Source organism: Heterodontus francisci, chromosome 6 (assembly GCF_036365525.1).
Source record: "Heterodontus francisci isolate sHetFra1 chromosome 6, sHetFra1.hap1, whole genome shotgun sequence".
Lineage (NCBI taxonomy): Eukaryota > Metazoa > Chordata > Chondrichthyes > Heterodontiformes > Heterodontidae > Heterodontus > Heterodontus francisci.
In genome coordinates this window covers 114185960-114474317 of record NC_090376.1, presented here as the reverse complement: position 1 = coordinate 114474317, position 288358 = coordinate 114185960, and the positions used below count along the sequence as shown (strand labels likewise).

The window sequence follows — 288358 nt, the reverse complement described above, 5'->3', positions numbered from 1 at the left end:
ACATGACGCCCCAACTCTTGTACTCAATGCCTTGGCCAATGAAGGCAAGCGTGCCATATGCCTTCTTCACCACCCTGTCTACCTGTGTTGCCACTTTCAGGGAACTATGTACTTGCACCCCAAGGTCTCTCTGCTCAACAACACTACCCAGGGCCCTGCCATTCACTGTCTATGTCCTGCCCTGGTTTAACTTCCCAAAATGCATCACTTCACACTTGTCTGCGTTAAATTCAATTTGCCAATCCCTTGCCCACTTTTTCAGTTGATCTATATCCTGTTGTAACCTTAGACAACCTTCTTCACTGTCCACTATACTGCCAATTTTGGTGTCATCTGCAAACTTACTAATCATGCCCCTACATTCACATCCAAGTCATTAATATATATGACAAACAACAGAGGGCCCAGCACTGATCCCTGCAGCACACCACTGGTCACCGGCCTCCAATCTGAAAAACAACCCTCCACTACCACCCTCTGCCTCCCATCACCAAGCCAATTTTGTATCCAATTTGCGAGCTCAAACTGGATCCCATGTGTTCGAACCTTCTGGACCAGCCTACCATGCAGGATCTTGTCAAAGGCCTTGCTAAAGTCCATGTAGACAACGTCCATCCACCTGCCCTCGTCAATCCTCTTGGTCATCTCCTCGAAAAACTCAATCAAATTCTTGAGACACGATTTCCCATGCACAAAGCCATGCTGACTATCCCGAATCAGACCATACCTTTCCAGATGTATACAAATCCTATCTTTCAGAATCCCTTCCAATAACTTTCCCACCACTGATGTAAGGCTCACCGGCTTGTAGTTCCCTGGCTTATCCCTGCTGCCCTTCTTAAATAAAGGCACAACATTAGCTATCCTCCATTCTTCCGGTACCTCACCCGTGGCTAACAATGATACAAAAATCTCTGCCAAGGCCCCAGCAATCTCCTCCCTTGCTTCCCATAGCATCCTAGGATACACCTGGTCAGGCCCTGGGGATTTATCCACCTTAATGCACTTCAAAACCTCCAACACCTCCTCCTTTGTAATGTTTGTATGCTCCAGAATATCGGTGTTCCCTCCCTTGAACTCACTAGCTTCCATGACCTTCTCCACGGTAAATACAGACGAGAAGTATTCATTTAAGACCTCGCCCATTTCCTGTGGCTCCACACATAGATTGCCACACTGATCCTTAAGGGGACCTACTCTCTCCCTAGCTACCCTTTTACTCTTAATATACTTATAGAATCTTTTAGGATTTTCCTTTATCTTATCTGCCAGGAAATCTCATTGCCCCTTTTTGCCCTCCTAATTTCCTTCTTTAGTGTAGTCCTACATCCCCTATACTCCTCGAAGGACTTGCTCAATCCCAGCTGCCGATACCTGACATATGCCTCCTTCTATGTCCTGACCAGACCCTCAATATACCTCGTCAACCAAGGTTCCCTAAACTTGCCAGCCTTGCCCTTCTGTCTAACAGGAACATGCCGGCCCTGAACTCTTCCTATCTCACTTTGAAAAGCCTCCCACTTGCCAGACGTCCCTTTACCTGTAAATAGCCTCTCCCATTCAACTTTTGAGAGTTCCTGTCTGATGCCATCGAAATTAGCCTTCCCCCAATTTAGGACTTCAACCTGAGGACCAGTCCTATCCTTTTCCATAACTATCTTGAAGCTAATAGAGTTATGGTCACTGGTCCCAAAGTGCTCCCCCACTGACACATCAATCACCTGCCCATCCTCATTTCCTAAGAGGAGGTCAAGTGTAGCCCCTTCTCTAGTAGGGCCATCCACATACTGCTTCAGAAAACTATCCTGGACACACTTAACAAATTCTTCCCCATCTGATCCCTTAGAACTAAGGCAGTCCCAGACAATATTAGGGAAGTTAAAATCACCTACTATTGCCACCCTATAATTCCTACACCTGTCTGTGATTTCCCTACATATATGCTCCTCCACTTCCCTCTGACTATTGGGGGCCTATAGTATAATCCCATCAAAGTGATCACCCCTTCCTTATTTCTAAGTTCTGTCCATATGGCCTCGCTGGGCATTCCCCCCGGGATGTCCTCTCTAAGTACTGCCCTAATCAATAGTGCAACTCCCCCTCCTCTCTTTCCACCACCTCTGTCATGCTGGAAAGATCGGTACCCCGGAACATTGAGCAGCCAGTCCTGCCCATCCCTCAACCATGTCTCCGTAATAGCAATAATATCACAATCCCATGTACCGATCCATGCTCTGAGTTCATCTGCCTTACCTGTAACGCATATTCCGGGCCCCCCTGCCACAACTCCCGACATTGGAGGACTGGTAAAATTCATCCTACCATTTATGATATAATATTTGGTTAAAACAACTTCCACTTAGCTTATTCATCTAGGTAACCCCCTTTTTATATTTAGGAGACTGCACTTTAGTTTTAGAAGCCCGGTAATAAAAACAACGCTTTTTCCAAATCTTTTCTGTGGAAAATGGTCAAACATTCCTGAAACATAAAAGGAAGTTAGAAAAAATGTTTTCACTCAGAAATCTATTAGAACATGGAATGTTTCACCACAGAGATTATTGAAGGAGAGACAATCGGACTGTTTCCGTTATTGGGTGCTCGCAGTGAGAGAGCACAGATTGGAAAATCTCCAGCATTTTCTAACCTGCACTATTCTGCAAATGCTGCTCCTCACTTCATTAGATTAGATATTGACCCAGATGTTTTTTTGGTCCTACCTGTTACGACAGCGGTGGGATCCACGCACTGTCAATTCAGTCCTGTCACTCCACAGGTCGCAGCTTTTTCACCCAATCAGAAAACAGCCAAATTAAACACCCTAGTAACCCCTGGAATAAAAGAGACCAAACCAGGTATCTTTAGGCAACAACAAATTAACTATTTATTGCAAACCTAACTCTTAAACATATTAAGATGTCTAAAGACCTTATAACTTATTTTAATCTAACTCCCCCATTCACACAGATTCAAGTGGTGTTTTTTAAAAAATATCAGCTGTCTCTTAAGAATAAATAAAATAAGCAAATCTTTGTGGTTTACGGTGGATAAGGTTTTCTAATGTGGAAATAGTCAAAAGCCATTCGAAGTCTTCACGTGGATTTGATGCAGTAGTCGATTCTAGTAGGCATTCAACTCTTCGGCTGCTGTCAGCATTCTTTGAATGATGAGCACAGCAATAAGTCAACTTGAATTTTAAAACTGACGATATCTCAGTTGAAACTTTACTTTGAATTCCAGCAAACTAAATCAGTCCAGAGAGATTCAATCTTGAAGCAAATACTTTCTGGCTAGAAAAGAAATAAAAGTAGTTCAGCAATACAACTGGTCTCTTAAAAGAAAAGGCTTTTTCTTTCCTTAGTGGATTAACTTAGCCTGTAGCTCCTTGTAGACTTTCTGCTGAGAGAAAATGAAGCAGCTCCTTTCTCTTTAGTGTGCTTCACTGGTGAGTCTGGTTCAAACCAGTGGAAACATTATACCATGTGACCTCTCTCTCCTGTTACCCAGGGTAACAAAATACAGCTGCTGCTACACTGTGCCTTAGGGAATCCAGAACGTTCTCTCCCTTAAAGGTGCACTGTTTTTAACAGAGTCGTAAAGGCATTGTTACAACCAGGTGAGAAAGAGATCTAGGGTTCCCTTTCAGCCTTCACCTGGTCTTACCGTAACAGGGTTTAATTTAAACACACTGTGCTTTAGCTCCCCCTTGGTGAATCCTTGTTCACTGCTTTCCAATTATAAGGCAAAGAAACCAGCACAAACAGTCTTTCTTAGGATTAAAGAAGAAAAGTTCAAATTTATTCAACTTAAACCTAAACTCTAATTCGGTTGATGCCTATGGATACACGATGTGCCCACGTTAGCATACATATGTGATACACACATGCAAATAGAGACAGAAAAGAACAGAAGAAAAATAACGTGGAAAAGTTTCTGGCAATATCTGAAGAGTTGTTGTTACGGTTCTTCGAGCTCACTGTAGAGTCCTTCATTGGAGGTAGATCGAGCTTGTCATTGGGGCCCAGTATTCATCTTAAATCTTGTTCGCTGTAAGAGACTTTTCTCTCTTGGGGTTCATGTGACTTCAGTGGATTCAGAGGCTTGTGAGAAAGGGATGGAGCATCCAGGAGAGTCATCCTCTCAGTCCAGGAGCAAACAGGCTTTTTTTCCCAAACTGTTTGTACAAATTCAAAAACTCAGGTTACCCAGCAGGTTAGTCATGTGACTAGCTGGTTTGACCATGTCCGTTTGTGTTTCCGGCCAATATGGCATGTCAACCTGGGATGCGAGCTTCCCTACCTTCAACGTCTGGTGATCAAAAGTCAATTGTGGGTTGAATGTCAGAGAATGGCTGCTTTATTCTTCCAAACACTCTCTGTTAATATGCAAATGTCTTTTTTCCAGCCAAGGCCTGTAGTCCTTGTAACAGGCCTTCTCTTCTTCCTAGCAACAATTTGAAATTTAATGTCCATGTGGCAAAATTAATGTGCCTCATTCTTGGCAGGTGGGGGACTGCATGAGAGGCATGCACACAGTTTTTAATCCAAGGAGAAAAATAATTACAAGTTCATTCCACCTCCACCCTTGACGAAATGAAACGGCATTCCCGAAATGCGTTTCATTACAATGCAAAAACAAAGAAAATAGAAACTGGGAAAAAACCCTAATATTTTTTCACATTCACACCCCATTCACTCTACTGATAATTTACAACATTTTCTTTGTACTATCACCATCCATATAACAACGTGGTTAAATTCGTGACAAAGCATTGGCGATGACATTTTTTTTCCCCGACATATGTACAATTTTCAAATGATACGGCTGTAACAACACACTCCATCTAAATATTCTAAAATTTCAGTTTTTAAATTTTTCCACAAACGTTAATAAGTTATGGTCAGTGTATGTTAATTTTATTTATAGTCTTGGCGGACGTATATTTCAAAATGTTTGAGAGCCAGCAAAAGTCGTAATATTTCTTTTTCCACAGAGGAATACTTTTTTTGATGGCAATTTAGTTTTTTTGAAAAGTACCCTACTGGCTTCTCTATGTCCGATTCGTCATCCTGCACCAACCCCCTGGTTGGTAGCATCAATCGCTATTTTAAAGGGTTGAGAAAAATTTGGAGCAGCCAACACTGGTTCTTTAGTTAAGATTGCCTTTAGCTTTTCAAAAGCTGCCTGGCATTCATCTAACCATACTACTTTACTTTTCTTTTTTTGTAGCAAGTCATTTAATGGAGAAGCCACAGTTCTAAAATTCCTGTAAAAGCCGCACATTCCTAAAATCCTCCCGTTTAGATTTAGGGATGGGGAACTCTGCTAAGACTTGTACCTTTGCCATTTTTGGCAATACCTGTCCTTGCCCCACTATATGTCCAAGGTACGTTACTCTGGCTTTTCCGAATTTGCTTTTTGCCAGATTTATACTGAGTCCACAGCTTGTAAATTTTTAAACAGAAATTTTAGCTGGTTTAAGTGTTCTTTCCACGTGTTACTGTATATTAGTACGTCATTGAGATACACTACACAGTTGGGAACACTGGCTACCATTAATCTTTGAAAAGCGGCTGGGGCATTTTTTAGCCCGAATGGTCTTATCCGGCACTGATGAAGATTGTCTGGTGTTACAAAAGCCGATATCTCTTTGGCTTGAGGACTCAAAGGAACTTGCCAGTATCCCTGTAACAAGTGAACCTTGATAAGAAACCTAACTCTGCCCACTCTGTCGATACAGTCTTCTGTCTTTGTTACAGCATTGACTTTTCTGTAGCCTATACAAAACCGGGTTGACCCATCAGATTTAGGTACTAGAACTGTTGGTGAACTCCAGCTGCTTTGACTATGTTTGATCAAATTATTTTCCAGTATGTACTGGATCTCTGCTTTTACTCTGTTTGCCCGGACTTAAGTGGTAAGGATGTTGTTTTAAAGGAACAGTTCCCCCATATCCACATCACGTGTGACTAAGGTTGTACATCCCGGCTTATCCCTACAAACTCTTTTAAATGCTTTGAAAAGCCTGGTGAGGTCTTCACATTGTTTTGCCTCTAAGTGGCGAAGGCATGTTGTCCAATTTTCCTAGCCATTCTGTATTCGCTAATCTGATAGTTGGAGGTTCAATCTGAGAATTTTCTAGGCGTCCTTCTGCCTCATCCTCACTATCCTTTTCCTTCTCAACAGTCCCAATTACCCAATATACCTCGGCTTATCCTCCTCCCTGCGATAATATTGCTTTAACATTTAGCGTTCAAGGCGCTCTCTGGTGGAAATGTTATATCTTTCCTCAGCAAGAGTTTTTGGGTTGCTCCTGTATCCCTGAGTTTAATGATAGGTTTTCTTACCTCACTTAAAGGATATGGAGTTACTTTCCCCTTTGATAAAAATTCATTATAACTTTTGGGTGTCTTATTCTTAACCTGTACACTCACTTTAGTTTTTGTATCTGGTTTTATAGCTGTCGTTGAAGCTATAGCCTTGTCTGCTAGACTGTCAGTCAGAGTCTTTTCCTGTGCATTATCTTTGCGTACCCCAACAATTCCTATGGGTTTACCTCGCAATTTCCAGCACTCTGAACGAAGATGACACATTTTGTGACAATGATAACACTTCAGCTTGCGAACCTCACTTCTACTCTCAGCACCTTCCTTTCTGGCCTGAGGAGGTGATCCTGGGGCATCCCCAGCTGTTCCTTCTTGTTCCTGGCTGCTTGCCTTCCTTTCACTCTCCCACTTTCTATCCTTCTCGGATTTATGGGGGTGACAGACAAAAGATTTTGGCTTATTCACAAGCTCAAAATCCGCAGCAATTTTCGCTGCTTGCGAGCTTTCAAAACTTTCAGGTTATTTACATGAGTTCTCACTACTGAACGAATGGCATTTTTAAATTCCTCCAAGAGAATCAACTCTCGAAGATTCTCATATGTGGTTTCCATCTTTAATGCCAGTATCCAATGGTCAGAACTAATTGCTTCACCCTCTCAAATTCTACATACGTCTGCCCAGGCAATCTCCGTAAGTTCAAAAACATCTGTAAGCTTCAGGGACTAACTCATATGCAGAGAGAATAGCCTTTTTTGCCATCTCATAATCTGCAAAAGCCTCTTCAGGAGGCATGGCATGAACTTCATGAGCTCTGCCTACCAACCTGCTTTGCATAAGTAATGTCGAGCTTTCCTTCGCCCATCTCTTTGGCTATTTTTTCAAAATCTAAGAAAATGCCTCTACGTTCATTTCCTCAAACGTAAGAGGAGCTTGTATAAATTTAAACAGTTTTTTGCTGGGTCCTAGGCTGAATTCAGATTCTTCCTGACCCAAATTTTCCCTGGAGTCAAGACTACCCCTTTGTCTTGATTCCATCTCTTTTAGCATAAATTCCCTCTCTTTCTCCCTTTCCTCTTTTTCAAGTTCAAGTTTTTTAATTGCTATTGTTTTTCCTTTTTCACTTTCCTCTTTTTCCAATTCAAGTTTTTTCATTTCTTGTTCCTGCTCGTTTTTTCATTTCTAACTGAATTTTGGCTAATTCCACTGCATCACTGTCTGACTTACTAGCTTCTTATTCCTCATCTTCTTCTTCTTCTAATTCCTGATGTTGGGATATTAGGTCAATTATCACTGCTTTTTTGGCACCTGATTTCAATTCTAACCCCAATTTTGCCACCAATTCTTTTAGTTTATTCTTAGTTAAAGTTATCAAGTCTGTAAAGGAAACATTCTCCTTTCCCAGAAACTGCTGCAACTGCTAATGCCATTTTGATGGTATAGACTGTACCTTATTGCACAAGAAACCTGGTTCTTTTTATTTTTTCATAATTGGCATTAGGTTTGGATCCTGACAATCGAGCACCCTAATTAATATGATCCCAGACGCAAGAGCAATTAATATGATGCCAGACGCAAGACCCCAATTTATGTGTTATTCCAGAGATGAGTAATTAATATGATTCCAAATGCGAGCCCCCCAATTAATCTGATTCTGATCCCAATCGAGCCACCCACTTCATATGTTACAACCGTGGTGGGAGCAATGCACTGTCAATTCAGTCCCGTCACTCCACAGGTCACGGCATATTAGTAAGCTTTCACACCCAATCAGAAAACAACTAAATTAAACACTCTAGTAACCCACGTAATAAAACAGATCAAACCAGGTATCTCTAAACAACAACAAATTAACTATTTATTACAAAACTAAATCTTAAAGACTAATTGAGATAAACCTATGTCTAAAGACCTTATAACTTATTTTTTTAATCTAACTACCCCATTCACACACATACATTCAAGAATAACAGTTGTTAACTGTTTTTTCAAAGTGTTTTTAAAAAAAAAAATAGCTGTCTCTGAAGTATAAATAAAATAAGTAAGTCTTTGTGGATTACACTCCTGGTGGATGAGATATTCTAATGTGGAAATAGTCAAAGGCCACTCGAAGTCTTCACGTGGATTTGATGCAGTAGTCGATTCTAGGAGGCATTCAACTCTTCGGCTGTAGTAAGCATTCTTTGAACGGTGAGCACAGCAATAAGTCAACTTGAAATTTAAAACTGACAGTATCTCAGTTGAAACTTTACTTTGAATTCCAGCAAACTAAAGCGGTCCAGAGAGATTCAACCTTGAAGAAAATACCTTCTGCCTTGAAAGTAAAAAAAAGGAGTTCAGCAATACAAATGGTCTCTTCAAAGAAAAGGCTTTTTTATTCCTTAGTGGATTAACTTAGCCTGGAGCTCCTTCTGCTGAGTGAGAATAAAACAGTTCATTTTTCTTCACTATGCTTCGCTGGTGAGTCTGGTTCAAACCGGTTTTGCCTATTCCACACACACAATCAAAGTGGAAACATTATACCCTGTGACCTCTCTCTCCTGCTGTTGCCCAGGGTAACAAAATGCAACTGTTGTCACACTGCACCTTAGGAATTCCAGAACTTTATCTCTTAAAGGTGCAGTTTTTAACAGAGACTTAAAGGCACACACACTGTTTTTAATCCGAGGAGAAAGATAATTACAAGTCCGTGACATACCTCACTGGCCTAAATATGGAGGGACTCCTCCCACTAAACACCTTCCACACAGCAAGGAACCAAGGCTCCTCAGACAGCACCTTTCAAACCCACGACCTCTACCACCTAGAAGGACAAGGGCAGCTAATGCATGGGAACACCACCACCTGAAAGTTCTCCTCCAAACCACATACCATCCTGACTTGGAACTATGTCGCCATTCCTTCACTGTCGCTGGGTCAAAATCCTGGAACTCCCTTCCAAACAGCACTGTGGGTGTATCTCCCCCACATGGACTGCAGCGGTTCAAGAAGGCAGCTCACCACCACCTTCTTGAGGGCAATTAGGGATGGGCAATAAATGCTGGCCTAGTCAGCGATGCCTACATCCCATGAACGAATAGGAAAAAATGATGCAGCATAAGGGGCATGTAAATATTTCTACTGGGCTCTGGCTTCAATTAAGGCAGCAGAGGAGGGAGTGGATGCGGTGCAACACTTGACACAAGTAAGTGTGCCCATGGCCTTAGCCAAAGAACTTTAAAAAGATTATGAAGTTGTTCAGTTTTCAAATATACCAGTCTCACTAATACAATCAATTTCTCTTGCACTTAACCTTTAATCCACCTGTCCTCTGAGAGCATTAGCAACAGGGGCACAATGAGAATTATGTTATTATGCAGCACATCCTCCCTTTCAACAAAACTTGTAATAATGCAAGCAAGGTAAAAGAACCTGGTGTAACTGGTTTCGGCCCTGTTACATGCTCCCATCCATTCAGATTGAACTAGTCTTCTGACCCATCAACAGAAATAATTCAGGGCTGATAGTTGAAGAGGAAACAGCAAATCAGAAATGGCCTCCTGTGCTGGAATCTCTGGGATCCCAAAGCGGATTCCGACCACCAGGGAGCACTATGATTCTACAGCACAGGATGTAATTATCTAATTTCAGATGGAAAATAAATATGGCCATAATTATCTCATTAAAAGCACAGAAATGTTGGTTCCACCATCCAGCACATCTGGAATGGCACAACATTGGCAAGGAAGGCACCAAGTGAAATCATGAATACGCATATCTCCACCCAAAGATACACTGTCTTATCAGCATCATTCCTTGTTGGAGGCAGTGGATTACAGTCAACTCTGTTACTCAGTGCATTAACATCAATAAACTAGAAAATAGATTTATTCTTCCAGAGTGCTGTGCTGATTTATTTGGAGCTCCTGTTGCTGTACGCTTTTTGATTGTTCTTTTAGATATACTACAGCATCACTTTCATCATTAGTTATCTAGGCCCTGATATTTACAGGAAAGCAGAGAGGGAACAGGGGAGGCCAAAGGTGGCTGAAGAAACCAGCAAGTCTGTGGACTTGGAAGTCCTGCTGATTTTAACAACAGGACCTCATTATAAATTTTTCTTCCCTTTCCTGCCTAGCAGTCGGCCAAATTGATAGGCTTCCCAGCTGCCAGGTAGAAAAACCAGCCACCTGCTGAATGATTGACTGGGTGATGAAGAAGGTTAGAGGACAGATTAGAAACACAAAGAGTGAAACTGGTAAAATGGACCTAATGAACATATTGTACTGCCTGTTTGAGTTTCAGAATGAAGGATTGACTGGAACCATGCTGAGATCAGTGGGAACGCTTAATTTTTAGGATTTGCGGCTGATTTTGATTGACAGTGCTGTCGCATGTTATTGTCCACTGTCATACAATGAAACACTTCTATCTACAGAAAAATGTAATTAGGAGAACGAAGAGGGAGCATGATAAAACACTGACGGGCAAGATAAAGAAAAATCCCAACACGTTTTATAAGTATATTAAGGGCAAGAGGATAACCAGGGAAAGAGCAGGTTCTGATGAAGGGTTACTGACCTGAAATGTTAACTCTGCTTCTCTCTCCATAGATGCTGCCAGACCTGCTGTGTATTTCCAGCATTTCTTGTTTTTATTTCAGATTTCCAGCATCTGCAGTATTTTGCTTCTATTAAAGAGTAGGGACCATTAGGGACCAAATGGCAATCTGTGTATGGAGCCAGAGGAAATAGGTGAGGTTTTAAATGATTACTTTTCATCTGTGTTCACTATGGAGAAGGATGATGTATGTGTAGAGATCAAGGAGGGGGATTGTGATATACTTGAACAAATTAGCATTGAAAGGGAGGAGGTATTAGCTGTTTTAGCGGACTTAAAAGTGGATAAATCCCCAGGCCCTGATGAGATGTATCCCAGGCTGTTATGTGAGGCAAGGGAGGAGATAGCAAGGGCTCTGACACAAATTCTCAAAACCAGGTAACTACAGGCCAGTGAGTCTAACGTCAGTGGTAGGGAAAATATTGGAAAAAATTCTGAAGGCCAGGATTAATCTCCACTTGGAGAGGCAGGGATTAATCAAGGATAGTCAGCATGGCTTTATCAGGGGGACATCATGTCTAATAAATTTGATTGAATTTTTCGAGGAGGTCACTAGGTGTAGATGAGGGTAAGGCAGTTCATGTAGTCTACATGGACTTCAGTAAGGCTTTTGATAAGGTCTCACATGGGAGATTGGTTAAGAAGGTAAGAGCCCAAGGGATCCAGGGCAATTTGGTAAATTGGATCCAAAATTGGCTTAGTGGCAGGAGACAGAGGGTGATGGTCGAGAGTTGTTTTGCGATTGGAAGCCTGTGACCAGTGGTGTACTGCAGGGATCGGTGCTGGGACCCTTGCTGTTTGTAGATTACATTAATGATTTCGATGTGAATATAGGAGGTATGATCAGTATGTTCTCAGATGACACAAAAATTGGTGGTGTCGTAAATAGTGAGGAGGAAAGCCTTCGATTACAGAATGATATAGATAGGCTGGTAAAATGGGCGGAGCAGCAGCAAATGGGCAGCACAGTGGCGCAGTGGTTAACACCGCAGCCTCACAGCTCCAGCGACCCGGGTTCGGTTCTGGGTACTGCCTGTGTGGAGTTTGCAAGTTCTCCTTGTGATTGTGTGGGTTTCTGCTGGGTGCTCTGGTTTCCTCCCACAGCCAAAGACTTGCAGGTTGATAGGTAAATTGGCCATTGTAAATTGCCCCCAGTGTAGATAGGTGGTAGGAGAATTGTGGGGATTTGAGAGGGAATGTAGGATTAGTAGGAATGGGTGGTTGATGGTCGGCATAGACTCAGTGGGCCGAAGGGCCTGTTTCAGTGCTGTATTTCTCTCTATAAATGCAATTTAATCCTGAGAAGTGTGAGGTGATGCATTTTGGGAAGACTAACATGGCAAGGGAATATATAATGGATGATTGGACCCTAGGAAGTACAGAGGGAGCTTGGTGTACTTGTCCATAGATCACTGAAGGCAGCAGCACAGGTAGATAAGGTGGTTAGGAAGGCTATATGGGATAGTTGCCTTTATTAGCCAAGGCATAGAATATAAGAGCAGGGAGGTTATGATGGAACTGTATAAAACGCTAGTTAGGCCACAGCTGGAGTACTGTGTACAATTCTGGTCGCCACACTATAGGAAGGATGTGATTGCACTGGAGAGGGTGCGAAGGAGATTCACCAGGATGTTGCCTGGGCTGGAGCATTTCAGCTATGAAGAGAGACTGAAAAGGCTAGGGTTGTTTTCCTTAGAGCAGAGAAGGCTGAGGGGGGACATGATTGAGGTATACAAAATTATGAGGGGCAGTGATAGGGTGGATAGGAAGAAACTTTTTCCCTTCGTGGCAGTATCAATAACCAGGGGGCATAGATTTAAGGTAAGGGACAGGAGGTTTAGAGGGGATTTGCGGAAAAATCTTATCACCCAGAGGGTGGTTGGAATCTAGAACACACTGCCTGAAGGGGTGGTAGAGGCAGGAACCCTCACAACATTTAAGAAGTATTTAGATGAGCACTTGAAACGTCTTGGCATACAAGATTATGGGCCAAGTGCCGGAAAATGGGATTAAAATAGATAGGCGCTTGATAGCCGGCACGGACACGATGGGCTGAAGGGCCTGTCTGTGCTGTATAACTCTATGACTCACTGCCATATTCAGTGTGAAGGACTCCAGCGGTTTGGACCGTATGCTGGGTGTTGGGGCAACTATTCTTCGGTCTCTGAAGTGGCTTTGGGACATTTCATCATGTTAAAGGCACTATATAATCATAGAATAGAATCATAGAATCAGAGAAAAGTTATGGCACAGAAGGAGGCCATTCAGCCCATTGTGTCTGCGCCGGCTGAAAAAAACTAGCCGCCCACTTGCCAACACTTGGCCCATAGCCTTGCAGGTTACAGTACTTCAGATGCATGTCCAGGTACCTTTTAAAAGAGTTGAGGGTTTCTGCCTCCACCACCGTTCCTGGTAGTGAATTTCAGATAACCACCACCCTCTGGGTGAAAAAGCATTTCCTCATGTCCCCTCTAATCCTTCTACCAATCACCTTAAATCTGTGCCCCCTGGTAATTGACATCTCAGGCTAGGGGAAACAGGTCCTTCCTGTCTACTTTATCTAGGTCCCTCATAACTTTGTATACCTCAATTACCTCAATACCTCAATAACCCTCAGCCTCCTCTGTTCTAATGAAAACAACCCTAGCCTATCCAATCTTTCAAACCCTGGCAACATTCTTGTAGATCTCCTCTGTACTCTCTCCAGAGCAATTATGTCCTTCCTGTAATGTGGTGACCAGAACTGCACGCAATACTCCAGCTGCAGCCTAACCAGCATTTTATGCAGCTATAAATATAAATCGTTGCTGTTGTTGTTAAGTGAGTCGTCGAAAGAATGTGTTGATTCTTCATGCTGGCAATCGGGAGGTGGGCAAGCTGCAGATCAGTGCTTGGGCGAGGTGGTGGTGACGGGGTACTGGACCATCACTGCTGAAGGGGAGCAGTCTGTAGATCAGGATGAGGCATGGGTGAGGTCAGAAATTGTGGAAGGTATGCTGAAGGCCTCCTTGTGGAGCTGGGGATGCACTCTTGCTCCTCCTAGCCCACAATGAGTGCTATAAGAAGCTCTTGGACTTTACAGCTCCTGCCTTCATTTAGTTGCTAGGTTTCATGAGCCGAGGGAAACCTGCGTGGCAATTGTTAAATTGAAATCAGACTCCCGATTGCACTGTGAGGGTCTTTTTTAAACATGCCAATAAAATGTACCACCTCTCCAAGAAGACACTCACACACTTTATTACCAGCCTCCATAAAAATAGCAGGAGTCGCTTGTGCTTTGGGTTGGGATCACGCTTTGTGTCGTTTTGTGTTTAACCATGCTCCTGACCTCCTCCCACCCATCGTTCTGGGGGACAATGGGGGGATTAATATTACACCGTTGTATTCTTCAAACTTCAATACTCCCAATAAGCTAACAAGATCTTCATTAAAAAGGAAGGACTTTTGCTCCAGTATTAACAGCCGGATAACATATATGTGGGAATAGCTTTCAAGCATGGCACCTGTGAGAACACAATTTTGTTTAGTTTAACAAAAAGGACTTGAATCACCAGTGTTTGCAATAATGATCCTTTATCAGTTCTCAAACAGAAGATAAGCCACCTAGCCAGCAGTTATAGCAAACCTGTTGATAATTCAGTTTGGAAATGCACAATTGTTGGAGAAATGTCTACAGAATAAAACCAAACCTTGCATGGGACAATCAAATGCACAAGGGGCTAAATTGAATAACCCCTGAAATCAGGCACTGGGATTGTGATGTGTGATTAAGCCATGCCCATTCTAAATAATGCAGTTAAATGCAAACGTTGTGCTGTCTGCTAATTGAAATGTTTGAGACATGCAGCCCAGCACTGAACATGCTGCTGAATGGCTACGAACCTCAGCAGGGGATCCAAGTTCATGTGAGAGTAGTACCACTTAGCCTGCACTACGTAAAGCCAGCCTGCACCTCTTGAACACAATGTGTATTCTAGGTGTCGCAGGGAGTGGAAGTGACTGGGGAAGAGTGTTTGAGCAGGAAGAACACTGAATAATGGTGCAGCAGGGCAGAGAGCATGTTCCAAGGCTCTCCAATGCAGCCCGGAGGCCTTGCAACAGGAGGAGCACAGGAGGAGAGAGGTCCCCTTCCCTAAGGGACCAGGAGGCCCTCCACACAGTTATTAAGAAGGCAGTGGGATCATTTCGATCTATGCCAGCAGTCTAGCTCTGAGAACCTGGATGCAGTGCCGCAAAAAGGTTAATGACTTTACACCAGCGGTCGAGGTTAGTGAATACAACTTCACATACCATATCCTAGAAACTACGTCACTAGCCTCACACACTGCTCCATTCAGCACATTCATAGCCTCACCTCACCCTTACACACTTATCATTGCTGCAAGCCACACACCCACATTTAACAGATTCAGACAATGCCAACTATTCAGCTGTTGCAGGCACATTATCCAAACACGTTGCAACATGCTTTCTGACACACTTCTGTCCTTCTTGCAGGAAAAAGTAGCCCATAATCAGAGGCAGGGGTCAGCACGGCTAAAAGTCCTCATCCCCTTGGAAGAGACAGTGTTGGGAATAATTGAAATGGCTATCACTGAAGTCGTGGCCAGTGGCATAACCGAAACCATAGAGAACGATTGTATGCTCCTGCCTAATCAACCTTCTCACATCCCACATCACCTTCTTCCAGCAATCTTAATGATTTACAATTTGCAGATGCTGAAACCATGTACCTCTTGCTTTTCCCCTTTCGCTTGTGCCTTTATCATTTCAGATATGCATGAATTGCCGCCTTGCCAAGCAGTGGTGAGGGAGTTTGAGGTCCTGGAGGAAGAAGCGATTACTGAAGAAGAAATGCTGTCACTTGATCTGAGACTCGCAGACTCATAGCCACCAACTCAGATACTGGCAGTTTGTGAACTCTGGAACATAGGAAGATAGGAACAGGAGTAGGCCATTCAGCCCCTCGAGCCTGTCCAGCCATTCAATGAGATCATGGCTGATCCGCGGCCTAACTCCATATACCTGCCTTTGGCCCATATCCCTTAATATCTTTGCTTAACAAAAATCTATCTAGCTCAGATTTAAAATTAACAACTGTTCTAGCTTCAACTGCTGTTTGTGGGAGAGAGTTCCAAACCTCTACCACCCTTTGCGTGAAGAAGTGCTTCCTAACATCTCTCCTGAACGGTCTGGTCCTAATTTTTAAACTATACCCCCTAGTTTTAGAATCTCCAACCAGTGGAAATAGTTTATCTTTATCTAGCCTGTCTTTTCCTGTTAATATCTTGAAGACTTCAATCAGATCACCCCTTAACCTTCTAAATTCTAGCGAAAACAGGCCTAATTTGTGTTATCTCTCCTCGTAACTTAACCCCTGTAGTCCAGGTATCATTCTTGTAAACCTACGTTGCACTCCCCCCCCCAAGGCCAATATATCCTTCCTATGGTGTGGTGCCCAGAACTGCTCACAGTACTCCAAGTGGGGTCTAACCAGGGTTTTGTACAGCTGCAGCATAACCTCTGTGTCTTTATACTCCAGTCCTTTGGATATAAAGGCTAGCATTCCATTAGCCTTTTTGATTATTTTCTGCACTTGCTCGTGGCATTTTAAAGATCTATGCACCTGAACCCCCAAGTATCTTTGAACATCCACTGTACTTAACCTTTTCCCATTTAGAAAGTATCCTGCTCTTGGACCATTTTTTGGTCCAAAATGGATAACCTCACACTTGCCCGCATTGAAATCCATCTGCCATAGTTTAGCTCACTCACCTAGTCTGTCAATATCTCTTCGCAATTTTATGCTATCATCTAGACTGTCTACAATGCTGCCTAACTTTGTATCATCAGCAGATTTGGATAGATGACTTACTATGCCATCATCCAGTCGTTAATGAATAATGTGAATAATTGAGGCCTCAACACAGATCCCAGTGGGACACCACTTGTCACATCCTGCACTTGGAGCACTTACCATTATCCCCACTCTCAGTCGCCTACCACTCAACCAACTTTCTAACCATGTCAATAATTTGCCCTCAACTCCATGGAATTCTACTTTAGTTAACAGTCTCTTATGTGGGACTTTATTAACTGCCTTCTGGAAGTCCATATAAATAACATCCATGGACACTCCCCTTCCACTACCTTAGTCACCTCTTCAAAAAATTCAATGAGATTTGTCAGGCATGACCATCGCGTCATGAATCCATGCTGGCTGTCACTGATTAATTGAAAATTTTCTAGGTGTTCAGTCACCCTATCCTTGATTATAGACTCCAGCAACTTGCCCACCACAGATGTCAGGCTAACTGGTCTGTAATTTCCTTGGTTCCCTCTTTCACCCTTCTTAAAAAGTGGAGTGACATGTGCAACTTTCCAATCCAGAGGGACCACTCCTGAATCTAGGGAAGTCTGAAAGACTATAGTTAGGGCATCTACAATGTGCTCCCCTACTTCCTTCAACACCCTCAGATGGAAACCATCAGGTCCTGGGGATTTCTCACTCTTTAGTTCCCTTAATTTCCTTGTTACTGACGTTTCACTTACGTTAATTGTATTAAGTCCCTGTCCCCTATCGGCTATTAATTTTTTCGGGACTTCCAGCAAGTTATCCTACTTTTCAACTGTAAATACTGAAGCAAAGTAATTGTTCAACATGTCTGCCATTTCCCCATTATCAATGACAATATCTCCATTTTCAGCTTTTAGTGGGCCGACATTGCTCTTGATCACCCGTTTTCCCTTTCTGTAACTATAAAATTTCTTCTTATTGATTTTGATGTCCCTTGCAAGTTTCCTTTCATAATCTCTTTTAGTAGCTCTTATAAGCTGCTTTGTGACCCTTTGCTGGTCTTTGTATCGATCCCATTCAGCCGGATCTGTGTTGCATTTTGCATTTTTGTAAGCCATTTCTTTTTGTTTTATGCTATCCCTAATCTCTTTAGTTGTCTATGGCTGCTTTTTCTGTGAAGTGGAGCTTTTTCCTCTCAGGGGTATATATTCACTCTGTATTTCGTTAAATGTTTCTTTAAATATTCTCCACTGTTCTTCAGTCGTTTGACCCATTAACAGATCGACCCAGTTTACCGTGGACAATCTCTGTCTCATCCCAGTAAAATCAGCCTTACCCAAGTCTAAAATTCTAGTAGCTGATTCGTGCTTTTCACTTTCAAATGCTACCTTGAATTCAATCATGTTGTGATCACTATTTGATAAATGATCACGCACAGTTAGGCTACTAATTAAATTTGGCTCATTACTCATAACTAAATCTAATATTGCCTGTCCCCTTGTTACATCTAGGACATATTGCTGTAGGAAACTATCCCGGACACATTCCAGAAATTCACTACCTTTCTGACAGGTGCTAGTCTGCCTCTCCCAATCTATGTGTAAGTTAAAATCCCCCATTAATACTACTCTGCCTTTTTACACACTTGCCTAATTTGTGCATTTATACAATCTAACACGTCAGAACTGCTACCAAGGGCTCTATACACAATACCCATTACAGTTTTAGATCCTTTTCTGTTCCTCAATTCCACCCATCAGGTCTCCACTGGATGCCTTCCCCTCATCATATCCTCCCTCACCAATGAGGTGATATTATTTCTAATCAGTAAGGCTACTCCATCCCTTTTGCCATTTTCCCTGTCCCTCTTGTAAACTTTATAACCAGGTATATTTAGCTCCCAGTCCCGACCATCCTGCAGCCACCTCTCCGCAATGGCCACCACATCATAATCTTCCATTTGAATTTGCACCTGCAGTTCATCTAGTTTATTTTTTACACTCCGTGCATTTGTATATAGAGCTCTTATTTGAGCTATACACGGTAACCTGTCCCTCAGCACTGATGCTTTATTCGCCTGGTTATTATTTCTCTCTTCTGGTTTAACCAGTATACTTCTTGCAGTTTGGTAACAATCAGCCTCACCACTAACCTGCACTCCTACCTTCTCCTTTAACTTCCTGTTTTTCCATGTAACTGAACCCTCCCCCCCAAACTATTTAGTTTAAAGCCCTATCTACAGCCCTAGTTATACGATTCGCCAGGACTCTGGTCCCAGCAAGATTCAGGTGGAGCCCGTCCCATCAGAACAGCTCCCTCCTTCCCCAGTACTGGTGCCAATGTCCCACGAATTCGAACCCATTTCTCCCACACCAATCTTTGAGCCACACATTTACCTCTTTAACCTTATTGACCCTTTGCCAATTTGCTCGTGGCTCAGGTAGTAATCCGGAGATTATTACCTTTTAGGTTTTGCTTTTTAATTTTTAGCCCCTAGCTGCTCATATTCCCTCAGCAGAACCTCTAACCTCACTCTACCTATATCGTTGGTACCAACGTGGACCACGACAACTGGATCTTTCCCCTCCCACTCCAAGTTCCTCTGTAGCCCATATGAGATATCCTGAACCCTGGCGCCAGGTAGGCAACAGAGCCTTCAGGACTCTCGATCCTGGCCACAGAGAACAGTGTCTATACCCCTAACTATACTATCCCCGATTACGACTACATTTCCTTTTCTCCCCCCACTTGAATGGCTCCCTGTACCACGGTGCTGTGGTCAGTTTGCTCATCCTCCCTACAGTCTCTGCTCTCGTCCACACAGGAAGTAAGAATCTCAAACCTGTTGGACAAGGACAATGGCTGAGGCTCCTGCAGCGCTACCTCCTGGATCCCTCTACCTGCCTCACTCATAGTCACACCCTCCTGTCCCTGACCACAGGCCAAATTCACAGTAGTTAATCTAAGGGGTGTGACTGCCTCCTGAAACACAGCGTCCAGATAACTCACCCCTTCCTGATGTGTCGCAGTGTCTGAAGCTCAGACTCCAGTTCATCAACTCTGAGCCGGAGTTCCTCGAGCAGCCAACACTTGCTACAGATGTAGTCACTAGGAACCACAATGGGGTCCACCAGCTCCCACATCATGCAGGTACAACACATCGCCTGGTCCTGCATCTCTATTTTATTTAATTAGATTTTAATTTGTTTTTTAAATTTCCAACTGGTCTTTAGTTTTTAATCTGTAAAATATTTCTCCTATTCACCTTTAATTTGAAATCAACTTAGAATAGGTAATTCAAATTAGCAGTTACTTACCAACCAATGAACTTACGGTTTTCCTGTGATGACACACTTTGTTTTATTTTTCACTCTGTTTTTACTCCCTTAAGTCACCCAAAAATTAGATTTACACTAGGTACCTTGATTCCCCTCCCAAAAATAACTACCTACTATATTAAAAAGAACTGTAGACCTTTCTCTTTACTTTACGAAACCAGCTATTTAGAGTTATTCCCTAACAGCAGTTACTCACCAACCAATCACCTTGCAGCTTTCCTATGATGTCACTGTTGATTTTTTTTTTTCAGAACTCCAGCGTGCCTGGACTGCTCCCGGAAGGTAAGCTCGCTCGCTGAATGAACTCTCTAGAGTGTAGCATGGAGGCGGAATTGGCACATTTTGAGTCATCGAGCATAATTGGGCTGCAGATAGAACAGGGGAAAAGGATAGCGTGGATGCCAACTCCTAAAGGGTAAGGTCGCACATGAGTTCGACTACAAAGGATTCAAATGAAGACGTTGGTGGGGTGTGTCATGCTCAGGGGAAGTGAAGCGATTAAAATACAGAAAAGAAACTGAAGAGTTTAAAAGATTAGAATAATTTTAAAAGAACTGGTACATTTTCTGTCAACAAAATAATTTGTCAAATGACAAATACCACCTCCTGCACTAAAATACAAATCCATGTCTACTGGAACTAAAACCAATTAACCCTGTCTACATGGATGTGAGCTATGCACAAAAATTACCTAAAACAAAGGCACTCACAGACTGTATGTCTCAAGCAGGCCTTCACAATAGAGCATGAACAGCCCTCTTATTATCAAAGCCATCAAAAGCTATTGCACAGCCCATCAGGAACTGAACCCTAAAGTCACATGGGCTAAACTAACTTATGAGTTCACCTTTAAAGGTAATCGTTGTGAAGAACAAAGGAGTCTTTCCAGTTCAGAACATTAGTCATCAACATCAGTCTGGTCTCTCCAACCACATGGTCAACATCAAAAGCCATCTTGAATTCCAGTACAAATAAGACTGAGAGAGAGAAAGAGAGAGAGAACAGTTCCAGCTAACATTTGAACCCTGCTGAGACAAGTTGAAAGCCACTTCAGCAGAGAACAGAGAGTGTCTTTGAAACAACTCCTTCACCTATGAAAACTGAACTATGAATATCAGCACCGTCTTCAAACTGCTGAACCGCCAGAAGTCTTCAACAACCCAACAAATGCAAGACAACCAGCAAACAGGCCTGCAACTTTAAAACTCAACTTCTGAGAGGGTCTCACATGTTTTCCTGAAACAATAGGTTTTTTCACATTGAACTTTTAACCTTTTACCTTATATTTAACAACTCTTGTGAACACATGTGAGAGTCAATGTGTGCATGGGTGGTGTTGTGAACATTTCGGAAGATGAATATTATTCAATAAATATTTAATCTTCAGTTTTAAACCTATGATAAAACTGTCACTGTCAGTTTATTTGGAAAACAAAACACAGGGGCTTAAACACTAATTTAAATAAAAACACTGTCTGTGGTCAATGGAAACAAGCCATGCCCTCATGCACCTGTCCATAACAACTGAGCCAGGTTTATTGAAACATCAGATTAACCGGGAGATTTGGAAATGGGAGGAAAATTGACCTTTAAAAATGTGGAAAAATTAAGCGAACAGGTTTTCTTGTATTCTTTTCTTCTCTTTGGTGCGAGAAACAAAAAAAAAAACATGGCCATATTTAATGCTAAAGAGTTTGTAGAGCAAGGAGCCTATCCCAAGACAAATTAAATCAATTAACTATTGGAGATTTAAAAACCCTAGCTGCCTAGGTAGGAGTCACTTTCATGCAAAAGGCAAAGAATCCGGAAATAGTGAAGAATATAGCTAACCATTTTAATCTTGGCCCTGAATCAGAAGAAGCAAGCATGGAATCTGAGTCTAAGAAAACAGCCCTAGCTAGAATGCAGTTGATAAGAGAGGAGATGCAGCTTCAGAAGGAAAAAGAGGAGAGTTTCAGCTTTAAAAGGAGAGTTCCAGTTGAAAGGAGAGGAAATACAATTGCAGAGGAAAAGAGAGGAAAGAGAGGAAGTGGTGAAAAAGGTTGAGTTAGAAAGGCTGCAAACATAAGGTGAGAATGCCACCAGCAATTCGAACAGTATTCCCAATCCATTATGAGACACTCAAGACTAATGACAAAATTTAATGAGGAGGGGATTAAGTCTTATTTTATCTTGTTTGAAAAAATAACTAATAGACTAAAATGGCCAAAAGAACATTGGACTATTGTCCTGCAAGGTGAATTAGTGGGTAGAGCTCATGAAGCTTTTTTTCTGTTATCAGAAGAGTTCTTTTGACTACAAACAAACTAAAACAGCAATTCTAAATGCACGAGTTAGTACCCAAAGCCTATCAACAGAAATTTTGAAACACTAGGAAAAGACCTACTGAAACTTTTATTGAATTTGAAAGAATTAAACAAATGACTTTCTATCGCTGGATACAATCTTTAAAGTAAAACCCCTCATATGAAAATTTGAGAGAGGTGATTTTAAAAATAGCATCCCAGTTAATACAAGAACCCATATTGAAGAGCAGTGAATTACAAGGGTGAGGGAAGCCTCAGCCGTGACAGATGACTATGAGCTTACTCATAAACCTTTTTTGCAGTGATAAACCTTCCAAAATAATTCCCACAGATTTGGAAAGGACAGAAAATGGAAAAGTGATAAAAGATGGAGTGTTAGTGACAGGGAAATAAAAAGTGAGAATGCAAGAAGCCCTCTGCCAGTAAGAAAGGAAAATGCAGAGGACGGAACGTTTTCCACAGACTTGTGTGTTCCCATTGCAGTAAAACAGGGCATGTGAAAGCTGAATGCTGGAAGCTAACGGGAAAGCCGGTGAACTTTGTAGGAGTGTACAAGGCTAGCCAAGCAAACGGTGCCTGGGCAAGTAGCAAGGCAGACCCACCTGTGGCCTTAACGGTGGTAAGAAACTCCATAAAGAATACTACTGTAGGTGAGGCAGAAGTAGAGGAAATTCCTCAAAGCTTTCAGGATTTTATTTTAAAAGGAAAGGTGTCCCAATATTCCTCTAGTGAGACAGGCAAACCCATTGTCCTACTTCGAGACATAGGGGCAATTCAATCCCTTATGCTGGGTAAAGGAATGACCCTCCCCACCAGAGAGCTCACTAAAAATGAAGGTTCTGATAAAAGGGACTGAAGGAGGATACATGGCTGTACCCCTGTATCAGGTCCAATTGCAGTGTGCTCTCGTATCTGGACCAGTTACTGTAGGGATTGTCCCTAGTCTACCTGTGGCAGGAATAGATTTGCTACTCAGCAATGACTTGGCTGGAGGTAAGGTAGTAGCAGCCCCAGTGGTCTTAGACCAGCCAAATGAGGCCAGGGAGACGGAACAAATACAGGAGGAAGTCCCTGTAATCTTTCCTGCCTGTTTAGTAACCAAGGTCATTACCAAGCTAGTTCCCCAGAGAGAGCTGAGCCAGGATATTAGTCAGATGACTCAGCGGTCTGGCTGGCTAAAACATTTTTTGGAAATTAAGGGGAAGAAAAGGAGGTACACTACTTGACTATCTCTCTGAACAGCAAAGACAGAACCTAACCACATTATTAAAGGAGTTCAAGGAAGTCTGCAGGGACAGATCAGGTTGCACACCCTTAACAGTACACAATATAGATGTAGGAGAGACCCCATCAATAAAACAGAACCGCTATAGATTGAATCCCAATAAGCTGGCTCAGGTCCACCAGGAATTCCAATAAATACTGGAAAATAATTTAATTGAACACCGCCAAAGCAACTGGAGCTCTCCTATCGTATTAATTCCAAAGCCTAGAAGTTCAACCAGACTGTGTATTGATTAACGTAAGGTCAACGCAGTCACCAGAACCAACTCAAATCCAATTCCCCGCATCGAAGACCACAATAGACCAAGTAGGAAGTTCCACCTAGCATCAATAAAATAGATTTATTGAAAGGATACTGGCAAGTTCAAAATGACCCAGCAGGCAAAGGAGATCTCAGCCTTTATCACCCCCGATGGCTTAATTCAGTGCAAAGTAATGCCATTCAGTGTGAAAAATGCCCCAAAGATGAACGAACTAGGTGATAGATTGTTCAAACAACATGTAGTGTACCTCAATGGCTTGTTAGTTTTCAGCCACACCAGTGAAGACCATTTAAGGGAACTCTTTACAGGTCTAGAGAAGGCACATCTAGTGGCCAACTTGGCAAAAAGCAAATTTGCCAAAATCAAAGTAATCTATTTAGGTCAGATGTTAGGCCAAGGTTGAGTGTTGCAGCAAAAGTGCAAGCTCTGGTAGATTTCCCCATTCCAAAAACCAAGAGAGAAATCAGGCATTTCCTGCAAATGTGCAAGTTTTACCATAAAACTGAGCTTCTCCCTTAATAGACCTGCTAAAGAAAAGTGCAAAAATGGTGTGGTCAGAGCAGTGCCAGCAAGCATTTGAAAAGTAGAAGGCAATTTTAACAAATGACCCAGTATTGGCAGCCCCAAATTTTAATAAACTTTTTAAGATGCCAGTGATGTTGGAGTAGGTGCAGTTTTACTCCAAGGTGATAATTCAGGCTTTGAGAAAACAATTGGCTATTTTTCAAAAAAACTAAACAGACATCAAAAGAAATATTCTACCCCAGAAAAAGAAGCCTTAGGGCTCCTCCAAACTCTGCAATATTTCGAAATCTACGTGAATAACAGAGACCAAGACATTCAAATTGACACAGACCACAATCTACTAACATTCCTGGAAAAATCAAAAATAAAAATGCCAGGCTTTTTCAAATGGAGTTTACTCCTCCAACTATTCAGCCTAAAAAAACACATATAGTGGGAAAAAATAATGTCTTAGCTGATGCACTGTCCAGGATGTTAAAAAAAAAACTGTATCCACAAAAGTTGAACTGGACTCAGGGCTGGAAACCTGAGGAATGTATGAAATGAATATGTGTAGTGGTGTCACACTGTATCTTCTTTCTTCCTTTCTTTCTAAACCAAGAAACAAACAACAAAAAATGAAATCCAAGGCATTTCATTTTTTTTCCTTTTGGAGGATGTGTCACACTCAGAAGAAGTGAAGTGATGAAAATACAGAAAAGAAACTGAAGAGTTGAACAATTCAAACAATTTTAAAAGGACTGGTACATCTACTGTCAACAAAATGCAGGATACAGTCACATGCAGACAAATACCACCTCCTGCACTAAAATATACATCCATGTCTACTACAACTAAAACCAATTAACCCTGTCTACATGGAAATGAGACACATGGATGTGAGCCATACATAATAACAAGCTAAAACAAAGGCACTCCCACACTCTACATCTCCAGATAAAGTATGAACAGCCCTTGTAGCATCAAACTGGGGCCATCAAAAACTATTGTCAACAACTGAAATCTAAAGTTACATGGGCTAAACTAACATTTTTGAGTTCACTGTTAAAGGTAATTGTTGTGAAGAACAAAGGAGTCTTTCTAGTTCAGAACATCAGTCATCAACATCAGTTTGGTCTCTCCAGCCACATGGTCAACATTGAAAGCCATCTTGAATTCCAGCACAAGTAAGGCAGAGAGCTAGACTAGTTCCAGCTAACATTTGAAACCTGCTGCGACAAGTTGAAAGCAGCAGAGAAAAGAGTGCCTTTGAAACAACTCCTTCACCTGTGAAAACTGAGCTAAGAATATGGATTACAACCAGATGAGAAAGGTTTCTAGGGGTTCCTCTCAGCTTTCACCTGGTCTTACTGTAACAGGATTTAATTGTAAACACACTGTGTTTTGAACTCCCCCTTGATGAATCCTTGGTCAGTGCTTTCCAATTATAAGGCAAAGAAATGTGCACAAACAGGCTTTCTTAGGTTTAAAGAAGAAAGATGTAATTTTATTAAATTTAAACTCTAATTCAGTTAAAGCCTATGGATACACGATGTGCCCATGCTTGCATGCATAAGCGATACACACATGCAGATAGGGACAGAAAAGATAAAGTGGAAATGTTTGAGGCAATATCTGAAGAGTTTTTGTTACGTGTCTTTGAGCTCACTGTATAGTCCTTGCTTGTAGGTAGTACTTGCTTTTCGTTGGGGCCCAGTATTCTTCTTCAACCTTGTTCACTGTAGGAGACTTTTCTCTCTTGGGGTTCATGCGTCTTCAATGGATTCCAAAGCTGGTGAGAAAGAGATGGGAACAGACAGGAGAGGCTCTTTTCAATCCAGGAGCCAACAGCTTTCTGTATTCAAACACTGTCTTTCCAATTTAAAACTCTCAGTTCAAATTCTGCAGCAGCCAGTTAGTCATGTGACTAAACTGGTCTGACCACGTCCGTTCTGTGTATTGGGAGCAGGGGATAGCTCCTTTGTTCCAACACTGTCTGCTAATATTCAAAAATGTCTTTCCGGCCAGGGGCCTGGAAATTCCTTGTAAAAGATCTTCTCTTCTTCCCCAGCAACAATTTGAAGTTTAATGTCCATGTGGCAAAATTAATGTGCCTCATTCTTGGCAGGTGGGGGCTTGCACGACAATATCAGCACCATCTTCAAACTGAAGTAAACTGCCAGAAGTCTTCAGCAACCCAGCAAATACAAAACAGGCCTGCAACTTTAAGACTCACCTTCTGAAAGGATCACACAGGTTTTTCTGAAACAACAGATTTTTACACATTGAATTCTTAACACCTCTTACCCTTTACCTTCTATCAATCTTCTCTTGTGAGTGCATGTGAAAGTGAATGTGTGCGTGGATGGTGTTGCAAACATTTCGCGTGATGAATATAGTTCAATAAATGTTTAATCATCTGTTTCAAACCTATGAGAAAGCTGGCCACTGTCTGTTAATCTGGCAAACAAAACACACGGGCTGACACACTAATTTAAATAAAAACATTGTCTGTGGTCAGCAGGGAGGTGAGCAGTGGAAATCAGCCACACCATCACCCATCTGTCCATAACAGGTTGCATGTGGAAAAAGGCTGATGTGTATCCACACAGAAATGCTTGGTCTGTTGGCAGCCCTGCTGGATAGCCCAATACAAAAGCAAAAATACTGTGGATACTGGAAATCTGAAACAAAAAGAGAAAATGCTGGAAATACTCAGCAGGTCAGGCAGCATCTCTGGAGAGAAAAACAGAGTAATGTTTTCGATCTGTGACCTTTTATCAGAACTGGGTAGAAGAGACAAATAGAAAAGTGGTTAAGATCTGGAATGCACTGCCTGAGAGTGTGGTGGAGGCATGTTTAATTGAAGCATTCAAAAGGGGATTAGAGCCTTACAGCAGTCCAGCAATTTATCCTCCAGCAGATTACTCAGATTGCTGATGTGCCGCCTCAAGGCAATGGCAGTGGCCCTTTGGAGCATGACAGAATTCCTGTTCCCACCACTGCCACTCTGATAATGCCCTTGCTGTTGCCTGTCAGTCAGCCATTCCATACTGCTGCCGCAAGGTCAAGGTGATGCAATCTGAGACTAGGCTTTCTAGGCCCACAGCTGCTTGAGGGCAGCTTGAAAGACCATCTGTAGTCTCCTCCATTGGAAGTCAGCAGCTTTCCACCTGCTGCAACCACTCGGGCATTACTGCATAGGGGCACTAGGCCAGGCAAAGGCAACCATAAAACAGGCACTAAGGGAATGCACAAGTGCCATTGATTGAGTTTTGTACGGATAATTGGACATTATGTTGGATAAAGTTGATATGGATTGTTTTGTGGTTGTTTTCATTTCAGGGTTGTGGCCATGAGGACGCTGTGATGGCCCGTGACTGAGGGGTGGTAAGGTCTGGGACTGTAGAGCAAGGTGGATCTGGGGTTGTATTGATGGAAACTGGAATCAAATGAGGTGCTCACAGAATGTGGATGTGCCAGCTGCCTCCTCCCTTCCTCCTCCGCCTCCTGTTCCTCTTATTGTCTTCTTCTTCCTCCTCCTCCTCCTGAATCTGTCGCTGAATCTGTGGTGGCAAGGGCTGTGCCATTATGATGGCCAGACTATGGAGGATGCAGTAGACAACCAAAAATCAGGACACCTACTCTGGAAAATACTGGAGAGCAGTGCTCCAGAGCAGCTGAGGCTGCAGAACCATTCCCTAAGCTCCCAAATCATCTGCTCGATGATGTTTCGCATGGCTGCATGGCTTTCATTGTATGTGTGCTCCCAGCAGATAGCGCTTGTCACCCAGCATCCACCCTCTGGTTTGACACGGTGGCTGAAAGATTGATGGAACAGTGGATTGGTGCAGCATAGGAAATCAGCATGCTGTGCTGAGCACGGTCACACGCCAACTGCACGTTTAGCACGTGGTGACTTTTGTGTTTTCCGTACATCTCACCAATGAGATACGGCTTCCACCAAATCAAGCAAGCAAGTCCAGTAGGCAGGCCAGGCATGGGCAGGACAGGGAGTGTGGAAGGTCTGGTAGGCTAAACTGCATTTACTTTAATGCAAGATCGGTACATGGGATTGTGATATTATAGCTATTACGGAAACATGGTTGAGGGATGGGCAGGACTGGCAGCTCAATGTTCCCGGGTACCGATGCTTCCGGCGTAGGTAAGAGAGGAGGGGGAGTTGCACTATTGATTAAGGAGGACATCAAGGTAGTACTTAGAGAGGATATCCTGGGGGGAATATCCAGAGAGGCCATAAGGGTAGAACTTAGAAATAAGAAAGGGGTGATCACTTTGATGGAATTATACTATAGGCCCCCCAATAGTCAGAGGGAATTGGAGGAGCATATATTGCAGGGAAATCACAGATAGGTGTAGGAATCATAGGGTTGTGATAGTAGGTGATTTTAACTTCCCTAATATTGACTGGGACTGCCTCAGTGCTCAGGGATCAGATGGGGAAGAATTTGTTAAGTGTATCCAGGATAGTTTTCTGAAGCAGTATGTGGATGGACCTACTAGAGATGGGGCTACACTCGATCTCCTCTTGGGAAATGAGGTTGGGCAGGTGGTTGATGTGTCAGTGGGGGAGCACTTTGGGACGAGTCAGCTTCAAGATAGTTATGGAAAAGGATAGGACTAGTCCTCAAGTTGAAGTCATAGAGAGATACAGCACTGAAACAGGCCTTTCGGCCCACCGAGTCTGTGCCGACCAACAACCACCCATTTATACTAATCGTACATTAAACCCATATTCCCTACGACATCCCTACCATTTTCCTACCACCTACCTACACTAGGGGCAATTTACAATGGCCAATTTACCTATCAACTTGCAAGTCTTTGGTTGTGGGAAGAAACCGGAGCACCCAGCGGAAACCCACGCGGTCACAGGGAGAACTTGCAAACTCCGCACAGACAGTACCCAGAACCGAATCCGGGTCGCTCGAGCTGTGAGGCTGCAGTGCTAACCACTGCACCACTGTGCTGCCCCTGCGCTACTGTGCCACCTCGTAAATTGGGGGAAAGCTAATTCCGATGGAATCAGACAGGAACTCTCAAAAGTTGAATGGGAGAGGCTGTTTACTGGTAAAGGGACGTCTGGCCAGTGGGAGGCTTTTAAAAGTGAGATAGAAAAAGTTCAGGGCTGGCATGTTCCTGTTAGATTTAAGGGCAAGGCTGGCAAGTTTAGGGAACGTTGGTTGACGAGAGATATTGTGGGTCTGGTCAGGACAAAGAAGGAGGCATAGGTCAGGTATAGGCAGCTGGGATCGAGCGAGTCCCTCGAGGATTATAAGGAACGTAGGAGGACACTTAAGAAGGAAATTAGGAGGGCGAAAAGGGGCAATGAGATTTCCCTGGCAGATAAGATAAAGGAGAATCCTAAAAGATTCTATAAGTATATTAAGAGTAAAAGGGTAGCTAGGGAGAGAGTAGGTCCCCTTAAGGATCAGTGTGGTAATCTATGTGTGGAGCCACGGGAAATGGGCGAGGTCTTAAATGAATACTTCTCGTCTGTATTTACCTTGGAGAAGGTCATGGAAGCTAATGAGTTCAAGGGAAAGAACACCGATATCCTGGAGCACATCAACATTACAAAGGAGGAAGTGTTGGAGGTTTTGAAGTGCATTAAGGTGGATAAATCCACAGGGCCTGACCATGTGTATCCCAGGATGCCATGGGAAGCAAGGGAGGAGATTCCTGGTGCCCTGGCAGATTTGTTTGGATCATCGTTAGCCACGGGTGAGGTACCGGAAGACTGGAGGATAGCTAATGTTGTGCCTTTATTTAAGAAGGGCAGCAGGGATAAGCCAGGGAACTACAGGCTGGTGAGCCTTACATCAGTGGTGGGAAAGTTATTGGAAGGGATTCTGAGAGACAGGATTTATATGCATCTGGAAAGGCATGGTCTGATTAGGGATAGTTAGCATGGCTTTATGCGTGGGAAATCATGTCTCACAAATTTGATTGAGTTTTTTGAGGAGGTGACCAAGAAGATTGACGAGAGCAGGGCGGTGGACGTTGTCTACATGGACTTCAGCAAGGCCTTTGACAGGGTTCTGCATGGTAGACTGGTCTGGAAGGTTCGAATAAATGGGATCCAGGTTGAGCTAGCCAATTGGATACAAAATTGGCTTGGTGATAGGAGGCAGAGAGTGGTAGTGGAGGGTTGTTTTTCAGATTGGAGGCCGGTGACTAGTGGTGTGCCACAGGGATCGGTGCTGGGCCCTCTGTTGGTTGTCATATATATTACTGACTTGGATGAGAATGGAGGGGGCATGATTAGTAAGTTTGCAGATGACACCAAAATTGGTGGTATAGTGGACAGTGAAGAAGGTTGTTTAAGGTTACAGCAGGATATAGATAAACTGGGAAAGTGGGCAAGGGAATGGCAAATGGAACTGAAGGCAGGCAAGTGCGAAGTGGTGCATTTTGGGAAGTTAAACCAGGACAGGAAATATACAGTGAATGGCAGGCCCCTGGGGAGTGTTGTTGAGCAGAGAGACCTTGGGGTGCAAGTATATAGTTCCCTGAAAGTGGCAACACAGGTAGACAACGTGGTGAAGAAAGTGTATGGCATGCTTGCCTTCATTGGCCGAGGCATTGAGTACAAGAATTGGGACGTCATGTTACAGTTGTACATAACGTTGGTTCGGCCGCGCTTGGAGTACTGTGTGCAGTTCTGGTTGCCGCACTACAGGAAAGATGTGATTAAGCTAGACAGGGTGCAGAAAAGATTCACAAGGATGTTGCCTGGTTTGGAGGGCTTGAGTTATAAACAGAGATTGGATAGGCTGGGTCTGTTTTCCTTGGAGTGAAGGAGGCTGAGAGGGGACATGATAGAGGTATATAAAATTATGAGAGGCATAGATAGGGTAGATAGCCAGAGTCTGTTTCCCATGGTAGGGGTGGCTAAAATCTGAGGGCACAGATTTAATGTGAGAGGGAGGAGGTTTAAAGGGGATCAAAGGGGTAAATTTTTCACACAAAGAATAATGGGTATCTGGAATAAGCTGCCTGAGGAGGTGGTGGAGGCAGGAACAGTAGCAACATTTAAGAGGCATCTGAACAGGTACTTGATTGAGCAAGGCATAGAGGGATGTGGAATTAATGCAGGCAGGTGGGATTAGTATAGATAGGCATTATGGTTGGCATAGACGGATTGTGCCGAAGGGCCTGTTTCTGTGCTGTACGACTCTATGACTCTATGACTCTATCTCACAAGTGTGCAGTCAATGGCACCCAGCAAGTCCACTATCCTGGAAAAATGACGTGCATACTCCACCTGCTTCTTGTGCTCAGAGGGAAAACAATGAAGACCCTCTCCTCACATAAAGAGCCTCTGTCACCTCTCTGATGCAGCAATGGATGGCAAACTGGGAGATGTTAGATATGTCACCTGTGCTAGCCTGGAAGTATCCCAATGGAAAGACATTCAAGGCCAATGTCATCTTCATAGCCACTGGCAGGGCGGTCCTCACATGGTTCTGGGGCTGCAGGTCTGGTTCCATGAAGTGGCAAAGTTCTGTGAGCACATCCTTCATGAATGACAGATAACTAGATGGAGGTAAAAAAAAGTGCTCCTAGAAGACCCTAGCTGGATAAGGTCTCCTGCTGAGAGCCCTTCTCTCCCTCCTCCTCATCCCTCTGTGAGCATCTTTTCTTATTTGTTGCCTCAGCACCATCTCCCTTTCATGCTGCAGCCCAAGGGGAACTGCTGCTATGGCACCTATGACTGGGAGCAAATGCTATGCCTAGAGCCCTTGCAGTCACAACTAGTGCCTTCCCCAGGTGCAGCATCACTCTCTAAAGACTTCACTAACTTTAAAACCAACTCCTCTAAACACACAACACTTTCACAAACTGAAACAGAGTCAGTAGAAAGTAATAAGCAACTAACCTACAAGTTAATGATGATCCCTTTACATAGTACTGGTGGGGAGTCCTTCATGTTGCTGAACACATATTCAACTGTTCAAGTTTAACTATAGTGGTAAAGTGCAAAATGGCAGTGCTGGGGTCACATTAAAGTGATTGAAGATCAGCTCCAATTACAAGTGATTTTTAGAATTCACCGTCTGGAATTGATGTCCTACAGGAAACAGCCACAGGAATCAATAGACCAGTTTTTCTGTAGATGCCAGGGTAAGGGCAACGAATACGATTTTTCAGAAACTGACCTGTCAGAGCGACCAATGGAACTGATGATTAGAGTCATAGAGTCTTACAGCACAGAAACAGGCACTTCGGCCCAACACACCTGCACTGACCACCAAGCAGCACCAAATTAATCCCATTTCCCCTCACCTGGCCCATAGCGTTGTATGCTATGGCGTTTCAAGTGCTCATCTAAATACTTCTTAAAGGTCGTGAGTGTTCCTGCCTCTACCACCCCTTGTCTCAACACTCATTGAAGCATTTTCAGAAAGACCTCTTGGGAAAAAAGAAAGGTCACAGCATTGATACTCTGCTGGAAGATGGCAAGAAGTAAGAAACCATTGTAGCTGGACAACAGCTTCTGCAAGCCAAAGGTATCAGCACCATAACCAGGTCAAAAAGAGCAAGCAAGCTGTGTGGTAAGTATGGTTGGTCCCAGGCACTGAGAATTTGTCCTGAATTTCAAGATCTATGCAAGGTGTGCGGTGCAAAAGGACACTGGGCCCACCTATGCAAGAAATGTGGCTCCAAAGACGCAGCCAGAAGTCACTGTAGGACATAAAGAAATAGAAGACAGGTGCAGCAAAAGGTCAACAGCAGTAAGGAGAGCTCCAGAGATATGCGTAAATGCAAGCCAATACACGAAGTCCACAGCAAAACAGACCTGCGACAAGACTTAGAATGGAATGATTCTCAGCCAGAAGATGAGCAGGAGTTCCACATTGTGAACCTGACACATCATGTTGATGAAATCAAACAACTGGAAGCTTTCGCTACTTCTTTTGGCCTCCTTGTCTCGAGAGTAAGCGCCTGGAGGTGGTCAGTGGTTTGTGAAGCAGCGCCTGGAGTGGCTATAAAGGTCAATTTTAGAGTGACAGACTCTTCCACAGGTGCTGCAGATAAAATTGGTTGTCGGGGCTGTTACACAGTTGGCTCTCTCCTTGCGCTTCTGTCTTTTTTCCTGCCAACTGCTAAGTCTCTTCGACTCGCCACGCTTTAGCCCCACCTTTATGGTTGTCCGCCAGCTCTGGCGATCGCTGGCAACTGACTCCCACGACTTGTGATCAATGTCACAGGACTTCATGTCACGTTTGCAGACGTCTTTAAAGCGGAGACATGGACGGTCGGTGAGTCTGGTACCAGTGACGAGCTCGCTGTACAATGTGTCCTTGGGGATCCTGCCATCTTCCATGCGGCTCACATGGCCAATCCATCTCAGGCGCCGCTGACTCAGTAGTGTGTATAAGCTGGGGATGTTGGCCGCCTCGAGGACTTCTGTGTTGGAGATACGGTCCTGCCACCTGATGCCAAGGATTCTCCGGAGGCAGCGAAGATGGAATGAATTGAGACGTCACTCTTGGCTGACGTACGTTGTCCAGGCCTCACTGCCGTAGAGCAAGGTACTGAGGACACAGGCTTGATACACTCAGACTTTTGCGTTCTGTGTCAGTGCGCCATTTTCCCACACTCTCTTGGCCAGTCTGGACATAGCAGAGGAAGCCTTTCCCATGCGCTTGTTTAATTCTGCATCGAGAGACAGGTTACTGGTGATAGTTGAGCCTAGGTAGGTGAACTGTTGAACCACTTCCAGAGCGTGGTCGTCAATATTGATGGATGGAGCATTTCTGATGTCCTGTCCCATGATGTTCGTTTTCTTGCGGCTGATGGTTAGGCCAAATTCATTGCAGGCAGCCGCAAACCTGTCGATGAGTCTCAGCAGACACTCTACAGTGTGAGATGTTAATGCAGCATCATCAGCAAAGAGGAGTTCCCTGATGAGGACTTTCTGTACTTTGGTCTTCGCTTTTAGACGGGCAAGGTAGAACAACCTGCCACCTGATCTTGTGTGGAGGAAAATTCCTTCTTCTGAAGACTTGAACGCATGTGAGAGCAGCAGGGAGAAGAAAATCCCAAACAGTGTAGGTGCCAGAACACAGCCCTGTTTCACACCACTCAGGATTGGAAAGGGCTCTGATAAGGTGCCGCTATGTTGAATTGTGCCTTTCATATTGTCATGGAATGAGATGATGATACTTAGTAGCTTTGGTGGGCATCCAATCTTTTCTAGTAGTCTGAAGAGACCACGTCTGCTGACGAGGTCAAAGGCTTTGGTGAGATCAATGAGAGCAACGTAGAGGGGCATCTGTTGTTCACGGAATTTCTCCTGTAGCTGGCGAAAGGAGAACAGCATGTCATTCGTGGATCTCTTTGCCCGAAAGCCACACTGTGCCTCAGGGTAGACGTGCTCAGCCAGCTTCTGGAGCCTGTTTAAGGCGACACGAGCGAAGACTTTCCCCACTATGCTGAGCAGGGAGTAGTTGTTGCAGTCACCGCGGTCACCCTTGTTCTTATAGAGGGTGATGATATTGGCATCGCGCATGTCCTGTGGTACTGCACCCTCGTCCCAGCACAGGCAAAGCTACTATTCACATCATATGCCCAAAGAAAGTTGGCAAACACACACTCAGGGTAAAGATTGACACGGGAGCTAGTGCAAATATCCTACCTGTCCGAATCGTAAAGGATATGTGCCGGAGTTGTTGGAAATCAATGATACATCCGACAGCTGCAAAGATATCTGCGCATAATGGATCACCCATCTCTTGCAGTGGCACACTGACAATGCAATGCAGTTATGGCAAGTCGGCGTGGAAACCACAAATATTTCACCTGGTAGACACGAGTGGGCAGCAGTGCCAGGACTACCTGCTTGTGAGGACCTCAACATCACGACCATCCATGAGGTCACCAAGGTACCCAATACAGCAGAAGAGACCAAGTGTACCCACATTGCGTCAGTCCAGGACTTACAACAAACGTACCTAGACAGGTTCGATGCCATTGGAGATTTCACCTCAGAGAGGATGCAATTCCATCAATCGGCCCTCCCAGAATGTGCAGCGTACATGTACAAGAAAAACTTAAGTGCGCGTTGGATGACATGGAACTCAATGGCATCATTCATCGTGCACATCATCACACAGACTGGTGCAGTTCAATTACCTGCGTACTAATGAAGGATGGGCCAATCAGGGTATGTCTAGATCTGAGACATCTAAACCTTTCCCTAAAGAGATGCTGCCACAAGATTCCAACATTAGAGATATCGAATCCCAAGTTGACAGGAGCCAAATTCTTCTCCAAGTTGGATGCTAAATGTGCATATTGACCAGTACACCTAGCTAAGGAATCTCTAGAAGTCACCACCTTCAGAACACCATTTGGAAGATATTGCTTCCAGTGAATACCCTTTGGCTCATCTGTCAGTCAAGATCTGTTCCAGCAATACATGGACAAAATTATAGAAAACGTGCCTGACTGTATATGCATTGCTGATGACATTACAGTGATAGGCAAAACCAAGGAAGAACATGATCGAAATTTTCATTCACTGATGGGGCAGTAGCTTGTCATGAAGGGCTTGTTTATAACAGCAAGAAGTGCCAAGTCAGATCAATTTCTTTGGCTCCATCTATTCCGGTTGCAAAATCCATCCTGACCCAGGCAAAATCGAAGATGTAAGGCATATGCCTATCCCAAAAGTCAAGGAAGACCTCCAGAGATGTGTTGGATTTTTCAACTTCTTGGCACCATACATTCCAAATTTTTCTGACAAAGCATCATTGCTGCAAGAGCTCTTAAAGAAAGATATCCCATTTGTATGGCAGGGCGACCATCAGCAGATGTTTGAGTCTCTCAGACAAGCATTGTCAGCAGAACCTGTACCCTGCAGTACTATGATCCAAGGAAGAAGACAATCCTGGAAGTCGAGCCTCACAGAAAGGGCTAGGAGCGTGCATTCTGCAGGATGGCAAACCAATTGCATTTGGGTCTAAATGTTTTTCCTCAGCACAGCCTAATTACTCAAACATAGAGCATGAAACACTTGCTCTGGTGCTTGGGATTACAAGGACCCGCACCTAACTGTTCGGTAAACAGTTCAAGGTGGAAACCAACCACAAACCACTGGAGATGATCTGGCACGAACCATTGACAAGCACACCATCTTGACTACAACGACTCTGTTGAAAGTACAGGGGTACAACTTCGATGTCTGCTACAAATTAGGTACTAAAATGGTCACCTCGGATACGCTGAGCAAGAATGAAAAAGTTCCACTGGATCTACAAGTAGACAGCATGGGCATCGAAGTGGAAGATGTGCTTAAAGTCAATTTATTTCATTTTGGTCAGCACAAATGTGACCAACTACAATCAGAAACAGCTGAAGGCACTGTGGAGAGTCATCATAGAAAGTTGGCCTGACATGGTAAAAGAGGTGCCAGAGACCCTCAGATGCTTTTGGCCTTATAGAGATGCACTCAGTATCACGGGAGGCGTCACCTTCAAGGGAAAACAAAGATTGTGCCCAAAGCTCTCTGACGGGACATCTTGTCACAACTTCACCATGGCCATATGGGTATAGAGCAAACAAGACGACTGGCATGAGACACTGTTTGTTGACCAGGGATCAACAGTGACATTGAAATGTTAGAGAGGATGTGCGAGGCATACCAGAGCCACCAGCCACAACAACGCAAAGAACCTCTATGCCCTCACGAAATTCCGTCAGTCCCTTGGTCCAAAATCGCCACTGATCTATTTACCGTAACTGGAGATGACTTTATCTTCGTCACTGATTATTTCTCCAAATTTCCAATTGTCAGACAGGTAAAAGACACTTCAAGTGCTGTCGTCGTAGACACATTGAGTTCCCTATTCAGTCTATTTGGTGCACCTGAAGAAATCATTTCTGACAACAGGCCACACTATATGGGCAGACTTTTCAGGGATACGTGTGCCAAATCGGGCATAAATCATGTGACATCCTCATCACATTACCCTAGATTTAATAGTCTCGACGAACAAATGGTTTGCACAGTCAAAGCACTTATCCTGAAGTGTAGGACAACGAAACAAGATTTTTGTGTTGCCATGCTCCACCTCAGAGCTACCCCTATGGATATGGGTTTACCATCTCCAGCACAGATCATGTATGGCTGAAAGTGCAGACGACTCTGCCAAGCCATCATCTGTCCAAATTCTCCGAGATGCAGGAACCCTGCTCGAAAAACAAGGGAGAATGAAGATGGTGCATGACTGACATGCAGGGGTGGAACTATATCAGCTACACGTAGGACATAAGGTCAGGGTCATACACCCCACAATGAGAACCTGGTTACCCGCAGAGGTATCCAAAGTGAGCCTAGGTCCAATGAGATTACAACATCTAGCAGAATGGTGTTGAGAAGGAACCAAAGCCAACTAAGAGAAGTGCACAATACTCCAGTTGCGCACAGTGGACTCGAAATAACACACTCCAACAATGAGGGTGTGACGGAAGAACAGGACAACAACTAACACATTGACGACATGTTTGCCACACCCTAAACAGCCATAAACAGATCTGGAAGAGTAGTCAAGTTACCAAAACGATATATGGATTGTTAAGCTCCTGCATGTGTAAATTTCATATCTATCCCTGTTTAAATAATTTTGATGTTATCTAATTTTATGTGTTTTTATTTTTAGCTTATATTTGGAAAGAAAGGGGATATTGTATGATTGCCTTTAAGAGTGATGTCCCTTTAAGATCTCAGTAGGCTAATGAGCTCAGTACCAGGATGCAGTTATGTGACTACAAGCCAAAGTCACTCTGCAACTGTAACATCTAGAGGAAGGTTCTGTAAATAGTTTGCTCTGCACTGTATATAATAGTTTAGCTGTTAATGAACCTGTTTGAGATCTTCAGCAAACTGGACTCCACACATCTCAAACATAAAGAACACATTACAGTAACGCCCACAATAACTCCCTCACCAAGATAGCATTTGGCTTGGTCCATGCCAAAAGCGGCACAGATGCCGTTTTGGTACAAATACAGCATCTGTAGCACGAAAACTATCAGTGCTATGGAGCCATAATTTTGCAGCCACTGCATCTTGAAATGCAAAGGAGTGACATTCACCAGACAGGGTCAGTGCTGTGCCCATCACTCAATGAATGACAGATGGGATCATTGCTATGTTTGTCTTTAAATGGATGATAGGGTAAGATTTTTTTCCCTAATTAGCCTGGATTTTTATCTTATTTTTTGCTTCTCCCACGAGATTATATGGCTCTGGGTGGATGGGCACTGTATGTATTTTTGATGTATTGAGAATCACAACCTATACACTCTAGATGAACCCATCGGTCTTTTCCCATCTGTCATTGTTCATATGTTGAAAATGGTTGGCCCTCCGTGAAGTTCTTTGTTGACCTCTCATAATCTCCCTTATGAGACTGAGCATCCTTGTGCAGTGATCTGTAGTATAAAGGTCTGAAAGGGTTAATGGTTGAGTCAGTGAGAGTAACCCCTCCCACTGTAATCATGACATGGTAATAGTCACATGAGCAGTAGGCTTGGAAGGAGCTGGAAGCACCATGAGAGGCGCTAGCTAGAGATCCTAATGGAGAGTGTAAATAGAATTTAAATAAAGAGTTAATGTTCAGCCATCCAGAGACTTCGAGACCTTTATGAAGAGGACTGCAAGTATGCTACCAACAACATACTATATCGTGACAGCAATATATAACATGGCGTTCAGTGGTGATTACATACATCACAACGGTGAACACACCCAGACGATTTGAGAAGCAATGTAGTGCCAAAAGACTGCAATTCTCATGGAGAGACTGCAAAGAGCTCCAGAGCTGCTCCATAGATGTCGAAAAGACACAAAGAGTCAGTGAGTCATCCTTGCAGGCATTCAGGCTGCACCACAGAAATTTGGTGGTCTGTGAGATCAAATTGCGTCCAGCAATCGGGCTGCTCATCACAGTACCGAGCAATGGTTGGGATCGTGGGAAAATACCTTTAGAAAAGTGCATTATTATGAACAGTGCCCTGGGCAGGCAACACAGAAACACGTGGAAAAAAATAGAGAATCGATCCCTTGTGAGGGCGAATCCAGAGTGAGCAGCCATTACTCATGTGCACCATGGAGGCAAAGCACGGGAACACCAGAAAAGAGCGAGAAACCTCAGGAAAGCACAGAAATACCTGAAAAAGAGTAGGAAACCTCCAGGTACAGTGAGAAAACCTCCATTAAGACAATGAAAATTTAAAATAAGAAGGGAATGCCCTAAAACGTTTAGCACAGGACTGATTCAAAATATAAAATGCTCAAAAGCTTCCAAAATTCAGAAGGGCCAATTCAAATTCAGAACTGGCCTAGCTGAAGGAAAAGATTTTTAAGTTTCAGAATAGCCTCACAATTACATACTAAATCTGAAGCGGAGTAAGTAAATACTTTACTATTCTCCATAGGTGAAATAGCTGATGATGTGATCATGAGACAAGGCATCAATGAAGCTTCAGATAAATGTGAGGATGTATGACAAGCTTTTGATCAATATTTCCAGATAAGAAGCAATAAGATTCTAGAAAGGACGAAGTTCAATAAAAGGATACAGAAGCTGGACAAATCAGTGCATGCTTTCACCAACGATTTGCATAGATTGGCTGAAGGATGTGAGTACAGAATACTAAAGTCCAAATTGGTTAGAGACCATAAGTTGCAAGTTAATCCCTTTTTTGTTTCGGAGGACCGGGGACTGCTGGGTAGGGGAAAACTATTTATTTGGGCAGTTTTAAAATCTTTGTCTTTTGCGAGGAGCAGCCTTGACAGAACGAGGTGCGGAGCGGACTTTCAGCTGAGCGGTCAATTTCAGTAAGTTGCAAGTTAATCCCTTTTTTGTTTCGGAGGACCGGGGACTGCTGGGTAGGGGAAAACTATTTATTTGGGCAGTTTTAAAATCTTTGTCTTTTGCGAGGAGCAGCCTTGACAGAACGAGGTGCGGAGCGGACTTTCAGCTGAGCGGTCAATTTCAGTAAGTTGCAAGTTAATCCCTTTTTTGTTTCGGAGGACCGGGGACTGCTGGGTAGGGGAAAACTATTTATTTGGGCAGTTTTAAAATCTTTGTCTTTTGCGAGGAGCAGCCTTGACAGAACGAGGTGCGGAGCGGACTTTCAGCTGAGCGGTCAATTTCAGTAAGTTGCAAGTTAATCCCTTTTTTGTTTCGGAGGACCGGGGACTGCTGGGTAGGGGAAAACTATTTATTTGGGCAGTTTTAAAATCTTTGTCTTTTGCGAGGAGCAGCCTTGACAGAACGAGGTGCGGAGCGGACTTTCAGCTGAGCGGTCAATTTCAGTAAGTTGCAAGTTAATCCCTTTTTTGTTTCGGAGGACCGGGGACTGCTGGGTAGGGGAAAACTATTTATTTGGGCAGTTTTAAAATCTTTGTCTTTTGCGAGGAGCAGCCTTGACAGAACGAGGTGCGGAGCGGACTTTCAGCTGAGCGGTCAATTTCAGTAAGTTGCAAGTTAATCCCTTTTTTGTTTCGGAGGACCGGGGACTGCTGGGTAGGGGAAAACTATTTATTTGGGCAGTGGAATTACCCGATACACTACACGTGTAGTGTCTCCAACCCACCCTCCTCCTCTAACCAAAAAAAAAGGACTCTAGTGTGTTGATAAGGTAAGCTTTTTATTTAAAAAGTTCAGTCCGTCGGATTGCTAAGCGAACAAGTTTTGACTTTTTTTTTCATTTGGTTTTTCAGTAGATTTATTGGGAATCTAGAATAGTGGGAATGGAGGTAAAGGCAGTTGTATGTTCCTCCTGCAGAATGTGGGAGGTAGGGGTCGCCAAGAGTGTCCCTGCTGACTGCATCTGCGGGAAGCGCACCCAACTCCAGCTCCTCGCAGACCGCGTTAGGGAACTGGAGCTGGAGCTGGATGAACTTCGGATCATTCGGGAGGCGGAGGGGATTATTGACAGGAGTTATAGGGAGGCAGTCACACCTCAGGTAAAAGAAGTAGGTAGATGGGTTACCGTCAGGGGAAGGAAAGGGAACCAGCAGGCAGTGCAGGGATCCCCTGTGGCCGTTTCCCTCAACAACAGGTATACCGTTTTGGATACTGTTGGGGGGGGGGACTTACCAGGGGTAAGCAATGGGGTGCAGGTCTCTGGCACAGAGTCTGTCCCTGTTGCTCAGAAGGGAAAAGGGAAGAGGAGCACAGCATTAGTCATTGGGGACTCCATAGTTAGGGGAACAGATAGGAGGTTCTGTGGGAACGAGAGAGACTCACGGTTGGTGTGTTGCCTCCCAGGTGCCAGGGTACGTGATGTCTCCGATCGTGTTTTTGGGATCCTTAAGGGGGAGGGGGAGCACCCCCAAGTCGTGGTCCACATAGGCACCAACGACATAGGTAGGAAGAGAGATGGGGATTTAAGGCAGAAATTCAGGGAGCTAGGGTGGAAGCTTAGAGCGAGAACAACCAGAGTTGTTATCTCTGGGTTGTTGCCTGTGCCACGTGCTAGCGAAGAGAGGAATAGGGAGAGAGAGGAGTTGAACACGTGGCTGCAGGGATGGTGTAGGAGGGAGGGTTTTGGTTTCCTGGATAATTGGGGCTCTTTCTGGGGTAGGTGGGACCTCTACAAACAGGATGGTCTTCACCTGAACCAGAGGGGTACCAATATCCTGGGGGGGAGATTTGTTAGTGCTCTTCGGGGGGGTTTAAACTAAATCAGCAGGGGAATGGGAACCTAAATTGTAGTTCCAGTGTACAGGCTGTTGAGAGTAGTGAGGTAGGGGATAAGGTTACAGGGACGCAAGAGGGCACTGGCAAGCAAGAACTTGGTTTAAAGTGTGTCTACTTCAACGCCAGGAGCATCCGGAATAAGGTGGGTGAGCTTGCAGCATGGGTTGGTACCTGGGATCCTGATGTTGTGGCCATTTCAGAGACATGGGTAGAGCAGGGGCAGGAATGGATGTTGCAGGTTCCGGGATTTAGATGTTTCGGAAAGAACAGAGAAGAGGGTAAAAGAGGGGGGGGTGTGGCATTGTTAATCAAGGAAAGTATTACAGCGGCAGAAAGGACGTTTGAGGACTCGTCTACTGAGGTAGTATGGGCCGAGGTTAGAAACAGGAGAGGAGAGGTCACCCTGTTGGGAGTTTTCTATAGACCTCCGAATAGTTCCAGAGATGTAGAGGAAAGGATAGCGAAGATGATTCTCGACAGGAGCGAGAGTAACAGGGTAGTGGTTATGGGGGACTTTAACTTTCCAAATATTGACTGGAAATACTATAGTTCGAGTACTTTAGATGGGTCTGTTTTTGTCCAGTGTGTGCAGGAGGGTTTTCTGACACAGTATGTGGACAGGCCAACCAGGGGCGATGCCACATTGGATTTGGTACTGGGTAATGAACCCGGCCAGGTGTTCGATTTAGATGTAGGTGAGCACTTTGGCGATAGTGATCACAATTCGGTTAGGTTTACCTTAGCGATGGGCAGGGACAGGTATATACCGCAGGGCAAGAATTATAGCTGGGGGAAAGGAAATTATGACGCGATTAGGCAAGATTTAGGATGTGTAGGATGGGGAAGGAAACTGCAGGGGATGGGCACAAACGAAATGTGGAGCTTATTCAAGGAGCAGCTACTGCGTGTCCTTGATAAGTATGTACCTGTCAGGCAGGGAGGAAGTTGTCGAGCGAGGGAGCCGTGGTTTACTCAAGAAGTTGAAGCGCTTGTCAAGAGGAAGAGGGCGGCTTATGTTAGGATGAGACGTGAAGGCTCAGTTAGGGCGCTTGAGAGTTACAAGCTAGCCAGGAAGGATCTAAAGGGAGGGCTAAGAAGAGCAAGGAGAGGACACGAGAAGTCATTGGCGGATAGGATCAAAGAAAACCCTAAGGCTTTCTATAGGTATATCAGGAATAAACGAATGATAAGAGTTAGAACAGGGCCAATCAAGGATAGTAGTGGGAAGTTGTGTGCGGAATCAGAGGAGATAGGGGAAGCGTTAAATGAATATTTTTCGTCAGTATTTACAGTAGAAAAAGAAAATGTTGCCGAGGAGATTACTGAGATACAGCCTACTAGGCTAGATGGGATTGAGATTCACAAGGAGGAGGTGTTAGCAATTTTGGAAAGAGTGAAAATAGATAAGTCCCCTGGGCCAGATGGGATTTATCCTAGGATTCTCTGGGAAGCCAGGGAGGAGATTGCAGAGCCGTTGTTGTTGATCTTTAAGTCGTCATTGTCGACAGGAGTAGTGCCGGAGGACTGGAGGATAGCAAATGTTGTCCCCTTGTTCAAGAAGGGGAGTAGAGACAGCCCTGGTAATTATAGACCTGTGAGCCTTACTTCGGTTGTGGGTAAAATGTTGGAAAAGGTTATAAGAGACAGGATTTATAATCATCTTGAAAAGAATAAGTTCATTTGCGATAGTCAGCACGGTTTTGTGAAAGGTAGGTCGTGCCTCACAAACCTTATTGAGTTTTTCGAGAAGGTGACCAAACAGGTGGATGAGGGTAAAGCCGTGGATGTGGTGTATATGGATTTCAGTAAGGCGTTTGATAAGGTTCCCCACGGTAGGCTATTGCAGAAAATACGGAAGTATGGGGTTGAAGGTGATTTAGAGCTTTGGATCAGAAATTGGCTAGCTGAAAGAAGACAGAGGGTGGTGGTTGATGGCAAATGTTCATCCTGGAGTTTAGTTACTAGTGGTGTACCGCAAGGTTCTGTTTTGGGGCCACTGCTGTTTGTCATTTTTATAAACGACCTGGATGAGGGTGTAGAAGGGTGGGTTAGTAAATTTGCGGATGACACGAAGGTCGGTGGAGTTGTGGATAGTGTCGAAGGGTGTTGTAGGGTACAGAGGGACATAGATAGGCTGCAGAGTTGGGCTGAGAGATGGCAAATGGAGTTTAATGCGGAGAAGTGTGAGGTGATTCACTTTGGAAGGAGTAACAGCAATGCAGAGTACTGGGCTAATGGGAAGATTCTTGGTAGTGTAGATGAGCAGAGAGATCTTGGTATCCAGGTACATAAATCCCTGAAAGTTGCTACCCAGGTTAATAGGACTGTTAAGAAGGCATATGGTGTGTTAGCCTTTATTAGTAGGGGGATCGAGTTTCGGAGCCACGGGGTCATGATGCAGCTGTACAAAACTCTGGTGAGGCCGCACCTGGAGTATTGCGTGCAATTCTGGTCACCGCATTATAGGAAGGATGTCGAAGCTTTGGAAAGGGTGCAGAGGAGATTTACTAGGATGTTGCCTGGTATGGAAGGAAGGTCTTACGAGGAAAGGCTGAGGGACTTGGGGTTGTTTTCGTTAGAGAGAAGGAGGAGGAGAGGTGACTTAATAGAGACATACAAGATAATCAGAGGGTTAGATAGGGTGGATAGTGAGAGTCTTTTTCCTCGGATGAGGATGGCAAACACGAGGGGACATAGCTTTAAGTTGAGGGGTGAAAGATATAGGACAGATGTCAGAGGTAGTTTCTTTACGCAGAGAGTAGTAGGGGCGTGGAACGCCCTGCCTGCAACAGTAGTAGACTCGCCAACTTTAAGGGCATTTAAGTGGTCATTGGATAGACATATGGATGTAAATGGAATAGTGTAGGTCAGATGATCGGCGCAACATCGAGGGCCGAAGGGCCTGTACTGCGCTGTAATATTCTAAAATATAGTTGTGGGAATAGGGGACGAGTCTTTATCAGATCTTTTACAGTCAAAAGTAGACCTCACACTGGAGAAGACAATTCAGATTGTACTTGCCTTTGCTCCATGACCTTCTGGTCAGCTATTCTGTGACCTTGTCCCATCTACACCTTCTCCTTTTGTTATCTCTTGCTCCACCCCCACTTTATTTGCTTATAACCTTTCACATTTCTAATATTTGCCAGTTCTGAAGAAGGATCACTGACCTGAAATGTTAACTCTGCTTCTCTCTCCACAGATGCTGCCAGAGCTGCTGAGTATTTCCAGCTTTTCTTGTTTTTATTTCAGATCTCCAGCATCCGCAGTATTTTGCTTTTAATTCAGATTGTGCATCAGGCAGAAGCCAGAAGACAAAAGAGAGCCATCCTGCGGGCTGGAGAAGCTTTGAAATGGAAGGAGTCCCGCGCCATACAGTACCTCAAGCCCAAGATGGGAGAAAACTCTGTAGAGAAGGTAGACCAGGGGGAGAGTGCAAGATGCTGTGAAGCCCTGTCAGCGCTGCGAACTCAGGAAGAACCACAGACCTGAACAGTGTCCTGCTAATAAAGCGGAATGCTTTAAGCACAAGAAGACAAGCCATTTTGGGAAAATGTGCCAGAGTAAGACCTCTTCTCATGAAAATGCCAAACCAAAAGCCTTCACACATAGAGGTGTGAATGAACTGCACCAATTTCCATCAGAAGGCAAACCAGGAAACTTCCTGGGGGAAATTAACAACCCCAATCAGGCATTCTGGATGGCAGACATTTATGACAATGGACATATTACCAATTTTAAATTGGACACAGGTGCAAGTGTCACAGTGTTGTCAGACCATGAGCCATGGGTGTCTGCATACCTTACAACTGGCGGATATTCAGTTACAAGGTTCTGGAAGGATACAACTGAAGGTCGAGGCGACAAGCAACACTCCAATATAAAGGAATGAAGAAGGAAACCCTGTATGTTAATCAGAAAAGCATGCTTAGACCTGCATATAATTCAAAAAATGGATGAAATTAAACAGCCAGAATCCAACAGTCACTTGCAAGGAGACTTTCCAAAACTATTTTCCGGTCAAGGAAGACTAAAGACCTAAAATAGTATAACATTAAAAGAAGATGCCAGGCCAGTATGTATCTTTACACCAAGGAAGACACCACACCCATTGATGAACCAATTTCAGTAGCAGCTGGAAAAGATGAACAGGATGGGAGTCATTTCTCCCATCATGAAGCCAACAAAGCATTGTTCAGTCATGGTTACAGTTCCAAAACCAATGGTACTCTTCATATCTGTGTGGACTTAACATAACATAATAAAGCTGAGGCAAGGGAAATTCATCCTATGTGGATGAAAGCCTGGCAAAGCTATCCAAAAGCATAATGTTCATGAAACTTGATGCAAACAGTAATTTTTGGAACTTCCGTTAGATGAGAAGACAAGATTACTTACAACATGCATCACACCATTTGGAAGATTTTGCTTCAATCATTTACCATTCGGTATAACATCTGCACCTGAAATCTTCCAAAGGACCATATCCAATATTCTACAAGGACCAAAAAAGGTGATTTGTCAAAGGAACATAGGAACTTAGGAGCAGGAGTAGGCCAATTAGCCCATCGAGCATGCCCTACCATTCAATATGATCATGGTTGATTTTTCACTTCAATGCCTTTTTCCCACACTATCCTCAAATCCCCTTATGTTATTTTGTATTTAGAAATCTGTCAATCTCTGCTTTAAACATACTCAATGACTGAGCTTCCACAGCCCTCTAGGGTAGAGTATTCCAAAAATTCACAACCCTCTGAGTAAAGACATTTCTCCACATCTCGGTCCTAAGTGGCTTCCCCCTTATTTTGAAATAGTGTCCACTGGTTCTTGACTCCCCAACCAGGGAAAACATCTTACCTGCATCTACCCTGTCTATCCCTTTAAGTATTTTGTAGGTTTCAATGAGATCACCTCTCATTCTTCAAAACTCCAGAGAATACAGGCCCAGTTTCCCCAATCTCTCTTCAAAGGACAGTTCCGCCATCCCAGGAACAAGTCTGGTGAACCTTCGTTACATTCCCTCTATGGCAATAATATCCTTCCCAAGGTAAGGGGACCAAAACTGCACACAATACTTCAGGTGCGGTCTAACCAATGTTCCATACAATTGAAGCAAGACTTCACTACTCCTGTACTCAAATTCTCTTGTGATAGAGGGTAACATAACATTAGCCTTCTTAATTGCTTGCTGCACCTGCATGTTAACTTTCAGTGACTTATTGACAAGGACACCCAGGTCCCTTTGTACATCTACACTTCCTAATCTCTTACCATTTAAGAAATACTCTGCACATCTGTTCCTCATACCAAAGTGGATAACCTCACACTTTTCTACATTATATTCCATCTGCCACTTCTTGCCCACTCACTAAGTCTGTCCAAATCCCCTTGACGCCGCTTTGCATCTTGCTCACAACACACATTCCCACCTAGTTTTGCGTCAACTGTGAACTTGGAAATATTACATTCGGTCCCCACATCCAAATCATTGATATATATTGTGAACAGCTGGGGCCCAAGCACTGAACCCTGCAGTACCCCACTAGTCACAGCCTGCCAATGCGAGAATGACCCATTTATTCTTACTCTCTGCATTCTGCCTGTTAACCAATCACTAATCCACGCCAGTATATTACCTCCTGTCCCATATGCTTTAATTTTGCTAACCAACCTTCTGTGGGGGACTTTATCAAAAGCCTTCGAAAATCCAAGTATATCACGTCCAACAACTCCCCTTCATCAATTCTGTTAGTAACATCCTCAAAAAAGTCCAGCAGGTTCGTAAAACATGATTTCCCATTCATAAATCCATGTTGACTATGCCCAATCAGATCACAATTATCCAAGAGTCCATTTATCACATCATTTAGAATAGATTCTAGCATTTTCCCAATGACTGGACGACATGTGGACAACATCCTGGTCCGTGGTGAATCTGTGGCAGAACATGATCGCAGAGTCAACGCAGTTCTATATCATCTTTAAGAAGAAGGGCTGACACTTAATGATAAGTGTGAACTTTCTTGGGCCATATACTGAATGGTGAGGACATAATTGCAAACCTGCAAAAGACAAAAGCCATTAGTGTATTCCCAATCCCAACATCTCCAAAGATTCCTAGGAATGGTGAATTAGTTGAAAAAATTTTCACCCAATTGGCAGGTAACAGAATCATTAAGACAACTCTTGAAGAAAGATCAACCCTGGTGTTAGAACATACATCAAGAGGAGGCATTTCAAAAAATTAAGGATATGCTAGTTTCACCAGAGATATTAGCACACTACATCCCTTCATTTCCGACTATAATTGCAGCAGAAGCCTCATCTACAGGGTAGGGACCTCTTTCAAGAACAGCCAAATGGATGTCGAAGATCAATCTATTATGCATCTAGAGCTTTGTCCGAAACAGAGTCAAGGTATGCTGTCATTGAAAAAGAAGCACTCAGTCACATGGGCTTACGAGAAATTTTCAGATTACATTATTGGCCTGAAAGTGGTTATTGAGACAGACCACAAACCCTTGGTTGCTTTCTTGGAGGAGAAGGAAATTGCAAGGATGCCTCCGAGAATTCAGAGATTCCGATTGAGGTTGATGAGATATGCCTACGAGATGATATGTGTACAAGGGAAGATCCAAACTTTCACAGATGCATTATCGAGAGCAACTGTTGATCAACCTACGCAACAGTATGTTAACTTTGTTGAAGAATTAGAATCATATTCACAGTACATAGCATTGCAATGGCTGACAAATACACAGAAACTTCAAGAAATTCATCACACTCAAAAGTGGGATGAAGAATGTATACGGATATGCCAGTATTGTACAAAAGGTTGGCCACAAAATGTCCTAGTGAGTAAGTAATGAAAATTTTCTTCAATCAGGTATCTTGGCGAGAATTCATCAAGGCCATGTGGGAATTACAAAATGCAGAGCATGAGCTCAATCATCTGTCTGGTGGCCAGGAATATATAAAGACATCAAGGAGATGATCTTGAATTGTCAGAGATGTGCAGTACATCTCTGAAAACAACACAATTTCCAACCAGACCATGGGACTGTCTAGGAATGGATTTATTTTTGCACAATGGAAAATCTTACATGATTGTGATCAATTATTTTTCATGATGGATTGAAGTGAAAAGATTGCACTCAACAACATAATCCGTTATTAGAGCTTCACAGGAGATCTTTGCAATGCATGGTATTCCTGACACTTGTGTCAAAAAATGGACCACAGTTTGCAAATGCATACTTCACAAAATTTCTGAGGAAGTGGGATTTAAACATTTCACAAGTTCCCCTCATTAGCCTCAAGCGAATGGTGAAGCAGAGGGAGGAGTACAAACTATTAAATTGCTGTTGAAGAAGGACGAGAATCTTCCAATTGAATTATCGATCCATTGTTATGTGGACTGACACCTTCAGAGCTGTTGATGGACAGGAAGTTATAAACACAACTTCCCATTCTACCTACTTCCAGGGACAGATGTTCAAGACTACAAAAAAGTTCAAGACAAAGAGAAGTCTGGCAGGAACCAACAAGCTTGCAATTATAATAAGTGATTTCATACCAGAAACTTGCCAAGGTTAAAAGATCGTGAGAAGGTATGCATACAAGATCTAGGACATGAAGGTAGAGTTATCCAGAGAGATGAAGGTCAGATGAGATCTTACGTAGTACACACTTCTAAGGCACACTATGCCCAAATAGGAGAAACCTTACCCCATACCTCAAAAATAACAACCAGTCATATACCTGAGCAACCAGATGATGATAAAAAAAACCCAGAGACAACAGGATACTACAAACATTGGTAAGGCTATCCAAGTCATCAAGAAAGACTGTCAAGAAAGCCGACTGATCTTCTGAGTCTGACAAGAACACAATCAGGGAGAGTTCTGAAGCCACCCGAAGGTTTGAATCTGTGATGTCAGAGACTTGGGGGTGCTGGGAGGTGGGGAAGGATGTAAAGCCAAAATCAATGTGTGTGTATATATATATATATATATATATATATATATATATATATAAAGACAAAGATTTGGGGGCAGATATAGTATTAGGACCTGAAAGGGTTCATGTTTGCGACAGTGAGAGTAACCCCTCTCACTGTGATGATGACGTGGTAATAGTCATATGAGCAGTAGGCTTGGAAGGAGCTAGAACAGGGTTGTCCAACATATAGCCCACAGGCCAGAATACGGCCCGCCAAAGGTTTCCATCTGGCCTGCAGATGTAAACTGCACCTGGGGCCATTCCTCATCCTTGCCAGGCGTCCATGACTGGAGATGAGAAATTTCCCTTTGTCAGTCCGGCTTTTAAAAAAGATTGCAAGTCAGTTTCACAGCTGACAGATCCTGACATCAGAAACAGTAGTTTCTGAACTTCAGACAAATTCGGGGTTCTCCAGAAGGCTTTTTAAAAACCCAAATCTGTTTGAAGTTCAGAAACTGCTGTTCCTGATGTCAGGATCTGTCAGCTGTGAAACTGACTTGAGATTTAAATAAAACTGATCAACCATCTGCTGAGTGCTCCCACTCTCTGCAACTGTAAGAGCAAGAGAAAGAGAGGGGTCGGGCAAAGAGAGAGAATGGGAGACAAAGAGAGAATGGGAGACTGAGAGAGAGAGAGAGGGAACAGAGAAAGAGAGAGAGAAAGGGGAACAAAGGTAGGGGGAGAGAGATAGAAAGGAGAACAGAGAGGGAGAAGGGGGGACAGAAGGAAAGAAGGGGCAGAGAGAGTCAGAAAGGGGGGACAGACAGAGAGAGAGAAAAGGGGACAGAGAGAGAGGGGGGGCACAGAGAGAGAAAGGGGGACAGACAGAGAGAGAGACAGAGAGAGGGGCAAAGAGAGAGAGAGGGCAGAGAGAGAGAGAGGGGGCAGAGAGAAGGGGATAGAGAGAGAGTGATTAAGATCACTCCTGACAGAATGACATCTATCCAGAATACTCTGCACAACTACAAGTGTGCAAGTAAACACTGACTACTTGTGCAAGCAAAAAAAAATCAGGTATCTCATGAAATCAGTGTCCAACATAGTGACCAGAAAGTAAGCCAATAAATTAGTCGTCTTATTTAAAGTTCTTCGCAAAACGTCACCTTTGTTGTTGTTTGGATTAATAGTAAAATCCATTTTAATGCTTTTATCTTTCCGAAATTGCCTCACGGGCACCCCCACATCATGTGAGACCAAAATTGCAGTGTGTCCCCCCCACATGAAAAGGTTGGACAACCCTGAGCTAGAAGCACCATGAAAAGTTCTAGATAGAGAACCTAGTGGAGAGATTTTTTTTTATTTGTTCATAATTGTGGGCATCAGTGGCTAGGCCAGCATTTATTGCCCATCCCTAATTGCCCTTGAGAAGGTGGTGGTGAACTGCCTTCTTGAACTGCTGCAGTCTTTGGGGTTTAGGTACACCAACAATCCCACAATGCAGTTAGAAAGGGAGTTCCAGCATTTTGACCCTGCGACAACATAGGAACGGCAATATAGTTCCAAGTCAGGATGGTGTGTGGCTTGGAAGGGAACATGCAGGTGGTGGTGTTCCCTTGCATCTGCTGTCCTTGTCCTTCGAGGTGGTAGAGTTCATAGGTTTGAAATGTGCTGTTGAAGGAGCGTGAGAACATAAGAAATAGGAGCAGGAGTAGGCCATTCAGCCCTTCGAGCACGCACCGCCATTCAATGAGATCATGGATGATCTTCTACTTCCACACCATCTTCCTGCACTATTCCCGTAACTCTTGATGTTTTTAATATGCAGAAATCTATCGACCTCATTCATGAACATACTTAACGAGTTGCTGCTATTGTGCATCGGTGATGAAGGGAGTGAATTTGAAGGTGGTGGATTGGGTGCCAAGCAAGCGGGTTGCTTTGTCCTGGATGGTGTCGAGCCTCTGGAGTGTTGTTGGAGCAGCACTCATCCAAGTAAGTGGAGAGAATTCCATCACACTCCTGACTTGTGCCAGGTAGAAGGTGGACAGGCATTAGGGAGACAGGAGGTGAGTTACTTGCTGCAAAATTCCTAGCCTCTGACCTGCTTTTGTAGCCACAGTTTATATGTGGCTGGTCCAGTTCAGTTTCTGGTCAATGGTAACCCCCAGGATGCTGATACTGTAAATGGAATGTAAATATAAATAAAGAGTTGATGTTTAGCCATCCACAGACTCCAAGAACTTTATGAAGTGCACTATAACTCGGCTTCCAACAATATTTTTTGAGGAAGTGACAAAGATGATTGATGAAGGAAGGGTGGTGGATGTTGTCTATATGGACCTCAATAAAGCCTTTGACAAGGTCCCTCATGGCAGACTGGTACAAAAGGTGAAGTCACATGGGATCAGAGGTGAGCTGGCAAGATGGATACAGAACTGGCTCGGTCATAGAAGACAGAGGGTAGCAGTGGAAGGGTGCTTTTCTGAATGGAGGGCTGTGACTAGTGGTGTTCTGCAGGGATCAGTGCTGGGACCTTTGCTGTTTGTAGTATATATAAATGATTTGGAGGAAAATGTAGCTGGTCTGATTAGTAAGTTTGCAGATGACACAAAGGTTGGTGGAGTTGCGGATAGTGATGAGGATTGTCAGAGGATACAGCAGGATATAGATCGGTTGGAGACTTGGGTGGAGAAATGGCAGATGGAGTTTAATCCGGACAAATGTGAGGTAATGCATTTTGGAAGATCTAATACAGGTGGGAAGTATACAGTAAATGGCAGAACCCTTAGGAGTATTGACAGGCAGAGAGATCTGGGCATACAGGTCCACAGGTCACTGAAAGTGGCAACGCAGGTGGATAAGGTAGTCAAGAAGGCATACAGCATGCTTGCCTTCATCGGTCGGGGCATAGAGTATAAAAATCAAAGTAATTCATGACAACGCTACTTCATCGGATAACGTCATCAGGATGCGCCGCGTTGCGCACATGCGCAGACGGTGTCATGCCCCTTGCGCATGCGCTGCGGTCCGACTCTCCAGGACTGATTTGCGCATGCGCAAAGGACGCGTTACGCGCATGCGCACACAGTCTATTCATCTCTGCGCATGCGCTGCGGGCCAACCTGCCGGTAAGGTTGTGCGCATGCGCAGATGACGTCATCGCGTTATTTCGTCTTCCTCCTGACGCGCCAGTTTGGCCTCTGCGCATGCGTCAAAGCTTCGGCGCGACTTTTTGAAAGTGGAAGGAGCGGAGGTTTCGTCGGGCATCTTATCTGAATTATTTATTCGTTTTGGAGACTTGCTTCATTTTTATTTGACACAGGAGATTGTTCCAAGGTAAGTTGCTCTGCCTTTGTAAGTTGCTCTGAAAACATTTCCATTGTCTGGGCCACCGCATGTTCTCCAGTCCCTGTTGTGAGTTGCTCTGAAAACATTTCCATTGTCTGGGCCACCGCATGTTCTCCAGCCCTTGTTGTGAGTTGCTCTGAAAACATTTCCATTGTCTGCGCCACTGCAGGTAGCAGGATGAAGGCACAGTGACTGTGATTTCTGGCGCCAAACAGTACACACTGCAGATACATGATGGCCAGGTTACCTGCAGCTGCATCTTCTTCATTCAGACTTTGTTGCCCTGCAAACGTGCTGTTGTTGTGCAGAGGCATCTGGGTCTGCCTTTGGACAGGCTCACCCCCAATTGTCGCTGGCGTGCATCTTAGACACCAACGACGACAGGCATGGCTGCTGCCATTGTGATTACAGAGGAACAGCCAAGGCCCCTCAGCCACAATGAAAAATACCGCTTGCTTTCAGATCAATTGTACCAGCTGCAACAGGCCGTTCTGCAGAGTGGAACGGCAGCATTCATGAGGAGACTGGACTGGCTGCGGCAACAGACTCTCCGCTGGCAGCAAGGACTGGCTGATGAGATGGAGCCATTTACTATGCCCAACAATTGCCCGGAAGCACCTTCGGATGGAGGTGGCCGCGCGCTGGACATCAGTCACGTGTCACAAACCCTGGATCCTGAGCGTCTCACCCCCTGGCCTAATGATCTGATGGACCATACATATGCCTACCTGTTCAAATCTCCACTTCCCCTACCTGCGGTACCCTCTCCTTGCTGCTCAGTTACACAGTCACCTGCTCCTACACCCATCAGGGCAGTGCACATGGACACACAGTTACCTGCTCCTACACCCATCAGGGCAGTGCACATGGACACACAGTCACCTGCTCCTACACCCATCAGGGCAGTGCACATGGACACACAGTCACCTGCTCCTACACCCATCAGGGCAGTGCACATGGACACACAGTTACCTGCTCCTACACCCATCAGGGCAGTGCTCATGGACACACAGCCACCTGTTACCCCATCCGACGTTGAAACAACCATGCAGAGCCTTGTGAGACTCCGCAATTGCCAGTTGCTGCCTGTCAAGCAGAGAGGGCGTCCAAAGGGGTCAAGCACTTGGGGAACATTCAGCAAGAAGAGACTGAGCACTAAAAGAAACAAGCATGCCGTGTCCAGTGGTAGCAGAAATGTGAATGCTCTTGCTGTGAACACAACTGGTGATAGTAGTAGGCAGGATTAAATGGGAATGGATGGAAAGACGCACGAGTAACATAACCACTGGCAGGGAACTGCTGGGCTAAATGGCCAGCTTTATGTTCATAGCCCAAAAGAAATGTGCTTCTTTTCCAGCACCCTCACATCATTTATGTTTTCCCTGAGAGCAGCATTGAACCATCACGAGATAGGGGCAGTAACATCATCCTGCCTCCTGCAGCTGAGGTGGGTACTAAGTGATTCATTGGCGGTGTTATCAGTACATGCCTTAACCGCAGAACACAAAGCATGCTCAACAGTAATTTCATTGGAGGGAGGGAAGCTCTGACACTGATGTTCTTTCCTTATTTTCTTTCATGTAAAACGTGCCCTTGAGAAAACAATCCTTGACACTTAAGGACGGCATTCAAGCAAAGGAGGCAGTGCGGGAGAGGACGCAAGGATGTGATGATTCCTGCATCTGAGGTGGGTAATAAGTGCTTCATTGGCGACGTTATCAATTGGTGCCTTCACTGCAGAACTTAAAAAGGTGTGCGCAACAGTAATTTCAGTGGATGGAGGGAGGCAAGCTCTGACTCTGATTTGCTTTTCTTGTTTTCATGTAAAACATGCCGTCGAGAAAACAATCCTCGAGACTTACGGTCAGCATTCAAGCAACGAAGGCAACTGGATCATGCTGCGGAGCTCATCACGATGTGAAAAGGAACATTGCATTTATGGATGAATTGGGAATGAACATTGGGATGCACTTGGGGAACATTCACCAAGAATAGATTGAGCTCAGACTCTTGTGACTTTGCCTTCTTCACATGGACAATACAGTAGTGGAATAGAGAGCCAAGCTTTTATTCACCACAAGGCTCTCCAGGAACAATCTCTTCAGCTGTGCATAGCAGAGAATCGGCCTGTCTGTCTAACGGGAATGCTGGACACAACACTCATGTATCCATGCACAGCAGTTCCTCAGATACTTAATGAACTTAATAAAACTTTTCAATAATTAAACCCAGAATTGTTGAGGTTTTGTTTTGCATGCTATTTCCCCGACTTTGCAACTGCACTTCAGATATTCAACTATGGTGGGGGGGGGGGGGGGCATAGGGAGGGGTGTTTGAAGAGGGGGAGGGGTGGGGAGTGCGGGGAGGGGTGGGGAGAGGGAGCATGCAAAATGCAGGGACCAAACAGTTGCAATGCCTGAAGTACTGAGGAGATTTAGAGAAAGCAACTGGGTAGGGGAGAAAGCAACTGGATTGCGCATCCGCAGCTGGAGGGAACGGCTGAATGGAGAGGGCCGGAAGCGAGAGGCCGTAGAGAGCCACGGGGAGCGAGCGTGCGAAGACCTTTGTGTCACCGGGTCCAGGGACTGGCCAGTAAGTCTTTTGCTGCACTCCTCTTCCGTTCCGCTGCTCCCCCCCCACTCTCTCCCCTTCCTCCCTCTCCCCCCAGCTCTCCCCCTCCCCCTTCCTTACCCCTCCCTCTCCCTCTTTCACCCCCCCTCCCTCTCCCTCCCCCCCTCCCTCTTTCTCCCCCCCTCCCTCTCCCTCTTTCTCCCCCCCTCCCTCTCCCTCTTTCTCCCCCCCTCCCTCTCCCTCCCCCCCTCCCTCTCCCTCTTTCTCCCCCCCTCCTCCCCGGCACCGCTACCGCTGGTCTCCCCGCGCTGCTCTCCCCGGCCCCCGCGCTGCTCTCCACGGCCCCCGTGCTGCCTTTCCCGGCCCTCGCGCTGATCTCCCCGGCCCCCGTGCTGCCTTTCCCGGCCCCCGCGCTGATCTCCCCGGCCCCCGCGCTGCTCTCCACGGCCCCCGTGCTGCCTTTCCCGGCCCCCGCGCTGATCTCCCCGGCCCCCGTGCTGCCTTTCCCGGCCCCCGCGCTGATCTCCCCGGCCCCCGCGCTGATCTCCCCGGCCCGCTCCACTCTCTCACTCCGGCCATTGTATTCTGCCACGTGTTTGTTAGGTTTCATCTCTGTGATTTTTTGAATAGCGCCATCTTTGGTCCTGGCAGCTGCAACAGTCGCTGGCTATGACGTTTTCGTGGCACATGCTGCATCTGCGCATGTGCCAAAACAGCGCCACCTACCGATCGCGTTGTCAACAATTGCGGTCTATAAAAATTGGCAAGTCATGCTGCAGCTCTGCAGAACTTTACTTCGGCCACACTTAGAATATTGCGTGCAATTCTGGTCGCCACACTACCAGAAGGACGTGGAGGCTTTGGAGAGGGTACAGAAGAGGTTTACCAGGATGTTGCCTGGTCTGGAGGGCATTAGCTATGTGGAGAGGTTGGATAAACTCAGATTGTTTTCACTGGAACGATGGAGGTGGAGGGGCGACATGATAGAGGTTTACAAAGTTGAGTGGCATGGACAGAATGGATAGTCAGAAGCTTTTTCCCAGGGTGGAAGAGTCAGTTACTAGGGGACATAGGTTTAAGGTGCGAGGGGCAAAGTTTAGAGGGGATGTGTGAGGCAAGTTCTTTACACTGACAGTGGTGAGTGCCTGGAACTTGTTGCCGGGGGAGGTGGTGGAAGCAGGTTTAGCGACGTTTAAGAGGCATCTTGACAAATGCATGAATCGGATGGGATAGGATGGGATGGGAATAGAGGGATACGGTCCCCGGAAGTGCCGAAGGTTTTAGTTTAGACAGGCATCAAGATCGGCGCAGGCTTGGAGGGCCGAATGGCCTGTTCCTGTGCTGTACTGTTCTTTGTTCTTTGTTTGTAATATACTATATCGTGACAGCGATGTACAACATGATCTACCAACACAGTCAGCTTTTCTGGGTATTAGATGCAGCCAGTCATATACCTCTATCTGTGCCCTGAGGCACTTTCATCTCCTACTCTTCCTTTTTGTGCACTGTGATAGCTTTGCTAAAGGTTCAAGGTCTTGGGAAGGAGACACTTTCATACTGTTCCTTTCTCTCACTTTGAGAGAAATCTTCATCTTCATTAAGCTCAGTAATACCATGTGTAATTTGGGATAATGTGACTGTAGCAGTGAAATGCTGCATGATTTCAGAATTCATGGCTTTTAACAAGCCCTTAACCATGTTGTCCAAATAAGCTGCCTTTCTCTATCTCACATCTACTTTTTTATCTAACATTGTTCCAGCAGTCTGAAAATGTCAGCTTGCAATTAGCAGTGGTCAGCATTGAACTGAAATGTGAAACCAGGCCTTCAGACAAGAACCTAATGGCTTGATGTGTTCCTTATTCATTACTGGAGCACTGAAGATGAAAGAGTGGAATCTTTTGCAGCCAAAGAGCATGAACTTTTTGCCACTTGATGATGTCAATGACTCACACTCGTACGCACACAGTTGTTCTATCGCTGCTTCACATTTGCCACGTTGCCAAGGCAACCAAATGTTCAAAAACAACTCACTACTTGATGTTTTGCAGCCTTTAATTAACACAGGATGGCTTGAAGATCAGTATTTGATAGTGACAAACCGCACAGTCAGATTATTCCTGATCATCTGTCATTTAAAAACTTACAACTATCAAAATCAAACACTGAACAACTTTCCAGTTCATTTTAGGAAGATTATGAATGAATTCACAGAGTAGTAATGGCACAAACGGAAGCTGTTCAGCCTATCGAGTCCATGCCAGCTCTCTGTAGACCAATTCAGTCATTCCTATTATTTGGTTCTATCCCCATAGCCTTACAAATTTATTTCCCTCAAGTGCCTATCCAATTTCCTCTTGAAATCATTGATCGACTCCATTTCCACCACCCTCAGAGGCAGCGAGTTGCAGGTCATTACCACTTGCTGCATAAAAAAGTTTCTCCTCACATCCCTCCTGAATCTCTTGCCTAAAAAATTAAATCTGTGTCCCCTACTCCTTGTACAATCAGGTAATATGAACAGCTTTTCTTTGTCTATCTTACCTAAATCTGTCATAATCTTGTGCACCTCAATCAAATCTGCCATCAATCTCCTTTGTTTCAAGGAGGACAACCCCAGCTTTTCCAACATAACCTTGTAGCTAAAATCCCCCATACCTTGAACCATTCTGGTAAATCTGCTCTGCACCGTCTTAAGGACATCACATCCCTCCCAAAATGTGGTGACCAGAACTGGAGGAAATACTCTGTGGCCCAACCAGAGCTTATAGAGGTTCAACATAACTTTCCCCCTTTTTTACTCAATTGCTGCATATATGAAGGCCAAGATCCTGCATGCTTTGCCAACTACTCTCAATGCCACCTTCAGAGATCTATATGCATGAACCTCCAGGTCCCTCTGTTCCTGGACATGCTTTAGAACTGTGCCAATAAGCCTATATTGCCTTACCCTATCCATTCTTCCAAAATGCATCACATCACACTTGTCTTTATTAAATTCCATCTGCCACATGTCTGTCCATGCTGCCCACCCTACATACGCCCTGTTGCATTCGATTGGTATCATCCTCACTATCTGCCACACCTCCCAGTTTGGTTTCATCAGCAAATTTTGAAATGTTACTTCGTATTCAATATCCAACTCATTTATATGGATCGAAAAAGCGGTAGTCCGAGCATTGTCCCTTGGGGAACACCACTGTCTACCATCCTCCAGTCTGAATAGATAGATTCAAGTTCTGAAAAGCAAACATTTACCATGACTCACTGTTTTCTGTCCTTAAGTCAATTTTTTATCCAAGCTGAGACTGACCCTGCCATTCCATGAGCCTCAACTTTGTTCACCAGCCTTTTATGTGGTACTCTATCAAACGCTTTCTTAAAATCCATATAAACAACATCCATTGTGTTCCCTTCATCAACCTGCTCTGTTACTGTGCCAAAAGATTTAATCAGATTAATCAAGCATGATGGGTGTTTTACAAATCTGTGCTGGTTCTCCTTAATTAACTCAAACCCATAGTACCTGTTGATTTCTGTTCCTGATTATTGTTTCTAAAACTTTGCCCACCGTTGACGTTAAACTGACTGAACACAGATAGTATGCATGTCCTTACATCCTTTCTTGAATAAGGGTGTCACATTTACCACTCTCCAATCCTTTGGCAACTCCCCCATATCTAGGGAAGATTGGAAGATTATGGAAAGTCCTTCTATTATCTCCCCTCCCAATTCTTTTAGCAACCTGGGAAGCAAGTCACCCAGACCAGGCGACTTATCCACTCTAAGTATAGCCAGCCTTTCTAGTATACCCTGCCTATCAGTTTTTAACCTATCCATTACTTCTATCATCTCCACTTTTACTGATATTTTGTCAACATTTTCTTGCTTAGCAAGTATTGATACAAAGTACTCATTCAGTATTCTAGCCTTGCCCTGCTGCTCTATGCATACATCAGCCTCTTTGTCCATAGAAGGACCCACCCTGCCTCTTACTACCTGATTATTATTTAGATGCCGGTAGAAGATTTTTGGGTACCCTTTTATGTTCACTGACATTCTGTTCTCAATTGTGTCTTTGCCAGTCTTGTTTTCCTCCTCACTTCCCCTCTCAACTTATTGTGTTTGGGCTGGTTCTCACTTGAAGAATTCATCTGACATGCATCATACACTCTCTTTTTGTTTCATAATATTCATAATTCAGTATTCACTAGTGAGAGGGACCTGGTCGTTTGTGAGGACAGCGTGAAACAGGCTGATATGCTCGAACAGGTTGATGTTAAGAGGAAGGATGTGCTGGAAATTTTGAATGATATGAGGACAGATAAGTCCCCAGGGCCAGACGGGATATACCCAAGGATATTATGGGAAGCGAGGGAAGAGATTGCCGCGCCTTTGGCGATGATCTTTGTGTCCTCACTGTCCACTGGAGTAGTACCAGATGATTGGAGGGTGGCAAATGTTATTCCCTTGTTCAAGAAAGGGAATAGGGATAACCCTGGAAATTATAGACCAGTCAGTCTTATGTCGGTAGTGGGCAAATTATTGGAGAGGATTCTGAGAGACAGGATTTATGATTATTTGGAAAAGCATGGTTTGATTAGAGACAGTCAGCATGTCATGCCTCACAAGCCTTATTGAATTCTTTGAAGATGTGACAAAACACATTGTTGAAGGAAGAGCAGTGGATGTGGCGTATATGGATTTTAGCAAGGTGTTTGATAAGGTTCCCCATGGTAGGCTCATTCAGAAAGTAAGGAGGCATGGGATACAGGGAAAGTTGGCTGTCTGGATACAAAATTGGCTGGCCCATAGAAGACAGAGGGTGGTAGTAGATGGAAAGTATTCAGCCTGGAGCTCGGTGACCAGTGGTGTTCTGCAGGGATCTGTTCTGGGACCTCTGCTCTTTGTGATTTTTATAAATGACTTGGATGAGGAAGTGGAAGGCTGGGTTAGCAAGTTTGCCGATGACACGAAGATTGCTGGAGTTGTGGATAGTGTAGAAGGCTGTTGTAGGTTGCAACGGGACATTGACAGGATGCAGAGCTGGGCTGAGAAGTGGCAGATGGAGTTCAACCTGGAGAAGTGTGAAGTGATTCATTTTGGAAGGGCGAATTTGAATGCAGAATACAGGCTTAAAGACAGGATTCTTGGTAGTGTGGAGGAACAGAGGGATCTTGGGGTCCATGTCCATAGATCGCTCAAAGTTGCCACCCAAGTTGATAGGGTTGTTAAGAAGGCGTATGGTGTGTTGGCTTTCATTAACAGGGGGATTGAGTTTAAGAGCCACGAGGTTATGCTGCAGCTCTATAAAGCCCTGGTTAGACCACACTTGGAATATTGTGTTCAGTTCTGGTCGCCTCATTATAGGAAGGATGTGGCAGCTTTAGAGAGGGTGCAGAGGAGATTTACCAGGATGCTGCCTGGACTGGAGGGCATGTCTTACGAAGAAAGGTTGCGGGAGCTAGGGCTTTTCTCATTGGAGCAAAGAAGGATGAGAGGTGACTTGATAGAGGGGTACAAGATGATGAGAGGCATAGATAGAGTGGATAGCCAGAGACCTTTTCCCAGGGCGGAAAGGGCTATCACCAGGGGGCATAATTTTAAAGTGATTGGAGGAAGGTTTCGGGGAGATGTCAGAGGTAGGTTCTTTACACAGAGTGGTGGGTGCGTGGAATGCACTGCCAGCAGTGGTAGTAGAAGCAGATACATTAGGGACATTTAAGCGACTCTTGGATAGGTACATGGATGATAGTAGAATGAAGGGTATGTAGGTAGTTTGATCTTAGAGTAGGTTAAAGGTTCGGCACAACATCGTGGGCTGAGGGGCCTGTACTGTGCTGTACTGTTCTATGTTCTATTCTCTATCTCCCTCATCATCCAGGGAACCCTGGCTTTGGTTCCCCTGCCTTTCAGTCTTGTTGGAATATACATTGCCTGTACATGAAACATCTCCTCCTTAAAGATCACCCATTGTTCAATTGCAGTTTTTCCTGCCAATCTTTGGTTCCATTTTACTCTGGCTAGATACCCTCTCATCCCATTGATGTCAGCCCTCTTCCAGTTGAGAAGTTCTACCTTAGATTGTTCTTTGCTCTTCTCCATTACCAATCTAAACCTTATGATATGATGATCATTCTTATCCAAGTGTTCTCCCACCGACACTTTGTCCACTTGACCCACTTCATTCCCCAGCACCAGATCCAGCAATGCCTCCTTCCTAGTTGGACTGAGAACATACTGGTCAAGGAAGCTCTCCTGAAAACATTTCAGAAATTACTCTCCCTCCTTACTAACACTGTCACAATCAATATTTGGGAAATTAAAGTCCCCCAATATCACCACTTTGTAGTTCTTGCACATCTCTGTGATTTCCATAGAGATTTGATCCTCTATCTCTCTCTTTGGAGGCCTATGGAATAGCCCAAGTAGAGTGATCATACCCTTTTTGCTTCTCAACTCCAACCAAAGGCATTTTGTCCTTGCTCATCTTTCATACCCCAAGCGTGAAGAAACTACACTCTTGATATCTGTGTGTGTAGGTTTTATTCAGATGGCTGCCTGGATCTATCTTAGTTTCACTTTTGGAACCACACCCCATCCGGTTTGACTGACAGCACAGTGAGCAGTCTTACAACCACAGCATAGAGCAATCAATCACTACATATTTTCCCCCTCGTAGACTAAGGAGCTTATTTTTAATTAAACCTTCATAAGCATCAAATAGGCATTAATTTAGTCATTTCTTTGAGCCCCTATGTTTCTCTAAATACACAAATAATTTTCGAGCTATGGATGTCTTCTATAATGGCACTGAGATTGACGAAGACGTGATTGTGGTCTAGTGCGATCATCTTGATGAGGTGGATGAATAACATCACAATTGCTAATCAGAAAAGGAAATCTATCCTTGTAGTTACGATCATCAAAATTTCCAGGTTCTCCTGTTCCACATATTGTTGTCATCCAAGAGATAAGTGTTGGTACGAAGCATCCACTTGATCTGTTTAGGTCACCATGGAGATGACATGAGCTGGTGGTTGCGATTTGGACGTTTGATGCGAACTCAATCTCTGATTGTGAATCGTAGTTTCCTTGCACGTTGCCTTGTTGTTTTATGATTTTTTCTGCTTTCACTCTGATATTCACATTGGATGGCAATGACAGCTGAAGAATGGTCAGCGGTGTGCGAATGTTGCGACCAATCATACATCTGGCTGGTGTCTTTCCGGTCAGAGAGTGTGGGTGGATTGATATGTGGGAAGTAGGATATGAATGGATTGTTTAAACGTTTTCCTCTCTGATATGCTGGCTCTCAAACTGACCTTGATCACTCCATTGAAACGATTGATGCCACCATTCAGTTGCGGGTTGTATCGCAATGTTAGATTGTGGTGAATCGCTAGAAACTCCATGAACTGACTGGAAACAAACTGCAGTCTATTTTCCATAGTGATAGTCTCCAGCAAACCTCGCCTTTGTAAACAACTTGTCTAGAATGTCAATGACCAAAGTGGTGGTTATGGAATTTGTTGTAGCAATTTCTGGCCTCTTGTTATGTAGATCAGGAACAAGAAGTAAAAAACGTTGATTGCTAGGAGCTGGATGCACTTTTCTGAAAATACCTATTTGGATTTGTTGCCATGTTTATTTTTATTATAGGCTCGGTTGCAGGGGTGCGAGACGTGATTTAGCAGATTTTTCACTGAGTGTATATGCTACATGGTTTCTGATGAACTCTTCTATGTGTTGATCTATTGATGGCCACCAGACTGTTTCACAGGATCGTTGTTTCAGCTTATAATGTCTGGATGTCCTTCATGGGCAAGGTGCAACACCCATTGCTGTAGCGCTTTCGAGATAAACACTCAAGATCCGCAGGTGATACAGTTCATAGAATCATAGAATGGTTACAGCACAGGAGGAGGCCATTCAGCCAATCATGTCTGCGCTGGCTCTTTGCGTATTCTGTAGTACGGGACCAGTTCTTTCGCTATTTTGTGAAGCCAGTCCATTTTTAGGTGCTGGTTTACTTTCTGTAGTTTGCTGTCTGACACCACTCCACCTTCAACTCCTCTTGCATCACAAGATTCGCAGTCATGTGCAAAATCACCATGACTATGCAGTCTTCGAGGTCGCAAGTCGCTTTGCTATTGCTAAACGATGTCTGTGATAGTAGTGCGGCTACTCGGTTGCATAGCTTGTCAGCTACTCGGTTGCATAAACCTCCGAGATACTCGACCTCGAAGTTGTACTGATGAAGACCGTTGGTAGATACGTAAAGGTCAATGACCAGATCCTGACGTGACTAACAATGTAGTCAGCACTTGGTTATCGGTGCAGAGGGTGAACTTCCTACCATAGCGAGACATGGGCCAATGTTCACAAGCATAGATGCAGGCAAGTGCTTCCCGCTGTCCAGTGGAGCATTTGCTTTCAGTTTCTGACAATGGTGTGATGCGTATGTAATCACTTGTTCACTTCCTGCAATGTACTGTGAGAGTACGGCTCTAACTGCATTTCCTGATGTGTCTGTTGTCAAGTACATTTCCACACGTGGGTTGAAATACACGAGGACGAGTGGATATGCCACCTTCGCTTTTAACATGCCAAACGCTGTTTGCTGTGCGATTATCCATTTCCATTGCGTATCTTTGCACAGTAGCTTTCAAAGAGACTCTGCGATCTCTGTGTACTGGGGCACAAATTGGTGATAAAAGTTGGCAATGCCAAGGAACAATGTCAACTCTTTCTCATTAGATGGGTTTGGAAGCACATGAATGGCTTTGCCGTCGTTGTACATGGGTTTTACTCCAGCCGCTGGAGTACCCAAGAAAGTCAATCTCGGATACCGCGAATGTGCATTTGTCCTTGTTGAGCATTAAATTATATTGTGCGAGTCGAGTAATCGAGCTCATCATGTTCTGTTTTGCCCCTGCCCTGGACGATACCGTAGTCGAGAAGATTGAGCACCTCTCAATGTCTGACAAGACTGAAGAAATAATCTTCTGGAATGCGCTAGGTGCTGAACTTAGTCCATAGGGCATTCTGCGGTACTGAAACACATCATCTAGTGTAATAAAGGCTGTAAGATGCTGGCTTCGCTCTGCTGGTGGTATCTGAAGATCGCTCCATCACGTGTCGAGGTTCGTGGAGACTTGAAATGATAGCTATAGTTCTTGGATTGTAGGGACTGTGTACTTGAACGGAATAATTGCTTTGTTGACCAACTTAAGATCAACATATAGTGTAATGTTACATCCAGGTGGAATGGGGTGTGGTTGGTTCCCACTGTTCACCTCCCAACTGACTGCAATCATGTTTTGTTTAAAATGATGAGGTAGGCCCTGAGTGTTTTACTTGCCGAGTAAACATATAGTAGCAGGTTTTCTAGTAGGTTTAAAGCAAAAGATTAACTATTAATTGAACAATATTCATTCCTCGAAATGGTTGCAACACACTTATTCACTTTCACATGCACTCTCAAGCGAAGATAGATAGAAGGTAAAAGGTAAAGCCAAGGCATGGTAGGGGTTCATGATTTACAGTAAACCTGTTGAATCTTCTAAGTAGAAAAGTCTCTTTTTAAAGATGCAGGCCTGGGTTGTTGGTAGTCTTGACTTGTTGAGGTGTTGTAGATTTCTGGTGGTTAAGATTTCAGACTGGAGGTGGTGGGTCACTGTCAGTTTTCTGCTGCACCAAGTTGAAGTGTAGAATTTGCAATAGGTCTCCTTCCTCTTTTTGGCTGGATCTTTCCACAGCCTCTCACTGTACTGCTTTTCTGTAATGATGCTTTGATTTCTCTCCCTCTCTCCAGAGAGCTACCTTTTAAAGTAAAAATCTCTCACATTAGCTTCTTTAAGGAGAAGCATAGCCCTCTTCTCTGTTGTGACTAGACAATGGACCAGGATGTGGAAATTGATGGCCATCCATTAATGTCTGTATAAGTATAATCTAGTTATGATTAAGGCTACTTCACACCTTCTTTGTTTTAGAAGAACCCATTCAAGTCAGGAATGTCTCTCAATGGTTGTAGGAAGGGTGTAATTGGCACCTCTTATCCTAGAATGTATCCTTTTGTCCTTAACAGACCGTTAGGCAATGTTCCAATACGCAGCCCAGGTCATCCGACCCTCATCAGCCATTGTTTTCAGCATTGTTCACCTTTTTTAAAAAGGTAAAGTCAATTTTAATGAGTCCACCTTGAATAAAGTTTGTGTCTTAAAAGTAGGAATATGATGTGTCTTTACTGGGCATAACACTAAGTTCTCTATTTTTGCATCGTGCGATATCCATGGAGATGAGTTGATTTGCTCAATGATACCATCTGCTTCAAGTATTTCAGCTCCTGTGACACTTCGGCACCAATTGCAAATGGCAATCATTTAAAATTCTTCGAAATAGGCAGAATTGACCTATCAACGCGAGGAGCATGAAAGTACCCCTTAATCTCCCCATATCCAATTAATAAGGAAGGAGGTGTACAAGATTATGAGGGGCATTGATAGATTAGATAGGAAGAAATATTTTCCCTTAGTAGAGGGGTCAAAACAGAGGGCATAGATTTAGGGTAACGGGTAGGAGGTTTAGAGGGGATTTGAGGAAAAAGTTTTTCACCCAGTGGGTGGTTGAAATCTGGAACGGACTGCCTGAAGAGGTGGTGGAGGCAGGAACCCTCACAACATTTAAGAAGTATTTAGATGAGCACTTGAAATGCCATAGCATACAAGGCCATGGGCCAAGTGCAGGAATATGGGATTAGAATAGTTGGGTGCTGGATGGCCGGCACAGACACGATGGGCCAAAGGGCCTGTTTCTGTGCTGTATAACTCTATGACTCTACGATAAGCTAATGCCAGCAGTGGAATGGATGCTTGCCTCCAGGCTCGGCACCAGAAAGAGTGAATCATCTCAGGGGATAACGGCGAAGGTATGGTGGGTGCAACATGGAGAAGCAGGGGAGGGTAGTCGGGGAAGGAAGGGTGGGGAGATCTGGTACATGGAAGAACAGGGAGGATACTCGGGCAGGGAAGGGTGGGGCAAATAGATCTGGTACATGGAGGGGCCGAGAGGGTAGTCGGTGAGGGAAGGGTAGGGCTATTGGATACATGGAGGAGCAGGAAGGGTGGAGTGGAGCATCCAAGTTGTCGAATGATTAATGTTGATGCTGAAGATGCATTTTGTCGGCTGCGGGGGTGGTGGGTGGATTAGATCGGTACTGTGTGAAGATATTTGACAAGGGCCTAAAGGGAGGTTTGAGTGCTTCTGATGTCAGGGAGCTGTGGGGTAAATTGAGGTTACTAGCTGGCAGAGGGAACGGTCACAGTCAATGGGGGCAAATGGATTCTGTATGGGGTAGATCAACACTAATGGATGGGTATTTGACAGTTTCATATGGAGGGGAACGGGACTCGGCAACAATGGTCAGTTTGATGTGAGGAGGTTCAAGGATAAGAGTCGGCATAGCAATAGTAACGGAAGTAGGAATGGGGGTGGGGGAAGGATGGCATGAATACATTGATGGTTACACTGTGCACAGTAATGGGGTGAGGCTCAATGGTAACAGAGGGAAGGGTAGTGGTAACATTGGGTGGGCCAAAGGCGATGGGTTCAAGCTGAAAGGTTGCAGGAGAAGCTTGGAAGGTGAGGAGACTTGCCCTGAATTCCACGAGCACCATTTTCTCCAATCATGAGGAGATTCCACATGTAGAGAAACCATGTGCACCCTCAAGGATTTCAAGGAGTTTGGGAGGAGGCAAATGACAATGGGTGTGTCTTCTACCTGGCTGCAAATTGAAGTTAATTGCCTCGATGTTTCAGCTTAGTGTCAACAGAGGGCTGAATCTCCATGCACTGCTTATTTATTGTTCAGAAAAGCCACAGCGACATGGGTTTCATACACCCAATTTGTCTAGTACTACAGGAAGAAGAGCAAAGAGAGAGACAAAGGCGAGCTCTTTTCCCTCAACATATGATGCCTAAGCACCAGCAGCAGGTAAAACAGGAAGTTGAGGATGATCCAAATGATAACATCCATGAACGTCCTTATCGAAGACGGGTGCATCACATCCTCAGGACTAGGACAAATTACCTTCAAATTTCAGACAGGCAATGCCAGAGACACCCAAGGATGTCACGTGAAATGGTCACAGAAATTTGTGGGATCTGCAGCATGACCTGCAGCTGCTTGGCTTCGGTGGGAATCACATGCTAGTTGCCCTCAAGGTGACTGCTGTACTCCATTTTGTTTCCAGCAGTTCCTTCCAGGGATCCACAGACGACATATGTGATATCTCACAGTCTGTGACCCACAGGTGCATCAAAGAGTTGACCAATGCCCTTTTCGACGTGCCAATGATTTCATCGTCTTACCTATAGATGAGGACAGCCAGGCAGCAAGGTCTGCAACCTTCGGCACCCTCACAAGGGGTGATCGACTGTACTCATGTGGTCATTAGAGGTCCCTGGAACAAGCCTTCTGTCTTTGTCAATCGCAAAGGCTTCCAATTTTTAAACGTGCAATTAGTTTGCAACCACAGAGAGTCATGCATGCTTGCGCATGTTTCCCAGGCAGATGTCATAACTCCTACATTTTCAGAAACTGCGAGCTGCCAGCAGTTTTCGAGGAAACAGCCAAAGTGGACGGATGAATCCTGGATGACAAGGATTACCCACTTTGTACATGGTTGATGACACCAGTGCATTTTCCCCAAAGCGCTGCTGAAGAGAGGTACAATGCTGCACATGCATCCACCAGAATCATCATTGAACAGTGCAATGAGAAGCTTTTTATATTGTCTGATGCAACAAGTCCATATATCGTCTCGGTGGTTTGACAACTCTTGCTCGGGGAATTTGTGTCTCATCTGTTGCTGTTCTTTCTGAAATTTCTCCCTCTCTGCATTCAGTTTCTGTTGCTTTGCCTTCAGCCTGCTAACATATTCTGTTGTTTTTCTCAACATGACCACCTTTGAATCCTTGTCATTCTTGGAAAGTTCTGGCATCTCATATCAAAGAGTCAATAGACATTGCTTCAACTCATTCCTCTTCTGCCGCTTCAGGATATTGCATGTTCTTCACCTCTCCTCATCCTCCGCATCTGTAGGCCTGGGGCCCAGGTTGAGGACTTATTGCAGGAAGAGTACTTGGTCTCATGGAGATACCTCTCCATTCTGGCTCGTTGTGGTGCTGGCGGTTCTCTAGAGAGCAGAAGTGAAGGCACAGCATAGTTGCGCTGTCGCTGGGTTTCCAGACTGCACCGTTTGATGCTGGTCAAAGTCTGAGAGCGGGTTCCGGTCCTTGGAGATTTCCTCTTGGCAATGCTCTCGTGGATAGTAATGATGTTGAGGTCCTTACACGCTGGTAGACCTGACACTGCTAGTCCACTTGTGAGTACCAGTTAGAATGTTTGTGGTTTCCATGTCCACTTGCCGTATCTGCATTGCATTGTACTGTTAATGTGCCACTGCAAGGGATGGGTGACCTGTTGTACACAGATAATTTGGCAATTATCAGTTGTATTATTGATTTCCAATGACTCCGGTACATATCTTTGAGGATTCTGATATTTGCACTAGCGCCGATGTCAATCTTGACCTTGAGTGTCTGCTTGCCAGTTTTCTTTGGGCACATCATGTTAATAGTGGTGAAAGCTTCCATTTGTTGGACTTCATCAACGTGATGTGTTAGGTTCACAAAGGGAAACACTTGCTCCTCTTCTGACTGAGACTTGCTCCTGCCTGTGCCTTGTCTCAGGTCTGTTTGGCTGTGGACCTCGTGTATTGCCTTGCATTTATGCAGGTCTCTGGAGCTTTCCTTGTTGCTGTTGCTGTGTTGCTGCATCTGTCATCTGCTGGCTCGTGTCCTACCATGGCTTCTGGCTGCGTCTTTTGAGCCAGAATTCGTGCATAGGTGGGTCCAGTGTCCTTTGGCACCGCACGCTTTGCACAGATCTCGAAATGCAGGACAATTTCACCGGGAGTGGGACAGACCGCACTTACCACATAGCTTGCTTGCTTTTTTTGACCTTGTTATGGTGCCAATACTATTGGCTGTGCCTAGTACTTATAGGTGCTGTTGTCCAGCTACAATGGCTTCAGACTTCCTGCCATCTTCCAGCAGTGCATCGATGCTGTGACCTTTCTTTTTCCCCAAGACAACTTTCTGAAACACTTCAATGGGTGTTGATACAATCACCAACTCCATTATTCGCTCTGACAGCTCAGCTTCTGAAAAATCACACTCTTTGCCCTTGCTAAGGCATCTACTCATGAACTGGTCAATTGATTCCTGTGGCTGTTGCCTGTAGGACATCAATTCCAGGAAGTGATTTTGAAAATTCACGCTCAATTACAGCTGATTTTCCAGCACTTTCCATATTTTTGTGGGATCTTTCTGGTCCTCTTCAGATATGCCTGAGGTATTGATTCTGTGTAATCCCTCGTTGCCAATTACTATCATTATTTTGGGGACAGCCTGTTTTTCTGTTTCTACAATGACCTGGTCTGTAAAGCACGATTGCATTCTTTGTTGAAACAGTTTGAATTCGGATAGGATATCGAAGGCTTTCCAGTTTATGCTGTGAAAATTCGTATCCATGTGCCTGCTGTTCTTTTCCTTTAACCTTGCTTTAAGAACTTGCTTCTGTGACTCTGTCCTGCTTCCCTTTATAAAAAGGTCTCTGTTCTTTAAAACTGGCTGGTTTGATTGACAGGAGTAGCTTGTCTGTTCACCTAACATCCAGAACTCTAGTCGGTTTGTTTATGCAGCAGTGCAATAGACTGACCAAATGCTCTTTTTAACTAGGGTTTGTTTATACAGTTGTTCAAGAGGCAATTCTTCACAGTTGAGTGGTTTTATGAGTTTTTTTAAACTGGTTGAGTGAATGAAAACATTTCAGCTTAATGGGTTTCTTTTTATATCTTCAGCTACCAGCTGTGCGAATGGAGTTTTCCCGTGCTTTTCACTGTCAGGCGCATCCTGTAATGGCGCCAACCCGATCGGCCTAAGCAAGAGATTCGGTCTTCTCCATATTTTTTACTCTCCCAGGGAGTCTTTGACAGAAAAAAAATCATTTTTTTAAGGACTTCAAGACATTTTTTTTTTAACTGGGATTTCTCTAGTTACGGCAGACTAACTCACCCAATCACAGTGATTGATTTGCAGCCTGTTGTTCAGTGGTCTGTCTTCTACAGCTGGGGGTAAGTTCTTTTTTTCTTACTATTTCAGCCAGTACTTTTCCAACTTTCTCTCTGGACTGCATCCTGGCACTTGGCTCATTAGCATACTAAGATCTTAAAGGGACATCACTCTTAAAGGCAATCACACAACTAACACACTGAAAATGTGATTCCGTTGCCTTGACTGATCTGGAGAAACCCTTCCGTACGCGCCACAGAAGGTGGGCTGAGAAGTGGCAGATGGGGTTCAACCTGGAAAAGTGTGAAGTGATTCATTTTGGAAGGTTGAATTTGAATGCGGAATACAGGCTCAAAGACAGGATTCTTGGTAGTGTGGAGGAACATAGGGATCTTGGGGTCCATGTCCATAGATCGCTCAAAGTTGCCACCCAAGTTGATAGGGTTGTTAAGAAGGCGTATGGTGTGTTGGCTTTCATTAACAGGGGGATTAAGTTTAAGAGCCACGAGGTTATGCTGCAGCTCTATAAAGCCCTGGTTAGACCACACTTGGAATATTGTGTTCAGTTCTGGTCGCCTCATTATAGGAAGGATGTGGAAGCTTTAGAGAGGATGCAGAGGAGATTTACCAGGATGCTGCCTGGACTGGAGGGCATGTCCTACAAAGAAAGATTGAGGGAGCTAGGGCTTTTCTCATTGGAGCAAAGAAGGATGAGAGGTGACTTGATAGAGGGGTACAAGATGATGAGAGGTATAGATAGAGTGGATAGCCAGAGACTTTTTCCCAGGGTGGAAAGGGCTATCACCAGGGGGCATAATTTTAAAGTGATTGGAGGAAGGTTTCGGGGAGATGTCAGAGGTAGGTTATTTTCACAGAGAGTGGTGGGTGCGTGGAGTGTGCTGCCAGCAGTGGTAGTAGAAGCAGATACATTAGGGGTATTTAAGCGACTCTTGGATAGGTACATGGATGATAGTGGAATGAAGGGTAGGTAGTTAGTTTGATCTTAGAGTAGGTTAAAGGTTCGGCACAACATCATGGGCCGAAGGGCCTGTACTGTGCTGTACTGCTCTATGTTCTATGTTCTATGTTCTAAGGTGTCATGAATAATCATTGTCTGCTGTGCCTTTAACAACCTTGCAATTAGTCAAGCAACATTCTACAGGCAGAGGAACAGGAGGAACATGAGTCCTCCACTGATGAGGAAGACTATGAAGGGGGTGAGGAGGAGGACAACAATGACAACGATGCTGTCATCGATATGAGGAGCATGGAGAGACATGCAAGGGACATCAGAGAGAACCTCATTTATGCACGTTTCAGCCAACAATAAGCCACATCATCAAGGAACGTTGGGAAGAAAAACATAATAATTCCCCACAGAAATTCCCTTTTGCTTGAGGTGTTATTCATCTCTGCAATATTAACAAAGTGTGGCTGCACTTTCATGTGATTGGCATTTGAAATCATCCATGGGCTACGATGAATGTGACTACACACCACTGCAAGCAGCATTAGGTTATGACTGTAGAAAACAAAAGTAAGATATGTCAGTATTGGAAAAAGTTACTAATCATCAATAGGAAAACAGCCATCATTGAAGATTGAAGGCTCAAATTCCAATGAGATATGGACACTGGACATTTCCTGAGATGCTTTGCAAACATCATTGTGTTTCTGCCATAGGCCTCCAAAAAACGTCTTTGTATCCATCTGTAACCAAGCAAAACATTACCGAGAGCGGATCAAATTTGAATGAAATAAAAATGTATTCATAAATCTTTTCAATCGTCACAATTTGTATAGCATCCATGCCACATTCATAATCAAAACTCTTTCAATTGCCTTTTTCTCCCACTATGCCTAGGTGCTACCCCGACATTAGCAGCTGAGGTGGAAGCAGTCTGCTCAGTGTGCTGTCCCATTGCTGTGAGTGACCGTGGGTGTCCTCTGGAGGAACGGGGCCCTGACCGCTCCATCCTACTGGGGGGCTGCAGCAATGGTGCTTGAGTATTTTCCATGTGCTCGCCTCCTGGAGGTAAGGGGGACAATGTCGGGAGGGGGGGAGAGTGAGACCCTAGGGGTGTCCTGAGAGTAAGGTCCCGGGGTAGCTGGCACATGCTCCTCCATCTGTGTACATGATGGCACCAGCCTGTCTCCCTAAGGGGAAGCAGCATCTGAAGGGAGCTTCAGGTTCCTCATCCCCCACTCGCCTATATTCTGCTGCATGGAGCCGATGGCAACAGCGATGGAGTGCAGGTCAGATCACAAATGGCTTGAGTACACAACCAGACTCACCATGGAGCTCACCAAACTGTCGACTGAGGAAGCCACACACTCAAATGCCTGGAACATGGCAAACATCTTGTCTTTCATGGACTCCTCCATGGCACATGCAAAGCCATGCATGACCTCAGGTATTTCCAACATATTTTCAATGTGGCTTTGCTGCACATCCAGCAGACTTCTTCTCGCAACAAACAGAGGATCATCATGAGCATGGGGCTAAGTAGGGCACTGGTCCCCAGAGGTTCTCCAATTGTCAGGGTCCCAGCTGACACATGCTCTCTCAGCTGCTGGGGCATGTTTTTGTTGTGACCACCAGCTTGTGACCAGGATTCTAATCTTAAACCTCCCCCATGGACTGCGGGGATGTATCAGCATTGACGGAGGTGGAAGAAGAGGCAGGTGATGGTGCACACGACGTTCTGCAATTCGAGTGCGGGCACCTGCAGGGGAGAGACAAACAGAGGCACTTTAAGCATGTGCTTCACATGAGTTCAGACAATTTCCTTCAGTTTCCACATATACCTGCAAGAACAGAGATGACACTTCATCCTTACGCCTTGTGGCCCCGATTACCCTGCCTCCCTCCTCTCTCGCGATCTCAGACGCCTCCTCCTCAGTAGTGGTCAGCAGCCCTATGTCAGGGACCCCTCCTCCGTTTTTAGCACAGTCACGCTTCGTTTATCCTGCAGCAGACAGTGCAGATTTAATGACATGGCAAATGATGCATCACAACCATTGCATACATGCATCAACATTACTCATTCTGCATCGGCTTTCACACAACACATCCAATCATATAAACAATGCCAATCTTCACCTTGGCGCAACTTCATTTAGTGAATGGCAGCAAGGCTGCTCACGCATTCCACTGCACTTCTTGTGTACCCTCTGCCTTAAAGACACGGAACCATGGAAGAAAACAATGGAGCTGGTTCGCCAGGGCCACTTACCCTCACTGATCTGAGAAAGTTATCGGTACGCTTTCGGCACTGCACCCATGTTCTTCCCTACAGTTTGAGACCTCCTCCGCTACCTCCATCCAGGCCACCTTGGTGAGGTGGGAGGGTCTTCATACTCCATCTGCAGGGAAGAAGACCTCCTGCCTTTCCCTGATGGCCTGGAGGAGAACCTGCGGGGAGGCATCACTGAACCATGGGGTGGGACACTGCCTGCTGGCTGTCATGTCATTCATTTTGGCTATAAGGAAAATAAATGATGTGAAGTTGGTGGTGATTTTCACAAAATAAGGGAGGCAAAAACATTTTGATTTAAGTAAAAGATTCAATTTAAATTAGTCTGAGGATAGCTACTTGAAAGTAAGGCTGCTGATCCTTGAGACTGCAGGCACAGAATGTTTTATATCTGTGGGAATCATGATGCCTGGGGCAGTGAGAGCGGGTTCCACCAATGAAAGGCCGTGCCCGCTGCATGATCCCACATGTTCCCCATGCCCATCGCTGCATGGAAAATGGGATTTGCAGTAGAAGCAGAAGTTGGGACAACTTCCAATCCCACTGTTGGGAATGTCCCGGCACACATAAGATTCCACCCAGCATGTTTTGCTCTCAAGAATAGGTTCCTCCATGGGTCCAGCTGATGATGTTCTCTTCTTCAATGACCTATATATCTTTGCAAAGTGATTCATCTTTGAGCATGAGTTGTACTTTTTCCCTCATGGTGTTTTGAATCCATGGGTGCCTTTGGGCATGTTTTAGACGGTGCCTTAACTGTAATAGGGTGAGTGTTGATGAGCCTACTGAGGTCTTTTTGTCCATAACCCTTGCACTTGAGCTGATTGGGAAAGCTGTGTCTGTGACCCTGAGCCTGAGGGTGTATTTGTGTGTAACATCTTCGAATCTAACATGGCAGATTCATTTTGGACGGCCAAGGTCGTGGCCTTTTCCAAAGTCAAACCATCATCCTCCATGAGTAGTAGTTCCCTAATTCTTGGGATTGATGTTTTTTCAATTAGTTGTCACGAATTTGTTTATTATTTAGTAAGCCAAATTTGCATGTTGAAGTCAACTGACACAACATTGCTACATATTGCTTCATGGGCTCATCATTTCCCTGGCATTTCTGGCAGAACGCGCATCGTTCAATCATCATACTTTTCATTGGGCCAAAGAATATCTCGAGAGCACTGATCACCTTATTGAATGAAGATGTATCATCCGTTAGCTACTCGACTATATGCTGGCCCTCGTTCTGAGGCAATGCACGAGTATCTCCTCTTGTGGCTCACTGTTACACCTGTACTGTCCATATCCATAGCGAGCAAGTAGGTTTCAAACGCAGAAATCTATCTGTCCGACGGAATGGGAGGATCTCCCAGCGATGACAGGAAAAGCACTGGGGCTGGGAAATTTAGCTTATTTGCCATCTTCGTCGGCAGATGTTATGTTTCATACCCAAGCATGAAGAAACTAGAGTCACGCTTTCTGTGTGTGTAGGCTTTATTCAATGGCTGCACAGATCTGTCTTAGTTTCACTATTGGAACCATGCCCATTCCTCAGGGCTGATTGACAGCATAGTGAGCAGTCTTACAAACACAGCACAGAGCAATCAATCACTGAGCAATCAAACACAACACCTCCTTAAGGACATCCTCTCTTTCCAATTGTTACAACCAGGTGAGAAAGAGGTCTAGGGCTCCCTTTCAGCTTTCACCTGGTCTTACTGTAACAGGGTTTAATTTTAAACATACCGTGTTTTTAGCTCCCTCTTGGTGAATCCTTGTTCACCTCTTTCTAATTATAAGACAAAGAAACCAGCACACACAAGCTTTCTTAGGTTTCAAGAAGAAAGATTGAAATTTATTAAACTTAAACTCTAATTGGGTTAATGCCCATGGATACAGGCCGAGCCCCCCGCTAGCATGCATACACGATATACACATGCAATTAGAGACAGAAAAGAGCAGAAGAAAAATAAAGTGGAAAAGTTTGAGGCAATATCTGAAGGGTTTTTGTTACAGGTCTTCGAGTTCACTGTAGAGTCCTTGCTTGTAGGTAGATCTTGTTTCTTGTTGGGGCCCAGTATTCTTCTTAAACCTTGTTTGTTGTAGGAGACTTTTCTCTCTTGAAGTTCATGTGTTTTCAGTGGGTCCAGAGGCTTGTGAGAAAGAGATGGGAACAGACAGGAGAGGTCTTCTCACTCCAGGAGCAAACAGTCTTTTCTCGAGTTCAAACTCTCTGTGGCGAGTTCAAAAAATCTTGGACCTGCCAGTTAGTCATGTGACCAGCTGGTTTAACCAGTTCTGGTTTTTGTGGATTGCATCACTTTAGCAGTCTCTGGAATGCTCTTTCTTACACCTTCAATGCCTGGAGATCAAAACTGATTGTGGGTTAAATGTGTTAGGGAATGGTCCTTTTGCCTTCACAAGCACTGTCTGTTAGTATGCAAATATTTTTCAGCTAAATGTCTGGCATCCTTGTAACAAGCCTTCTCTTCTTCCCAGCAAGTTTTAAATCAATGTTCATATGACAAAAGTAATATGACTCATTCTTGGCAGGTGGGGGCCTGCATGACAAGTGTTATTAGACAAAATTTGACATTGAACCATATAAGGAGTTATTGGGCTGATGACCAAAAGCTTGATCAAAGAGGCAGATTTTAAGGTACATCATAAAGGATCAAAAAGAGGTACAGAGGTGGAGATGTTTAGGGGGGAATTCCAGAGCTTGGGGCCATAGCAACTGAAGGGATGAAGATTCTGGAGCCAAAAACTTCGCTTCTGGAACAACAGAGGATAGCCCTGAGTGGGGGTGGGTGGGGTGGGGGTTGCTTGAGAAGGCCGAAGCAGGGTTTCACCCGCCTTTTTGGCCCTATGCCGGGAGCCCCGCCAGCTGCACAAAATCCAGCCTATTGCGTATGGGCCTTTGGTTAGAACAGTGTTACAAAAGGGATGCTTTTCTTAAATTGGGCTTGTCATGTTTCTGCAGTAGAGTGGGGAACTTTTCTGTCTATGTATCTATGGCCTACACTTGGAATGCCTGATCCTAGCCTGGGTACCAAACATGGGAAGCTATTCCATTCCCCAGTATAAACACAGGAATGAACCTGAAAATACCAGAAATCTGAAATAAAAACAGAAAATTCTGGGAATACAAAATATGTCATTTGTAAAAAAATGGGCAGATAAAGACAAGCTGGTCCAGACAATCTGTCTTCTACTGTCACAGTGTAACTTCCAAACACCATCACCACACTGAATGAATCTAATGCTTTCATTATTTTAAAGACATCAATCAAACCTCGAAGTCTACTCTTTTTCTAGAATAATAAAAACCTCTCAGTGATAACGAAGGGCTTTTTAATGTAGGCACCGGAAACGACAACAGCAAACCCAGCCCTGTCGACCCTGCAAAGTCCTCCTTACTAACATCTGGCGGCTTGTGCCAAAGTTGGAGAGCTGTCCCACAGACTGGTCAAGCAACAGCCTGACATAGTCATACTCAAGGAATCATACCTTACAGACAATGTCCCGGACACTGCCATCACCATCCCTGGGTATGTCCTGTCCCACCAGCAGGACAGACCCAGCAGAGGTGCTGGCACAGTGGTATACAGTCAGGTGGCAGTTGCCCTGGGAGTCCTCAACATTGGCTGCGGACCCCATGACATCTCATCACAGAATTGTTACAGTGCAGAAGGAGGCCAGTCAGCCCATCGTGTCCGCACTGACTCTCCGAAAGGGCAATTCCCTCAGTTCTATTCCCCTGCCTTCTCCCAATGCCCTGCACATTCTTCCTTTTCATATAACTGTCTAATTCCCTTCTAAGTGCTTCAATTGAACATGCCTCCATCACTTTCTCAGGCAGCGCATTCCAGATCTTAACTACTCGCTGCATGAAAAAGTTTTTCCTCATGTCACTTTTGCTTCTCTTACTAAATACTTTAAATCTGTGCCCTCTCATTCCCGATCCATTCATGAGTGGGAACAGTTTCTCTCTATCTCCTCTGTCCAGACCCCTCATGATTTTGAATACCTCTATCAAATCACCTCTCAGCCTTCTCTGGACACAATACTCCAGCTGAGGCCAAACTAGTGTCTTATACAAGTTCAACATAACCTCCTTGCTCTTGTACTCTATGCCCTTATTAATAAAGCCCAGGATACTGTATGCTTTATTAACCACTCTCCCAACCTGTCCTGATACCTTCAATGACTTATACACCTAGATCCCTCTGCTCCTGCACCTGCTTCAGAATTGTACCCTTTATGCTATATTGTCTCTCCATGTTCTTCCTAACAAAATTAATCACTTCACTTTTCTCTGCATTGAACTTCATCTACCATTTGTCTGTCCATTCTACCAACTTGTCTATGTCCTTTTGAAGTTCTACACTATCCTCCTCACAGTTCACAATGCTTCCAAGTTTCGTAATAGCAGCAAACTTTGAAATTGTGTCCTGTACACCAAGGTCTAGGTCATTAATATATATCAGGAAAAGTAAGGGTCCCAACACTGATCCCTGGGTAACTTCACTACAAATCTTCCTCCAGCCCAAAAAACATCCATTAACCACTACTCTTTGTTTTCTGTCACTCAGCCAATTTCGTATCCATGTTGCTACCATCTCTTTTATTCCATGAGCTACAAGTTTGTCCACTCTCTCGCTCCTCTCTGTGTCTTTCTCTGTCCCCCTCTCTCTCTCTCTCTCCCTCTCTGTCTCATTCTCCCCCCTCTCTCTGTCTCACTCTGCTTGTTGTGTGGCATTGTATCAAATGCCTTTTGAAGGTCCATGTACACCACATCAACTGCATTGCCCTCATCAACCCTCTCTGTTACCTCCTCAAAAACTCCAGCAAGTTAGTTAAACATGATTTTCCCTTAGGAAATTCAGGCTGGCTCCTTAATTAACTCACATTTGTTCATGTGACAATTGATTTTGTCCCAAATTATTTTTTCTATAAGTTTTCCCACACTGAAGCTAAACTGACTGGCCTGTAGTTGCTGGGCTTATGTTTAGTTTAGTTTAGTTTAGTTTAGAGATACAGCACTGAAACAGGCCCTTCGGCCCACCGAGTCTGTGCCGACCATCAACCACCGATTTATACTAATCCTACACTAATCCCATATTCCTATCACATCCCCACCTGTCCCTATATATTTCCCTACCACCTACCTATACTAGGGGCAATTTATAATGGCCAATTAACCTATCAACCTGCAAGTCTTTGGCATGTGGGAGGAAACCGGAGCACCCGGAGGAAACCCACGCAGGCACAGGGAGAACTTGCAAACTCCGCACAGGCAGTACCCAGAATCGAACCCGGGTCCCTGGAGCTGTGAGGCTGCGGTGCTAACCACTGCGCCACTGTGCCGCCCTTTTTTGAACAAGGGTGTAACATTTGCAATTCTCCAGTCCTCTGGCACTACCCCCGAGTCTAAGGAAGACTGAAAAATTACACCAAGTGCCTCTGCGATTGGCACCTTCACTTCCTTGGTTGCATCTCATCTGGTCCTGCAGCCTTATCCACTTTAAGTACAGAAACCTATATAATACTTCCTCTTTATCAATGTTAAACCCCTCTAGTGTCTGACGTACCTCCTCTTTCAACATTGCCTGGGTTGCATCTTCTTCCTTGATGCAGACAGATGCAAAGTATTCATTTAATACCTCAGCTGTGCCCTCTACCTCCATGTGTAAACCCCCTTTCTGGTCCATAATCAGTCCCATTCCTCCTTTTACCACCCTTTTACTATTTATATGCCTATAGAAAACTTTGGGATTTCCTTTAATGCTATCTGCCAGTCTCTTTTCATGCTCTCTCTTTGCTTCTCTTATCTGCTTTTTCACTTCCCCTCTGGACTTTCTATATTCAGCCTGGTTCACAATAGTATTTTCTACCTGGCATCTGTCATAAGTAAACATTTTCTTCTTTACCTTAATCTCTACCTCTTTTGTCATCCAGGGAGCTCTGGATTTGTTTGCGTTACTTTTCCCCTTTGAGGGAACATGCCTTGACTGTGCCCAAACTATCTCTTCTTTGAAGGTAGCCCATTGTTCATCTACTGGTTTTCCTGCCAGCTTTTGACTCCAATTTATTCACCCCAGCTCCAGCCTTACCCGATTGAAGTTGGCCTTCTCCCTGTTATTTATTCTTACTCTGGATTGCTCTTTGTCCTTTTCCATAGTCAGCCTAGGCCTTATTTACAATGATTGCTATCCCCTAAATGCTCTGCTACTGATACTTGATCCACTTGGCCCACCTCATTCCCAAGAACTACGTCTAGCAGTGCCTCCTTTCTTGTTAGACTAGCAACATACTGTTGTAGAGAATTTTCCTGAACACACTCTAGGAACTCTTGCCCCTCACTGCCCTTTACACTCTTACTATCCCAGCCTATATTTGGATAATTAAAGTCCCCCATTATAACTACCCTATAGTTTGTGCACCCCTTTGTAATTTCCTTGCAAATTTGTTCCTCCACGTCCTTCCCACTAGCTGGTGGCCTATAGACAACACCAAGCAATGTAACCACTCCTTTTTTGTTCCTTTGCTCTAACCAAATTGATTTTTCCCTTGTCCTCTCCAGGACATCCTTTTTATCTAGCATTGCAATGCTCTCCTTAATCAATAACACCACCCCTCCCCCAGTTTTCCCTTTCCTATCTTTTCTGTACACCTTGTATCCAGGAATATTTAACACCCAGTCCTACCCTTCTTTGAGCCAGGACTCTGTGATAGCCACAACATCATATTTCCACATGGCAATCTGCGCCTGTACCCCACCAGTCTTATTAAACACACTCCGTGCATTCACATACATGCACGTTAACCCTGATTCAGACTTATTACTTTCTCCCTTACTCTGACCCCACCTAATAACCTGCTGTTCCCTACTCTCATGCTATCTATCTCTCCCAGTATTCTGTGCTCCTTGGTATTCCTCTCTGATACTTGTTCCTGGTTCCCACCCCCTGGTATCAGGCCAAACATGGGCAAGGACACCTCCTGCTAATTATCATCTACTGCCCCACTCAGCTGATGAGTCAGTACTCTTCCATGTTGAACACCACTTGGAGGAAGCACTGAGGGTGGCAAGGATGCAGAATGTACTCTGGGTGGAGGTCTTCAAAGTCCATCACCAAGAGTGGCTCGGTAGCACCACTACTGACCGAGCTGGCCAAGTCCTAAAGGACATAGCTGCTAGACCGGGACTGCGGCAGGTGGTGAGGGAAACAACAAGAGGGAAAAATATACTTGACCTTGTCCTCACCAACCTGCCTGCTGCAGATCATCTGTCCATGACAGTATTGGGAGGAATGACCATCACACAGTCCTTGTGCAGACGAGGACCCGTCTTCACATTGAAGGTACCATCCATTGTGTTGTGTGGCATTACCACCATGCTAAATGGAATAGATTTCGAACAGATCTAGCAATGCAAAACTGGGCATCCATGAGGAGCTGTGGGCCACCAGCAGCAGCAGAATTGTACTCTACCACAATCTGTAAACTCATGGCCCGGCACATCCCCCACTCTACCATTACCATCATGCCGGGGGATCAACCCTAGCTTAATGAAGAGTGCAGGAGGGAATGCCAGGAGCAGCACCAGGCATACCTCAAAATGAGTTGTCAACCCATTTGCAACAATCTTAAGTTGATGATCCATCTCGGCCTCTTCCTGAGGTCCCCAGCATCACAGATGCCAGTCTTCAGCCAATTTGATTCACTCCGCGTGATATCAAGAAATGACTGAAAGCACTGGATACTGCAAAGGCTATGCGCCTTGACAACATTCCGGCAATAGAACTGAAGACCTGTACTCCAGAACTTGCCGCACCACTAGCCAAGCTGTTCCAGTGCAGCTGCAACACTGGCATCTACCCAGCAATGTGGAAAATTGCCCAGGTATGTCCTGTAAACAAAAAGCAGGACAAGTCCAACCAGCCAATTACTGCCCCTCAATCTACTGTCAATCATCGGTAAAGTGATGGAAGGTGTCATTGATAGTGCTATCAAGCAGCACTTGCTTCGCAATAACCTGCTTAGTGACGCTCAATTTGGGGTCCGCCAGGGCCAGTCAGCTCCAGACCTCAATACAGCCTTGGACCGGAGCAGCGGCAATCGGCGACGGACCTGGGAGCAGGCGGATCCGGAACTGAGGAAATAAAGAGTGGGGCTCAAGACCCTTATCTACCTTGGACCGGAGCAGTGGCAGTCGGCAGGGGACGTTGCTTATTCAGGGCAGGCTGGCAGGCAGAGCACATGAAGCTTATGCCACGCTTTCTGAAGAGGCTTCTACAGATTATGAAATGGCAAAGGACTTGTTGGGGTATGGAAAGTTAGTGCAGAGGAAAAGACTCTGACTGAGAGTATAACAATTTATGCTATAGCTTTAATGACAGCTGTAATGTGAAACCAGACACTAAAACTAAGAGGAGTGTAGAGGTTAAGAATAAAATACCTGAGAGTTATAATGAATTTTTGGCAAAGGGGAGAGTAACTCCGTTTGCTGTAAATGAGGCAGGAAAACCTATAATTATACTCAGGGACACATGAGTAACCCAAACTCTCTTGCTGGGGAAAGATATCAGGTTTCCACCAGAAAGCGCCTTGAACGCTAAAGTTTTAGTCAATGGAATTGGTGGGCTGTGCATTTGAATAAAGTGCGCCTAGAGAATGACTTAATATCTGGGGTAGTAACTGTAGGTGTTGTTCACAGTTTACCAGTAAAGGGCATTGATCTACTCCTAGGAAATGATTTGACAGGATCAAAAGCATCAGTTTCTCCTATGTTTACAGAGGAACCATGTGAAATTAAGGAAACGGAGCAATTAATGGAACAGGCTGTTATGTGAGGCAAGGGAGGAGATAGCAGGGACTCTGACACAAATTTTCAAATCCTCTCTGGCCACAGGAAAGGTACCAGAGGATTGGAGGACAGCGAATGTGGTACCATTATTCAAGAAGGGTAGCAAGGATAAACCAGGTAATTACAGGCCAGTGGGTCTAACATCAGTGGTTTGGAAACTATTGGAAAAATTTCTGAGGGATAGGATTAATCTCCACTTGGAGAGGCAGGGATTAATCAGAGATCATCAACATGGCTTTGTCAGGGGGAAAGTGTGTCTAACTAACTCAACTGAATTTTTCGAGGAGGTGACTAGATGTGTCGATGAGGGTAAAGCAGTTGATGTAGTCTACATGGACTTCAGTAAGGCTTTTGATAAGGTCCCGCATGGGAGATTGGTAAAGAAGGTAAGAGCCCATGGGATCCAATGCAATTTGGCAAATTGGATCGAAAATTGGCTTAGTGGCAGGAGGCAGAGGGTGACAGTCGAGGGTTGTTTCTGCAAGTGGAAGCCTGTGACCAGTAGTGTACCGCAGGGATCGGTGCTGGGAGCCTTGCTGTTTGTAGTGTACATTAATGATTTAGACTTGAATATAGGAGTTATGATCAGTAAGTTCGCAGATGACACGAAAATTGGTGGTGTTGTAAATAGTGAGGAGGAAAGCCTTAGATTTCAGGACGATATAGATGGGCTGGTAAGATGGGTGGAGCAGTGGCAAATGGAATTTAATCCTGAGAAGTGTGAGGTAATGCATTTTGGGAGGACTAACAAGCCAAGCTAATATACAATGGATGGTAGGACCCTAGGAAGTACAGAAGGTCAGAGGGACCTTGGTGAGTGTTTCCAGCATTTCTTGTTTTTATGTCAGAGAGACCTTGGTGTACTTGTCCATAGATCACTGAAGGCAGCAGCACAGATAGATAAGATGGTTAGGAAGGCATATGAGATACTTGCCTTTATTAGCCGAGGCATAGAATATAAGAGCAGAGAGGTTATGATGGAGCTAGTTAGGCCACAGCTTGAGTACTGTGTACAGTTCTGGGCACCACACTACAGGAAAGATGTGATTGCACTGGAGAGGGTGCAGAGGAGATTCACCAGGATGTTGCCTGGGCTGGAGCATTTCAGCTTTGAAGAGAGACTGAAAAGGCTAGGGTTGCTTTCCTTAGAGCAGAGAAGGCTGAGTGAGGTATACACAATCATGAGGGGCATTGATAGAATAGATAGGAAGAAACTTTTTCCCTTAGCGGAGGAGTCAATAACCAAGGGGCACAGATTTAAGGTAAGGGGCAGGAGGTTCAGAGGGGATTTGAGGAAAATTTTTTCACCCAGAGGGTGATTGGAATCTGGAATGCACTGCCTGAAAAGGTGGTAGAGGCAGGAACCATCACAGCATTTAACAAGTATTTAGATGAGCACTTGAAACGCCATAGCATACAAGGCTACTGGCCAAGTGCTGGAAAACGGGATTAGAATAGGTAGGTGCTTGATGGCCAGCACAGACACGATGGGCCGAAGGGCCTGTTTCTGTGCTGTATAACTCTATGACTCTATGACTCTCAGATCCGGGAATATTTACTACTTGTGCAGTTACCCGAGCAATGGCTAAACAGGATCCATTGTCGGAGGTAAAAGGGGCACCACAAACAGATAGCCAAGTATCTGAAACCTTATTTGTGGATTTAGATAATCCAGCTGAGATGTTTAACAGATCGTCTATTCATTGCAATACAGCAAGCTGATCCAGAGATATACCGAATAGCACAGATGGATCTGTCAGAAGCTGAGGCGAAAGGAATTCTGGAAGGCTATTATATGGCAAATGGGATTTTGAGGAGGAAGTGGAGACCGCCTCATAGGCTGGCCAATGAGACTTGGACAGAAAGTGGTACCACCTAAATATCGACAAGGATTATGAAGGTTAGCACTTGACATTCCTTTTGCAGGACATAGGGGAATTCAGAAGGCCAAATCACACATAAGCAAACATTATTACTGGCCAGGTCTTACAAAGGATGTGATACAATTTTGTAGGGTGTGCCACACTTGTCAAGTCGTGGGAAAACCACAACCTACCATAAAACCAGGGGATGAAGTATTAGTGTTGTTACCATCACAGGGAGAACCATTAAAAGTATGGTTCAGTTGCCCATATAGAGTGATCAAAAGAGTGGGTAAGGTAGATTACTTGACTGATCGCCGGAAGAAGAACCGTTGTGTCACATTTATATGCTCAAACCATATTACCGCAGGGAGGAGGATAAGCCAGTACAGGTATGTCAGGTAATCGGGACTGTGGAGAAGGAACATGATAGTGAGAATAAGGCAGAAGCTGGCCTAGGAAATTCCCAGATTGAACCTCCAACTATCCCATTAGCGAATGCAGAATGGCTAGGAAAATTAAACCATAGGCTTTTACACATAGAGGCAAAACAGCATGAAATCCTAACCAGGGTTTTCACAATGTTTCAAAAAGTTTGTAGGGATAAGCCAGGATGTACCCATGATGTGGGTATTCCTTTAAAACAACATCCTTGTTGCTTAGGTTCAGAAAGACAGGTCTAAGTGGAAGCAGAGGTACAATACATGCTTAAGGGCAGCTTAGATGAACCTAGTCAGGATAGCTGGAATTTGCAGATTTTCTTGATGTCGAAACCTGCTGGGACGGCTCAAACTTGCATAGACTCTAAAAAAGTCACTGTGGTAAAGAAGGCAGATTCCTAACCAAATTCTCATTTAAAGGACTATATGGACAGAGTGGGCAACAGAATATGTCTTAAAGAGACAAATGTGTTGGAGGTATACTGTCAAATTATTTTGACACCCCAGGGTAAGAAAAAATCAGCTTCTGTTACACCAGACAGGTTTTTCCAGTGTCAAGTGATGCCACAAAGGTTAAGGGGTACTCGAGAAACTTCACAGAAAATAATAAAACCAGCAGTGGTCAGTGTTCCTAACTGTGCAGTTCACCTGGCTGAGGTGATGGACAATAGGCACAACTGGAAGGAAAACATGAAAACATTGGAAGACTTTGCTTGTAAATTTGAAATGGGTTAATTGGAACAACCTTTTGAAAATGTAAAACCAAAATGTTCTAGTGGAACTTGTTGCTGTCGTCAGAACATTTTTTTTTGGAAATGTGTATATCTGTAAATGCAGGAAAAAAAGTTATCATTTTTTCAATTTATATTTTTTTACCCATTGCAATGAAACACATTTCAGGAATGGTGTTTCATTCCGCTAGGGGCGGAGGTGTCATGGTCCTGTAGTTTTTTTTCTCCTCCAGAGAATGTGTGGTATGTTTTAAAGGTTGGAAAAGGAGCTGTACTGCTTTAAGAACCAGCAAGCCTCAGGAGTTAAAGACAAATTGCATTTTGGTTGCTGTTGGATACAACCATATGGAGAGGGAAACAACCAGCTTTACAGAATGCATCCTGGTTACCCAGCAACAGCCATTTGGAGACTGTGATTCAAAGGGTGCATTCTCATTACTTAGGATACATCCACTTGGACTGAGCATCATGCAATACATTTGTTCCAATTCAATTTTGAACTGGCTTTTTAGATGAAGACAGTCTGTCCTAACAGAACACATACAGACAGCTGGTGTTAACACATGAAAAAAAAGAGCTCTCAGCCATTTAAACTGAAGGAAGAGAATTTAGTCTGTTTAATTATTATTATCTCTCAAAATTCTAAAAAATGTCAAGCCAAAACAGAGATCACTGATAAGTTAGACTGTGACAATCTTTTATCCCTCAAAAATTGTAAAGCCAAATTGATTCATTTAAAAAGTGTTTGCAAGTCGTTTTTGTTGAAAGTTGTTGAAGGAAGGAAAGCATTACTTACTGCTGGAATTAGACTACAGACTGTTCTACTTTGGAAGAACCTTTTTTCCCCATCGGACGGCTTTGAGGACTTCAAGCAACACTGGACTGTAAATTTGCAAGGACTCTAATTTTTTTCTATTTTAAATGTTGTTTATATCTTCATAGTGTTTAAGAATGTAGTTTTTTAAAATTCAACAGTTAATTTGTTGATTCAAAGACACCTGGTTTGGTTAGCTTCATTTGGGGGTTAATAGATGGTACAATTTGGCTGGGTCTTTCTTTAACTTGGAAAGTTTAAAATGATATGCTAGGCGATCTGTGGAGGGATGGGATTGAATTAACAGTGCGTTTCTCCCACCACAATCAGAATCGTATATTTTGATTGGGGGCTTTGACTGGAGAAGTCGATCGTAACAATTGGGAGCAGTTTAGAATTCAGCAAAGGAGGACAAAGAGGTGGATTAAGCAGGGTGAAATAGAGTATGAGAGTAAGCTTGAGGGGAACATAAAAACTGACTGTAAAAGCTTCCATAAATATGCGAAGAGAAAAAGATTAGTGAAGACAAATGTAGGTCCCTTACAGTCAGAAGCGGGGGAAATTATATTGGGGAACAAAGAAATGGGAGAACAACTAAACACATACTTTGGTTCTGTCTTCACAAAGGACGACACAAATAACCACCCAGAAATGTTAGGGAACCAAGGATCTAATGAGAGGGATGAACTGAAGGAAATCAGTATGAGTAAAAAAATATTGCCACGGAAATTAATGGAGTTAAAGGCTGACAAACCCCCAGGGCCTGATAATCTACATCCCAGAGTACTACAGGAAGTGGCCCTGGGAATAGTGGATGCATTGGTGGTCATCTTCCAAAATTTTATAGACTCTGGAGCAGTTACGACAGATTAGAGGGTGGCAAATGTAACTCCACTATTTAAAAAAGGAGGGAGAGAAAAAACAGGGAACTACAGACCAGTTAGCCTTACATCAGTAGTGGGGAAAATGCTAGAGTCTATTAGAAAGGATGTGATAGCAAAACACCTGGAAAGCATAAATGGGATCGGACAAAGTCAGCATGGGTTTACGAAAGGGAAATCATGCTGAAAAATCTACTGGAGTTTTTGAGGATGTAACCAGTAGAATAGATAAGGGAGAACCAGTGGATGTGTTGTATTTGGATTTTCAGAAGGTCCCACATAGATTAGTGTGCAAAATTAAAGCACATGGGATTGGGAGTAATATACTGGCATGGAATGAGAATTGTTTGACAGACAGGAAACAAAGAGCAGGATTAAACGGGTCTTTTTCCGGGTGGCAGGCAGTGACTAGTGGGGATCAGTGCTTGGGACCCAGCTATTCACAATATATATTAATGACTTGGGTGAGGGAACTAAATGTAGCATTTCCAAGTTTGCAGATGACCCAAAGCTGGGGGGGAATGTGAGCTGTGAGGAGGATGCAAAGAGGCTCCAATGTGAATCGGACAAGTTGGGTGAGTGGGCAAATGCATGGCAGGTGCAATATAATGTGGATAAATGTGAGGTTATCCACTTTGGGTGTAAAAACAGAAAAGCAGATTATTATGTGAATGGTGATAGATTGGGAACGGCCTGGGTGTCCTTGTACACCAGTCGCTGAAAGAAAGCATTCAGGTGCAGCAAGTAGTTAGGAAAGCGAATGGTATGTTGGCCTTCATTGCAAGAGGACTTGAGTACAGGAGCAAGGATGTCTTACTGCAGTTATACAGGGCCTTAGTGAGACCACATATGGAGCATTGTGTGTAGTTTTGGTCTCTTTATCTGAGGATGTTCTTGCCGTGGAGGGAGTGCAAAGAAGATTTACTAAGCTGATTCCTGGGATGGCAGGATTGACGTATGAGGAGAGATTTGGTCGACTAGGCCTATATTCACTAGAGTTTAGAAGGATGAGAGGGGATCTCATAGAAACCTATAAAATTCTAACAGGACTAGACAGGCTAGATGCAGGGAGGATGTTACCGATGGCTAGGGAATCCAGAACCAGGGGTCACAGTCTCAGGATACGGGGTATGCCATTTAGATCCGAGATGAGGAGACATTTCTTCACACATAGGGTGGTGAACCTGTGGAATTCTCCACCACAGAAGGCAGCAGTGGCCAAGTCATTGAGTGGCACAGTGGTTAACACTGCAGCCTCACAGCTCCAGCAACCTGGGTTCAGTTCTACATACTGCCTGTGTAGCATTTGCAAGTTCTCCCTGTGACTGTATGGGTTACCACTGGGTGCTCTGGTTTCCTTCAACAGCCAAAGACTTGCAGGTTGATAGGTAAATTGGCCATTGTAAATTGTCCCCAGTGTAGGTAGGTGGTAAAAGAATGGTGGGGATGTGGTAGGGAATATAGGATTAGTATAAATGGGTGGTTGTTGGTCAGCACAGACTTGGTGGGCCAAAGGGGTGTTTTAGTGTTGTATCTCTCTATGATTCTATGATATATATTCAAGGAGATAGATATATTTCTTAATGCCAAAGGGATCAAGGGATATGGGGAGAAAGCAGGAGCAGGGTACTGAATTAGACCATCAGCCATGATCTTTTTTTAATGGCGGAGCAGGCCCGAAGGGCTGAAAGGGTTACTCCTGCTCCTATTTTATTTGTTTTTATGTTTCTATGTTTCTATGTTTGACGCAAACATGGGCAAAAGAGCTGTACTCAAGAAGAGACATGAGAGTGACTGCCCTTGACATCAAGGCAGCAATTGACTGAGTATGGCATCAAGGAGACCTAGCAAAACTGGGGAAAAAAGGGAGAAAACTCTTCATTGGTCAGAGTCATACCTAACACAAAGGAAGATGGTTGTGGTTGTTGGAGGTCAATAATCTGAGCTCCAGGATATCACTGCAGGAGTTCCTCAGGGTTGTGTCCTAGGCCCAACCATCTTCAGCTGCTTCATCAATGACCTTCCTTCACTCATAAAGTCAGAAGTGGGGATGTTCGCTGATGATTGCACAATGTTCAGCACCATTCATGGTTCCTCAGATACTGAAGCATTCCGTGTAGAAATGCAGCAAGACCTGGACAATAACCAGGCTTGGGCTGATAAGTGGCAAGTAAAATTTGTGCCACACAAGTGCCAAGAAATGACCATCTCCAGCAAGAGAGAATCCAACCATCTTCTCTTGACATTCAATGGCATTCCAATGCTGAATCCCCCACTATCAACATGCTGGGGGTTACCATTGACCAGAAACTGAACTGGAGTAGCCATATAAATACCATGACTACAAGAGCAGGCCAGAGGCACGGAATCCTGCAGTGATTAACTCACCTCCTGACTCCCCAAAGCCTGTCTCCCATCTGTAAGGCACAAGTCAGGAGCATGATGAAATACTCTCCACTTGCCTGGATGGGTGCAGCTCCAACAACACTCATGAAGCTCGACACCATCAAGGACAAAGCAGCCAGCTTGATTTGCACCCCATCCACAAACATGCACTCCCTTGACCACCGATGCACAGTGGCAGCATTGTGTACCATCTACATGATGCACTGCTCAGCAATGCACCAAGGCTCCTTAGACAGCACCTTTCAAACCTGTGACCACTACCACCTAGAAGGACAAGGGCAGCAGTTGCATGGGAACCCACCATCTGCAAGTTCCCCTCCAAACCACACTCCATTCTGACTTGGAACAATATTGCCATTCCTTCACTGTTGCTGGGTGAAAATCCTGGAACTCCCTTGTCAACAGCACTGTCGGTGTACCTACCCAACACAGACTGCAACCGTTCAAGAAGGCAGCTCACCACCACATTCTCAAGTGCAATTAGGGATGGGCTATAAATGCTGGCCCAGCCAGCGACGCCCACATGCCAGGAATGAATAAAAAAAGTCCTTCTTAAGGCTGTGTACTGCATGGGCCATATCAGAAATGGCTGCTGGCACAGCACACACCCCCTGGGGGAATTGAGAAGTATGCGGATCAGAGGCCTGATCAGAGACAGCAACAGCGGCAGACAATAAAAAAGATGGAGTAAGGGGGAGCAGGGTGGTTCTGGTGGGGGTATTTCAAAACAAAAAAGCAAGGAATGATGTCACAGGACAGCAGGTAGGTGATTTCAGGGGTTTATTTTTCTGAACTAGAGCAGTGGTTTAAATTAATCCCAGAAAACTATAAAATATTAAATTTACAGCTTAGCTTGTGAAACCAAATAATAAAAGTTGTGTTAGTAAGCATCACAATAAGTGAATTAATAATGAATAATGGCACAGAGCAGTTCCAGGGATATTAATTAAAATTAATAGCTTATATAAGGTGCTAACTAGATTCTAAAACAGTGAATATAGATTATTTAGATCATGGATGGGCAGCTGAGACCTGTTGCTTGAAATTCCTGTGTTTTGTGGCAACTTCAGGACATTCCATGCGTCTTGGTGGACCATACGTGTGTAAGTGTCGCCAGCTTTTAATTCATTCATGGGATGTGGATGTTGCTAGCTCAGCCATCATTATTGCCCATCCCTAATTGCCCTTGAGAAAATGGTGGCAAGCAGCCTTCTTAAGCCGCTGCAGTCCTTGGGGGTAGGTACACCCACAATGCTATTGAAAAGGGAGTTCCAGAATTTTGACCCAGCGGAATGAAGGAATGGCGATATAGTTTCAAGTCAGGATGGTGGCTTGGAGAGGAACTTGCAGGTGGTGGTATTCCCATGCATTTGCTGCCCTTGTCCTTCTAGATGGTAGAGGTCGCGCGTTTGGAAGGTGGTGTCTAAGGAGCCTTGGTGCGTTGCTGCAGTGCATTTTGTAGATGGCACACACTGCTGCCACTGTGTGTCAGTGGTTAAGGGAGTGCATGTTTGTGGATGGGGTGCCAATCAAGCAGGCTGCTTTGACCTGGATGGTATCAAGCTTCATGAGTGTTGTTGGAGCTGCACCCATCCAGGCAAGTAGAGAGTATTCCATCATGCTCCTGACTTGTGCCTTGTAGACAATGAGCAGGCTTTAGGGAGTCAGGAGGTGAGTTACTCACCGCAGGATTCCTAGCCTCTGACCTGCTCTTGTAGCCACGTTTTTAAATGGCTACTCCAGTTCAGTTTCTGGTCAATGGTAACCCCCAGGATGTTGATAGTGGGGGATTCAGTGATCGGAATGCCATTGACTGTCAAGGGGAGATGATTAGATTCTCTCTTGTTGGAGATGGTCATTACCTGGCACTTGAGTGGCACGACTGTTACTTGCCATTTAGCCCAAGCCTGGATATTGTCCAGGTCTTGCTGCATTTCTACGTGGACTGCTTCAGTATCTGAGGAGTCGCAAACGTTGCTTGAGCTCGAGTTCAGGATTTTTGAATTGGAGGGGCAGCTGATGTCACTGTGGAGAGTTTTCTTGGTCATACATTCCAGGAGGTGACTGCCCAACAGACAATAAATGTTCAGGGTAGCAAATGGTTGGCCATCCAGAAAAGTAGGAAGAGGCATGATGTGCCGGTGTCTTCAGGGTGTGTACCACTCCAAATTGGTACACAGCTTTGGAGACTGCTGGGAATGACAACATCCTGAAGGAGTGCAGTCCAGACCATGAAACCAGTGGACAAGGGAATACACAGGAGAGAACATGATAGAGTAGAAATGCAGTTGTTAATAGGAGATTCTATAGTTATGGGTACAGACAGGCATTTCTGTAACTGTCATCATGAATTCCACATGGCACCAGGGTAAAGGATATCACAGAGAGGATACAGAATATTCAGCAGGGGAAAGGGTGAGAACCAGCAGTTGTTGTACACATCACATCAACGACATAGAGGGGGATGGTATTGAGGTCCTGCAGTCAGATTTTCAGGAACTGGGTAGGAAGCTAAAAAGTAGGACCTTGAAGATAGTAATTTGTAAATTACCCCCAGTACCACGTGCTAGCAAGAGTAGAAATAGGAAGATAGGGAGGATCAATGTGTGGCTTGAGGCATGGTGCAGGATGGAGGGCTTCAGATTCTTGGGGCATGTGAAACACTTCTGGGGCAGCAGGCACATATTCAAAAGGTCCCCCCTGCTCTCATGCTCACATCTCTGTCCTGGGATTGCTGCAGTGTTCCAGTGAACATCAAAGTAAGCTCGAGGAACAGCATCTCATTTACCGATTAGGCACACTACAGCCTGCAGGACTGAACATTGAGTAGAGAATGACGGGCCCCCCATTTTACTTTTATGTTTAGTTATTTTTTTCTTTTCCCTTTTTAAAAAATTTTCTTAGTGTTTATTTTATTTTATTTCATCTTAGTTTGTTCAGTTTCCTTACCCACTGTTTTTTTTTTCATGTTTGTACTTGCGGCTGTTCAATTCAGTCCATTCAGTCCGGTTCTCCCTGTGTCTGCGTGGGTTTCCTCCGGGTGCTCCGGTTTCCTCCCACATGCCAAAAGACTTGCAGGTTGATAGGTAAATTGGCCATTATAAATTACCCCTAGGATAGGTAGGTGGTAGGGAAATATAGGGACTGGTGGGGATGTGGTAGGAATATGGAATTAGTATAGTATTAGTATAAATGGGTGGTTGATGGTCGGCACAGACTCGGTGGGCCAAAGGGCCTGTTTCAGTGCTGTATCTCTAAAAAAAAACACCCTATCTGTACTAATGCTTAGTCTTTCAACACACCATTAACATATTGTTTGCCTTTGCTCCATGACCTTCTGGTCAGCTATTCTGTGATCGTGTCCTATTTACACCTTCTCCTTTGTTATCTCTTGCCCCACCCCCGCTTTACTTGCTTACAACCTTTTACATTTCTAATATTTGCTAGTTCTGAAGAAAGGTCACTGACCTGAAACGTTAACTCTGCTTCTTTCTCCACAGATGCTGCCAGACCTGCTGAGTATTTCCAGCATTTCTTGTTTTTATTTCAAATTTCCAGCATCCGCAGTATTTTGCTTCTATTTATTACATATTCAAAAGCGGTGGATTGTACCTCAACAGGACTGGGACCAATATCCTTGCAGGGAGGTTCACTAGTCAATAAATTGCCACTTAAGGGCCTCCTCCAGCCGCCACTGCAGCAGCCAGGAACTTCAGCACCTGAGGAGACTGCCCAGTAATACCAGGCGGCCCCCTCCCGATCGGGCATCCTGTATCCCACAAAGCTCCACACCCGCCGTCTCCCAAACTCAGCAGCACAAGCCACTCCAACGGAGCACCTCCCCCCATCCTCCAGAATGACCCCCCCACCCACCTCACTGGGCCCAGCCAATTGCCCCTGGTGAGGCCCAAAACCCCACTTACCTTTCTCGGGGCCAGTATCCATGATGCAGCTCACAGACCCTAAATGGTAACACTTTTTCTCTCTCGACAGATGCTGCCAGATCTGCTGTGTAGTTCGAGGACTTTCTGTTTTTATTACCTATGATTCTGTTCTGTGCTGGGTTCTGTCCCAGCAGTGGCCACCACTCCCAGTGGCGCTGCTGGGACTGAAGAGCTGCCAGCCTACTGATTGGTGGCAGCTCTCGGAGGCAGGGCTTCCTGCCTCAGAGGTGCAGAAGTCCCACCCAAGGTCAGTTAAGGGCCTGGGCCACGTAAAATCGCTGTGTGGCTTCCAGGCCTGGTGGAGATGGCCTCACCCCTGACTTCTAAGCCAGTGGGCAGGGCCTCTGCCGCCACGTAAAATTCTGGCCTGTATCCAAGCTCTCAAAGCTGTCATAGATATTTAATTAGCATGATGAATGAAGTACATTATTACTCAAGAAGTACTTTATCCATACAGCAGTCTAGAACTTTTTCTGCATCAGTTCAAGAAGGCAACTCACCACCACCACCTTCTCAAGGACAATTAAGGATGGGCAATAAATGCTGTCCTAGCCAGCGACACCTACATCCCAGGACTGAATACTAAAGGAAAATGATAGATTGTGCGCTTTGAACTTGAAGTTAAGATTAAGCATGTTTCAATGAGTCAATATATTGTGGAACATAGCCAAAACAATAGATTATTAGTCAAAAACAGTTGTGCAGTGCTTTGGTCAGACCTTAGCTTGAGCTCTGTGTCCTGTTTTGCTGCTGAAAAACTAAAGAGTCATTCAACTGCTGGAGGAAATGAAGTGTCAAAAATTTGAGTTATGAAGAAAGACTGGAACACTGGGCTTTTCTGCCTGGAAAGCAGGCATTTGAGAGATAATCTTATAAATGTGTATGAAACAATTAAGGGGCTGGAAACATAAATCCAGAATACCACTTCATATTAAATTGGAAGAGTAGGACAAGGGGATCCAGGCTCACAAAAGTAAAAGATAAATTGAGGACTGATATCTGAAAGTTCTTCTTCACAAAGAGTGTGATCAGCACTTGGAATAGGTTTTCAATTGGGTTCTGGAGGCAAATTCATTTAAGGAACAGAACTTTGAGTGATGAGCTAAGGTGGACTTGCTGACCTTCTTCATCTGTACCTACCATATGACCTTTAGTCCATGGGTATTTTCCACCAAAACAGCAGTTTGGTAGTTGGTTTAACACCATAATTAAACACCAAGTTCATGTTTTATTAGTATAGTAGTTATTAGTATATTAGCAATGCATTTTAATACAAAAATGCTGATTTTCTCCCAAAATATAAAAAATAAAGTTGAAACTGTGAACAATATCTCTCACATTAAGCTATCAAATATATAATAGTGGTTTCACACAGAAATATATCTTTAGTTTCCATTTGATGTAAAACCCATCTAAGCTACAAATTTAGCCAAGCTAGAGGGAAGTCTCCCAAGAGGCAATTACAGAATGGCATTTACTGATGACAGTTCAGCCCAATCCTCCTGCCTGACTTTGGGAGACTCCATGGAGGAACAAAGCTAAATAAAATAAGCAGTCAAATGAAAGTATTCTGGTCCCTTCAGTGTCCCAAGCCGCAAGCCACTCCAGGCTGAAAGGGTCATTGGATAATGTTCTCCGAGCCTCGGGGTATCCATGTCTCTCTGAAACTATTCAATCATAGTTGAGCAAAAGTGGCTTACATTGAGTTTCCCTACAAATTTGCTTCCCTTTCCATATGAAAGTGACTCCGTACTTGGGACTGACATAGAAATAATCAAACTGGTGTAATGGCCTTTCATGGCTGAAGAAATGGAATCAACTGCATTATTGATGTTGCTCTAAACTATAGACTCCTGATCATTTGTATCAAGCTTGAGACATTTAACATTCTGTTTGGAATCTTCAGATGCATTGCCATCTTGTTTAGAAGCATGAACGGTACCACCAACATCACCCATAGTGTCTTGGGTTGCATTTGTAGGGCCAGTAATCGTTTGAGAATCCTGTGGTGTATTAACACTGCTGGCACCATCACTAGGATCCTGTTGTGTTTTAATGCAGTGAAGGCCATCTCTAGTAGCCTGGTATCCAATATTTTGAATCGAATATTGCTGAAAATATAAATTATAAACTCATTTAAACACTTCCAACAAGTATCTCTAATAGCAAGTAATAATAAAAATAATAGCAACACTAATAAATGAGTCTTCCAGCCAAGGAGAATTTGGGTTGAATTTTGTCTTTTCCACCTGGGCAGTAAACTGCCAGGGTTGATCACCTGGGCCTTTATAGAATCCACCTGATTTTAATTCCGTTCATTTTAATGGAATGAAAATCAGGCAGTTTCCATAAAGAGCAGGAGCTCCAATCAATTAGTTTATCTCCCTAACAATGAAGACAAAAATCGAGCAAACTCATCCACGATTGAAGTAATTTTTGATCACTATGTATGTATTTACCAGCAAATACCAGAGCAGCATTTTAAAGAACAGCACTTGAGCATAAAGGATTATCTTGTGATCAAAGAGAAGATTGCTAGCCCATAATAAGACAAGCTTAATTTTGCATCTGTTCAATTGCTATTCCAAGATTTAGCACTCTGGCAGAGGCTGCCTACTGGAGGCAATCTCTGCTCTCCCCTCCCCCCTCCAAGTAGTGGCCTAAAAAAGAAATTGCCCTGACCCTGAGAAATTTGGCCAAGGTCAGTGACACATCCTTTGGCAGATGGAGATGCATTCAGATTCTGCAATAGAGGATAACCCAGCCCTCATTTCATTGTTATGAGGCTTTTTTTCCCAGCAACAACCACAAGGTAATTTATCTCTTTGCAATTATACTCCTAATAGATTCAGTACTACTTCATTGACAGGGCCTTTGGTATCCAATTTGTCGATTAATGTAAAATATTTCAGCTTTAATAATTCAGAGAGCAATGTATTTTTGACATCTTTAGCAAATATAAACATAACTGAATCAAACTGTTACAATAATTCTATTCTTCTTCCAATCATTCAAGGTCCAATTTTAATCATAGCCCCCCAGCCCCTTCCAGCAGAAACTGGGTGAGTAGTCAATTAAAATCATCCAGGTTATTTACCTGCCCTCGGGCTGCCCAGATCCCTTTGAATATAATTTTTACATAGGCTTCTGTTAAGCTGCTTGCCCAAAGTCCTTTAAATATGCAGATTGTGATCTGATGATGTCGTTGTACTCCGATTGCAATTTTAACTCTGGTCTGATCAAGAAAGCTTTCCTGCCTGGCTGAACCTCAGAAGGCACCCTGAAAATTAAGTCTTTCATTTTTCTTTGTGGGGCCAGCAGAAGCAGCAGTGCTCCTTGGGTCCCATAAGGTTTCTATATGCCTTCCCTTCCCCAGACGTCCATAAGACCCTCCCGGAACCCTTAACCTACATCTGCCTGCATGCCAGCCATGAATCGCCTAATTTTCTGCAGGCTGGTTAACAATGCCAACCATTCTGGACAGGAAGCAGACTGGGAACCTGTTAATGAGTCCGAGGAGTTAAAATAGTCCAAATCTGATTCATGTAGAAAAAATAACTATCAAATATGTATAAATAAAGAGTAATATGTTCTCACCTGGGGAATAACAACCAATTGCTTCCTTCGATGCCTGAAATACAATGTTTCAATACTTTAATATATTTTCTCAGTAATATGGTTAAAAGCTTATCATAACTTAGGACTTAATGGGTACGAAATTAGGATCAGTAGCGCCCATTGTTTGTGCGCTACGGGTGCTGTTTGGAGACCAAAGCGGCATCCAATGTCTGCACGAACAGATCTGCTGCAAGTTGCACTTGGTACCATCTTGCTAAAGGACAAATAAGAAACATCCTTTACCCATGCCTAAAGCAGGTGTTAGTCATTCTGCAAATCTAACTCAAGGGTCTAACGCCTGCTCCTGGTCCTTGCTGCAACTTCGTTTTCCCTGAGGCAGCTAGCGCAAGTGCTGAATGCCTCTGGGAAAACCAAAGCTAAACACTGCACAAGTAAATAAACAGCTAAGTACTTACCATAACCACTGCTGCTCCCTGTCCAGAGATCTCTGAACTCACTACTGACTCCAAGCACCAGGCCACCCCCCCTTCACTGATCTCCCCCACCAGTCCTGGCTCTGGTCCTGACGCTGACCTCCCAGCCCACCCCAAGAGCACTCCTGACTCCCTAACAGTACACTCGTGGTCTGCAAGCTTCCTACCCTATCCCTGATAGCACTCCTGACCCCCCAAAAGTACTCCCAAGGTCTAGATCTCCCTACCTGACTCCTTAACAGTACTCCGACAATGGATCCTATTTAGCCATTGTTCGGGTCATACACACACAGGAAACATTCTCGGAACTTGCTCCTGTAATTGCTCCGTTTCCTTAATTTCACATGGGTCCTCTGTAACCATAGCAGAAACTGATATTTTTGATCCTGTCAAATCATTTCCTAGGAGTAGATCAATTCCCTTTACTGGTAAACTGTGGACAACACCTACAGTTACTACCCCAGTTATTAAGTCACTCTCTAGGCATACTTTATACAAAGGTACGGATATACACACTCAGCCAATTCCATTAACTAAAACTTTAGTGTTCAAGGCGCTCTCTGGTGGAAACCTGATATCTTTCTCCAGCAAGAGTGTTTGGGTTGCTCCTGTGTCCCTGAGTATAATGATAGGTTGTCCTGCCTCACTTACAGCACACGGAGTTAATCTCCTCTTTGTCAAAAAATCATTATAACTCTCAGATATTTTATTCTTAACCTCTACACTCTTCTTAGTTTTAGTATCTGGTTTCACACTTACATCTGTTGTTAAAGCTATAGCCTGGTCTGCTACACTTTCAGTCAGAGTCTTTTCCTCTGCACTAACTGTTTGTACCCAAACTAATCAAAGAGAGATACAGCACCAAGACAGGCCCTTTGGCCCACCATCAACTTATACTAATCCTACATTAATCCCATTTTTCCCTCTCACATCCCCACAATTCTCCTACCACCTACCTACACAAGGGGCAAATTTTTTTAACAACGGCCAATTTATCTATCAACCCACAAGTCTTTGGCATGTGGAAGGAAACCCATGCAGTTATAGGGAGAACTTGCAAACTCCACACAGGCAGTACCCAGAACCGAACCCAGGTCGCTGGAGTTGTGAGGCTGCAGTGCTAACCACTGCACCACTGTGCTGTCCTATATCCGATAGGTTTACCTCGCAATTTCCAGCACTCTGAACGAAGGTGACTCGTTTTGTTGCAATGTGAACACTTTGGCTTGCGAACCTCACTTATACCCTCGGCACCTTCCTTTCTGACCTGTGGAGGTGATCCTGGGGCATTCCCAGCTGTTCCTTCTTGTCAGTGGCTACTTCCTTTCACTCTCCCACTTTCTATCCTTCTCGGGTTTATTGGGGTGATGGACAAAATAGGTTGGCTTATTCACAAGCTCAAAATCATCAGCAATCTCTGCTGCTTGCCTAGCTTTCAAAACTTTCAGGTTATCTATATGAGTTCTCACGACTGAAGGAATGGAGTTTTTAAACTCTTCTAAGAGAATCAATTCTCGAAGATTCTCATATGTGGTTTCTATCTTTAATGCCCGTATTCAACGGTCAAAATTCATTTGCTTCACCCTCTCGAATTCTAAATATGTCTGCCCAGTCAATCTCTGTAAGTTCCAAAACTATTGACGGTAAGCTTCAGGGACTAACGCATATGCAGCGAGAATAGTCTTTTTTGCCATCTTATAATCTGCAGAAGCCTCTTCAGAAAGCATGACAAAAGCTTCATGAGCTCTGCCTACCAGCCTGCCCTGAATAAGCAGTGTCCAGCTTTCTTTCGGCCATTTCATCTGTTTGGCTATTTTTTCAAAAGATATAAAAAATGCCTCTATGTCCCTTTCCTCGAACTTAGGAAGAGCCTGTATAAATTTCAACAAATTCTCACTGGGTCCTGATCTAAATTCAGATTCATCCTGGCCTGAATTTTCCCTGGATTTAAGACTACCCCTTTGTCTTAGTTCCATCTCTTTGAACCTAAATTCCCACCCTTCTCTTTCACCTTCTTTCCGAAATGCTCTCTCTTTCTCTCTTTCCTCTTTTTCCGATTCAAGTTTTCTTAATTCTTTTTCTACTTCAAGTTTTTTCATTTCTAACTGTATCCTAGCCAATACAACTGTATCCTAGCCAATACAACTGCATCACTCTCGGACTTACTACCTTCATATCTCTTGTATTCCCTTTCTTGTTCCTCGTATTGCCCTTCATCTGTATCATCATCATCATCTTCTTTTCTACTAATTCCAGATGTTCGGCTATTATGTCAATTATCTCTGCTTTTTTGGCATCTGATTTCAATTCCAACCCCAATCTCGCTGCCAATTCTTTTAATTTGTTCTTAGTTAAAATTATCAAGTCACTCAGGGAAACATTCTGCTTTCCCAAAAACTCTGCTATAATGCCATAACAATGGTATAGACTGTACCTTTGTAATTGGTGTCAGGTTTAGATCCCAACAATCAAGTTTCCAATTGATAAGATCCCAGACTCGAGAGCAATTAACCTGATGCCAAACGCATGACCCCAATTTAAATATATGATTCAGATCCCGGACAAGAAACCCAATAAATATGTTACGACTGACCGCTCCTGTCAAAGCCCCCAGTCAAAATATACGATTCTGATTGTGGTGGGACCAACGCACTGTTAATTCAATCCCATCACTCCACAGATTGGCTAACATATCATTTAAAACTTTCCAAATTAAAGAAAGACCCAGTCAAATTGTACCATCTATTAACCCCCGAATGAGGCTAACCAAACCAGTGTCTTTAAATCAACAAATTAACTCTTTAATTGGAAGAACTAAATTCTTAAACACTATGATGATATAAACAACATTTAAAATGGAAAAAAATTTGAGTCCTTGTAAATTTACAGTCCAATGTTGCTTGAAGTCCTCCCGGAATGTTGCTGTCCTTCTCCAGCGAATTTCAACAATTAACGACTTGCAAACGTTTTCAATGGAATCAAGCCGACTTTAGAGTTTTTGAGGGATAAAATATTGTCACAGTCTAACTTCCCTTTCTTCAATTTAAATTACCAGAGATCTCTGTTTTGGCTTGAATTTTGAGGGGTTATAATTAAACAGACTAAATTCTTATTCCTTCAGTTTAAATGGTTGCGAGCTCTTTCCTCAGGTGCCAACACCAGCTGTGTCTGTATGTCTCTGTGTCTGAGTTCTGTTAGAACAAACTGTCTTCAACTAAAAAGCCAGTTCAAAACTGAATTGTAACAAATGTATTGCATGAGACTCACTCCCAGTGGCTGTTTCTATGGTAAAGAGAATGCACCCTTTGAATCGCAGTCTCCGAATGGCTGTTTCTAAGGCAACAAAAATGCACCTTCCTATAACTTCTGAGGCTTGCTGGTTCTTAAAGCAATACTGATCCTTTGTAAACCTTAAAGGCAAATTGCATATTCCCCCCAAAAAACTACAGGACCATGACACTTGAAAGTTGATAAATCACCAGGGCCGGATGAAATGTACCGTAGGCTGTTAAAAGAAGCAAGAGAGGAAATAGCAGAAGGTCTGACCATCATTTTCCAGTCCTCACTGGAGACTGGTGTGGTACTGGAGGATTGGAGAACTGCTAACGTCGTACCTCTGTTTAAAAAGGAAGCGAAGTATAGAGTGAATAATTGCAGGCCAGTCAGTCTAACCTCAGTAGGCGCAAATCATTGGAATTTATTCTGAGAGACAGGATAAACTGTCATTTAGAAAGGCACAGTTTAATCAAGGATAGTCATCATGGATTTGTTAAGGGAAGATCTTGTTTGACCAACTTGATCGAATTTTTTGAAGAGGTAACAAGGAAGATAGATGAGGGTGTGCAGTTAATGTGGTCTACATGGATTTTAGCAAGGCTTTTAACAAGGTTCCACATGGCAGAATGGTTTAAAAAAATAAAATCCCATGGGATCCAGGGAAATGCAGCAAGGTGGATACAAAATTGGCTGTGTCAGGACACAAAGGGTAATTATTGACAGGTGTTTTGAAAACAGGAGGGCTGTTTCCAGTGGCGTTCCACAGGGCTCAGTACTGGGTCCCCTGCTTTTTGTGGTATATATTAATGATTTGGATGTAAATGTAGGAGGCAGGATCAAGAAGGTGAAAGGTCTATTTACCTTAGCAGAGAGGTCAGTGATGAGGGGGCATAGATTTAAAGTGATTGGTAGAAAAATTAGAGGGGAGATGAGCAAATACTTTTTCATGCAGAGGGTGATGGGGGTCTGGAACTCACTGCCTGAAAGGGTAATTGAGGCAGAACCCCTCAACTCATTCAAAAGGAGTCTGGATATGCACCTCAAGTGCCGTAATCTGCAGGGCTACGGACCAAATGCTGGAAGGTGGGATTAGAATAGGTGGATCGATTTTCGACCGGCACAGACAGATGGGCCAATTGGCCTCTTTCTGTGCCTTAAATGTTCTATGATTCTATGGGCTCCTACCACAGCGCCATCTATGTTATGGTGAGGTCTGAGGCCCAAAATCTGGGGTTCCTGGGACTCCCCATTTGAGCACATTAACACTGTATGGATAGGGTGCCCAAAAACAGGTGCATCCAAATTGCTAGGCCATCTTTTAATGCACAATTTTCATTTTGGTATGAAGTCAAATTATCCTTGATAGTTCCTTATCTCAGTGAATAATCTTGACTACTAAGGTAAATCTGCCGATTCAGCCTAGCTCTCCATTGAGCTAATTCCTTTAATACATCACTGCCCTAAATATATAGATTATGCAGATTTAATGAGGGAACAGGACTTGGTATTAATAAATCAGTTTTTAGCAATATTATATCACAAAGACTGTCTGCTGCTCTCACTAGTCGTTAACTCCCCTCATCACAGTTTAGATTGTCCTGTGTTGTTCTCTCCTGTGGAGTGAATGGAGAGGCAGAAGAAGCAGGTACAAGCCAGGCAGTTTTACAACAGAGAATGACATGTGCAAGTCCAATCCAAATGGGGAAGCATGGGAGTGGGATAAACAAAGGGATTTAGGAGTCGAGGCATATAAATTATTAAGAGCTAGCTCACAGGTGCAAAAAAGTATTCAAAAATCAAATGGGATTCTCAATTTCACCATGAGGGTTTTACACCATTGAGGTCTATGGACAGAAAATACTGCACTGTGGCCCACCCTGGGATTTTCTTGTGTTATAGACAGGTGGAAAGGAGTGTGGGTGGTTCCCATTGTTCGCCTCTCAACTGACAGCAATTGCGTTGTGTTAAAAATGGTGAGTTTGTCCCTGAATGTTTTTTTATGGTCAAATGAACAGACAAATAATAGGTTTTCTTGTAGGTTAAAAAAAAAACTATTTTTACACAATTCCCGAAATGGTCATAACCTCACCCACACATACACAATGTCATGCACGGAAGGAGTCATGATGAAATAAACAATGAAATAGATGAATTATGAAGTTAAAAAGTCAACTGTTCAAACGAAATCACAAGCACTTGGACACGTGAATTATAGCCAAAATGAAGTAGCGGCCATGTGACCCCTCCTGTACTGGAAATCCACAAACACATCTACAAAGATGAGGCTCGTTAACCTCGCCTGAAATAGGTCTAGGGAGAACCCCTTAGAAATTGAAAGGAGCTATTGCATATTAATGACTCTGATTGACATGAATGGACTAACAGAGGATGTTGGAAACAGTCTAGTTCATAGCAAAACCAAGATGAATAAGGGGTAAAGCAGCAAAATCATAACAGAATGATTCCCATTCAAACATTCAACGGTGGCCATGGTTGTCATCCTGGCCCATTTGGTGGTCACAACAGGGAAGAGGGACATGTGTCTCATAACCGAAACTCCAATGTAATAGATTTTGAGCTTAAAATTCAACTCTCTGATGAGAGAGAGGAGATCAAGCCAACATCACAGAAAGCCTGTGAGAAGGATTCGGCAGGCAAAGAACTCTGCCCACCAAGAACAGCCACCAGAGCAGAGACATCACAAAGTGACTTGAGACTAACCATCTGTGAAGGTAACAAAGTATATACCACCAGCTTTGTGCTGTATTAAATCACTAGAGCTCTGCAATAACTGTGCAAGTTCAAGAGTGAGAATAATCAGGCCTGCAACTTTAAAAAAAGACTTTTCCTCCGCAGAAGACACAATAATCTTCTGTAAATGATGAACACTTACCTCACTTGGGACTTTAAACTACCTCTCTATCTATTCTTGTATATGTATATGTTGATGGGTGTGTGTGTGTGTGCGTGAGTGCGTGAGTGCGTGCGTGCGTGCGTGCGTGCGTGCGTGTGTGTGAGGTTGCAATTATTTTGGGATTTGTTTAACAAGTTTTTTTAACCGACGAGAAAAACTGTCATTTGTCTGTTTATTTGACCCGAAAGACACTCAGGGGTTAAAGTATCACTTTAACAAACACAATTGCAGTCAGCTGGAAAATGAACAGTGGGAACCACCCACACCCCTTACCACCTGTCCATAACAACAAGAATAGATAGAGAGAGAGAAAAGGAAAGGATAGGTAGTTAAAGTCCAAAGTGAGGCATGTGTTCGTGGTTTACAGTAAACCTTTTGAATCTTCATAGGTGGACAGTCTCTTTTAAAGTTGCAGGCCTGGGTCTTTCTGGTCTTGAACTTTTTGAGGTGTTGTAAAATTCTAGGGTTACAAATCAGCACAAAACTGGTGGTATGGATGTTGGATGGAGAATCTTAGTCAGTTTGTGATGTCTCTGCTGCAGTGGCTGTTCAGTTATTGTTCTGCAGGGTTCTTCTTGCTTTGCTGTATCTCTTGCACAGCCTCTGACTGGACTGCTTTCTGAGGTGTTGGCGTGATTTCTCTCACTCTCTTTTAAAGGTAAAAATCCATCACATTGGAATTTTTTTGTTAGGAGACACATGAACCTCTCCCTTGGTATGACCACACAATGGGCCAGGATATGATAACCATGGCTATTGATTGATATCTGAATGGCACCATTCTGGTAACATGGTGCTACTTCATACCCATTCATTTTGGTTTGGGCTGTGAGTTAGTCTGTCTCCAGAATCCTATGTTAGTTCATTCATGTTGTTACGAGTCATTAATATGCAATAGTGCTATTTTCAAATTCAAAGGGATTCTCCCCAGAGCTATTTCGGATGAGGTTAATGAGATCCAGCTCTGCAGACAGGTTTGTTGATTTCCAGCACAGGAAGGGTCACGTGACCACTACTCCATTTACATTGTTGTACAAGTGTCCATGTTCTTGTAGTTTTGTTTAACAGTTGACCTTTTAAATTCATAATTATTCCATTTCATTCTTTATTGCACCATGGCTCCTTTCATACATAACACTAGCTCGTGCTCCCTGTGAGTGACACTGCATGCCAGTAGTGTCCAACTGTGGAGTCAGTCTAATTGCACTTAATGTTGGGCACCCCATCTGACAATGATACAATTGGGTAAGAGGGACTGAATTGTAATAGGGCACTGAGTAAACTTGGGTTCTGTTGCTAAGAGACAAGAGGGTTTCTGGCTGTTTTGGCCAAGGTGTTTAAAATGATGCAAGGAATTCATAAGATAGACAGGAAGTGATTCTTCCCTCCTCCATTGCGGGAATCCAGAACAAGGTCACATACTCCAAGCCAGGCTAGTTCAAAGTGAGCTCAGAAACAATTCCTTCACACAAATGGCAGTGAGAGTGCAGAGTACTGAGTCTCAAATGGGCATAACTGCTAAGTAAGCGAAGGTGTGTAAAAGACAGAGGGGGGAAAATTGGATAATTCCCGAAAATGTGCGTGAAGACTGTGGCACATGACGAACAGAGGCCTGTTCATTGCATTGCAGGCAACACATTAAATATGTGCTGCCTGCTGTTTTATATGATTGCTGCGCCAGTGTGGGACTTTTGTAAATGGGGAGGTGTGGTTGAGGTTACTGAGGCATCACTCATTAATTATTTCATCACACAGAGCACAGGCAGAAAGGAATTATCTACATTGTAGCTTCCCTTCCTCTTCCTGTGCTTCCACTTCTTCTTCCTCCTCCACCTTGTGTTGCCGCTCAGTGTGTCGCTTGATAGGTGGTGGCAAGGGCTGTTCCATCATAACAGCCAGGTTATGCAGCATACTATTAAAAATTTTGACACCCGCTTAGCTGAGTATTGCAGGGCTCACCCAGAGTTGTCCAGGCAGCCGAAATTTTTCTTGAAGATACAGATGGTGTACTCTATAATGCTCCTTGTGGCAGAATGGCACTCATTGTATGCCTGCTGTGCACATGTGCATGAGTCCTGGACCTGAGGAGAGTCATGTCATGTGTGGATAATCCTTGTCACCCTGTAGCTAGCCTTTGATTTACCATGATGGTTGAAATACAGGTGGTACAAAGGACTGCTGCAGAATGAAGAAATTGTGAGGTCTGCCAGGATACTAGGCATTCACCAGCAAAATGTTCCGCCTGTGGTCACACACCAGCTGCACACTGACTGAGTTGAATCCTGTTCAGTTCATGAAAACAGCCGAGTTCACACGAAGCACATTCAAGAAACCTTGTGTGCAATCAATTGCGCCCTACAGCATGAAGAAGTCTGCAATCCATGAAAACCCTCACGCTGGCTCCCCACTTATTTCTGGCACGAGGGAATGAGATGAAGCTGTCTCTTGGTTTAAAGAGCCTCAGTGACCTCCCTTATGCAGCAAAAACTGTAAACTATAACATCTTTCTTATACATCCAGCAGCAGCCTAGAAGAAGCCAAACGCATAGAGCTGCATTCACCTTGACAGCCACAGTCCTTGCTTTGCTTTGAGGTTGCTGCTGTGGCTGGAGCATTTGGCAGATTTTAGTCACAACCTCTCACAACCACAACAAAGATGCCTCAAGCATTGGCCCTCCCTGAGCTCTGCAAAACTAGCCTGGGATCATTACCACTCTGGCTCCCTCACAACATTGGAGTTCCCCATACTGACCGGCCTTCAGATATCTGCCCAGTACTGCAGCAGCTTCAAGCTGCCTGGAGAGCTCCCTGTCTGCCTGCAGCCCACCAGCTAAATACGAATGAGGACCATTTCCTCAAAATGGACTTGGCTTCCGCTGGCAATATTAGCCAGAGTTTTCGGCCAGCCACCCTAAATCCACTCACGGGGAAACTCTACCCCATTATCTCTTGCAGTTAAAAATACTTTAAAACTAAGAAACTCCACCCAAGAGGCTAATAAACTGCCTCTTTCTTTATAAAGAAAAGAAGATAGTTCCCTCAGCTTGTGCCGCTGACAAGAACCCTTAACTGCTGGACAAACGTAACCAGGAAGTGATCTTCCATCCATTTAAATGGGTTTCGTGCCTGTGATTTCCTAGTACTCACTGCCACTAAATCAGGTTACCCAAGGCAGTGCAAACTGGAAATATCAACCCCTGATTTTGTTGAATCAAAGTAGTTTTCTCCTTAAAGAATTTTACCAATGGAGTAGAGATTACCTCACTGATAGGGCAACCATTGTCAGATTGCCCTTCCCATTTGGCCTCCACTCGCTAGCCCAACAGTCTGGAAGTCTGGTATTATTTTGTTGCAGATTGAAATAAACCACAGACCTGTGCAGTCCTTTCCTATCCTCTTTGTTCCTGATAAACATTTGTCGACATATAAAAAGACTGCACTTCAAAATAGTTCGTTGTGTGTGGAGTACTTTGGGACATTTCTGAGAGATGTTTGAAAGTGTAAGAATGTAAATTCCTTCCTTCTTCCATTCCTTCCTGCTCCTTTTCTCTCAAAGAACAAAGAACAGTACAGCACAGGAACAGGCCATTCAGCCCTCCAAGCCTGCTTGATGCCTGTCTAAACTAAAACCTTCTGCACTTCCGGGGACCATATCCCTCTATTCCCATCCTATTCATGTATTTGTCAAGATGCCTCTTAAACGTCGCTATCGTACCTGCTTCCACCACCTCCCCCGACAGCAAGTTCCAGGCACTCACCACCTTCTGTGCAAAGAACTTGCCTCGCACATCCCCTCCAAACTTTTCCCCTCGCACCTTAAACCTATGTCCCCTAGTAACTGACTCTTCCACCCTGGGAAAAAGCTTCTGACTATCCACTCTGTCCATGCCACTCATAACTTTGTAAACCTCTATCATGTCGCCCCTCTACCTCCGTCGTTCCAGTGAAAACAACCCGTGTTTATCCAACCTCTCCTCATAGCTAATGCCCTCCAGACCAGGCAACATCCTGGTAAACCTCCTCTGTACCCTCTCCAAAGCCTCCACGTCCTTCTGGTAGTGTGGCGACCAGAATTGCATGCAATATTCTAAGTGTGGCCTAACTAAAGTTCTGTAAAGCTGCAGCATGACTTGCCAATTTTTATACTCTATGCCCTGACCAATGAAGGCAAGAATGCCATATGCCTTCTTGACTACCTTATCCATCTGCTTTGCCACTTTCAGTGACCTGTGGACTTGTACACCCAGATCTCTCTGCCTGTCAATACTCCTAAGGGTTGTGCCATTTACTGTATACTTCGCACCTGTATTAGATCTTCCAAAATGCATTACCTCACATTTGTCCGGATTAAACTCCAACTGCCATTTCTCAGCCCAAGTCTCCAACTGATATATATCAAAGAACAAAGAACAAAGAACAGTACAGCACAGGAACAGGCCATTCGGCCCTCCAAGCCTGCGCCGATCTTGATGCCAGCCTAAGCTAAAACCTTCTGCACTTCCGGGGCCCATATCCCTCTATTCCCATCCTATTCATGTATATCCTGCTGTATCCTCTGACAATCCTCATCACTATCTGCAACTCCACCAACTTTTGTGTCGTCCGCAAACTTACTAATCAGACCAGCTACATTTTCCTCAAAATCATTTGTACATACTACAAACAGCAAAGGTCCCAGCACTGATCCCTGCAGAACACTACTAGTTACATCCCTCCATTCAAAAAAGCACGCTTACACTGCTACCCTCTGTCTTCTATGACTGAGCCAGTTCTGTATCCATCTTGCCAGCTCACATCTGATCCTGTGTGACTTCACCTTTTGAACCAGTCTGACATGAGGGACCTTGTCAAAGGCTTTACTGAGGTCCATACAGAGAACATCCACTGCCCTTCCTTCATCAATCATCTTCATCACTTCCTCAAAAAACTCAATCAAATTAGTGAGACACGACCTCCCCTTTAAAAAACCATGCTGCCTCTCACTAATAAGTTCATTTGTTTCCAAATGGGAGTAAATCCTGTCCCGAAGAATCCTCTCTAATAATTTCCCTACCACTGACGTAAGGCTCACCGGCCTATAATTTCCTGGATTATCCTTGCCAGCCTTCTTAAACAAAGGATCAACATTGGCTATTCTCCAGTCCTCTGGGACCTCACCTGCCGCCAATGAGGATACAAAGATTTCTGTCAAGGTACCAGCAATTTCTTCCCTTGCCTCCCTCAGTATTCTGGGGTAGATCCCATCAGGCCCTGGGGACTTATCTACCTTAATGCTTTGCAAGACACTCAACACCTCCTCCTTTTTGATAATGAGATGACTGAGACTATCTACACTCCCTTTCCGAGGCTCATCATCCACCAAGTCCTTCTCTTTGGTGAATACTGATGCAAAGTACTCATTTAGTACCTTGCCCATTTCCTCTGGCTCCACACATAGATTCTCTCCTCCGTCCTTGAGTGGGCCAACCGTTTCCCTGGTTACCCTCTTGCTCTTTATATATGTATAAAAAGCCTTGGGATTCTCCTTAATCCTGTTTGCCAAGGTCTTTTCATGACCCCTTTTAGCCCTCCTGACTCCTTGCTTAAGTTCCTTCCTACTGTCTTTATATTCCTCAAGGGCTTCGTCTGTTCCCAGCCTTCCAGCCCTTGCGAATGCTTCCTTTTTCTTTTTGACTAGGCTCACAATATCCCTCGTTATCCAAAGTTCCCGAAACTTGCCAAACTTATCCTTCTTCCTCACAGGAACATGCTGGTCCTGGATTCTAATCAACTGATGTTTGAAAGACTCCCACATGTCAGATGTTGATTTACCCTCAAACAGCCGCCCCCAATCTAAATTCTTCAGTTCCTGCCTAATATTGTTATAATTAGCCTTCCCCCAATTTTGCACCTTCACCCGAGGACTACTCTTATCCTTATCCACAAGTACCTTAGAACTTACGGAATTATGGTCACAGTTCCCGAAATGCTCCCCTACTGAAACTTCGACCACCTGGCCAGGCTCATTCCCCAATACCAGGTCCGGGGCGGCACAGTGGTGCAGTGGTTAGCACCGCAGCCTCACAGCTCCAACGACCCGGGTTCAATTCTGGGTACTGCCTGTGTGGAGTTTGCAAGTTCTCCTTGTGTCTGCGTGGGTTTCCTCCGGGTGCTCCGGTTTCCTCCCACATGCCAAAAGACTTGCTGGTTGATAGGTTAATTGGCCATTATAAATTGCCACTAGTATAGGTAGGTGGTAGGGAAATATAGGGACAGGTGGGGATGTGGTAGGAATATGGGATTAGTGTAGGATTAGTATAAATGGGTGGTTGATGGTCGGCACAGACTCGGTGGGCCGAAGGGCCTGTTTCAGTGCTGTATCTCTAAAACTAAAACTAAAACAGTACGGCCCCATCCCTAGTTGGACTATCTACATATTGTTTCAAGAAGCCCTCCTGGATGCTCCTTACAAATTCTGCCCCATCCAAGCCCCTAGCACTAAGTGAGTCCCAGTCAATATAGGGGAAGTGAAAATCACCCACCACTACAACCCTGTTACCTTTACATCTTTCCAAAATCTGTCGACATATCTGCTCCTCTTCCTCCCGCTGGCTGTTGGGAGGCCTATAGAAAACCCCCAACATCGTGACTGCACCCTTCCTATTCCTGAGCTCCACCCATATTACCTCACTGCATGACCCCTCTGAGGTGTCCTCCCGCAGTACAGCTGTGATATTCTCCTTAACCAGTAATGCAACTCCCCCACCCCTTTTACATCCCCTCTATCCCTCTCTCCTATCCTATCCTATCTCTCCTCTTTTTGTTCCCCATCTTGCCCTATCTATAAGTTAGTCTTCTTCCCTCAACTAACTGGAAGTACATCAGTACAGTTGTTATCACAAGTAGTTCCCAAGCTGGCCAGTTTGATTTAACTGGAATCTCTCTGCTCGGTAATGAAGCACAAAGAGAATGAGATGGTTGAAGGCCAGTGGATCTTTAACTGAGTAGCGCCATGGCGGAGGTGGTGGCTGCTGCCAGTGGAGCACCCAGCTGAGGCCCAGGTCCGGTAGTGGGCCCAGGCCACAGGTAGGTCATGGCGGGAGGGGTGCGTAGTGGGATGAGCAGCAAGGGCAGGGGGTGGCTCTCAGCGGGCCTCCCCCATCCCGATGGCGGGTCCTTCGTTCAGGCACTACATTCCTTTTAAAAAGTCCCACCCCCACTCCCCCCCTCACCTCCCGCAGCCGGCAAGCAACCCACATGGTTTTTCTTGCCATGCTCCCCATACAGCAACAGGCCTGCTCGCTGCTGGGCTAATTGCAGCAACAGTGGGATGAGGCCCTGAATTGGGCATTCACTGCCCACTTAAGGACCTCAATTGGCAGCATGGCAGCAAGGCCATTCACAGGCCTGCACTTAATTTCGACGGAGGCGGGAAGGTGGCAAGGTTCCTCGCCTCTTAACCCGCCTTCTCCCCAATGAGTGCACATCAGGAATTCAGGCATGATGGAAAATCCTGCAGTGTCAGCTGAGTTCCGCATTTTAATTTATTTCACACCGGTCCATGAAGCTCAATCCCTGCAGTTTGAATTCTTAAAATGTCTGCGGAATGTGCACTGTTACCAAGCTCAGCAGTAGTTTCTTCTGTAATTGGCCTGTCAGGAACTAATGATGTGCAATATATGAAATGGAAATAATGATGTGATTCAAATTAATTTGCTAAACTGTATACAGAGAGGAGTTGACTCAAACTGGCTTCATTAGTGCATTTCAGCGATGATTAATCTGATGGTATAGGTGGAGGGCAAAGCTAATATCCTTATGAGTACTTTGTATCGGGGTAATGCTGTCCTTCCCAGTGATGCCATTGATTCTCTCGCCAGCGGAAAAGCCCCTGGGAAGGACAGCATTACCCCTGAAATAATCAAGAGTGCCAAGTCTGCTATACTCTCAACACTACATGAACTGCTATGCCTGTGCTGGGACGAGGGAGCAGTACCTCAGGACATGCGCGATGCCAATATCATCACCCTCTATAAAAACAAAGGTGACCGCGGTGACTGCAACATCTACCGTGGAATCTCCCTGCTCAGCATAGTGGGGAAAGTCTTTGCTCGAGTCGCTCTAAACAGGCTCCAGAAGCTGGCCGAGTGCGTCTACCCTGAGGCACAGTGTGGTTTTCGTGCAGAGACATCGACCGTTGACATGCTGTTCTGCCTTTGTCAGATACAGGAGAAATGCCGCGAACAACAGATGCCCCTCTACATTGCTTTCATTGATCTCACCAAAGCCTTTGACCTCGTCAGCAGACGTGGTCTCTTCAGACTACTAGAAAAGATTGGATGTCCACAGGCAGGGGTAACGCTGTCCTTCCCAGGGGCTTGTCCACTACTAAGTATCATCACCTCATTCCATGACAATATGAAAGGCACAATTCAACATAGCGGCACCTCATCAGACCCCTTTCCTATCCTGAGTGGCGTGAAACAGGGCTGTGTTCTCGCACCCACACTTTTTGGGATTTTCTTCTCCCTGCTGCTCTCACATGTGTTCAAGTCTTCTGAAGAAGGAATTTTCCTCCACACAAGATCAGGGGGCAGGTTGTTTAACCTTGCCCATCTAAGAGTGAAGTCCAAAGTACGGAAAGTCCTCATCAGGGAACTCCTCTTTGCTGACGTTGCTGCTTTAACATCTCACACTGAAGAGTGCCTGCAGAGTCTCATTGACAGGTTTGCGGCTGCCTGCAATGAATTTGGCCTAACCATCAGCCTCAAGAAAACGAACATCATGGGGCAGGACGTCAGAAATGCTCCATCCATCAATATTGGCGTCCACGCTCTGGAAGTGGTTCAAGAGTTCACCTACCTAGGCTCAACTATCACCAGTAACCTGTCTCTAGATGCAGAAATCAACAAGCGCATGGGAAAGGCTTCCACTGCTATGTCCAGACTGGCCAAGAGAGTGTGGGAAAATGGCGCACTGACACGGAACACAAAAGTCCGAGTGTATCAAGCCTGTGTCCTCAGTACCTTGCTCTATGGCAGCGAGGCCTGGACAACGTATGTCAGCCAAGAGCGACGTCTCAATTCATTCCATCTTCGCTGCCTCCGGAGAATACTTGGCATCAGGTGGCAGGACCGTATCTCCAACACAGAAGTCCACGAGGCAGCCAACATCCCCAGCTTATACACACTACTGAGTCAGCGGCGCTTGAGATGGCTTGGCCATGTGAGCCACATGGAAGATGGCAGGATCCCCAAAGACACATTGTACAGCGAGCTCGCCACTGGTATCAGACCCACCGGCCGTCCATGTCTCTGCTTTAAAGACGTCTGCAAACGCGACATGAAGTCCTGTGACATTGATCACAAGTCGTGGGAGTCAGTTGCCAGCGTTCGCCAGCGCTGGCGGCAGCCATAAAGGTGGGGCTAAAGTGTGGCGAGTCGAAGAGACTTAGCAGTTGGCAGGAAAAAAGACAAAAGCGCAAGGAGAGAGCCAACTGTGTAACAGCCCCGACAAACAATTTTTTCTGCAGCACCTGTGGAAGAGCCTGTCACTCTAGAATTGGCCTTTATAGCCACTCCAGGCGCTGCTCCACTGACCACCTCCAGGCGCTTACCCATTGTCTCTCGAGATAAGGAGGCCAAAGAAGAAGAAAAAGAACTTTGTATCAGTGTTCATAAAGGAAATGGAGGCTGATATTATATCAGTAGAAGCAGAGAGAGTAGGGGCAATGGATAGGATAAAAATTGAGAGGAGGAAGGTACTGAAAAGGTTAGCTATGCTTATGGTAGATAAGTCACCTGGTCTGATTGGCCTGTATCCCAGGTTGCTGAAGGAAGCGAGGATAATCTTCCTTGGATACGGGGGAGGTGCCAAGGATTGGAGAATGGCACATGTGACACCCTTATTCAGGAAAGGGTGTAAGGACAGTCCTAGCAACTGCAATCCTGTTAGTTTAACATCAGTGATGGGTAAGGTTTTAGAAAAAATAATCAGGGAAAATATCAATGGACAAGTGGAGCGTATCGAGTGAATTAAGAATAGCTAGCATGGATTTGTAAAAGGCAGATCATGCTTAACTAATCTAACTGAATTTTTTGATGAAGTAATAGAGAAGATTGATGCAGTGGATGTTGTTTACATGGTTTTATGAAAGCATTTGATAAGGTAGCACATAAAAGGCTGGTTAACAAAATTGTGGCTCATGGAATAGAAGGGTCAGTGTCCAATTGGATAAAAAAAATTGGCTTAAGGACAGAAGACAGCGAGTTGTAGTAAATGGTTGTTTTTCAGACTGGAGGATGGTAGACAGTAATATTCCCCAATGGTCAGTGCTGGGACCACTGCTTTTTTTGCTATATAAAAATTACTTGGATCTTGGAATAAAGATATAATCTTAAAATATGCTGATGACACCAAACTTGGAGCAGTGGCAAACAATAAGGATGATATGAACCACCTGCAACAGGATGTAGATAGGCTCGCAAAATGCGCAGAGAGGTGGCAGATGGAATTTAATACAGACAAATGTGAGGTGATGTATTTTGGCAGATGGGATAGGGAGAGGCAAAATATACTTAATGGCACAGTTCTCAAGAATGTGCAGGAACAGAGGGACCTGGGGGTGCATGTGTATTGATCTTTGAAGGTGGAAGGACAAATTGAGAGAGTGTTTAGCAAAGCATATGGGATCTTGGGCTTCATAAATAAAGGTATTGAGTACAAAAGCAGGGAAGTTATCCTGAACCTTTGTAAAGCTCTGGTTGGGACCCAACTGGAGTATTGCTTCCAGTTCTGGTCATCACACTTTAGGAAGGATGTAAGGGTCCTTGAGAGGGTGCAGAGGAGATTTACCAGAATCCTTCCAGCGATGAAGGAGTTTAGTTAAAAGGTTAGGTTGGAAAACCTGTGTTTGTCCTCTTTAGAACAAAGGAGATTGAGGGGAGATTTCAAAGAAGTGTACAAGATTATGATAGGCTTAGATAAGTTAGACAAGAAAACTGTTCCAATTATCAAATAGTACTCGGATCAAGGGATACAGATTTAAAGTTTTGGGCAAAAGATGTGGGGGGAATATGAGGAAGCACTTTTTATGCAGTAAGTGGCATCATAGAAAGTTTATGGCACAGAAAGAGGCCACTTGGCGTATCATGTCTGTGCCAGCCAAAAAACGATCCACCCATTCTAATCCCACCTTCCAGCATTCGGTCTGTAGCCCTACAGAATACAGCACTTGAGGTGGCTATCCAGACTCCTTTTGAATGAGTTGAGGGTTTCTGCCTCAACTACCCTTTTCAGGCAGTCAATTCCTACCACTCTCCAGGTGAAATAATGTTTCCTCATCTCCCCTATGGAAGGTAATGACCTGGAACTCGCTGACCACAAGGGTAGTGTAAACAGAGACGATCAATGACTTCAAGAGGAAATTGGATGACCACCTGAGAGAAATAGATTTGCAGGGCTACAGGGATCGAGCTGAGGAGTGGGACTGACTGCATAGCTCCGTGGAGAGACAGCATGAACTCGATGGGATGAATAGCTTCATTCTGGACCGTAAGATGTCTATGCTTCTCATGTCCTGAACAACTACATTTGCAGGAAGTGTCATCAGCTGGATGAGCGCGAGCTCTGGATTTTAGAGCTTGAGCAGCAGCTGGCATCACTGTGATGCATCTACGAGTGTGAGAGTTACGAGGGTAACAAGTTCCTGGATGTGGTCACCTTGCAGCTTAAGGATATACAGGCAGAGACAAAATAGGATAGAGTGGGGGTATAGCTGTACAGAGAGCCGCAAAAGAAGTTTTGCTGCATTTGTACAGTGCCTTGATGAGACTGCACCTGGTGTTGTTTACAGTTTTTGTCTCCTTACCTAAAGAAAGATATACTTGCTATAGAGGGTGTGTAATGGAGGTTCACCAGACCGATCTGTAGGATGGCGGGATTGTCCTATCAGGAGAGATTGAGGCGACTGGGCCTATATTCTCTAGAGTTTAGAAGAATGAGAAGTGATCTCATTGAAGCACACAAAATTCTTACAGGATAGATGCAGGAAGGATGTTTCTACTGGCTGGGGGGGGGGGGATGGGTTGTCTAGAACCAGGGGACACAGTCTCAGAATAAGAGATAGGCCATTTAGGACTGAGATGAGGAGGAATCTTTTTCACGTACAGGGTGGTGAATCTTTGGAATTCTCTACCCCAGAGGGCTGTGGAGGCTTAGTCATTGAGTATATTCAAGACAGAGATCAATAGGGGCGGCACAGTGGCGCTGTGGTTAGCACTGCAGCCTCACAGCTCCAGCGACCTGGGTACAGCCTGTGCAGAGTTTGTAAGTTCTCCCTATGACCACGTGGGTTTCCGCTGGGTGCTCCGGTTTCCTCCCACAGCCAAAGACTTGCCAGTTGATAGGTAAATTGGCCATTGTAAATTGCCCCTAGTGTAGGTAGGTGGTAGGAGAATGGTGGGGATGTGGTAGGGAATATGGGGTTAATGTAGGATTAGTATAAATGGGTGGTTGTTGGTCGGCACAGACTCGGTGGGCCGAAGGGCCTGTTTCAGTGCTGTATCTCTAAATAAATAAATAAAAATAAATAATGATATCAAGGGGTATGGGGATATTACAGGAAAATAGCATTGAGGTAGATGCTCAGCCATAAACTAGTTGAATGGCGGAGCAGGTTCAGGGGGTTGAATGGCCTACTCCTGCTCCTATTTACCAAGTTCCTATGTCAGTGGAGTCAAAGTAAGAGGAAATGCAAGAAGGCCTAAATTGGATAAAAGCAAAATACTGCAGATGCTGGAAATCTGAAATGAAAACAAGAAATGCTGGAAATACTCAGCAGGTCTGGCAGCATCTGTGGAGAGAGAGAGAAGCAGAGTTAATGTTTCAGTTCAGTGACCCTTCATCAGAACTAAGGCCTAAACTGGATTTACTGCGCAGGTACATGAACGCACGGGTTGTGGTAAATAATGTTGGTGAGCTGCAGGTACAGGTAGCCACATGGGAGTACAATGTTATGGCAATAATGGAGACTTGGGTAGGATTGGGTACTAAACATTTCTGGATACAAGATGTTCAAGAAAAGAGGAGGAGTATTTATTAAGGATAATGTTACAGTGCTGGAGAGAGAGATGTCCTAGAGGGGTCAAGGACAGAAACTATTTGGTTGGAGCTAAGAAATAATAGAGGTAATAATAGGGTGTATTCTATAGGCCACCAACTAGTGGGAATGATATAGAGGAACAAATTTGCAAAGAAATTACAGAGAGGTACAAAAATTATAGGGTAGTTATAATGGAGGACTTTAATTACCCTAATATAGACTGTGATAGTAATAGTGTAAAGGGCAGAGAGAGGGAAGAGTTGCTCAAGTGTGTTCAAGGGAATTTTCTACATCAGTATGTTTGCAGAACAACAAGGAAGGAGGTATTGTTGGATCTGCTTCTGGGAATTGAGATGGGACAAGTGGATCAAATGTCAGTAGGGGACAGTGACCATAGCATCCTCAGCTTTAGGTTATGGAAAAGAACAAGGAGCAATCCAGAGTAAAAATAATTGATTGAGCTAGGGCCAATTTCAATGGAGTGAGTGTGGATCTGGCCCAGGGAAACTGGAATCAAAGATTGGTGGGCAAAAATGTAACGGAACAATGGGCTGCCTTTAAAGGGGAGATAGTTCGGCTACAGTCGAGCTACATTCCCACGAGGAAGAAAGGTAGGAGGCCTTGGCATAGTGGTAATGTCACTGGACTAGTAATCCAGAGGCCCAGCTCGTGGTCTGGGGACATGGGTTCAAACCCACCAAAGCAGAAGGTGAAATTTGAATTCAATTTGAATTTATAAAATAGTGACCATGAAACCATTGTTGATTGCTGTAAAAACCTGTCTGGTTCACTAATGTCCTTTAAAGGAAATCTGCAGTCCTTACCTGGTCTGGTCTACATGTGACTCCAGACCCACAGCAATGTGGTTGATTCGTAAATGCTCTCTGAAATGGCCAGTCAAACCACTGAGTTCAAGGACAATTAGGGATGGACAATAAATGCTGGCCTAGCCAGCAATGTCCACATCCCACAAACGAATAAAACAAAAGCAAAGTAAGAGTTACCTAGTTGACAAAAGTGATAGTGAATATGATGAAGAAAAAGGGTGCATCTGACAGATGTCAGATTGATAATACAAGTGAGAACCAGGCTGAATATAGAAAATTCACAGGTGAAGTGAAAAAAGAAATAAGAGCAGCAAAGAGAAGAGACTGGCAGCCAACTTAAAGGGGAATTCAAAAGTCTTCTATAGGCAGTTAATAGTAAAAGGGTGGTAAAAGGAGTAGGGCCAATTAGGGAACTAAAAGGGAATTTATGCATGGAAGCAGAGGGCATGGCTGAGATACTCAATGATTAATTTGCACCTGACTTTACAAAGTCAAGAAAGAAGATGCTGCCAATGTTGCAGTGAAACAGAAGGTAGTTGAGACACTGGATAGGCTAAAAATTGAAGAGGTAGTATTAGAAAGGCTGGCTGTACTTCAAGTTGATATGTTAGCAAGAATGAACCAGATTCTTCCAATGATACAGAAGGAGGTAAGGGTGGAAATTGCAGAGGCACTGGCCATAATCTTCCAATCCTCCTTGGATACAGGGCTGGTGCCAGAGGACTGGAAAATTGCAAATGTTGAAAAAAGGGTGCAAGGATAACCCCAATAACTACAGGCCAGTCAGTTTAACCTCAGTGGTGGGAAAACTTTTAGAAACAATAATCCAGGTCAAAATTAACAGTCATTTGCAAAAATTTGGATTAATTAAAGAAAACCAGCATGGACTTGTTAAAGGCAAATCACATCAACTAATTTGATTGAGTTTTTCAATGAGGTTAACAGAGAGGGTTGATGAGGGCAATGCAGTTGATCTGGTGTACACGGACTTCCAAAAGGCATTTGATAATGTGCCACATAACAGGCTTGCCAGTAAAGTTGAAGCCCATAGAATAAAAGGGACTGTAGCAGCATGGATACCAAATTGGCTGAGTGACAGGAAACAGAGCGTAGTGGTGAACGGTTGTTTTTTGGACTGGAGGAAGGTATATATTGGGTGTCAGTAATTGGACCACTGCTTTTCTTGATTTATATTAATGACCTAGACTTGGGTGTGGAGGGCTCAATTTTGCAGATAACACAAAACTTGGAAGTATTGTGAATGGTAAGGAGGATAGTGATAGACTTCAAGAGGACACAGACAGGTTAGTGGAATGGGTGGACACGTGGCAGATGAAATTTAATGCAGATAAGTGTGAAGTGATACATTTCAGTAGCAAGAATGAGGAAAGGCAATATAAAAAAAAATACAGTTCTAATTGGCTGCAGGAGCAGAGGGACCTGGGGGTATATGGGCACAAATTGTTGAAGGTGGTAGGGCTGATTGAGAAAGTGGTTAAAAGGCATATGGGATCCTGGGCTTTATAAATAAAGACATAGAGTACAAAAGTAAGGAAGTTATGGTGAATCTTTATAAAACACTGATTCAGCATCAACGGGAGTATTGTCTCCCATTCTGGGCACCACGCTTTCGGAAAGATATGAAGGCATTAGAGAGGGTGCAGAAAAGAATTATGAGAATGGTTCCGGGGATAAGAGACTGCAGTTATGTGGATAGATTGGCAAAGCTGTGGCTGCTCTCCTTAGAGAAGAAAAGGTTGAGAGGAGATTTGATAGAGATGTTCAAAGTCATGAGGGGTCTGGACAGGGTAGATTGGGAGAAACTGTTCCCATTGGTGGAAGCAATGGCGACAGGCAAAACCTTTTTCCGCAGCAAGTGGTTAGGATCTCGAATGCACTGCCTGAGAGTGTGGTGGTAGCAGATTCAATTGTGACTTTCACAAGGGAATTGGATAATTGTCTGAAGAGAAAACCTTTGCAGGCCTACGGGGAAAGTGCAGGTGGGTGGGACTAGGCGAATTGTTCTTGCAGAGAGCCAGCACGGATATGACAGGCCAAATGAGTCCTTCCATGCTGTAACCATTCTATGATTCTATATCCAGCCTGGCCTAGCCTGGTCTGTGTAGATTTATCACCTTCTGCAAAAATTTTGTACAAATGTACCTTTGCATATATGAGTTGAAAGGGTCAATGGCTAAGTTAGGTTTAGCTGACTTGGGTGGGGTCAAACTGTCTGACTTATCAGAAGGGGGAAAAAGGCTGAACCTGGAGGCCGAAGACAAGTGGCAGACATTTCTGGGAATGAAATGAAGGTGATCTTCCAAAGTCATGTTGGCCAACCTCAAAATGATTAGGGTGGGCTCATGTCCCACACCATAAACCCCCACTCGCTCTGCCACTGCAGCAGGTTAAAATTAACTGTGCGATGAGAATTTCACAACTTTTTGTTGCTGCAGCTTGTCATTAATATAGTGTGAGCTCCTGTTGTGTTGCATAGAATACTCTGGTTTAGTTATATAACTTTATACCTTAGAGAGTAAGCTTTCCAACTGCAGAGACCCAATGTGGAGCCACGCCCCCTTGGAGCACATATTGAGGTGAACTCACCACTAGTCCAAACATTGTGAATATAATGCAAGCTACCTATTTGAATTTCCAACATTCATTTCTGGTGGGACAGCAAAGTCAGAAAATGTCCTCATAGGGAAATCAGGCATGTGCAGCCCACATTCTGTCAATTAACATGACCAAATAATCATTTTTTTAAAAATTCATTCATGGGATGTTGGCGTCACTGGATATGTCAGCATTTATTGCCCATCCCTAATTGCCCTTGAGAATCACGAACTACTTGAGTGTGTGGGTTCCTGATCTGCCCTCCAAGCAGGTGAGAAACCATGTGGCCATTCAGAAAACTGACCCTGAAATGTCACCTCTCTGAACTTCTGGTAGAATGTGTGTGTTGATTGAATGTCAACAATTTGTTCTTCCACATGTATAACATACACATGTTTGAACAGTTATCATAAACAGTTATATTTAAACTAGCAGATGCAACATATTGAAGGTCAGTGCTTGTGAAACAGCCCTGCACACCTGCAGAAAGCACAATCTGAAGTAAGCAGCACCTGTTATGATCCTTCTCTTTCAGCCTACACTGGCCTGCTTTAGGATTTGGAGCACATTAGTGGTTGTAGTTCAAAGGTTGTCAACATTTTCAGTAGCTTTAAGGGTTTATTCCAGACTCCTGCACTGCCAACAAGGGATGGTGTTCACAGGGAGAGCCTGATGGGAATTCACAGCTTCACAGTGTGTGATTTTCAACTCATTAAATTCAAAAATGTAAAGTCATGGGCTGCACAATCTGCAATTTCCAGACATACGCTCCCTCCAAATGCTGCTTCCTATTGGCAGCTCAGGAACTAGGATTCAATTCTTTATTTCATCATTGACTTCTGAAGCTGGTCAGTGCCCTCACTGCATCAGCACATCATGCCAAAGAGCTGAGACATACTCTGTGTTCTTAGGTTTAAGGACTCATTTTATACATATTGGGAAATATTGGACTCTGATTTTTCCCACTTCCAAATTACAATGGATAAAAATCCCTTGGAACTCAGGGGAATTTCCCATTATGTGATGTCACTAGACCCAGCCATGCTCCAGGAGTTCATTCAGAAAATTGTTCCTCTGGTGGAGTACTGCAGATGAAGAGGCTGCTTTACAGGCACTGCACAGGACTGCAAATCGGTCCAATGAGCCTTAATTTCAAGAGGAATTTTTTGAAAGGAAGGAATGTTCAAACAAGTTAACAGAATAATTGTGTCATACTTCAGATTGTCACTAGTTCTATAAATCTGAATTTATTTCTACTTACCACCTCAAAACATAGCAAAAACAGGCACTTGCTGCAAAGATCACACTTATTGCTATTAGCACAGCTCTTGTAGGAATCCCTGTAATAATAAATCACAATCACTAAATCTTTAATTCACAGCACTTCCTTTATTTTATGTGATTGATTGCTATTTCCTTTTTTTTAATAACACTGGCATTAAAATCTTCTTTTATACCATTTCCTATTTTAAAACACACAGAGTGTCGCTTAAAAGACTATTATCTTTTCTGATTATCCGTTCAACAAACGAAGGGCAAGAGACACATGCAAACAGCTTTGTGCACTGGGTTTTTTTGTTAAACATTTGCTTCTGATGCTTGCCAAACAGATTCTACCCTGCTTTCCTCACCAGCACCAGAACTGAAAATTGATACATTCTTGCTCCACCTGGAAAACCACACAAAATAAAAAAAAAAGTTTTCTGGACCTCATCTGGTCCTGAGTCAACTTCCTAACAGGTTTGCTCAGGCGAAGAAGCCACTAGGCCACCCCAGACCTGCCCCTATCCCCACCGTTCTCCCTATGCAGGCTGGGGTTAAGATTGCAGTCAGGACTCGATGTCATCAGGACTTGATCTGCATATTTAAGGCAGGACCCTGTCGGCTTTGGGCTTGTGTCCTTGGCACCCCAGATCAATATGGAAGGCTAGCTGGTTAGCCTCACACCCATTTTTACTGACCACCCACCCCAATTCCCTAGCCATTCTTTTTATTATTCTGATTGAATTTGTCCATGTTGCACTGAATTTGCCAATTTTTGGTAGACTTGAAATGGCTCAGTTAAAACAACACCACTGTCAGTCTGTACCAAGATACCTCCCCCACTGCCAGCCTGTATCACAGTACCTCACTAACTGCCAGTCTGTATCACGATACCTTACCCAATGTCAGTCGATATCATGCTACCTCAGCCACTGCCATCCTGTATCAAGATACCTCCCTACAGTCAGTCTGTATCATGATTCCTCCCCCGTAGTCAGTCTGTATCAAGATACCTCACCAACTGCCCATCTATATCAGAGTAACTCACCCACTGCCAGTCTGTATCATAATAACTCACTCACTACCAGTCTGTATCACAATATCTTACCTACTGCAGCCTGAGTCACAGTACCTCACTCATTGCCAGTCTGTAACACAATATCTCATCTATTGACCAAACCACAAAAACTTCCATCTTTTTGAACACTGATCACCTACATTCTGCAGCTTATGTTCCCAGGATTGGAACCTTTGCTCTCCACTTAGAAGTCAAACTTGAAACTTAAAACCCATCCCAAACCTTATATTCATCCAGTTCCTTTCAATGGAGTTTTATTGACTCAGCAATAATTACACTTCATTGGAATCTGTTCCCAGTGGTATTACTTAAGGAATGTTTCCTAACAATCTCCCACCTGAGATTTACCGATCCTGAACGTAACTTCTAAATAGTTCACTTTGATCCATGTCATTCATGCGTATCGAAATTGCAAAGATATGGATCTTGATTCCACTCAATATTCTTTCTCCAATGAAAATTTCCTTCCCTTTCCTAACATTATTTGGAAAAATATAATTCCACTCTGTGCCCCTCTGATTCTAATTTTTAATTCTATCACATGCTCTTCTAAATCTTCCCTATTTATTAAAATATTTTTTAGCACAATAGTATAGATTATCCACCGAGGTTAGGGCTCAACTGGGAACCAAGTGCAATTGGTTTTGTGCCCATCCAGGTTGTGCACCACTGCGCTTGACTAATCTCCGGGGGTCTGGTCTAATTTTATTTCCAGAAGGCATTTGATAAGGTGCCACATCAAAGGTTATGTGAAATAAAAGCTCATGGTGTCGGGGTAACATTTTGGCATGGATAGAGGATTGACAATTGAACAGGAAACAGAGAGGAGGCATAAATGAGTCATTTTCTGGTTGTCAAGATGTAATGAGTGGTGTGCCACAGGGATCAGTGCTGGGGTCTCAACTTTTTACAATTTATGTAAATGACTTGGATGAAGGGACCAAAGGTATGGTTGCTAAGTTTGCAGATGATACAAAGATAGGTTGGAAGGTAAGTTATAAAGAGAACAAAAGGAAGCTACAAAGGGATATAGATTGGTTAAGTGAGTGAGCAAAGATGTGGCAAATGGAGTATAATGTGGGCAAATGTGAGATTGTCCATTTTGGCAGGAAGAATAAAAAAGAAGCATATTATCTAAATGGTGAGAGACTGCAGAGCTCTGAGATGCAGAGGGATCTGGGTGTCCTAGTGCATGAATTGCAAAAGATTAGTATGCAAGTACAGCAAGTAATTAGGAAAGCTAATAGAATGTTATCGTTTATTGTGAGAGGAATTGAATGCAAAAGCAGGGAGGTTATGCTGCAGTTATACAGGGCATTGGTGAGACCACATCTGGAGTATTGTGTACAGTATTGGTCTCCTTATTTAAGGAAGAATGTAGATGCATTGGAAGCAGTTCAGAGAAGGTTTACTCGAATAATACCTGGAATGGGCAGGTTATGAAGAAAGGTTGGATAGGCTCGGCTTGTATCTGTTGGAGTTTAGAAGAGTACGAGGTGACTTGATTGAAACATTTAAGATTCTGAGGGGTCTTGACAGGGTGAATGTGGAAAGGATGTTTCCTGTTATGGGAGAATCTAGAACTAGGGGCCACTCTTTAAAAATAAGGGGTCCCCCATTTAAGACAGAGATGAGGAGAATTGTTTTTCTCTCAGAGGGTCATGAATCTTTGGAACTCTCTTCCTAAAAAGGCAGTGGAAGCAGAGTCTTTGAATATTTTTAAGGCAGGGGTACAAAGATTCTTGATAAGCAAGGGGGTGAAAGGTTATTGGGGGTAGGCGGGAATGTGGATTTGAGGTTACAATCAGATCAGCCATAATCCTATTGAATGTCAGAGCAGGTCTGACGGGCCGAGTGGCCTACTCCTGCTCCGAATTGGTATGTTCATATTTAGGGGATGTAGGACTACACTTAAGAAGGAAATTAGGAGGGTGAAAAGGGGCTGTGAGATTTCCCTGGCAGATAAGATAAAGGAGAATCCTAAAAGATTCTACAAGTATATTAAGAGTAAAAGGGTAGCTAGGGAGAGAGTAGATCCCTTTAAGGATCAGTGTGGTAATCTATGTACGGAGCCACGGGAAATGGGCGAGGTCTTAAATGAATATTTCTTGTCCGTATTTACTGTGGAGAAGGTCATAGAAGCTAGTGAGTTCAAGGGAGGGAACAGCGATATCCTGGAGCATATCAACATTACAAAGGAGGAGGTGTTGGAGGTTTTGAAGTGCATTAAGGTGGATAAATCCCCAGGGCCTGACCAGGTGTATCCTAGGATGCTATGGGAAGCAAGGGAGGAGATTGCTGGGGCCCTGGCAGAGATTTGTGTATCATTGTTAGCCACGGGTGAGATACCGGAAGATTGGAGGATAGCTAATGTTGTGCCTTTATTTAAAAAGGGCAGCAGGGATAAGCCAGGGAACTACAGGCTGGTGAGCCTTACATCAGTGGTGGGAAAGTTATTGGAAGGGATTCTGAGAGACGGGATTTATCTGGAAAGGCATGGTCTGATTAGGGATAGTCAGCATGGCTTTGTACGTGGGAAATCATGTCTCACGAATTTAATTGAGTTTTTCGAGGAGGTGACCAAGAGGATTGACGAGGGCAGGGCAATGGACGTTGTCTACATGGACTTTAGCAAGGCCTTTGACAAGATCCCGCATGGTAGGCTGGTCCATAAGGTTCGAACACATGGGATCCAGGGTGAGCTAGTAAATTGGATACAAAATTGGCTTGGTGATAGGAGGCAGAGGGTGGTAGTGGAGGGTTGTTTTTCAGATTGGAGGCCGGTGACCAGTGGTGTGCCGCAGGGATCGGTGCTGGGCCCTCTGTTGTTTGTCATGTATATTAATGACTTGGATGTGAATGTAACGGGCATGATTAGTAAGTTTGCAGATGACACCAAAATTGGTGGTATAGTGGACAGTGAAGAAGGTTGTCTAAGGTTGCAACAGGATATAGATCAACTGGGAAAGTGGACAAGGAACTGGCAAATGGAATTTAATGCAGACAAGTGTGAAGTGATGCATTTTGGAAAGTTAAACCAGGGCAGGACATATACAGTGAATGGCAGGGCCCTGGGGGGTGTTGTTGAGCAGAGAGACCTTGGGGTGCAAGTACATAGTTCCCTGAAAGTGGCAACACAGGTAGACAGGGTGGTGAAGAAGGCATATGGCATGCTTGCCTTCATCGGCTGAGGCATTGAGTACAAGAGTTGGGACGTCATGTTACAATTGTACATAACGTTGGTTAGGCTGCATTTGGAGTACTGTGTGCAGTTCTGGTCGCCGCACAACAGGAAAGATGTGATTAAGCTAGAGAGAATGCAGAAAAGATTCACAAGGATGTTGTCTGGTTTGGATGACTTGAGTTATAAAGAGAGATTGGATAGGCTGGGTCTGTCTTCCCTGGAGCGAAGGAGGGTAAGAGGAGACATTATAGAGGTATATAAAATTATGAGAGGCATAGATAGGGTAGATAGCCAGAGTCTGTTTCACATGGTAGGGATGACTAAAACTAGAGGGCATAGATCTAAGGTGAGAGGGAGGAGGTTTAAAGGGGATCAAAGGGGTAAATTTTTCACACAAAGAATAGTGGGTATCTGGAATGAGCTGCCTGACGAGGTGGTGGAGGCAGGAACAGTAGCAACATTTAAGAGGCATCTGGACAGGTACTTGAATGAGCAAGGCATAGAGGGATATGGAATTAATGCATGCAGGTGGGATTAGTATAGATAGGCATTATGGTCGGCATGGACGCGGTGGGCTGAAGGGCCTGTTTCTATGCTGTACGACTCTATGACTCTATGTATATGCAACATGTCTTATGCCAGTCATTGGAAGCTTGCTGTTTTTGTGAGACAGGAAATCTGATCCTACTGCATGGATTTAAAAAGCTGCAGCAACAGCAACAACTTGCATTTCTATAGCACCTTTAATGTAGTTAAAATCCCAAGGTGCTACAAAGTAAACACATTTTGACACCCAGCCACATAGGGATATATTACTACAAAACCTTGGTCAAAGAGGTAAGTTTTAAGGAGTGTCTTAAAGGAGGAGAGAGAGGTGGAGAGGTTTGCAAAGGGAATTTTAGAGCTTAGAGTCTTGCAGCTGGTGGCATGGCTGCTAGTGGTAGAGCAATGAAAATCAGGGACATACAAGAGGCCAGAATCAGAGGAGCACAGAGATCTTCGAGCTGGAGGAGGTTACAGAGGCAGCGAGGGATGAAACCTTGGAGGGATTTACAAAAAAGGATAATAATTTTAAAAGAAGTTTAAAGGGGTGGGGGATGGTATTTTAACTGCTGCTCCTAGCCTGTGCTGATACTTTGAAATCTTCCCCTTTGTAAAACTCAATGAAATACTCTATGATTTGACTGTATGGCTGCAGACTACTGGACTAGTTCCTCATTAACCACTTTAACAGAATCTTAACAAGCATATGTTAGTTTTCTCTAATCTTCATCGATCCATTTCTGAAAAGTATGGAATAATTTGAATGAGTCCATCAGTGTTATTGTGTTATAGAGTCATAGAGTCATAACGGCAGAGAATGAGACCCTTTGCCACCTATATCCCATCATATTTTAGCTTAACAAGTTTTCAACTAAAATTGGAAAAGGCAAGATTTCACTCTGATATATTATAAGGCAAACAGCATGTTTGTCACTTGCTACAGTTATAGCTTCCCACCATATTCCTATTTCATAGCTTTTGTCTTTGACTGCAGTAATTCACTGCTTGGAACCAATTACACACATTAGTGGCTGACTGATTTAATATTTCTCAAGGTGCCATTGTATTAACACACTGGTGAGCAGAAGATTAATACTGCAGCCATCTGTTTAACTATCTTTCTGCAGTTTACAAGCATTTTAGTACAACCAATATTCTACTGTACAAATTCCCCAGTTTTGGTAAACAACAGGCTGTTCCTCTATTCAGTCATTCAGTTTGTTGCACAGATCCTTTCCCATTGGACTGTTAATACTGAATTTGGATTTTTACAACAATCTGGCAGTTTTCGTGATAATCTTCCAGAACTAGCCTGCAAATGACCATATTTATTGAATTCAATTTTGCAACTTGCCCTGGTGGAGTTGAACTCTGAGTTGCTAGTCCAGTCACTTCTTTAACCTGTACTATTATCCGAATCCCATTAAATTCCACTTATATACAATTTTCTGCCCTTATCATGAATATTGTCCTGACACGTGCTCACATCTGCGCCTGAATCATTAAATAATTATAAGGGTACTGACCCATAAATCTCAGTACTAAGCAATTTACCAGTCTGGCAGGATTGGCTGTTGGAAGTGACTAATATCAGTACTGGTGAATTGAGCCCTAATTTCAGCTAAAAAAAAAAATGATTCAATAGAGGATGGAGGAGAGCCTAACCTCTGAACCCTGTTCTTTTACTCCAGTCAATTAATGTTTTATCAATTCCCATTTTTAGCTGCATCTTTGTTCTGTTGCCATCATGACTCTCAGATCATAAAAGCTTGCCATGCAAAGGTGCACATAGAAATACTTGATTCATTTTTATCTCTCCCTAGTTATATTATTATTTTGAATAGCATGAGATTTCCTGGGGTGAATTCAGATATTCTTTTATTTGCCAAGTCTCAACTTTAGCACTCAAGCAAGTATTTCTCACACTAGTGGAAAAATCTTCAACAAACTTCATTCAACCAAACACCTATCACAGCTTTGACCAATCAATCTCTAGATTTGGTCCCTTCACCTAATTGGATTCCTACAGCCAATTAAATCACCAAAACAAAGATTGATTGATCATTCGTTTCATGCTGTGTGCACACTGACTGCAAGTTTTCCTGCATTACAGTGATTACACTTCAAAAGCAATTTACTGGCTGTTGAGCACTTTGGAATATCCTGAGAACTCGATGAGGCACAATAAAAATGTATGTTCTTTTGTTTAGCAAGTAAGCAGTTCTTACCAGCATATAACAAGGGAGCAATCAAATTCTAGAACCATTACTGCTGCATTATTTTTTATTATTTCACTCACAAAAATTACAATTTATATTCAAAGAAACGTTTTTGTGAAATATGGCTGTCATGACAGTTCCTCACCCATTCTACCATATACCCTAAACATTTCTAACATATTCAATGCATAAAAGTATCTACAATTCAGAATGAAAATCATGAACACACAAATAAACTTATCCATTCAATTAACAGATCATTCCAACAACTTTCCCCTGCACAGCCCACTAAACCCCATGAAGATCCTCACCTCAAGCACACCAGATTTCACAGCTGAGACCTGACATTACCACACAAGCAAGAAAGTACAAATATATTGGGCCCTCATATTTCCATCTCTTACATAACTGTGTTCTTCCAGGCCCTACACCTTCCCAAGTGCTGTCAAATGTGCTACCACATGCACCTGATGTCTCCTTGCCACCAATTCCTCATTATCCTCAGCCTCTTGTCACTGTTCCTGCCTCCCGGATCCCATTTAATTAGTACTGTCACCTGCCTGTAGCTGGTTCTGACATCAAGATTGTCAGGTGGTGGCGTGAATTAGGGTGGGAGCTGGATGCTGTTGGGGCTCAAAGTACATGTGTGAAAAAATGCTTCTTGATTTCATTCCTGAATGGCCTGGCTCAAATTTTACAATAACGGACTGAATTTTACCCTCAGCTCAATGTCTCTTTTGTTCTTAATTCCTCCACCAGATGTAATAGTTTCGCCATATCTAGCCTATCAAAACCTTTGAACATTTTAAAAACCTCGCTCAGATCAACCTTCACTCTTTGATGTAAGGGAATACAAGCACATTTATGCAACCTATCCTTATAATTTAACCCTCTAAGTGTGGAATTTCCTCCCACATGTTGCAAGTTGACAGCTCTGTGCCTTCTTATTTTAGATAAATGGTGTGTTCGGAGACAAAAATGCTGCAAACAAAACTGATTCTGTTAAATTTGTGCTGCTCTGCACCCCCAAGGCAAATATATTCTGAGGTGTGGTGCCAACACTGAACACAATACTCCAGATGGGGGTCTGACCAAGACTCGATAAAACTGAAGCATAATTTCCTTCTTTTTGTATTCCCGCATGCTTGCGCTAACAGCTAACATTCCATTAGCCTTGAAGATTGTTTTGGTACCTGTCTACTGGCTTTTAATAATTTGTGTACTTCAACTTCCAAATCACTTTACTTCTCTACAGTTCTAGATATATAGGTGCTCACACGAAACAAACTGCAAGTTTGCAGATGATACTAAGATACATGTGAAGTCAGGACTGTAGACAATGCTTGACTACTACAGGCATTTCTAGTTGTCTTGCAGGACTGGGCTCTTGACTGGCAAAGGATGTTAGAAAATTTCAGTGTAATGTTTGTGAGCAGGATGAATACTGAATATACATAAATACATAAACAAAATGGAGTATTTTGTGGGAAAATGTGAAATTGTCCACTTTGGCAGGAAGAATAAAAAAGAAGCATATTATCCAAATGGTGAGAAATTGCAGAGCTCTGTAATGCAAAGAGGTCTGGGTGTCCTAGTGCATGAATTGCAAAAGATTGGTATGTAGGTACAGCAAGTAATTAGGAAAGCTAATAGAATTGTTAATGTTTATTGCGAGGGGACTTGAATATAAAAGTAGGGAGGTTATGCTTCAGTTATATAGAGCATTGGTGAGACCACATCTGGAATACTGGCCGGAATTTTACACCACCCCAGCAGGACGGATGGTGGCGTGGGGGCGGTGTAAAATTGAGTGGCAGGTTCCGGGAGGCCTACCCGCCCCGCTTTCGCCTCCAGACAAGTTTACGGCGGTCAGGCGGGGTGGGGGTGGGAAACGGCCCATCCGCCTGAGGCCAATTAAGACCCTTAAGGTCTTAATTAACGGCCACTTAAGGGCCCTCGCCCGCTTCCACGGGCATTTTACCTGTGGCAAGCGGGTGCGCTGGGGACGTGAAAGGCTGCCCAGCAATAGCTGCCGGCCTTTCCGCACTTCGGGGTGGGGGCATGGCAGTCGGGCACAGAGTGCCCAATTGAGGGCCGCCATCGCCTCCCAACCCACCCCCGGGATCCAAGACACCCCTCTCCCCCCAAATGACCACTCCAACCTCACCAAGGAAGGACCTATCCTCCCGGTGAGGCATGCCCCTACTTACCTTCCCTCCTCGATCCATGGTGTCGGCTGGGCTGCAGTCCCAGTCGCGCTGCTGGGAATAAGAGCTGCCGGCCCGCTAATTGGCTGGCAGCTCACTGAGGCGGGACCTCCTCCCTCAAGCAGGTGGAAGTCCCGCCTTGGGACAATTAAAGCCCGGAGACCTGTAATATGCGGGATGGATCCCCGGGCTAGGCGGAAGCGGGTTCACCACCGACTTTCACGTCCGAGTCCAGCTCCCATCCATCCACCGTAAAATTCCAGCCACTATATACAGTATTGGTCTCCTTATTTAAGGAAGGATGTGAATGCATTGGAAGCAGTTCAGAGAAGGTTTACTAGACCAATGCCTGGAATGGGCGAGTTGTCTTATGAGGAAAGGTTGGACAGGCTGGGCTTGTATCCGCTGGAGTTTAGAAGAGTAAGAGGCAATTTGATTGAAACATATAGGATTCTGAGGTGTCCTGGCAGGGTGGATGTGGAAAGGAAGTTTCATCTTGTGGGAGAATCTATAACTAGGGGTCACTATTTAAAAATAAGGGGTCACCCATTTAATACATAGATGAGGAGAATTTTTTCTCTCAGAGGATCGTGAGTCTTTGGGACTCTCTTCCTCAAAAGGTGGTGGAAGCAGAGTCTTTGAATATTTTTAAGGCAGAGCCAGATAGATTCTTGATAAGCAAGGGGGTGAAAGATTAGTCAGCCATTACTTACCCTTAACAAAGTCGTACTTGCTCTCTCTGATCAGCTCATATTTGTTCAAGTGCTCAGTCACACTGTCACTAATGACTTCCTTTTTTATTTGCTACTGGGATCTGAGTGTCACTGATAAGGCAAGCATTTATTGCCCATCCCTAATTGCCCTTGAGCAGGCAATAGCATCCCTATGCATCTGCTGCCCTTGTTCTTCGATGTGGTAGAGGTTGCGGGTTTGGAAGGTGCTGTCAAAGGAGCCTTGGTGAGACGCTGCAGTGCATCTTGTAGATGGTACACTTGCAAAGGTGTGTCGGTGGTGGAGGGAGTGAATGTTGAAGGTGGTGGATAGGAAGCCAATCAAGCAGACTGCTTTGCCTTGGATGGTGTCAAGCATCCTGAGTATTGTTGAAGTTGCACTCATTCAGACAAGTGGAAAGTATGCTATCACACTCCTGACTTGTGCCTTGTAGATGGTGGACAGACTTTAGTGAGTCAGGAGATAAATTACTTGCCGCAGAATTCCCAGCCTCTGATCTGCTTTTGTAACCATAGTATTTATCTGGCTGGTCCAGTTAATTTTATGGTCAATGTAACTCCCAGGATGTTGATGGTGGGGGATTCAGCAATGGCAATGTCATTGAATGTCAAGGGGAGATAGTTAGATTCTCTCTTATTAGAGATGGTCATTGTCTGGCACTTGTGGGGAGTGAATGTTACTTGCCGTTTATCAGCCCAAGCCTGACTGCTATCCAGGTATTGCTGCATGTGGGTATGGACTGTTTCAGTATCTGTGAAGTTGTGAATGGTACTGAACACTGCAATCATCAAGAAACATTCCCATTTCTGACCTTATTTTGGAGGAAAGTTCATTGATGAAGCAGCTGAAGATGGTTGGGCTTAGGACACTACCCTGAGGAACCCCTGCAGCGATGTCCTGCGGCTGAGATGATTGGCCTTCAACAACCACAACCATCTTCCTTTGTGCTAGGTATGACTCCATTCTATTCTAGTAGCATCTCCACAATTAACATTAAACTGATTTTCAATCTAACCCACATTTCCCAGGGAACAGCCCCCAGTTAAGTTTATTATTGTGGGATTGGGGTGTAGTTATCCATAGTTGCTGATGGTAGGAGGAAGGGAGAAGGTCAAGGCTTGGAACCACCAATGGTTTCTTGCAGGACAGCAGTGTAAACAATGGGAACATTTCAGTAGCAAGGGATCATTTTTGCCTTCTCGCCCTGACCTGAATTTTCTAGCCTCCACTCCCACTGGAGCTGGGCACTCCTTCCCCACTTTCTGCAGCAAACACTCATTAAGAGGTAGAGAGAAAATGGCCTGGGAGATTTGAAAGTACAAGACTTGATTTTTAGAACTTGTCATTATGCAATGCAGGCACAGTGCAGCAGATATGCCAGGACCTAGACCTCAACAAAGAATATTAGACATGAAAAATGTGTTTCTTTGGGGATAGGATCTCTGACTTTGCCAAAACCAGCAACTCGACCTGCAGCCAAGGGTAAAATCTGGATGACCATCTGAATGCAAATTGAAGTTTGTGGTTGACTCTTAACTGGTCTCTGAAGTAGCCTAACAAGGCACTCACACAGTATTAAACTGCTATACTGCAGTGGTTCAAGAAGAAAGCCCACCACCACCTTTTCAGGGAACCAAGAAATGAAATCTCAGGGCACCAAGAGATGAAAAATAAGCGCTAGCCCTGCCAGAAATGCACACATCCTGATAATTAATTTTAAAAATTGTCCATTCCCTAGAACAAAGGTTCTCCAACTTTGTTAAGATTGCTGGGGAACTGGGATTTGTTAGTATAAATGGGTGGTTCTTGGTCGGCACAGACTCGGTGGGCTGAAGGGCCTGTTTCAGCGCTGTATCTCTAAATAAATAAATAAACAGCAACATATTGATATAGTACCTTTAACTGGGGCTTCTAAAACAAAGTATGATACTGAACCACAAAAGGCGATATTAGGTCAGATGACCAAAAGCTTGGTCAAAGAGGTAGATTTTCAGGAGTGTCTTAAATGAGGAAAGTGAGGTGGAGAAGCAGAGATGTGTATGGAGGGTATTCCAGAGCTTAGGGAATAGAGCATTAAACCTGCACAAAGGAAAAAACTGCATGGTTAGTAGAGCTGAAGAACTGTTAAACCAAACAGTTACAATAAAAGGGAATAATGGGACATCAGTGACATGAGTAGAAGGAACTATGGCAGGAATTTTACGCCACCCCAGTGAGCCAGATGTAGGGTGGGGGGGACTTTATGTAGGGTGGGGGGAGGGGTGAAAAACGGGCCATCCACCCCAGGTCAACCAAGGCCCTTAATTTTCCAATTAACAGCCACTTAAGGGCCTTTGCCCACATCCATAGGGATTTTACCCATGGCAAGCGGGCATCCTGGAGTCAGGAAAGGCCGCCCAGTGAAAGTTAGCGGCCTCTTAGCGCCCCGAGGTGGGCCCTGACAAACGGGCAGGGTGCCCGATTGAGGGCCGCCCCTTCTTCGCCAACCGCCCCCTAGACCCAAGACGCCCCCACCTTCCCCCAAACGACCACACTTGCCTCGTTGGGACCTGACCGATTACCCAGGGCGAGGCAACCCAAACTTACCTGCACTCCTGGCTCCACGTCCTCGGCTGGGCTGCAGTCCCAGCAGTGGCCACCACTCCCGGTGACGCTGCTAGGACTAAGAGCTGCCGGCTCGACGATTGGCTGGCAGCTCAAAGAGGTGGGACCTCCTCCCTCAAGCTAGTGGAAGTCTCACCTCGGAACAATTAAAGCCTGGGGACCCGTAAAATGCGGGACAGATCCCCAGGCTAGGCGGAAGCAGGTTCGCCACCCACTTTTAGGTCAGTGGCCAGCTCCCGTCCACCCAGCATAAAATCTAGTCCATGGAGTCAGAAGTTAATAAAGTTCAACCTACACATTCTATTGTCAAGTACAGTATCCCTCTTTTAACTAAAACCTCAGAAGAGATATGAAATGACTACCAGTGAGAAACTGGAGTTTTCATGTGAAACAAAGTTAAATTCACATATTTTATCATTCATAATTTATAAGGGATGAGGGATGGCAGTTACGTGGAGAGGCCAGAGATATTGCAATTGTTCTCCTTCAAGCAGAGAATGTTAAGGGGAGAGTTAACAGAATCATTAAAAAGCATTAAAGATTCTGATTGAATAAGTAAGGAGAAGCTGTTCCCACTGGCTGAAGGGTTGATAACCAGAGAACGCAATATAGGGTAATTGGCAAAAGAGCCAAAGGTGAGATAAGGAGAACAATTTTACACAGTATGCTATTATGATCTGAAATGCACTGCCTAGTGCTTTAAAGGGTGTTGGAAGAAGATTTAATAATAACTTTCAAAAGGGAATTGGATAAATGCTTGTAAGAGAGAATATTACAAGGCTATGGGGTAAAGGCAGGAGAGTGGGACTAATCAATAGCTCTTTCCAAAAAGAGCTAGCACAGGTACAATGAGCTGAATAGCCTTCTATGATTCGAACTTAAAGTGGATAAACTATTGGCCTTTCACAAAATCTGCAAGACTGAGAAACAGATAAAGAGCAGTGTTCCGGAGACAAGCTATTTCCTGGTCAAATGGTTCATCAGCAGAATAGCTATGCTGCCAAATCATAGACAAGTGATGATTAATTTGATAATTTGAGAGCAGCTTCCATCCTTTGAGAAAGTATCAACGTTGGATAATAGAGTATGAGTTGGAAGGGGAAACGAATCATTTTTCTTAAGGATGGAGTAAGATTGTTAGAAATGTGGCATAGGCCATTGGAAAAGGGTTGATGATAAAACCTGCTGCTGACTTTTCATGACTTGTCCATGCCAGCAGCCAGTTGGGACCACTCCTTGGATATAGGAAATTTGAATCACATAATAGTTTAGAGGACAACATTCATATGAAAGTTTGAAAGTTAGGCATCATGTGCATCGTGAGTGGAAATTACAGCTTGGGAGGCATTGGCATTGCAAATTGGGATGTGGTGTTACAACCATTTGGAATCAGGCAAAAATATGCAAATCAATCATCAGGAATCAAGTGGGTGGCTGGTTTGGAAGGCCAATCAGAGCATCAGAATTGGATGGACAGTGGGCCGAAGAAATGCAAATGCAATTCATCTCAGTCCTCATGTCCTGCTTTCTCACCGAAGTCAGCATCTACAGTCATTATAATTTATTTTTCTCGTCAGATCTGTTAACTGCTTTTGCATTGCACCTTAGAGGGGTTGTTTGTGCTAGTGGTTTGCACCATGTAAATATTTTGTGCCCAATGGTAAATTTGTTGGATTCCCTGAGACTGCCACAGGGATTACCTGGATGTCCCTGATAGCCAGTCTTAGCAAATGAGGCAAGTTGTCTTCAGGGTCACCAACCATCCCTCAAAGGCTCATTCAAAAAGGCACTTTAAAAATTGGAATGTGACTTTAACCCAGTCATGGTTTGATTGATCACTCTCAATATCAATTAAATAAGTATTGCCCAAGAAGCTGCTCAGAATTCTAGTTAAAGTGTCTCTCAGCCACATTACGGTAGCAAGGTAATATCAGAGATCTGATTCAAAACACACTGTAGCAAATGTTTGAAGAGGTGCTATTTTGGTCATAACCCACATCTTGCGTTAAGAGCAATCCACACTGCAATTAAATCACTGACATTATCAGTGTAAAAGAACTATCAAACAGAATGCAAGAAATCAAATCTGTCAACGTTGAAATCTTCTTGAAAATCTCTAATATTTTCTATTAGGCATCAAGGAGTATTACCAATTTTTTTCCAGCATATAGAGGACTCAGTTTTTTTAATAATAACACTATAAATACAACATCAACCTGGTTTATAGAAATGGATCAATTCAAGTTAGTGTCCTAAAGTCTGTGATATTCACCTTTGCTATCCCAGGCCAAAACAACATCTTAGTAAAATATAAATACGTACATTGATTTTCGTCTGAAGTAATCTCAATCTCAAAATGTTTTGGTATCTTCCAGCGTTGATAGGATGCTACACACACGTACTTGCCAGCATAGCTTTCCTTCATCGGTCCTTTGAATTTGAGGCTATTTTTGATCAGTTCAATGCCTTCAGGAAGTAAGTCATTTTGTCTTGGAAAAGAACAGATAATAATTCAAATAAAAGCAAAATACTGCAGCTGCTGGAAATCTGAAATAAAAACAAGAAATGCTGGAAATACTCAGCAGGTCTGGCAGTATCAGTGGAGAGAGAAGCAGAGTTAACGTTTCAGGTCAGTGACACTTCATCAGAACTGGCAAAGGTTAGAAATGCTATAGGTTTTACGCAAATAAAGTGGGGTGGGGTAAGAGATAACAAAAGTAAAGGTGTTGATAATAATTCAAACCACTTTAAATTAAATGTACTTGGCAAAAATACTCTTCTTAGATTCTGTTGCAAAATATTTGTGATAATTTTGAACATACATATGTAGATTAATGCTGCTGTTATATTTGTGAAAAATTCCTGCCATGGACAGTTATGGAAAAATGATTTGCTTTCAGTCTGTTAGTATCAGTCAATAAGATTATGAGTGTCACATCAAAAGTCCTGAGTTCAGGAGGCACAAGATAAGAAAGGTCGTTCAATCCATCATAGTTCTTCCATCCAGAGAGAGCCTGCAATGCCCAGATGCAGCATCCAACTAATTCTTAAATAATTCTACCTCCACTACTCTTTCCGAGAGCTTTTTCCAACTGTTAATAACTCTTTATGTGAAGAGCCTCCAGATATCAGTCCTAAATGTACATTTTCCTAATTTGTACCTGCTTTTTCTTGTGCTAGATTCACAATTGAATTTAAAATAATAATCCAGATTTACATTTTCTATTACCATAATTGCTCTATATGCCTCTCAGCCACATCATTCAAAGCCCAGGTTTCTCGAGTCTGTCAGCATTGGTTCAGTGTTAACACTTTTTCTCTGAGTTAGAAGATCACGGGCTTAAGTCACACTCCAGAGAATTGAGCATATAGGCTGTCAGCAGAGGCTGCCACTTCACTGCATTATTGAGGAGTGCTACATTGTCACAGGTAACATCTTTTGGATACGATGTTAAACTGAGGCCCTATCTGCCTTACCAGGTAGACATAAAAATTCCTGTCATACTATTCAAAGAAGAGCAAGGGAGTTCTCCTAGTGACCTTACATTTATTCCTCAACCAACACCTACAACAGAGTCATTTACTTCATTGCTGTTTGCCTACTGAATAAAAATTGGCTGCTGCAATTCTTATATTGATGGTATGCATCCCAGAGTACTTAAGGAAGTGGCTCTAGAAATAATGGATGCATTGGTGGTCATCTTCCAAGATTCTACAGACTCTGGAACAGTTTCTACAGATTGGAGGGTAGCGAATGTAACCCCACTATTTAAAAAAGGGAGGTAGAGGGAAAGCAGGGAATTACAGACCAGTCAGTCTGACGTAGGTAGTGAGGAAAATTCTAGAGTCCATTATCAAAGATTTTATAGCAGAGCACTTAGAGAACAGTGGTAGAATCGGGCAGAGTCAGCAGGGATTTACGAAAGGGAAATCATGCTTGACAAATCTACTAGAATTCTTCGAGGATGTAACTAGTAGAGTTGATGTGGGGGAGCCAGTGAATGTGTTTTATTTGGACTTTCAGAAGGCTTTCAACAAAGTCCCACATAAGAGATTAGCATGTAAAATTAAAGCACATGGGATTGCGGGTCGTGTATTGCGATGGATAGAAAATTGGTTGGCGGACAGGAAACAAAGAGTAGGGATAAATGAGTCTTTTTCCGAATGGCAGGCAGTGACTAGTGGGGTACTGCAGGGATCGGTGCTAGAACCCCAGCTATTCACAATATATATTAATGATTTAGATGAGGGAACTAAATGTAATATCTCCAAATTTGCAAATGACACAAAACTGGGTGGGAGGGTGAGATGTGAGGAGGTTGCAGAGAGGCGTCAGGGTGATTTGGACAAGTTGAGTGAGTGGGCTAATGCATGGCAGATGCAGTATAATGTGGATAAATGTGAGGTTATCCACTTTGGTAGCAAAAACAGGAAGGCAGATTATTATCTGAACAGCTATAAACTGAGAGAGGGGAATATGCAGCAAATCTTGGGTGTTCACATACATCAGTCGCTGAAGGTAAGCATGCAGGTGCACAAGGCGGTAAAAAAGGCAAATGGTATGTTGGCCTTTGTAGCAAGAGGATTCGAGTACAGGAGCAGGGATGTCTTGCTGCAATTATATAGGGCCTTGCTGAGGCCACACCTGGAATATTGTGTGCAGTTTTGGTCTCCTTACCTGAGGAAGGATGTTCTTGCTATAGAGGGAGTGCAGCGAAGGTTTACCAGACTGATTCATGGGATGGCGGGACTGATGTATGAGGAGAGATTGAGTCGGTTAGGAACCAGGGGTCATAGTCTCAGGATACGGGGTAAACCTTTCAGGACTGAGATGAGGAGAAATGTCTTCACCCAGAGAGTGGTGAGCCTGTGGAATTCGCTACCACAGAAAGCAGTTGAGGCCAAAACATTGTATGTTTTCAAGAAGGAGTTAGATATAGCTTTTGGGTCTAAAGGGATCAAAGGGTATGGGGCAAAAGCCAGAACAGGCTACTGAATTGGATGATCAGCCATGATCATAATGAATGGCAGAGCAGACTTGAAGGGCCGAATGGCCTACTCCTGCTCCTATTTTCTATGTTTCTAACTTCACAGTTACTTCTCATTAGATAGAAAGTGCTTTGGGATATTGTTATATATGCATATATTGTTATACTATCTGTAAAGTGTTAGGAACGAATTAGCAACAACTAGTTGTTATGTGTAAGTGTTCCAGTGGGGGACCTCATTCATGGCTGCACTGGGGAGTCATGTTATATATAACACAAGAATCAGTTTAACCAGGTTCTACAGCACAAAGTCTGGTGCTGAAATAAACAAGACTGACTCCAGCCTTTTCCAAGATTAAAGTGCGATTCTTTCCAACATCTGGGAACCAGAAACAACATAAAGATGAAACAGATGTCCTGAGGTTATGAAAGGTGCTATATAAAGATCTTTCCTTCTGTCCTCATAACTCAGATCTTTGACACTAGGGATTGTCCACTCCTTATTTCCTCCGGGATTGAAAATGTCACTGTTTTTTAATGAGCAAAACAGGACACAGTACTCAAGGTGCAGACTGACCAGAGCATAATTTCCTATATACTACTAGGGGGGGTCAGGTGAATGGCGGGGGTGGGGGGTGTGGTCAGGGGGTGGGGAGGTGAGAGGGTTGGGGGTGTGGGAGGTGGGGGGTGAAGAGGTGTGGGGGGTGTGTGTGGGGAGTAAGGGGGGGTGTGGGGGGGTGGGTGTGTGGGGGTGGGGGGTGAGGGGGTTGGGTGAGGGGGTGGGTGGGGGTGGAATCGGGGTGGGGGTGTGAGGGGGTGGGTGGGGGTGAAGGGCTGGGGGTAGAGTCAGGGGGTGGGGGGTGAGGGGGTGGTGGGGTGAGAGAGTGGGGGAGGTGGGGGGTTGTGGGGGCAGAATGCGTGGTTGTGTTGGGGTTTGTTTTGACATATACAGAACAACTTTTTTCATTACTGAAAACTTTTCAATACAACACCATATGAAGTTTTTTAAGTTACTAATGTGAGAAATTATTGACAGACAGATAGAGATCAGCAGAATATAAATCTCTCTCCATTCTTCTTCTGTGTAATGGAAGATTAATAACCTCTAAGTGCACTGAATATGAAAGGCTCCACTACAAAATACCAGTGAATTTTCATTACAGGCTGAAAGTGAATGCCATCAAGCAGCAACAAAATTCAAATTGTTGCCAGAATATGTTGTTAATGCTCAGAGAAAAGCAGCAGTGCACAAAAAACACCCAGTAAGAATTGATTGCCAGGATAGGTCGGCAGTGATGTGTACTAGCAGCACATATTGGAAAAGTGGCCATGCAGTGCCCATAATTTTCAGCCCATTGATTTTAATCAGGTATTGGATTTTGATGTATTTAGCTTTCAGTTTGCAAACTGTATCATTGATACTTCACTTTAAAAATATGTTTGAACCTTTCTAAATTTAGCTTTTCTTCAATAAAATGAGATATAGCTTCATACTTATACATGGCTTAAATCTATTAAATAACTATTTTTACTTACTTTGAACATTTTAAGTTAATCTGCTTCACAACACCAGTTATGTTAAACTCAATGATTCCCTCGCTGTCCATGGCATTGAAGATAAATTTCATTTTCTTTGCTTTAACACTGTGGCTGTGATTTCGAATTGAAATTGCAAAAGGACCTGTGAAAGAAAGGGTTTAATCAATTAATACAAACAGCTTCAACCAACCAACAAAGTATGTTCGACAACAACTTATATTTATATAGTGTCTTTAACGTAATAAAATGTCCAAAGCGGTTTACAGGGGCATTATAAAACAAAGTATGACACAGCCACAAAAGGAGATATTAGGTCAGATAACCAAAAGCTTGGTCAAAAAGTTTCTTAAAGGAAGAAAGCGAGGTGGAGAGACAGAGAGGTGTAGGGAGGGTATTCCAGAGCTTGGGGCCTAGGTGACTGAAGGCAAGCCATCAATGGCGGAGCAATTAAAATCAGGATGCACAAGAGACCAGAATTAGAGGAGCGCAGATATCCTGGAGGGTTGTCGGCCTGGAGAAGATTACAGAGATAGGGAGGAGCAAGACCATGGAGAGGTTTCAAAACAAGGATAAGAATTTTAAAATCAATATGTTGATGGACTGGGAGCCAATGTAGGTCAGTGAGCACAGGGGTGATAGGGGAATGGGACTTTGTATGAGTTAAGATACAGGCAGCAGAGTTTTGGATGACTTTAAGTTTGCAGAGAGCAGAATATGAAGGGAAGAGCTTGGCCTCAGTTGGAATATTGTGTCCAATTCTGGGCACCATGTTTTAGGGAGGAGGTGAAGGCATTAGAGAGAGTGTAGAAAAGATTTAAGAGAATGGTTTCAGGGTTGAGGGTCATCAGTTACGTGGACAGATTGGAGAAGCTGGGGATTAAGAGGAGACTTTATAGAGGTGTGCAAAATCACAAAAGGTCTGGACAGAGTAGATAGGGAGAAACTGTTCCCATTGGTGGAAGGATCAAGTACCAGAGGATACCGATTTAAGGTGATTGGCAAAAGAAGCAACATCAACATGAGGAAAACCTTTTTTTACAAATGCACTGCCTGAGAGTATTGTGGAGGAAGATTCAATCATGGCTTTCAAAGAACAAAGAACAAAGAACAGTACAGCACAGGAACAGGCCATTCGGCCCTCCAAGCCTGCGCCGATCTTGATGCCTGCTGAAACTAACACCTTCTGCACTTCCGGGGCCCATATCCCTCTATTCCCTTCCTATTCATATATTTGTCAAGATGTCTATTAAACGTCGCTATCGTATCTGCTTCCACCACTTCCCCTGTCAGCAAGTTCCAGGCACTCACCACCCTCTGTGTAAAAAATTTGCCTCGCACATCCCCTCTAAACTTTGTCCCTCGCACCTTAAACCTATGTCCCCTAGTAACTGACTCTTCCACCCTGGGAAAAAGCTTCTGACTATCCACTCTGTCCATGCCGCTCATAACTTCGTAAACCTCTATCATGTCGCCCCTCCACCTCCGGCGTTCCAGTGAAAACAATCCGAGTTTATCCAACCTCTCCTCATAGCTAATGCCCTCCAGACCAGGCAACATCCTGGTAAACCTCCTCTGTACCCTCTCCAAACCCTCCACATCCTTCTGGTAGTGTGGCGACCAGAATTGCATGCAATATTCTAAGTGTGGCCTAACTAAGGTTCTGTGCAGCTGCAACATGACTTGCCAATTTTTATACTCTATGCCCCGACCGATGAAGGCAAGGATGCTGAATGCCTTCTTGACTACCTTATCCACCTGCGTTGCCACTTTCAGTGACCCGTGGACCTGTACGCCCAGATCTCTCTGCCTGTCAATACTCCTAAGGGTTCTGCCATTTACTGTATACTTCCCACCTGCATTAGACCTTCCAAAATGCATTACCTCATATTTGTCCGGATTAAACTCCATCTGCCATTTCTCCGTCCAAGTCTCCAACCGATCTATATCCTGCTGTATCCTCTGACAATCCTCATCATTATCCGCAACTCCACCAACCTTTGTGTCGTCCGCAAACTTACTAATCAGACCAGCTACATTTTCCTCCAAATCATTTACATATACTACAAACAGCAAAGGTCCCAGCAGTGATCCCTGCGGAAAACCACTAGTCACATCCCTCCGTTCAGAAAAACACCCATCCACTGATACCCTCTGTCTTCTGTGACCAAGCCAGTTCTGTATCCATCTTGCCAGCTCACCTCTGATCCCGTGTGACTTCACCTTTTGCACCAGTCTGCCATGAGGGACCTTGTCAAAGGCTTTACTAAAGTCCATATAGACAACATCCACCGCCCTTCCCTCATCAATCATCTTCGTCACTTCCTCAAAAAACTCAATCAAATTAGTAAGACACGACCTCCCCTTTACAAAACCATGCTGCCTCTCGCTAAAAAGTCCGTTTGTTTCCAAATGGGAGTAAATCCTGTCCCGAATAATCCTCTCTAATAGTTTCCCTACCACTGACGTAAGGCTCACCGGCTTATAATTTCCTGGATTATCCTAGCCACCCTTCTTAAACAAAGGAACAACACTGGCTATTCTCCAGTCCTCTGGGACCTCACCTGTAGCCAATGAGGATACAAAGATTTCTGTCAAGGCCCCAGCAATTTCTTCCCTTGCCTCCCTCAGTATTCTAGGGTAGATCCCATCAGGCCCTGGGGACTTATCTACCTTAATGCTTTGCAAGACATCCAACACCTTCTCCTTTTTGATAATGAGATGACTGAGACTATCTGCACTCCCTTCCCTAGGCTCATCATCCATCAAGTCCTTCTCCTTGGTGAATACTGATGCAAAGTACTTATTTAGTACCTTGCCCATTTCCTCTGGCTCCACACATAGATTCTCTCCTCCGTCCTTGAGTGGGCCAACCGTTTCCCTGGTTACCCTCTTGCTCTTTATATACGTATAAAAAGCCTTGGGATTCTCCTTAATCCTGTTTGCCAAGGACTTTTCATGACACCTTTTAGCCCTCCTGACTCCTTGCTTAAGTTCCTTCCTACTGTCTTTATATTCCTCAAGGTCTGTTCCCAGCCTTCCAGCCCTTGCGAATGTTTCCTTTTTCTTTTTGACGAGGCTCACAATATCCCTCGTTATCCAAGGTTCCCGAAACTTGCCAAACTTATCCTCTTCCTCACAGGAACATGCTGGTCCTGGATTCTAATCAACTGATGTTTGAAAGACTCCCACATGTCAGATGTTGATTTACCCTCAAACAGCCGCCCCCAATCTGAATTCTTCAGTTCCTGCCTAATATTGTTATAATTAGCCTTCCCCAATTTAGCACCTTCACCCGAGGACTACTCTTATCCTTATCCACAAGTACCTTAAAACTTATGGAGTTATGGTCACTGCTCCCGAAGTGCTCCCCTACTGAAACTTCGACCACCTGGCCAGGCTCATTCCCCAATACCAGGTCCAGAATGGCCCCATCCCTAGTTGGACTATCTACATACTGTTTCAAGAAGCCCTCCTGGATGCTCCTCACAAATTCTGCCCCATCCAAGCCCTTAGCACTAAGTCCCAGTCAATATTGGGGAAGTTAAAATCACCCGCCACTACAACCCTGTTACCTTTACATCTTTCCAAAACCTGTCTACATATCTGCTCCTCTACCTCCCACTGGCTGTTGGGAGGCCTGTAGTAAACCCCCAACATCGTGACTGCACCCTTCCTATTCCTGAGCTCCACCCATATTGCCTCGCTGCATAACCCCTCTGAGGTGTCCTCCCGCAGTACAGCTGTGATATTCTCCTTAACCAGTAATGCAACTCCCCCACTCCTTTTACATCCCCCTCTATCCCGCCTGAAGCTTCTAAAGCCTGGAACATTTAGCTGCCAATCCTGCCCTTCCCTCAACCAAGTCTCTGTAATAGCAACAACATCATATTTCCAAGTACTAATCCAAGCTCTAAGTTCATCTGCCTTACCTGTTATACTTCTCGCATTGAAACAAATGCACTTCAGACCACCAGTCCCGCTGTGCTCAGCAACATCTCCCTGCCTGCTCTTCCTCTTAGTCCTACTGGCCTTATTTACTATGTCCTCCTCATTTACTTCACTAGCTGTCCGACTGCTCTGGTTCCCACCCCCCTGTCACACTAGTTTAAACCCTCTTGAGTGACGCTAGCAAACCTTGCAGCCAGGATATTTGTGCCCTTCCAGTTTAGATGCAACCCGTCCTTCTTTTACAGGTCCCATCTGTCCCTGAACAGAGCCCAATGGTCCAGATATCTGAAACCCTCCCTTCTACACCAGCTGCTCAGCCACATGTTTGGCTGCACGATCTTCCTATTTCTAACCTCACTGGCACGTGGCACAGGGAGTAATCCGGAGATTACAACCCTAGAGGTCCTGTTTTTTTAAAGAGAATTGAATAATAATTGGAAGAAAAACATTTTCAGGGCTATGGGGAAAAGGCAGGGGAGTGGAAGTAGGTGAGTTGCTCTTACAGAGAGCCATCACAGACATAATGTGCTAAATGGCCTCCTTCTGTGCTGTACCCATTCTATGATTCTATGAAAATGCATAAATTTCTCATCAAACAAGACAAGATGAGGAGTTTAAGTTTTGCCTTGATCTCCCATATGCTGCTCAGTTTTTAATCAAGTTTAACAAACATCACAAAACCAATTACAGAGGAGTAGGGCCTTAACATAAGAAATAAGAGCAAGGGAATAAATGGGTCATTTTCTGGTTGGCAAGATGTAATGAGTGGTGTGCCGCAGGGATCGGTGCAATTTATATAAATGACTTGGATGAAGGGACCAAAGGTATGTTTGAGAAATTTGCTGATGACATAAAGATAGGTAGTAAACTAAGTTGTAAAGAGTACAAAAGGAGGCTACAAATGGATATAGATAGGTTAAGTAAGTGAGCAAAGATCTGGCAAATGGAGTATAATGTGGGAAAATGTGAAATTGTCCATTTTGGCAGGAAGAATAAAAAAAGCATATTATCTCAATGGTGAGAGATTGCAGAGGTCTGAGATGCTGGGGGCTTTGGGTGTCCTGGTGCATGAATCGCAAAAGGTTAATATGCAGGTTCAGCAAGTAATTAGGAAAGTTAATGGAATGGTATTGTTTATTGCGAGGGGAATTGAATGCAAATGTAGGGAGGTTATGCTTCAGTTATACAGGGCATTAGTGAGAACACATCTGGAGTACTGTCTGCAGTACTGGTCTCTCTTAAGGAAGGATGTAAATGCATTGGAAGCAGTTCGGAGAAGGTTTACCAGACTAATACCTGGAATGGGCAAGTTGTCTTATGAGGAAATGTTGGACAGGCTTGGCTTGTATCTGCTGGAGTTTTGGATTGAAACATATAAGATGCTGAGGGGTCTTGACAAGGTGGATGTGGAAAGGATATTTCATCTTGTGGGAGAACCTAGAACTAGGGGTCACTATTTAAATAAAAGGAGTTGCCCATTTAAGACAGAGATGAGGAGAAATTGTTTCTCTCAAACGGACCTGAGTCTTTGGAACTCTCTTCCTCAAAAGGCAGTGCAGCAGAGTCTTTAAATATTTTTAAGGCAGAAGTAGATAGACTCTTGATAAGCAAGGGGGTGAAAGGTTATTGGGGTAGGCGGGAATGTGGAATCGAGGTTACCATGAGATCAGGAATGATCTTATTGAATCGTGGAGCAGGCTCGAGGGGCCATGTGACCTATTCCTGCTCCTAATTCGTATGTTCGTATGTTCATACGACCCTTCAAGCCTGCTCCACTATTTAGTAAGATCATGGCTGATTCTCAACCTCAACTCTACTTTCCTGTCTGATCCCCATATTCCTTGATTTGCTTAAGGTCCAAAATCTAACAATCTCCGCCTTGAATGCATTCAATGACTGAGCATCCACAGCCTTTTGGGGTAGTGAATTTCAAAGATTTGCATCACTTTGAGTGAAGAAATGTCTCCTCATCTCAGTCTGAAATAGCCATTCCCTTATTCTGAGTCTATTCACCCTAGTTTTAGACTCTCCAAACAGGGAAATAGCATCTACTGTCAAGCCTTCTCAGAATCTTTTATGTTTCAATAAGATTATTCTTATTCTAAGCTTCAGAGAGTATAGACCCACTCTACTCAAGCTCTCCTTATTGAACTTCTATCCCAAAAATCAGTCTCGTGAACCTTTGCTGCACCCCCTCTAAGGCAAGTATATCCTTCCTTAGGTACAGAGACCAAAACGGTACATAGTATTCCAAGCATGGTGTCACCAAAGCCCCAATTGCAGCAAGACTTTACACTTGTACTTGAACAAGTACGAAATGAGCCTCTTGGATCCAGTAAGAAATAAATGTTTCCTCTTCACAGAAATTCTGAGAGAAAATTTTAGAGTCAGATGTAAAAACTGTCAGGAAGGCAGTGGTGAGATTATACAAAGAGTACAGGCCAGGGATACAGTGATGTTCAGCTTTGCTGCACACCCTCCCATCTACAGACAAGAAACGTCATCAGCCATCTCAACATGGTGTGCCACCCTGAGAATGTTGCTGGAGTTCAGGAAGAGATTCAGTGATGTAAAAGGGAAAATCACCAAAGTGTAGAGATTAATTGAAAGGTACAGAAGATTCCAAGTGGAGGGCCATGGGATAGTAAAGTGTTGATACAAAGAGAAGAATGTGCCATGGAATTGTTTGCTCCAACACATCTGCAGAGTCAAAACAGCCAATGAGAAAAGTGAGTAACTTGATTTGATTTCCCATACCTTGCTGAATAAGACATCTGCAAAATGAGTTGCCTCTCTTAATGAATAATAGTATCTGCCTTGCAGTCGATACACACATACAATACTCTGGACTATGCCTTACTGGTACAACTATCAAATATTGCCTAATAGTTGTGTACTTAGGCTCTAGTGTTCCTCACCAGAAAATATGAATATCACCAAGCACTAGTAGAGAGGCAGAGCCACTTGTGCCTCCAAATCTTAGTAAATCACAAATACATTAGTAGAGTATGGAGGAGTGAAACCTTCAATAATGGAAACAGTAGCCTCGAGATTATGGTACTGGACTAGCAACTCTAGCAGTTGTGAGTTCAAATCTCAGAATATTGTAATAACCCAACAGGTTCACCATTGACTTTCAGGAAAAGACCTGGCATGCCTGCCTGGTTTCGTCTACATATGACTCCAATCCACAAGTTCATCAATGCCCTCTGGGCAACGAAGACCAACAAATGTTTCTCACATCTTAAGAACAAATGAAAATCAATTTCTCACTCTGCCATTCCACCATCACAGACTATTGCTAATTCCTATACCTTGGACATGAGTCTGAATGTCCACTATTTTTAGAAATTTCTTTCCAACTGTAGTACTGCTACAGAAGAGAAGCTCAGAGGACACTGCCACAGTACATTCTCACATGGCGAGAAAAGATTGTGAATTGCATAGAGTAGGCATGTGTTCATGCAAAGAAAATAATACACTTGCTGTTTTGACCATAGAAACATAGAAAATAGGAGCAGGAGTAGGCCATTCGGCCCTTTGAGCCTGCTCTGCAATTCATTATGATCATGGCTGATCATCCAACTCAGTAACCTGTTCCCGCTTTCGTCCCATACCTTTTGATCCCTTTAAACCCAAGAGCTATATCTAACTCCGACTTGAAAAGATACAATGTTTTGGCCTCAACTGCTTTCTGTGGTAGCGAATTCCACAGGTTCACCACTCTCTGGGTGAAGAAATTTCTCCTCATCTCAGTCCTGAAAGGTTTACCCTGTATCCTTAGACTATTACCCCTGGTTCTGGACTCCCCCACCATCGGGAACATCCTTCCTACATCTACCCTGTCAAGTCCTGTGAGAATTTTGTAGGTTTCTATGAGATCCCCCCTCACTCTTCTGAACTCCAGCGAATATCATCCTAACCGACTCAATCTCTCTTCATATGTCAGTCCTGCCATCCCGGGAATCAGTCTGGTAAACCTTCGCTGCACTCCCTCTGTAGCAAGAACATCCTTCCTCAGATAAGGAGACCAAAATTGCACACAATACTCCAGGTGTGGCCTCACCAAGGCCCTGTATAATTGCAGCAAGACATCCCTGCTCCTGTACTCGAATTCTCTCGCTATGAATGGGCGGCACAGTGATGCAGTGGATGGGCGGCACAGTGGTTAGCACTGCAGCCTCACAGCTCCAGGACCCGGGTTCAATTCTGGGTACTGCCTGTGTGGAATTTGCAAGTTCTCCCTGTGACCGTGTGGGTTTCCGCCGGGTTTTCCGGTTTCCTCCCACAGCCAAAGACTTGCAGGTTGATAGATAAATTGGCCATTGTAAATTGCCCCTAGTGTAGGTAGGTGGTAGGAGAATGGTGGGGATGTGGTAGGGAATATGGGATTAGTAAAAATGGGCGGTTGTTGGTCGGCACAGACTCAGTGGGCCGAAGGGCCTGTTTTAGTGCTGTATCTCTAAATAAATAAATGAAGGCCAACATACCATTTGTCTTTTTTACCGCCTGTTGCACCTGCATGCTTATCTTCAGTGACTGGTGTACGAGAATGCCCAGGTCTCGCTGCATCTTCCCCTCTCTCAGTTTATAGCCCTTCAGATAATAACGGGCCTTCCTGTTTTTGCTACCAAAGTGGATAACCTCGCAATTATCCACATTATACTGCATCTGCCATGCATTAGCCCACTCACTCAACTTGTCCAAATCACCCTGAAGCCTCTCTGCATCCTCCTCACAACTCACCCTCCCACCCAGTTTTGTGTCATCTGCAAATCTGGAGATATTACATTTACTTCCCTCATCTAAATCATTAATATATATTGTGAATAGCTGCGGTCCTAGCACCAATCCCTGCGGTACCCCACTAGTCACTGCCTGCCATTCGGAAAAAGACCCATTTATCCTTACTCTTTGTTTCCTGTCTGCCAACCAATTTTCTATCCATCGCAATACACTACCCCCATTCCCATGCACTTTAATTTGACATGCTAATCTCTTATGTGGGACTTTGTCGAAAGACTTCTGAAAGTCCAAATAAACCACATCCACTGGCTCCCCCTCATCAACCATCTTTGCTTTTGTCCCCTGTATTACGTCTATTTCTGCTAAGGAACAAATCACCAATCAATCTCGGTTTCTCATGTGACAAAAGGAGAAAGGTAGTCTCGGAAGGAAGGGAAAGAAGGAAAGAGATGGTAGGAAAGAGAGAAAGAAAATAACTGAACAGACAACCTGTTTTAGTGATGTTTATTGATGGATAAATGTTGGCCAGGAGAGAGCTGTTCTGCCCTTCTTCAAATAGTGCTACAGAATCTTTCACATCCATTTGAAGGGGCAGACAGGACCTTGGTTTAACGTTGCATCCTAAAGGTAGCACTTCTGACAGTGCACCAGTGACTTCAGCACATTTACCAGGCTGAAGTTGCAAAAGACTCTTTATAAATGCAAGTTCTTCTTTTATTAAACCCTGTGATTAACTGGATTTGAAGGCAACAGCTCTACAAGCCCTTTAAATATGTGGAAACTGTCATGTGATGCCCTTAACAAGAATATCCTCAGTCAATTAACTTAATTATTATTCCAACTACTTTGGCAGGTGTCATAAACCTGTAACCTCTGACCCCAGCAGATGAACACATGAACCCATGCAACATGGCTGTTTTCAGGGTTTATTTTGCTGTCCGATATATGACATATGTAGAAATCTGTTCCCTATAGCTCCTGTCACTAAAATTATTCGCACCTTTAGTATCAGCCAAGACAATTAACCATAGATGGCCCCTTTTTCAACTGACTTTGTTGGCAAAATTAATCTAAAAATGTAAGTAATAAAAATCTGTAAGTACCTTACATAACTCACAATGATTCATGCTCAAAATGTTCATCCTGTGCTCAAACACACAGAGCCAAATAAGAATATTTTCTGAAGCTCAGCACTATTACCTATACAGGAGCCACCTATAATGAATCAATTATGTGTATTTTAAGATGTCTTCAGCTGAGTCAAATTGTACTGCAATCATTTGATGCTTACTGTGGCAAGTATAATCTACAGTCTATATACAGAGCTCTTGCTTTCAGAACTTCAAGCATTCACAGTTCCAGATCACCTTTCAATATCCTGTTCTGATTCCGCATCACCCAGGTTATATTTTCAAAATCAGCTTTTGTGAAGTTTCCTGACAGCTGAAATTCACAAAGGACCCTTGGGAAAGGAATGACAGCACCAGTTTGAACAGCATACAAACGGAAGGTTTGAAACACTCCGTTGTCACTATATCATGTTGCAATCAGGATGGTAGAAGCCGAACCAGATGGACCCAGTCTTTTTACTCCTGGAAATTTCTATGTTCCTATACTATGTTACGACCAAGGTGGGAGTAATGCACTGTTAATTCAGTCCCACTACTCCACAGGTCATTGCATATCAAATCAAGTTTTCCACCTACCCAAGAATAGTCAAATTAAATACTTTATTTGTCCCCCAGAATAAAGCACACCAAACCAGGTTTCTTTAAACAACAACAATAACTATTTATTGGAAAAGAAATAATAGATCTTAACTACTGATGACATAAATCTATATACATGAAAAAAAACTCCTTAATTCCTTAACCCTCATGCACACACACATGCACTCAAAAAGAAACCGGTTAACAAGGGGAAAAGCATTTTTGGTTTACAGCTGTTTCTTAGGAATAGAAGGAATCATAAAAAAAACATTGAGAAACGCGTTCTGGTTGGATGTTTTCAGTACAGTGAGGTGTCCCAGAGTCGAATAGTTGAATGCCACTCAAAGTCTCTCCAGGCGAGGTTGATGGGCGTCTGTGTTGGGTAGGCATTCACGGCAATTTAATTCCAGCAGGCGTCACATAGGTCTTCCATCAGGGTTGAAGCAACAGGTCTGCTTGGATTTTGAAGCAGCAGTCGAGCAGCGGAAAAATGCTTCAGATTTCAGGATTTCTTAAGACACAGGACGCAGCAGGAATCTCACTGGATGCAGGAATTCTTCAGCGACCAGAGGCACTAGGAATCTGCCACCTTTCAAATGCAAAATTTCTGCTCAAGAGATGAAACTCTCCTTTACAGAGAGAGGTAACACTTTTCTAAGTCTTTTCTCCCTTGCTCCAGGCAGATCAAAGTAAGATTTCAAATGGCTGCCCTTTGTCCAATTCACAGGCTTTTTAAAGGGTCCAAGGTGATAAAAAGAACTGTCCTGAACATGGTCACATGTTCAGACACAGTGGGCTGGATTTTACCTTAGGCAGACGTGAATTCGCCACAGACGTAAAAGTCGGTGGTGAACCCGCTTCCGCCTAGCCCGGGAATCCGTCCCGTATTTTACGAGTCCCTGGGCTTTAATTGTTCTGAGGCATCAGTGACCTGCAAGATGCAGTCATTTGCAATATGCCATCAAGGTCCACAGCTGATCCTTGGAAGGAGCCAGAAGTGAAGATGTTCAAGGCCATAGTGACTTTGACAACTACTGGTCGGGCATGGCGATCAGTGCTGCAAGGTGTGAAGTCTTTAGCGACGAGGGCATAGATGTCTGTGGCCACCTGCCTGGAGAGTCGCAGTCTCTTGTGGCACTGGGTCTTGATCATATCCAGGTAGCTCTGTCTTCAGTGGTAGATCCTGTGTTGGGAGTTTGGCCTCCATTGCCTTCCTACTCCTTTTTCCTCTGCTGTGCCCTCCTGCTGCTAGAGGTTCCACCCTTCCTGCGGAGGGTATAACCCCTCATCACCACTGGGCCCAAAATATGACAGTGGTGCCCCATTGCCTGCTGCAGCCTTCGTTTTGGGCAGGTGGTCTCCCTATTGTGATTGACAGCCTTGCTCCCTGTTCCTGCTGCTGCGATGCCAGGGGGTGACAACCCTGTTAAATGCCCAAGCACTGAGTGCCCAGTCTCCCTGCCACCAGCACAAACCCTAGGGTACCTTTTTTGCAAATGTCAAGTCCCCCTTTGCCCCGTCGATCTTCCTTTGGGGCCGGGGTAATTCCCTGGCACAGCCATGACTGGATCCCCACTCTGTACCCATCTCCCTACAGCTGATCACCAACAGACAGACCCTGAAACCCATGCACTTCCTTAAAAATTCAATCTTTCTCCACGAACAAGCTCTTAACGCACTTCTTCAGCATTTTAATTGGCCTCAGTAGGGAGGTGGACAGGATCGCTGTCTCGCCATCCCCCCACTCTGGTGAACATTGCTGGCACTGGGAACGGCATCTTAAAACTGACTCGCCTCCCCTCCGTTCCTGACCTTGTTTGTTGGGGTGGGGGTGCAAAAATTCAGCCCAGTGTGTGCGACATCTCTGTCTCTGACCTGCAGCTCAGACCAGGGCAAGGACGGCAGTGCCAGTAGCCTTAAAGGTGACCTTGGCCTTGAAGTTTTTTGTGTTACATTCCTTCTAGGTTGAAGCAAGTGACATCTCCAATATCTTGCAGTTCACCATCCACTGCTGTATAACGGAGGTCACTGAAGCTCTGAATGCAAAGAGAGGAGTATACATTGCATTCTCTCTTAACAGAGAGAGGCAGGTGGAGCAAGCACCTGGCTTCGCCAGGATAGCAGGCTTTTCCATGATGCAGGTGCCATTGACTGAACAAATATTGCTTTGTGGCAACTGCATATGAATTCAGAGAAGTACTGCAACTGCAAACATTTCCACTCCCTCAATATCCAATTTGAGTGTGACCATGCTCAGTATATCATGTTTGTCAATTCCCAATATTGTTGGCAGCAGCCATGATAGTTTGATTCTACACCAGTGTGCTGCACCATCAGCATTTCATCCACCATGAGAAACCAAAGGGCGCAGAAAAGGCTACCCACTGGCCAGCTTGCTCATGAAATATAACAAAAGCCATGCTGCCAAAAATGTCATTGTGGTGCTTAGGCAATGCTTCCAATACCTGGACCGCTCTGGAGGAGCCCTGCAGTACTCTCCAAAACACGTCAAGATTCGTTGTGGTCTCCTGTATCCTGCACAAGCTCACCACCTCCCGGTCGGTGCTCCTGTGAAATTTCAATGTTGCCGGAGACTGTTCCCAAATAAAACTGAGATCGATAGATTTTTCATTGGCGAGGTACGAAGACTGGTAAATGGAGTTAAGATACAGATCAGCCAAGATCTAATTTAATGGCGGAGTAGGCTCAAGGGGCTGGATGGTCCACTCCTGTTTGATGTTCCTCACGATATTAAGTAACAAACTGCAGGGTAAGGGCCTGCTACCCGACCTGAACCCGATGGAACCCGACATGTGTTGGATTTGGGTCGGGGCGGGTCACACTTCCGGGTCCGGCATTCGGGCTCAGGTTGGGTCGGGTCGGATCGGACACGCACTATCACCACCTCAGGTAAGTGACTTTAATGTTTATTTACTTTTTGGACTTTAAAGGTGATTTTGCTGCAGTTATTTTAAGCTTGTGCAGTTAAGGACCAAAGTGAAAAACTAGGTTAACCGATGGTCAGGTCGGGTTGGATGCGGGAAAAAATGGAAGGACTCGGGCCGGGTCGGGCTCGGGGTCGGTTGGGGTTCTGTCGGGCTCGGGTCAGGTCGCATTTGCAGACCCGAGCAGGCCTTTACTGCAAGGTTCCCAAATCCGAGAATCCAGAGTGGTAGGTCTGTGCACCTGATTTACTCCCAAATTCTCAGTTTGTTCTCCCAACGTATGCAAATCTGTGCTGCGAGCACCAACTCACAAATTTGACCCCCAAATTACTGAATAGAGTATCTTCAGAAAATCTGAGGCTAGTAATCACTATAAACTGAAGCCTTTGTTTTCCTTTGTATTGCGTTACACTCCCAGATACAATTAAGTTTGGTGTTCTATCTTGGTGAAATATAAATTAAAATTTTTTTATATGTTATTTGACACCAAGTTTCATTTTCTTCTGTTTTCTATCTTTTCGAAGTGTTTTGACATTTTACCACAAGAAATTACCTTGTACATTAGGTTTATATCCCACAGGCATCGATGATTTCGCACATGAGAAATGGTGTGACCTTAAATGGCTATTTATTAAAGTTGGGCTTTTACTTACTTGTCTCTTTAGTTGCAAAGTACTATAGTTACAGGACATTCTACATCTTGTCTTATTTTCCAGCTGGATTTTAGCACCATTTGATTGTGGCAGTTTATTTTGCACTGAATCCATTTTGGTTTTGAAACTCAATAAAATGTTATTTAAAAATAAATTAGCTTTTGTTACAAATGTTATTATGATGGTTACTCACTCTCAGGTAGCTGAAGCTTCCTGTTAACCTTCATTGCTTCAGACATGTTGTGTATTTAAGATTATCATAGGCCACATATGTGCAATGCTGCAGATAAAGTATAAACCAGAAAACAGACAATTTTTTTAAAGCTAGAACAGAAAAGGCCATCAAGAAACTTAGCTCACTGAGTGCTGCTGGTGGGCACAGAGTATGAAGAAGGGACTTTGGTAAGTGAGAGAACTTTAAGGATTAATCTCTTGAAAGTTTAGTTTTTGTTTTGTTTACATTTAGCAATTAACTGAAATTACTATTTAAGTTAAGAGACAAGTTAGATTTCTTACACTTTTAAACAGGGGTATAGAAGCTCTCTGAGAGGAGCTGTAGCTAGTTAATTAGGTAGCTAGCTTATACTGGTTGCTGAGCTCTAGCAGAGCTTTAGCAAAGCTGACACATCATTGTTTTCAGAGAGTATAAATTCAGGGGACTCTCATTGCTACTCATCTGCATTGAGTGCTGCTGGAGGGCTCAGAGTGTGAAGAAGGGAGTTTGGTAAATGAGGGAGCTCGGTAAGGAAGGGAACTATAAATTAATTAAGAGAAAATAAATTTAACTAAATTAACACAATAAATATGGCAGGACAGGTGATGTGTCACAACTGCAGTATGTGGGAGCTCCTGGATGCCATGGCAATCAATGGCAACCACGTCAGCCGTAAGTGTCTGCGGCTTGAGGAGCTTCGGCTCAGAGTCATTGAGCTGGAGGCTGAACTGCAGACACTGTGATGCATCGGGGGGTGGGGGGGTGGGGGGGAAATTACCTGGACACTTTGCTCCAGAAGGCAGTCACATCTCTTAGGATAAGGTCATCTGTTTTGGTAAGTGGTCAGGGACAGGAGGGTGTGACTGCAAGTCAGGTGGGTAAGAGGATTGAGAAGGTGGGAGTGGAGGAGGTCCATGTAGGTACCAATGACATAGGCAGGACAAGGAGAGAGGTTCTGTATAGTCAGTATGAGGAGTTAGGCACCAAATTAGGAAGCAGAGCCGCAAAGGTAATATCTCTGGATTATTACCTGAGCCATATGCAAATTGGAGCAGGGCAAATAAGATTTGAGAAATGAATGTATGGCTCGAAGACTGGTGTGGTAGAAGTGGGTTCCGGTTCGTAGGCACTGGCACCAGTACTGGCAAAAGTTAGGGCTGTACCGTTGGGATGGTCTGCATCTGAACCATGCTGAGACCAGTGTTCTAGTGAGTCACGTAACCAGGGAAGTAGAGGGGGTTTTAAACTAAATAGTAGGGGCAAGGGATCAAATTTGGGAAGCTGTGGTAAATCAAAGAGAATAGACAAGGCAGGAGAGAAAGGTATTAATATGGGAAAAGATAAACAGATTGTGACAGGAAGGGACAGTGACTATAAATCTAAGAGTAAATCAGCAGACAAGGCTAGAGGTTATAAAAATAATAAAAGAACAAAACTAAAGGCTCTGTATCTGAATGCACTGAACTGATAGTGCAAATAGAAATAAATAAGTATGATCTGATAGCCATTACAGAGACATGGCTGCAGGATGGCATAGATTGGGATCTGAATATTGAAGCGTACATGATATTTAGGAAGGATAGGAATCGAGGAAAAGGTGGAGGGGTGGCTCTGTTAATTAATTATGGTATTAGCACAATAGAGAGGGAAAACAGGATGTAGTTTTGTGTCGATATGAGAAATGATAAAGGCAATAAGTCACTCGTGGGAATGGTGTACAGGCCCCCTAACAGTAACCGCAGGATAGGAAAGAGTATAAAGGAAAAATAATGGGTGCTTGTCAGAAAGGCACAGCAATAATCACGGGGGATTTTAATCTACATATAGATTGGAAAAATCAGATGGGCAAAGGTAACATAGAAGAGGAGTTCATAGAATGTTTTTTGGATAGTTTCTTAGAACAGCATGTTCTGGAGCCAACCAGAGAACAGACCATACTAAACCTGGTATTGTGCAATGAGATAGGATTAATTAATGACTTCATAGTTAAGGTGCCCCTACACAGCAGCAATCATAATATGCTTAAATTTTACATTCAGTTTGAGGGAAAGAAGAGTGGGCCTAAGACTTGTATTTTAATCTTAAATAAGGGCAATTATGAGGGCATGAAGGCAGAGCTAGCAAAAGTGAACTGGCAGAGTAGGTTAGGGAATAGGTCAATGGTGATGCAGTGGCTGACATTTAAGGGGATGTTTCAGAATACAAAGAATCGATACATTCCAACGAGAAAGACAAATTCCAAAGGGAGGACGCACCACCCGCGGTCAACTAAAAAAGTTGAAGACAGTATCAAACTTAAAGAAAAAATATAATTGTGCAAAGATGGGTGGAAGGTCAGAAGATAGGACAGAATATAAAAAGCAGCAAAGAACAACTGAAAGACTAATAAGGAGGGAAAATTTAGAGTACGAGAGAAAGCTGGCTAGGCGGCACAGTGGCGCAGTGGTTAGCACTGCAGCCTCACAGCTCCAGCAACCCGGGTTCAATTCTGGGTACTGCCTGTGTGGAGTTTGCAAGTTCTCCCTGTGTCTGCGTGGGTTTCCTCCGGGTGCTCCGGTTTCCTCCCACATGCCAAAAGACTTGCAGGTTGATAGGTAAATTGGCCATTATAAATTGCCCCTAGTATAGGTAGGTGGTAGGGAAATATAGGGACAGGTGGGGATGTGGTAGGATTTGGAATTAGTGTAGGATTAGTATAAATGGATGGTTGATGGTCGGCACAGATTCGGTGGGCCGAAGGGCCTGTTTCAGTGCTGTATCTCTAACTAACTAACTAACTAAATATAAAGATAGACAGTAAGAGTTTCTATAGATATTCAAAAAAGAAAAGAGTTAACAAAGTGAGCATTGATCCTATATAAAGTGATTCTGTGGAGTTAATAAGGGAAAATAATGAGATGGCTGATGAATTGAACAGGTATTTTGCATTGGTCTTCACCATAGAAGGAACAAGTACCATGCCAGAAATAGCTGTAAATCAGGAAATGAAAGGGAGGGAGGAACTTAAGGAAATTACAATTACCAGGAAAGTGATACTGAGAAAATTGTTGGAGCTGCGGGCTGACATGTCCCCGGATCCTGATGGACTTCATCCTGGGGTCTTAAAAGAAGTGGCGAGTGAGATAGTTGATGTGTTGGTTTTGATTTTTCAAAATTCCCTAGATTTGGGGAAGGTTCCATTAGATTGGAAAATAGCCAATGTAATTCCTTTATTCAAAAAGGGAGGGAGACAGAAAGCAGGAAACTACAGGCCAGTTAGCTTAATATCTGTCTTAGGGAAAATGTTAGAAGCTATTATTAAAGACATTAAAGCAGGGCACTTAGAAAAATTCAAAGTAATCAGGCAGAGTCAACATGGTTTTTTTTTAGAGATACAGCACTGAAACAGGCCCTTCAGCCCACCGAGTCCGTGCCGACCATCAACCACCCATTTATATTAATCCTACACTAATCCCATATTCCTCCCACATCTCCACCTGTCCCTATATTTCCCTACGACCTACCTATACTAGGGGCAATTTATAATGGCCAATTTACCTATCAACCTGCAAGTCTTTGGCATGTGGGAGGAAACCGGAGCACCCGGAGGAAACCCACGCAGACACAGGGAGAACTTGCAAACTCCACACAGGCAGTACCCGGAATTGAACCCGGGTCGCTGGAGCTGTGAGGCTGCGGTGCTAACCACAGTTTTGTGAAAGGGAAATCATGTTTAACCGATTTATTGGATTTCTTTGAAGAAGTAACATGTGCTGCGGATAAAGGGGAACTGGTGGATGTACTGTACCGAGATTTCCAGAAGGCATTTGATAAGGTGCCACATCAAAGGTTATTGCAGAAAATAAAATCTCATGGTGTAGGAGGTAACAACTTGGCATAAGATAGAAGATTGGTTAGCAAACAGAAAAGAGAGAATAACCATAAATGGGTCATTTTCTGGTTGGCAAGATATAATGAATGGTGTGCCACAGGGATCAGTGCTGGGGCCTCAACTTCTTATAATTTATATAAATGACTTGGATGAAGCGACCAAAAGTATGATTGCTAAATTTGTTGATGACACAATGGTAGGTAGGAAAGTAAGTTGTGAAGAGGACATAGGAGGCTGCAACGGGATATAGATTTGTTAAGTGAGTGGGCAAAGATCTGGCAAATGGAGTATAATGTGGAAAAATGTGAAATTGTCCATTTTGGCAGGAAGAATAAAAAAAGTATATTATCTAAGTGGTGAGAGATTGCAGAGCTCTGAGATGCAGAGGGATCTGGGTGTCCTAGTGCATGAATCGCAAAAGGTTAGTATGCAGGTACAAAAAGTAATTAAGAAAGCTAATAGAATGTTATCAATTATTGTGAGGGGAATTGAATACAAAATTAGCGAGGTTATGCTTCAGCTATACAGGGCATTGGTGAGACCACATCTTGAGTACTGTGTACAGTATTGATCTTATTTAAGGAAGGATATAAATGCATTGGAGGCAGTTCAGAGAAGGTTTACTAGACGAATACTTGGAATGGGTTGGACAGGCTTGGCTTGTATTCACTGGAGTTTAGAAGAGTAAGAGACGACTTGATTGAAACATATAAGATTCTGAGGGGTCTTGACAGGGTGGATGTGGAAAGGATGTTTCCTCTTGTGGGAGAATCTAACTAGGGGTCACTGTTTAAAAATAAGGTGGCGCCCATTTAAGACATCAATGAGAAGAATTTTTTTCTCTTCCTCAAAAGGCGGTGGATGCAGAGTCTTTGAATATTTTTAAGGCAGAGGTAGATCAATTCTTGGCAAGCAAGCGGGTGAAAGGTTATTGCGGGTAGGCGGGAATGTGGAGTTGAGGTTACAATCAGATCAATCATGAAGCAGGCTCGAGCGGCCGAGTGGCCTACTCCTGCTCCTAATTCGTATGTTTGTGTGTTCGTAAGAATGGTTGCAGTTTGACTTCAATTATCTCCACGCTACTCAATCTATCCATTTCACCAAATCAAGAGTTTACAATATCTCAAGTGGTAAAGTCATTCAATGTTTATTGAGACAAACCTCAAGTAATTGGTTAATGAGCTGCTGTGAGACAAATAGTTTTGGAAGGCAGACAACCTAACATTTTCACTTGACATAGTCAATAAAATATTGGGATTAATTTACGTCTTCAACATACCTGGCATGCAGCTTTGTGTACTAGGACCAAAGGCAAACATTTAACTCGAATGACAGCTGTACCTCTATAAAACTTGAACATGCTAAAGATATAATCCACCCAGACAGCAGTGAGCATGTGAGTTGCTTTTAACTGACAAGAAAAAATTTCCAGGGCTACAGAGAAAAGGCAGGGAGTAGGACGAGCTGAGTAGCTCTTGCAGGGAGCTGGCACGGACAAAACAGACCGAATAGCCTCCTCTGTGCTGTTATCATTCTATGATTCTTTTCCTAAGATGATATTTTTGTTGAATTTATCCTCATGCAAAGAATCAATTGGGCCAATATTCTCTCAGGCATATGCACAGCAAGTAGAGGCAATGATGTCTGCCTAGCCCTTCCCCGGTATGCTCACACTTCCTGTCTGGACTTATGAACTGAGTTTGGGCCAGGTGTGCTTGGTGTAATGCTATTGGGTACACATCCACAGTAGGGAAGAACTTCAGGCAAAGTACCTCTGAGCCTCACAACAGTTTTTTTGTTCTGCCATTATTTGCTCTCTTTGTGTCTTGTTGCTGTGGGATGATTTTTGGGCTGTTCTTAGGTTATATTTGTTACATAGCAACATAGAAAATAGAAGCAGGAGTAGGCTATTCAGCCCTTCGAGCCTGCTCCACCATTCATTATGATCATGGCTGATCCAACTCAGTAGCCTGTTCCCGCTTTCGCCCCATACCCTTTGATCCCTTTAGACCCAAGAGCTATATCTTGAAAATATACAATGTTTTGACCTCAACTGCTATCTGTGGTAGCGATTTCCACAGGCACACCACTCTCTGGGTGAAGAGATTTCTCCTCATCTCAGTCCTGAAAGGTTTACCCCGTATCCTTAGACTATGACCCCTGGTTCTGGACTCCCCCACCATCGGGAACATCCTTCCTGCATCTACCCTGTCAAGTCCTGTTAGAATTTTATAGGTTTCTATGAGATCCCCCTCACTCTTCTGAACTCCAACGAATATAGTCCTAACCGACTCAATCTCTCCTCATATGTCAGTCCCGCCATCCCAGGAATCAGTCTGGTAAACCTTCGCTGCACTCCCTCTATAGCAAGAACATCCTTCCTCAGATAAGGAGACCAAAATTGCACACAATATTCCAGGTGTGGCCTCACCAAGGCACTGTATAATTGCAGCAAGACATCCCTGCTCCTGTACTCGAATCCTCTCGCTATATAGGCCAACATACCATTTGCCTGTTGCACCTGCATGCTTACCTTCAGCGATTGGTGTACAAGAACACCCAGGTCTCACTGCATATTCCCCTCTCTCAGTTTATAGCCGTTCAGATAATAATCTGCCTTCCTGTTTTTGCTACCAAAGTGGATAGCCTCACATTTATCCACATTATACTTCCTCTGCCATGCGTTAGCCCACTCACTCAACTTGTCGGACTTTGTCAAAAGCCTTCTGAAAGTCCAAATAAACCATCCACTGGCTCCCCCTCATCAACTCTACTAGTTACATTCTCAAAGAATTCCAGTAGATTTGTCAAGCATGATTTCCCTTTTGTAAATCTATGCTGACTCTGCCCAATTCTACCACTGTTCTCCAAGTGCTCTGCTATAAAATCTTTGATAATGGACTCAAGAATTTTCCCCACTACCAACGTCAGGCTGATTGGTCTATAATTCCCTGCTTTCTCTCCACCTCCCTTTTTAAATGGTGGGGTTATATTAGCTACCCTCCAATCTGGAGGAACTGTTCCAGAGTCTATAGAATCTTGGAAGATGATCACCAATGCATCCACTATTTCAAGGGCCACTTCCTTAAGTAATCTGGGATGCATACCATCAGGCCCTGGGGATTTATCAGCCTTCAATCCCATCAATTTCCCAACACCATTTCTCTACTAATACTGATTTCTTTCAGTTCCTCTCTCTCACTAACCCTGTGTTCCCCAACATTTCTGGTTTGATATTTGTGTCCTCCTTTGTGAAGACAGAACCAAAGTATGCATTTAGTTGGTCAGCCATTTCTTTATTCCCCATAATAAATTCCCCTGTTTCTGACTGTAAGGGACCTACATTTGTCTTCACCAATCTTTTTCTATAGGTATGTGAAGAGAAACTTTTACAGTCAGTTTTTATGTTCCCCGCAAGCTTGCTCTCGTATGCTATTTTCCCCTTCTTAATCAATCCCTTAGTCCTCCTTTGTTCTTTGAGTTGTCTTTTGGAATCCTATAGTTTGAACCTGTATTATCTGGCTGCCTTAACTCTTAGTTTCTTGGCCTTTTGGACTGGCCCCGGTGACACTGCCTTACTTACCTGAGGTCCGGGTCTCAAGTGCTGGGTCCAAGACCTGTGCATTATTGGCAGTGGCCACCACTCCTTGTGGTGTTGCTGATACTACTGAGCTGCCTGCCCTGTGATTGCCAGTGTCAGCTATGGCTCAACTGGTAGCACTTTTGCCTGAGTCAGAAGGTTGTGGGTTTAAGCCCCACTCCAGGAGTTAAGTACAAAAGTCAAAACTGACACTCCAGTGCAATTGTGTGGGAGTGCTGCACTGCCGGAGGTACTGTCTTTCGGATGAGATGTTAAAGTGAGGTCCCTTCGGCCCTCTCAGGTGGACTATTTTGAAGAGAAGAGAAATTATCCTTGGTGTCTTGGGTAATATTTATCCTATGTTCCTATCTAAGGATTTGGGGATAGTGCTGGAAAATGGTGTTCAGATAGTAGATCAGCCATGATCTAGTTGAATGGTAGAGCAGGCTTAAGGGGCCGAATGGCCTACTCTTGCTCCTATTTCCTATGTTACTCAATATTGGCAGGATGCTGGAAGCCATCGAAAGACAAACTAAAATCTTACAAGGGAAAAGAGGCCAATAACATAACATGAGGATCCCCTAAGACCAGCTCAGAATCGTCAACAGAATCTGTGAATGCCACAAGAGGAAGGTTTTACCAGAGAAACAAACCAAACACAAGGGCATAGAGGAAAACCAGAGAAAGGTCTGAGGCACATCAAGGAAGACCAAGACAAGATCATAATCACCTCTCATTCGAACATGCAATGATTGCAGTGATGCATATCCTCACTAAAAAACTTGGCCTGCGAGAAGAAAGAAGTGTAAAGCCTGCAGGAAAATGAGACATTTTGCAAGAGTATGCCAATCGAAGCCTGCAAAAGACATTAATAGAGTTGAATGTCAGAAGGAAGATTACATCTTCACAGGACAAGAGAAGATTTTTGTTGCTTGCAACCACAAGTACCGACGACGCCTGCCCATGTGCGATGTGTTCACAGGCAGTTCAACAATCTCTGCAGTAATTGACTCAAGAGCAACGGTCAACATAATGGATGCCCTGACATTGTACAAGTTACAGAGAAAACAGAAACTGCAATTGAACAAACCGATATCTAAAATCTTCTCCTACAGATCAGATACCCCTCTAACGGCCCTTGGAATCATCGAAGTTGCTCTCAAATCCTCCCATGGTTCCATATGTTAGACTGAATTCCATGTTGTAGACTCAAGCAAGAGAAATCTGCTAAGTTTCAAAACTGCCAGCGAATTGAAGCTGATCACAATCAACACCGTCAGAGGACAGAACTCCCTGACGAAAGAAGAAATCCTGAAGAAGTATCCACTGCCACAATTCACACCTACACAACCCTACATGCATTTAACGGAAAGCTTGAGAAATAGAGACAAGAGTCAAAAACAGAGGATAAAGACGCATTGCAGACCGATGGATGCACACAAGAGATAGCAAGATAAAAAGAGACAAAGTCCTGGTCTGGCAAGAGAAAACATCAAAAATTAGCTCACCACTTGACCCAAGAGTACTGACTGTAGTTCAAAGAAAAGAAAGCATGATCATAGCAAAGAAAGGAAACTACATTGTGAAGAGAAATGTAACCTTCTTCAAAAGAGTCAATGCTAAAATAATTTCAGAAGGGACGAAGACAACTTTGATGACTTCAGGCCTGCAACAACTCAAGAAGCAGCTCAGCCACATCAAGCACAGCTGAGATCAATACTACAAGATCCACAGAAAGATCATCGAGATCTCATTGACTACCTTTCTGAGTATGTCATGCATCGATGATGAACAGAGCAAGGTGGGAAGAAAGTCTGGTATTGAGGGTGATGTGCCTGAAACCTAACCCTTCCAAGTTTTCAAACTTCAGTCCAACCGAGTTTTGTTCAATATAATTTTGCATAATTAAGTAGCTAGAGAGTAATTGTTAATTTTTAAAGAAAAAGGGGCAACTTGAAAGTTAAAAGAAGGGGTAGTGTAATGTAGTGAAATGGTGACTGCATCTTTAAGAAACCATACCTTTAAGAGACCAGGCCACTGATGCATCTGATAACATCATCAGACATATATAAGGAGGAGATACGATTTTGAGAGCCATGCTTAACACTTAGCTTGGAAAGAGCACAGACACACCAATGAGAAAAAGACCGGGACCTGAGATCATACAATGTAGATAAGTAAGGCAATAAATATTGTTTGTGTTCAATCTGAATATAAAGTCTGTAGTTTCCATTTAATGAAGCCTTCAGAATATAGGATAACACTACAAGTGAGGTCTTCAAATTCAGGGAAACAGGAAGTCGTGCTCAGCACAGAATGTCTCCTTCACCTTACAATGTACTTCTCCCAGAAGCACTGACACAAAAGATAGCATATGTGTGCAGTTAACTGGCAGCCACTTGCCCAGGGTATCTCCGTACTAATTTAGTCTCAATTCTTTCTCTTTTTTCTGCCTCTGTGGTATAGCGTTTGGAGCTGAAGGGAAGTCTTTCTAAGAGCAGTCACTCAGAGCCTCACCTGCATTATGGAATCTCATTCTGGCAAGAACGGACATAGAAATTGCGAGATGAATAAATACCAATGTTCTTCTAGTTCGCCTTCTGCCATCCTGGCAGTCACATGATAGAATGATAATGGAGTTGTTGGCAACTCATGTAGACTAATCAGTAGTGATGGAATACCATCAGACCCAGATGTGAGGTGAGGAAAAACTCAGTGGTTGAGAGCTTGTGGAACCATTGGTCCAAAATCACCCCTTTCTCTGAAGCATGCAACACAAGAAAGCTATCTAATTTACATTTGAATGAATCAGTACTATCTGTTTCCACCATCTACACAAAGAGACGATTCCATGTATTTACCACTTGTTCACTTAAATATTTGCACAGGACCCCTCAGGGTATTGTAACATCAGCTGGTGAGCAAGGGATGAATGAGAAGCAGAAGGTGAGATCACCTTCCTTCCCAGCAGGATGAGGCATGAATCCTGACCTCCAAGGATCAGCTTTTCAAAGGAAAAATGCTTCCTTGTATGAGGAGGATCCTGTAGTAAACAATGAGGAGGATAGAAGCAGGCTTCAGCAGGACATAGACCGATGAAATGGACGCACATATGGCAGATTAAATTTAATACAGAAAATTATGAGATGATGCATTTTTGAAGGAACAATAAGGAGAGGCAATATAAACTAAATGGCAAATTTTAAAGGGGGTGTATGAACACAGAAGTCTGGAGTTCACATACACAAATCACTGAAGGTGGTAGGACAAGTTGAGAAAGCTGTTAAAAAAGTGTGAGGGATCTTTGGCTTTATAAGTAGAGGCAGAGAGTACAACAGCATGAAAGTGAGGGTAAAATTTATAAAACACTGGTTAGGCCTCAGCCAGAGTATTGTGTTCAATTCTAGGCACCACACTTTAAGAAGGATGCCAAGGCCTTTGAGATGGTATAGAGGAGATTTGCCAGAATAATAGAAGGATGAGAGACTTCAGTTATGTGGACAGACAAGAGAAGTTGGAATTGTTCTCCTTTGAGCAGGTAAGGAAAAGGGAAGATTTAATTGAGGTGTGAAAATTATATGTGGTTGTGATACAGTAAATAGGGAGATTTTTTTATTCATTCATGGGGATGTGGGCATCGCTGGCTAGGCCAGCATTTATTGCCCATCCCTAATTGCCCTTGAGAAAATGATGGTGAGCTGCCTTCTTAAGCCACTGCAGTCCTTGGGGTGTAGGTACACCCACAGTGCTGTTAGGAAGGGACTTCCAAGATTTTGACCCAGCGATAGTGAAGGAATGACAATATAGTTCCAAGTCAGGATGGTGTGTGGCTTGGAGGGGAATTTGCAGGTGGTGGTATTCCCATGCATTTGCTGCTCTTGTCCTTCTAGGTGGTAGAGATTGCGGGTTTGGAAGGTGCTGTTGAAGGAGTCTTGGTGAGTTGTTGCAATGCATCTTGTAGATCGTACACACAGCTGCCACTTTGCATTGGTGGTGAAGGGCATGAATGTTGAAGGTGGTGGATGAGATGCCAATCAAGTGAGCTGCTTTGTCCTGGATGGTGTCAACCTTCTTGAGTGTTGTTGGAGCAGCTCCCATTCAGGCAAGTGGAGAGTATTCCATCATACTCCTGACTTGTGTGTTGTAGATGGTGGGTAGCCTTTGGTGAGTCAGGAGATGAGTTTCTTGCTGCAGAATTCCCAGCCTCTGACCTGCTCTTGTAGCCACAGTATTTATGTGGCTGGTCCAGTTCAGTTTCTGGTCAATGGTAACCCTCAGGGTGTTGTTAGTGGGGGATTCAGCGATGGTAATACCATTGAACATCAAGGGGAGATGGTTAGATTCTCTCCTGTTTGAGATGATCATTGCCTGGCACTTGTGTGGCGTGAATGTTACTTGCCACTTATCAGCCCAAGCCCGGATGTTGCCCAGGTCTTGCTGCATCTGGACACGGGCTGCTTCAGTATCTGAGGATTCGTGAATGGTGCTGAACATTGTGCAATTGGCAAACTGTTACCACTGGCAGGAGGGTTAGTAACCAGAAGACATGCATTTAAGCTAATTGGAAAAATTGCCAAAGCGGAGGCATGGAGAAATTTGTTTTATGCAGTGAGTTGTTATGATCTGGAATGCATTACCTGAAAGTGTAGGGGAAGCAAATTCAATAGTAAATTTCAAAAGGAAATTGGATATACTCTTGAAAAGGAGAAATTTGCAGGGCTATAGCGAAAGAGCAGGAGAGTGGGCTGCATTGCAAAGAGCTGACATAGATTTGATAGACCGAATGGTCTCCGTCTGTGCTATATGATTCTATGAGAAGTTGCTGGAGCACTAGTGGGAGTCTTTGACCCATAACAGCAAATGTGGAGGTGTCTACAGCCCGCCTTGTGCACAGTTTGGGCACAGCATGGAACCTCACCTCTGCCATTGAACAGCATAGCTTTTTGTTATTCTTTCATGGGATGTGGGTGTCATTGGCTAGGCCAGCATTTATTGCCCATCTCTAATTGCCCTTGAGAAGTCGTGGTGAGTCGCCTTCTTGTACTGCTGCAGTCCATGTGGTGTGGGTACATGCACAGTATTGTTGGGAAGGGAGTTCCAGGATTTTGACCCAGCGACTGTGAAGGAATGGCGATATAGTTCCAAGTCAGGATGGTGTGTGGCTTGGAGGGGAACTTGCAGGTGGTGGTGTTCCCATGTGCATCTGCAGCTCTTGTCCTTCTAGGTGGTAGAGGTCGTGGATTTGGATGGTGCTGTCGAAGCAGCCTTGGTGAGTTGCTGCAGTGCATTGTGTAGATGGTACACACTGCTGCCACTGTGCGTTGGTGGTGAAGGGAATGAATGTTGAAGGTGGTGAATGAGGTGCCAATCAAGCGGGCTGCTTTGCCCTGGAATACCCATATGAGAGTAGTGTTGTACTTAGGAAAAAAAGTTTTGAATGAAGACCTGCTGAATCTCTCAGCCAGACCTGAAAGATAGAATCATAGAATGGTTACAGCACAGCAGGAGGCCATTTGGCCCATCGTGTCCATACTGGTTCTCTGCAAGTGCAACTCAGCTAGTCCCACTCCCAGCCTTTTCCCCATAACCCTGCAAATTTTTGTCTTCAGATAATTATCCAATTCCCTTTTGAAAGCCACGATTGAATCTTCCTCCGCCACACACTCAGGCAGTGCATTCTAGGTCCGAAACACTCACTGGTTAAGAAAGTATTTCTTCATATCGCTGTTGGTTCGTTTGCCATTCACCTTAAATCAGTCTCTGCTGGTTCTCGAAACTTCTTCCGATTGGGACAATTTATCTCTATCTACCCTGTTCATACCCCCCCCCCATGAATTTGAAGACCTCTATCAAATCTCTTCTCAACCTTCTCTACCCTAAGGAGAACAGTCCCAGCTTCGCCAATCTATCCACAGAACTGAAGTCTCTCATCCCCGGAACCATTCTCATGAATCTTTTCTTCACCCTCTCTATTAGCCTTCACATCCTTTCCATAGTGTGGTGCCCAGAATTGGACACAACACTCCAGTTGAGGCTGAACCACTGTTTTATAAAGGTTCACCATAACTTCCATGCTTATGTACTCTATGCCTCTATTTATAAAGCCTAGCATCCCATATGCCTTATTAACTTCCTTCTCAGCCTGCCCTGCCACCTTCAATAATTTGTGCACATATACCTTCACGTCCCTCTGAACCTGCACCCCTTTAGAACAGAGAGGACTACATTGATGATATCCTTGGACTTTGGGAAACCCTGTCACTCTGAAGAAGCAGGGTTTTGATTGACATTGGCAGCACCTTACCTATCTCTCTACATGACTGCAGGTTCTTCTGCAACTGTTCACAGATTTCTTGGACCATATCCTTGACGAAAGAGGTCTTCAAAGGTATTGCTTTTCTGTCAGTTCAAAAATAGTCCTGTGAGGTGATAAACTTATTTTCCTGAGTAAGACAGGATAGTTCCCATCATCCTCCAATGATGCCTCACCTTCCTGGCATCCGAAGTGGCCTGTTGTTCATCATCACAGAATCACAGAATCGTTACAGTGCAGAAGGAGGCCATTCGGCCCATCGTGTCCACTCGGGCTCTCTGAAAGAGCAACTCCCTCAGTTCCATTCTCCTGCCTTCTCCTCATAACCTTCTCCTCCTACACATTCTTCCTATTCATATAACTGTCTGATTCCCTTTTGAATGCTTCAATTAAACCTGCCTCCACCATGTTCTCAGGCAGCACATTCCAGACCTTAACCAATCACTGCGTGAAAAAGCTTTTCCTCATGTCACTTTTGTTTCTGTTACCAAATACTTTAAATCTGTGCCCTCCTGTTCTCAATCTTTTCACGAGTGGGGACAGCTTCTCTCTAGCTACTCTGTCCAGACCCCTCATGATTTTGAATACCTCTATCAAATCACCTCTCAGACTTCTCTTCTCCAAGAAAAACAGTTCCAACTTCTCCAATCTATCTTCATAACTGTATTCCTCATCCCCTGGAACCATTCTCATGAATCTTTTCTGTATTCTCTCCAATGTCCTAAATCTTTCCTAAAGTGCAGCACCCAGAACTGGATGCAATACTCCAGCTGAGGCCGAACTAGTGTCTTATACAAGTTCAACATAAATTCCTTGCTCTTGTACTCTATACTCTTATTAATAAAGCCCAGGATACTGTATGCTTTATTAACCGTTCTCTCAACCTGTCCTTCCACCTTCAATGACTTATGCACATATACACCTAGATCCCTCTGCTCCTGCACCTGCTTTAGAATTGTACCCTTTATTCTATATTGTCTCTCCATGTTCCTCCTACCAAAATGAATCACTTCACATTTCTCTGCATTGAACTTCATCTGCCACCTGTCTTCCCATTCCACCAACTTGTCTATGCCCTTTTGCAGTTCTACACTATCCTCCTCACAGTTCACAATGCTTCCAAGTTTTGCATCATCTGAAAACTTTGAAATTGTGCCCTGTACACCAAGGTCTAGGTCATTAATATAGATCAGGAAAAGCAAGGTTCCCAACACTGATCCCTGGGGAGCTCCACTACAAATCTTCTTCCAGCCCGAAAAACATATATTAACCACTACTCTTTGTTTCCTGTCACTCAGTCAATTTTGTATCCATGTTGCTATTTTATTCCATGAGCTCCAAGTTTACTCACAAGTCAGTTGTGTGACACTGTATCAAATGCCTTTTGAAAGTCCATGTACACCACATCAACAGCATTGCCCTCATCAACCCTCTCTGTTACCTCCTCAGACAATTCCAGCAAGTTAGTTAAACATGATTTTCCTTTAAGAAATCCATGCTGGCTTTCCTTAATTAACTCGCATTTGTCCATGTGACTATTGATTTCGTCTAGAATTATTTTTTCTAGAAGTTTTCCCACCACTGAAGTTAAACTGACTGGCCTGTAGTTGCTAGGCTTATCTTTCCACCCTTTTTTGAACAATTCTCCAGTCCTCTGGCACCACCCCGGAGTCTAAGGAAGACTGAAAAATTATGCCCTGTGCCTCTGCAATTTCCACCCTCACTTCCCTCAGTATCCTTGGATGCATCTCATCTGCTCCTGGTGCCTTATCCATTTTAAGTTCAGACAGCCTATTGAATACTTCCTATTTATCAATTTTAAACCCCTCTGGTGTCTGACTTACCTTCACTTTTAACATTGCCTAGGTTGCATCTTCTTCCTTGATAAAGACCGATGCAAAGTATTCATTTAATACCTCAGCTATGCCCTCTGCCTCCAAGAGTAAATCCCCTGTCTGGTCTCCAGTTGGCCTCACTCCTCCTTTTACCACTTTTTTACTATTTGTATGCCTATAGAAAACTTTTGGATTTCTTTTAATGCTAGCTGCCAATCTCTTTTAATGTTCTCTCTCTCTTTGCCCCTCTTCCTCCAAATAGGCCAAATATAAAGATACTTTAAATGGAGTCTGTAAGTCCTGAAGAGACGAATGGTCTGAAATGAATATCCAAGACATCTGTAACTCTCCTGCTCACAGAACCCACAGCAAAGTTCACCCAAAATCAGCTAAAACAGTGCCCAATGGGAGCACAGTAAATCTAATTGCATCGTTCAGCCTACCAATTTAGATTTGGCACCATTGAACATGTTTATATGAGGGCTGCCTGCCCTTGATGTGCCACCAGCGGAAATGGTGGAATGATAGTTGCAGGAGGTGGTAACATCATTCAGCACTTATTGAAATAGAATTTGCACATTTGTTCCTAATCTTAGTACAACGAAGCACACACAGCCAGAAGGAAATTAGGCACAGTACAGTAATGGAAAAGGCTGGTGTGACGGAAATCACACCTGCCAAATGGAAACATATTAATTTTGTCATATGGAATACTGCTTGAGAACTTCTTTTACCAGGCACTGCAAATGACTTTTTAAAAAAAGCAGAACTGAACAGCTCAGAAAATGGTCACACATTTGCATTCTGAGAAGACAATGGCTGGCTGAGAGACAGAAGGAAATTAACCAGTCTAACTGTAACAATGGGAGTGCTCCCTGATTCAATTAATGAGATTGGTCTTGCCAATAGGGGTAATCAAAAGACATCGATACCCCTTTGACTTTGTAAGAGCCAAACTCCACCCCCCAATATGTATGTCTGAAATACTCTGAAATTCCAACACCCCTCCAGGAACTTTGGTTTCAAACAAAGAGATGGTGACATGACATACCTGCTGGTACTGAGGTTTTTTTAATTCTGTCTCAGAGAGTGAACAAGAGACTGCAACTGGACTGGCAGAGAAAAGTCTCTCCCTCTCTCTGTCTGTCTCTCTTTCCAGCAAAGTACCAGGAAAACCATGGTGGCAACTTCCAAACCTCAAGACTACAGAACTTTACAGACAACCACCAAGCAAACAGTTGAAACCTCTCTTCGACCTGTTTGTACCAGAGAAACGAGCTTGAAATTGTGCGCATGGCCCTCGCGAGGACTCCAAGACTTTAACTTCAATCAAGGACATTACCTTAAGGACTGTATTTGTGTTCCATTTATTACCAACTCTACTTCAAACTCCCAATTCTTTCTTCCACTCTATATCTATTTGCATGTTTGTGTGCCTCTCATGTGCACGTGAGCATGGATGCGTTGCGCATTTTAGTAATTTTTAACCGTGTTAGAGTGATAAGGTTAATAAACTTACATCTTTCTTGTTTAAACTCAAGAAAACCTGTCTGGTTCATTTGCAATTATATTCGAGGAACAATGAGCAAGGGCTCACTGAGTGGTAAGTTAAATCACTGTGTTTTAAAAGATAAACCGTGTTATAGCCAAACCAGAGAAGGGGCGAGAGGGGAGCCTGAGACCCCTTCCTCACTTGGTCGTAACACTGGGCATAATGGGTCCACAACGCATTATCAAAAGTGTACTTGAGAATGCAGAGCTGTTGAATATTGGTCCTCTTCCTTTCAGGCATTAAGACTTTTCGTGAACTGCTGTAGTTAGTTTATGATCTTTTCTTTGTAGAGTGACATTTGGAGTTTAGTTTTAAATATCATGCCTGCGCTATCCATTTTCTGTGTTTAATATCACTAGTTAAGTTTTCTTTTTAGTATTATGCCCTTCAAGATGAATGATATCACTTGTACAGATTGTGTGTGGAGTAAAGTTCCTTTTACTCCTCCTTCTGCCTTAGTTTCATTTTGGAGATCATTCCATTGCACTGGTGTGATTTAATGGGGGGAAATTTCCCAGGCTTTTAGAGGTGGGTCAGTGGTAAAATTGAAAAATTTGTCATCAGACTGATATCCCGACACGCTCTTGCCTCCTTCCATCCTCCCCGGGGTGGGTTAATGGAGAAATTGGGAACACCTGCAGCTGAGGTGGGAAAGCAATTAAACTTTTTAAGGAGGCAACTAAGAGGGATTTTCCAAGTATAATCCCATTTCCCTGAGAGTGGAGTAGTCCCACGCTCTGTCTCCAACCTGACAGTTAGGAGTGGCGAAAGCACAGTGGGAGGGACTGCTAACAAACTGTGAAGGCTTTGCCCAGTTGCACTGAAGAGCTGTAGACATGGCCAGGCTGAGAGGCTGCCTTGAAAATCACTCTTTCTATCAAAGAGTGCTATGCCAGCTGCCTGGAAGGCACTTTCCCTGACCTACACTTCACCAATCCTCAGCAGCACTTCCCTGCTGCCAGTCTTGCAAGCAGCACGGGAGCAGATATACTATACCCCTCTGCTGAGGGTCTAAAGCACAGATCTTTCCATTACAATATGCTCCAGCTGCAGCTTCAGCAACACTAACAGAAACAACAGCTGCCACATGCCCCTCCACAGGGCAGAGTGGATGGACACAGATTCAACGAGAAGGAGGTGAGAGCCTCAACAGAGGGACTACAGGCAGAGGACTAGCTATCCCAACCTGTGCAAGCACCAGTGCCTCAAGAAACTCAGGGTCTCACAGCAGATCACTGCTGACATCTTCATCCTCGTGGTGCTAGACCGCCTTCCCAGTGGGCCAGGCAGGCTCACAGTGTCATTGCCCAATAAGGTGCCAGTCACTGGAGGCCCACTTCATGCCGCCCATCGCCCCGCATCTTTAACTCTTGCCAAGTTGTAAAATCTCCTCCTGCAAGAAGAGAAAGAGGAGAGGTGGGAGTGTTGGAATGGCTTGTGTTCAGAGGCGTGAAGGACAACATTTGTGTATGGTGACCGTACAAGAGGACACTAGTCTGAGGGTGAGTGTGGCTGCTCAGTTGGGGATGTATCTGCAGAGAGAGGAATGAGTGGAGCTGCAAGTCAGAGTGTGGGGCTTGGCACCTGACAGTGTTACGCAGTGTTACGCACAGTGGCGCAGTGGTTAGCACCGCAGCCTCACAGCTCCAGCGACCCGGGTTCAAATCTGGGTACTGCCTGTGTGGAGTTTGCAAGTACTCCCTGTGTCTGCGTGGGTTTCCTCCGGGTGCTCCGGTTTCCTCCCACAGCCAAAAGACTTGCAGGTTGATAGGTGAATTGGCCATTATAAATTGCCACTAGTATAGGTAGGTGGTAGGGGAATATAGGGACAGGTGAGGATGTGATAGGAATATGGGATTAGTGCAGGATTAGTATAAATGGGTGGTTAATGGTCAGCACAGACTCAGTGGGCCGAAGGGCCTGTTTCAGTGCTGTATCTCTAAATCTAAAAAAGAAAAATCACTGACCTGCTGTGTCCCCTTGAAGTCCTGGATCCTCCTGGTAGACAGTCTCCAGGTTAGAGGGGATCCACTGCTGCTGCTCACATCCTCAGCCACTTCCATCCATGTTTGGTCACGGACCTGAACACTGGGCTGGATTTTATGCCGGGTAGACGGGAGCTGGCCATCGACGTAAAAGTCAGTGGCAAACCCGCTTCCTCCCAGCCCAGGGATCCGTCCTGCATTTTACGGGTCCCTGGGTTTTAATTGGTCTGAGGCGGGATTTCCACCCGCTTGAGGGAGGAAGCCCCACCTCATTGAGCTCCCGGCCAATCACTGGGCCGGCAGCTCTTAGTCCCAGCAGCGCTACCGGGAGCGGTGGCCACTGCTGGGACTGCAACCCAGCCAAGGGCATGGAGCCAGGAGTGCAGGTAAGTATGGTTTGCCTCACCAGGGAGATCAGTTGCGTCCTGGTGAGGCAAGGGTGATAGTTTGGGGGGAAGGTGGGGGGGGGGGCGTCTCAGATCCTGGAGGTGGTTGGGGAAGTGGGGACAGCCCTCAATCAGGCTTCCTGTGCCCGTTTGCCAGGGCCCACCCCCTGGGCGCTGAAAGGCCACCAAGTATCATTGGGCGGCCTTTCACGTCTCCCAGCCTCCCGCTTCCCACAGGCAAAATCCTCTTGGAGGCAGGCAAAGGCCTGGGGTGGGCAGCCCGTTTCTCACCCTCCCCGGCCCACGTAAGGTGGGGTGGAGGCGGGAGCAGATCGGGAAGGCCTCTCAGAGCCTCCTGCTCAATTTTACGTCACCCCCCACCACCATCTGGCTCGCTGGGGTGGCGTAAAATTCTGTCCGTTATCTGTTTCTCTCTCCACAGATGCTGCCAAAACTGCTGAGTATTTCCTGCACTTTCTGTTTTTATTTCAGATTTCCAGCATCCATAGTATTTTGTTTTTATCCATTCATGTCTGCTTGGTTAAAAAAACTGTCCTCATCTTCCTGCCCTAAGGAGAGCTCAGTTCAATGCAGCACCTCAGCTCCCTCAGCTGGACCTCAAGGTAAGTGTGGGAGACCCAAGGGCCAGCTCTCTGTTGTATTATTGCCTTTAAGAGTGATGTCCCATTAAGATCTTAGTATGCTAATCAGCTAAGCACCAGGATACAGTCATGTGACTACAAGCCAGGGTCACTCTGTAACTCTAACACCCAGAGGAAGGTTCTGTAAATAGTTTGCTCTGTACTGTATATAATAGTTTAGCTGTAATAAACCTGTTTGAGATCTTCAGCATAACTGGACTCCACGTATCTCATTTATGTTGCATCAGACAACATAAAGAACTCATTACACTCTCCTCACCATTCCTGTGGGTGCTGCAGCCTAAAAGTCCAATTCCCCATGAGCTTCCCCTGACAAAATGACCGTGACCCCGAAGCTCCAACTGCCCCCAATACTCAACCCTCCCCCCGCTCCCACTAACTGATGCCCACTTGCCTCACTGGGGCCGAGGCAATTGTCCTCGGTGAGGCCCTAAATGCTTATCTGTCTTCCAGGGCCTTCCTTCACCTTGCTTGTGATGGCTGGGTGTCTTTCCAGCAGTGGCTACCGCTCCCAGAGACGCTGCTGGGATTAAGAGCTGCTGGCCTGCTGATTGGCTGGCAGCTCAATTAGGCGGGAATTCCAGCCTCAAGGAGGTATAACCTCCTAAAACCAATTAAGGGCCTGGGGAGTGAAAAATCCCACCCTGGTTCCCCAGGCTCGGCGGAGGCAGGTTCGCCACCGACATTTCGGCCAGTAGGCAGGGTTTCCCGCCCAACAAAAAATTCTGGCCGATGTAACTGATCAATTTTCGGCTGCATACCATGACTACAGTTATGCCTGCCAAGCCATGAGAACACAAGGCATGATGTATAAAGTCAAATTGGCCAGTGTTGAATTTGCTACCTCAACTTTTGTGGGAATACATGGGTTAAGGGAGTGAAAAATAGTAAAGAAAACCTGGGAAATTCACTTGTGCAAGCTAATACTTGACAGAAATCAATATGGAATGTCCTGTTTGCTGTATTCCTAAGACGGGATATAGGCGATAAAATGATCAAAAGCCTGTAATTATAAGAAATCACGTATGGGATCTGTTCTTATTGCAACCATTCCAATGGTATAAATACATATACTCATCAAAACACTGGCGGGATGAAACTCATCAACTTCTTCTGGTTCCATTGTCATCATTACAGTCAGGGGAGCGAGGAACCTTGAAGCAGTGTGAAGGAAGGCACTTGGGTGATTGAGAGAGAGAGATGGACATTCACAGCACGATTGGCGACAGAGTCCATCTACTTTGTCCTTATCACTAGCATCTGCAAGGGACTCTGTCCATGAGAGGTAACATCACCCTTGACCACTCACACAGCTCACCATGCAGCGAGTAACCAATCCCTGATCACCATAGGTTCTGAACACATGTACAGAAAGGTATAAGAAAGGCGTACCTTCCTTTGTCCTTCACTGTACAGCTGGAGCATTGGCTAACACATCAGAATTTACAACTTTTAGAGTCATAGAGTCATAGAGAGATACAGCACCAAAACAGGCCCTTCAGCCCAACGAGTCTCTTGGGCATCTGACTAGCACTCCAGTTGTGAACAGAGACTAGAGGGACCAGCTGGGCTGGGTAAGAGAACAGCTTGTGAGTATCGTACAGGGAACAGAAAGCTGGAGGGGAAGGGCCAAATTTCTGTGGTTGAATTAAAAAGATTGAAGGGCAAGGCTGGGACTATGTGGAAGATTCAGCTTTGTCGATATCATCCAGATAACTGGAAGTGCAAACCATTGATCTCATGTAGTGTTGTAGTGTTTTGAAATTGCAATTGCACTGTACATTGTGTACTCTAGAGGCTGTTGTAGAACACACATGCTGGCAAAGGAAAAGTGAAAGTAAAACACAATAAAGAAAACATCATTATGTTCAGCAGCCTGCTCTTTCTGTCTTACATATCTAATACCAAACCCAGCTAAACCTCACTCCAATCCCGAGGACATCGCATCATAGTTTAAAGTAAGATAGGCCAGTTGTCCTGTGGATTGAAAAGATTCAGTGTCTGTGGGATATTTATAAAATGAGGACACAACTGAATTGAAAGAGGTCAGTTTGTGAGTTTTGTTTTCCATTGATAAATCCTGCCTGGTGTTATTCAGCTGTTCAGCTATCAGTGTGCTATTCATATCCTTGTGATTTTGAAGCATGGTTCAATAAAGTTAAATTTGAGAATTTTGTAATCCGATACCTTTACCAGTGTCATTAGTTATTCTATTTGAGTCTGAATCCTTGTAACAGTTCACATGTTACACTGGCAAAGAGCAATTGGGAGGCCTGCTGCTCCAGTCATCGTTTTTGCGACTTGAAAATGGTCTTAATGTCTAAAAAAAAAGCTAAGACGGTAAGATTCCACCCAATATCTGTTACAAAAGAGCTTTGCCGCTGAACATCCTTTAACTCAAAATACCACTGTGAACGATTAGAGATTAACAAAATGGTAGTAAATGTTGATGATCTTAGTTGCTTCAAAATAACTTCCTCCAGAATCTGGCTTTGAACAAAAGTAATGGTGTTCTTTAAATCCAGTTAGAACTGGGGTAGCAAAGACCCGTGAAAATATGACCAAGTGGAAGCTGAAAAATGAACCCAGGTGTTAATATGGAGAGCATGGCAAATACAGTTCAGAAGGATACCATGTGCCGCTTAAGGCTGTGTAATACTTCAACATTGCCTGCTACAGTACCCCATTGTCAACATCCTGTACACCCAAGGAACTATTCTAGACAAATGGCAACACTAGATCCTGGCTGAGTTTTTGCAGTGACAAGCTTCTAATAAATCTCTTACCTAAACCCAAGATGTGTGACCTTTCTGCATGAGAAGATAAACACTTTTGTGCTATCAAGCATACTCCCAAATATTCATCTGCCTTTACCCACCATCTCCACCATTCACCCAAAACTGGGCACCATCCACAGACAACATCTTAATATTTGATGACCTTTTTTAATAACACCTTCATTTTTACTGCATCAGTAATCACTCTCCAATCTACTTTATCAGTTGCAGCTCATCGTGTAGATGTTTGCTCTTTCCTGTTCCAATGTACACCACACATATATAACTCCTTCAACCATCTGGTCAATTGATTTCTAGGTGGTGCCCTCATATTTGTTTCCTAGTCATGTAGATTGGTAACATACCATCCTCCACATCATTTATGAACAGTCTTACCAAAACTATTTGCATAAATTCTTTTAGTATGAAAATACTGAAACATTTGAAAATTCTGGCCAGGATTTTATCTGGGCAATGGGGGTCTCGACTTCCAGAAAAAGCAACCTGGATGGGGAGGGGCAGACCTGTGATCAGGCAAAGAAAGAAGCCTGTGATTGGAGTGGGTAGGCCCCTCAAGAAAGCCAATGGGCTCCACTTGCCTCAATCACCAACATGATCTACTCCACCCAGCCCAAATCGCCAGCATCTACCCCCACTCCCGCTTACAGGTACCTCTCCCCGCTGGGATTTGGGAGGGGTGTATGGAGACCCCTTTATTGGGATAGGTAGGGGGAAGAGGCCTGTGATCGGGATGAGGAGCGGGCAAAGGTCTGTAATTGGGGGAAGGGGAGCAAGCCTGGGTTAGTGGTGGGAGAATGAGATGGCTGGGATTGGGGGTGGTGGGAGGAGAGGTCCGCAATTGGGATGGTGGGGATAGGCCTGCAATCAGGATGGTGGGAGGCCTGTGATTGGGAGGGCAGGCCTCTCTCCTATCCTGAACACAGGTTTCTCCCTACTCACTCCAATCACAGACTTCACATTGCCTGATCATAGGTCTGCCCCTCCCCATCCTAATTGCAGGCTCCCTCACCCCTCCCAATCACAGGCCTTCCCCCACCCCAATAACAGGCTTCTCCCTTCCTCCTGATCATAGGCCACTCCACTGCCATGATCGCAGACCTCAACCCCCAATTGTAGCCCTCACACCCACCCCAATCACAAGCCTCCAGCCACCTTGATCACAGGCCTCTCCCTTCCATCTTGATCACAGCCCTCTCCCCCCACTTACATTCACAGGCCTCACGCCATCCCGATCGCAAGCCACCCCACCCCCTCCCAATCACAGGCCTCCCACCATCCTGATTGCAGGCCTATCCCCACCATCCCAATTGCGGGCCTCTCCTCCCACTACCCCCAATCCCAGCCATCTCATTCTCCCACCACCAACCGAGACTTCCTCCCCTTCCCCCAATTGCTGGCCTTTCCCGCTCCTCATCCCGATCACAGGCCTCTTCCCCCTACCTATCCCAATAAAGGGTTCTCCACACACCCCTCCCGAATGCCAGCAGCAGTCCCTAAGTGTCCCTGGCTGCTACCTTCTGCTGCTAATGTTTCATCCCATCTGGCAACCAGGATGTCCATGTAGCTGACACCTGGGCAAGAGACAGAACTACAAGATGTTAATGTGATCCTGCCATTATCATTGCCTCCCTAGCCTTGCTGAGTACTTAGCCATTTTTGGCCTCATCTGCACCTCCTGTCTTGCCTCAAATATCGGGGCCTCAAAAAATGAAACATTGTTGTTAACCAATGGCTGCGATCAACAACTGTTCCATATTGGTGCTATGTTTGCAAATCACAAAGTTATTTTTGAAAACTAGCAATTCTCCTCTGGCACTGCTGCTGGAGAGTGGGGAATAATAATGGCACGTTATACTGTTTAGCATACAACGGGCTGAATTTTAGTTTGGGATAGGGACCCCGACGGTGGAACCATTTCCGGGTCTCAACCCTGCACCGTGTCGGCGGCTCATGCTTGACATGATTTTGAAGGAGGTGGCCACATAGTGGCCAGAGGGCATATTTGTCATAGAAACATAGAAAATAGGAGCAGGAGTAGGCCATTCGGCCCTTCGAGTCTGGGCCGCCATTCATCATGACCATGGCTGATCATCCAACTCATTGGCCTGTTCCCGCTTTTGTCCCATACCCTTTGATCCCTTTAGACCCAAGAGCTATATCTAACTCCTTCTTGAAAACATACAATGTTTTGGCCTCAACTTCTTTCTATGGTAGCGAATTCCACAGGCTCACCACTCTCTGGGTGAAGAAGTTTCTCCTCATCTCAGTCCTGAAAGGTTTACCCCGTATCCTTAGACTATGAACCCTGGTTCTGGACTCCCTCACCATCGGGAACATCCTTCCTGCATCATTTCACGTCCTGTTAGAACTTTATGGGTTTCAATGAGATCCCCCTTCACTCTTCTGAACTCCAGCGAATATAATCCTAACTGACTCACCCTCTCCTCATACGTCAGTCCCACCACCACAGAAATCAGTCTGGTAAACCTTTGCTGCACTCCTTCTATAGCAAGAACATTCTTCCTCAGATAAGGAGACCAAAACTGCACACAATATTCCAGGTGTGGCCTCACCAAAGCCCTGTATAATTGCTGCAAGACATCCCTGCTCCTGTACTCGAATCCTCTCGCTATGAAAGCCAACATACCATTTGCCTTTTTTACCACCTGTTGCACCTGCATGTTTACCTTCATCGACTGGTGTACGAGAACATCCAGATCTTGCTGCATATTCCCCTCTTTCAGTTTATAGCTGTTCAGATAATAATGTGCCTTCCTACTTTTGCCACCAAAGTGGATAACTTCATATTTATCCACATTATACTGCCTTGCATTTGCCCACTCACTCAACTTGTCCAAATCACCCTGAAGCCTCCTTGCATCCTCCTCACAACTCACCCTCCCACCCAGTTTTGGGTCATCTGCAAATTTGGAGATATTACATTTAGTTCCCTCATCTAAATCATTAATATATATTGTGAATAGCTGGGGTTCTAGCACCGATCTCTGCGGTACCCCACTAGTCACTGCCTGCCATTCTGAAAAAGACCCATTTATCCCTACTCTTTGGTTCCTGTCCGCCAGCCAATTTTCTATCCATCGCAATACACTACCCCCAATCCCATGCTCTTTAATTTTACATGCTAATCTCTTATGTGGGACTTTGTTGAAAGCCTTCTGATCCTTAATTGGATGGGCTCCTGACACTGGAGGGCCAATCGGAGGTGCGCACTTCCCATGTGGATAGGAGAGAGATATCACCTCAATATGGAGGCACCCTCTGAGCACACTTCATCACTTTCAAAAAGAATTCACCACAACTGCGTGACCGCCATTTTGGAGTGGGTAAATGCAACAGACATGACTCCAGGATGCAACATTGCCTCCCTGGTGCCTGGGTCAAGGACGTCACTGAGCGGCTGCAGAACATTTTGTCAGTATTGGTGAACAGCCAGAGCTTGTGGTTCATATAGGTACCAATGACATCGGTCGAAAGAGGGATGAGATCCTGCAGGCAGATTTTAGGAAGCTAGGAAAGAAATTAAAAAGTAGGACCTCTTTGGATTACTCCCAGATCCACACACAAGTGAGTACAGAAATAGGTCAATAGTGTAGATAAATGCGTAGCTGGAGAGATGATGCAAGAGAGAGAGCTTTAGATTGCTGGGGCACTGGGACTGGTTTTGGGGGAGCTGGGACCTGTACAAGTCGGATGGTTGCATGTCAACAGGGCCAGGACCAATGTTGTAGTTGTGCTAGTGCTGTTGGGGAGGTTTGAAACTAGCTTGACAGGCAGATGGGAAACTAAGCATAGATTTAGAGGGAAAAGAAACAAAGATAGAAATGGAAAGCAGAAAATTAGTAAGTGAATATGGAAGGCAGAGAAAGCAAAGGTTAGAAAATATACAACAAATGAATTGATCAATAATTAGCAGTATAGTGTCAGTGCAAGGAGTGTAGTGAGTAAGACGGATGAGCTGAGGGCATAGAAAGACACTTGCAAGTATGACACCATAGCCATTACTGAAACACGGCTTAAAGAAGGGCAGGAATAACAGCTCAACATTTCTGATTACAAGCACTTCACATCGGATAAAGAGGGGGATAAAATAGTAGGGCACGTCGCAATATTGGTTAAAGAAACAATCACAGCTGTGAGGAGAGATGATATGCTAGAAGGATCATCAAATGAGGGTACATGGGTTGAACTGAAGAACAAAAAAGGAGCAATCGCAGTGCTGGGAGTGTACTATAGACTGCCCAAACCGTAAGAGGGAGATACAAGAGGAAATATGTAGCAAATTGCTGAGAAGTGCAGAAACAATAGGGCAGTAATAGTAGGGGATTTCAACTACCTTAATATTAACTGGGATAAAATCAGTGTAATAGTATTGTTATGAAAGTACTTCCATTTTTTAAATATTTTGTGAGGACTCATGTCTTAAAATTGTGGAAATGAATTCCTTCGGAGGATGGAAGTGATTCGATAAATGCTGGACTTTGTTTTTTTTTAAAAAGGTTACTGGAAGGACTTTGGGTCTTGCGCTTTCTGTTTTTCCGTGTTTCTATGTTTAAAAACAACCCTTACTGGATGTCACATGCCTTAAGTTAAATAAACAACAAGAGCCTTAGTGACGAGGGAAGTTGTTTACAGAGAAATGACATGTCAAGATTTATGATGGTCAAGAGTTGGTTTCGCTTTGAAGATTGATTTGAGAGTTGGGTTTGCAGCCTGCTGAGAGAAACACCCAGCTCATCCTTTCTCCACCTCTCTGAGAAACCCTGAGAATCCAGTGTGTGATAGCTGAATCCCCTGATGCTGCATTTCTCCTGAAAGGCCTGCCAGACTAATTCTCGATGCCGCCTTAAAAGAACTGCTCCAGAAAGATCCCAGTGACAACCGTCTATATGTATTTGGGATGCCAGAATAAAGGGACAACTGATACAGGATCACGAATAAAGGCACAGAGTACAAAAGCAGAGAGTTTTGATGAACCTTTATAAAACACTGGTTTGGCCTTAACTGGAGTATTGTGTCCAATCCTGGGAACCACTGTTTAGAAAGGATGTAAAGGCTTTGGAGAGGGTGCAGAAAAGATTTTTGAGAATAGTTCCAGGGATGAAAGATTTTAGCTACGTGGATAGATTGGCAAAGCTGGGTCTGTTCTCCTTAGAGAAGAGAAGGTTGAGAGGAGATTTGATAAGATGTTAAAAATCATGAGGGGTCTGAACAGAGTAGATAGGAAGAAACTTGTCCATTGGCAGAGGGTCGAGAATCAGAGGACACTAATTTGAGGTGATTGGCAAAAGAACCAGAGGCGAGTGAGTGGTTAGAATCTGGAATGCACTGCCTGAAAATGTGACAGTGGAAGATTCAATTATAGCTTTCAAAATGGAATTGGATAATTATCTGAAGAGAAATAATTTGCAGCGCTAAGAGGAAAAGGCAGGGGAGTGGGATTAGCTGAGCTGCTCTTACAGAGAGCCAACATGGATACGACAGCCTAAATGCCCTCCATTTGTGCTGTAACCATTCTATGATTCTATAAAACCAAAAAAGGGAAGCTTATGTCAGAGACTGAGAACTCAATACTGAAGAAAGCTGAGAGAAGTATAGAAAGTGCAAGGCTGAAATTTAAAATGAACTTAGAAAAGCAAAGAGAGGACATGAAAAAATATTTGCAAATAAAATCAAGGAAAACCCTAAGGTGTTTCATAAATACATAAAGATAAAGGGTTAACTAAGGAAACAGTTGTGCCGATTAGAGACCACAAAGGTAACTTGTGTGGAAGCGCAAGACGTGGGTATGGATTTTAATGAATGTTTTGCACCTGTCTTCACAGAAGAGGGAGACAAAGCAGACATTGTAGTTAAGGAGGAGGAGTGTGAAATATGGGATGGGTTAAGTATAGTGAAACAGGAAGTATTAAGTAGTTTAGCATATTTGAAAGTGGATAAATCGCTAAGCTCAAATGAAATGTTTCCCGGGCTGTAACAGAAGCAAGAAGTAGTGGAGGCTCTGAGCATCATTTTCCAATCCTCTCGGGCTGCAAGCATGGTATCAGAGGACCAGAGGACTGCTAATATTGTACCATTGTTTAAAAAGGGCAAGTAATTACAGACCAGTCAGCCTAACCTGGAGGTGGGCAAATTATTGGGAAGAAATTCTGAAAGACAGTATAAATTTTGATTTAGAAAGGCACAGATTAATCATGGACAGTCAGCATAGATTTGTTAAGGGAGAGTCATGTCTAACTAACTAATCGGCTCGGTAGCACCACTACTGACCGAGCTTGCCAAGTCCTAAAGGACATAGCTGCTTGACTGGGTGTGCAGCTGGTGGTGAGGGAACCAACAAGAGGGAAAAACATACCTGACCTCATCCTCACCAATCTGCCTGTCACAGAGGCATCTGTCCATGACAGTATTGGTAGGAGTGACCACCGCACAGTCCTTGTGGAGACGGCATCCTGTCTTCACATTGAGGATACCCTCCATCGTGTTGTGTGGCACTACCACCGTGCTAACTGGGATAGATTTCAAACAGATCTAGCAATGCAAAACTGGGCATCCATGAGGTGCTGTGGACCATCAGCAGCAGCAGAATTGTACTCAACCACAATCTGTAACCTCATGGCCCGGCATATCCCCCACTATATCATTACCAACAAGCCGGGGGATCAACCCTCGTTCAATGAAGAGTGCAGGAGGGCATGCCAGGAGCAGAACCAGGCAGACCTCAAAATGAGGTGTCAACCTGGTGAAGCTACAGCCCAGGAGAACTTGCATGCCAAACACCGTAAGCAGCATGCAATAGACAGACAAAGCGATCCCATGACCAATGGACCAGATCGAAGCTCTGCAGTCCTGCCACATCTAGTCATGAATGGTGGCGGACAATTAAACAACTAACTGGAGGAGGTGGCTCCACAAATATCCTCATCCTCAATGATGGGGAGCCCAGCACATCAGTGCAAAATATAAGGCTGAAGCATTTGCAACAATCTTCAGCCAGAAGTGCCGAGTGGATGATCCATCTCGGCCTCTTCCTGAAGTCCCCAGCATCACAGGTACCAGTTTTCAGCCAATTCGATTCACTCCACGTGATATCAAGAAACAACTGAAGGCACTGGATACTGCAAAGGCTATGAGCCCAGAAAACATTCCAGCAATAGTACTGAGACCTGTGCTCCAGAATTTGCTGCACCCCTAGCCAAGCTTTTCCAGTACAGCAACAACACTGGCATCTACCCTGCAATGTGGAAAATTGCCCAGGTATGTCCTGTACACAAAAAGCAGGACAAATCCAATCCAACTACCACCCCATCAGTCTACTCGTGATCATCAGTAAAGTGATGGACGGTGTCATTGACAGTGCTATTAAGCAGCCCTAGCAAAAACTGAAATCAATGGGAATCAGGGGGAAAACTCTCCGCTGGTTGGAAACATACCTAGCTCAAAGGAAGACGGTTGTGGTTGTTGGAGGTCAATCATCTCAGCTCCAGAATATCACTGCAGGAGTTCTTCAGGGCAGTGTCCTATGCCCAACTATCTTCAGCTGTTTCATCAATGACCTTCCTTCAATCATAAGGTCAGAATTGGGGATGTTCGCTGATGATTGCACAATGTTTAGCACCATTCGCGACTCCTCAAATACTGAAGCAGTCCGTGTAGAAATACAGCAAGACCTGGACAATATCCAAGCTTGGGCTGATAAGTGGCAAGCAATATTCACGCCACACAAGTGCCAGGCAATGACCATCTCCAACAAGAGAGAATCTAACCATCACCCCTTGACATTCAATGGCATTACAATTGCGGAATCCCCCACTATTAACATCCTTGGGGTTACCATTGACCAGAAACTGAACTGGAGTATAAATACCGTGGCTACAAGAACTGGGCAGAGGCTAGGAATCCTGTGGCGAGTAACTCACCTCCTGACTCCCCAAAGCCTGTCCACCATCTACAAGGCACAAGTCAGGAGTGTGATGGAATACTCTCCACTTGCCTGGATGGGTGCAGCTCCAACAACACTCAAGAAGCTTGACACCATCCAGGACAAAGCAGCCAGCTTGATTGGCACCCCGTCCACAACATTTACTCCCTCCACCACTGATGCACAGTGGCAGCAGTGTGTACCATCTACAAGATGCACTGCAGCAATGCAGCAAGGCTGCTCAGGCACCACCTTCCAAACCCGTGACCTCTCCCAACTAGAAGGACAAAGGCAGCAGATGCATGCGAACACCACCACCTGCAAGTTCCCCTCCAAGCCATACACCATCCTGACTTGGAACTATATCGCCATTCCTTCACTGTCGCTGGGACAAAATTCTGGAACCCCCACATGGACTGCAGCAGTTCAAGAAGACAACTCACCACCATCTTCTCATGGGCAATTAGGGATGGGCAATAAATGCCAGCTTGACCAGCAACGCCCACATCCCATGAACCTAATAAAAAAAAACTTGATTGCATTTTTCAAGGCAGTAATGAGGAGGATTGATGAGGGTAGTACAGTTGATATAATCTACATGGATTTTAGTAAGGCTTTTGATGAGGTCCCACAAGGCAGACTGGTCAAAAAATAAAAGCCCATGGGATCCAAGGGCAAGTTGGATCCAAAATTGGCTCAGAAGCAGGAAGAAAAGGGTAATGGTCAGTGAGTCTTTGCTTTTGTGGTATCCATCAAATATTTAGACTTAAATGTAGGAAGCATGATTAAGAGGTTTGCAGATGATACAAAAATTGGCCACTTGGTTGATTGCGAGGAAGAAAGGTGTAGATTGAAGGATGGTATCAATGGACTGGTCAGGTGGGAGAAAAGTGGCAAATGGAATTCAATCTGGAGAAATGTGAGATAATGCATTTGGGGAGGGAAAACAAGGCAAGGGAATACAAAATAAATGGTAGGATACTGAGAAGTGTAGAGGAACAGAGGGACCTTTGAGTGTATGTCCACAAATTCCCCGAAGGTAGCTGGACAAGTTGATAAGGTGGTTAAGAAGGTTTAGGGATACTTTCCTTTATCAGCCTAGTACAGAATATAAGAGCAGGAGGTTACGCTAGAACTATATAAAACACTTGTTAGGTCACAGCTAGAGTACTGCATACAGTCTGGTCACCGCATTGCAGGAAGGATGTGATCATATTAGAGAGAGTGCAGAGGAAATTTATGAGGATGTTGCCAAGAATGGAAAATTTTAGCTATGAGGTAAGATTAAACAGGCTGGATCTGTTTTCTTTGGAACAGACGAGACTGAGGAATCATGGAATCTTTTATGTCCATTTGAGGGCCTCAGTTTAAAGTCTCATCTGAAAGACAGCATCTCTGACAGGACAGCACTCCTTCGGTTTTGCACTGAAATGTGAGCCTAGATTTTGGCTCAAGTCTTTGGTGTAATTTGTGAACGCAAGGCAAGAGTGCTCCCAAGGGGAGCCACAGCCGACAATTAAAATATAATAATTTCACACAAAAATACTAGTTCCTTTTGATACTGCGGCAGTAAATAATGATGGCAGCTCATCAGGCTGCAACAGAGCAATTAAAGCAATTATCACACTACGTTGATCTTGGTTAAAATCATACAGACCAGCCAGCCAATTCATACAGGTAGTGAGCTCACACATTTCTCAGCCAGACTGCTAGCTAAAACATTCCGATCCTATGATGCAATAGAAGGTAACAGGAGATTATAAAACTGCATACTCACATCTTACAAACAGTTCCATCGGTTCAAAAAGTGTTGGATGATTTATCAGACAAGTTACATTTTTCAAGTTGTTTCTAACTTGTTTTGGCTTGCAGTTGCTAGTAACTGTCCTGGTTGCATTTTGTTGGTTCATTCTTTTGCTTTCTCTCATTGAGATCGTCGGTGACACCCACACAATATTGGGTGCTAGGCCACCTTTAGCAGCGCTGCACATTGTCATAAGTTGATCTTTAAAGCCGCTGTGACGTGTTCCAGTAAAATCAGGAGGGACTAGAGAGGGCAACAAATTAGGACATTATTTGCCATTTAGAACAATATGAAGACGGCAATGTCATTCAGGAATTAAGCATCTCATTACATCCATGAATTCTGTTTTCTGACAATAGTATTTCTTAATTTCTAAGTATCTTAAAAATCCATTTAAATGCATATTTTCAGTGATCTGATTTATCCTGGCATGATTATTATTATCCAGAAATCTGCACATATTATCCAGGAATTATCCCTTGTCTTCTTTAAACTTCAAAATATTTAGATGATTTTTTATTGTACAGCTAGGCTCTGAATTATAAAGCAAGAAAACTGATAGCAAATAAACTTCTGCCATGTGTATTATACAGCAGATTATACTACTGAAGCCCAGAAGGTTCCCATTTCTTTTACACTGTTGCTCACTACTTGCATAGAATCTGAAAGTGGAGCAAACTTCCTGAAAACATTGATGTGTGCTAAGGTGGAGTGAAAATGGCTCATAGCAAATCCATAACTCCAAGTCTTGCTAGTAGTGAATTTTAAAATGTTTAAGTTCAAGTTATCACAGCCATGACATTTCCGTTATCATACTCAGCAATCATATAAGAACATGAAGTTTGACTCAATGGACCAGTCTATATTCAAGAAATTGTTTGAAAACCACTTGAAAGTCTTATCTTCATACTGCCTAATATGAAAAGGTATAGTGAAATGTTTTATTACAGTAACTTACTCAGAACTGTCAGCATTACTCGATTTTCTGAAGTTACGCAAGAGTTTGTAAATGCCTTTGGCTTTTCAACAGTACGCTGACTATTATTGACTCTGTTGGTTAATGAGGCATTGATGAGTTTCGAACAGTTGGCATTTTCTAAAGAGCAGGTCTTTAAGATTACACCAAGGAAATGTATCGTTTCATTGTGTTCGAACTGCCATCTAGGCTTTCTGATTGCTGCTTTCTCAGTTAATTCACAACTTGAGCCCACACCATTTCCAAGTCCATGTGGAAGATTTTTATGCATTTGTTTCCCTGAAGAAATAACATAAAATTAATACCAAATATCTTAAAGTAATATAAATATAATAATCAAATTGTGATAGTAAGAATTTTTTGGCTTACAGTATAGGATGTTCAACAATGACACTAAGGAAGTTCTTTATCAACAGATTAATTTTCTGCCACTTGTGGTCTGTCCTGTATGAACATCACCACCTTTTTTTTGCTGACCTACGTTGGCATCCAGTCATTCAAAGCATTAAATTTAAAATCCTTGGCCTCATCTGTAAATCATTCTATGGATTCACACCACCTTCTCTGCAATTTTATTTCAGAATTATATCCTCTCCTGAACACTTCATTTCTCTGAACACAGCTTCTTGTGCATTCCCTCTCTCTCTGGTGATGGAGATATTTAGAGACCTCAATTCAACTCTTTGCAACTTCCTCCCACACCTTTCCACTTCTCTTACTCACTCAACATCTTTAAAAACCTTTGTCAGATCAATTTCTTCAACCAAGCTCTAACTCACACATCCTAATCTCTCCTTTCCTGGCTGAGTCTTTGTCGTTTTATGGCAATTTGTTTTGGGATGTTTCTTTACATCAACGATGTCATAGAAATACAATATGCAGTTGTAAAAAGCTATTTTAAACTATTTCATTGTGTAAACTACCCTGGTATAATACAAGCATATTGCAAGATTTGAAATGTACACATTAATATTAGAAGTATTCAAGGCTTTTAAATTTTAAAAGACAAGTTTTGTTGAAAGGTCATCAACCAGAAACAGTGCGCTGAATCTTGTTGGCTCCCCAGTGTCGAGTTTTGTAATGGGTGAGGCGGGAGGTGGTGCCTAAAGATGGGTCCAGGTGAGGCCCGCCACAGACCTCAGTGCTGGGAGGGCCTGACCCGATCCTCCAGGTAGCAGCAAGTCTACATGGGCCCCCCCCACCACCCCCCACCACCACTGAGCGACGGGACCTCAATTAAAATAATCAAATGAATTAATTAACATAGACTTACCTGCAATCTTGAAGGCCCACCATGATCTTTGGTGCGGCGGTTGGCACTCCCCAATGTAGAGGAGACCACATTGTGAGCAGCGAATACAGTATACTACATTGAAAGAAGTTCAAGTAAATCGCTGCTTTGCCTGAAAGGAGTGTTTGGGGCCTGGGATAGTGAGGAGAGAGGAGGTAAATGGGCAGGTATTGCACCTCCTGTGATTGCAGGGGAAGGTGCCATGGGAAGGGGACGAGGTGGTTGGGGTAATGGAGGAGTGGACCAAGGTGTCACGGAGGGAACGATCCCTTCGGAATGCTGACAGGGGAAGGGAGGGGAAGATGCTTTTGGTAGTGGCATCACGCTGGAGGTGGCGGAAATGGTCCTCTACATTGGGGAGACCAAACGCAGACTGGGTGACCGCTTTGCGGAACACCTACGCTCAGTCCGCAAGCAGGACGCCGAGCTTCCGGTTGCTTGCCATTTCAACACTCCCCCCTGCTCTCATGCTCACATCTCTGTCCTGGGATTGCCGCAGTGTTCCAGTGAACATCAACGCAAGCTCAAGGAACAGCATCTCATTTACCGATTAGGCACACTACAGCCTGCCGGACTGAACATTGAGTTCAATAATTTCAGAGCATGACAGGCCCCCCACTTTACTTTTATTTTTAGTTATTTTTTTCTTTTTCCTTTTTTATATATATGTATTTTTGTGTGTTTATTTTATTTTATTTAATCTTAGTTTGTTCAGTTTGCTTACCCACTTTTTTTTCATGTTAGTACTTTCAGTCCATTAACACCCTATCTGTACTAATGCTTTGTCTTTCAACACATCATTAACATATTGTTTGCCATTGCTCCACGACCTTCTGGTCAGCTATTCTCTCCTATCAACACCTTCTCCTTTGTTATCTCTTGCCCCACCCCTGCTTTACTTGCTTATAGCCTTTTACATTTCTAATATTTGCCAGTTCTGAAGAAGGGTCACTGACCTGAAACGTTAACTCTGCCTTTCTCTCCACAGATGCTGCCAGACCTGCTGAGTATTTCCAGCATTTCTTGTTTTTATTTAACATTTCCAAGAAATTGTTTTACTAATCCATTGCTCATTGTCAAACAAGAAAACATTGCACAGTAGATGTATTTTAGTTAATATCTCAGAAACTTAGCATGACATGACACATCACACTATAGCAAGTTGCACAACATCAAGAATGGTACAATGCCAAAGAAATTGCTAGCACTAGAGTTGTGCCCACTATTTTCAATATTAATCTCAGGAGACACCGAGCAGAGACCAGACAAACAACTACCCCTGCCCTCTCCCTCCCTGACGGTAAAAGGGACAATCAGAAGGACAATGATAATGACATTTGGCTCTCACACAGTGGCAGTAATTGTAACTTTTGGTGATAACATAAAACATGGAAATAAAAATCAAGAGAAATATAGAACATGTGGTTGATCCAAAATTGCTTGTTATACACTATCACCAAAAGTTAAAATTACCCCCAGTGCTGCTTCAGAACAGCAATTCCAACTTTCATTTATATAGCACCTTTTATAGAGTAGATATACCAGAGCACTTCAGAGGGGCTGAACAGATATTGAACAATTGTAGAATAAGAGTTGAGAGCTGGTTGAAGACATGGTTGAAGACCTAGGTATTGTGGTTGCTTTTGAAAATGGGAAACAAAGTAGCAAGACAGATGGATTTAGGGAGAGAGTTCCAGGCTGAAAGGTTCAGCTGGCCGGAGGCTATACTGATTGTGGTTTAATGGAGAGGAGGATGCAAGGAAGGTCAGATTTGGAAGAGCAGAGGGCATGTCCTGGTAGCTGTGACTAAAGCAAGTTGCAAAGGTAGGATGTGGTGAGACTATGGAAGGCTTTGTATTCAAGGACCAGTATTTTGTTAAATGCATCAGGGAAAAGGAAGGCAATGATGTTTAGTGAGGACAGGACTAATAGAAGAACAGGACTTAGAGCATACCAGGATGTAGGGAGTGGATGTTTGGACAAATCCCTCTTTACCAAGTGACAATTTTAAGTATTAGAAATAAATCATGTTTAGAAACTTACTATTTGTGCTGAGGAACTGACATATAAGAAGACAGAGTACAATGTCCATTTTCAGAAGAAGAGGCAATAGAAGAAGTTGAGCTCAGGAAAGTATCAGAGGATATCAGCAGGGATGGGGCAAGGTAAGAGTGGAGGCAGGAAATGTTGCACAGGTGGAACTATGTGGCAATGGAAAGGACATCAACTCAAGGCTGAACAGAACATAGGGGTTACACAACCATTGGGATTAATGAAGATCAATATCTTCTCAACATAAGATGGTACATAGAAGGAGACTCAAAAAGAAGACAAAATCATGTAAAAGATGATTACAACAAAACAACTGCCAACATTTTTGAATTTATTCCTGATGAGCATCTGTTAAGGAACAAAAGAGAATGAAATTCATGGGCTGGAATTTTCAGGGTCCTCCGAAGTTGGGAACAGTGGAGGGGGGGAAAGCCCCAAAAATACTGGCATTGGGCAGCGTGTTAATTTCAAGGCACTGATTCTGTTGCCGGCAATAATCATTGGGGTAGGACAGGAATCCAGCTATCCTCCCAACTGAGGGCATTGAAACTTGTTAAAAATCTCATTGAGCTTGTTGAAGAGGATAGGGTGAAATATTTAAAGGGGCGAATGGTTTTAGAAGCTGTCAGTTATTGAACAGCTGGAGGGTGGGGGGCAGCGGCACAGGTACACAGTGGGGAGCCGGTCAAGGCTGCCCCAGGTTATCACACGGGCCCCATAAGAGAGTCAGCGGGTGAAAGGGGACTCAGTATTTGGTAAGTAGGTGCCATTAGCACTGCGCAGGTGGCAGGTAGAGTGGGCACTCAGTACTCGGGCATTGAACAGGGTGATCACTGCCCTGGCATTATGGGGGGCAGAGGTGCAGGGGCAAGGCTCTAAGTCAAAATAGGATGGCCACCTATCTAAAAGGAAGTTTGCAGCTGGCACTGGGGGCATAACTGTCAGATCTTGGGCCCAGTGATGATGAGGGGCAACACGCTCCACAGGAAGGGCGGACCCCTAAGCATCAGAAGGGCATGGCGGAGGAAAGAGGGGCAGGAAGACAACGGAGGCTATACTCTCAACACAGGATCTACCACCAAAGATGGAGCTACCTGGAGATGACCGAGACCCATTGCTGCAGGAGACTATGACTCTCCAGGCAGATGGTCACTGACATCTGTGCCCTTGTCACCGAAGACCTTGCACCTCACAGCACAGCTTGCCATGCTCTCCCAGTAGCCATCAAAGACACTGTTGTCTTGAACATCTTCACTTCTGCCTCCTTCCAAGGATCAGCTGCGGGTCTTGGTGGCATCTCACAAACAGCTGCACAGCACTGCAACTCGATGGTCACTGATGCCCTCTTTGCCAGAGCTGGACAACAAATTCATTTGACAACTGAATCGGCCCCTCAGGGACAGAGGGCATTGGATTCTGCCTTCATCGCTGAATTCTCCCAAGTGCAGAGCATATTGCCATCAAGAGACCCAGCGACCAGCCAGTGAGATCCATCAACAGGAAGGGCGTCTATCCCCTCAACATTCAACTGTACTGCGACCATAACAAGAGCTTCCTCCAAATGTGCACTCACTTTCCTGGCAGCAGATATGACTCCTTCATCCTCCACCAGTCCAGGCTGCCAGAGATCTTCACTCCAACCCACAAAGTGCAAGGATGGATCTTAGGGGACAAGAGATATTCCTTGAAGACCTGCTACTTATCCTCTATGGGAGCCCCAGTTGTAAGAGAGGAGGAGGAAGAGGGGGCAGAGGACGATGACACTGAACAGAGAGGTGCCCCTCCTGCATGACAAGGTGGCTTCCTCCTGCCGCCCTCCAGAAAGAGGACCTCCCGCCTCTCCCTCACAGCCTCCAGCATTAGATCCAGGTCGGCATCAATGAAGCGAGGGTCTGCCCTGCCCTCGGTGCTAGGCCTCCGGCTCCACTGTGACATCTCACTTCCCTCTGGTGCAGTGGAAGGCTTTGGCACAAACTGCAGAACTCTCCCTCAGCACAACCAGCAGCCTCCGTGATGGCTGCTGTGGGAGTCTAAATAGGTCCCACACTTCATCTGACCCAACTCTGCTCCTGCCCCTCGGATCTAAGTGGACAGGAAACCGATCCCCATACCAATTAAGGGCTTCCCCATGCGAAAATCTGAAGTTTAATCAGTTTTCCCCTGGAGGTGGGTTTCTGACCCAAAAACAGACTGGGCTCCTGTTTCCCACCACACCACCTGCACCCCCTCCCCCCCACCCCTCCGTGGTGAAAATTCAGACCATGGTGTCAGTGACTTTATTCAAAAGGTTGCTTTGAGTACAAGACAGTTATTTTCTGTGTTAATCTCATACTGAACCTTGGTTAAAAGTATGATGAGGAATTTTACCCCAATGCCAACATTGGTTTTCCTTTTTGAATGGAATTGTCTCTCTGACCTTCTTCTCAGGCGAATGCTGTCAGAACAATAGCTGGTCTGATTGCTATAAACTGAATCTCTCTATAATAAAAACAGAAAATGCTGGAAATACTCAGCAGGTCTGGCAGCAGCTGTGAGAGAGGATCAGAGTTCAGGCTGTCTTCATAAATGTTGCCTGAGCTGCTGGGTATTTCCAGCATTTTGTTTTTAGTTCAGATTTCCAGCATCCGCAGTATTTTGCTTTTTTGTCTTAATCTCTCTGTTGCCCAATAACTACTGATAAGAATTTTAGGTCAATATAAAAATAACTGCACTATTGCACACAAATTACCAGTCAGTTGCAAAGTGCATTGTGTTCAAACGATAAATAAAGCATACCAATGCAACAGAAATCTACACCACAACAGAGTTTGTACAAACTGAATCCAGGCTTTTTCAGATTACTGTCCATTGATATAGCCAGAAAACTTCTCTATCTTTACTATCTGAATGTTTTAAGTTTTAAAAACAAAGCATGTTTGGAAACTTACCATTTGCGCTGAGGAACAGACATATAAGACAGAATACAGCCTTCATTTTCAAAGAAGTCAGTTGTAGAGCTGACTCTGCAACTGAATCTCTGTTCTGACCAGAAAGGAAGTAACTGGATGTCATGTGATCAAAAACCTAATAAATAACCAACCCTGCATTATTCCTCAGCACCTACTTTACAAGTTCTGCTATAAAAAGCCACCCAGTTTCACAGACATCTGATTGCTAGGCATGGAGATAAGGGGCGATGAAAAGCTGTCTTGAAAAGTTTACCTGACTCTCTTTCAAACGTTGCCAGAGTCTCTGTACATCTCCAACATTCTGTTTTCAGTTTTAAACCTTAATCAGAGTGGTGAATTTGTAGAATGGACGCTGGTGCAGATTCTTTTCTTTGTCCTCCTTATCTCGAGAGACAATGGATACGCGCCTGGAGGTGGTCAGTGGTTTGTGAAGCAGCGCCTGGAGTGGCTATAAAGGCCAATTCTAGAGTGACAGGCTCTTCCACAGGTGCTGCAGAGAAATCTGTTTGTCGGGGCTGTTACACAGTTGGCTCTCCCCTTGCGCCTCTGTCTTTTTTCCTGCCAACTACTAAGTCTCTTCGACTCGTCATAGGGGAGAATTGGATTGATATCCGAGAGAGTGGGTCATTGAAATCATAAAACTTTACACCTTTTCGCCCATCGTGTTGTGCCAGCTGTTTGAAAGAGCTATCCAATGAGTCCCACTCCCTTGCTTTTTCTCCATAGACCTGCAAATTTTCCTTTTCAATTCAACGGCCAGCATCTATTGCCCATCCCTAATTGCCCTTGAGAAGATGGTGGCGCACAGCCTTTTTGAACAGTTGCAGTTTGTGTGAACAAACAAAGAACAAACAAAGAACAGTACAGCACAGGAACAGGCCATTCGGCCCTCCAAGCCTGCGCCAATCTTGATGCCTGCCTAAACTAAAACATTCTGCACTTCCGGTGACCGTATCCCTCTATTCCCATCCTGTTCATGTATTTATCAAGATGCCTCTTAAACGTCGCTATCATACCTGCTTCCACCACCTCCCCCGGCAGCAAGTTCCAGGCACTCACCACCCTCTGTGTAAAGAACTTGCCTCGAACATCCCCTCTAAACTTTGCCCTTCTCACCTTAAACCTATGTCCCCTAGTAACTGACTCTTCCACCCTGGGAAAAAGTGTGGTGAAGGGTTAGGGCGGGAGTTCCAGGATTTTGACCCTACACCAATGATATATATAACAGTAATATATTTCCAAGTTAGGAAGGTGTATGATATGAGGCGGAAGTTTAAAGTGGTGGTGTTTCCATGTTTCTGCTGCCCTTGTCCTTCTAGGTGGTAGAGGTTGCAGGTTTGGGAAGTGCCATCACAAAAAGCCTCGATGGGTTATTGCAGTGTATCTTGTAGATGGTACACACTGCTGCCACATTGGTGGCGGTAGTGAATGTTTAAGAAGCAGAATACCAAAAATCTGCCTTGCTGTTGTAACCACAGGATTTATATGGCAGGTCCAGTGAAGTTTCTGGTCAATGGTGTGCACTGTCTATACATTACTGTCCACTAGAATTACTGGTAAGAAAGTCATCGGGAGCATGCCTGTGATTTTCAGATATACAATGCTAGTGAGCCATTATAAAAATTAACCCTCTAAGCATATATATAATAGAAAACAGCAAGACTTATATTTATTTAGCAGCTTAATACATCATTCACAAACAGCTAATATGCTTCAAATAACTTTGTTTGGGAGGCAAACTACAGAATTCTACAAACTACAAGATCCCATCAATGGCAATTAGATGAAAGGCAAGTTAATTTGTTTTTGGTTTCTTTGGTTGGGGAAGAATGTTCAGTGGTGCTTCTTCAAATATTGTCGTCATTTCTGACATCCCACTTTAAACAGGGAGATGGGACGTTTGTTTAATATCATGTTCATGAGACAGCATCTCCAATAATGTAGCACTCCCTCACTGCCACACTGAGTGTTATCCTGAATTATGAGCTCAAATCCTGGACTATGGCTTGAAACCCAAATCCCGTATCACCAACTGAGCAGTGGTGACACATTAATATATTTCAAATTGTGCCCAGATTCAAAGTTTCGTTCTCTGAGTGGGGGAGGGGGAATTAATTTACTTCGAACGGCCCTCTGGGGGCAAGCAACTCTGCCAGCAGCTAGCGGCGCAGCTCGCACAGCGTTCTTTAACTATATCGTGAAAGAATTTCTCCCTCTAAGTATTTTTAACTCATACTAGTAGTTCCATCATAAAACATGAAGAGTAAATACTATCTTTCCTTTTCTTTCTTTTGGGCCTCCTTATCTCGAGAGACAATGGATACGCGCCTGGAGGTGGTCAGTGGTTTGTGAAGCAGCGCCTGGAGTGGCTATAAAGGCCAATTCTGGAGTGACAGGCTCTTCCACAGGTGCTGCAGAGAAATTTGTTTGTTGGGGCTGTTGCACAGTTGGCTCTCCCCTTGCGCCTCTGTAAATACTAAATACTAACTGCAATCAGAATCATATTTTCTGCCTCACTCCATACAACGTTCAGCTTTCTCCAAATCTGTTGACTTGAGGAAAGGGTCAAACCACAAAATTCAAACAAAAATATAATATGCAATTTATTGAGGTATGTGTTTGGCTCTCAGTTCCTTCTGAATTTAGCTGATAGCTATTCAAATCTAACAAGATTTGGTAACTGCTGTAGGAATATTTATCACCATGAACTATTCAAATAATCTTTGAGTTGCGGTTTGGGACCTCTGAGGTGATTAGTCAGACAATTAACTCCCATCGATGCTAAGATCATGAGAAATGAACAACTATGTTTATATAATAGCTAATAAAAATGATCAGTTTGATGTAGAGATTGTGAACCATTTATTATTCTCCCCATTTCAAAGAGTTAGCAAATTTAGCATCTAGGGCTAAAAATTGCTTTGCACCCATTTTGGGACATGGGGGTCACAATTCACAGCCCCTCGGCGCCTGATTCCATGCAGGCAGACAGCACGCAAACTTTTTGCTGCCCCCTCATTTGTTTGATTGCAGCGTGCAGTTAGAACACAGCTTGCGCTGCTGGCTGGTTGCATACTCACCACGGCATCAACAGCATGCAAGGCTAGCACATGTTCCTACTAGGCTCCAGCTCTTAAAAGCAGCCTACCCCTCTTAAAGGGGAGCTGCACTGAAAGAAAGGAAGCTGCTGCTGACTGCCAGTACAGCGATTGACTGCAATTGGAAACAAAGAAAATGGGGTACCATGGCAGAGAGAGGGCTCCCAGGTTCACAGTCACGGCACTGGAGGCATTAGTCATGAAGGTTGACGGGGAGAGAGGCGATGTTTCCACGGAAGGCCAGAAGGCCCTCAAGGAATGCGCTCCAAAGGGAATGGAAGCAGTTGGTAATGCATGGAGTCTGGCACTGAGGACCTGGCAGCAGTGGCGGAGAAAGTTAAATAATCTCATGCAGGTGGTCAAGGTCAGTGAATGCATCTTCAAAGGACACCTCCTACACACCACACCCCCATCACAAACTCATCAGCAGTGCCAAGCAGTCAGAACTCAGGCCTTACATTCACTTACTCCACCTCACCTTCACACACCCATTAATGATGCCAGCCTCACACCCACTTTGCGCTGTCTCCATACACCTCCAACTATTCAGCCACGGCAGGCTCATCACCTAAATGAAGAGCAACACAACCACTGACATTCGACCCTCTCTCGAAACCCTAGGTGGCACAAAATAAAAGGAAGCAGAGCAGAAGTGCTCCTGAGTCCTGTGGAGTACATGGTGTTCTGCATCATGGGGCCAGCTGCAACAGAGCTCATTGCTTCCAGCATCATTGAGAACATTGAGGATAACAATTTTTTTTAAATCATTTGTTCATGGGATGTGAGCATTGCTGGCAAGACCAGCTTTTATTGCCCATCCCCAATTGAGAAGGTGATGGTGAACAGCATTCTTAAACCGCTGCAGTCCATCTTGTGTAGATACACTCACAGTGCTGTTAGGAAGGGAGTTCCAGGATTTTGACCCAGTGACAGTGCAGGAACGGTGATATAGTTCCAAGTCAGGATGGTGTGTGGCTTGGAGGGGAACTTGCAGGTGGTGGTGTTCCCATGCATCTGCTGCCCTTGTCCTTCTAGGTGGTAGCGGTCATGGGTTTGAAAGGTGCTTTCGAAGGAAGGTTGGTGAATTGCTGCAGTGCATCTTGGAGATGTTACTGCCTTATTCCCCTTCTCAACTACTGTCATCCTGCTATCTCACATGAAGTGAAAGCTAAAGATGGTGTGAACATGAACCTATTGCTTTTCACCCCTCCCTACTTCCCTCACCCTAACCTTCCCCTTCTGATTTTCTGCTTTCAGATATCCAAGAACTGCTGCCTTCACAGCCACAGGGGCCTCAGGAGCAAGTGAGAGAGCAGCAGCACATCATTGATGAAGAAGCATTGTCACTTAATCTTACACTCACAGCCACCAGCTCAGATACTGGCACTGCATGAACTTTAGACGCTAGTATATGTTCTGTTATTGCCTTCATCAGCAATAAGGTACCAAACAATCTTCAGTTGAAAGGTAATCAAGGAGTGAGTTCTTTATTATTAAATAACAAGTTTATAAGAGAGCTCTGTAATATACGTGTGACTAGATGACTAACACAACTCCAACTAAACTATGATGTGTTGGTTGGTGTCACTTCCTGGGATGATGTGTGAAGTACTCATACTGTTAAAGTGGTATCACAACAGTATAGAGTCAGGATTATCATGCGGTGAGTCACAAGACATGAGTGGGCTGCAGCCAAGCAAGGGGGAAAGGATGTGCTGGCTCAATGGAACACAAGGGCACAGACAGGAACTACTATTACCAGGGACTCAGATGAGGTCTTCGATGGGGCAGCCTACATTGATAAGGATGCACACCGAAATGTTTGGTTCATTGGCAGGGGGCCCGCCAGAAAGCCTCCTGTCAATGTGAAGGAATATGGAAGTGTTCAGCTCCAATGTGGCAGATAGCATTACACAGAGCTTGAAGCCCACCCTTTGCATTGTGGAAGTGGTGGCCAACACCATCACAGCACTTGTAGACCCAGCCAGGATGCAGCCCCTAGTGGCTGTAGTCTCAGCTTCCACTGCAGAACAGACAGAAGCTACCCAATGTCTCAGAGAGATCCATGGTTGCTGCCGTGCAGTCTCAAGACTGCTGCCGTCATGGCTGCAGATCTCAGTGCTCTGTTATAGGGCTTCGGTCATGTACCAAGTGCAGTGATTGATGGCATCCTGAGAGATACTGAATATGTTGCCTACTCCCATCTGGAAGGATCCGGTCACGTAGAAGTTTAATGTGGTTGTGACCTTTACGGCCACTGGCAGCAGTGTCTTCACCCTGCAGTGAGACTGCAGATCTTCTTGAAGGCAGTAGCACTGTTCAGTGACCACATCCTTGTTGAATCTGAGTCACCTCAGGCATTACTCTTGGGTGAATTGGAGGTATGAGAAGTGATCCCTGGAAATACGTAGCGGGTAGGGCCTTCTATGGAGAGTCCTCATGCGTCTACCTCTTTGCAGTGATTCCCCTCTCTGCAGCCCCTGCTCCATTTCTCTGTCATGTTGCAGACCCAAAGAAAATTGCAACTACAGCCCCCATACCTCTTGCAGACATTAGTGTGTGCAGGTGAGCAAATCCTCTGCCCTCCCTCAATGAATGCACCAGCTCACCATCCGGATCCCCATGTTAGCTGGCATTGTTAATGGTTCTCTCTCTTCATGTACTGCCCTTCTGTTTAAATCTGCTATTATCAAAAATAGGTGGGAAGGCATGTTGTAATGAGGACACAAAGAATCTGCAAAGCGATACGGATACATTAAGTGAGTGGGCAAAAACTTGGCAGATGGAGTTCAATGTGGGAAAGTGTGAGGTCATCCACTTTGGTAGGAAGAATAAAAAGGCAGATTATTATTTAGATGGAGAAAGACTACAAAATACTGCAGTACAGAGGGATCTGGGTGTTCTTGCGCATGAAACAGAAAAGGTTAGCATGCAGGTGCAACAAGTAATTGGGAAGACAAATGGAATTTTGGCATTTATTGCTAGGGGGTTGGAGTTTAAAAATAGGGAAGTCTTGTTACAACTGTACAGGGTGTTGGTGAGGCCACAAGTGGAGTACTGCGTACAGTTTTGGTCCCCGTATTTAAGGAAGGATATACTAGCATTGGAGACAGTTCAGAAAAGGTTCACTAGGCTGATTCCTGGAATGAAGGGGTTGTCTTATCAAGAACAGCTAAACAGGTTAGGCCTTTATTCATTGGCGTTTAGAAGAATGAGAGGTGATCTTATAGAAACATATAAGATTCTAAGGGGGCTTGACAGGGTAGATGTTTCCACTGGTGGAGGAATCTCAAACTATGGGTCATAGTTACAGAATAAGGGGTCACACATTTAAAACTGAGATGCGAAGGAATTTCTTCTCTCAGACGGCGGTGAATCTCTGGAATTCTCGACCTCAGAGAGTTGTGGAGGCTAGGTCACTAAATGTATTTAAGGAGGAGGTAGATTTTTGAAATCTCGGGGAGTTGAGGGTTATGTGGAGCTGGCCCAAAAGAGGAGTTGAGGCCTGGGACAGATCAGCCATGATCTTATTGAATGGCGGGGCAGGCTTGAGGGGCTGAATGGCCTACTCCTGCTCCTATTTCTTATGTTGTTCACCCACTACTCAGAGAAAAATCTGTTGATCCCACCGTTCTTGCAAACTACTGCCCATCTCCAACCTCCCTGTCTTCTCCAAAGCCCAAGAATGTGTCGTCACCTCCCAAATCTGTGCCCATTTTTCCTGGAGCTCCATTTTGAATCCCTCAAATCTTGTTGCTGCCTCTGACACACTACTGAATGGGCACTTAGCTAAGTCACAAATCACATCCTATGTGACTGTGAGAAAGGTAATCTATCTCTCCTCATCCATCTCGGCTTGTCTGCAGTCTTTGATATGGTTGACCACACCATCTTCCGCCAACACCTCTCCACTGCTTTCCAACTTTGTGGGACTACTCTCACCTGGTTCCATTCTCATCTTTCTAATTGCAGCCAGAGAATCACATGCAATGGCTTCACTTCCCACTGCAATACCATTACCTCTGGTGTCCCCCAAGGATCAACTTTGGCCCAATCATATTTCTCATCTACATGGTGCCCCTCAGCGACATCATCCAAAACAACAGCATTAGTTTTCACATCTACACTGATAACACCCAGCGCTACCTGACCACCATCTCTCTCAGCTGCTTCGTTGTTGTCAAGTTATCTGACTGCTTATGCAGCATCCATTACTGAATGAGCAGAAATTTCCTTCAAATAAATATTGGGAAGACCCATTGTTGCCACAAGCTCCATTCTCCAGCTGCCAACACCATCCCTTTTCCTGGCAACTGGTTCTAACAAACAGTTAACAACCTTGGTGTTATATTTGACCCCAAGATGAGCTTCTGACCGCACAGCTGCATCATGATAAAGCCACTTATTTCCACCTCTGTAACATTGCCTAACTCTGCCCCGCCTCAGCTCATCTCTGCTGTCGAAATCCTCATCAATTCCTTTATTACCTCTAGACTTGACTATTCCAATGCACTTCTGGCCAGCCTCTGATATTCTACCCTCTGTAAACTTGAGGTCATCTAAAACTCTGCTGCCTGTGCCCTTATTTGCACAAAGTGCCATTTACCCATCATCCCTGTGCTTGCTGACACAGGGTCAAGCAAAGCCTCAATTCTATCATTTTCATCGCTGTTCACAAATTCCGTCCATGACCTCACCCCTCCCCATCTCTGTAATCTCCTCCAGTCCCACAACCCTCTGAGATATCAGGCGCTCCTCTAATTCTGGCCTCTTGAGCATCACTGATTTTAGTTGCTCAGCCATTGGTGGTTATGTCTTCAGCTACCTAGGTCCTAAGTTCTGGAATTTACTCCCTAAGCCTCTCTGCCCCTCAACCTCACATTCCTCCTTTAAGATGCTGCTTAAAACCTACTTCTTGAACGAAGCTTTGGTCATACAAACATATGAATTAGGAGCAGAAGTAGGCCATTCAGCCCCTCTAGCCTGCTCTGCCGTTCAATAAGATCCTGGCTGATCTGGTTGTGTCTCGAATTCCACACTCCCATCCAGCCCTGATAACCTTTGATTCCCTTGCCTAACAATAATCTGTCTACCTCCACCTTAAAAATATTCAATGGCCCCTCCTCCACCACCATCTGAGACAGAGAGTTCCAAAGTGGCACAACCCTCTGAGAGAAAAGATTTCTCCTCATCTCTGTCCTAAAAGGGTGACCCCTAATTTTAAAACAGTGCCCCCTAGTTCTGGACTCCCACAAGAGGAAACATCCTTTCTACATCCACCTTGTCAAGACTGTTCAGGATCTTATATCCTTCAATCAAGTCTCCCCTCACTCTTGTAAACTCCAGTGAAAACAAGCCCAGTCTGTCCAACCTTTCGTCATAAGACAACCCACTCATCCCAGGTATCAATCTAGTAAGCCTCCTCTGAAGTGCTTCCAATGCATTTACACCCTTCCTTAAATAAGGAGACCAAAACTGCACACAGTATTCAAGATGTGGTCTCACCAATGCCCTGTATAACTGAAGCTTTTATTCTCATAATAAAGGATAGCATTCCATTAGCCTTCTTTATGACTTGCTGGAGCTGCATACTAACCTTTTGTGACTGATGCACTAGAACACCCAGAACACCCTCTGCACCTTGGAATTCTGCAGTCGTTCTCCATTTAGGTAATACACTGCTTTTTTATTCTTCCTGCCAAAGTGAACAACTTCACATTTTCCCACATTATGTGCCATCTACCAGATTTTTGCCCACTCAGTCAACCTATCTATATCGGTCGGCAACCTCCCTGTGTCCTCTTCACAACATACTTCCCTACCTATCTTTGTGTCATCTTCCAATTTAGCTACCATGCCATCGCTCCCCTCATATAAGTCATTGATATAAATTGTAAAATGTTGAGGCCTTAGCACTCCACTCGTCACATCCTGCCACTCAGTGAAGGACCCATTTATGCATACTCTCTGTTTTCTGCCAGCCAGCCAATCCTCTATCCATGCAATATGTTACCCCCTACACCATGAGCTCCTACTTTGTGCAATAATCTTTTATGTGGCACCTTTGTCATATGACTTCTGGAAATCCAAGTACAGTACATCAACAGGTTCCCCTTTATCCACAGCGCATGTCACTCCTTCAAAGAACTCCAATAACATTGTTTAAACATGATTTCCCTTTTACAAAACCATGCTAACTATTCCCGATTACCTTGAGTTTTTCTAAGTGCCCAGCTATAACCTCCTTAATGATCGATTCTAACACCTTCTCCACGACAGACATCAAGCTAACTGGCCTATAGTTACCTATTTTCTGCCTCCCCCCTTCTTGAATAGAGGAGTTATATTTGCTATTTTCTAGTCTTATGGAACCTTTCCAGAATCTAGCAAATTTTTAAAAATTAACACCAATGCATCTACTACCTCAATAGCCACCTCTTTTAAGACCGTAGGATGAAGCCCAGCAGGACCCGAGGACTTGTCAGCCCAGTGCTCCATCAGTTTGCTCAGTACCGCTTCCTTGGTGATTGTAATTTCTCCAAGTTCCTCTCTTCCTTCCACCTCCTGATTTACAGCTATTACTGGAATGTTTTCTGTATCCTCTATAGTGAATACAGAAGCAAAATTAATTTCATCTGCCATTTCCTTATTATCTACTATTAACTCCCCATTCTCACTCTCTAAAAGACCAACACTCACTTTACTTAGTCTTTTCCTTTTTAAATACCTGTAGAAACGCTTGCTATCCATTTTTACTTTTCTAGCTACTTCTTCTCATACTCTAATTTCTTTCTCCTAATTAACCTTTCAGTCATTCTCTGCCATTCTTTATATTCTGACCAATCATTGTATTATACAAAAACAAAGACGACAGAGGAGACTGCAACAACTATGGGGTCATCTCACTCCTTCGAGTCATGGGGAAGGCCTTTGCTAGGGTCATACTTTAAAGACTCCCTTTACTTGCAGACTGAGTCTGCCCGGAAGCACAGTGCAGTTTCTGCATTGGCAGATCTACTATGGATATGAACCTCTCCATATTCCAGCTAAAAGAGAACTGTAGGGAACAGAGTATACCTGTTTACCTTACTTTCATAGATCTCATCTAGGCATTCAACACCATCAGCAGAGCAGGGCCCGAGAAGATTTTGGGAAAAATTGACTGTCCACCGAAGCTCCTCAGTCTCAACCGCTCCTTCCATGACATCATGCACTGTACAGTTTGATGGCTCCACCTCTGACAGTTTCGAAGTGAAGAATGGAGTGAAACAGGATTGTGTCCGAGCCCCCACTCTGTTTGGCATCTTCTTCTCTATGCTCCTGACCTTTGCCTTTCCTGCAGATATAGAAGGAGTTTACTTGCGCACTAGGTCAGATAGCAAGTTCTACAATCTACTTAGACTGAAAGTGAAGGCAAAAACACCTCACGTCCTGATCAGAGAACTCCTCTACGCTGATGATGCTGCACTAGTCACTCACACGGAAACTCAGCTACAAAGACTCATGGACTGTCTCTGCCCTGTCTGTAACTTGCTCTCCTTGACCAAAAGCATCAAGGAAACCATGGTCATGCGACAAGGTGTTGCATCTCAGCCCCTGATCACACTAAATAACACCCCACTGGACGTGGTTAGCAAATTCTGCTTCCTTGGGTCCACGGTGACAGACAATCTGTCCCTTGATGCAGAGCTCGATACATGCATCAGGAAAGCAGCTACCACCTTTGGCCAACTCACAAAATGCATATGGAATAACACCAGGCTAACCCTTAGGGCCAAGCTGATGGTGTATAAGGTCTGTGCTCTCAGCACCTTGCTGTATGGCTGTGAAACATGGGCAAATTACAGCAACCAGGAAAAGAAGCTGAGTAATTTTCATCTTTGTTGTTTCTCGTGCATTATGGGTATATCCTGACAGGACAAAATCACAAATGCAGCAGCCCTTTCAAAGGCATAGCTCCCAAGTGTGTTGACATTATCAAATGGTGACAGCTTCGGTGGATCAGACATGTCTGCAGGATGGAAGATACCCAAAGAGGTAGCCGGGGCCAGAAAACCAGTGGAGTGCCCAAGGCTCCCCTTCAAGAATGCTTGCAAGAATGACATGAAGGCCCTAAATGTTGAGTATTGCACCTGGCAGTCACTAGCTGACAAAAGAGAGAAATGGCGACACATCCTGTGGACTGCTGTGCACGACCACGACAAGCAGTTGTTATAGCAGCTTGGCAACAGGCACCAAAGTCAAAAACAACGGGCTGAATGTTACACACCCCCCCGACATTGGGGGTCATGGCAGGGGGGAACCAGAAAATGCCTCCAGCAGAGGCCCACCATGGGCCTCGACACTGGGAAGGCCTCGCCTGATAGTGAGGCTTTATGGCGGCCCCGCTGCCGTTCGGCAACGAGACACCCATTAACATATTTAAATAAATTAAATTTAATGAATTAATCAGACCTGCGCCTCCGCCTTCCATCCCGCTGTGATATTTGTGCCTGTGGCCAGCACTCCCGCGCGTTCGGATCCCCATCCGGGGAACCGAGGCAGAACTCTGGTGGGGAGGGGGGAGCAGGTAAGTTTCTCAATGCGGCAGGCGGGGAGCAGGGTCAAACTACAATTATTGGTTTAGGAGATGGTGGGAAGGGTTAGAGTTTAAAGTTTATGTACTTGAGATGGGGAAGGTCAGGTGGCCAAGGGAAGTGTTTTGGGGGAGAGGGCAAGAAATTAATTGCTGGGATATTGGGGGAGGGGGAGTGGGAGAGGGGCAAATTAAATGATTTAAATTTTTTTTGTAACCTCTTTCTTTAAATATTTTAATTGTAGAGAACTGTTTGAAGGCCTTTAAAAATGACATCAGCGCCTGCACAAAGACTGCCGACACCATTGCTGGATCAGGTAGCCTGCCCCCTCCATGTCACCGAGATGGGCGGTCCACCCCGGCCATTTAAATCAGCTGCCGTACTGAATATCACGCCGGCTCCACAACAAGTGGTCCGCAAGGGCAGAGCCATTGTTTTAGTCTGCCACCATATATAAATTACAGCCCAACAACTCACAGTGTCATTTGGCAGTTTCACATGTGGCACTTGGAGCAGAACCTGCCTCTCAAGGATTGGCCTTCACAGCCATCAGCAAAGGAGCACCAAGAGAAGACACCCCACCTAAATGGATTGTTTGCTGTATGTCCATCATCTTTCGTTGATGGAAGGATGCCGACCAAAGCAGATGGATTGCTATCCAATAGCTAGATTTTTCAGTACAAACAAACAAAATCATTAATCCTTGATTTTTCTGTTTTATAGAGTAATGATAAATTATGCCCTACAAGACCCACACACAAAGGGCTACCTGCTAGCAGTGCCAAGCAACTATTTATAACACTTCAGTGGTGCAAGTAGAGCAAGGAAACTGTTAATAGTGCATTTTGCTGTGCTATGGAAGATGTTTGACCCAGAAGCTTTGATGACCCAGAGATGGAAGAGCTTCAGAAAAGAGTGAAAACAAAGTGAAACTATTTATGGCAAAGGTGACCATTCTTCTCAGAAGCTCTTGGAGCATCAGACATAGGCAGAGATAGCAGAACTCTCCAGACCTGGAGAAATATAGGGAAGACCTGCTTATATTTGACAAGTACCTGGAAGGAATAGAAATACTTCTACATGAGAAAGTTGCAACAATAAATGCATATGCGGAGCAATAATTCTTAGGGAGGTTTCACCTAGCAGGACAATATCTGTTCCATTTTGTAACACACTATGACCTGGGCAGCTTTTGATGTTTGTGCTCAAAAAAGCTAGCCCTTGAATAGCAATCCAGCCATAGCTACGGGGCTATGGTCGTGGCTAGTAACCTAATGTTAATAAAAGCAAAATACTGCAGATGCTGGAAATCTGAAATAAAAACAAGAAATGCTGGAAATCCTCAGCAGGTCTGGCAGCATCTCTTGTGCAGAGAGAAGCAGAGTTAATGTTTCAGGTCAGTGACCCTTCATCAGAACCTAATGTTAATGTCAGTGTGTGTCTGTCACATAACACTGATGCTGAAACTGAGCAACATCAGAGAGGGCACATGCAGAGAAGTAATGTAATTAATTGAGACAGTCTTTCAATATTTTGTACTCTTCAGTTTTTTCAGTAATAGAGGAACAGAGTAAAAAAAGTCATCCCCAAAGAAACCTATACTGCAGAACATCCAATGCCACAAACACTAACTCTGGCAAGCACTGGCACTGTTACACACACCCTGGACAAAGTGCAGAGTGAGTCATAGTGTATGGTGAGAAGAACAAGTGGTTTTGGTTGCATAAGATGGGTTACGTGTAGATCACAGATTGAGTGCAGTTCATAGCTCTGCCCCTGACTTTAAAACACACTTGATCTTTTTTAATGAGCTAAATCTATCCCTCGGACCTGTATAAACATATTGTAATCTAATCTTCCCACAGAAAGCCATAAAGAACTCATAAGTCCTGCTTACAAACAAAGATTGCTGCTTGAGCATACTAAAGATCATGAGTGCACCTTGCATGGCGAGGTGTAGGGAGGCATCACCTGCTCAGATGTGCACAGTCTCAGATGAGTGGTTGTCTGCACTGCAGTCTGCAATGGAGAAAATAGCAATTCCTGTGGTGTACAGCAGAACTCACAGTCAGACATTTCAAAGGCACAGTGGAAGCAGCTTTCATGAATGCCAAGAAACACCAGGCTGAAAGATGCAGCTTTAGCTAACATTACAAACTCAGATCTGCCATTGAAACCTCCTCATTCACCTGCATGAGTGATCTGAGCATTGTACCTTTATGGGAGCTGACACATAGGGCCCTATATCTATCTGTACATGAGAATGATCCGGGGGTGTAACAAGGGGGAAGAAATTTAATTACAGCTATCCATTTTGCTCCTCCTTGAAGACAGATCAAGAAAAATATACAGAGACAATACATGATAAAACTCATTAAGGGCACTGGTAATGTAATGGCAATGTTACTGAACTAGTAATCTAAAGGACCAGACCAATGGTCTAGGGACATAAGTTCAAATCCCACCACAGCAGCTGGTGGAATTTAAATTCAATGAGTAAACAAAATCAGGAATAAAAAGATAGTTTCAGTAATGGTGACTATGAAACTACCAGATTGTTGTAAAACCCCACCTGGTTCTCTAATGCTCTTTGGGGAAGAAAATCTGTCCCCCTTACCCCATCTAGCCTACATGTGACATGTGACCTAGCAAGAGACTCAATTGTATCAAACAGTTACAGAAAAGTCAAAAAAGAATAAAACTGGATGGACCCACCCGGCATCAACCTAGGCACCTAAATGACAAAGACTCACTCTGCCTATCCAAGACTAGTCAAGCTAGAGCCTGTCATAGTTATATTCACCGAATCATACCTTACAGCCAATGTCCCAGATACCTCCATCACAATCCCTGGGTATGTCCTGTCCACTCGCAGGACAGACCCAGTGGAAGTGGTGGCACGGTGGTATACAGTCGGAGGGAGTGGCCATGGGAGTTCTCAACATTGACTCGGAACCCCATGAAGTCTCAAGGCAGCAGGTCAAACATGGGCAATGAAAGCTCCTGCTGATTACCACCTAATGCCCTCCCTCAGCTGATGAATATGTACTCTAGCTGGGGGACTTCAATGTCTATCACCAAGAGTGGCTTGATAGCACCATGACTGACCAAGATGGCGAAGTCCTGAAGGACATATCTGCCAGACTGGGCCTGCAGCAGCTGGTGAGAGAACCAACAAGAGGGGGGAAAAAAAACAACTTGACCTTGTCCTCACCAATCTACCTTTCGCAGATGCATCTGCCTCTGACAGTATTCGTAGGAGTAACCACCGCACAGTCCTTATAGCAACCATGTCTGTTATTCATTCTGAGGATACCCTGCATTGTTTTGTGTGGCACTACCTCCATGCTAAATGGATAGATTCAGATCTAGCATCCATGAGTTGTTGTGGGCCATCAGCAGCAGCAGAATTGTATTCAACCACAATCTGTAATCTCATGGCTTGGCATATCCCTCATTCTACCATTATCTTCAAGCCAGGAGATGATCAACCCTCACACAATGAGTGCAAAGAGTATGCCAGGAGCAGCACCAGGCATATCTAAAAATGAGATGCTAACCTGGTGAAGCTACAACACAGGACTACATGCATACTAAACAGCAAAATCAGTAAGTGATCCCACAACCAATAGATCTGATCCAAGCTCTGCAGTCCTGCCACATCCTGTCTTGAATGGTGATGGACAATTAAACAACTAACTAGAGGAGGAGGCTTCATAAACATCTCCATCCTCAATGATGGGGTCCCCAGCACTTTAGTGCAAAAAACAAGGTTGAATCATTTGCAACCATCTTCAGCCAGAAATGCTGAATGGATAATCTATCTTGGCCTCCTCCCAAGGACCCCAGTATCACAGATGCCAATCTTCAACCAATTCAATTCATTCCACGTAATATCAATGAAATGGCTGAAAGTACTAGATACAGCAATGGTCATGGGCCCTGACAACATCCCAGCTGTAGTAGTGAATATTTGCGCTCCAGAAAAAGCTGTGCCCCAGCCATGCTGTTCCAGAACAGCTAGAGTAGTAGAATCCACCTGAGAATGTAGAAAATTGCCCAAGTATGGCCTATCCAAAGAAAGCAGGACAAATCCAAACCTGCCAATTATCATCCTGTCAGTCTACTCTCAATCATCAGCAAAGTGAATGGAAGTATCATTGACAGTGCTATCAAACAGTATTATACAGCAATAACCTGCTCACCAATGCTCAGTTTGGGTTCCACTAGGGCCATTCGGTTCCAGACCTCATTACAGCCTTGGTCCAAACGTGGACAAAAGAGTTGAATTCCATAGATGAGGGGAGAGTGACTGCCCTTGACATCAAGGCAGCATTTGACCGTGTGGCATCAGGAGAACTAGCAAAATTGAGGTCACTGGAAATCAGGGAGAAAATTCTCCACTGGGTGGAGTCATACCTAGCACAAAGGAAAGTGGTTATGGTTGTTGTAGGCTTCAGGACAATGCTGCAGGTTCGTGTTCTTGGCCCAACCATCTTCAGCTGCTTCATCAATGATCTTCCCTCCATCATAAGGTCAGAAGTGGGGATGTTGGCTGATGATTCCACAGTGTTCAGTAATATTTGCAACTCCTGAGATACTGAAACAGTCCCTACCCGATGCAGCAATACCTGGAAAACATTCGGGCTTGGGCTGCTTAGGTGCAATTAACATTCATGCCACACAAGAGCCAGGCAATGACCATATCCAAAAAGGGAAATTCTAACCATTGCCCCTTGACATTCAATAGCATTTCCATTGCTGAGCCCTTACCATCAACATCCTGGGGTTTACCATTGAACAGAAACTTAACTGGTCCAGCCATATAAATACTGTGGCTACAAGAGCAGGCCAAAGGCTAGGAGTTCAGTGATGAGTAGCTCACCTCATGACTCCCCAAAGCCTGTCCACTATCTACAAGGCACATGTCAGGAGTATGATGGAATACTCAACACCATCCAGGACAAACCAGCATTCTTGATCGGCACCCCATCCACCACCTTCAACATTCACTCCCTCCACCACTGGAGCACAGTGGCAGCAGTGTGTATCATCTACAAGATGTACTGCAGCAACTCACCAAGGCTCTTTCGACAGCACCTTCCAAACCCAAGACCTCAACCACCTAGAAGAACAAGGGGAACAGACACGTGGGAACAGCACCACCTGTAAGTTCCCCTCCAAGTCAGACCCCATCCTGACTTGGAATTATATCGTCTTTCCATCATGTCACTTGGTCAAAAACCTGGAACTCCCTTCCTAACAGCACTGTGGTGTGCCTACACCACATGGACTGCAGCAGTTCTAAAAGGCAGCTCACCATCATCCTGTCAAGAGAAATTAGGGATGGACAACAAATGCTGGCCTAGCCAGCAATGCTAACATCCCATGAATGAATAAAAAAAATCATCTGCTTCAATTCATAGTAAGTGGACATACAGAGCAAAAATTATGATCAGTTCAATTGACACAGCTTGTCTTTGCATAAAGATACAAAAATGTTGGTCAAGCTACACTTCCGTGCATGAGTGGGTCATCTTGCTTGTTTTTAACTAACCTAATTCTTTATTACCCCGTGTTTTGTACTCTTTTGCAGGATCTCACAGCTTTCCCTTTAAAAATCCGACTAAGTGCCCGCCTATGTCTCGGGGGGTGGTCGGGGTGGTGAAATACATCTTCACAGGAAACAAAATCAAGTGGGAGGTAAAATGAACTCTTGATTCACATTGTCTAAGACCACTTTCACCTGCCTGGCTCTGTTGTATGTCACTTGCCATTCACACCCACAAATAAAAGTCAAAAATTTTTAATCTCGAAGGTTGTGAGTTATTTATCAATGACCAAAGCATGCTAGTGATCTGCTCAATACCCACAGTCGATGGGAAAACAACATCAAAGCTAGATCATTCGTGTTTTAACTACCTATAGATTCAAGGCATTTTATTTTTACTTCTGTAAATACATCATGGTTTAAAACCAAACATTCAATCAGGAAAAATGTAAGAAATCTTTGTGTGACATATTTCCATTCCCCAGGTAAATCTGTCACATTTTGGTCTTGTCAATATGGAGCTAAATCAAGTTATTACTCATCCAAAAAATTTCCAATGGAGATTACCCTTGGATTCGCTCCGACAAATGTCCCTTCAACATTTCCTAATTCAAGTTTTCATGTTCAGATATATAAAAAGAGAAAATGCTGGAAATATTCAGCTGGTCTGGCAGCATCTGTGGAGAGAGAAACAGAGTTAATAGGCGGGATTTTGTTCCCAACCCGGTTGGGTTTCATGGCAGGATGGGGTGGGAGGCCGAGAATCAGAGCGGCAGCGGCCACCACGAAACCCGGCGCCGGGATTGCCGGGCCTGATCTTCCTGGTGACGGGGAAGCTCTGTGGCGTCTCCTCTGCTGGTCTGACTCAGGACCCTGGTTTAAATATTTAAAATACCTACCTGCATAGATTAAAATGTCATCCACCGCGATCTACCTATCTGTTCCCGATCTTCAGCACAACATGTGGCACTCATGCACCTTCACTTTCCCGTCCAGGAGAAGCTGGCACCACCGAGGAGGGGAAGGGGTCAACTCTGCATTCAGAGTCCAGATGGGGGGATGGGGTCAACTCTACATTCTGTTTATAAATGGGGGATGGGGGAAATGGGCCAACTCTGCATTCTGAGTATAAACGGTGGGGGGTGGAGGGGGAAAGGGTCAACCCCGCATCCTGAGTATAAATGAAGAGGGGGGAAATGAGTCAAACTCTGCATTCTGAGTATAGATGGGTGTGGAAGGGGTCAATTCTGCATTATTTTGAACTGTTTGCAGGGATCGCAGCCTTTTAAAAATGGTGCCAGCACCTGCTCCGGCATCAGGCGATGCCGTGAACGGCATTGCCAATGTTGCCCCTGCCACATGATTGGGGGTGAGGGTGCGACTGGCATATCAATACATTAAGTGGCCACACGGTGGCATGGCAACGCAGCTCTCGTGTGGGGGCGCCCGCCATGTTTTGCACCTGCTGCTGCTCCTGGTGGCAGGACAACAAATTCCAGCCCAATGTTTCAGGTTGATGGCCTTTTATCAGAATTCTTAATGTCCTGATGTTTTGTTTTCTCCAGTACAACTGAGGGTCACCAACCTTAAACTGTAGCCCTGTTTCTTTCTCCCCAGATGCTGCAAGACCTGCTGAGTATCTCCAGCATTTTTTGTTTTTATAACTGAAGATATTTTGTGTATATCTATGGCTTAACTTACAAACCTTATGCAATCTTTCATTTCCTCATCTCAAAAGCTTATAACCAGAGTCCCCTGAGTTGTCAGAGCAGAGAGCCAGATGCAGCACTATGCCATCTGCTACACAACACCTGTAACACAGTGCTGGTACATCCAGTGATAGTAATGGTCATGTGTGGCCTGAAACTTGGCTCCACGTCCTTGCCAGGAATTATGCAATTCTGGCCTATGGGAATGGTGCAGTAAAGTGGCAGTTAGGACCACTGTCCTCTCAACCCCCATCAAATAAAGAGTGAATTCTAGATGATTTTGTTGCTCACCTCCAGACTCATGCCTGCATCTTGAGCTCCATTTTCCCCACATTTTAGCATCACCCCCTTTCCCACCCACTAACCCTTGGCAGAGAGACTAATGAGATGAGTTGCCTTCAGAACCTTGGCAAAAGCATTCTAAATTTTTGTCACCCTGTTGTGACATTCCCATTTCTCATATGCTCCCCTGCATTCCTGTGGGGTAAATTTTCACCATAAGTCTTGGCACTAATGTGGTAGAACTCACCCACCAGTTCCATTCTCATCCCACTGAAATCAATGGGATAAAGATTAGGCAGGTTCTACGACATGCGGGCAATCGGCTTTGCCAAATTACTGTCCATGTGGTGAGGGTGAAAACTTACAAATATGTAAATGAGCTAACCTACAAAAGATTGGCTGCAAACTGTACACTTCCATTGAACCTGTCCAAAACCAAAGCATTTCAGGACAATATCGGAAAATATAGGCTTCTCTTAGATGTCATCACCTTGTCAGAGGGTTTAACTGGGTGAAATGAGTCTGCACCACCATGCCCAATCTTTTCCATTGAAATTCACAGAAGAATAGTTCAAATGCTTTTTGGAGACTCATTTCCTAGTCTCACTTTTACTTGGTCTGAAACTAAACATTTTGGCAATGTTTTCCAAGTGAATGGAAAAGAAAAACTGACATGGTAAAAAATCAGCTTCAAGTTCACTACAAGCATGTTTTGTGCCACTGATGTTGACCAATTTCACCTCAATGTCACCAATGAGAAGTAGATGAATAGTTCAGACTACTGCATATTAATGATGCATAAATTGAAGTTCACTCAGCAGCACATTTGAGAACAACTCAGTGAGAGTTGATCATCATATTACATTTCAATGTATGTAGGTCAGCTTCAACTTGAGATGTTTATAGAAACAATCTTTGCAGCTTTTCAAGCTGTTCCTTCCTACTTGTTACAGGAAATCACACTTAACAGTTTTACACCAGTAGCTGTCTTTTTCTAAAAGTAAAAATTACTTTTAAACATATTTAAAGAGCTGCCCTGTCTCTGCATCTGAAGTAAAATTTAAAACTTAGATATCGATAAAGATATAAATGCAAATACACATATGGATATAGATATGGATAAAGGTTAAATAAGTATTAGATTAAATGTAAAAGATTTAGGACAGCGATTAGGAGAAACACTTCACACTGAGGGTTGTGAGGCTGTGAAATGCAATAGTTGAAGCATATTCCATGTCAGTTAAATTTCTAAGGTTCCGCCTCTGCTATTTTAGCAGAGGTTTGACAGAAACCCTCTTCTGCGTGTAAATGAGGATTCTGCTTAATTTTCACCAAAGTTTTGGCAGCAGTGTGGGAGAATCTCACACGTCAACGATTTAGAAAAGTTTAGAAGAAGGAAACGGAAATAAAAGAAGATGGGTACAGAGTGGGCACATGGGATTAGGATTTAGTGCTTATTTTCAGTAGGGTCGAATGGCCTGTTTCAATGTGGTAACTTCTATGCAATTATTTTATAGACTTAACAAGCTTTAGACGTGAAGCTGCCATTTTCTAAAGGTAAAAATGACATTTAAAGGTATTTACGTTTGACTTTAACTTAAATTCGGAGACAGCTGCCCTGTCCTTCAGAATGAAAGCATCTGTCAGAAGGATCCTGTTCCGCAGCATGGATCTAGTACTCACAGTCTCAGCATTGAACCAAGCAGTGGCAGATTGCATAATAACAGGTACAAACCCACTAGCTAGCTGTATTTTCACATGTTCCAACTTAGATAGGTTTGAAGCCTATACTTTTGGCTGCTGCAAAGGAGGTCAGTTTAGTTTAAAATATGGACACAAAAAACGGAAGCTTGATCACACTGTTAAGGTCAGAAAATAGACTCAAATATATATATATATATATAGGTATATGATTAGATTAGATTAGATTAGATTAGAGATACAGCACTGAAACAGGCCCTTCGGCCCACCGAGTCTGTGCCGACCATCAACCACCCATTTATACTAACCCTACACTAATCCCATATTCCTACCAAACATCCCCACCTGTCTCTATATTTCCCTACCACCTACCTATACTAGTGACAATTTATAATGGCCAATTTACCTATCAACCTGCAAGTCTTTTGGCTTGTGGGAGGAAACCGGAGCACCCGGAGAAAACCCACGCAGACACAGGGAGAACTTGCAAACTCCACACAGGCAGTACCCGGAATCGAACCCGGGTCCCTGGAGCTGTGAGGCTGCGGTGCTAACCACTGCGCCACTGTGCCGCCCCCTATTTGACTATTTGACCTACTACTTTTCTACTGTGATACCTATCCCTAGAGTCAGTTCTGCCGATCTTTGTAATTATCAAAAAATCTTTCATAGAACATAGAACATAGAACATACAGCACAGAACAGGCCCTTCGGCCCACAATGTTGTGCCGATCCTTTGTCCTCTGTCAAGGACAATTTAATCTATACCCCATCATTCTCCTTTATCCATATACCTATCCAAAAGCCTTTTGAAAGTCCCTAAAGTTTCTGACTCAACAACTTCCCCGGGCAAGGCATTCCATGCCTCGACCACTCTCTGGGTAAAGAACCTTCCCCTGACATCCCCCTTATATCTCCCACCCTTCACCTTAAATTTATGACCCCTTGTAACGCTTTGCTCCACCCGGGGAAAGAGTTTCTGACTGTCTACCCTATCTATTCCCCTGATCATCTTATAAACCTCTATCATGTCACCCCTCATCCTTCTCCTTTCTAATGAGAAGAGGCCTAGAATGTTCAGCCTTTCCTCGTAAGACTTATTCTCCATTCCAGGCAACATCCTGGTAAATCTCCTCTGCACCCTCTCCAAGGCTTCCACATCCTTCCTAAAATGAGGCGACCAGAACTGCACACAGTACTCCAAATGAGGCCTTACCAAGGTCCTGTACAGCTGCATCATCACCTCACGGCTCTTAAATTCAATCCCTCTGCTAATGAACGCTAACACCCCATATGCCTTCTTCACAGCCCTATCCACTTGAGTTGCAACTTTCAATGATCTATGCACATAGACCCCAAGGTCTCTCTGCTCCTCCACATGCCCAAGAACCCTACCGTTAACCCAGTATTTTGCATTCATGTTTGTCCTTCCAAAATGGACGACCTCACACTTTTCAGGGTTAAACTCCATCTGCCACTTTTCAGCCCAGCACTGCAACCTATCCAAGTCCCTTTGCAGACGACAATAGCCCTCCTCGGTATCCACAACTCCACCAACCTTTGTATCATCTGCAAATTTACTGACCCACCCTTCGACTTCCTCATCCAAGTCGTTAATAAAAATCACAAACAGGAGAGGACCCAGAACTGATCCCTGCGGCACGCCACTGGTAACTGGGCTCCAGGCTGAGTATTTACCATCTAAGACCACTCTCTGCCTTCTATCAGTTAGCCAATTCTTAATCCAACTGGCCACATTCCCCACTATCCCATGCCTCCTGACTTTCTCCATAAGTCTACCATGGGGGACCTTATCAAATGCCTTACTAAAATCCATGTACACCACATCCACTGGTTTACCCTCATCCACTTGCTTGGTCACCTGCTCAAAGAATTCAATCAGGCTTGTGAGGCAAGACCTACCCCTCACAAAACCGTGCTGACTGTCCCGAATCAAGCAGTGTCTTTCCAGATGCTCAGAAATCCTATCCCTCAGCACCTTTTCCATCAACTTGCCTACCACCGAAGTAAGACTAACTGGCCTGTAATTCCCAGGGTTGTTCCTATTCCCTTTCTTGAACAGGGGCACAACATTTGCCACCCTCCAATCACCTGGTACCACCCCCGTCAGCAGAGAAGATGAAAAGATCATTGCCAGCGGCTCTGCAATTTCATCCCTTGCTTCCCATAACATCCTTGGATATACCCCGTCAGGCCCGGGAGACTTGTCTATCTTCAAGTTATTCAAAAACCCCAACACATCTTCCCTCCTAACGAGCACTTCCTCGAGCTTACCAGTCTGTTTCACACCGTCCTCTTCAGTAATACACCCCTTCTCATTCGTAAATACCGAAGAGAAGTACTCATTCAAAACCTCACTTATCTCTTCCGGCTCAACACACAGTCTCCCGCTATTGTCCTTGACCGGACCTATGGTCCCCCTAGTCATCCTCATATTTCTGACATACGCGTAAAAGGCCTTGGGGTTTTCTTTTATCCTACCCGCCAAGCATTTTTCATGCCCTCTCTTAGCTCTCCTAATCCCTTTCTTCAGATCCTTCCTGGCCATCTTGTATCCCTCCAGAGCTATGCCTGTGCCCTTTTTCCTCAACTTTATATACGCATCCTTCTTCTTCCTAACAAGACTCTCAACCTCTCTTGTCAACCACGGTTCCCTCACATGACCATCCCTTCCCTGTCTGACAGGGACATGCTTATCAATGGCCCCTACTATCTGCTCCTTGAAAAAGTTCCACATTTCGACCGTGCCCTTCCCTGCCAGCATATGCTCCCAACTTATGCTCCTCAGTTCCTGCCTGACAGCATCATATCTACCCTTCCCCCAATTGTAAACCTTGCCCTGTTGCACATACCTATCCCTCTCCATTACCACAGTGAATGCTACAGAATTGTGATCACTATCTCCAAAGTGCTCGCCCACCAACAGCTCTATCACTTGCCCTGGTTCATTACCTAGTACCAAATCCAATATTGCCTCCCCTCTGGTCGGGCAGTCTACATACTGAGTCAGAAAAGCTTCCTGGACATACTGCACAAACACTACCCCATCCAAACTTTCATTACAATTTATTTAAGAATTTTTTATACTTTCTCTCAACTACTGTTCTTCCTTCCTCAGGTCTGTCACAACAAGCTTTGGGTCAGCCCAGTACCATCACACATGCTACATCATTATTGCACTGATTTTCTGACCCATACTTACCAATGTCAAGACTGAAGCCTGGGAATGTGGCCATTCAAAATTACCCTGCATATGTCTGCTAAAACCTGGCCATCTCTGAAGTTCCTCTATCTTTTTTTGTAAAAATGCCATATTTCGGTGATGACCACTGCTTCCAATCCTTTTAATACCCATCAGAAGTTTCCATCTGTTTGGTTGGCAGTAGGTGTGGTTTCCATCTCACTTTGAAGAGCTGGAACCTGTCACAGCCACTAAGCACATTGCACTGCTGAACTACAAGAAAGCCCCCAGCGAGTTAACATCCGTAGCACTTAAAGCAGCCAGAAGCGCTGCACAAAGAACAGCCAGGCGCTGCGCAAATGACTACTGGCAACACCTATGCAGTCATATTCAGCTGGCCTCTGACACCGGAAACATCAGAGGAATGTACGCTGGCATGAGAGCTTTTGGGCCAACCGTCAAGAAGATCGCCCCCCTCAAATCTAAATCAGGGGACACGATCACTGACCAACACAAACAAATGGAGCGCTGGGTGGAGCACTACCTAGAACTGTACTCCAGGGAAAATGTTGTCACTGAGAGTGCCCTCAATGCAGCCCAGTCTCTGCCATTCATGGACGAGCTGGACGTACAGCCAACAAAATCGGAACTCAGTGATGCCATTGATTCTCTAGCCAGCAGAAAAGCCCCTGGGAAGGACGGCATTACCCCTGAAATAATCAAGAGTGCCAAGCCTGCTATACTTTCAGTACTCTATGAACTGCTTTGCCTGTGCTGGGACGTGGGAGCAGTACCACAGGACATGCGCGATGCCAATATCATCACCCTTTGTAAGAACAAGGGTGACCGTGGTGACTGCAACAACTGCCGTGGAATCTCCCTGCTCAGCATAGTGGGGAAAGTCTTCGCTTGAGTCACTTTAAACAGGCTCCAGAAGCTGGCTGAGCGTGTCTACCCTGAGGCACAGTGTGACTTTCGAGCAGAGAGATCCACCATTGACATGCTGTTCTCCCTTCGCCAGCTTCAGGAGAAATGCCGTGAACAACAGATGCCCCTCTACGTTGCTTTCATTGATCTCACCAAAGCCTTTGACCTTGTCAGCAGACGTGGTCTCTTCAGACTACTAGAAAAGATCGGATGTCCACCAAAGCTACTAAGTATCATCACCTCATTCCATGACAATATGAAAGGCACAATTCAGTATAGCGGCGCCTCATCAGACCCCTTTCCTATCCTGAGTGGCATGAAACAGGGCTGTGTTCTCGCACCTACACTGTTTGGGATCTTCTTCTCCCTGCTGCTGTCACATGCATTCAAGTCTTCAGAAGAAGGAATTTTCCTCCACACAAGATCTGGTGGCAGGTTGTTCAACCTTGCCCGTCTAAGAGCGAAGACCAAAGTATGGAAAGTCCTCATCTGGGAGCTCCTCTTTGCTGACGATGCTGCTTTAACATCTCACACTGAAGAGTGCCTGCAGAGACTCATCGACAGGATTGCAGCTGCCTGCAACGATTTGGCCTAACCATCAGCCTCAAGAAAACGAACATCATGGGACAGGGTGTCAGAAATGCTCCATCCATCAATATTGGCGACCACGCTCTGGAAGTGGTTCAAGAGTTCACCTACCTAGGCTCAACTATCACCAGTAACCTGTCTCTCAATGCAGAAATCAACAAGCGCATGGGAAAGGCTTCCACTGCTATGTCCAGACTGGCCAAAATAGTGTGGGAAAATGGCGCACTGACACGGAACACAAAAGTCCAAGTGTATCAAGACTGTGTCCTCAGTACCTTGCTCTATGGCAACGAGGCCTGGACAATGTATGTCAGCCAAGAGCAACGTCACAATTCATTCCATCTTCGCTGCCTCTGGAGAATCCTTGGCATCAGGTGGCAGGACTGTATCTCCAACACAGAAGTCCTCGAGGTGGCCAACATCCCCAGCATATACACCCTACTGAGCCAGCGGCGCTTGAGATGGCTTGGCCATGGAAGATGGCAGGATTCCCAAGGACACATTGTACAGTGAGCTCGTCAGTGCTATCAGACCCACCGGCCGTCCATTTCTCCACTTTAAAGACGTCTGCAAACGCGACATGAAGTCCTGTGACATTGATCACAAGTCGTGGGAGTCAGTTGCCAGCGATCGCCAGAGCTGGCGGGCAGCCATAAAGGCGGGGCTAAAGTGTGGTGAGTCAAAGAGACTTAGCAGTTGGCAGGAAAAAAGACAGAAGCACAAGGGGAGAGCCAACTGTGTAACAGCCCCGACAACCAATTTTATCTGCAGCACCTGTGGAAGAGTCTGTCACTCTAGAATTGGCCTTTATAGCCACTGCAGGCACTGCTTCACAAACCACTGACCACCTCCAGGCGCTTACCCGTTGTTTCTTGAGACAAGGGGGCCAAAGAAGAAGGTGTGGACATGGATGACATTGAGGTGATAAATGAGTGGAAATGAATAGGAAAGGAAAAGGGAAATAGAAGGAAGAGGCAGAAGTTGGGTACAGGACTTTGCAAATGGAAGTACAAGGAGAATGCCAACATCAATTGAGGCAGAGTAGGAAAATGTAGTGCAAGGATTAAAGGGCAGCTTGCACTGAGGAAGTTGAAGGAGAACCAGAGTGCCATTTTGGACTGGGGATAGACATACGTAAATGTGGGAATTGTAGTATGCAACTGAACACCTGCATTTACACCCTTAGCAATGGTGGACACGGGACATATGCGTGTCTCTGGTACCCAGCATTGCTAGTGCATTCAAGGGATTCAATTTTGAAAGACTGTGGGTAATCTCCTGCAACTGAGCACAGGGAGATCAGCTGCAGTACAGAGATCTACTAGATTTGTTTATTTATAAAGAAAAATCTTGCATTCATATAGAGCCTTTCATGTCCTCAGGATATCCCAAAGTTCTTAACAACAAATTAAGTACTTTTGAAGTGTAGTCACTGTTGTAATGTGGGAAACACAGCAGTCAATTTGCACACAGTAAGGTCTCACAAACAGCAATGAACAATTAAATTGTTTCGTGACATTGGTTGAGGAATAATATTGTCCAGGGCAACTTTTGTGCTCCTCTTTGAATAGTTCATGGGATCTAATACAGTCACCTGTGAGGACAGGTTTCTGTGTCTGTATTTCCTCACATTACAACAGTGACTATAGGTTTGATTTTAATTCTGTGCAAGTAGGTGGGTTTTGAATGAGTTAAAATCTTTGCCCTATATTTCATTGGCTGTGACGCATTTGGGGTCATCCTAAGGTTGGGAAACGTGTTCTTTCTTTCTGAGAGTCATAGGCTGAAATTTTATGTTGTGGCAGTGGCCCTGCACACAGGCTAAAAATTCAGGGTAGAGTTCGCCTCTGCCAGGCATGGAAGCCACACTGCAATTTTGCGTTGCTCAGGCCTTTAATTGGCCTCGGTTGTGACTTCCGCCCCTCTCCTGCCTCCAGGAGCTCCAATCAGAGGTCCGGCAGCTCTTCAGTCCCAGCAGTGCCAATGGGAGCAGTGGCCACTGCTGGGACTGCACCCAGCAGGAAGAGGACGATGGACGCCATTTTTCAAAAAGGTAAGTGGGGTTTGGGTCTCACCAGCGACAATCGGCTGGGCCCTGGAGAGGAGGGTGGGAGTCAGAGAGCAAGGCAGGGATGGGTAGTTTTAGCATGGGCCATCCCTGCTGCTGGGGGAGCCCTATGTGGGGCCCAGGGTTCCTGATCAGGAGGGCCTCCCCCACACCAGCCTGCAAGGAGGCCACTAAGTATCATTGGGCAGCCTCTTCAGGTACTGCAATGCCCATCTGCCACTGGTAAGATACAGCAGCGGTGAGGAGGCCCTTAAGTGGCAATTTTTTATTATTATTAATTGGCCATTTAAGGACTTCAGTTTATCTGGGATGGGCGAGCCATTTGCCACCTTCCCCGCTGCTAGTAAAATAGCAGCAGTGGTGGGTAGGCGAACGGGACGGCACCGCTTGCCTCTCACTCAATTTTACAGCCCCCTCCCCACCCAGCCTCCCAGCCCACTCCTGGGTGGGGGCGGTGGGGGGCGGCGTTGGGTAAAAGTCTGGCCATAGAGTCATTTACGGCAACAAAATAGGCCATGCAGCCCATAAAGTCGATGCCAGATCTCCATAGAGCAATCCAGTTAGTCCCATTCCCTTACTTTATCCCTGTAGCCTTGAATGTTTATTTCCTTTAAGCGCCCATCCAATTTCATTTTGAAATCGCTTGTTGTCTCTGCTTCCACCACCCCCGTAGGCAACAAGTTCCAGGTCATTACCACTCGCTGTGTAAAAGATTTTCCTCACATCCCCCTGCATCTCTTACCCAAAACCTTAACTCTGTGTCCCTCTAGTCCTTGTACCATCAGTTAATGGGAACATTACTTTATTTAAACATATCATAATCTTGTACACCTCTATCAAATCTACCCGCAATCTCCTTTGCTCCAGGGAGAACAACCCTAGCTTCTCCAACCTAACCTTGAGATAAAACCCCCAATCCCCGGAACCATTCTGGTAAATCACCTCCACACCCTCTCAAGGACCCTCACATCCTTCCTAAATGTTGTGACAAGAACTGGACACAATACTCTAGTAGTAGCCTAACCAGAGCTTTATAAAGATTCAGCATAACTTCCCTGCTTTTGTACTCTCTGCCTCTATTTATGAAGCCCAAGATACCATATGCTTTGCTAAACACTCTCTCAATGTCCTGCCACCTTCAAAGATTGATTCACAAGCATCCCTGGTCCCTATATCCCTACACACTCTTTAGAACTGTACCATTATGCCTATATGATCTCTCCCCATCCCTTTTGCTAAAATGCATCACCTCACACTTCTCTGTATTAAATTTCATTTGTCGCTTCTCTGCCTATTCTGCTAGCCTACTTATGTCCTGTTGCAGGCGATTTTTCTCATCCTCACTGTTTGCCACTTCTCCAATATCCAAATCATTTATATGTATAAAAAAATCAGTGGTCCTAGCACTGACCCTTGGGACACACCACTGTCTAAATAAACATTTATCACAACTCGCTATTTTCTGTCCTTAAGCCATTTTTTTATCCATCCTAACACTGACCCTCCTATTCCATGAGCCACAATTTTATTAACCAGCCTTTTATGTGGTACTTTGTCAAATACGTTCTTAAAATCTAAATCTACAACATCCATTGCATTCCCTTCATCATCCTTCTCTGTTACTCCATCAGCAAAAATCAATTAGATTAGTCAAGCATGATCTGCCTTTCACAAACCCATGCTGGCTGACCTTAATTAGCTCAAACCTCTCCAAGTATCTGTTGATTTTTTTCCCCTGATTATTGTTTCTAAAACCTTACCCGCCACTGATGTTAAACTGACTGGCCTGTAGTTGCTTGGACTGTCCTGATTAGATGATTAGATTAGATTAGAGATACAGCACTGAAACAGGCCCTTCGGCCCACCGAGTCTGTGCCGAACATCAACCACCCATTTATACTAATCCTACACTAATCCCATATTCCTACCAAACATCTCCACCTGTCCCTATATTTCCCTACCACCTACCTATACGAGTGACAATTTATAATGGCCAATTTACCTATCAACCTGCAAGTCTTTTGGCTTGTGGGAGGAAACCGGAGCACCCGGAGAAAACCCACGCAGACACAGGGAGAACTTGCAAACTCCACACAGGCAGTACCCAGAATCGAACCCGGGTCCCTGGAGCTGTGAGGCTGCGGTGCTAACCACTGCGCCACTGTGCCGCCCACCCTTTCTTGAATAATTTGCCACTCTCTAATCCTTTGGCACCTCCCCCCATCTGGGGAAGATTGGAAGGCTATGATTAGGCCTTCCACTATCTCCGCCCCCACTTCCTTTAGCAACCTGGGACTCAAGCCATCCAGATCAGGCAACTTATCCACTCTAAGCATAGCCTTTCTAGTACCTCCTGTCTCTTAATTTTCATCCCATCCATTACCTCTACCATTACCACTTCTACTTATATTTTGTCAGCATCCTCTTCCTTAGTAAACATTGATACAAAGTACTCATTAAGTATTTTAGTCTTGCCTTGTGCCTCTAAGCATATATCACCCTCTTTGTCCCTAAAATGCCCCACCCCACCTTTTACTACCTCTTACTATTTACCTGCTGGTAGAAGATTTTTGGATTCCCTTTTATGTTCATTGCCATTCTATTCTCATATTCTCTCTTTTCCAGTCTTATTTTCCTCTTCACTTCCCCTCTCAACTTACTGTATTTGGTTTGATTCTCACTTGAATTCACCTGACTTGCATCATGCATCCTCTTTTTTTGTTTCAGCATATTCTCTAACTCCCTCATCATCCAAGGAGCCCTGACATTGGTTCCCTTACCTTTCGCCCTTGTTGGAATGTACCTAGCCTGTACCTGAAGCATCGCCTCCTTAAAGATCATCCATTGTTCTGTTACAGATTTTCCTGTCACTCTTTGGTTCATTGTACCCTGGATAAATCTCTTCTCATCCCATTGAAATTAGCCCTCTTCCAATTTAGATTGTTCCTTACCTAAGTGTACTCTTACCTAAGTGTTCCCCCACAGGTACTTGGTTCACATGACTCACCTCATTACCCAGCACCAGACCTAGCAATGCCCCTTTCCTAGTTGGATCGAGAACATACTAGTCAATGAGGTTCTCCTGAATAAATTTCATATATTTCTCCCCCTCCTTGCCCTTTATTGTAATACTATCCCAATCAATATTTGGGTAATTAAGTCCCCGAATATCACCACTCTATCGTTCTTGCACATCTCTGATTTCCCTTCAGATTTTCTCCTTTATCTCTCTCCCACTATTTGGAGGCCTATAGAATACCTGTCATAGCACAATCATACTTCTGTCCTTGCCCACTCAAGGACATCTGCTCTTTCCAACTCCACAATGTCTTCCTTAATCAATACTGCCATCCCACCACCCTTTTTTCCTCCCCTGTCTTTTCTAAACACTTTGTATCCTTGAATATTAATCAACCAGTCCTCACCATTTTATGCCACGTTTCTGTTATTGTGACTACATGGCTATTTGTGCTTGTAGGTCAGTAACCTTCTTTACCACACTTAGTGCATTTAAAAACATGCATTGTAAACCTGTCTTTCTATTCTTAGAAATTCTCCTTGTCTGCTCCTATCTAATATGGTACTACTCGTTTCTCTAGTACTATCCAACGCTCTCACTTTATGCACTTTGTTCCTCTTTTCTAATTCTATATGCTAGTGCCCATCCCCCTGCCAATTTAGTTTAAACCCTCCCCAACCACACTTTACTCATCTTGGCTGGGCAGTAACAAGGTCGCTGCAATTAGCCTCAGCTTCTCTTAGGTAGGGAAGGGAAAAACAGTCCCTACTCCTGACCATTTTCCTGCTAGTGATGCACATGTGTGGATGTTGGATGAGAACACTGCAGTCCCCACTCTAGTTTAAGAGCTCACCAATGCTCATTATTGAGCAGTGGCAATGCCAATAGCTCACTCATTGAGATGTCGCTACTTAGGATGGTATGAGAAAGCTCCTGGCATACATAGAAGTGAACCTCAGCAAGCATTCCCAGGTTAACAAGAGAAAGATGGGAAACCTATGAGAAGGAAGTAGAGAAGTAGGACGATGAAAGGAGCATTGAGCAAATCATAACATAGATGAGTTCAAAAAAATGCTTTGATTTCTTCACCTAACTTCAGGCATCAATATAGGCTGTTTTAAATCAAAAAAAGCTATCCCTCTAGATAGTCATGTCATATTATACATGAGTCATTACTTGTTAGAATGTTTTTCAGTTTTGAGCTGTTAAAGGCAAGTCATACAGTGTGTGGAAATGGAGGTTAAATGGTGATTAAAAATCAGCAAGTTTTTTTGTATCCTCTGTGGGTGGATTTTAACCAATGTGTATCTCTCAATATCTGACACAGCATAAATTGTGTCTAGTAAGTAACCTCAACTTGTTGCAGAATGAAATGCAGCATCAGTGAACCACTTAGAAGTGGGTCCCAGGAAACTCACAGCAATGTGCCTTTCCCTAGTCCAACTGCCAAATCTATCACCATTTCAGCATTTCTAAGCAACATTTAACCTTAGTTATCAGAGTTCAGCCAGAATGCATTTTAAGAAAGCAACAGAATAAAACATGTTGACAGCAGTCACAATAAAATCATAAAGCCCAACTGTTGGTAACAGTCACAATAAAGCATACGTACCAACTCTTGCGATGGTCACAATATCACAGTCAGCTCAGTCTGACAGAATATGTTGACCAGAATCAGCAAAACAAGAACTTCTCACTTTAGTCCTGCTGCTTCTCTCTTTCCTAACCCCTTCCCCCTGACAAAATTGGAGTTGGGAGAGAGGGGTCCTAATGAGACACATCAGGAAGATGTGAGGGAGGCAGAATAGATAGTAATAAGGGTGGCAATGGATAGCAATAAAGGAGGAATAAATGGAAATGAAGGAATAGATGGCATTGAGGAGGCATGTGAATGACAATGAAGAGAAGAGGAAAGGGAGAATGAAGAGGAAAGAAAAGGAGAGAAACTGGAGTGGTGCATTAGGGTGGGGAGGAAGGACAATGCCAATATTAACAGTGTCAGCATTAAAGGGGAGACACACTAATTTGAACTGGTGGGGCAAGAGTATCAGCTTGAATTTGTGACCATTGCAAGAGTTGATATGCATGTTTTATTGTGACTGTTACCAACAGTTGATCTATATGATTTTATTGTGACTGCTGCCAACAGTTGGCATACCCAGTGGCCAGGGTGTTCAGACGATTGATGAGCTACCTCCGGATGTCGGAGTAGCAGTGTCGCTGAAGACTGCACCTTTCCCAAGAGGCCATGACTAATCTGTGTGCCATGATGGCAGAGGAGGTGAGTTCTGATTGCATTGGTGGTCATCTGATGCCAGTAGCCATCCAGGTCACTGTGGCCCTGAATTTCTATGCATCAAGGTAGTGGCCAATGCCCTCTTCAGGAGGGCCAACTAAGTAGAATAATTTCCCGACTGCTGCAGACAGTCAGGCTAAGACAGCCAGAGGTCTCGGCTCCATGGCAGGGTTCCCCAGGTGCAAGGTGTAACAGAATACACGCATGTGGCCATCAAGGCTTCCATTGGCCAGCCAGCAGCCTTTATTAATTGGAAGCAATTTCATTTCCTCCAAGTCCAACTCATCTGTGACCACCGCAAGCAGGTATTGCAAGTGCATGCATGGTACCCTGGGAGAAGCCACGGCACTTACATTCTCTGGCACTCCCAGGCAGGGATTGGCAATGTGTCCGTACATGGACAGCAGTGTCTGTGGTAAAAGATTTTGGGGTCCGTGACTGGTAATTTCAGGGATGAGAAATTTCCCATTGGCGTCTTCAGACTGGCTCTTACAAAAACTCGCAAGTGTGAATGTTACAACCAGGTGATAAAATTATCCAGGCGTCTTTCTCAGCCTTCACCTGGTCTTACTGTAACACTGTGTTTTGAGCTCCCACTTGGTGAATAAAAGCAAAATACTGCAGATGCTGGAAATCTGAAATAAAAACAAGAAATGCTGGAAATACTCAGCAGTTCTGGCAGCATCTGTGGAGAGAGAAGCATAGTTAACGTTTCAGGTCTGTGACCCTTCATCAGAACTAGCAGAGGCTAGAAATGTAATAGGTTTTAAAGCAAATAAAGCAGGGGTGGGGCAAGAGATAACCAAAGAGAAGGTGTTGATAGGAGAGAGTCACATAGAATAACTGACCAGAAGGTCATGGAGCAAAGGCAAACGGTATGTTAATGGTCTGCTGAAAGACAAAGCAGAGAGAATGTTATTGACAGAAAAGTGGAACAGCCTGGCCCAAAGCACAAACATGGCAAAAAAAAACAGTGGGTAGGCACCTGGTGAAAAAATGAATGATGAAACAAAATGAAATAAAATAAACAAATAAACAATAAAAAAGAAAAAATTGCTGAAAATAAAAAGGGGGGCCCATCATGCTTGAAATTATTGAACTCAATGTTCAGTCCATCAGGCTGTAGCGTGGCTAATTGTTAAATGAAATGCTGTTCCTCGAGCTTGCATTAATGTTCACTGGAACACTGCAGAAATCCCAGGACAGATATGTGGGCATGAGAGCAGGGGATGTGTTGAAATGGCCAGCAACTGGAAGTTCAGAGTCATGCTTTCGGACTGAGCGGAGGTGTTCCACAAAGCGGTCACCCAATCTACGTTTGGTCTCCCCAATGTAGAGGAGACTAAAGGCCTGCTCAGGTCAGGTCAGGAAAAAGAATACGACCGAACCACAGCGGATCCGAGCCCGACCCGGCCCGAGTCCCTCCGATTTTGCCCTGAGCCCAATTCCGACTCGACCCGACCCTGGCCTGACCCTACCATCCCTTTACTTACCTTCAGACTCGGAACCTCCAGGAAGCTTCAGCGCATGTGTGATGATGTCATAGTGGCGTCACTCGCTCACTGCGCAGACTCAGTTTCGTCCCAGACTTCCAGCTCAAGTAAGTTTTTTTATTTCAATACATACCAGCAGAGCACTTACCGTGTGTGTCCAGCCTGACCCGACTCAAGCCCGACCCGAGCCCGAAAGCCGGACCCAGAAGTGGGGCCTGACCTGACCCGAATCCGACACATGTTGTTGGGCCCCGTTGGGTTCGGGTCAGGTAGCAGGCCTTCAGAGGAGACCACATCATGAGCAACGAATACAGTATACTAAATGGAAAGAAGTACAAGTAAATCGCTGCTTCACCTGAAAGGAGTGTTTGGGGCCTTGGATAGTGAGGAGAGAGGAGGTGAATGGGCAGGTATTACACCTCCTGTGATTGCATGGAAGGTGTTGGGGGTAATGGAGGAGTGGACCAGGGTGTCGTGGAGACAACGATCCCCCTTGGTGAATCCTTGTTCACCGCTTTCCAATTGTCAGGCAAAGAAATGAGCACAAACAGGCTTTCTTAGGTTTAAAGAAGAAAAGTGAAATTTATTAAAACTTATGGGGCTCAATACTATTCTTAAATCCTGTTCACTGTAGGAGACTTTTCTCTCAGGGTTTATATGTCTTCAGTGGGTTCCGAAGCTGGTGAGAATGAGATGAGAGCAGACAGGAGAGAGGTCTTTTCCAGTCCAGGAGCAAACAGCTTTCTGAGTTCAAACACTGCTTCTCCAATTTAAAACTCCCCTAGCTGGCCAGCAGGTGGTCACGTGGCCAACTGGTTTGACCACTGTATTAGGGCAGGGACTGGTTCCTTTGTTCTAACACTGTCTGCTAGTCTGGGAAAAAAATGTCTTTCCAGCCAGGGGCATGACAACCCCTTGTAATAGGCCTTCTTTTCTTCCCAGTAATGATTTTAAAATTTAATGTCCATGTGGCGAAATATATGTGCCTCATTCTTGGCAGGTTGGGGCCTGCATGATAGTCAATTTCACTGCTGACAGGTTTTCCAGTAGGTTCCAATTTTTTTTAAAAGTCCACTGGAAAACCCAAATTCGTCCAAAGTTCAGAAACTGCTGTTCCCGCTCTCAGTAATGGTCGGGGGAGGCGGGTGGAGAGAGAAGGTGGAGAGAGAGAGGGAAGGGGGAAGGGGTGAGAGAGATGGGGGAGGAAGAGAGGGGGAGAGAAAGAGAGAGAGGGGAGAGAGAGGGTGGAGAGAGAGGGGTGACAGAGGGAAGCGAGAGGGGCAGAAAGAGGAAGAGAGAGAAAGGAGGGTGTGACTGAGGTGGGTGAGAGGGGGAAAAGAGGAGGAGGGCAAGAGTGAGGAGTGTTTGGGATAGAAATGCAATACTGTACCAATATGTCTCTTGGCTTGCCATTGTCATGTGATATCATGAGGTACGCAGACTGGGGGCAGCCATTGCAGGCAGTTTCATTAAAGACACAGTCCACATCAGACTGGTGTCCTGTGAGCTCGTAACATTGTGTCAGAAGTGGAGCTGAGGTGAGTGGTGAAAAGCTGTTGAAAAGCACAGCAAAGGATACAGGAATGGTCATAACTGCTAAAAGCTGCTGGAAGCCACGGAAAAGGAACAAAGAAACAGCTGAAAGCACAGGGTAAGACAATGGCTGCAAATTTTCCTCTGCCCACGCCAGTCCAAATGAAAGGTCATATGAAATAGAACTGGCAGCTCTTCCACTCACAATGACAAAATTATGAAATTGTGACAGATTTAATTACCAAAGCAGAGCAGCTGTGAGTAGCTACACTTTCATCACTGTTGGGAGAGATGGTTACAAAGTGTATTCCACCCAAAGTCTCTCTGAAGAACAAAAAAAAATGGACAGCAGAAATTCTGAAAGCCTTGAAGGCACACTTTGAACCCCAAGTGAACGTAACCTATGAACGGTATGTGTTCAATATTAGGGCCCAAGGTGAAAAAGAGTCCATTAACTGATATGTGACTGCATTAACACAGCTCACAGAATTCTGTGAATTTCCACAACTAGAAGATGATCTAATTAAAGACATGATTGTATTAGGCATAAGAGATCCCGCAGTGAGCGCACATCTACTGAGAGAGGAGAAACTGACACTCAGGAATGCGATCGACGTGTGCAGAAGTGCTGAGCTTGTAAATCAGAAGCTAAACCATATTCATGGCAGAACAGACCAGGTATTGCATTATGCTGATAGACATTCTAGGCCGAAAGGGCAGAAAGATCACAAATGGCAGGATGCAAATACTGCGGAGGACATCACATACAGGAAAAGAATGTCCAGCATGGGAAGAGCAGTGTTCTCACTGCAAGAAGCTGAATCATTCTGCACACAAGTGTTTGGCTAGAAGGAAGCACAACAAGCAGGTACAAATGGCCACTGGAGAGATGTCAGGTGAAAATTCTGATGAATCACTATACACCATAGAACAGGTTGGTTCAGTCAGGCCAATGGGTGATAAATGGTTTGTGACTGTTGGAATGATGACTGCAGAAGGAGAATATCAAGTCAACATAAAGTGCTAGATAGACACCAGTGCAACATGTAACATCATGACCTTCACAGACCTGTGCAAAGTCACTCAACATGGCGATCCAAAAATGAAGCCCTCGAAAGTAAGGTTGAGGCTATGTGATGGCGCCATACTAGTGCCAAGAGGACAAATTACTCTGAGAGCCTAATGCAATGGCAAGAACGAAGATCTGGAGTTCCAGATCATAGACGGCAAGCAAAAGCCACTCATCTCAGCTGAAGCAAGTCTAAAGCTTGGACTGGTAACCCTCAACATGCAAAAAGAGATTTGCAATGTGTCACAGCACACTGAACCATTGACTGCGGAACAGATCCTAGAGGAGTACTATGATGTATTTATAGGTTTATGATGTCTTCCTGGAGAATATCATCTCAAAGTAGATGAAATGGTAAGACCAATTCAGCATCTGCCGAGGAAAGTTCCAACTGCCCTCAAGGCCAGCCTAAAAGACAAGCTGGGAAAGAAGGGAATAATCAAGAAAGTGACAACCCCTACAGAATGGATTAGCAGCATGGTATTGGTGAAACAACCTGGAAAGCTGAGACTATGCATCGACCGAAAGGATCTAAATAAAGCTCTGAAGACATCACACTACCCCATGCCAACCATCAAAGGAATTTTGCCACAACTTGCAAAGGCAAAAAACTTCACTACCCAAGATGCGAAGGATGGTTACTGGCAAGTGAACCTGGATGAAAGCAGAAGCTTTCTAACTACATTCTGGATGCCGTTAGGGAGATACAGATGGTTGTGCATGCAGTTTGGAATTTCCACGGCTCCAGAGGAGTATCGACGCAGACAGCATGAGACAGTTAGTGATCCTCCCAGAGTGGAAGCTATAATGGATGATCTGCTCATTTATAGATGCGGAGACTCAATGGAAGAAGCCATTTCTGACTATGATCAAAATCTAGTGCGACTGCTGGACAGAGCTCGCCAGATGAACCTGAAGTTGAACAAGAAAAAGTTGCAAATAAAGGTGCCCGATGTCAAGTACATAGGTCATGTACTAACAGCAAAAGCTCTTCGCCCAGATCCTGAAAAGGTAAGCAGTAGCAGCAATGCGGCGACCATTAGATGTAAAAGCAGTGCAATGATTTGTTGGATTCGTCAACCATTTAGCAAAATTCTTGTCCAATCTGTCGTTGGAGTGTGAACCATTACGTCAACTCACCGCCAACGACGTGCAGTGGTACTGGGGCTCAGAACAAGAAGCAGCGTTCACTAAAATCAAGCAAATAGTGATGGCATTGCCAGTGCTGAAATACTATGACGTAAAAGATGAAGTTACCCTGCAGTGTGACGCCAGTGAGACAGGACTTGGAGAAACCTTAATGCACCAAGAACAACGATTGCATTTGCATCCAGGGCATTAATGCTCAGATCGAGAAAGAGTGCCTGGCTATTGTCTTTGCTTGTGAACATTTTCATCAATACCTACTTGGAAGAGAAAAAGTGACAGTCGAGTCCGACCACAAGCCACTCCAAAGCATTTTCCTCAAGCTGCTACTATCTGCTCCAAATCATCTGCAAAGGATGTTACTCCGGTTACCGAGATATCATCTGGATGTGACATATAAGCAAGGGAAACAGATATACATCACTGACATGCTGTCGAGAGCTGCACTCCCTACGAAGAAAGTAGAGGATGCTACGACAGAGTGTGAAATCTTCCAGTTTCAACATGAAGCTGCAGCTTGATATGCTGTGGACGTCATCAACCCAGCTGAGACATGGAATCTGACAGACACACGCCTTGCTCAAATCAAGCAAACTACCCAACGAGATCCAACTCTACAAGTGTTGCAAGAAGTAGTGATGAAAAGATGGCCTGACAGCATCAAGAACACTTTAGGGATAATGACTCTATTTCGTTTGTACAAGGTGCCATCTTGGGCTGTCAATTCATCTCTGTCAGCCCAATACGGTCCCTAAAGAGTTGAGAGGAGAGATGCTAAAGTGCATCCATGCAAGCCTCCAAGGAACTAAGTCGAGTCTGAGGAAAGCAAGAGAATTGCTGTACTGGCCAAACATGAGCAATGAAGTCAAGGACCACATCAGCCAGTGCAGTGCGTGCAACAAGTACCAAGCTAAGCAAGCTAAAGAGCCACTGATGACACATGATATCCCAGACAGACCTCGGATGAAGCTGGGAGTAGACCTTTTCACTCACATAGGTACTGATTATCTTGTCACCGTACCCTACTATTCTGACTACTGGGAGGTAGACCAGCTGACTTCAACGACTACCGGTGAGATTGTAGAATGCCTGAAAGCATACTTCGGTCAGTATGGCATTCCATACATTGTGATGACCAACAATGGACCGTAGTTCACGAGCGAAGAACTCAGCCGCTTCATAAAGGATTGGGAAATTCAACACCATACATCATCTCCACACTATCCCAAGTCAAATAGAAAGGCTGAGGCTGAAGTGAAAATCGCCAAAGGAATCAATAAGAAATCGAGCAAATCTGGCACAGATGTATACAAAGCAATCCTCGAGTGGAGAAACACATCTACCGAAGGTATGGAAAGTAGTCTGATACAAAGACTAATGTAATGCCACACCCAAACTACTCTTCCAATAGCAAAAAAGCTACTGAAGCCAGAAGTAGTAACAGTGACAAAATGAAGGTGAACGGCAGAATGCCAAAGTTCACTTTGCTAAAACTGCCAAACCACTGCCAGAAATGAGCATTGGAGAGCCAGTAAGTATACAAACCTTCAATGCTCTCGACAAGAGTCAGCCCAAGTGGCATCTTGGGACCTGCATAGAGCAGTTGTCACCTCGATCGTATGCAGTGGAAGTGAATGACCAGATATACTGTCACAACCGCAGACACATACGCACAACTGGAGAAGCTGTTCCGTCACTCAGGAAGATAAAAACGCACCAACTGCACAGACCACAGAACAATCATCAGCTCCAGAGGTCCACAGCACCCCAACAATGGAAATGGAACAAGACTCATGGCCTGGATGGACTCCTCCACTGGCCAAGCCAGGGCACAGATAGTCTCTGGAATCTCCGCCGACGTTTGCTTGGTTAGTCGGGGAGATCTCCTCTTTCTGTCCCTGGGGAAGAGGACATCCCACCTACTCCGAGTAGTCTGAAGGAGAACATGGAGGAAGTTGTCACTGAACCATGGGGCCACCCAGGATCTTGCTTCTGCCATGCCTGCAAGTGGGTTTGAACTGCGTCCTTGTTGCCCAGATTATGTCGAGTTGCTGATCTCAGTCTGATGGGGTTCCTTGGTTGGAGGCTGACGGGACTTGCTGATCTCAGGCTGAAGGAATCTGGTTACTGGCTGAAGAGGGTGGTCATTGTTCGCAGGATTCCAGCTGGCCACAATTTAATACAGAGCCCAGGTTCTGCCTGCCCTTTAAACATGCCGGCAGCACTTCCTTCTTCATCAGGTGATGATGCAGCTGCCACCTCAAGACCCACCTCCAGAAGCTGCGTGGTCATTGACCCCAGCTGCCAGCCATTAATTGGCCGACCGCACGAGATCGCTTCATGAATGGAGGTCGGAGTTGGAGGGCCTTCACCAGCCGCTTCCGGTTTTACTTCCACATCCCTGCCGGGTTACAATAAATTCCAGCCCTAATTTCACCCCTGAAAGGTCAGGCTTGAATTTTTTGGACATGCCCCCGACTCTTGGACTCCCCAACCAGTGGAAATGGTTCTTCCCTATCTACCGTACCTGTTAACCCTTGATATCTTCAAAACTTCAGTTAAATCATCCTTTAACCTTCTAAATTCCAGAAAATACAACTATAGTTTGTGTAATCTCTCCTCGTAATTTAATCCTTAAAATCCAGGCATATTTTTGGCAAATCTACACTGCCCTCTCTCCAAGGCCAATATAATATTCCTAAGCAATGATGCCCAGGTCTGTTCACAGTAATCCAGGTGTAGTCTGACCAGGGCCTCTCATTTGCCAATATCATCAATCTATCAATATTGTCAGGCATTGGGCTGAATTTTCACCACGGAGGCGGAAACAGGAGCTGGGTTTGTTTTTGAGTCAGAAACCCGGCCCTGGTGCGAAACTGATTAAAGTCACGATTTTCACATGGGTGAACCCTTAATTGATATGGAGACGGGTTTCCTGTCCACCTACAACCAGTGGAGGCAGGAAGCGAGGCGGGTCAGACAGAATCATAGAAAAGTTACAGCACAGAAAGAGGCTATTCAGCCCATCGTGTCTGCACCCACTGGAAAACCTATCCACCCAATCTAATTCCACCTTCCACCACCTGGTCCATAGCCTTGCAGGTTACAGCGTTTCTGCCTGCACCACCGATCCGGGCAGTGAATTCCAGACATCCGCCGCCCTCTGGGTGAAAAAGCTTTTCCTCATGTCCTCTCTAATCCTTCTACCAATCACCTTAAATCTGTGCCCCTTGGTAATTGACCTCTCCACTAGGGGAAACAAGTCCTTCCTGTCTACTCTATCTAGGCCCCTCATAACTTTATACACCTCAATTAAGTCACCCCCTCAGCCTCCTTTGTTCTAAGGAAAACAACCCTCGCCAATCCAATCTTTCCTCAGAGCTGCAATTTTCAATCCCTGGCAACATTCTTGTAAATCTCCTCTGTACTTTCTTCAGAGCAAATATATCCTTCCTGAAATGTGGTGACCAGATGAAGTGGGGACTCATTTATACTCCCACAGCAGCCATCACTGAGGCTTCTGGTTATCTTACAAGGGAGATCTCTTCTGATTGTGCCAAAACCTTCCACAGTACCAGAGGGAACTGAGCTGGCACAAGGGAGCCAGAGAGCTCACACCTGGGGCAGGGCTGACTTTCAATTCATCGATGCCAACCTGGATCTCATGCTGGAGGCAATGAGGGAGAGCAGGGAGGCCCTCCTCCTGGAGGGTGGCAGGAGGAGGCCATCTTGTCTTGCAGCAGGGGCACCTCTTTGGTCAGCATTATCTCCCTCCCCCTCTTCTTCCTCCTCTCTCACCTCCTACTACTGCTACTCCCCCAGTGAGCTTTCTCCTTCCAGGGTCTCACCATTCTCATGGTCCATACCTCACTGCAGGCCATGTTATGGAGAGTGCAGCAGACCACCACACTGACAGGGACCGCTGCAGGAGGATATTGAAAGATGTCACCCGACCAGTCCAGGCACCAGAAGTGCATCTTCAGAAACCCGATGGCATCTTCAATGGTTGCCCGACTGAGCAGGTGGCATTGGTTGAATCACCTCTGTGCCTCTGTCTTGGGCTCCAGTAGAGGGGTCAGTAGCCACATCTTCAAGGGATATCCCTTGCCCCTTAGGATCCATCCATGCACTTTAGGGGTTGGAGTGAAGAACTAAGGCAGCCTGGACTACCGGAGGATGAAGGAGTCATGGCGGCTGCCAGGAAAGCGAGAGCACACATGGAGGATGATCTTGTGATGGTCGCTGACCAGCAGGATGTTGAGGGAGTGGAAGCCCATCCTATTGATAAATCTGAGTGCTGGGTGCATATGAACAAGCGAACATATGAATTAGGAGCAGGAATAGGCCACTCAGCCGCTTGAACCTGCTACACCATTCAGTAAGATCATGGCTGATCTGATTGTAACCTCAACTCCATATTCCTGCCTACCCCGATAACCTTCCAACCCCTTGCTTGTCCAGGATCTATCTACCTCTGCCTTAAAAATATTCAAAGATTCTGCTACCACCACCTTTTGAGGAAGAGAATTCCAAAGACTCATGACCCTCTGAGAGAATAAAATTCTCCTCATCTCTGTCTTAAATGGGCGTCCCCTTATTTTTAAACAGTGACCCTTAGTTCTAGATTCTCCCACAAGGAGGAACATCCTTTCCACATCCACCCTGTCAAGACCCCTCAGGATCTTATATGTTTCAATCAAGTCACCTCTTACTCTTCTAAACTCCAGCGGATACAAGCCTAGCCTGTCCAACCTTTCCTCATAAGACAACCCACCCATTCCATTTATTAGTCTAGTAAACCTTCTCTGAACTGCCTCGAATGCATTTACATCCTTCCATAGATAAGGAGACCAATTCTGCACACAGTCCTCCAAATGTGGTCTCACCAATGCCCTGTACAACTGAAGCATAACTTCCCTACTTTTGTATTCAATTCTCCTCGTAACAAAGGATAACATTTGATTAGCTTTCCTAATTACTTGCTGAACCTGCATACTAACCTTTTGCAATTCATGCACTAGAACACCGAGATCCCTCTGCATCTCAGAGCTCTGCGATCTTTCACCATTTAGATAATATGCTTCTTGTTTATTCTTCCTGCCAAAATGGACAATTTCACATTTGCCCACATTATACTCCATTTGCCAGATCTTTGCCCACTCACTTAACCTATCTATATCCCCTCGTAGCCTCCTAATGTCCTCTTCACAACTTACTTTCCTACCTCTCCTTGTGTCGTCAGCAAATGTAGCAACCATACCTTCAGTCCCTTCATCCAAAATATTTGTATAAATTGTAAGAAGTTGGGGCCCCACCACTGATCCCTGCGGCACACCACTCGTTGCAACTTGACAACCAGAAAATGACCCATTTATGCCTACTCTCTGTTTCCTGTTAGCTAGCCAGTCTTCTATCCATACCAATATGTTACCCACTAAACCATGAGCTTTTATTTTCTGAAATAACTCTGTAGTTGGTTCTCTTCCCCTGGTTGCTGGCTGCAGCCGTCTGTAGGCTTGGAGGATCCCCCAGTTGCAGACGGTTTTTACTTGATGTTTTATGGGGAGACAAAGAAGAGAGAGACAGGGGAGCAGCAGCCTTCTGTGCTGCTGCACACTCAGTTATTGCTTGTCTGCTTGTCTGTGTAACAAAACTTCCAGTTTCTTCAGAGATGAACAGACAGTCACATAGTTCTCTCACTCCCCTTTGTTTTTAATGAGGTCCAAAGTCTAAAACCCAAAACTTCTCTTAGGTGGGGTTGGCATGTTTATCCCCTGGAGAGACTTCTCCATTTAGAAATGCCTCCGAGATGGTTTGGAATGTCCTGCTAACGAGTGTGATCTGGTTAATCTACTCAGGTAGCCAAAGCATTGTTCTGGCTGGGCTTTTTGTTAGACTTTTTGTCTCCAGTTCAATCACTTGGTATTTCAAATGTAAATTGCAGTGGCCATCTTGGCAGCTAGTTTTTAAAAGCTAACTTGTAGGAATTTTTCCATTCAGAGTTTAAGGTAAGTTCCCAAGCAATGAAATTAATATTTCCCATTTGGCATACAGGGATGCCCTGACACCTGTGTCAGGCAAACCCCCCACCTACCAAGACTGAGGCACATTATTTCGCCACATGAATATTAAAACTTAAAATTGCAAGCCCCGACTGGAAGGACATTTGCATGGTACTAGCAGTTTTGGAATAATGTGGACCCAGTCATTGCTTCCCCAATACACAGAAGAAGTGGTCAGACCAGTTTTAGTCACATGATTAACTGGCTGTTGCAGAGAATTTGAACTTCCAACAAAGGATTTTAAACTGAGACAAAGCTACATGATCATGGAGTAAAAATCTTTCCTGGAACTGAAACAAGAATTACAGCCTCTCCTGTCTGCCTGCTTTCATCTCCTTCCCACGGAACTGAATCTTGTGGAAACATGTGAAACTCAAAGAGAGAAAAGTTTCCTACATGAACAAGGTTTTAAGAAGACTACTGGGCCCCAATAAAAAGCAAGACTACTTACAAAAGGACTACAGTGAGCTCAAAGCACAGTAACAAGATATTGCCTCAAACCCCTCTCTACTATATTTTCTTCTCTTTTCTGTTCCTCTCTGCATGTTTATATCATGTGTGCATGCTAGCGTGGGTGTGTCGTATATCCGTAGGCGTGAACCGTATTAGATTTTAAGTTTTAATAAAATTTAATCTTTCTTCTTTAAACCTGAGACAGGCTGTGTGAATTGAATTCTTTGTCTGATAATTGGAAAACTGTGAACAAGGATTCACAAAATGGGGAGCTGAAAACACAGTGTGCTTAAAATTAACCCCTGTTACAATAAGACCAGGTGAAGATAGTAACAGACCCCTAGACACATTTCTCACCTGGTCATAACACCTGAGTAGAGAAACTATAATACATCAGACATTTGGCATGCAAATACAACTGCTCATATATTTAGACTGCCTAGGGGTGCATTACAACAACATCATAGAAAGCTTCCCCAGAATAATGATGCTGTGCTGCATGGTGCATAATCTAGCTAGAGAAAGAGGAATGAGGTTTGTCAATAAAAGGCAGCAACAAGTCAGGTTTAGGAAAAGAAAAAGGAGGATGAGAAACTGTCAGAAATAGAGTAGCCACTATAGGAAGCAATAGCAATTGTGACTGGCACCAATATTGAGAAGGGAAAGACCAAATGTAAGATGTCCAATGTCAGCACTATCATTGTAATCTGCTATAATTCATTTGTTCCTGGAACAGGGTCAAGGGGGCCTCAAGGTGCTCGAGTTGAGCAGTATAAAAGGCAAGGAAAAAGGATTCCCCTTCAGAGGGAGACAGGAGATCACACGGGAGGCAACACTTTTCTCACTGTCCTGAAAGCTTTTACAATTTACACTGAATGACTGATTTAACTCACTCTGAACAGTCTGAAGGTGTTTATAACATTTCCCTTCCTGAAACCTCCGTAGATCTGGGGGAAGTGCCAGAGGGTTGGAGAGTGGCAAATGTAACACCTTTATTCAAGAAAGGGTGTAAGGATAGTCCTAGTAACTACAGGCCAGTCAGTTTAACATCAGTGGTGGGTTTTTTTTGAACACGTTCATGGGATGTGAGCATCGTTGGCGGGACCAGCATTTGTTGCCCACCCCTAATTGCCCCTGAGAAGGTGATGGCAATTTACATGCGAACATATGAATTAGGAGCAGGAGTAGGCCACTCGGCCCTTCGAGACTGCTCCACCATTCAATAAGTTCATGGCTGAACTGATTTCTCCACATTTCCACCTACCCCCGATAACATTCCACCCCTTGCATAGCAAGAATCTATCTACTTCTGCCTTAAAAATATTCAAAGACTCTGCTTGCAATGCTTTTGAGGACGAGAATTCCAAAGACTCACGACCCTCAGAGAGAAAAACAATTCTCCTCATCTCTGTCTTAAATGGATGATCCTTACTTTTAAACAGTGACCCCCTAGTTCTAGATTCTCCCACAAGGAGAAACATCCTTTCCACATCCACCCTGTCAAGATCCCTCAGGATCTTATATGTTTCAATCAGGTCACCTCTTATTCTTCTAAATTCCAGCAGATACAAGCCTAGCCTGTCCAATCTTTCCTCATAAGACAGCCCACCCATTCCATTTATTAGTCCAGTAAACCTTCTCTGTACTGTCTCCAACGTATTTACATCCGTCCTTAAATAAAAAGACCAGTACTGTACACAGTACTCCAGATATGATCTCACCAATGCCTTGTATAGCTGAAGCATAACTTCCCTACTTTTGTATTCAATTCCCCTCACGATAAACAATAACATTCTATTAGTTTTCCTAATTATGTGCTGTACCTGCAAACTAACCTTTTGCGATTCATGCGCCAGGCCATCCAGATCCCTCTGCATCTCAGAGCTCTGCAATCTCTCACCATTTAGATAATATGCTTATTTTTTTATTCTTCCTGCCAAAGTGGACAATTTCACACTTTCCCCCATTATACTCCATTTTCTAGGTCTTTGCCCATGCACTAAACCTATATTCCTTTGTAACCTCCTTATGTCCTCTTCACAAGTCACTTTCCTACCTATCTTTGTGTCAACAACAAATTTAACAACCATACCTTCGGTCCCTTCATTTAAGTCATTTATATAAATTATAAAAAGTTGAGGCCCCAGCACAGGTACACCCACGGTGTTGCTGGGGAGGGTCTTTCAGGATTTTGACCCAGCTATGGTGAAGGGACGGTGATATATTTCCAAGTCAGGATGGTGCATGGCTTGGCGGGAAACTTGCAGGACGTGGTGCTCCCATGCATCTGCTGCTTTTGTCTTTCTAGGTGGTAGAGGTCATGGGTTTGGAAGGTGCTGTCAAAGGAAGTTTGGCAAATTGCGCAATGCATCCAGTCGATGGTACACACTTGCTGCTACTGTGTACTGGTGATGGAGTAAGTGAATGTTTCAGGTGCTGGATGGGATGCCGATCAAACAGGTTACTTTGTCCTGGATGGTGTCGAGCTTCTTGAGTGTTGTTGGAGCTGCACTGATCCAGGCAAGTGGGCAGTATTCCATCACACTCCCAACTTGTGCCTTGTAGATGGTGAACAGGCTTTGGGGAATCATGAGGTGAGTTACCCAAAGCAGAATCCCCAGGTTCTGACCTGCTCTTGTACCCAAAGCATTTATATAGCGGGTCCAGTTAACTTTCTACTCAATGGTAACCCCCAGGATGTTGAGGGTGAGGATTCAGCGATGGTAATGCAAGGGGAGATAGTTAGATTCTCTCTTGTAGGAGATGGTCATTGCCTAGCACTTGACCGGCATGAATGTTACTTTCCACTTATCAACCCAAGCCTGAATGTTGTCCAGGTCCAGCAGTCAGACTGCTCTATTATCTGAAGAGTCATGAATGGGACTGAAAACTGTGCATTCATGAGCGAACATCCCCACTACTGACCTTATGTTGGAGGAAAGGTAATTGATGAAGCAGCTGAAGATGTTTGGGCCCAGGACACAGCACTGAGGAACTCCTGCAGAGATGTCCTGGGACTGAAATGATTAGCATACAACAACCACAACCATCTTTTTTGCTAGGTATGACTCCAACCAGTGGACGGTTTTCCCACTAATTTCCATCGACTTCAATTTTGCTAACCCTCCTTTCACTTTCAACTCACCTCTGGAATTCATATCTTTTGTCCATGTTTGGAACAACATTGTAATGAGGTCTTGAGCTGACTGCCCCTGAAAGAACCCAAACTGAGCAACGGTGAGCAGGTTATTGCTGATTAAGTGCTGCTTGATAGCGCTATTAATGACACCTTCCAAATAAAGTTTTAAAAACAATAATTAGGAAAAAAATTAACAAGCACTTGGAGAGGTTAGAGTTAATTAAGGAGAGCCAGCACATATTTGTAAAATGTAGATCATGCTTGACTAATTTAGATGAATTTTTTGATGAATTAACAGGGAAGGTTGATATAGGGAATGCAATGGATGTTTGTCTATATGGATTTTAAGAAAGCCTTTGACAAAGTACCACATAAAACGCTGAGTAGCAAATTTGAGGCTCATGGAATAGGAGGGTCAGTGTCAACTTGGATAAAAAAACTGTCTTAAGGACAAAAAAAGGCAAGTCACGATAAATGGTTATTTTTCAGACTGGAGGATGGTAGACAGTAGTGTTTCCCAAGGGTCAGTACAAGGACCACACTTTTTTTGATATAGATAAATTACTTAGCTATTGGAATGTAGAGTAAAACTTTAAATTTTGCCGATGATACCAAACTTGGAAGTGTGGCAAACAGTGAGGATGAAACCAATTGACTGCAACGTGACACAGATTGGCTAGCAGAATGGCCAGACAAGTAGCGGATGGGATTTAATACAAAGAAGTGTGAGGTTATGTATTTTGGCAGAAGGGTTAGGGACAGGCAATATAGATTTAATGGCACAGTTCTAAAGAGTGAACGGGGCAAAGGGACCTGGAGGTCTATTTGCACGAATCTTTGAAGGTGGCAGGATATATCGAGAGAGTAATTACCATAGCATATGGATCTATGAAGAAGGAATTTTCCTCCACACAAGATCAGGGGGCAGGTTGTTCAACCTTGCCCATCTAAGAGCGAAGTCCAAAGTACGGAAAGTCCTCATCAGGGAACTCCTCTTTGCTGACGATGCTGCTTTAACATCGGTTAAAGGGCAGCACAGTGGTGCAGTGGTTAGCACCGCAGCCTCACAGCTCTAGGGACCCAGGTTCGATTCCGGGTACTGCCTGTGTGGAGTTTGCAAGTTCTCCCTGTGTCTGCGTGGGTTTTCTCCGGGTGCTCCGGTTTCCTCCCACAAGCCAAAAGACTTGCAGGTTAATAGGTAAATTGGCCATTATAAATTGTCACTAGTATAGGTAGGTGGTAGGGAAATATAGGGACAGGTGGGGATATTTGGTAGGAATATGGGATTAGTGTAGGATTAGTATAAATGGGTGTTTGATGTTTGGCACAGACTCGGTGGGCCGAAGGGCCTGTTTCAGTGCTGTATCTCTCTCTAATCTCACACTGAAGAATACCTGCAGAGTCTCATCGACAGGTTTGCGGCTGCCTGCAATGAATTTGACCTAACCATCAGCCTCAAGAAAACGAACATCATGGGGCAGGACGTCAGAACTGCTCCATCCATCAATATTGGTGACCACGCTCTGGAAGTGGTTCAAGAGTTCACCTACGTAGGCTCAACTATCACCAGTAACCTGTCTCTAGATGCAGAAATAAACAAGCGCATGGGAAAGGCTTCCACTGCTATGTCCAGACTGGCCAAGAGAGTGTGGGAAAATGGCGCACTGACACGGAACACAAAAGTCCGAGTGTATCAAGCCTGTGTCCTCAGTACCTTGCTCTACGGCAGCGAGGCCTGGACAAGAGCGACGTCTCACTTCATTCCATCTTCGCTGCCTCAGGAGAATACTTGGCATCAGGTGGCAGGACCGTATCTCCAACACAGAAGTCCTCGAGGCGGCCAACATCCCCAGCTTATACACACTACTGAGTCAGCGGCGCTTGAGATGGCTTGACCATGTGAGCCGCATGGAAGATGGCAGGATCCCCAAAGACACATTGTACAGCGAGCTCGCCACTGGTATCAGACCCATCGGCCGTCCATGTCTCCGCTTTAAAGACGTCTGCAAACACGACATGAAATCCTGTGACATTGATCACAAGTCGTGGGAGTCAGTTGCCAGCGTTTGCCAGAGCTGGCGGACAGCCATAAAGACGGGGCTAAAGTGTGGCGAGTCGAAGAGACTTAGCAGTTGGCAGGAAAAAAGACAGAAGCGCAAGGGGAGAGCCAACTGTGTAACAGCCCCGACAACCAATTTTATCTGCAGCACCTGTGGAAGAGCCTGTCACTCTGGAATTGGCCTTTATAGCCACTCCAGGCGCTGCTCCACAAACCACTGACCACCTCCAGGCGCTTACCCATTGTCTCTCGAGACAAGGAGGCCAAAGAGAGATATGGATCTTGGTATAAATATAGGTATTGTGTACATATCCAGAGAATCAATGCTGAACCTTTACAAAGCTCTGGTTAAGCCATAAATAGAGCATTGCATTCAGTTCTGGTCACCGCACTTCAGGAAGGATGTGAAGGTCCTTAAGAGGGTGCTGAGGAGATTTACCAGAATGGTTCTAGGGAAGAGAGAATTTAGCCATAAACTTAGGTTGGAGAAGCTGGGGTTGTTCTCCTTGGAGAAAAGGAGGTTGAGGAGAGATTTGATAGAGGTATACAAGATTATGACAGGTTTAGATAAGGTCAACAAAGTAAAGCTGTTCCCATTAGTAGTTGGTACAAGGATTAGGGTACACAGATTTAAGATTTTGGGCAAGAGATGCAGGGGATGTGGGGAAGTAATTGTTTTTACACAGGGAGTGGTAATGACCTGGAATTCACTGCCCATTGAGAGTTGTGGAAATGGAGGTGATCAATGATTTCTAAATGAAATTGCATAGGCACTTGAAGGAAATAATCTTGCAGAGCTATGGGGATAGAGCAAGGAAATAGGACAGACTGGAATGCTCTAAAGAGAGCTGGCATGGTCTTGATCGGCCAAATGGCCTCCTTCTGTGCCATAATAACTCTATGAGTCTATGGCTCTAAGATGACTGGCATTCAAATTAAAGAGAAGGAAGATGCCCACAAAAGGACATTTAACTTTGATGAGGTTAATGTATAACGGGTGAGGCTGGTCTCCTCATCAGGGCTCCAGCCATCACACAGTTGGTGAGGAGGCAGTCCTGGAAGGATGTGGCAGAAGCACACAGCATCTCATCCATAGAACCCAGGACCCTGAACCAATGTTGTAAGATATTTAATGATCTGACAGGATAGGGAAGATATGACATTTATTTCTAATACTTTCTGGCATGCCCAATCTGTAAGACTAAGGTAAAGTAGGAACCAGTAACCTGTCAGAGAAGTTAGAAACCTGATCCTGATATATGCACAACAGTAACTCCTGCAATTATTCACAATATTTTTTGATCTTTTCCTTTGGTCTTTGCAGGGAAAGAATCAGCACAATGCACAGGAGAGGGTGAGGAGTGGAAGTGATTTCCCAAACCTGAGGGCATTGACTTCCCAAGAGCAGAAGGCAGTGAAGCTGCGAGTTGACCAGACCATGGTGGGGAGTGAGGGGGCCGAGATTGGTGCAGAAAATCCACTAACCAATGTGCCCCACCCTATAACCATTTATTAATGATCTGTACAGAAAGCAGTGGGTTATCAACTGCACCCCCTCCCAGCCCCTGCCCCAACCCCCACCCCCCACCACCAACTTCTATGGCAGCAGCAAACATTCTAATCATCTGCTTTTCTCCCCACAGGTAAGACAAGCCGATCAAAGACTGTTATTTTATAGGAGAATATGGAGGTGGAGGTAGTGGAGGAGGAGTGTGGGAAAATGAGGAAAAGCTGCCACAGTGGGAGAATGGAGGGGGAGGGCTCTGACTTCAGAGGGCAACTCATGTCCCCTATGATAAAGGACTGACAGAAACACCAATGTTCTCTCCTGGGAATGGACCCTCAACGCCATCTCAGGCCACCCCCAAGCAAACACAGAGTCAATCAACTCTCCTCAGACTGGCAGCAACACAGACACATATGGTCGTACTTGAAGAGTGATTTTGTGCCTCAAAAGCTCCCAAGCGTCTGACTCTAGCTAGTTTCGGTGAAAGATTTGGAGCAGGTGGAGGAGATATCTGTCTCTCTGGCGAGATCAACCGGAAGGCAAAAATGGAGGGATAGGTCAGTGGAGCCTGACTTGTTGGCTACAGGCATGAAGACGTGCCTGCTGATGGAACATCAAAGGTGATGGGATCCTGAGTACAACATGGACAACTTTGTCAGCCTGGTTTACTATCTGTGGCAGCATTACACAGGTGACGGTCCAACTGCAGAACCACCCAGCAGTTGACTACTGCTTTGGGGTATCTGGCAAGTCCCCTATCAGTGGATCATGAAATAGAAGCCAGGACCTGTAACTTAATAGAGGTTCAGACTTCTGTTGCCAAGACCTTGGGAGACAGATGAATCATGGTTTCGAGTGTCACCATGATACCTTGTGGGCGTAGATGGACCATTGCACACCTGTCGGTTGGTTCTTGGGGCCCAAGTGGCTGATGCTTCCACCTCCATGGGTCACAACAACATCTGGACTCCAGCCTTACAGCAGCATGTTGCTAGCTGCACAGGAAAAACTGCTCAAAGCAGCTCAGGATCTCAATACTGGGATGCAGGCAGGATCAGATGGCCATAAAAGTTGGTGAGGCACAGGCCCACAGCTCATCAGACTGGCATCCTTCACCAAACCACAAGTAGACCTGCCATCCACAGTGACAGGTAGAAAAGCAGGCTCAGTGAAGAGGCCACGCAAGGTGCCTTGCTAGAGCAGGGGGAATTTAATTCTTATCTCTACTACCTTCACTTTCTCCTTCTTCTCCATTTGGGAAGGTTGGGTGAAGATACCTGGCCACAAAATTTATGTTCTCAAATTTAAAAAGATGTTTGCACAATTTTGTATATTTGTTTCTATTTTTGTATAATCATTCATGTTTACATTTGATGGTGCTCTCGAGAAAGTGTTGGAACTTAGCTAAATCTTTGCATTCTTGTTGATTTTCTAATATTAAAGTTTAATACAGAATTATCAAAAAGTTTACTGTGTTTGGTCATACAAATGGAAAAAGGAAACAATTTGGCATAGTCTTATTTCTTGTATTGGAAAGCATTAAATTTTCTATTCTGTTAAACATTAAAACTTGAAAATGTAAAGTATTATCAGAAGTCTCTTTTGCATTTGAACTAATTAGCATCTGAGTCTTCTACTGACAGTCCTGGGGGTGGGTGCAGTGGGGGTGAGGGGGTTCGGTAGGCGGCAGGGATGTGGGGTAATGAGGGGTGGTGGAGGGTCATTGTCTGTAAAACTGCTGCAAAGCCATTCTCTGGCAGCCTTGCCTGTCAGACAGTTGGCTCCCATTCAGGTTCAGCAGCTGTCTGGTAGGGTTCCTACGGCACTGCATCCAACTCTATTGGCTCCTCTTTCAAGATGTTCATGTCAAAACATTTTACCAATGCAAACTTGTGCAGGCTGCAGCAAATCACCATCATGTTGACACTCTCTCCTGCAAATACTGAAGTATAGCCTCAGACCTATCTATACCTGAAGTGGCTATTCAGCACCCCAAATGGCCTTTTCCTCAATCTGCCTGGCGAATACATACATCTCATTGTACCTGACCTCTGCCTCGGTCTGTGACGAAATGGTGTCATAAGCCACAAGTACACTTTGTCTCCACTAAGCCAAACATTGGCTCAATCACACTTCCAGAGCATGCAAGCTATAATAGAATTCCTCACAATTAAGCTATCAGGGCATGAAACTGTGTACATAGCATTAAGGTGCAGGATGTGTGGACCGTCAACACGTACAATCTGCACACATGAATGTCATCAATCACACCAAGTACCTTGGGGAAGCCAACTAGCTGATAGAAAATAAGTGACAGAAACTAAGCGATCTCTGCCTTTGCTCCACCAGTGACATGTCAAATGAGATGAACTCTGCAGTCCTGCATTGCATAGTGCTAGTCACCTGCCAGTTGCTGTCCCTCACTGCCCCTTGAGCTTAGGAATATGGGAACAGGAGTGGTCATTGTTATAGACAGGTGAGAGATGGTAGGGATGGTTCTCCCTTTTTCCACCTCTCAACTGACTGAAGACAGTGTGTTTTAAAAATATATTTTAACCCGAGTACTTTAATTGTCAAGAACAAACAAATAACAGGTTTTCTTGTAAGTTTTAAAAGAAAGATAAATGTTTATTATTCAACACTTGGAATATGCACAACTACACCCACTCTCACACTCATACAGATGCACACACACTCAAGAAGAGATAGAGATTATAAACTAACTTGCAGTTAGGTCTTATGAATTTTTAAGAGTTCTCTGTTGCACATGCATCTCTCCGGGGTGAAGCCTTGAAAAGGTACAGGCCTGCAATCACTGAGGAAAAAAACTTGGGAGGTCTAGGAGGATGGATGCACTGTTGTAAATTTCTCTTGTTATATTCCAGCCAAAGTTCCCTGGAAAAACCCTGTTACAATTTCTCAGGTGGGGAGTTCAAGGCCAACTCCAGTCTCTGTCTACGTGTAGCTTAAAAGCTAGTCGTGTTAAGCAGGGTCCTTTCTCTTCAATAGCACAGTTGTTTCTCACTCTGTGTTCGTCTGCTCAGCATATACCTTTATCAAAACTCCTTATCAGAAAACTAGTTTCTGTCATGTCACCAGAATTTCTCTTCTATTGAATTCATAAATAGTTTCTGATGGTTAAGCTATTGTCAGATAATGGAGTTTGGGTGTCACTCAATCACATACCATCTTGAAAAAGTGGAGCTTTTCACACCCATTCTCTGGTGTTCGAGCTTGGAGTCAAAAGGTCTGCCACAGTATTGTTAACACAATTGATTGGAGAGATGCAGCCATTATCATAGAAAAGGCTGTTTGCATCTTAATGACTTCTAAAAGATATGCCGAGGAAGATTGTTTATATTTTAATGACTTCACCAAGACTTGTCAAAAAATGAAAATTAGCTCAGGGTTCTTGCAGTTTCATGTGTATTGGCAGGAAAGAAGAGGCCACCTGACCACTCAACTCCATTTTGTTTGACAGGAAAAGTGTCCATTTTGGGTTTATTTCATAAATTCATTTTATAGTTCATAAGTTTGTACTATGTGAGTATGATATCATTCAGCTCCTTGAGCCTGTTCTGCCATTCAATTAGGTCATGGCAGATTTGTATTTTCACTCCATCTATCTGCCTTGGTCCTGTAACCCATAATACCCTCTATTTTTAAGGTTATGTCCTTTGTTCCGAATTCCCTCACAAGATAAATAGTTTCTCTCTATCAGCCCTATCAACTTCATTTTACACCTCAATTAAATCATCCCTTAATCAATGGAATACAAGTTTAGTCTGTGCAACCGGTCTTCATAATTTAACCCTTTTATCCTCAGTATTGATAATATTGACTGATATGGCACAAGTGGATGCCTGGAACAAGATGCAGCCATAAAAGTTCAGAGCTGTGGTGACCTTCATCTCTACCATGATGGCCATGCAGCTTGTGGATCGAGGGTACAGATCATCAAACATCCTACCTCAGGGTTTTGGGCCTAGGACATCTGTAAAACCGACTGGAACCAGAACCATCCTCCTCCTCTTCATCATCATCTTCCACCACAGCAACCACCCCCTTCCTCTTCCTCCTCTTCCTCCACTACCACTGTCATTCTCCTCCTCTCCTGCTGCATCACCACCCTCCTCTTCCACTATCAAGCTCCTACTCCATCCTTCCTCCTCTTCCTCCCCATTTTCCTCCTCCACCACCACGACCAACCTCCTCCTTCACAACCACCACTTTCCACTTCCAGAACCCTCCTCATCCTCCTCCTGTACCCTCCTCTGCCTCCATCACCACCTTCACCACCCTCCTCTTCCACCCTCCTCCTCCTCCTCCTTATCTTTGTCCTCCTCCTCCACTGCTACCCTCCTCCTCCTCCCCACCACTCCTCCTCCTCACCACCCATATCTATAATTCTTCCTATGCCACCCCCACCCCCATACTCTTCCTCCTCCTCCACCCTCCTCTTCCTCCAAACCCTACTCTTCCTTTCCATCACCCTCTTCTACCTCCTGAACCTTCATCCTCCTTTACCCTCATCCTCCTCCTATAACTTTATTGATGATTGCTGCAGCAACAGAGCAAATGCTGTGGCTCCAATTGACTGCTGGTAACTGCTTTCTTCAAATAACTAATTGTTATTGTATTTGAACCTTTGCGATCTGGAGGTGGGGATTGCTTCAAACAAATTTGAACTAATGAACAGGCATAAAAGTAAAAAAAAAAATAAAATGACCTGATCTTGCATATTATTCAAGGTTGCTCAGTGGGCTACAGGCATTGATCAGACAGCTAGAATGGAAGTCCTGGTAGATTTTCCATTTTAGTGCAAAGAGGGAAGGAGGAGATTTTAGTAATAAAAACACTTGCAAAAAAGAGGGTAATTTAGGTGGCTGCTGTGGTAAACACTGTGCCTTGATGATGAAAACAGAGGATTCCCAAGCTGATACAAAGGCAAGTTGTGGGACTATGAAGGAGAGCATTGTCCAAAAGAGGAATTCAATAGAGCAGGAGCAACAAATTAAGTTAGAAGTTGTTAGAACATACAGAAGAAAAACTGCATAAAAATATCAAGAATTGGTGAAATAAGCATAAGGGGAGTAAAAACATAGTCAAGGGAAGGCAAAGAATAGGAGGGAACTATTTGCCACCGAGTCAGAGGAGGTGGAGATCATTGGCAGAGTGTCCAAAGATGCTCAGATGGAGGGAGAGTCTGAAGCAAGAGAGATAATCTGAGGCTAGCTGGTTTATCAGAGTGGGGGTTTGTGGTCTAAATCTCAGTTCAGATGTCAGGAGCTGCCTGATGGTTGGTGTTCAGGAATGGCTGATGTTTAAAATTCAGAGGCTGTTTAGTGGTCAGAGGTGAAAGGCTGTCTGGTGGTCAAACATAAAGGGTGCTTGAAAGATGTGACATGGGGCTTGCTGGTGAAGTGAAGAGGCTATTCCATTGGCATCCTCCAGACTTTGAATTGTTCAAAATGGTTTGTTGATACTTTGTCAGTTGGATATCTGATTGGCAATTTACAAACAATAATTTCTAAACTAAAATGATGACACGTTGCTTAAGCTGATGTTAGCCTCTAAAGGATAGAAAATGTAACCCCATTGTGATAAATAAATAGTAGCTGAACTAATGCAAGTTGACAGATAGTACCGCAGGGAGATAAATACAACATAAGCACATTGGAACAGAAAGATGAGACGTGTTCCCACAATAACACATAATCACAAGATGACCTCTCCAAACACTCAATTCCTGATCCAGCTGAGTTAATTAATCTCAGCCCAAACATTGGAAGGGACACTTAGGTTTAGGTAGGACAAAATCAGTCGGGGTTTTTGTTCCCAATCCTGTGACCCCTGGCATAAAAGGGGTTTTGTGTGGCCATCGAGGGCAGGTATGGTGCCTACGGGAGACGGAGAATCACAAAGCAGCTGTCCATCTCGAAATCCAGTATCGTGACGTCGGTTCCAGATTTAGTCAGTGGTGGGAAAGCACAATGGTGGCACTGTCGCAACAACATGATGAAAACCTAGTTTAAATTGCTGAAATGCCACTTTACATGTGTTTAAATAGAATTAAAAGTGATTTAATGATCGGTGAGCAATTCTGTGAATGGCAGGTGGCACTAACATGCCTCTGGATTCACAACCAGTGAAACCTGGCAGCACTGAAGCGAGAGAGCACATTGCTGTGATGGGTAGGCAGCCTTGAGCATTGCTGCATCGGGGAAGAGGGGGGGTTTGGAGGCCATTGCAGGACCACATTGTTGCATGCTCTGCAATGGGGTCTGGGGTTCTGAGAGCTCTGCAAGGGGCTGAAGTGTGCATTTGGGGGGATGGTGGTGGGGGGGGGGGTCAGTATAGGGTTGGAAAACTGCTGTGTGATGGGTCTGTTTGCTTACACTACTGCAACAGTGGGTGGGCCATCATCAAGGTTAGACTCTGAGGTCCATCAGCAAATCTACCAACAGAATTGGGGTATCCTCAGGTATCAAGGCAGGTACTAACACCTGAAGAAGGCAAGAGACAACCTAACAATGACTTGCTCGCAGCCATTCTGGTGCCCATTCAGAGAGTGAAATAAAGGCTCACCTCAATGTCTGAACTCTGTTGCGTCTTTTCCATTTGTGGTCCCTGTCTTGCGAGCAGATGCAATGAGTACTAGTGCCCATGGGAGAGCATGTGTTAACAAGGGCTCTCATCACATTGACATGTTAATGAAAGCTGTGGTCACATTAGCATTACTCTAAGGGGAAAGGGAGAGGTCAACATCTCACAATTAAGGCATAATGGCACATGGATTTCAGACAATGAAGCTTAATGAGTTGAATAAAGGATCTTTTAATTATTTAACACCAAACGTATATGGTACACCCATGAAACTCAAAGTGTTGCTATGTGCTCTTAATATGTTTGAGGGTGCTCTTATGAGGTGTGATCCTGGCGGCAGCAGCTGGGCTGGAGGCAGGGTGCTGATCAGACTGCCCCTTAGCCTGTAATGACTTTGATGGGTGTCCTCAGACAGTCTGAGGCCTGGAAAGTCCCAGCTGCTTTGAGGATGTTCTGAACTAGTTCAGGACTATCCTCAGGCATCGCGACTGCTGTAGCTGGCCTGACTGGTGGAGGGGCTGAGGAATCAGTGGCAACACTTGGAGTATCCTGAGGGGAACCCCCAAATGTGGCTGTCAGCCTCTCCTCCTCCCTTTGAAGGCTGTCTTGAGCCTCCCTGCTCACCAGAGAAGGAGCAGGTGCTGCTGAAGCATCTGGGCTCCTGTTCCTTCCCTTACTTTGCCACTGCTTTGAACTCATGGCCAAGGCGATGGTGTGCAGGTCTGTGCACATCTGTGGAATCTGGCTCTCCATGAAGGTCGCCAACCATTCGATGGAGGAAGCCATGCGGTGATAGGCCTCAGACATGGCAGCAGTCATGGCATAGATGGACTCCTGCATCATCCACTCATGACTGCTCATGACCTCTGGCATCTTTGCCAGATGTTGCCTTACCTCTCTCTGCAATTCCAGCATCTCCTGTGTTTTCAGACCAGAGGCTCGTCATCATCCTGGGGCTCAGCATGGGCCTGGCCACCAACAGTTCACTGACTGTCGGAAACCTCAGCTATCTCAGCCTTAGCCAGCTGCTCAGGTGCATGTACTGTGCTATCACCAGCTTGTGACCCCGATTCTGAAGCTGAGCAGTTACCCCGGAGGTGAAACTATCTGCACTGATGGAGGGTGCAAGAGAGTCATGGGACGGTGCATCCTCTGAGTGATCCTCCTCCTCAGAGGTAGACGACTGTCTCCCTGTCTTTGCAGATCTCTGCGAATGGCTATCTTTCTGAGAGAACACAGACATATGTGGGTTAGGCTGTGCGGGTCTCCTGATGCTTACCAAGCATTATGTGGGTCTCCGACATTCATGCACATGCCAGTGAGAGACAATTCTCACTCTCTTGTGCAGGGACTCCAATCTCCCCATCGGCTATTGTGCGACCACCCTGGATGCCCGCCAACTCCAAGGCCTCTTCCTCGGCACAGGTGTGTGGACGTACATCTGAGAGTCCTCCATCTGTCCGGAATATCTCCCTCCTATTATGAGCCCTCTTGTCCAGCAAGAGGAAAGATGGAGATGGCAGAGAATGGCACGGAGCTCACCGTAACAGTTCAGCTCATTTCAGCCTCTCATACCCTAGTGGGGAATCTGATGTCTCTTAAGTCAACACTCATTGTCACAGAAGTTAAGGGGGGGTGAACTGTGAAGAAAGTTGGCCTGTGGCCAAGAGACAATGATGCAGCTGTCAGGAAGAGACAGAACCCTAACCACTCAGACAATGCTGCAGTGCTGTTACCCTCCCCATGTCACACAACTTCACATGCAATCCTCAAGAAGGCAACTGGTCTGGAGCACTCAGCTTGGGAGAATGCAGGAGGTCATTTACCTTCTTCCTGCATTGGCCCCAGTTGTGTTGGGTGACCCCAGAACTGCTAACCTCCTCTGTGACCTCCACCCAGGCTTGCTTGGTCAGGCGGGAGGACCTCCTCTTGCCATTGCTGGGGAAGAGAACTTCCCACCTTTCCTTTGCAGCCTGAAGGAGAATCTGCAGGGAGGCATCACAGAACTGTGAGGCCACCCGGTGTTTTTGCTCGGACATTGTCTTCTGCCAACCTCAGAAGGGGGTGGGAGGGATACAGGAACCAGCCAGACAACATTGTAGGCTGCACCAAACTGACAATGGACCTAGGCCAGCACTGAATGCAGGGCTGGCAGGCCCTTAAATATGGCACAAGCACCTGCTCCGGAGTCATCTGAGGCCGTAATAAATACCTCGCCACCCACCGTCACCCCCTCACGCGATTGTGGAGGAAACCGTGCCTCCCCTGTGCAAAATGGCCACCCGCTGCGTAATCACGGTGGGCTGGACGCCCACGTGATGGATGGGAACGGCGCCCTTACCAAGCCTGCTGCTGGGATCCGTGGTGGGCTTATTAAGTTCAGCCCAGTGCGTGTGTGTGTGTGTGCGTTTGTATGGACATTCAGTGAAAGCAGGATCTGACTTGTCACTGATATTCCCTTACAATTGAATTACTGTATTCTCTGGTTTGATTCTGGTACTAGAACTTCTAATGAGCTCCATTGTCTGCTCCTCCATCTTGACTTTCTCCATGTAAAACATGTTCCTGCTGGTTTCCATCCTGCAGATGTCAGTCTTAGCTCAATGGTAGCACTCGAGCCTCAGTAAGAATCGAAAGACTTGGGCCCGGATTTTCAATCAGGGTTCAGGAATCTGAAGCCTGGAGCATTTCCAGGTTCTGACCCCACATTGCATCAGCGTCAGTGACATGATGCAGTTTTAAAATTCAAAGGGCCTAATTGGTCTGGGGACAAGGTCGGCATCCAATTAGTGGCAGCAGGAGCTGCCTGGAGGCAGGAGCTAGAAATGGAGGACCCTTTGACCTATGACAAGGCTTGTCGTTCGCTGAGAAGATGGTGCAGGAGGATTCGCAGAGGGCTAGCGTTGGTATGGGCAGGTGTCCATGGGAGGCCTCAAGATTCTCAGATGCCTCCCTTGAGACGCTAACTGAGGCAGATGCTGAGAAGCGAGGGATATTGTTCCCGTTGACCGTCAGAAGAAAACTGTTCAGAGACACCAAAAGGGCCTGGATGGAGGTGGTGACAGAGGTGCGCAGTAGAGGATTGACCCGAAGGGAGTGGGTACAATGTCAGAAAAGATTCAATGACCTAAGGTCTGGAAAGGTGAGGGGCAAGCGACACCCAGGTCTCAGGGCCCCAACTCTGTATTCACCAGCATGCACACAAGCTGAGCAGACTGAGTGCCCATATTTCTTCGAACATTGTCAGATCAAGTGGCCAGTTGCATTAGTGGGAAGTCAGCCACCCTCACATATGGAGCGCAATTGAGAAGTGGGCATCACTGAGGAGCACAACAGCTCTTTTCAATGTCATGCTGTAATAGAAGGAGGAGGTCAGGCCATACATCATTCTCTCCTCATCCTGCAGGAAATGAGAGCTCACAACAGTTGTGTGAAGTCTCATATGGGTGATTGAAGTTCATCCCAACTTAGCTAATACACTCATTCCATTGTATCAACTGCTCATTGATGGAATGGATTGGGAGTGGTCTGGGGTCGGTCAGGAATCATTTGAAAAATTGAAGAAAGTACTGATTAATAATGCTATTTCGACCCAGTATAATTCCAAGAAACCATTGGTTTTAGGGTGCAATGCCTCACCACAGGGGTTAGGTGTCGTTTTATCTCACATAATGGAAGACGGTGTGGAGAAGCCTATAGCATATACTTCACGTACTTTAACCAGGTCTGAGCAAAATTACTCAAGTTGAGAAAGAGGCATTAACCATCATATATGGTGTTAAGTGTTCCATAAGTACATGTACAGTAATAAAGTACTCAATTATGTTATGAATGGCTAGACTAAAGAGTGTGGTGATGAGAAAATGCAGGAGTATTTCACATGTAGAAATTAACTGAGTGTAGATCAAAGTTGTCTCCTATGGGGTTTAAAAGTCATTATTCCACCAAAGTTTAGAGAGAGATTTTTAGAAAAACTTCATCATGAACACACAGGGAGTATGCGTATGAAAGCAGTAGCAAGAAGCTATTTTTGGTATCTAAAGGTAGATTGAGATATTGAAGAGTTGATGAAAGGTTGTGAAGTGTGTCTCAGAATGAGAAATGATCCAACTTAGGTTCCTTTCATTCCATGGTCAAACACAAGAAAACCATGTGCACAAGTACATGTTGATTTCTTTGAAGTGGAAGGGAAAGAGTATTTTGTTTTCGTCGATAACTATAGCAAGTCGATAATTGTTGAGTCTATGCCCATTACCACAAGTGACAAAACTATTGAGGTTTTGAAAAGTTGGTTTGCAATTTATGGGTTGCCAGAACCATTGGTTCAGATAATGGTCCACAGTTTATATCATAAGAGTTTGAAACATTTCTAAGACTGGAGTCAAACACACTCTAATAACACCATATCACCCAGCACAAATGGTGCTGCAGAAAGAACCGCACAAATTGTAACAAGATCTTTGCAGAAATATTTGCTAGGTGATGGGTGAAGCAGTTACTTCCATGGACTGGATCTTCCTACTCGCTGCCGATCTCGGCTGCGAGATTCAAAAAAGGCACTGTAGATCCGCCGCGATATTTAGCAAGGCGGCTCATTTCCAGGGAGGAAGCAGACCGCCTGCCCCCGATGATGTTGAGGGGGCGGGCGCTCTGTCCCCGACAACGGCATCTGGCGCCAGCACCTGTGCTTCAGGCCCTTCTGAAGCATTTCCTGCTCCAGTTTAAAAAAAATTTAAATTAAAATTCTATTCGAAGTTCCAATCCCCACTCCCACCACTCCCAATGACTAATCAGTTTATGAATTGCCCTCTCCCCACAAAAAAACCTTTCATCTGATCCCGAACTTTCCCCCCCTGAACTTTATTAACTGTGACCTTCAACTCCTTCCCACCATCCCCTCAACCAATAGCAAGAGTTTTCCCAGCTACCCGCCAATGGAAAATTCAATTCTCCCCCCTCCCCACGATTGTTCCGACTCGGATCTCCGAACAGAATTCTGAAGGCATGGGAGTTCCGGCAACCAGATAGAAAAGAGGCGTGGGACGGCCAGTGCGACGAGGTAAGTAATTATGCTTTGATTAACATTTATTTTAATATTAAAATTAAGTTTCTGTTGATGAGTGGAAGGGCGCCCACGACAAAGCCTTGCCGCCAGCAGAAATATGGGGCGGGGCCTTCCCGGCGTTAAGGCCCTTGGCAGGCCTCTCCCGGAGGTATTTTCTGGGCCCTCCCACCATGCCCCCAACATCGGGGGGCTCCATGTTTCTCTTCAATACAGGTTAGGCAAATTTCTGTTCTTTTACAGAATAATCCCACAGTCTACAAGTGCTCACCTTACGAGTTAGTGTTTAAACATGCTGTTAGGACAAAGTTAAATTTGCTTAAGCCTATTGTCAAAAGCAAAGTAAGAGTAAAGCAAGACAGAGAGAAGATGTGTCATGATTCTTGAGGCATGAAACTTAGAAAATTCAGTGCTGGTCAGCAGTGGTGAAAAACCACCGAGGTGATCAGGAGAAGTATGTGTTTGGAGCTGTTGTAAAAAGACAAGGTACATTCACATATCTCGTGAGGATTGGAGAGAGACTTCATAAATGTCATGTAGATCATTTCTTTGAAAGAGGAAATCTGACAAAGGGCAAGCATGAGAAACCTGCTCCAGTTCTTGTCACCACACTTTAAGAAGGATATGAGAGTACTTGAGAGAGTGCAGAGGAGAGTTACCAGAATGGTTCCAGGGATGAGGAAATTTAGCTACAAGGCTAGGTTGGAGAAGTTGTAGCAAAGGAGACTGAGGGGAGATTTGATAGTGGTGTGCAAGATTCTGACAGTTTTAAACAAAGCAGACAAAGAAAAACTGTTCCCAGTAACTGATGGTATAAGGACTCGGGGACACAGGTTTAAGGTATTGGGCAAGAGATGCAGGAGGGAATGTGAGGAAGAACTTTTTTACACAGGGAGTGGTAATGACCTGGAACGCCCTGTCTATGAAGGTGGTGGAAGTGGAGACAATGAATGATTTGAAAATGAAATTGGACGGGCACTGGAGAGAAATAAACTTGCAGCCCTTTCATGGCTCTCCTGCAGGCTGGATGAGGCCATCGGAGGGAACGCCGACATCTAGTCCAAGCATCTCTGCGCCATCAGCGACACTGTCTCATTCTTCCTGTGCAAATAGCGTCTTTTCTTAAATTTGTTCATGGGATGTGGGCGTCACTAGCTAGGCCAGCATTTATCGCCCATCCCTACTTGCCCTTGAGAAGATGATGATGAGCTGTCTTCTTGAACTGCTGCAGTCCTTGGGGCGTAGGAAGTTCTGTGAGGAAAGGAGTTCCAGGATTTTGACCCAGCGACAGTGAAGGATTGGCGATATAGTTCCAAGTCAGGATGGTGTGTGGCTTGGAGGGGAACTTGGTGGTGGTGTTTCCAAGCACCTGCTGCTCTTGTCCTTCTAGATGGTAGAGGTCGCGGGTTTGGAAGGTGCTGTCTTTTTTATTATTCATACATGGGATGTGGGCGTCACTGGCCAGGCCAGCATTTATTGCCCATCCCTAATTGCCCTTGAGAAGGTGGTGGTGAGCTGCCTTCTTGAACCGCTGCAGTCCATGTGGGCTAGGTATACCCACAGTGCTGTTCGGAAGGGAGTTCCAGGATTTTGACCCAGCGACAGTGAAGGAATGGCGATATAGTTCCAAGTCAGGATGGTGTGTGACTTGGAGGGGAACTTGCAGATGGTGGTGTTCCCATGTATTTGCTGCCCTTGTCCTTCTAGTTGGTTGAGGTCGCTGGTTTGGAAGGTGCCGTTTAAGGAGCCTTGGTGCATTGCTGCAGTGCATCTTGTAGATGATACACACTGCTGCCACTGTGGGTCGGTGGTGGAGGGAGTGAATGTTTGTAGATGGGGTGCCAATCAAGTGGGCGGCTTGGTCCTGGATGGTGTCGAGCTTCTTGAGTGTTGTTGGAGCTGCACCCATCCAGGCAAGAGGAGAGTATTCCATCACACTCCTGACTTGTGCCTTGTAGATGGTGGACAGGCTTTGGGGAGTCAGGAGGTGAGTTACTTGCCTCAGGATTCCTAGCCTCTGACCTGCTTTTGTAGCCACGGTATTTATATGGCTACTCCAGTTCAGTTTCTGGTCAATGGTAACCCCTAGGATGTTGATAGTGGGGGATTCAGCGATGGTAATGCCGTTGAATGTCAAGGGAGATGGTTAGATTCTCTCTTGTTGGAGATGGTCATTACCTGGCACTTGTGTGGCGCAAATGTTACTTGCCACTATCAGCCCAAGCCTGGATATTGTCCAGGTCTTCCTGCATTTCTACACGGATTGCTTCAGTGTCTGAGGAGTCAGGAATGGTGCCGAACATTGTGCAATCATCAGCGAACATCCCCACTTCTGACCTTATGATTGAAGGAAGGTCATTGATGAAGCAGCTGAAGATGGTTGGACCTAGGACACTACCCTGAGGAACTCCTGCAGTGATGTCCTGGAGCTCAGATGATTGACATCCAACAACCACAACCATCTTCCTTTGCGCTAGGTATGACTCCAGCCAGCAGAGGGTTTTCCCCCTGATTCCCATTGACTCCAGTTTTGCAAGGACTCCTTGATGCCATACTCAGTCAAATGCTGCCTTGACGTCAAGGGCAGTCACTCTCCACCCTGACACAAGTTCAGCTCTTTTGTCCATGTTTGAACCAATGCTGTAACGAAGTCTGGAGCTGAGTAGTCCTGACAGAATCCAAACTGAGCGTCACTGAGCAGATTATTGCTAAGCAAGTGCCACTTGATAACACCTTCCATCACTTTACTGATGATTGAGAATAGACTGATGGGCAGTAATTGGCTGGGTTGGACTTGTCCAGCTTTTTGTGTACAGGACATACCTGGGCAATTTTCCACATTGCAGGGTAGGTGCCAGTGTTGTAGCTGTACTGGAACAGCTTGGCTAGGGGTGGGGCAAATTCTGTAGCACAGGTCTTCAGTTCTATTGCCAGAATATTGTCAGGGCCCATAGCTTTTGCAGTATCCAGTACATTCAGTTGTTTCTTGATAGCACATGGAGTGAATCGAATTGGCATCTGTGATGCTGGGGACTTCAGGAGGAGGCTAAGATGGATCATCAACTCGACACTTCTGGCTGAAGATTTTTGCGAATGCTTCAGCCTTATCTTTTGTACTGATCTGCTGGGCTCCCCCATCATTGAAGATGGCGATATTTGTGGAACCTCCTCCTGCAGTTAGTTGGTTAATTGCCCACCACCATTCACGGTTGGATGTGGCAGGACTGCAGAGCTTAGATATGATCCATTGGTTATGGGATCGCTTCGCTCTGTCTATCGCATGCTACTTACGAAGTTTGGCACGCAAGTAGTTCTGTGCTGTAGCTTCACCAGGTTGACACCTCATTTTTAGGTATGCCTGGTGCTGCTCCTGGCACACCCTCCTGCTCTCTTCATTGAACTCATGTTGATCCCCTGGCTTGATGGTAATAAGTGGGGGATATGCCGGGCCATGAGGTTACAGATTGTAGTTGAGTACAATTCTGCTGCTGCTGATGGCCCGCAGCACCTCATGGATGCCCAGTTTTGCATTGTTAGATCAGTTTGAAATCTATCCCATTTAGCACTGTGGTAGTGCCACACAACACGATGGAGGGTATCCTTAATGTGAAGGTGGGATTTCATCTCCACAAGGACTGTGCGGTTGTCACTCCTACCAATACTGTCATGGACAGATGCATCTGCAGCAGGCAGATTGGTGAGAACAAGGTCAAGTATGTTTTTCCCTCTTGTTGGTTGCCTCACCACCTGCCGCATACCCAGTGGAGCAGCTATGAGGACTCGACCACCTTGGTCAGTAGTGGCGCTACGGAGCCACTCTTGGTGAATGGACATTGAAATCCCCCACCCAGAGGACATTCTGCACCCTTGCCACCCTCAGTGCTTCCTCCAACTGGTGTTCAAAATGGAGGAGCACTGACTCAACAGCTGAGGGAGGCCGATAGGTGGTGATCACCCCTCGAGGGAGGCGTGGACAGTAGTTCACCAGTTAGTGGTTCCGCAGAGGTACCGGAGAGAAATATTAAGAAGGGCCCATGAGACTACAGTGGCTGTACATGCTGGTATACGAAAGACCAACGCCTGCATGAGCCAGCAGTTTGACTAGTGGCACAGTGGTTAGTGCTGCAGTCTCACAACTCCAGCAACCTGGGTTCAGTTCTGGGTACTGCCTGTGTGGAGTTTGCAAGCTCTCCCTGTGACTGTGTGGGTTTTTTGGCGGGTGCTCCGGTTTCCTCCCACAGCCAAAGACTTGCAGGTTGATAGGTAAATTGGCCATTGTAAATTGCCCCTAGTGTAGGTAAGAGAATTGTGGGGATGTGAGAGGGAATATGGGATTAATGTAGGATTAGTATAAATAGGTGGTTGATGGTCAGCACAGATTCTATGGGCCAAAGGGCCTGTTTCAGTGCTGTATATCTCTATGAATCTATGACTGGCCAAAACTCTACAAAATATGGTGGAGAGCAGAAATAGCAGGATATATCAGAATGAATATGTGGCTGGACTAGGGGGGAGGGATTCAGATTCCTGGGACATTGGGACTGGTTCTGGGGAAGGTGGGACCAGTACAAGCTGGACAGTTGCATCTGGTCAGGACTGGGACCAATTTGCTCGGGTGGATGTTTGTGAGTGCTGTCAGGGAGGGTTTAAACTAAAATGGGAGGGCGCAGGGAATCTGAGCAGGGAGGCAGAGGCGGGGGAAACAAGGATAGAAATGAAAGGTGAGAAGTAAAAATGGAAGGCAGGGAAAACAAGGGCAAGAAACAAATGGGGCCATAGTGCAAAATAAAGCTAGGATGACTAACAATGCTAAAAAGACAAGCCTAAAGGCATTGTGTCTTAATGCATGGAGCATTCACAATAAGGTAGATGAATTAACAGTGCAAATAGATATAAATGGTTATGATATACTTATGATTACAGAAACATGGCTGCAGGGTGACCAAGGATGGGAACTGAACATCCAGAGGTATTCAGTATTATGGAAGGACATGCAAAACGGGAAAGGAGGAGGGGTAGCATTGCTAGTAAAGGAGGAAAGCAATGCAATAGTGAGGAAGGATATTGGCTTGGAAAATCATGATGTGGAATCTGTATGGGTGGAGCTAAGAAACACCAAGGGGCAGAAAACATTGGTAGGGGTTGTCAATAGGCCCCCAAACAGTAGTGGATATGTAATGGATGGCATTAACCAGGAAATTAGAGACGCATGCAATAAGGGTATAAGTTAATCTACAAATAGATTGGTCAAACCAAATTAGCAATAATACTGTGGAGGAGGATTTCCTGGAGTGTGTACATGACAGTTTTTTAGACAAATACATTGAGGAACCAACTAGAGAACAGGTTATCCTAGACTGGGTATTGTGCAATGAGAAAGGATTAATTAACAATCTTGTTGTGTGGGGTCCATTGGGAAGGAGCCACCATAACATGATAGAGTTCTTCATTAAGATGGAGAGTGAAGTAGTTGAATCCAAAACCAAGATTTGAATCGAAATAAAGGAAACTATGAAAGCATGAGGCACGAGTTGGCTATGGTAGATTGGGGAACTTTACTAAAAGGGTTGACGGTGGATTGGCAATGGATAATATTTAAAGAACGTGTGCATGAATTACAACTATTATTTATTCCCGTCTGGTGCAAAAATAAAACTGGAAAGGTGACTCAACTGTGGCTTACAAAAGAAATTAGTGATAGTATTAGATCCAAAGAGGAGGCATATAAAATTGCCAGAAAAAGCAGCAAGTCTGAGGATTGGGAGCAGTTTAGTAAAGGAGGATAAAGAGGTTGATTAGCGAGGGAAAATAGAGTATGAGAGTTAACTTGCGGGGAACATAAAAACTGACTGTAAAAGCTTCTATAAATATGTGAAGAGAAAAAGATTAGTGAAGACAAACGAGGGTCCCTTACAGTCAGAAATGGGGGAAATTATAATGGGGAACAAAGAAATGGCAGAACAATTAAACACATACTTTGGTTCTATCTTCACAAAGGAGGACATAAATAACCTCCCAGAAATGTTAGGGAACCAAGGGTCTAATGAGACAGAGGAACGGAAGGAAATCAGTATGAGTAAAAAAATAGTGCTAGGGAAATTAATGGGGTTAAAGGCTGACAAATCCCCAGCGCCTGATAATCTACATCCCAGAATACTAAAGGAAGTGGCCCTGGAAATAGTGGATGAATTGGTGGTCATCTTCCAAAATTCTATAGACTCTGGAGCAGTTCCTACAGATTGGAGGGTGGCAAATGTAACCCCACTATTTAAAAAAAGAGGGTGAGAAAAAACAGTGAACTACAGACCAGTTAGCCTTACATCAGTAGTGGGGAAAATGCTAGAGTCTATGCTAAAGGATGTGATAGCATAGACGGGATTGGACAAAGTCAGCATGAGTTTATGAAAGGGAAATCATGCTGAACAAATCTACTGGAGTTTTTTGAGGATGTAACTAGTAGAATAGATAAGGGAGAACCAGTGGATGTGGTGTATTTGGATTTTCAGAAGGCTTTTGATAAGGTCCCACATAAGAGGTTAGTGTGCAAAATTAAAGCACATGGGATTGGGGGTAATATACTGGCATGAATTGAGAATTGGTTGACAGACAGGAAACAGTGAGTAGGAATAAACAAGTCTTTTTCCAAGTGGCAGGCAATGACTAGTGGGGTACTGTAGAGATCAGTGCTTGGGCCTCAGCTATTCACAATAAATATTAATGACTTGGGTGAAGGAACTAAATATAACATTTCCAAGTTTGCAGACGACACAAAGCTGATGGCGGGGGGTGGGGGGGGGGGGGGGGGTCGCGGACTGTGAGCTGTGAGGAAGATGCAAAGAGGCTCCAATGTGATTTGGACAAGTTGGGTGAGTGGGCAAATGCATGGCGGATGTAGTATAATGTGAGTAAATGTCAGGTTATCCACTTTAGTTGTAAAAATAGAAAGGCAGATTATCAGAATAGTGATAGATTGGGAAAGGGGGAGGTGCAACGAGACCTGGCTGTCCTTGTACACCAGTTGCTGAAAGCAAGCATTCAGGTGCAGCAAACAGTTAGGAAGGCGAAAGGTATGTTGGCCTTCATTGTAAGAGGATTTGAGTACAGGAGCAAGGATGTCTTATTGCAGTTATACAGGGCCTTGGTGAGACCACATCTGGAATATTGTGTGCAGTTTTGTTCTCCTTATCTGATGAAGGATGTTCTTGCCATGGAGGGAGTGCAAAGAAGATTTACTAGGCTGTTTTCTGGGATGGCAGGATTGATATATGAGGAAAGATTGGGTCGACTAGGCCTGTATTCACGAGTGCTTAGAAGAATGAGAGGGGATCTCATAGAAACCTATAAAATTCTAACAGGCTAGATGCAGGGAAGATGTTCCCGATGGCTGGGGAGTCCAGAACCAGGGGTAACAGTCTCAGGATACGGGGTATGCCATTTAGAACTGAGATGAGGAGAAATTTCTTCACTCAGAGGGTGGTGAACCTGTGGAATTCTCTACAGCAGAAGGCAGTGGAGGCCAAGTCATTAAATATATTCAAGAAGGAGATAGATATATTTCTTAATGCCAAAGGGATCAAGGGATATGGGGAGAAAGCGGGAACAGGGTAATGAATTAGACGATCAGACATGATCTTTTTTGAATAGCGGAGCAGGCCCAATGGGCCGCAGGGCCTACTCCTGCTGCTTTTTTCTATGTTTTCTTTGTAACTTGGGATGCAATCCATCCGGCCCTGCCGATTTATCCACTTGAAAGATGTCAGACCCTCTAGTATTTCCTCTTTCATAATGCTTATCGTATCTAATATTTAACACTCCTCTTCTTTAACTACAATGTCTGCATCGCCCCTCTGCTTTGTGAAGACAGAGACAAAAATCTCATTAAGAATAAAAACAAGAAATGCTGGAAATACTCAGCAGGTCTGGCAGCAGCTGTGGAGAGAGAAGCAGAGTTAACGTTTCAGGTCAGTGACCCTTCATCAGAACTGGCAAAGGTTAGAAATATAATAGATTTTAAGCAAATAAAGTGGGGGTGGGGCAAGAGATAACAAAAGGCAAGGCATTGATAGGACAGAGTCACAGAGAATAACTGACCAGTAGGTCATGGAGCAAAGGCAAATGGTATGTTAATGGTGTGGTGAATGACAAAGAATTAGTGCAGAGAGGGTGTGAACAGCCCTGGCCCAAAGCACAAGCATGAAAAAAAGTGGGCAGGCACATGGTAAGAAAAATGAATGATGAAACAAACTAAAATAAAAGAAAAGAAAAAGAAAAAAGAAAATATAACTGAAAATAAAAAGAGGGGGCCCCGTCATGCTCTGAAGTTATTGAACTCAATGTTCAGTCCGGCAGGCTGTAGCATGCCTCATCGATAAATGAGATGCTATTCCCCAAGCTTGCATTGATGTTCACTGGAACACAGCAGCAAGCCCAGGACAGATATGTGGGCATGAGAGCAGGCAGGTATTTTGAAATGACAAGCAACCGGAAGCTCGGGGTCATGCTTTCAAACTGAGCAGAGGTGTTCTGCAAAGCGATCACCCAATCTGCGTTTGGTCTCCCCAGTGTAGAGGAGACCACATTGTGAGCAGCGAATACAGTATACTAATTTGAAAGAAGTACAAGTAAATCGCTGCTTTACCTGAAAGGAGTGTTTGGGGCCTGGGATAGTGAGGAGAGAGGAGGTAAAAGTACAGGTATTACACCTCCTGCGATTGCATGGGAAGGTGCCATGGGAAGGGGACAAGGTGTTGGGGTAATGGAGGAGTGGACCAGGGTGTCACTGAGAGAATGATCCCTTCGGAATACTGACAGGGGAGGGGAGGGCAACCCCTCGTAGACATGACTCCTGACACCAGTGAGACACCCCACCACTGCTGCAGAGGAGAGGTACAACACCAGCCACAGAACTACAAGAGCCACCATTGAGCAGGCAAGCAGCAGTCTGAAAATGCGGTTCTGCTGCCTGGAAAGATTGGGTGGTGCCCTTCAGTACGAGCCAGAAAGGGTAGCTCGTACTGTTGCTGTTTGCTGTACTCTGCACAACTGCACTCAATATGGGGGAGGCCTTGCAGAATCAGGAGAGACATGAGCACCACTGAGTGAGCCAATCTTGTAAGTGCCATGCTCTGAGCAGCAGACAAGGGTAAGTTCTTTCTTACATTCTTCCATTTTTATTACGTCTTTCCTCCTTGCCCAACCTCCCTGTCTTTGGCATGGCAGTGGCACACATGTGCCACTCTATGTGGGCACACCCAGGTTCAGTGCAGCCCTGAAAAAAGTGCCACTTATTTTTGGGGAGCACAGCAGATCGTTCATCCTCTTCCGACACTGGACCCAATCGCGTTGGATGGCCTCACGACTACTGATCTCCTTTGCCACCTCCAGCCAGGCTGCCTTGGTCAGAAGAGAGGGCCGCTTCTGGCCATCGCTGGGGAAGAAGACCTCCCGCTTTACCTGCACAGCCTGGAGGAGAGTGAGCAGGGAGGCATCACTGAACCAACGGGCCATCTGGGAATGCCCCTCTGATGCCATCTTCAAACTTTTGGGGTGTCCAGACTGAGATACGTTTTATGCAGATAAGGAATTCTTGTGCTTCTCTCAGCAGCTCTATACTGGCAACTGAGGCATTGCTGATGTACTGTCTTCCCTTTAAATAGGGTCCCAGCACCTGATGTTCACCTGACCCGACGCCGATATTGGCTCCCTCCACGTCATTTGTGGGGGGGAGCGGCGCATGGCGCCTATTATAATGATTCGCCGCGCTCAATATCACGGCGGCTCCGCACTGGGTGAACTTCACGGGCGGACTGCCATTTTAAAGGGCGCAACTGATAAAATATAGCCCAGTGTGTTTAAGATGCTGAACTTTCTGCCACATAGAGTAATTGAAGCAGATACCATTCTTGCATTTAAAGGGAAGTTTTGTGCATACATGAGGGAAAAGGAAATAGAGGGAAATGGGGTATGGTGAGTATAAATAGTAGAGGGACCTCCTGTAAACACTATAAACACCAGCATAGATGAGTGGCTCCAAAAGACCTATATCAGTGCTATGGTTTCAATGTAATGGTGTACAATTCTACTAATTACGTGGAATTCTATGTAAGTCTCTTGAAACACTGGATGATTTTTCAGTCAACAGCTATCACAAAAAAGCAGAAAGACTTTTTGGGCCAGACGTGATAAATTAGGAAACTTTCTGCAGTTTCCTTCGATAGAAATTGCAGGCCCCAACTGTTCCACTGCTTAAGTTATTATTGCATCAACCTGATCTGGAAAATTAAACAAAATGTCCTGACCTGCAATTGCGGGAACATTCCTACAAAGAATTTCAATTTATTTCAGAATTGTGCTTTTTTTCCTTCTCACCAGCAGTTGCAGCATGGGTGCACTCATATTTCCCTCCTGATGAGTATAATGCTGTCACCAATTTGTCAGCTACATCACCCATTGCTGTTCAGTACAAAAACATGTGCAACAGACAAATCCAAGAGGATTCTAGACAAGAGCTGAAAATGTATCCACAGCCATTATTTTTCTATATTGTTACTTCAGCGATGTCCACCTTTTCAGGAACATGTCCCATTTTCTTCAATTCTTGAATGGATTGTTAATATGAGACTTTTCAGATGATCTTGCAGTATGATAAATTAAAGGCTGTAAGGCTCTGTCCACCTCTGGCTTTGCCTGTTAACTCACAGGATGGCCATCTATTCTGAACTCATTTAACACATTTCTTCCTGTATCTCCACTCCATTGATGGGGCGAATTTTACCGGTCCTCCGACGTTGGGAGTCGTGGTGGGGGGGGGGGGGCCCGGAAGATGCCTCCGGGAGAGACCCGCCACAGGCCTCGATGCCGGAAGGCCCCGGCCCATATTACCAGTGGCAGCAAGGCCTCGTTGCGGTCCCCCTGTCGCTCAGCGATTTAAATGTGTTAATTATTGAATTAATGATCTACCTACTCCCATCGGCCATCCCGCTGCCATATTCTGGCTGGTGCTCTGACTGGAGATCGGGTACGGGACATTGGTGGGGAGGGGGAAGGAGGTACGTTTTTCGGGCTGCGGGGAGCAGGGTGAAACCTTTTTGGTGGTCTAGGGGGCTAACGTAAAAAGGAATTCAAAAGTCGTCGAAAGGCATATAAATAGTAAAAGGATGGAAAAGGAGAATTAGAGCCAAGAAAGGGATTTACGCATGTAGGCAGAGGGCATTGCTAAGGTACTAAATGAGTACTTTGCATCTGTCTTTACCAAGGAAGATGATGATGCCAAAAGCAGAGTGCAAAGGAGGTAGTTGACTCACTGGATGGGCTAAAAATTGATAAAGAGGAGGTATTAGAAAGGCTGGTTGTATTTAAAGTTAATAAGTCACCAGGACCGCATGAGATGCATCTGAGGATACTACGAGAAGTAAGGGTGGAAATTGCAGAAGCACAGGCCATAATCTTCCATAGATACAAGGATTGTGCCAGAGGACTGGAAAATTGCAAATGTTACAAATGGTTCTGATGAAAAGTCACAGACCTGAAACGTTAAATCTATTTCTCTCTCCACAGAAGCTGCCAGACCTGCTGTGTATTTCCAGCACTTTCTGTTTTTATTATTGAAAATGTTACACCTTTGTTCAAAAAAGTGTGTAAGGATAAACTCAGCAACTATAGGCCTGTCAATTTAACCTTGGTGGTGGGAAAGCTTATAGAAATGTTAATCCAGGACAAAATTAATAGTCGCTTGGACAAATGTGGATTAATTAAGGAAAGCCAACACGTATTTATTAAGGGCAATTCGTGTTTAACTAATTTGATTGAGTTTTTCACTGAAGTAATAGAGAGGGTTGTTGAGGGTAATGCAGCTGATGTGGTGTACATGGACTTCCAAAAGACATTTGATAAAGTGCCACCGAATAGGCTTGTTAGCAAAGTTGAAGCCCACAGAATAAAAGGGATAGTGGCAGCATGGATACAAAGCTGGCTGAGTGACAGGAAACAGGGACATAGGACTGGACCTTGTGCTCAGCCAGAAGGCAGGTTTCATGGAAGGGGTGGGGGGGGGTGGGCGGAGAAACGGAGCAGAACCACCCGTCATGGAACCCAACACCGTAATGCCAGGATCCAATTTTCCCGGAGGTGGCGACATTCCATGGCAACACCTCCGCTGCTCTGCAACAGGACCATAATTTAAATATGGAAAATGCCTTTTTGCAGGGCGGCACAGAGGCGCAGTGGTTAGCACCGCAGCCTCACAGCTCCAGTGGCCCGGGTTCAGTTCTGGGTACTGCCTGTGCGGAGTTTGCAAGTTCTCCCTGTGTCTGCGTGGGTTTCCGCTGGGTGCTCCGCTTTCCTCCCACCTCCAAAAGACTTGCAGGTTGATAGGTAAATTGGCCATTATAAATTGTCCCTAGTGTAGGTAAGTGGTAGGAGAATGGTGGGGATGTGGTAGAGAATATGGGATTAATGTAGGGTTAGTATAAATGGGTGGTTGTTGGTCGGCACAGACTCGGTGGGCCGAAGGGCCTGTTTCAGTGCTGTATCTCTAAATAAATAAAAAATAAATAAATTGATCAGAATGCAATTCACCATCATGCATGTCATCTGAACTCCTCTGCCTCTGTAACATCCGTCTCTCCAGCATGACCGGCAGCAACAAACTGAGCAATTGCCCATGACATCATTTGTGCAGTGACACCTCATGCATATTGGCATGACAATAATGTCAGTGGTCACATTGGCAGACCTGTAAGGCTTATGATGTAACTGGAAGATACATAATCACTCCATGGTGGAATTAATTTTTCAGACAGTAAAGGCTGATGATTGGCAGGACAACACATGAGGTTAAAGTGCACATGACAGATCTGTCTCAACCGTGACTACCCACTTATGTCAACATGTCTTTTTAATACATTTGCTGGTGCTCCTTCGTGGTGTTAACTCTGCACTGGCAGCTGACTGGAGGCATGCTGCTGATCAGGATGCCTCTTGGCCTGGAATGACTTTGGTAGTTGCCCTCTGGGTGCCTGAGGCCTGCAGGGCCTTGGCTGCCTGAAGGCCTCCTGCACAAGTGCAGGATTATTCTCAGATGTCGTGGCTACTGGAGCTGGACTCACTGGAGGGGCTGAGGAGCCGGTGTCAACACACAAACCATCCTGAGGGGAGACCCCAGATGTGGAGCCAAGGAGCCTCTCCTCCTCCCTCTCAAGGCTTGTTGGAACCTCACTTCTCTCTGGAGAAGGACCAGGAGTGGGAAAACTCTCCATGCTCCTGGTCCTTCTCTTGCCCTGCCACTGCTGAATTGCGGTCATGGCCAATGCGAGGGTTGCAAGTCATGGCGCATCTGTGGAATTTGGCTCTCCATGATGGTCGCCAACCTTTTCATGGATGAAGCTTTGCACTCGCATGTCTGGGACATGGCACCAGTCATGGCATGGATGGACTCCTCCATTGTCCACTCAAGACTGCTCACAGCCTCTGGCATCTGCACCAGATGTTGCCTTACCTCTCCCTGCAGCTCCAGCATGCCCTGTGCTGTCGACACCAGTGGCTCATCATCAATCTGGGGCTCAGCATGGGCCTTTCCACCCACAGTCCTCTGACTGTCTCAACCTCAGGCAGCTGTGTGCGGTGATCTCACCAGTTTGTGACCCTGACTAATGCCAATCGGGTACCCAATGAGGTGAGAGTATCTGCACTGGTGGAAGGTGCAGGAGTGTCATGGGACAGTGCATCCTCTGAGTCATCTTGCTTTCTCAGAGGTTGTCATCATTCCCTTGGTGTCGGCCAGCATTGGTGAGTGCCGCCCTGCAAGATACAATGAAGAACAGACTTTTAGGCATTATGGCATATATGTTACAATGCTGGCAGCCTAGCATCCGCACAAAATGTAATTTTGATTCATTCTGTGTTTGGCAATAATCACTCACTTCAAAGTCGACATCCGATATGGCAGGTGCTCCTTAGTTCCCAGCTAATCCGGCACCTCCTCTTTGGCCTGCGACAGATGCCTCAGGTTGGGCACACACCACTGGTCCTGGATGCCTCCATACTGTTGTGGGCCACCTTCTCCTGAAAGAGCAAGAATGCAGTCATTGTTAAGTTCCAAATGTCTGTATAGCATGTCAATGCTAACATGGGCCTCTATTCTGCACCTGGGGGATGTCGCTGCTCTCATAATGACTCTAAGTGCCATGGGTCTAAAGTGGGCTGCACGAGAAATGAGGGGGACTGGTCTTACGTATGCAGGTAGTACATACGAAATAGGAGCAGGAGTAGGCCATTCAGCCCCTCAAGCCTGCCCCGCCATTCAGTAAGATCATGGCTGATCTGTCCCAGGCCTCAACTCCTCTTTCGGGCCTGCTCCGCATAACCCTTGACTCCGAGATTTCAAACATCTATCTACCTCCTCCTTAAATACATTTAGTGACCTAGCCTCCACAACTCTCTGAGGTAGAGAATTCCAGAAATTCACCACCCTCTGAGAGAAGAAATTCCTTCACATCTCAGTTTTAAATGTGTGACCCCTTATTCTGTAACTATGTCCCATAGTTTGAGATTCCCCCACCAGTGGAAACATATTCTCAACATCGACCCTGTCAAGCCCCCTTCGAATCTTATATGTTTCAATAAGATCATCTCTAATTCTTCCAAACTCCAATGAATAAAGACCTAACCTGTTTAGCTGTTCTTGATAAATCAACCCCTTCATCCCAGGAATCAGCCTGGTGAATCTCTTCTGAACTGTCTCCAATGCCAGTGTATCCTTCCTTAAATATGGGGACCAAAACTGTACGCAGTACTCCAGATGTGGCCTCACCAACACCCTGTACAGTTGTAACACGACTTCCCTATTTTTAAACTCTAACCCCCCTAGCAATAAAGCCCAAAATTCCATTTGCCTTCCTAATTACTTGCTGCACCTGCATGCTAACTTTTTGTGTTTTCATGTATAAGAACACCCAGATCCCTCTGTACTGCAGTATTTTGTAGTCTTTCTCCATCTAAATAATAATCTGCCTTTTTATTCTTCCTACCAAAGTGGATGACCTCACACTTTCCCACATTGAATTCCATCTGCCAATTTTTTGCCACTCACTTAACCTATCAAATCCCTTTGCAGATTCTTTGTGTCCTCATCACAACATGCCTTCCCACCTATTTTTGCATCATCAGCAAATTTGGATAATCTACACTCTGTCCCTTCCTCCAAGTCATTATATAGATAGTAAATAGTTGAGGCCCTAGGGCTGATCCTTGTGGCGCCCCACTAGTTACGGCTTTCCAACCTGAAAAAGACCCATTAATCCCGACTCTCTGCCTTCTGTGTGTTAACCAATCCTCAATTCATACCAACACATTACCCCCAATACCTTGAGCTCTTATTTTGTGCAATAACCTTTTATGTGGCACCTTATCGAAAGCCTTCTGAAAATCCAAATACATGACATCTGCCAGTTCCCCTTTACCCACTCTGCTTGTTATATCCTCAAAGAACTCAAAAAAATTTGTCAAACATGATTTCCCTTTCATAAAACCATGTTGACTCTGTTTGATTGCATTATGTTTTTCAAAATGTCCTGCTAATTCTTCCTTAATAATGGACTCCAGCATTTTCCCTATGACAAGATGTTAAGCTAACTGGTCTATAGTCTCCTGCTTTCTGTCTCCCTCCTTTCTTGAATAGAGGTGTCACATTAGCAGTTTTCCAATCCGCTGGTACCCTACTAGAATCAAGTGAGTTTTGGTATATTATGACCAATGCCTCCACTATCTCTGCAGCCACTTCCTTTAAAACCCTTGGATGCAGGCCATCAGGTCCTGGCGACGTCTGCCTTTAGTCCCATCAGTTTGTCCAGCACCTTTTCCCTCATGAAAAAGATTGTTACAAGTTCCTCCTTCCCATTTACACCTTGCTCATCTATTATTGTTGGGATGTTTATAGTGTCCTCCACCGTGAAGACCGATGCAAAATATTGGTTTAAATTATCTGTCATTTCCCTGTTCCCTGTTATTAATTCCCCAGTCTCATCTTCTAAGGGTCCCACACTTACGTGAGCTACTCTCTTCCTTTTTATATACCCATAGAAGTTCTTACTTTTTTTATATATTTCTTGCCAATTTACTCTCATAATCAATTTTCTCTCTCTTTATTAGTTTTTTAGTCATCTGCTGCTGGTTTCTAAAAAAATCCCAATCCTCTGGCCTACCACTAGCTTTCACCACTTTGTACGCCTTTGTTTTTGATTTGATACTCTCCTTAACTTCCTTTGTTATCCACAGGTGGTTCATCGTTCTCATCGAGCCCTTCCTTCTGAATGTTTGCTAAGTGTTATGAAATATCTGCTTGAAAGTCTGCCACTGCTCATCTACTGACTTTCCCTTTCGTCTATTTTCCCAGCCCGCTTTAGACAACTCTTTCTTCATACCTCTGTAATTGTCCTTGTTTAAGTTGAAGACACTGGTTTGAGACCCGAGTTGCTCGCCCTCAAACTGAATTTGAAATTCGACCATGTTATGATCGCGTCCCCCTAGAGGATCCTTAACTATGAGAACTCTTATTAATCCTACCTCATTACACATTACCCAATCTAAAATATCCTGTTCCTAGGTAGGTTCTGCAACGTATTGCTCTAAGAAACAATCCCTGATGCACTCTAAAAATTTGTTTTCCATGTTACCCTTGCCAATTTGATTTGTCCAGTCGATATGCAGATTAAAATCACCCATGATAATTGTAGTAATCTGCTATCATTATGCTATGCCCTTCCTATCATTAGAATGGCTGTGTCAACTGTGCTCCTTTATGCTGTGGGCAAGCAGATCGCAGAAAGCGATGTGGAAACACACAACCTACCATGGCTAAGTGTAGGAGGTCATTGACCCTCTTCCTGCACTGGACCCAGTTAGGATGGGTGACCCAATGGCTGCTGACCTCCTCTGTGATTGCCATCCAGGCTTGCTTTGTCAGGTGGGAGGATCTCTTCTTGCCATCACTGGGGAAGAGGACCTGCCACCTTACCCTTGCAGCCTGGAGGAGGTTCAGCAGGGAAGCCTCACTGAAGCATGGGGCCACTCTTGCTCTGACCTCTGACATTCCCAGCACTATGCCCAGGGGTTGTGCTTGCTGAGATTGCAATTGATGCTGTTACGCCAGTGTGTTTTGTTGAATGATGATTTGCTTTGGTCCACTGACTGGAGATCCGGATTTGTATTTTTTGGGAAGAAATTTAAAAAGACATTTTAAAATGGGATAACTGCTGGCAGCTTAAGATGATCACATAGTTTGCTACACTGTAAACTACATTGCAAAGGACTGAGAGGAGGGAGATGAAATTTCTGTGCATATCCCAACAAGAACCAAGACCCAGTAAGTTTAAAGGAACTGCTTATTATTTTCCTTTTCAGAAAGCAGAGAAATATTGCTCATTGCTATGTTTGAATCACTGCCATCTGACAAGCTCCTCCCCACCTGTGGTTTTAAGCTTTTTTTTTCTCTGCAGCAGAGGAGAAGCAACTGGACTCTGACATGAGGAGACACTAAGTGGGGATTCCTCTCTCTTTCTCTCTCTCTATCTGCATTCCAGCTTGAAAGCTTTCAAATCTTGCTTGTTGACTGACCACCTTTGTATACTCCGGCTACAATCAGAAACCCCAGTGGAGGAAATCATCTGCATCGCTATTTCCAAGAAAACCACCAAATCAGTCATCTACTTCTTCAAACTAAAAGCCTCAGGGCCACTAAATTCAACTAGAAGACTGCATATCTTTTTATTTTTATGGACTCTAACTCAACCAATCTATCTTTCCGCACCCTGTATCCTATTTGTGTGTGTAAACCTCCAGAGTGTGTGTGAATGAAAGTCGGCACAATTTCTTTTAGAACCTACACAGAAGTTCTGATGAAAGGTCGCTGACATGAAACGTTAACTCTGCTTCTCTCTCCACAGATGCTGCCAGACCTGCTGAGTATTTCCAGCATTTCTTGTTTTTATTTCAGATTTCCAGCATCTGCAGTATTTTGCTTTATATAAGGTCTTTAGATATTTGTTTATCTTAGTTGCGTTTAAGATTTTAGTTTTTTTAAAATAAATAGTTACTTTTTTGATATCTAAAGATACCTGGTTTGGTTTGCTTCATTTGGAGATTACTGGATTATTCAATTTGGCTGCCTTTTTTCTTCGATTTGGCAAGCTTAAAGAAATATGATGTGACCTGTCGAGTGACGGGAGTGAATTGACAGTGCGTTGCTCCCACTGTGATCAGAATTATATATATTGGTTGGGGGCTTTGTCCTGAGCGGTCGTAACACAGTACATCCGCTTTAAGAAAGAATTAAACTTGTGTGGTCAAACAAGGAGAGGGAAAATAGGGAAGCTCTTCGACCTCTCCTCACTTGACTGTAACAATGCTAACGTACAGACCTTTTTGATGACGAAGCTGTTGTAGAATTCAAGGAGAGGGTGAATGCAGGGCTGGGGCAGCCTTTTAAAGATGATGCCAGCACCTGATCTGACATCAGGTGATGCCATTCATGGTGTCACCAATGCCACCCCCACCATCTCATTGGGGGGGTGCCGTCATTATAGTAAGTGGCCACCGCCGCGTAATCATGGCAGTGCGGCACGAGGCTCACACACGGCATGGCCAATATTTTGCTCACCCGCTGCCGCTCCCAGCAGGGCGGCTACAAAATCCAGGCCAGAGAGTAGTGGTAGATCATTACCGGATTCAATAGTGTATCTTCTTACATACTGGGTTAGAAAGGAATTCCAGTCACTTATGCCCTTTTATCTACCACTTTTTGCCAGTTAATTTCAGCGTAGTTGAAATCTTCCATGATGATTATTCTGTTTTTTTCACACTTTCCTGATTTGTTTGCACTTTTCTTCCTCCATCTCCCTTCTACTATTAGTCTGTAATAAAGGATCAATCACACTAATAGGGTCTGTAGACAGCCCCTATTAGTGTGATTGATCCTTTATTATCTTTTACCTCTACCTACATGGATTCAACTTCACTCTTACTGATGGCTGTGTCACTTTATTCTACTTTCATTATGTTAGTTCTAATAAGTACAGCTACTTCACCTCCCCTTTTATCCCGCTCCATCTTTTCTAAATATGGTGACTCAGTTGGTAACACACTTGTCGCTGAGTCACAATGTTCTAGATTCAAGACCCTCTCCAGGACTTCAGAACAAAAATCAAGGTCGATGTTGGAGGTGCCATCTTTTGCATGAGACGATAAACTGCCCTCCCAGCTAGATGCAAAAGATCCCATGGCATTATTTTGAAGAAAAGCAGGGGAATTATCCCTGGTGTCCTGGTCAATATTTATCCTTTAATCAACATCACACAAACAGATTATCTAGCCATTGTCAAGAAAACATGCTATGCCAAATGAGGATTTTTAATTCATCTGTTGGAAACCTACATTAAACTTTTAAAAAGGAAAGCTGGGATCCTACATTTAACTTTTAAAAAGCTGACAGCCAAGATGGCCATCACAATTTGCATTGAAATACCTTACACTTCAAAGGAGAGATGAATATCTGGGTGAACCACAATTAGAACAATTCCTCATGAATTTGGAATCAGCTAACAACTTCACTCCTAATGGCAAAACCATCAAAGCCATCTTGAAACAATGAGATCAGAGAGAGATGGAGAATTCCTAGTCTTGAATCTAATTAAATTGCAAACGAGGACCCAGGACAATCATGTGACCACCACCCCATCTGTAAAAAAACAGGCAACATTTTGATATAAAGGGTGAAGCTGCTGAGACGTTGGGTGTAGAATATAAGGCATGCCTCTCTCTCTCTCTGACTCCCTCGCTCTCTCTCCAGGCGACCTTGGGGGGCATTCGAAGCTTGCCTGCTGGTTGGAAGAGGTCCAAGACAAAGACCCTGGGGAAGAAAGTCACCTATATTACGGCCTCCAAGAAGAACATGAACCAGGTGGGCCAGCTGCAAAATACTGCTACCAGCCAGAGACTTCGGAACGCCAACTACAGCCGTAAGACAACTGACTTACCAGACACCACAGACTATATATTTTTTTACTTGATCTAGACTCTAATCCAATCCAAAACTATCCCTCATCACTCTGCAATCTATTTGTGTGTGTGTGATTCTCGTGTGTGTGTGAGTGTAAGTGTGGTGTCTTTTTCTTCTTCTTTGGCCTCCTTGTCTCGAGACACAATGGATAAGCGCCTAGAGGTGGTCAGTGGTTTGTGGAGCAGTGCTTGGAGTGGCTATAAAGGACAATTCTAGAGTGACAGATTCTTCCACAGGCGCTGCAGATAAAATTGGTTGTCGGGGCTTTTATACAGTTGGCTCTCTTCTTGCACTTCTGTCTTTTTTCCTGCCAACTGCTAAGTCTCTTCGACTCGTCACTCTTTAGCCCTGCCTCATGATGTTCGTTTTCTTGAGGCTGATGGTTAGGCCAAATTCGTTGCAGGCAGCCACAATCCTGTCGAAGAGTCTCTGCAGACACTCTTCTGTGTGAGATGTTAATGCAGCATCATCAGCAAAGAGGAGTTCCCTGATGAGGACTTTCCGTAACTTTGGTCTTCACTCTAAGACAAGCAAGGTTGAACGACCTACCATCTGATCTTGTGTGGAGGAAAATTCCTTCTTCTGAAGACTTGAACGCATGTGAGAGCAGCAGTGAGAAGAAGACCCCAAACAGTGTAGGTGCGAGAACACAGCCCTGTTAAACTCCACTCAGAATAGGAAAGGGGTCTGATGAGGCACCGCTATGCTGAATTGTGCCTTTTATATTGTCATGGAATGAGGTGATGATACTTAGTAGCTTTGGTGGACCTCCGATCTTTGCTAGTAGTCTGAAGGGACCACGTCTGATGAGGTCAAAGGCTTTGGTGAGATCTATGAAGGGAACGTAGAGGGGCATCTGTTGTTTGCGGCATTTCTCCTGTAGCAGGTGAAGAGAGAACAGCATATCAATGGTGGATCTCTCTGCTCGAAAGACGCACTGTGCCTCAGGGTAAACATGCTCAGCCAGCTTCTGGAGTCTGTTTAAAACGACTCAGGCGAAGACTTTCCCCACTATGCTGAGCAGGGAGATTCCACGGTAGTTGTTGCAGTCACCGCGGTCACCCTTGTTCTTATGGAGGGTGATGATATTGGCATCGCACATGTCCTGTGGTACTGCTCCCTCATCCCAGCACAGGTAAAGCAGTTCATGGAGTGCTGAGAGTATAGCAGGCTTGGCATTCTTGATTATTTCAGGGGTAATGCCGTCCTTTCCAGGGGCTTTTCCGCTGGCTAGAGAATCTATGGCATCACTGAGTTCCGATTTTGTTGGCTGTTCATCCAGCTCATCCATGACTGGCAGAGACTGGGCTGCATTGAGGGTGATATCAGTGACAACATTTTCCCTGGAGTACAGTTCTAGGTAGTGCTCCACCCAACGATCCATTTGCTTGCGTTGGTCAGTGATTGTTTCCCCAGATTTAGATTTGAGGGGGGCGATCTTCTTGATGGTTGGCCCAAGAGCTCTCTTATTGCCATCATACATTCCTCTGATGTTTCCGGTGTCTGAGGCCAGATGAATATGACTGCATAGGTCGCTCTAAACAAGCTGCAGCAGCTGGCCGAGCGCGTCTACCCTGAGGCACAGTGTGGCTTTCGTGCAGAGAGCTTGACCGTTGACACGCTGTTCTCCCTTCGTCAGATACAGGAGAAATGCCGTGAACAACAGATGCCCCTCTACATTGCTTTCATTGCTATCCTGAGTGGTGTGAAACAGGGCTGTGTTCTCGCACCCACACTTTTTGGGATTTTCTTCATCCCTGCTGCTTTCTCATGTATTCAAGTCCTCTGAAGAAGGAATTTTCCTCCACACAAGATCAGGGGGCAGGTTGTTCAACCTTGCCCGTCTAAGAGCGAAGTCCAAAGTACAGAAAGTCCTCATCAGGGAACTCCTCTTTGCTGACGATGCTGCTTTAACATCTCACACTGAAGAGTGCCTGCAGAGTCTCATCGACAGGTTTGCGGCTGCCTGCAATGAATTTGGCCTAACCATCAGCCTCAAGAAAACGAACATCATGGGGCAGGACGTCAGAAATGCTGCATCCATCAATATTGGTGACAACGCTCTGGAAGTGGTTCAAGAGTTCACCTACCTAGGCTCAACTATGACCAGTAACCTGGCTCTAGATGCAGAAATCAACAAGCGCATGGGAAAGGCTTCCACTGCTATGTCCAGACTGACCAAGAGAGTGTGGGAAAATGGCGCACTGACACGGAACATAAAAGTCCGAGTGTATCAGGCCTGTGTCCTCAGTACCTTGCTCTATGGCAGCGAGGCCTGGACAACGTATGTCAGCCAAGAGCGACGTCTCACTTCATTCCATCTTCGCTGCCTCCGGAGAATACTTGGCATCAGGTGGCAGGACCGTATCTCCAACACAGAAGTCCTCGAGGCGGCAAACATCCCCAGCTTATACACACTACTGAGTCAGCGGCGCTTGAGATGGCTTGGCCATGTGAGCCGCATGGAAGATGGCAGGACCCCCAAAGACACATTGTACAGCGAGCTCGCCACTGGTATCAGACCCACCGGCCGTCCATGTCGCCGCTTTAAAGACGTCTGCAAACGCGACATGAAATCCTGTGACATTGATCACAAGTCGTGGGAGTCAGTTGCCAGCGTTCGCCAGAGCTGGCGGGCAGCCATAAAGACGGGGCTAAAGTGTGGCGAGTCGAAGAGACTTAGTAGTTGGCAGGAAAAAAGACAGGCGCAAGGGGAGAGCCAACTGTGTAACAGTCCCGACAAACAAATTTCACTGCAGCACCTGTGGAAGAGCCTGTCACTCTAGAATTGGCCTTTATAGCCACTCCAGGCGCTGATTCACAAACCACTGACAACCTCCAGGCGCTTACCCATTGTCTCTCGAGATAAGGAGGCCAAAGAAGATTGCTAAGAAAGTACCGCTTGATAGTACTGTCGATGACACCTTCCATCACTTTACTGATGATTGAGAGTAGACTGATGGGGCAGTAATTGGTCAGGTTGGACTTGGCCTGCTTTTTGTGAACAGGACATACCTGGGCAATTTTCCACATTGTCAGGTAGATGCCAGTGTTGTAGCTGCACTGAAACAGCTTGGCTAGGGGCGGGGCAAGTTTTGGAGCACAGGTCTTCAGCACTATTGCTGGAATGTTGTCAGGGCCCATAGCCTTTGCAGTATCCAGTGCCTTCAGTCGTTTCTTGATATCACGCGGAGTGAATCGAATTGGCTGAAGACTGGCATTTGTGATGCTGGGGACTTCAGGAGGAGGCCGAGATGGATCATCAACTTGGCACTTCCAGCTGAAGACTGTTGCAAATCTTTTGCACTGATGTGCTGAGCTCGCCCATCATTGAGGATGGGGATATTTGTGGAACAACCTCCTCCAGTTAGTTGTTTAATTGTCCACCACCATTCACGGCTGGATGTGGCAGGACTGCAGAGCTTAGATCTGATTCATTGGTTATGAGAGCGCTTAGCTCTGTCTATCGCCTGCTACTTATGCTGTTTAGCATGCAAATAGTCCTGGGTTGTAGCTTTACCAGATTGACACCTCATTTTGAGGTATGCCTGGTGTTGCTCCTGGCATGCCCTCCTGCACTCTTCATTGAACTAGGGTTGGTCCCCCAGCTTGATAATAATGGTAGAGTGGGGGATATGCCAGGCTATGAGGTTACAGATTGTGGTTGAGTACAATTCTGCTGCTGCTGATGGCCCACAGCACCTCATGGATGCCCAGTTTTGCATTGCTAGAGCTGTTCAAAATCTATATCATTGAGCACAGTGGTAGTGGCACACAACATGATGGAGGGTATCCTCGATGTGAAGACGGGGCTTTGTCTCCACAAGGACTGTATGGTGTATGGTGGTCACTCCTACCAATACTGTCAAGGGCAGATGTATCTGCAGCAGGCAGATTGGTGAGGACGAGGTCAAGTATATTTTTCCCTCGTGTTGGTTCCCTCACCACCTGCCGCAGTCCCAGTCTAACAGCTACGTCCTTTAGGACTCGACCAGCTTGGTCAGTAGTGGTGCTAACGAGCCACTCTTGGTGATGGACATTGAATTCCTCCACCCAGAGTACATCTGCACCCTAGCCACCCTCAGTGCTTCCTCCAATTGGAGAAGAGAAGGCTGAGAGGTGATTTGATAGAGGTATTCAAAATCATGAGGGGTTTGGACAGAGTACATAGAGAAAAATTGTTCCCACTCGTGAAAGGATCGAGAACGGAAGGGCACAGATTTAAAGTATTTGGTAAGAGAAGCAAAAGTGACATGAGGAAAAACGTTTTCACACAGCGAGTGGTTAAGGTCTGGAATGCGCTGCCTGAGAACGTGGTGGAGGCAGGTTCAATTGAAGCATTCAAAAGGGAATTAGACAGTTATATGAAAAGTAAGAATGTGCAGGGTTATGGAGAGAAGGCAGGGGAATGGAACCGAGGGAATTGCTTTTTCGGAGAGCCGGTGCGGACACAATGGGCCAAATGGAGGAGTACTGATTCATCAGCTAAGGCGAGGAAGTAGGTGGTAATCAATAGAAGGTTTCCTTTCCCATGTTTGACCTGATGCCATGAGACTTCATGGGGTCTGGAGTCACTGTTGAGAACTCCCTGGGCAACTCCCTCCCGACTGTGCTGTCACCTCTGCTGGCTCTGTCCTGCTGGTGGGACAGGACATACCCGGGGATGGTGATGGCGGCGTCTGGGACATTGTCTGTAAGATATGATTTGGTGAGTATGACTCCTTTAGCTTAAGCTGTCCTGTGCTCTTTCTTGTTTCATTTATATTTCGTCTTGTTTAATTTCTTGTTATCAGCAGTGGACATGGTAAAGCTGAAAGGTGATGGAAGCTCTCAGTTTAATGGATATTGCTTCTGTAGAACAGCAAAGTGGGAGAGTGACAGGATGAGGTGTCCCTATTCAACATTGAAATGAATGAGGAGGAAAAAAATGAGAGAGGCTGAGGCTGCAGGTTCTGCTACTCAGGAAGTGGGGAGAGAGGGAGGGACAGTGGGGTGTGGGAGGGGAGGAGAGAGAGAGAGAAAGAGTCTGGGGGTGAGTGGAGAGAGACAGGAGAGAGAGAGACTAGGGGGAGAGGGAGAGACTGTGGGGGAGAGAGGGAGAGACTAGGGGGAGAGAGAGGGTGAGACTTGGGGAAGAGGGAGAGACATGGGGAGAGATATTAATTGGATGGCACAGATGTCAAGTGCTCCTGCATTGCTGTGCCTTTGCTACATAATTAACAGCACCAATTCCTAGCACCACAACTGACAGTTCTATTAAATGATGGTGTGTAAACGTGAGGAATCTCGAGGGCCAATCGCTGGTGGCAGTTCAGTGTGAAACCACAGCGGTAATAAATTGAGAGACGGAGGGAGTGTCTTATTCCACCATTCACTCATGCTCACTCTCATTCTCAATCCCTAACTGTGAAAAATCACTCTACTGGAAGTAGGAAGGAGACAAGACGTCGAGCTAGGCAGTGTCATGGCCAGGACAATGGAGGAGGAGGTGTCAGATAGTTGGCGTACAGCCTCCGCAAGGCTGTCAGCAGGTTAGTCTGACTATGTTTAGATAGGTTAGAATGGAAGCAGATAAATGCAGCCCACCCAGCCCCATAACAGGGGGAAGGCATTTGTGGGAGAATGGTGTGGTCACCTGTGTCAAAGACTACAAACAGATCACAAAGAACAAGGAGGGGCAATCTACCTTTGTCACAGAAGCTGGCCCCTTAGAAATCCAGGTGGTTGTGGATGAAATAGGGGAGAGGGTTTATAAAGAAGGTGGTTTGCTGCGAAGAAAAGAAGCTGGGGGCAATCTGTGCATTCCAGGATAATCCTGCAATAGTGAGCAGTTTTAGCAGACAAGAGCACATCTGACAGTGTATGAATATAGGAGGAGATAGGGTAGCGGCATGGCAGCGGGGTGTGAGTGGAGAGTGATAACAGGAAGTAAACACAGATGGCCTTAGCTGGGATGGATATGATGGGAGTATAATGGGAGTAGAGCACACCCGAGTGATGTGCTTTGTGATCCGTTGTTGTCCCCCAGTCATAGTATGGTGCAATAGAATGCGATGGGGCAGTGCCCCATCAGAGACACAAGGATATAGTTAGCAGAATGACAGCAACTGACACACTTCAGCATCAAATTAAACTTATTCTTTACCACCTTTCACAATACAACTGATTTTCAAAGCACCATTGCTTTCTAACAACAACACAAGGCAGGTGTATTTACACAGTGTCTTCAATACAAAAGATAACAGCATGATATCTGAGCTCCAGCTTGGTCAGAAAGGCAGTTTTAATGCAATGTCTCAAAGGAGGAAAGAGACAAGGAGAGGCAGAGAGATTTCCGCAGGGTTTAGGCAACAGAAAGACACAGCCACCAGTGGTGGAGCAATTCAAAGTGGGGATGCTCAAACGTGCAGACTTTGCTGATTTCAGAGATTTGGAGGATTGCAGAGCTGGAAATTATAGGGTTGGAGAGGGGACAGACGTTGGAGGAACTTGAGAACAAGGATGAGAATAATTCAATGGAGGCATTGCTGAACCAGGAGCCAAAGTAGACCATCAAGCACAGTGGTGATGCATGCATGGGGCTGTGAATTGAAAGTTTCAGCAGCATTATCCTTGGTGGCAGCAGTCATTCATCAAAACACAATCACAACATTAGCTAGGACGAGTGACACTCAGACTAGGATGCTGGATTGGTGTGCACCCCCACACAGGGGTAGAACCAGTGAGAGCATCCACGTTCACACTTCACCCAGAAAATCATGGGATTTATGCTCCAATGGTTGAATGGCTCACTCATGTGTGCTGCCCTTTCATACTGAATGCTCCCCAGGCGTTTGATCCCTTCAGCCGTCCTTGCTGTTTGACAGACACTAGCTGACAATCACTGAGCTTCATAAGGCTCTGTACAGTTGTTCCGGGGGCAGGGCTCCATGAGGAAGCAGGTGTTTGGTGCAAACATCATTGTTTTCCTACATTGCGGTGGCCCGTGAAGTGTTCAGCTCTCTCAATGTGACAGGACACTGAGAAGAGGGCTCTTTTGTTGAGGGAATTGGAGCAATGTGCAGACAGGTGTATGTATGGTCCAACAGCTCATTAGGCAGGGGATAGGATCCTTGTCATTTACGGATGGTGCCATGAGGCTGATGTCCTCATGCCCTCGATGTAGCCTGCAGGATCATCAAAGACAGTTGGAAAAGTGGGACCCAAAGTATGGTCAAAGTATTCATTAGAGCAGAAGGTAAGATCGTTGTCATCCAGGGATGGTGGTGCGAGACTGATGTCCTCCTGTTAGTGAGTTGTGCGAGTTCATGAAACTCATTTGGAATAGTTCCATCCAAAAGCACCTTAAGCCAATTGTGCAACACATTACTCAGCCCAGCACCTTCATCAAGACATTCCATCTCATCTCGGGGAAGTGGGGTGTAGTGGTAATGTCACCAGACTAGCAATCCAGAACCCAGGATAATGCTCTGGGGACATGGGTTTGAATCCCACCACAGCAGATGGTGAAATTTGAATTCAATTAATAAATCTGGAATTAAAAGACAGTCTAACGGTGACCAAGAAACCATTGTTGATTGTTGTAAAAACCCATCTGATTCACTAATGTCCTATAGGGAAGGAAATGTGCCGTCCTTACCTGGTCTGGCCTACATGTCACTCCAGACCCACAGCAATGTGGTTGACTCTTAAATACCCTCTGAAATGGCCTAGCAAGCCACTCAGTTCAAGGGCAATTAGGGATGGGTAATAAATGCTTGCCTAGCCAGTGACACCCACATCCCACAAACTAATAAAAAAAAATCTGCCAGTCTTTGCTGCGAATTGCAAATCTGACGTTCCAGCCATTCCACTGTTTGCTGGAACCTCGCTGTTCTACTGCACGACAGGATGTAATGTAGCTGATGTACAATGTCTGCAGCTATACAGTACTTCTCATTGTTGCCTTGGCTGGGCTTCAGTAATTACAATGGCAACAGCCATGCAACTGAGGTGACTGAGATGTTCGGGATGTTCTCCAGGGACAAGCCCTGAGACCTCGGCACAACGATAGCGTGTTTGCAGGGGAACAAAGTCTGAATCCAAAAGCTGCAGCAGCAGGTATCTAGGCCATAACGTGTCTGCTGTGTATACTCCTTGGTACCAGAAGTTTCAGTCATTGTGCCCACATCCTGTTGCTTCACAGTCACTTGATGGAGGCAGATATGATCTTTACACATCATCTTCATAACATGCCCAGTGAACCCTGCATAGAATGATTGTAGATCTTCTGGTGACTCTGCAACATGCTTCAAAGAGGCTCCCTGCGGAAATGTGGAATCGGAGCGCTCCCCATCCATTGTGGAAGACCAGCACTGAGATGCATTCCTTCATGCATGAGGAGGAGTGGAGCAGGTGCTTTATCATGCTATCATCCGACTCAATCCGATTGTTGGTGTTGTTCCCAAAATTTAGAATGTTATTTTGGAAACATAATGCCCACATCTCCTTCTGTGGAAGCCAGGTACTCCTGCACCGGTTGGTGGAAGTGTTCAATCCTTTCTATGCATCTTGTCATTTGCTCCTCTGAGGGTGCATGAACCAGCTCCCTGCACGCCATAAACAACTGTTGCTTCTGAGTACTGTTCAATGCGTAGCTGTAGATCATCCTCCTCATGCTCTGCAAAACATGGAACTGACAGAGGAGCACCATGACAGCTGGGAAATGCCTCCTGATTGCATTAACTCATTGATGTCCTTATCCACAATTGCTGTCTTTACCCGAATGGTGCAGGATCGCATGAATTCAACAAACACACCGACAATCTCATCCAGCATCTCAGCTGTCACGTTCCTCACCACAGTGTAGAACACAGCCCTGCCCATGCCAACATTGTTCTGCACCATCAGCTGAGCAGCCATACTTGTTAATTTTGTACATCCCATCAATGAGCAGCTGTTTAGGAAAGGCTTCCAGTTGGGCCTTCATTGTCAATGTCATGAACGCAATGTACTGGATGTGGTTTGCTTTCAGGCCAACATGCGCCATGGCCTCATTCTGCTGAATCTTCTCCAGAGTACCACAGAGCGTGTTCATGCTGTCGACTCCTGCTTTGAGCCATGTCTTTATATTTTTGATGTTGCTTGGTTACAGTCTTATTGAATGTTCACTGAATGTAATCCTTCAGCTGCTTGTTCCCAGCCTGCAGCCTGACCAACTCTTCTACCGTCTGCATTTCATCCCTGTTCAGTTGTCGCCTCCTGGCGTAGAATCGTAAACCTTTCAGATCCAGGACATGGCTGATATGTACAAGATAATATGAAGTGACACAATAGCCTATTCTTGGTCATATTGAACTTCACTATGATGATGACCTCGTAGCCCACAGTGAGATACCTGTCAGATAAAGTGGAAAATCAGTGAACAATCCAGAGATTAAAATCTATGAGGCTCTGTGTTTGTGTTTAGACACAAGATCTTCGAACCTCATCCATTC

The 288358-nt window shown here is 44.6% G+C and overlaps 1 protein-coding gene across 2 annotated transcripts; it reads right to left on the bottom strand.

Annotated features, from left to right (window-relative positions):
* Window positions 1-95564: 95564 nt before the first annotated feature.
* Window positions 95565-195755, bottom strand: LOC137371010 (uncharacterized). Of its 2 annotated transcripts, XM_068032908.1 has the most exons (8): window positions 195666-195755; window positions 189378-189674; window positions 188393-188662; window positions 141477-141621; window positions 137275-137441; window positions 122384-122462; window positions 97954-97987; window positions 95565-96467 (listed from the first exon to the last, which is right to left on the bottom strand). In XM_068032908.1, the coding sequence occupies exons 1-8, from the start codon at window positions 195709-195711 to the stop codon at window positions 96195-96197; spliced, it is 1311 nt and encodes a 436-aa protein (XP_067889009.1). In that variant the 5' UTR covers window positions 195712-195755; the 3' UTR covers window positions 95565-96194. The 2 variants fall into 2 exon arrangements, with proteins under 2 accessions (XP_067889009.1, XP_067889010.1); XM_068032909.1 differs by lacking the exon at window positions 122384-122462.
* Window positions 195756-288358: the final 92603 nt, after the last annotated feature.

Bases quoted from the DNA above. Each gene is read 5' to 3' on its own strand.
- LOC137371010 (XM_068032908.1), bottom strand. From the start codon at position 195,711: ATGAAGGCTGTATTCTGTCTTATATGTCTGTTCCTCAGCGCAAATG. The intron at 137,442-141,476 runs GTAAGTAAAAAT...TTCTTTTCCAAG, and splicing joins ATTAACTTAAAATGTTCAAA to ACAAAATGACTTACTTCCTG. The intron at 97,988-122,383 runs GTAAGTAGAAAT...ATTGTATTTCAG, and splicing joins TTTTGCTATGTTTTGAGGTG to GCATCGAAGGAAGCAATTGG.